Here is a 279,397-nt window from a genome sequence, read left to right as displayed (position 1 = left end):
TTTTTATTTATTTTCTTTTTCTTTCTTTCTTTCTTTCTTTCTTTCTTTCTTTCTTTCTTTCTTTCTTTCTTTCTTTCTTTCTTTCTTTCTTTCTCTCTCTCCCTTTCTTTCTTTCTCTCTCTCTCTCTCTCTCTCCCTTTCTTTCTCTCTCTCTCTCTTTCTTTTTTTTTTTTTTTATAAGCGAACCCAGAGCATCGGAGCATCCCGGAGTCCTCCGGAGCCCGGGACCACCCCGTCCCATGACGTCACGCTCCCCAGCCAATCACCGGAGGCTGAGACCGGCGCCGTGGTCCACCAGCCAGGTGACGTCACAGCGCGGACCCGAAATCCGCGACTTACCAGTTTACAGTGAAGTGGGCAAAGCTCGTAGTCCTGTCTAGCGTTTATTCGTAGTTAGAAGACCTCGTTGGGAAAAGTGTTTTTCCGAATGCCATTTAAGTGCAGGGGACGCCCACAGAATTGCAGATAACTTGTATCTTGTCTGAGGCTAGCGATGGAGGAGTTGAGAAAATCTAAGGGAAACGGAGCTTTTCTTTTTCAGAAACCAAAGCTCTCTCCTCCGATTGATGTAAAAAAAGTTTATCCTAAATACATTTACTAGCCACTGATATGAGTATCCATTTGAAAGGAAGATGAAAGGTTGGGGGGGGGTGTTCTTTTTTCTTTCTTTTTTTTGTGCGTGACCGTAAAGCTGAATATTTCTTAGAAATAAGTCTCATAAGACTACTAGCTTGAATATTATTCACATTCAGATCATATTGTATAACTTAAAATGACCAACTGCTAGTTTGGAAAGGAGAAAGTACATTTTAAAACAAGTGTACACAACCCAATGATTGCACCTGTTGAATGCTCACTGGTTGCCAGGAATGGGACAGGCATTGCCGGATTGCAAAAAATGCATTGGAAGAGCCCTCGCCCATAGGAACTGAATGCCTACTAGCAGAGACACGTTAAATAGCATTCATTCTACAAACATTCGATCAGCTTTTGTCTTTAAAGTTGATCTTTTGAACCGGGCACTGTGCTAGCCCTAGGGATATAAATATGAACAAAGTGTAGTTCTACCCTGAAAGGGATGACAGGCTAGCCAAGGGAAGCTCAGGACACCATCAAGCCTCAGAACACACCCTTTACTCAAAAGAATGGGTGTGATTCTAGAAAATTGGTCTATTGCACATTCAGGGATAGGGATTCTTTTCCCCTTGATTTCTCTTACTAAATCACAGCTGCACAATGTCCACAACAGCCAACTATGGAAAGAGCCCAGATGTCCATCAACAGATAACAGATGAATGAATAAAGAAGATGTGGTGTGCATATATATGTATATATATAGTAGAATATTATGCGGCCATGAAAAAATGAAATCTTGCCATTTGCACGAATGTGGATGGAACTAAAGGGTGTTATGTTAAGTGAAGTAAGTTGCTCAGAGAAACACAGTTACCATATGATCTCATTGATATGTGGAATTTGAGAAACAAGACAGAGGAGCATAGGGGAAGAAAGGAAAAAATGAAACAAAACCAGAAAGGGAGACAAACCATAAGAGACTCTTAATCTCAGGAAATAAAACGAGGGTTGCTGAAATGGAGGGGGTGGGAGAGATGGGGTGGCTTGGTGATGGACATTGGGGAGGGTATGTACTATGGTGAGGGCTGTGAATTGTGTAAGACTGATGATTCACAGACCTGTACCCCTGAAACAAGTAATACATTATATAAAATAAATAAATAAAAATTTTAAAAATGAAAATAAATAAATCACAGCTACATTCCCATACTGAAAGTAGAAACTCCCCTTAATCTTTTGGTAGAAGCAGAGGTCAGGATGGTGATCAGCGCAAAGGCATTCTCAGCACTACCTATTATCTTTTCCCTGTTGGGAGCTCGTCTTCACCTGTAAGTTAATGCTCCCATGTAACCATTTCCTGACTTCAGAATTTCCCAATTCCTTTAAAACAATTTAGTTTAATGAACATTTATGGATCATCTATTGGGTACCACACATACGAGGCCCAATTTTTGCCACCAAGGAACTTATAGAACTTATAGACTTATAAGTCTTATAAACTAGGCAGGGTTCTAAGCTGATCCCCAAGCTCCATGCCTGCTTAATATACACATATCTTCTCCCAATTATTCAAACACTATACTAGGTATTGCTGTGAGGGATTTTACAGATGTAAATAAGATTTCAAATCAATTGACCTTAAGATAGGGAGATTGTCCTTAGTGGGCCTGGCCTAATCAGGGGAGACATTAAAAGGGACTGGGCTTTTCCTGAAGAGAGATTCGAAGCATAAGGTAGATTCATCATCAGGGAGATTCTCCACTAATGACGCTGGAGAAGGAAGGGGCCATCTGGCAAGGACAGGCAGCCAAATCCAGGAGCTGAGAGCAAACCCTTACCAACAGTCAGCAAGGAACTGAGACTTCAGTCTTATGACTTCAAGGAACTGAATTCTGCCAGTAACCTCAATGAGTTTGAAAGTGGGGTTCCTGCAGTCTCCAGAGGAGAAGTCAGCCTGACTGACACCATGATGTAAGCCTTGAGAGACCCTGAGCAGAGAATTCAGTTAGGTAGTGGCTTTGCCCGAAGTCCTGACTTAACAGACTTGTAAGCTAATAAATGACAGCTTCTTAAATTGTTTAATTTGCTATGTAGCATTCGAACACGAATACACAAGACAATGGAGGAGGCACGTAAATTAAAAAAAAATTCAATATGCTCTTGTAAATGTTACAGAGTGTTGCTTGTTGTCCTTCATGCTTCTTAATACGGGCACCTCAGGTTAGAGCAAGCTTCTGGTTCTGCCACTGAAAGCATTATATGCATTAGTCTGAAAGTTCCAAAAATGAAAAGATTCCTTAAATTTGAGTCTAAAATATAGAGACGACAGGGCGCCTGGGTGGCTCAGTCCATTAAGCATCTGCCTTCAGATCAGGTCATGATCCCAGGGTCCAGGGATCGAGCCTGGTGTGGTTCTCCCTGCTCAGCTGGGAATCTGCTTCCCCCTCGGGCACTCCCCCTGCTCATGCTCTCATGTGGTCTCCCTCTTTCTCTCTCTCTCTCTCTCACACACACACACACACACACACACACACACACACACAAATAAATAGATAAAATCTTTTTTTAAAAGATTTTATCTAGGGGCGCCTGGGTGGCTCAGTGGGTTGGGCCGCTGCCTTCGGCTCAGGTCATGATCCCGGGTCCTGGGTTCGAGCCCCGCATCGGGCTTTCTGCTCAGCGGGGAGCCTGCTTCCTCCTCTCTCTCTGCCTGCCTCTCTGCCTGCTTGTGATTTCTCTCTGTCAAATAAATAAATAAAATCTTAAAAAAAAAAAAGATTTTGTCTATTTATTTGACACAGAGAGAGAGAGACAGCGAGAACAGGAACACAAGCAGGGGAAGTGGGAGAGGGAAAGCAGGCTTCCGGCTGAGCAGGGAGCCCGATGCAGGACTCAATCCCAGGACCCCAGGATCATGACCGGAGCCAAAGGCAGACACTTAATGACTGAGCCACCCAGGCACCCCTAAATAAATAAAGTCTTAAAAAACGTATATATAAAGTACATAGCTTTTCATGGAAAGGAGGGAATTTAAAAAATGTGTTTTTAAATCTATCTATAAAGTTTGGTCTAAGTGATGGATGACCATAATTACAAAGTCATATTTATGTAACAAATATTTTTTTCAGAAGACGAAAAATTCTCATGATGAAAAATAGAATTCTGAGTATAAAGCAATTGCTTAATGAATTGAACACTGTTGGTTTCCTTAGAAAGTCATTGAGTGAGGGTACCTGGCTGGCTTGATCGGTGGAGCATGTGACTCGATCTTGCGGTTGTGAGTTCAAGCTCCACAGTGTGCATAGAGCTTATTTTAAAAAGAAAGAGAGAGAGAGAAAGAAAGAGAGAAAGAGAAAGGCACTGAGTTAAAGAGCAGAAACTTTGGAATTCTGGATTGATTCCCTCTGAGATTTTAAGTTTTATGGACATTTGCAACATACTTAATTGCCTGGAGCCTCAATTTTCTCTTCTGAAAAATGGGGAATAGTGACAAAAGTATGTAAACCCCTTGTTCCAGAACGTGGCACACAGGAAGAACTCAGTAAATGCCATTATTACTTTTACTCTGCTTCTGGAAGAGGATTTGTAGGAAGATTGGTTGATGAATTTTTTAAAAGATTTTATTTATTTATTTGAGAGAGATCGAGCATGAGCATGGTGGAGGGGTAGAAGGAGAGGAAGTAGCAGACTCCCCGCCGAACAGGGAGCCTGATACAGGACTTGAACTCACAACCCTGAGATCGTACTGAGCCAAAATCAAGAGTCTGATGTTTAACCAAGCCACCCAGGTGCCTCTGGCTGATGAATTTTCAAAGTAAAATTCAGGAGTGACATGAGAGTGAGAAGCTAGTGAATACTGGTCATAGATGAAGGAAAACCTTATTCTTTCCAAGCACTTAGAACAGAATTTCTCAATAGCATCACTACGGGTATTTGGAGCTGGATAATTCTTTCTCGTGGGCAGTGGCCTTCTGTGTCATACAATATTCAGCAGCATCCCTGGCCTCTATCCAGAGATGCCAGCAACTTCTCCCCGCTAGTCCACCCCACCCCCAGCCTATGATAACCGAGAATGCCTCCAGACATCAACAAATGTTTCCTGGAGGGCAAAATGCCCCTTTTTGAGAACTACAGATTTAGAGAGGAATGTTTTGCACAAGGCTGAAGCAAGCATTATTATTAACTAACAGAACAGGTGTGCACATAAAGCAGTGGAAATCATTTCTGGAAGGTGCATCTACACAAGTCGCTTAAACCTCAGTTTCCCTCACGCAACTCGGAAAGTCAGTTGCTTGGACAGGAAGATGATAAATCACTCTGCTCCCTCCCGTCTGGACAGAGTCCTGGGAGGCCTCCCATGTGGGGGTGTATTCAAGCTCCAGGTACAGGACCGTGGTCTTTCCAGAACTCCAGCCAGATCTTTCATTAGGGCCTCGTGAAGCCCCCTCATTGTTCTGCCTCTAGAAACAGAAGGAAGGTGAAAACATATCCCCATCGGTGGGTGGAGAGTTGTGTAGCGCTCACTGCATGCAGAGAAATGTTTCTCTTCTTTATGTGGAGTTCAGAGTTCAGCTTCAATCTCTGAACCACTTGTTTGTCTTTGGGAGATGTGTGCTGGTAAGACGAGAAGGCTTATGCAAACCCCATGCTGGCTGGAGGTCTCAGGAGCCCAATCTGGAGTTGCCAAGCACACCCTAGATTCTCCTGCTCAAGCTGACTCTTCCACCCACCCCTGTTCTAAGTCCTCTGTGGCTTTTATTCTAGTGTGAGTAAGGCTGACTTTGCCATATAATTCTACCTTTTATTTACTCCCGCAGCGTAAGTCCATTTAATGAGCCCTCCCCACTAGCAAATCTGCTTCATCCACTCAGCCTTTGGTTCTATGCTATGAGGAATCAGGCAGAGAGGGGAATGGGGCTGGTTCCCCATTCACCCTGGGAGCCCACGGTAGTCTCAGGGTATCCAGAGGAACAGTCGACCCCAAAGGCCAGAGGTGGTGGTCAGTAGACAAATGTGTGTTTGTCACCGCTGTAATGTGGAGGAGGTAAAGGAGCCCAGGATCTGGAAAAGCAACATCCGAGAGGGCGACACAGGAAGGATGAAGTTATCCCCAGTCCCTTCCAAGACACTCGGGAGAAAGGACACCTGGGCAGCAGGGTGGGGAGGAAGGAGGGTAGACATATGTGGGCCAAAGTCTGTTTCATTGCAACTAGAGTTCGAAAAAAAAAATTTAAATTGGAAGATCACCAAAAATTAAAAATCTACATAAATGAGTCATTGTGACCCAAATATCCCATCAGGCTCAGGAGAAAGATTTATTCCAGCATTCCTGCCCTCTGGCCAGAAAAATTCATTCCAAATTTTGTTTCTGAATCTGTCGATCTTAAAATTTTTACCAAATCACTTCTTTTTTTTTTTTTTTTTTTGTTATTCCTCTAAGAAGTGTGCGTCTAAAATTTGAGGAAGCTCTGGGTCACACAATTTGGCTACATTTGCCTTCAGAACAAGTCTATCTGATCAAACTCACCTGGTAGATATTTTCCTTTTATATATGTCAAAGAAACAAATAATTTGAGGTTATTTTTTTAAGTTTTTTTCCCCAAAACTTTCGATTTCAATACAAAATAAAAAAATTCAATATTCTATGTCATTCAATCATTCCCCACCTTGCCCTTACCTTTAACTAAAATATTTTCTCATACCCCCTATTTCTAAGCATTTGTATTTTTCTTCAGTAAAACACACAAAACTTCCTTTTCGGCAATATCTCACTGGTGCTGCTGAGGGAGAAACACAGACTTTAAGGTGGCAAGACAGTTGTTTTAACATTTTTCTCTTCTCCATCTCTGATAAAGATTATAGTTCTGCTTCTATTTTGTCTGTTGAAGCTTGTTAGGACCTGGTTATATTAGATCATCTTCTACAGAGGGGTCCCAAGAGCATTACTCCAGGGCTCCTATGAGGGTGTGGATTTCCTCCGGGAAAAGGCATGTATCCAGGTAATTTGGTAAGCCAGAAGCTGCTATCATCTTATCAGCAGACAGACCTCTTAGGATATACAATGATCGGATGATGATCGCACGGTGGCTGTGGCCCAGACTGGCCTGGGAGCATGTGTGTGTCCTCAGCTACGATGCAGGGAAAGTAGCTGTTAAACAGAATGCCCCTGAGATTCATGATGCAGTGGAAAGTTTTGGGTGATCTCACTTCGTCACACATTACTATTTCATCTAGAAAATACATGGTTTGCGTTAGATGATTCCAGGCCTGAAATTCTATAACTGCGTTTCATTAACTCAGAAAGAGTCAAGGTCTATTCTTTTGTTTTGGGGCTCAGAACAAGATAGAGAAGTAGGTTCTAGCAAGCAGTCTTAGTCAATGGTCTTCTGTTCATCAATAACAGAAACTCATTCATACTAGTCTAGGCAACAGAATAAAATGTTAAGAGAACTTTGATAAAAATCCAGAGAATCTCACAGAACCCAAGGGCAGGAGTGTATCTCATGATAGCCCAGAACCAGGAACTGGAAAGCTACCAGGAACTATTAATTTCTCTCTTCCTCCCCAACCCACCGCCTTCCTCCCTGCACAAGCCTGGGAGCAGGGGAGCAGCAGGGCAGAGGGAGAAGCAGGCTCCCCACTGAGCAAGGAGTCTGATGTGGGATTTGATCTCAGCACCCTGAACTCACTACCTGAGCTGAAGGCAGACACGTAACCGACTGTGCCACCCCAGGAATCCTGATCCCTTCTTCTCTTTAAATGTTCACTTCTCCACTCCTCCTGGCATGTGGATGAGAATGGCTTTCCATGATTACTGCTCAGCACTTCCCATAACCCGCGTTCACCTGAAAGGCAATCATTCATCTCTGAATGCCCACTGCAGTCTGCTTGCTTCACCTGGGGTCGGGTGTCCATTCATGGCCAGCAAAGTGGGGTTATCAATCACAAACAGGGTTGTCTCATGGAGACAGAGATACTCTCAATGAAAGGGGGTTATTGAGCTGGGAAGACATTCCCCCAAAAGTATCTATTTCAACAGTCAGGGTAATTTTTTTTATACAGACAAGTGCAGGAAACAACCACTAAGAAAGAAGAACTTGACAAGAAATAACAAGTGTTGGTGCGGATGTGGAGAGAAGGGATGTGCGCGTGCGTTGGTAGGAATGTAAATGGGTGCGGCCACCATAGAAAACAGTATGGAGGTTCCTTAAAAATTAAAAATAGAACTGCCCTATGTACCTGGGTGGCTCAGTTGGTTAAGCGGCTGCCTTCAGCTGAGGTTATGATCCCAGAACCCTGGGATTGAGCCCCATGTGGGACTCCCTGCTTAGGAGAGAGTCTGATTCTCCCTCCCCTTCTGCTGCTCCCCTTGCTTGTGCTCTCTTGCTTTCTCTGTCAAATAAATAAGTAAATAAAAACTTTAAAAAAAAAAAAAAAAGAAAGAACAGCCCTATGACCCAGCAATTCCACTTTTGAGTATCTATCAGAAAAGAAAAAACCCCACCAAACACTAACTTGAAAAGCTATCTGCACCTCCGTGTTCATTGCAGCGTTATTTATAATAGCCAGGAAGGCATGGAAGGAACCTGTGTCCCTTGATGGATGAATAGATAAAGAAGATGTGGTATATTATTCAGCCATAAAAAAAGAAGAAAATCTTATCATTGTGACAACATGGATAGTCCTTGAGGGCATTATGCTAAGTGAAATAAGTCATACAGAAAACGACAAATTCCATATGATCTCACTTATATGTGGAATCAGTACCCCCTCCCCAAAACTGAACTCGTAGAGAACAGATCGGTGGTAGCCTGAGGCAGGGTGTGGGGGAATGGGTGAAATGGGTGAAGGTGAAGGTGAAGGCCCCTTCCAGAGGCCCTGGAAGGGCTCAGTCGGTTGGGTGTCTGGGTCTGGATTTCAGCTCAGGTCATGATCTTAGGTGGTGGGATCAAGCCCCGTGTCAGGGTTTGTGTTCAGCATGGAGTCTGCTTGTCCCTCTCTCTCTGCTCCTCCTCCCAGTCTCTCTCTAATTCTAAAATAAATAAGTAAATAAATAAATAAATAAAATCTTTAAAAAAAAAAGGCAGTACAAACTTCCAATTATGAAATCATTAGGTGCTGGGGATACAAGGTACAACATGGTGACTACAGTTAATAATACTGTATATTGTACACTTGAAAGTTGCTAAGACAATAGATCTTAAAGTTCTCATCACAAAAAAATTTGTAACTGTGTGTGACGATAGATGTTAACTAGACATACTGTGATGATCATTTTGCAATACATCCAAATATCAAATCATTATGTTGTATACCTGAAATTAATATAAGGTTATCTATCACTTATACCTTAATAATAAAAAAGAAGAAGAAAAAAAGAACTTCCCAACTATAAAGCTTGTAGATAGATGAACATGATTAAACAATCTTCTTGGAGGGGGTGGGTTCACAGAGTATAAGAAACTGAACATGAGTCATAATTATAGCATTTAAAAAAACACAGTGGGAAGTGCAACCCAAAGTATTAACACATAAGTAGTTTTAGGGTCTTGTAAGATTTATGTATATATTTGGCAGTGACATTACTGATATATCAACATATGGATCTGGTGGTATTTCTTTTCTGAACTCAATTAGAATAAGCAGGTGCACCAATTTCCAACAGCAGCTCCAAGGCTCACATTTTCTGATTCTACCTCCTAGAAGAAAGACCATCTGATAGAATGCCGAAGGAGAACCACAAGGCGTTTGACATTGACTTTCTCATCCCTGGTCATAGTTTTTACATTTCTCAATCCAAATTATAAATGTATATATTATGCATATAAAGAAATAAATCTGGACATTTCATGGAAATAGAATCAGAGAACATGTGGTCTTTTGTAGATAGCTTTTCTCAATTAGCACAGCATTTTTGTCCATGTTGTATCATGTATCCATACTACATGACTTTTTATGGCTGAATAATATTCCATAGTGTACATAAATAAAACCACGTTTGTTTATCCATTCCTCAGCCGATGGACATTTGGGATGTTTCCAGCTGTTAGCTGTTGTGGATAGTGGTGCTCTGGATATCTGTATGTGAGGGCACCTGGGTGGCTCAGTCAGCTAGGCATCTGCTTTCAGCTCGGGTCATAATCCTGGGGTTCTGGGATTGAGTCCCACATCCCAGGCTCCCTGCTCAGCGGAAAGCCTGCTTCTCTCTCCCTCTGCCTGCTGTCCCCCCTGCCTGTGCTCTCCGCCCCCCTCTCTCTCATCAAATAAATGAATAAAAATCTTAAAAAAATATCTGTATGTGAGCTCTTATTTGAACCCCTGTTTTCAGTTCTTTTGGGTGTATACCTGGGATGGGAGTGGAATTGCTGGGTCACATGGTAATCCTATGTTTAACTTATTAAGGAACTGCCAGACTGTTTTCCAGAGCAGCTGTACTGTTTTACACCTTCACCAGCAACGTATGAGGGTTCCAATTTCTCTACATCCTTGCCAACACTTATAACCCCCCCCCTTTTTTTGGAGTATAGTCATCCTAGTAAGAAGAGGTATCCAATGTGGTTTTGACTTGAGTTTCCCTATTACTAAGGTTCTTATGTTTTTTTTATTGCACAGAGAAAAATGTTTGTTCTCAGAGGCATGGACTGTTATCTTAGAGGTTTAAGAGTCTCAGAGTTGAGAATACAGTAGGTGATTAATCATTGCCTGTTGACGAACCTTTCGTTCGGCAAACATTCACAAAGAGAGCCTGAGCTCTGTGTATCTGCTCAGCACCCATCAAAAAGAGTTATATTTAGCTTCAGGAGGTCAGCAGCTCAGAGCACATTCTAAAGGCTGTGAAAACAGGCCGGGAAGCTGGGAAATTCACACCTCACCGAGGAGCAGCGACGGAAGCTTTAGAACCTCTCTGATCCGTTGCACCAAATGGTGGCTGAACATCGGTTACAGTTAAAACAGGTATCTGCTGCTGTTTTCATCCCTCTTTTCATTTTTAATCAAATGGGTCTTGGCAGAAGCCTCTTAAGGCAGATGGGCGCCCACTTCCCAGAAGTGTTTGGTAGATAAATGCAAGCCGAACACTCCATGATGATAAGACTTCTGCTGTAACTGAAGGGTTGGGTACTCTCGTTAATGAGACTTTTAGTCCTGAGCAGTTACGACGTGCAAGATACTGTCCCATGCGGTTTATTAATAGCTGGGAATGTAATGCACAGCTCCCAGATGTCTTCTCAATCTTACTGACAGCCTTTTCCCCCATTGTTGCCCTGGCTGTGTCTCGGTTCGCAGCTGAGCTCTACAACTGACCAGTGAGGAGATTTAACCTCAGTGAGGATCAGTTCCCTTATCTATAAACAGAAATAAAAATGCCCATCTCCCAGGGCTGTTTTCAGGAGCAGCTAAGATAACCCGGTTAACTTACTGCAGTGGCCAGTACATGAAGAGAACATGTTGGTTCCCTTTGCCTTCTCTAGAAGTAGGGATGTTACGGATATTCTTCCTCTTACTTTACAGATGGGGAATGTGAGACATGAGCCTCACAGTGAATGAGAAGTCATCATCTTTTGGGGTGCCTTCCCAGCTCCCAACCATCTCTGGCTCCCCGGGGACTGAGCTCTGAATCAGGGTGATGGATCCCGTCAGTCATCCCTGTACCACTGGCCACTGCCCCTTGGGTCACTGTTGATTGAATTGAGGGAGACAGACATGGGGCTAAAGTGGGCCATTCAGGTTCCTGTGCAAGAATTTGGAATTGAGACCAAGAGACACAAAGTTAGAATCTCTATGTGACTAGAACCGCCATGTAATTTAAGATCAAGAGGCCACTGAATTCTGGCATATAGACAGGAGTATTGGAGACTGCTGATGCTCAAAGAGACAAGAAGGAAGTAGATATGCAGAGAGAAGCAGAATGGGAGCTGAGAAAGGACCTTGATGACTTGCCAGTTCCCATTTCTAGTCCTTTCTGAGTCCAGGTCACACTTGCCCCTTGAATTCCATGCACGCCCACATGCATGCTTATAATCAATTCCCCCATTTTGCTCCTCAATGTTTGGCGGACAAGACTTTCATAGCTCACAAACTCAATGCACAAGTGATTGAACTTTATTTTCCCGTCACACAATTCCGTTTGAGCCCTCGTTCCACCTGCTAGCAGAAAAGCAATCAGGTAGCTCTAGGTAGACTCGGGCATTTGGGCATTTTCCAGGCCTTTTCGCCTTCACTCAATTCAGGATATTGTCACACATTTCTGGCTCTCCGTATTGTCACACCTTGGCTTCAGGGGAAGCATTTAGTCTGTGCCCATCCTCCTGGAGGGAGGTGTGGCTGAGACGTGATGAATTCCAACTTTCCCAGCTCCCCAGCTCCCCGATTCCCCATGTCCTGGCAGGCGACCCTCTACCCACCTTCTTCTGTATGACCACCCTCCACAGCTCTTAGGCCACTGACAGACCTTTTTGTGCCCCTTTTAGGAACTCACCAGCATCGGAGTCTTTTGCATCTTTTTTTTTTTTTAATAAAAAGGTATATTTTACTTAAGTCTGGGCAATCTTTAATCTGCAGGAAATATAGCTGTGCAATTATTATTCTAAGTTCTTTCTAATATCTTGTTTACCACAAAGACTTTGTACACTGGTCTTTTTAGGGGACAGCATTTTGAAACCAGAAATGCTTTTTTTCCCCCTCATAAATCCTGGCTGTTGGAAATCAAAAGTGTTGGGTTTTAAGACTATTGTTTCTACTGTAAATACCACAAATCTAACTTAGAACTAATTTAAGTTTCAAGAAGCTAATTTGGAACTGAAATCCATTTAGAGGAGACATGGCATAGCAGTGACTGAACTGGGGAGGGCCCAGGAAATGCTTATTTCTTCCTGCTGCACGAGTGTGAGTTGATTTCTTGATTGCTGGGAGGTGGAAACCCCAATCTCCCAAGAATGCTTTCCATCCTTTGACCCCGCCTGCCCCTTAGGATTTTCTCCTCTGTCATGTGCAGCCTGCCTTCCACAATCATGTCAGCTGGGGCATAGATGCTGGGAGGGCAGATGGAAAGGCTATGCCAAAGTTAGACCTACATTTGCAAGGCCAAGTGGAACACAATGCCCGGTCTCCCGAAACCAGAGTACTTTTGGAAGGAGAGGAGGGGAATGGCATTCCATCAAGCATACTTGTCATTCCCCAACTTTGGTTTCAGGTCATCATTATACCCTGGCCCAGGGAGAGTTTGGCTACTAATAAACAGCAACTGCATTGGGGGCCGCTTCGGACATTCCAGCCTTCACTAAGAGAGTAATTTCAACAGGAAACTTAGAAGGGGGAGTATCTAAGACTGGATGGCAACAAATATATTCAAATATAACTAGTTATTCAGAACAGTCAAGGAAAATCAGTTCTGCGGGAGAGGTACGTTACCTTGCTTTAAATGCAAAGCATTTGTCAGTGGCATAAAGTGAATTAGGATTCTAGGGCTCTTAAAGTAGGTATCCCGGTTTTCATTTCTAGGTGGAAGGGCATCAAAAAGTAAGTTTAATGAATTTTAATGATATAATAAAAATCTAATGCAATACCAGGTGAAAAAAAGTAATAAACACATGGACACATATGACTAGAGCTATGTAATATGAACATATGCACATATACATATATATGTATGTATATCTAACCACATGTGTTACATAGTGGTCACTCCTACGTGGTGGTATTATGAGTAGCTTACATTTTCCTCCTAACACTTTTTTTTTAAAGATTTTATTTATTTATTTGAGAGAGAGAGAGAGAGAGAAAACTTAAGTGGGGTGGATGAGGGGCAGAGGGAGCAGCAGACCCCCTGCTGAGCTGAGAGACTGATGCAAGACTTGATCCCAGGACCCTGAGATCATGACCTGAGCTCAAGGCAGATGGTTAACTGACCGAGCCACCCAGCACCCCTCTTCCTAACACTTTTATATATGTCATCAATTTTTTTTATTATTCTTAGAAAATTATGGTTAACATCATATTTTTTGAAAGAGTGAAACGAAACTTCCAATTCTCATAAGATAAGATGAGAGGGAAAAAAAATCTAAAAACTCTCCTGCCACATTGGCTAGAAATGCTTGCTACCATACAGCAAACATTATTTGAAATGTGTGAATGAATTGGCAAGCGAGAAAGGAAGGCCATGCATATCAGCAACAAAGAGGAAAGTAAGGGCTAGGGTGTGAGATGCTGCTGCAGGTGGTGCCGGGTCCAGGGTCCCCGAATAAAGCAGTTTTGAAACAGCTGTGCTTTCCCGGAAGAGTAGATTAGGAAAAACACCCATCCACCAGCATAGAGAGACAAAAGGGTATTTGCCTGCTTCTGCTTGGGCGGGAAACATGTCCATCTGAGAAAGAAAATCTCCAGAGCTGTTTCTACCCCAGACTTGAAGGTTCAAATCTGCAGATGATCCGGGAACATGATGATCAATGACCAAAAAGGAGGTACAGGTATGGTGATCTCTCTGGGGCAAATGTGAAATGGCTCTTGGGGATACACCCAAAACTCAGGCGACAGGGGCTGCTCCCGGAAAAAACTCCAGTAAACATGAGCTCACAAGCAATAATGGTGAGATGCGGAAGAAAATACCCTCCACGAGAGTCAGCAGAAACAATACATAACGCACACCCACACACATGTATGTATGTATGCTCTCACTCCATTACGTTAAAGATAGGCTCTCAAATATCAGACACAAAACCCCAACCACAAGCTGTTCACACGAGACACACTTAAAATCTAATGACTCAGAAAGACTGAAAATAATGGAATGGCAGAAAAATTAGACCACATAAATACACATTTTTAAAAACTGGCAGCACATGAGTCAGTAGCCACAGCAGTAGCCAGAGGACAGTGTAATTACGTAATTATGTTGATATTTGAGAAAAAAGATGACAATTTAAAAAATTTTTAGGGGTTGGGGCGCCTGGGTGGCTCAGTGGGTTAAGCCGCTGCCTTCGGCTCAGGTCATGATCTCAGGGTCCTGGGATCGAGCCCCGCATCGGGCTCTCTGCTCAGCGGGGAGCCTGCTTCCTCCTCTCTCTCTGCCTGTCTCTCTGCCTGCTTGTGATCTCTCTCTGTCAAATAAATGAATAAAGAATTCTTTTAAAAAATAAAAAATTTTTAGGGGTAAGAAGGTGCAAAATGAAAACACGACAAATTTTCCAGAAATACTCAACCATTCCCCTGTTCTAGGCACCAAATCACATAGCATAATTGCAAGACTGAGAAAGTAAAACAGACAAAGTTACACTCAGAATGTGGCAGACAAAAACAGAATAGGGAAGTTCTGAACAACCTAATTTACCTCACTCAGTGTGCACCAGAAAAGCTAAGGTGTTCTGGCTATAATATACTACCATTTGAAATTAGCTAATGAAAAGATTACCCCTCAAAAAACATAAAAACTCACTTCTAAGGAGTTCACGCATCAAAGAAGAACCCTTAATGGAAGTGAGTATGTACTCAGCACCAAAAGACAACTACAACAATACAGAGTCAAGCATATGGGATGACCAAAGTAGGACTTGAGTCATTCATGGCCTTAACTGCATGTTAGAAAAGAAGAAAGCCTGGAAAACAGTAGAGAAGTGTCCATTTTCCAATTATAAAACAAATATGACAAACCCAGGAAAAGTAGAAGCTGAGAAATAATGAATAAATACATATAGAAATAAATACAGGAATTAATAAAGTAGAAAACTAAGAAGGAAGAAGCAATAGAGAAAAACCACAAGGCTAAAAAAAAAAAAAAAAAGCAAAAATAAGATGACCTAGAATAGCCAGAAATATCTTGAAAAAGAGTGAAATTGGAGGACTTAGACTTCCCAACCTCAAAATCTACTACAAAGTGACAGAAATCAAGACAATGTGGCATTAATAAACTGTTACATTAATGGTTAACTGAATTTTGGCAAACATGCCAAGAAAACTTAATGGGGAATGAATAGTCTTTTCTACAAATGCTGCCGGGACAACTAGATACCCAAAAGCAAAAGGATGAAGTTGGACCCCTGTCTTACATCATATATAAAAATTAACTCAAAATGGATTATATGTCTAAAACTATAATACTTTTAGAAGGAAACACAGGAGTAAATCTTCATGATCTTAGATACAATTAAAAAAACCCAAGGAATAAAATAAAAAATTTGATCAATTGGACTTCATCAAAATTTAAAAAAAAATTGTGCTTCAAATTATATCATCAAAAAAGTGAAAAGACAACCCACAGACTATGAGAAAATATTTAAAACTCAGATATCTGGGGCGCCTGGGTGGCTCAGTGGGTGAAGCCTCTGCCTTCGGCTCAGGTCATGATCTCATGGTCCTGGGATCGAGACCCGGATCTGGCTCTCTGCTGGGCAGGGAGCCTGCTTCCCATCCCCTCTCTCTGCCTGCCTCTCTGCTTAGTTGTGATCTCTCTCTCTGTGTCAAGTAAATAAATAAAATCTTAAAAAAAAAAAAAAAGCAATTCAGATATCTGAAAAGGGACTTGTATCCAGAATATACAAAGAACTCTTACAAGTCAATAATACGAAAACAAATAACTCAAAAAATTGGGTAAAGGATTTGAATAGACATTTCTCTTTTGAAGATCCACAAATGGCCAATAATCACTTGGTCAGGAGCTCCACATCATTAGTCATTAGGGAAATGCACATCAAAACCACAAGATACCACTTCACACCCATGGAAGTATCTATAATAATTAAAAAAAGAAGACATCCAGGTAGTAACAAGTCCTGGTGAGAATGTGGAGAAATGCGAACCCTCACACATTGGTGGATTTAAAAAATGGTGTGACCACTTTAGGAAACAGTTTGACAGTTCCTCAAAATGTTAAACACGGAGTTACCATAGGACCAAACAGCTCTGCTCCTAGGTATACACCCAAGAGAAATGAAAACATATGTGCCACACAAAGACGGGTACATGAATATTCATAGCAGCTTTATTCATAATAGCCCCAAATGGAAACAATCCAAATGTCCAACCACTGATGAATGGGCCAACAAAATGTATATCCATGCAACAGAGTACTTCTCAGCAATAAAGCAGAATGAGATATTGACATTCACTATAATACGGATGAACCTCAACAACAGACTTCAAAGAGCCCAGTCAGAAAAGACCACATAGTGTATGATTCCATTTATACAAAAAGCCCAATATAGTAAAATTCATAGAGACAGAAAGCAGATCAGGGGTTGCCTAGGGTTGGAGGAGGGAGGAATGGGGAATGACTGCTTAGTGGGTACAGGGCTTCTTTTTTGGGGTGATGCATATGTTCTAAAGTTAGATTATGGTCGGGATGGTACAACTTTGTAAATATGATAAAAACCATTGAACTGTACACTTTAAATGGGTAAATTTTATGGTGTGTAAATTTTACCCAATACAATTGCATTTTGAAAAATTAAGTCAGATGACATTAAATGCAATGTGGTATTCCAGATTGGGTCTTGGAACAGAAAAGAGATATTAGTGAAAAAACTTGTAAAAGTCTGAATAATGTCCATACTGTAATGAATAGCGTTGTACTAATGTATTGTACTGATGTTAAGTTCTTAACAAATGTTCATGGTTAGGTGAGGGGCTAACGTTAGGGAAGATGAGTTGAAGGCTAAACAGGAACTCTGGATGATCTTTGCAACTTTTCTGTAAATCTTAAATTCCTCTAGAAGAAAAGTTAAAGACCCCCGCCATGGCAAACCTTTAGTGTACTTGATGCAGTGAGGCAGAGAGAAAGAGAGGAAGGGAGTGAGGAGGCACAGATAAACAATTAGAACTGACACATGGGATATAAAACACAAAACAGTGGAGATGTGATACCAAGGACATTATGTACCAATGCTGTGCGAGGTAGGTTTCTTCAGTGTCACCACCTGTTAGGTGTCTGGTCTCAGGATGAATTCCACAATGTGACACAGTTTGAGATAAGGAACAGGCTTTGTTGGGGGGCGGGGGGGGGAATGACAACACAAGGGCCAGCAAGACAGACAAGATATGTGGGTCACTGTCCTCCTGTCATGGTAAGGAGTCATGTCAGGACCTGGGTGATGAGCTTGTCCATGGGAAGCAAACAGACGGCTCAGCAGAGTGACATTTATAACAGTTGCTGAGAAAAACAGTTGCCCAGCACCTGGAGACCTGGGGGCGGGTGCTGTGGGAAGCCAAAGGAAGGGGGTGCCTCGTCCTATGGGTAGCTGAATTTGGGTGCAGCCTCTCCTCTAGGAAAAGGCAGGGCCAGGACTAACCAGCTTCTTGTCCGGTCTACCCAGAACAAGCTCTCAGGGTCATTTGTGCACAATTCTACCCGATATTCCTAATCAGTAACTTGACAACATTCACAAAATGCAGTTTTTAAGAAAAATGTAACATAATAAAACCATTCAAGAAGAAACAGAATTTCAGTTACATTTTTAACTGGAATCAGAAGTTTTAAAATCCACCTACTTCCCTCAAAAAAAAAAAAAAGAAAGGAAGGAAGGAAAAAAGAAAGAAAGAAAAGAAGGAAAGAAAGAAAGAAGGAAAGTAAGTAAGAAAGAAAGAAGGAAAGAGAAAATAAAACAACCCATTAAGCTCAGAAGATTTTACCAGTCAGACCCAAACTTCAAAGGACATTTAATCGTTATCTTAAACAAACTGTTCCAGTGAATTTAAAATGAGGGAACACTGCCCACTTCATTCTATGAAGTAAAAATAAGCCTAATGGCAAAATTAGATAAGGACAGATTGAGAAACTAATTATTACAGGCTAATCTCACTTCTAAACAGAGATGCAAAAATCCTAAATAAAAACCTTAGTCAACTGAATCCAGAAATGCCTATTAAAAATACATCATTACTAAGTTGGATTCATCCTAGGAGTGCACAGATGGCTCAAATTAGAAAGTCTATTTACCATATTAACTGGTTAAAGGAGAAAACCATATGATTATCTCAATAAATGTTGAAAACCTTTTAATAATATGGAACACTTTCATAATTAATATTCATAGCAAACTAGAAAAGGAGCTTCCTTAGCCTGGTAAATGGTAGCTACCAAAATTATCGCAATTTTCAAAATTATATAGTAAAAATCATATATAATTGTGAAATGTTGAAAGTATTCCCTTGGCTATCAGGGACACAACGATTTGTTCTACCATCACTTCTATTCAACATTGTACCAGAGCATTTCACTAGTGTGATAAGACAAGAAAAAGGAAATAAAAGCTATAAAGATTGGAAAGGAAAAAAATTGAAAATAAAAAGAATCTACAAACTACTAGAAATAAGAGCTTATCAAGGTTGTTGACTGTAAAGCAGATACGTAAAATCAGCAGTATTGCTATTCACCAGCAACACAAATTATAAAATGTGATTTTTAAATTTTATTTTTTAAAGATTTTAGAAAAGATTTTATTTGTTTATTTGACACACAGAGAGAGATCACAAGTAGGCAGAGAGGCAGGCAGAGAGAGGGGGAAGCAGGCTCCCTGCTGAGCAGAGAACCCGATGCGGGGCTCGATCCCAGGACCCTGGGTTCATGACCTGAGCTGAAGGCAGAGGCTCAACCCACCCAGCCACCCAGGCACCCTAAAATGTGATTTTTAAAAGAGATATATTTTTCAAGGCAACAATAAAGTGTAAAGTACCTAGGAATAAATATAACAAGAGATGTACAAGACTTTTATAAATAAAACTACAAAACTTTATTGAGGAACATTGTAGAATAGCTGAACAGATGAAAATATAAACCATATTATTGATGGGGAGATGCAATTTTATAATAAGAGTAACAACTTGTAAACCCCTAAATCAGTCTAATAAATTTAGTATAATTATAGTAAACATTTCAACAAGGTATGTTTGAGAATGTGACAAGATGGTCCATAAATTCATACAGAAAATTAAAGGGTGAAGAATAATAAAAACTCTTTTTAAGAGAAAACACAAGAGGTGTGTGAGTGGAATGGAGGGAACGGATTCCAAACAGATAGCAATTTCCTTAAATAATAGTGCGGTATTGGCCCAGACAGAGACAATTAGGCAAATGGAATGGAACAGAGTCTAGAATTAAACTCATTTACATATGGTAGTAGTGGCATTTTACTTATAGGAAAAGGATAGCCCTAATGGTGCTGAGACAAGTGGCTGTCCACAAAGAAAAGACAAAATTAATCCGCTGCATACACAAATAACCTCCAGACGGTTTAAAGACCTAAAGGTGAAAATGTATAAAATTATTGGGAAAAATATCACATGACATCTTAGTGACATTTGCGTACAGAATTATTTTCTAAGCCAAACTAAATGTCCAAACCAAACCAAATTAGGGCAACAAGCCCTAATCATAAAGGAAACACTTATACGTTTGATTATATTAAAACTAAAAACTTGTTTTACAACAAAAGTCATGAGGTACAAAGTGAAAAGACAAGCCACTATCCAAGAGAAGGTATTTGCTGCTCATATAACCAGTATAATTAGAATTCAAAAGAAAAGCAACAATCCAAGAGGAAAATGATGACCAGTATCAGTATCAGCGATACCCAAAGGGAGAACCCTGAGTGGCCATGAACATAAGAGACCATGCTCACCACCACCCCCTTTTTACAGGTTGGTTGATTAAGATTTTATTTATTTCTTTGAGAGAGACACAGGGAGGGAGGAAACACAAGCAGGGGGGATGGGAGAGGGAGGAAGCAGGCTCCCCGCTGAGCAGGGAGCCTAACATGGGACTCTTATCTCAGGACTCTGAGATCATGACCTAGGCTGAAGGCAGACGCTCAACAACTGAACCACCCAGGTGCCACAGATAGTTAGTTAGTTGACAGCTGGGGGAGGGGCAGAAGGAGGAGAGAATTCTCAAGCTGACTGGGTGCGGAGGGTGGAGGCCCGATATGGGGCTCACTCCCAGAACCATGAGATCATGACCTGAGCTGAAACCAAGATGCTCAATTGACTGAGCCACCCAGGGGCTGAGTCACCCCCCCTTTATTAATCCAATTTGTATTTTCTCATTTGTGAGTTACCTGGTCAGATCCTTTGTAACTTTCCCTATGGTGCTTGTGTATTTCCTAACTGATATGTGGGAATACTTTGTTTTGAACTCGCTGTTTTGATCTGGCTACTCTACCTTGCAGTGTTGGCCCTGCTGTTTTTAACACTGTTAAAAACATGACTTTTACTTTATTTTTAAAATCTGAACCTGGTTTACATACGTTTATAATTAGTGCTTTTGTGTCCTAAAAAATCTCGTACATCCCAAATTCACAAAGATATTGCCCTACGTTTCCTTGTAGAACGTTTTGACTTTTTACATTTATACTTGATTATATGATCTACTTCGAATTATTTTTTGCATGGTGTGAGATACGGGTCCAGGTTCACTTATTCCCCATATAGATAGGCATTTTTTTTCCTGTCAGCCTTTTGCTGGAAAGATCTTCCTTTCACCACTGAATTACTTTGGTATTTTGACCGAAAATTATTTGACTGTATAATTAAAAATAATATTTTTTTGAACTCTCTCCTGTTCACGGATCTATATACCATACCATCTTGATTACTACACCTTTATAGAAAATCATGTAATTAGCTAATGTAAGTCCTCCAACCTGTTAACTTCCAAGATTGTTCGGTTATTCCAGGTCCTTAACATTTCCATATAAATATTAGGATTAGTTCATCACTTTCTACAAAATCCTACAGTGTTTTTTTTCTCCTAACAGTTTTATTGAGATAAAAAAGAATATACCCAGTTAAAGTGTACAAGTTTAAAATTAAAGTATACAATCCAAATTACACAATTCACAAGAGATTTTTGACACATTACTTTATTATTTTTTTTTAAATTTTGTCCAACTAATTTTTTTATTATGTTATGTTAGTCACCATACAGTACATTGTTAGTTTTTGATGTAGTGTTCCATGGTTCATTATCTGCGTATAATGCCCAGTGTTCCATACAATACATGCCCTCCTTAATACCCATCTACTTTATTAATTTTTAAAGATGTGTAAAATACATGTAACAGAGTTGCCATTTTAATAGTTCTTAAGTAAACAATCAGCAGCATTAAGTACATTCACAACATAGTATGTACATCATCAATATCTAATTCTGGAGCATTTTCATCACCCTGAACAGAAATTCCGTAGCTGGTATGCAGTAATTCTCCATTTTTCCTCCTCCCAGACCATGGTAGTTTCTAATTGACTTTATCTCTCTATGAATTTGCTTATTCTAGATATTTCAAGTGTAACCACACAGTATACATCTTTTGTATCTGGATTCTTTCTTCTTCTTCTTCTTCTTCTTCTTCTTCTTCTTCTTCTTCTTCTTCTTCTTTTTTAAGATTTTATTTATTTATTTGACAGGGAGAGTGAGAGAGCACAGGGGTAGCGGTAGAAGGAGAGGGAACCAAGCAGGGAGCCTGCTGAGCCAGGAACCTGAAGTGGGTGGGACTCGATCCCAGGATTTTGGGATTTTGACCTGAGCTGAAGGCAGATGCTTATTTCTGGCTTATTTCATTTGGAATAATGTTTTCATTTCTGGCTTATTTCTGGCTTATTTCATTTGGAATAATGTTTTCAAGATTCACCCCTGTGATAGGCTATCTCAGAACATCATTTCTTTTTTATAGCTGAATAATCCATTCTTTTCATAGACATGCATTTTGTTTATCAATGGATCTGTTGATGGATACTTGGGTTACTTCTGCGTTTCTGCTATTGTGAATAATCTGCAATAAATATTGGCGTATGAGTGTCTCTTCAAGGCCCTGCTTTCAACTCGGTTGGGTCTATGATGGAGAGTAGAACTTCGGGGTCTTAAGGCAGTTCTATGCTTAGCTTTGGAGAAACTGCCAAGCTGTTTCCATAGCAGCCGTGCCGGTTTACATTTCCACCAGCATCGTACAGGTTCCAGTGTCTCGTATTCTCGCCAACACCTGTTATTTTCTGTTTTGTTTATCATGATCGTCCTTCTAGTAGGTGTGAAGGGGGATCTCATTGTTGCTTCGATTCGCTTTTCTCTAATGACTAATGATGTGGAGCATCTTTTCATGGGCTTAACGGCCATTGTACACCTTCTTTGGAGAATTTCTCTTCTATTTTTTAATTGGATTGTTAGACTTTTTTGTTGTTGAGTTAGTGTTCTTTGTATTTTCTGGATATGAGTCCCTTGTCAGCTATATAAATATTTTCTCCCATTCTATAGTTTTTTTTTTTCACTTTCTTATCAATGTCTTTGACATACAAAAGTTTTAGATTTTGATGAAGCCAAATTTATCTCTTTGTTCTTTTGTAGCTCGTGCCTTTGGTGCTGGTATTTTTACTGGGATTGCACTGAGTTTATAGATGAATTTTGGAATAAATGACATTGTGATACTATGATTTAGAAAAAAATTTATATTTGGTCTTCTGTTTCTGGCACAGAGATAATAAAGTCCATGGAATTTCCTAAAATTTAAGAGTGATACTGGCATTATAATAACAAACTCCTTTCTTAACGAGAGGACTTTTGGAAAGCACTTAAGGACAGGGGCTCCCTGCTAGGGGGCCAACTATGTGTTAGAAGGCTGGAACTTTCAGTCCCTGCCCCCGATCTCCAGAAAGGCAAGAGGGGGTGGAGATGGAGTTCCATTACCAATGGCCAATGATTTCATCAGTAACAAAGCTCCATAAAAGAGCCAAAAGGATGGGGTTCAGAGACCTTTTGCGCTGAACACAGGGGAGTGCTGGGAGACAGTGCACTTGGAGAGAACACCGACGATCTTTGCACCGACCTGCGTACTTTGCCCTATGCTTCACTTCCACCTGGCTCTTCCCAAGTCGTATCCTTTTATAATAAGCTGTTTAGTGTAAGCAGATGTTTCTTCAAGTTCTGTGAATCACTCTAGCAAACTAGTCAAACTCAAGAGGAAGATTGTGGGAACCTCTGAGCTACAGCTGGACAGGTAACACAACCCGGACTTGTGAGTGCATCTGAAGGGGGTTTGGCAATCCTGCAGAACTGAGCCCTTAACTGGTGGAAACTGATGCTTCCTGTGGGTAGAAAGTAGCAGAACTGAATTGTAGGACACCCAGCTGCTGTTGGAGAATTGCTTGGTGGAGTGAAAAAAACAATAAACCAAAATATCAGAGACTTCCTATCGTTACCAGATGTTCTAACCCAGGAGCATGTTATACCTTTAAAAATTTTATTTGAGGGGTGCCTGGGTGGCTCAGTGGGTTAAAGCCTCGGCCTTCGGCCCAGGTCATGATCCCAGGGTTCTGGGATCGAGCCCCGCATGGGGCTCTCTGCTCAGCAGGGATCCTGCTTCCTCCTCTCTCTGCCTGCCTCTCTGCCTACTTGTGATCTCTGTCTGTCAAATAAATAAATAAAATCTTTAAAAAAAATTTTATTTGAGGTCTTAGATAGGTCTTATAATTTTCAGTGTAGGTGTTTGGTACAAATTTTAGTAAATTTATTCCTGATTATCTTATAGATTTCATAATATATTAAATGGCATTATTTTTTACATTGCATTTTCTGTTTTTTGCTAGTATGTAGAAATAGAATTTCTTTTTCTGTACTGATCTTGTGACCTACAAGCATCCTAAGTTTGGCTATTAACTCTACTAGTCTTTTTAGAGTTAGGGTTTTCTACATATATCACTTGCAGATGAAAGGCTTCATTTCTTCCTTTTCAAGCTGTATATGTTTTCTTTTCTTCTCTTTCCTTACTGCATTGCTAGGAGCTCAACTTCAATCATGAATAGGAGTGGTGTGCTGAGAGCAAACATCCCTACCTTGTTCCTGATCTTGCAGCAAAGTCTTCCTTACCATATCCTTAGGTATAATGCCACCTAGTGTTACAGGTTGAATTGTGTCCTTCCAAAGGATAGAGTTAAATTCTAATTCCTGGTACCTGTGAATGTGATTTCATTTGGAAATAGAGTCTTTGCAGATACACAAGCAAGTTAAGATGAGGTCATACAGAATAAGGGTGGGCCCTAAATCCAATGACTGGTATTCTTATAAGGAGAGGGATTTGGAGACACAGGGAACAGACAGCCATGTGAAGATAGAAGCAGACATTGGAGTTACGCTGCCACAAGCCAGGCCACACCAAGGACCGCTGACAACCATCAGAACCCAGCAAGAGGTAAAGAACAATTCTTCCCTAGAGCCTGGAGGGGGAGCATGGTCCACCTAAACCCTTGATTTTGGGCATCTAGCCTCCAGAATGGAGGCTATGTTTGTGGTGACTTGATACTGTCTAGGGGAATGAATACACCTCATTTTGTAGCTGTGCGTGAACTTTTGGTTTTGCTGTCTCGTCATTCTGTTCTTACGTGGGAGTTTGGAGACTGAACTATTATACTCCTATCTTCCCAGACTCTTTCTTCAAATCAGGGCCTTTAAATGGTTTAGGGTCCAGCACATGGGCTCAACTTGGTGGATGTCCCACGTGTAATTGAAAAGAATGTGTATTCTGCAAACAGATGCCACGTTCGACACACATCCATAAGGTGAGTTGGCCGATAGTGTTTGTCTGGTCTCCAGTCACTTGCAACCAAAAGAATGCTAACTGACACACCATTCCTAGTCCCCAACTTCAAGGCCAACCTCTCTAGGAAGCCTTTGTCCTATGCCCTCATCTAAAAAGACATACTCCTTGCCCTGGGCTCCTAAAGTATTTTATTTATGCTTTTACTTTTTTTTCTTTTTAGTAAGCTCTATGCCCAACAGGGGCTTGAACTCAGAACCCCTAGATCAAGAGTCGCACGCTCTACGGACGGAGCCAGCCAGGCGCCCTGTTTACACTGCTTGTAGAGCGTGTGTTACGTTCTTTTTTTATGGTACAGTTATTCAAGAACACATCTTATCTCCATTCCTAGATTACAAATTCCTGGACAGCGGGAAGTGGATCTGAGTCATGCCTGTCTGCAAGGCACCTATCACAATGCCTGCATACCCTGGGTATTCATTTGCTTGTAGCATTTTGGGCATAGAAACGCTTCTGCAGACAGAAGTCAGTTTTACGATGTGGGGACTGGCAGGGAGCTGTATGATTAGACAGAGATCGCTGTTTTGGTGTCTGATTAAGTACCTTATTTTCTAAAATGCGAGATTTTAAAAATAATATTCTTTTACTGGAAACATCCTCTCCTGCTAATCCTGAAAAATATCACATCAAATCAACAAAAGGGAACTTAAAAGAAAAAGCCTGAAGTGCAATATAAGTGATGGCGTTGACGAACAGTTTAAAGTTGTCCCTCCCGAGGATGTAATTTCCTCAGCGTCCAGGTGCATTTGGCATGATCTGAGAAGGAAAAACAGACCTTCTCAAACCACTCCACCATCATCTCTGAACCAGAACTCGCCAGCATAGTGCCCTGCACTGGAAATACACTCTCCTCACATAACGCTCTTGACAATACCATCTCAGTCTTACAGATGAGGAAACAGACTCAAGAGGCTAGATGGTTCTCTCAGATTCACTATCTGACATTCCTCACACAATCCTGGGTAGTACAGAAGTATTCGTCACTCTCATTAGTCACTCTCATTAGTCACTCTCATTTTAGGAAGAGGGGAAAGACTAACAGAAACCAGAGCCTCACCCAGCGTCCTGGTGTTGCAGCGGTACCAAATGCTTCAGACCGGATCGGACCCCCAGGCGGCCCCCGTTTCGGCATGATGCTCAATTTTCTTCTCTTAAACACAAAAGAACACATCCATATGTTCTGTGGAGGTAGAAAGCTTTGGGAGAGAAGTATGGTCATCCGGCCGAAGGTAAAGGTCTCGGATTTATTTAAAAGTTTCTCAAGCTTCTCTCAGTTACAAGTGACAGAGGTTAATTCTAATTGGGGAGGTGTTACTTGTTGGCTGGCCTCAGGCACAGTCTGATCCAGCACCTCACATTGTCTATCTGCCATCTCTCAGCTCCGTTGCCCTCATCTCCTCCCAGTGCAGACCTCCTCCCAGCCCAGGGAGGGCAGGCTGGGGATGAGTCATTCTCATGCCATCCCAGTTTGTAACCCGAGGGAAAAGGAACTGTCTTCATCAGCCTGGGCTGCTATTACCAAATGCCACAGTCCGCGCGGCTCCAACAATAGACGTTTATTGATGGCAGCACTGGAGGCCCAAGGTCAGGGTGCCACATGGCCCCTCTGCTGGCCTGGCCTAGCTCTACTGCCCAGCAATTTCACTCGGGTGGGGAAGGGGCTGACATTTTATGTCCAGACTCACAGAGGCACAAAGATAGAAACCGCTCTGCTCCTCTGATGGACTGCAGCCAAGGCATGTGCAGAATTTCTACGTTGCTGAGACTTTCTGGCTTTCTCTCATGAGAGTTACTGTCAGCCGCTCCAAATGGTCTTTTTCCATCTTCTCATTTGTTTCAGATGTACTGGGCGAGTCACTGGGTATCATCCTGGTGGTCAGTTTTTCCGGTTAGCCCCCAAAGAACACAACACTTACGAGTTGCATAAAACGGGAGTTTTAGATGAGTAAGATCTTGTTGTGCCTAAAGGAATAGCGGCTCATGAGTGAAAAATAACCCGTGCAAAAAAAGGAAGTGTGGTGAGATTAAGTTAAAAACTTAAAGTTATCTTGTTGGGCGTTAAGAAGTAAACGTCATTACAAGGAGCAGCATAAACCAGGCGTCCGTCTACACTACACAGTGCTTTTAAACTTGTTTTAAAAATACCTTCCCTTTATTTTAAAATAAAAAGCATGGTTCTCAAATAAAAATCAAGCAATATAATAAAGGACAAAAAGACAGCAAAACAAAATCAATATCCAGCTAACAATAATCATCATTGAGTGTATTTAGTTGGATATCATTTCTGACTTATTTTTTTTACACAGATAGAAATAAAAGGATACAGGATCTTTTTATAAACACAGATGCTCATTTTAATTTATCATGTTTATTTCTAATTACATTTATTTAAAAGAATAGCACTCAGCTAATTGGCTTGCATTTAAGACAAGAAACCAAAGTAAACTGAAGCAATTACTAAATTTAAATTTTTCCCCCAACAGCTATTTAAAAATCTATTCAAGCTTATTTTTTTAAATAAATAAGCTTACCTAAAGGTTACCAACAAAGAGGTTAGTCATATTTTTTTCTTTTTTTAGACAATATCAACTCTCTGCTATGAAAATAAGAGATTGACACTTATACTTCCCTTCCGCACCCCCAATTTATTATATTATTTTTTCTATTATTATTTTTTAGTTTTAGTTTATTAGTTATATTATATATATTATATTATATTAATTATCAAGGCTTATAAATATGTGCAACCTGTATCATTCCCAGTTTGGTCTTGGTTCTTTATACAAATTCAGTGCTCACCACCAGCCCTTGTGCTATAAGCTCCTCCATTATTGAGTTATTTGGTTAGACTCTATCAAAAGGTTTCTTTAAGAAAGGTTTGCGGGGGGCATCTGGGTGGATCAGTCAGTTAAGCATTTGCTTTCTTTCTTCTTTTTTTTTTTAAGATTTTATTTAGTTATCTGACAGACAGAGATCACAAGCAGGCAGAGAGGCAGGCAGAGAGAGAGAGGAAGGGAATCAGGCTCTCTGCTGAGCAGAGAGCCCCATGTGGGGCTCGATCCCAGGACCCTGAGACCATGACCTGAGCCGAAGGCAGAGGCTTAACCCACTGAGCCACCCAGGCGCCCCTTAAGCATTTGCTTTCTGCTCCAGTCATGATCCCAACCAAGGTCCCGGGATTGAGTCCCCCATCAGGCTCCATGCTCAGTGTGGAGCCTGCTTCTCCCTCTCCCTCTGCCTCTCCCCGAGTTCATGCTCGCTTGTGCACTCTCTCTCTCTCTCAAAAAAAAGGGGGGGGGTGCCCACAGATGTTGTATTCCCTGAGCTCTTGTGTGCCCGAGTACTTGACATTGTACTTGACAACTTGGCTGGTGACCACATACTTAGTCACTCTTTTTCCTACTTAGAATTTTGGAGACATTTCTCTGTTACCTCTGGCACTAAATCTTGTGGTAAGAAGTTTAACACCCTTTGATGACTTGCTTATTCAATTTTTTCATTTTTTTTACATTCTTGAAGTTCATTAACTCCATCAGGTTATGTTTTGGAGTCAAGGGCTTTCTGTCAGGTTTCCTAGAATACAGGACACTTTTTCAATCTGAAGACTTCATTTTAGGAGAACTTTCCTGAATTCTTTTAGTACTTTCTTCATGCCTTTTCTTGGTCACCAATTATGCATATACATACTAGAGTAGTTTTGTCTTCCTACAATTATCCTCTCAAGAATTATTTTGGTCTTTGCAGCCCTCTCAAGCCTTTTCCCCTTTGTTTTCCCGTTTGCAACCACGCGTCTTGCTATTTCTAATTCACTTATTTGTTCTAGAATAGTGTTATTTTGGCCAAGTTGTTTTCTTAGCTCTGCAGTCTGCCTTTTTATTTCATTCTGTTGTTTAATCAGCTCATATATCAGATCTCGACTTATTGAATTCATGTTCTTTTGAATTCTTTTGAGAACACAGTATACCTGTAGGAACTTTTGTTTTTTAGGTTTTTCTTCCCAGTTGGTTTCATCTGTTCCCCCTACCACACCTTTTGCTGGCTGTGTATTTATGTAGTCACCGGGTCGTTTTATTTACATTTGCTCACATGTAAGGTGGCAGCTCTGTTCAGACCACTCATTTGCTTTGGTATACTGTTGGCGTATTTCCATTTGTTGGCACACTTCCCATCTTATCTGACAATGCTTTCTCTTCTGTGGGCTTCTGTTCTGTGTCCTTTCTGGCATGAATGATAATCAAAGTCCTTAACAGCTGGCATGACACAGTGAGCAAGCAGAACAGAGGTTAGCCACAGCTCTGGGGCAAGGGCCCCCCGAAGGCTCCGTAGTGGGCCACGTGTTACTTCTTCAGTTGCCAGATTGCAAGGGGGTCTGGAGTTGGGGGGCTTCTTGTGAGAGGGGCTGCGGTGGCCAGAGCAGCGTGAAACACTTCAGCTAGTGGCCATTCACCTCCTCGTATGGAAGTATGTTGATATTTTAATGACCAGGGCAGCCCACCAGGGTGGACCAGCCAAAGCAACCTGCTTATCTGTGTCTGTGTCTGTATGCTGGAGAATGGACGAGCTGTGAGTATACATTTTTGTTGGGAGGATTGGACTCTGCTTTGTCTTCTGATAGTAGCTTCAAGTCCTATCCCAGGGTGAATTCAGTATGGTGAGGAGGCAATCTACTGTATCATGGGACAGGAGACCATTGGGGTGTGTTTTTTTTTCTCTTAATTCAGGGATGGGCTGCTTGTTCCTAACCTTTGTTTCACCCATCTTTCTCCCACTCCTCCCAACACACACACACACACACACACACACACACACACGCCAGCCCCACTCAGAGAAAGGAAGAGAGGTCTACTCATCCTGACCCAACTCTCCAATCAGTTTCTTTCCAAAATCTGAGATTTTAATGAGAATTCTGGATTTTGCAAATTCCCCCAATGGGGGTGGCAGGATTGGGAGCTCTTTTCATTCTTGCCAGGAAATCTGGTCTTTTTCTTCGGTGTTTATCTTTTGAAGTTTAGGGCTTAATGACAAGGTTGGGTTCCTGCCCTTGGTGAAAAAAAAAATATATATATATATATATATAAAATTAAATATAAAATATATATTTTTAACTGATTTTTTAAACTGATATATATGTTATATACATTATAATATATATATATATATATATTTTTTTTTAAACTGATTTTCACCTTTAAAACTTCTTACTTATTTTGGTAGTTCATTTTGTCAGGTTTTAGGGGATAGAGATTCTGTGATGTGGTCTTAAAAAAAACCCAAAGCACAATTTTATTAATTAAAAAAAAAAAATTTAAAAAATTTTAGAGGCACCTGAGTACTCAGTTGGTTAAGCATCTAACTCTTGATTTTGGCTCAGGTCATGATCTCAGGGTCATGCAATTGAGCCCAGCGTTGGACTCTCTGTTCAGCAGGGAGTCTGCTCCAGATTCTTTCTCTCCTTCTTACTCTGCCCCTCCCCACCAACTCTCTCACTCTAAAATAAATAAATAAATCTTTAAAATTTTTTTATCTAGGCTCCATGCCCAACATGGGGCTTAAACTCAGGGCTCTGAGATTAAGAGTCACATGCCCTACTGAGTGAGCCAGCCAGGTGCCCCCACAAAGCACAATTTTAAACGTCTAAACCAGCAGCTCTGGGTTCTGTCTGGGCTGCAAATCAGAACACTGGGGAGATTTTACCAATACAAGTGACAGGCTGCATTTCAGAGCCAGATTAAAGTGATCAGGAGAAGCTTAGACATTGGTGTTTTTTATTTTTTATTTTTTAATTTTCTAGTGATTTACTTAAACATACAAGCAAAGCTGAAAACCATGAGCTGGACTTTGCCTTCTAATTGTTCATAATTTGATACACATAAGCACCATTCAAAAAACATTTTTTATCGGTATTAACAAAGGCAAAATGTAAAAACCACAAACTATTTATTCTCTGAGTGGTCAGGCACTCAAGAGTATTTCTTGAGTAGCAAAGGAAGCAGGAAAGAAGAGATGTGCATGGTTTTGCTTCAAATATTTCTTATCTAGCTGGATAATGGAACCAACACATCTGAAGAAACCAGGGAATACCGTGTGAGTAAATGCCCAACCTCTAAGACAGTTTTAGAATCCTCCCATGAGGAAGGCAGGCACTGTCGGGTGCTGGTGCTCTGACTTGGACAAGGTGAAGTTCATGATTTAGTGAGGAAGGTGCTACAACCAATAAGCAAAAACAGACATCAAAGAATTAGTCTAATTCCCCCGGAGTCATGCTTCCCATCCCTACGCTCTAATTCATGCAATATTGTTTACAAATATAGGAGGTGTTGAGGTGAAACTGATGGCTGGGATTTATTTATTGTGTGGGGTAGTTTCTGAGGAAAGGTTCAGTCTGGGCTTTGAGAAAGGGCCCAGGGGAAAGGCACTCGAAGTTCAGGAACCTGAACCATGGCATGGAGTCATAGTGTTTTCAGAGTTGGAAGGCAGTGGCAGATCGGTTGAAAGATCACCAAATTCAGAGGTCAAGGCTGTAGCCACTGAGTTTGGAGGCTGAGACAGGTCTTCATAACCAAGTAGGTGGAGAGAGTGGACGTGAGCAGGAGCTCAGGGCGTCTGAATTTCCTGCCCAAGACTGGCATCACAATGACACTACTGACTTAAATGGCAACCAAGTTTGGACCTGGGCTTTCAGAGGAAGGTAGGACATCCAAGGGTGGAAGATCAGGAGGCACGGGGTTCCGGCTGGAGATAAGACCACAGCCCAGGTGAGTGACCTGCACCTGAAGTGTAATTTAAGGATTGTCTGCAAGGAAGCTGCTCTCTGGAGATGAATACATTTAGCATGTTTGCAGGAAAGGAAGTGGAGAGCCAGGTCTCAATCAGGAGGAACCAGGCAGAAAGTCACCCCACATGTCCCTGTGATTCACAAAACCCGGGGGAAGGTTTGGTCAGTGACATGTAATGGTCAGGGGAAAGGTCAGGGGAATGTTGAACCCTGAAGCAAGATCTGACTTTTAAAACATCTAAAGACTTTATGACAACTTAGACTGTCCAGCCAAAGCGAAAAGCCCTAAAATTGGCCACACACTCAGTGTTAGCAAATGTTGTGACAATTCTGTGCTCTGAAAAAGGAGATGTGATTACCCAGCAAACTGCCCAAATGTGGTTTGTGTCCCTAGTGCTCTCATGTCAGACCATCCGCACTCATCAATTCTCTATCCACCTGAACCACCCTGCTCCAAAGGCGGCATCTCATCTCCACTTTGTGCCTCTGGAAAGAAGGATGGTGAGGGTGAGGGTCAGGGTGTGTGTGTGTGTGTGTGTGTGTGTGTGCGCGCGCGCGAAAATGCACATACACATGTGACGTGTGCTTGTATAAAAGGTCTCAGACATCTGATGGACACATGCGAATATAAGAATAAATAAAAATATCAACTCTAGGATGGTACCAGTCCTAATTGCTCTTTTGGTTTCTCCATCATGGCCACTAAGCACAGATTTTTCCAGGTGAACCCATGTTATTGCAGAACATTAGAACAGGCAGAAAATGCACCAGTATTCAGGTTCTAGAATGGCAAGCAGAAGAGGTGGCCTCTCTATACATGGTCCCTCACGATCACGAGGCTGCTCTACTCTCCTACCCACTGGAACTCAGGACAGACAGTCAAGTGTGGTCTCTTTTCGAACACACCTTGGTTCATCCTCCAGGAAGCTGCTCTTTTCATGGCTCCCAAGTACTCCAGAGTGGGGAGCTGAGTGTGCTGCTCTGGGTAGATGTGTTGAAGGCAGGAGAGCGAGCTGGTCCTCCCATAGCTATCTCTCGCAGCACGGATGTTTAAGATTTCTAAGAACAAAGCCGTTACAAAAAACTCCTAGAGTTCTGTGGAGGGACGTATCTATAACTTAGAACAAGCAAAGCTCATACAAACTGACTTCAGGTACGGACAGGCACTCACGTTTTATACAGCAAGGAGGACAGTGGTGGTGGTTCTTCAATGAATGTCACTTTGTTTTTTCTTTAAGATTTTCCCATGTTGGGTGTGGAACAAAGACACAGATGCTTGTTATAAGGACTGTTACAAGGGACAGAAGCCCACCAGAGGCAGTATAAGCAAAAGGGTTGGGGCTATGTGGTAAAGGTCCAGGTTTCCCCAGGGAAGGAATTGCAGGGCAGGAAAGAGGCCTCCAGAAAGGGAAAGCTGGCCTTCAGAGAAAGTCTGTGAGTGTCCTGGAGACTACACAGTTCCTCAGTGGGACTTGCTTCTCTTGCGTGTGGCTCAAAATGGCCACTCCAGCTGTCTTCTTGTGCTCAAGCACCTACCACACTTCACTTCTTCACTTTTTCCTCTTCCTTCCATCCTGTTTCCTCTACTTCTAATTGGCTCGGCTTATGTATTTAAAGAGGTGGCTGGAGAGGAGGCCTCATGTGGGCGATACATGGGTGGACAGGGCAGCACCCCAACTCCAGCCACGCAGATCTATCTGCAGGTATCTTAACATCCACCAACAAGCACACAAGACAGAAAACCCAACAGGTTCAACCCTACTTTGGCATCAAGTGATTTAGGCCCAAAAGTACCAACTACTGAATGTAAAATTAATCACAAAACCACGGAAATGTTATGTATAACAAACTCATCTTTCTCATCATCTGCATTTGTGGTTTCTCCAAAAACAGAGTTAAGCCAGGCCAAAGAACACAGCCACCATGAAAGGAGCTGGTCTTTCTAGACTAGGAACGCCCGCGGCAATGCCATTAGGGATCTTTTGGTGTTTCAAAATTAATTTTTGTTTAGGTTCTAACTAGCTTTTTAAAAAGATTTATTTATTTGAGTTACAGAGAAAGAGAGAGAGAGCGCGCGCGAGAGCGCACGCGCGCGAACATGAGTGGGGGGAGGGGCAGAGGAAGAAAAAATCCAAGCAGATTTCTGTTGCACAGAGCCTGACATGGGGCTTGATCCACAATCCTGAGATCATGACCTAAGCCGAAACCAAGAGTTGGACACTTAACTGACTGAGCCACCTAAGCGCCCGGTTTTAACCAGTTTTATATAGATTTTGGAGCAAGGCGGCTTGAGTTTGTAGCCTGGCTGTCCTCCCTAACAGCTGTGGCGTCTTAGGCAAGGGGCTTCCCTCAGTCTGCACCTGAGTGTTCTCATCTATGATTTGAGGATAAAAACAGGACTGGCCTTACAGAGTGAGTAGGACGATTAAGTGTGTCGATATTGTAAAGGGCTTAAAATGATGCCCGGCGAACAGTATGCGTTCCACAAATGATACTTATCATTGGCGTATTCAATTAAGCAGAAATGCACACAAACATCTTTAAGAGAAGCACTTGATAAAATACTTTAAAAATAAGTTTATTATAACTAACGAATATAAAATCTGACAGATGTTTTCAAACATTTTTGCCAAAAAAGTAAAACCCTCCCCACAAGATATAGAGTAAGGACTCGGACAGAGTTTTACATGAAAACTAAACATGAAATTCTCATTCACTGGTTGGTCCCCAATGGCTCCAACACATTATTCTAAACAAAGGCCCATTAAAATTAACAAACCAACAAACTACTTGACACTTGCTTTCTACTGTCATTATGCTGCTCATTCAAAATGCTTTAGGACAAGGACAGTTAACACAGACTGCATGTGACAGGTATTCAAAGTGCACAGATCTATGAGACCACAAACACTCGCGATAAGAATACTGGGGCTGGAATTCAATACTGACTTACAAAATTAATCCGAGGAAATCTATGTACATTGTAGCCTTTGGCATCTGGTCTAATGTTTTTCTTCTTTATAGAGACATCATTTTGTCCAATCTATTAACCAGATTAAGTCAACCTTAAATGCATGTCTCATCTGACACAGATTGTCCACAGCCAATTTCATGTGAGGTAGTTGGGCTGTTTACCGACATTCTAGTGAAACTGTCATGACACTGGGGACTCAGACATCAAACATGCCACGACACTGGCTCATTAACCTTCTGCAAGCGACAGAATACTTCTATCACCCCTCTTGTCATCCCTGACTCCACACACACCTTTGGAGAGATACGTACACAGGAGTCTGTGACCTCATCTGTTTCGTAAGGGGTGCCAGCCATCCCAGGGTGGTTGCTGTTTATAAAGTTCAGGGAAGAAATACCACACTTTAAAATCTATGTACTAGAAAGAATGGTGCTTAAAACAAGCAGGATCTCTTTCTTGGGTTCTCATATAGCTTAGCAGAAAACATCTGTTCATTCTGAAAGAGAAGTGATTAAAAAGGGTAACCAGAAAAATCTTGCAAACTTTTGCATTACAGAGTCGTAGCAGTTTTTTTTGTTGTTGTTGTTGTTCCTTTTAATGAAAGGCTATATCAAAACAGTGGGGGAGAAAAATAAATGCATGCGTCAACCGTACCGCCACAGATCACTGAACCACGCCCTGGAGTGCCTTAGTGCAGCAGTGCAACAAGAAATCATGCAAATGGCCTCTGTACACGCGACTACTGGCTGCGACAGGAGGGGACCAGGAGTGTTTACAGAGATGGTCTGGTGAACGGTGTGTTCGTGGAATTGTTGAATGATCCCTAACAACCTTGTAATTGATAAGCAGTCTTAAAATACTGTTAGACAGCTACTGAGTATCTTTTTATGTCATGATTACGAAAGCCCTGAGTAAGCTACTGCAGGCTACAAAGGGACGTCCAGAAGCAGAAGGTTATTTCCAACTAAAGCCCTCTAAACACACCTCACAGGGACACAGATTTGCCACACACGCTGATGCTGATGTACAGACCATACCACATCACAGAGAACATCTGATGTCAGGCTCTCTGCGACCAAGCACATCAGCTAAGCTAACAGAACGATGGCTTAAAATATACTTTACTTACAAATTCTAAATCTAAAAATGTAAAAAAGGTTGGTAGTCTACTTTAAAAAAAAAAACAACAAACACACAAAACATCAGAATAGGAAGCTCAAGTGTTGTAAAACCCAGGACTAAAACCAGAAGCAACTGATTTTAATCAATGATTCAGAAATGCACCATTAAGTAACCAACTGCTCGTGGGATGTACTCGTTTAAAAAGAAAAAAAAAAAACATAAAAATAATTTTCTTTCTGAAAGTTGCCTCACATCATCTTATATTGCTCATGGCCGTCTGACTCACTGCTTAAATGACGTTTCTTCACATGTATGACTTTCATCATCAGACTAAGTCTCCTTAATACGATGCCTCTTACTTAAGAAATACTGGTTCCTACCATGCATTTTTCTTAATTAAAAGCACTGTTGCGAAAATGTAAAGTTGAAAGCATTAACTTTTTGGGACATCTACATACGTCCAATTAAGAATCAAAAAGAGAAGCCCACACACTTTCCCAGCAGCGCTCAATGGAGGAGAGGGCATTGGCCGCACATGGCGCTACCTGCTTCCCAGCTACATGTGGGAACGGAGGGTCTTTAGAGAAGCTCCCGAAGTCCAAGAGAGGAACAGAATCTGCACTGACTGGACAGCTCACCCTGGGCTAGGTCTGTACTGGGTGCCCCGCATACGTGTTAGGGGATGCTGTGGGGGGCTGGGGCGGAACAGCTAAGATGGGGCATGGATTTGGCGCTAGGATCTGGCGCTAGGATCTGGTGCTCGGAGGGGGCTCTGCAGGCAATCTTTCATAAGAGAAAACAGGAGAGGGAAGCAGTGAGGCTGAATTCTGGAGCTCAGATACCCCTTTTCATGCAAACTGACATTTGAGGAAGCTTTATGTTCAGAATGACATGCAAACAGTGCTGACAAGGTGCCTCAAGCCACCACTTACACATCCTAATGAACACTGCCTTTCCAAGTCCAGTCCCCGGGGACTGAGATGTTCCACATCCCGAGAGCCCTGCTTCCAGAACTCCCTACAGGGCCGGATCAAGAGCTGACAAGAGAACCATCTCCACCTCATAGTCATAAGTTGGTTTTGCCACCAAAAGGTATCCCTCTCACTTAACATTTTTCACCAGGATTAGCTATAACGAATCAAATTTACTTTCAAAGGACAAAAAATTTGCCATCACTGAAAGGATTTTGTTCCACTGGACAACTACATGTCGCTCCCTCCTACGTGTAAAGTCTGGCTTCTCCTGCGGTAAGAAATGCACATATGATGAAATTATGTATTTGCAAGCACTTTGTAAGGATTATCCAAATGTTACTTATTAGCTTCTACTAATTCCTAGAAGACAAATTAACCTTTTTCTTCCGGATCTCTCTAATGGTTACTCTAAAAAAGGACTCCTAAAAATGTTTCGAGGAACGAAAGCAAGGGGATTCCTCTGTCCACAGGCAGACTAGTGTTTTTATCTCCTCTCATTGTCTGGGGGGAAGAAAGCTGAGATGTCCCAGAAACCGTGGAGGATCATGCAGAAAAGGTCTTAACTATCTTTTTTCTTTGTTCCCATCTTAGGCAATACCTGCAGATTAGTACTTGAACTAGAAGCTAATGCCGTAGATCCAGGAGGAAGCTCTGACTGTGCCAAACTTCAGGCCAAGTTGAATTTATCACCTAGTATATCACCTAATCTAAGCTTTTATTTAGGACCCTCCGAGCTTTATACATCTCAGGCAAACTGAACACACTCCAGCGAGGAATATACCTATCAAGAACCTTTCTATAGGGGTGGGAAAAGGGGGAGTACAAAATATAACCTATTCAAGTTATTCAAGCTATCCTGATCTGGGTTCCCAAGGATCCTAGATAATACTAAACTCTTCTTCCCCAGAAAACGGAGGTCTATAAACCAAGGCCATACCTAAATACATGTGAAAGGACCATGCCGAGCAGCTTGCTTTCTGTGTGTACCGGGAGCCTCAGTGGCGAATCTGCGGTGTTTTGTGTGCCCGCCCCTTTTCCAAGAGCCCACAGAGTTCACTTGAGGTGACAAGGAGGCAGCAGCAGTTGCTCAGGACGGAGACTTATAGTCTCCTGGGGGCATCCTCTCCCAGCAGCACAATGCCTAAAGTGTCCTCATTCAAGGTTCAAGCAAAGACTGGCTGGTTTTTTCTTTTTTCCTTTTAGAAGGCTATGTCAAGGACAGGAAGCCTGAATTATCCTCTAGTTCTGCCATTATATTCACACTAACCAGAGGATATCCACACTAACTACTCGTGGGAGTGGGGGGGAAATGACATACCTCCCTCAGCAGTTGCCAACAGCAAGTGCTAAAATACAAAAGAATCAATATTATTTTAGCACCTTTTCCCCCAGCCTTAAAACTTTCATTTTTCTAAGTTTAAGCATTTTCCGAAAGTCCTTAGTGAGTGGAATACCTGTTTCATTAACCTGAACTAAGTGAATGCCAATTTGTTTAAGGACAAACAAAAGAAAAAATCAAAACCCCTCTCTATGTCAGTCTCTGCCTAAAGAGTGGGTTCTCTTTGCTCTAGGAAAAGTATCATCTTAGGGGCTGCTCAGGTAGCATTCACCTGCGTCCTTTGAAGGAAGTCACGTTCTACTCTGGGGCACTACTTCCTGCTGGAACTTCTCCTCTAGCTACTAGAAGGAAGCAGCCCCCGGTGGGGACGCCACCATGACTTCCCACCCACACCCACTCTTGGCACCTTGGCCTACTAGAGCCTCCTGGTATCACACACTTTTCAGGAGAATGCCTACCCAGGGTTGCTGGACCCAGGTTTAAATCCCACCTTTAAATCCGGACACAGTCCCAAAGCTTTTGAGATTGATGAGCAACTGTCTTGGGCTTGCTGTGCGCTACTGGCGGCTATACCAGGATTGCTCATTTTGCACATTCAGAACTGTGGTCTCTGGATGTGATGCCGAAGCCTGCTGGCTGGGCGCTGAGGCCAGTTCAATCAAGAAAACTGTGAGCAAACTTGCTCCATTTCTCGCTCTCCCTTTAACTATTGTATTTCTTTTTTTTTTTTTAAAGATTTTATTTATTTATTTAACAGAGAGAAATCACAAGTAGGCAGAGAGGCAGGCAGAGAGAGAGGAGGAAGCAGGCTCCCTGCTGAGCAGAAAGCCCGATGTGGGGCTCCAACCCAGGACCTGGGATCATGACCTGAGCCGAAGGCAGCGGCTTAACCCACTGAGCCACCCAGGCGCCCCTAACTATTGTATTTCAATGGAAATACAATTTCTATTTTTGGGGGAAAAGGGGACCTATCATTTAGTTCATGTGGAAGATGGGGAGTCCTGTGAACTAAAATTTAAACTAGAATTTAATCTTGTGGTTCTTCAACCCTGGGTGCAAAAGAATCACCTCTAAATTTTATTCAAATGCAGATTCCTAAGTCCCACCCCCGCTATTCTGGTCCTTCAGGTGAGGGTAAAGCCTGGGAATTTGCTTTTTTTTTTTTTTTTTTTTTTTTTTTTTAAATTTTTTTATAAACATACGATGGGGAATTTGCTTTTTGAAGAAGCACTCCATGTGATTTTGATGCAGAGGTGGTCCAGATCACACTCTGGAATAACCTGCATCCCTCACTAGAAGCTGTGTGACTGTGAGCAAATTCCTCAACTTCCCAACCTTACTTCTGAAATGGACAATAAGCTTGGATGTCAGTTTCACTGGAACGTCCAATTCAGATGATGCCTGGGAAAGCATGCTGGCAAAGCACTGAATAGGGGTCATCTCGGGTGACAAGCAGCGTCACTGCCATGCTGTCCTCCAGCGTGGGGTTGGGTATAGGAACTGCAGTCTCCCCTCACATAAATAGGGATGGCACTCCTTGTGTCTTCCTCCTCCCACATGGACAGGCCCACACCAGTGCCCCAAACACCTGGACGACACAGGCTCTTCTTGCTGACAGAGCCATGAAGAAGAGGATTCTCTGAATGTCTAGGAATACCAGACTCCACATTTCAATAGCTTCCACAAAGTGACTTAGCTTCCCCCCCAGTTTTTAGTCTAAGTTGACTGAAGCACTGGCTATGTGTTATAGTCCTTGATACAGAATTTGCTCATTTTCAGCTTGGGTTTGGGAGGCCCATTAGAACTAAAGGGTAAAAATAAAACACAATACCGACAAATTAATTTGTTAAATCTGCTCTTACACTTGCTGTTCAAGTCTAATATAACAGCTATGATTTGGTTTCCAGGAGGCCCTTTGAACTGAAATATATAGCACCTTGATTTTTAAACACACAAAAGACATATGCATTTTAAAAAATTATATATAAAAGCACTAGGCTTTGCCTCCTTCTCTCCATCCCAAGGAAGGGGTTGGAGAGGGCTGAAGCTGCTGCTGGAAATTAAGCAGGGCAACAAAACACTTTAGCAGACTTTATTCCCTGAAGTTAGGAGGCGGCGCGGTCCTGCAGACGTCATACCACCTCGTCAGACTCCAGTCCGTGGACCTCGTATAAAGTGTCCAGGATCGCCAGCTGCTTTTCCATGGCGGGGAGGTAGAGGCTGAGGTCCCTCTGCATCCCAACACTGAAGGCTGCTTTCTGGTGGTCGCCTTCCTTTATGGTTAATGCGGCGACAAAGTCTTCATAGGACGGAGCTGCCCTCAGAGCTAACTGCAAAAGAGCTTCCCGTGAGAATCTCGCAGTGCGGCTCTTGCTATCGCCCAAGTGCACACATGCACACACACTCACACGCACGCAGAGAGAGCACAGCAAGAGTAAAACAGCAGGAAGACACCCTTCCAATCCATGCACGCTGAAACTGTATTTCAAACACCAACACATCCGATTCTAAGGCTGGAAGAAGCAAGCGTATACTTGGGCCATGCTGGGGATGAATGACACCAACAAATCAGGGAATGCTGAGAGAAAAAAGAGTTTGAGAAAAGCCCCCTCCTCATGCATGGTGTGATCCAGACTATTCTCTTTGCATCCTCAGAATCCACCAGCATACATGTTGCTCCCACAGTCGTGTTCCCACGTGGCCAGGCTTCCTGGGCATCTCATTTGTGTCCCACCTTCAGATAGGCTTCTTTGCCTATCTCTCTTTCTCCCCACATGGATAATATTTCCTCTGCACCCTTGAATATCTTCTAAAATGGAAGGGAGCTCACATTTGTTGTCTGCCAGTGCACTGATGCTGTGGCATATTTGACCCCAGTTAATGTGTATAAGGACCCTGTGCAGTTGATATCCCCATTTTACAGATGAACATTATACAGCTAATGTGTGTCAGGACCAGGATCTGAACTTAGGAGCGACTCTGTGTTTTTCCACCTTGTTGCCACACCAAACCACTTCCCTGATGGAACGGCTCCTAGACTCCAGATAGCTCTCTTCCCTTTGTAGGCCAGCTCTCCCCTAAGCCTGCCAAAATCTGCTGTCTGGGATCCACCAGACTGGCGCTGCTGACAGTGCTGGAGACTATGGAATCTTGAATTAATTACTCCACACTCTTTCTTGAGCTTCCTTATTCTTTAAGTCTTTGAGAATCAAGCCACAGCCCCTTTTTGCAGTTGGAGAGTGCCTGGCATGATCTGGCAGTGGTCAAAGCACAGGCCTGGATGAAGGAGACCTAGACTTGAATCCCAAACCTTTCCCATGTTAGCCTGAGAAGTTTAAACAAGCTCCTTAACCTCTTAAAACCTCCATTTCCTCATCTGTAGAAGAGGATTGGTACCAATTTTCTTATTTGAAAGATTAATGGAATACGTATCACATATTCAGCCCACTTTATGACATGTACCAAATACTCAAATAATGGTAGAAGTACATGGGAGAGAGCAGAGAATGAAAGGAAGGCGATTATGTAAAGAATAATATGACAAAATTTCCTAGAATTGAAGGATATGAGTCTTCAGATTTAAAGACCTACCCAGTGCTCAGCAAAATGAATGATAAAGACTAAAAGGAGAATATCATGAAATTTTAGAATGTAGGGATAAAGATCCTGGAAGCACCCAGAAGTGGGTTCGGGGACAGTTTATATACAATGGAACAGGAACTAGAATGTGATTAGAGTCTACGGTAGCAACAGTAGAAGCTAAAGGACAACAGAGGAATGCCTTCAAAATTGAGAGAAAATTATTATTAACCTAGAATTCTATACAAACCAAAGCATCACTCTAGAAAAGTGCAGAATAAAGACATTTTTAGGCATGTAAGAACTCGGAAGTTTAGCTCCCTTATATCACTTTTAGGAAGCAACTAGAAGACACAACTAAAACAAGGGAGAGGATCAAGAAATAGGGAAGTAACAGAACCTGGAAGTTAGTGTGAGATAGAGATTCAGCACAGGAAAACTTGTAAAGGAGAGTCTAATGCATAGCAATACAACAAGCCTGAATAGCTAATTAGGATTGGCATTGAGTTTAGAAAGTTCTGGAAGGGAAGTCTCCAAGAAAAAAAAAGCAACACAGATAACATGATACATCTATGGGTTCAGAATGATGGTGATTTGAGAGATTTGATAATGCAGGGGAAAATATAAAACCTGTATAGGAAAAAAAGACCCATAGAATTTTTTTTTCTTTTTTAAGACCCATAGAATTTTGGCTCATCTTCATCATGTTAACTTGTGATATAATTACATTGGGAAGGTAGAGCCAGGGGAAGGGAGATAGTGATAGTGAGGTCAAAGAAAGCTAAATTCTAATAATAACAGAAAGTCAATCTTAATGACAAAAACTGATAAGGCCAAAAAGAACAGCAAACATTGTTAGGATTCTGGAGGTCCTGGAGAAACAGTCACAGTAGTTGAAAGTGGCAGCCTCTTTGGAGTGAGTCTGGGAAGGTATGGACAGAAGGTAGGGACTGCTATTTTTTGTTAAAACCTTTTTGAACTTTTTGATAAAAAAACAAATCGAGCCCCCTCTGCACATGTATTTAGGTACAATATAATCTGTGAAAAGTTTTTCCTCAAAAAGTATTTCTCAAAGGTTCCTAGGGGTCTGTGATGCAGCCAAGCTTACTTGGGAACCAGTGATTGAACTCAACTGAGGAGGAAACCAAAAAGGTCAAAAGACAAATGGTTAGGACGCATGCCAGAGGTAGAGCCTGGCCTGGGCTTCCATCCTGTGCACTGCAACCGTCCTGTGAATTACAACGGCCTGAACATAAAAGTTCACTTTTTGGCTGGTAAATGACTCAAATTCCTGGAGTGTAAAAGATGTTTCCCTGAACAACTGACAGCAGTTAATGACTGCCCCTTGCTGATCACTTAGCACACTGGGAAACAGTACACTTTCTATAGTAGGAATGGCTTGCAGAATAACACGAGAGGGGCTGGAAGGGCCAATCTAGCTCTTCTATGAATATGGCTGTTGGCAAACACTCAACCTAATCTATTTTCTTAGAAACCAGCAACTATTAAAAATTATTGGCAATAATATCAAGAGCCTTCAGAATGTTCTTCCTTTTTAACTTTGGGTGTACTCCCTCACCTCTTGTGTTTCAGGTTTCTTTGTCTATGACAGGGTAAGTAAGAGAACACACTTTGCAACTATGAGATTACTAACGGTATGTAAAGCACTTAAAACAACAGCTGGTGCACGGTAAGTGCTCAAAATTCTAAGTTCTAATAGTTCTTGGTATTAGACATAACAATTCCACTTCTAGGAACCTATTTTTAGGAAATAAAAAGAGTTTTAGTAAAAAATGCATGTAAATGAATGCTGTTGTATTTGTAACAACAGACTTGGAAACAGCTTAAACTTCTAGCACAGAGGACTGGCAAATAAATCATGGTACCTCCATACTAGGGAAATATTATCCAGTCGCTAAAAATAATGATTTTCAAAGACGCTTATGGCATTTAAAAATGGCCCATGATAGAATCTTTAAGTGGGGGGAAAATAATACAAAATTGTACTACAAGGTAAATATCAAAAAATGTACATACACATACAGAGTATACAAAATAATTTTACAAATGTAACATGTAGATATAAAAATATAAACACCTATAAAGAGATATATATTTAGATAAGTATATAAAATTAAATAGAACAATATTAAAAGAATATGTCAATATATATAAAAATAAAAGCTAAGAAGGTAAAACACAAAAATGTTTAAAATGGTTATTATGGATTGGTGAGACTATGAACATTTTAATTTTTTCTCTTTCTATTCATCCATGATTTCTATATTTTTAAAATGAGTCTAGATTACTATATACTGGGGGAAATGCTATGAATTGAAAAGTCCTCTTAGAGACTCTTGGTTATGTTGAATGTTCTGCTACACTTGCATTCTTGTAGGCAACATCTCTTGGATCATTACTATTTGAGGATTAAACTCTGACTTCTAGACCACAACAACAGCTACAACAACACATTTAAGTTTCCTGCGAATAGGGCAACTCAATGTTTTTATGCTCTGTCATCTCAGCGGAAGCGGGGTTTCAGGCACCCCCAAGCAGTCAGGGTTTACTCCGGGAGATCACTGAATGTACCCAATTCCTTAGCGGCAGCCTCCGCATCACTGGCTGCGGAGAGCGGCGACGTGGGGGATGCGCGCTGCCGACAGCAGAGCTGGGTTTACACCCGGGACTCGAGTGAACAGTTCTGAGCTTGCAGAAGGGTGAGAGTACATCCTGAGGATTACCGAAGATAATGAATGTGGAAGTACCTCGCACTGTGCCTGGTACACAAAGGTGTGCGCCAGCCAAGTGGCTGCTCTGGTGACGATTCTGCCTCGCGCACGGAAGGCAAGCGTGAGCACTCCGCAGCTGCCTCTGCGCTGGCTCTGGCTGCAGGGAGCGCCGGGGTGTGGAGCTAGTCATTGCCACGCCCTCAAAACACATCTCAGGTCACTACAACTTATTTCTCCCACCGTCAATTCTTCCCCCGTTCTTTACCTACTCCCTAATAAATCATAACCTAAACAGTTCTCACTGCAGGCAAATAATGTCTCTTATCCTTTAAATTAGTGAAAGACATGTGCAAGGTTATTTCTACCTTATGACCTGCCACGGAACACTCACCTTGTGCGGGGTTTGCTAGTGTCCGCTGCACAAGGCTCTACCTTTTCACAGCTGTACCTAAGGCTGACCTCTCCTGAGATGCTGGGAGAAACACAGAACATTACTGCTGGCATAAAGGCGCCCTCTACTCCTGCTAAAAAAAAGCAGGCTAACTGTTTTGTGCAGGGGATACTGACTCCCAGGTATCTGTCTTCTCAGGTCAACATGCTGGGAAGGAAGGAGGAGCCGGGTAACAGGAGCCAAAACACGTGGAAGACAAACACATTCAACAATGGAAAAAACAAACAAACAAACAAACAAACAAACAAACAAACTGAGTAAGAAGAGGTTTCGAAGAAGCCCTGGCTACTGGCACACCCAATTGAGTTAATATTCAAAACCAAAATTTGACTAAGTGGAAGAAAAAAGCAATTTAAAACCTGAGAATTAAAAGGACCAAATACAATGGGCAGCAGAGGGAGCTCTGAGCTTGAAAGCACCACCCGGGCCTCCCAAAGCTGCAGAATTCCTGCTTATCTCTGCACTAATCAGAGAGGCAGAGTCTAAGAAAGTCACAGGAGCTGGCCAGGGAAAAGCTTGCTTGCTAACAGTCTTTTCCAGTCTAACCATTTTTTATTGCCGTTTCCATACAACCAAGACCTACAGACTTAAATAGGCAACACTGTGTTCTTATTCTTGAAAACGAAGCAAACAGAACCGCCATGCACACGAAAGAAACAAAACATCTTGCGGGGACCATCACAACACTGGAGGGCGGGAGGATTACTTACCGCAAAAACCCCTCGAACCACCCAGCCGTGGTGTTGCCGTAATGTTTTACCATAGGCGTTATCTTGAAAAGAAGAAAAACTCCATGAATCACGATTTCACCAGCACCTCATGTGCTCTTTGTAGCACCTCCTTCCTCAAGTACATGGTAGCATGATCCTACTGGTACTACGAGCTGACAAGAAACGTCTAATTAATAGATTATGTCCCCCTGAAAGTCTTAAGTAGGGAAAAAGCCAACATAGATTTTTTTTTTTTTTGAAGAAAACCAGATAATTCCACTCTTACCTTGTGTAAATGTATCTGAACTTCAGTTTATTACCATAGTGGGAAAAGTCCGCTCCATATCAAAAAATGAGAGAAGAATTTTGGAAAAAAAGACAGTATAAGAATATAAAAATGTGGGGCGCCTGGGTGGCTCAGTGGGTTAAGCCGCTGCCTTCGGCTCGGGTCATGATCTCAGAGTCCTGGGATCGAGCCCCGCATCGGGCTCTCTGCTCAGCAGGGAGCCTGCTTCCTCCTCTCTCTCTGTCTGCCTCTCTGCCTGTTTGTGATCTCTCTGTCAAATAAATAAATAAAATCTTTAAAAAAAAAAAAAAAAGATTCTCTCTTTAAAAAAAAAAAAAAAAAGAATATAAAAATGCAGGTCTCTATATGCCCATCCCTTAGCTGTCCTCTTGGTTTTCTTCTTTGTAACCTGATCTGTTACTCTTCAATTCTAACATCCTATTCCAGGATGTCAAATGTTTGTCCTAGAGGTCCCTGTGACCCTGGATATACAGTATTAAACCAAGAAACCTTTAAAACTACTATCGAAAGAACAGCTTAAAGTTACTAAGCTAGTTGTAAAGTACTTGGTGAGACCTATTAATGTAACTCATTCATATTCTAGACTTTAAAGATAAAAACCTATAATTTTTGTTCCAATGTGTTTTAAAATGAGATTCAAAAACTGGCATATAGTAATTTTAATTACAAAAAAAACTCAAGAGCAAAATAACTGCATTTTATGCAAGGGATGTGTTCCTAGAGGCTTTGAATAACACATGCAAAATTCAAAACCAATTTTTCCATAGGAAGAAATGCATTCTCTGGAGGCACAGATCTATATCACCACAGTGCACTTGTATCAATGCTCCATTTCATTTTTTTTTTTTTTTTAAGATTTTGTTTATTTGTCAGAGAGAGAGCACAAGCAGGCAGAGTGGCAGGCAGAGGCAGAGAGAGAAGCAAGCTCCCTGCTGGACAAGGAGCCCGATGCGGGACTCGATCACAGGACCCCCAGATCATGACCCAAGCTGAAGGCAGCGGCTTAACCAACTGAGCCACCCAGGTGTCCCAATGCTCCATTTCATTTCTAAGTGGCACCTCTAGTGTTTACAGAGTGCTCATTCCTAAGTAATAACATAGGATATCACAGGGGTCATCTAACCTTCTTCATGCTTTATCACCTCTAAACTTTATTCTGGGGGTGCCTGGGTGGCTCAGTCGGTTAAGCATCTGCCTTTGGCTCACATCATGATCTCAGGGTCCTGGGATTGAACCCTGTGTTGGGTTCCCTGCTCAGTGGAAAGCCTTCTTCCCCCTCTCGATCTGCCTGCTTCCCCTGCTTGTGCTCTCCTCCCGCCCTGTCAAAAAAATAATCTTAAAAAAAAAAACAAAAAAAACAAAAAAGTTTATTCGATCAAGATTTTCATCTCCTAGTTTTAGCACCAGTACAAGTGCCGCCACCATTTAATCAATGCTTAAGTGACATTATAATAGGATATGGAAATATTTCATATGATCACAAGAGCAGATGTTAAGATAATGGAAAAACAGACACCAAACCACAGCCACAAGTTTATGCAGTTAACAACAGTGTGGCTGACAGAATACTGCCAAAGGATGTCAGGATCAAAGGATGCATTTTACTGGCCGTGTGGCTACAGCTTAAACACACTTTACAATTTACTCAAGCCCTCTAGCTTTTCTTATTCCCTCTAGCTAATTCTTGTTAAACTTTTCTTTTTAAAATTTCGATGAGGCTTTATTAATACTTTTAGCTTACCCCACTATCAATTGTACATAATTCAACATTGCACAAAATATAATCTGTATTTTGTATAAAAGAAGACTAAGACTATACATTTGAAATGTAACAGATTTCTTTCGTTATCTAAGGTTTTAGGAAGAGATGGAGATACCAGCATCTAATAAGTTTAAGTATGGAGAAGACTCTTACAGACAGCCTAAAGGAGAGTTCAATTTCATTTTTTCTTAGGAGAACAGTCTGAATAGACTTAGGGTGTGCTCATGATATAAGTCCTCTAATGTTAAAATTTATCTGGTTGTCTAAGGGGAAAGATGGTATCAGGGACACTTACGCGGTATAAGACCTTAGCGAAGAAAGGGTTGCTGGCCCACTAAGTGTACAGTGCAGATGGGCAGAAAATAGTAAGCACAGCCTCCAAGGTAAATCAGGAAGACAATCAACTTTCCACCCATCCTTTCCAAGAAGCCATTTGGGCTGGCAACACACTGTACAGGTCCATGGGCGCTCAGTCATGAAGTGAGTCACAGAGATAAGATAGTGGGAATAGGGGCGCCTGGGTGGCTCAGTGGGTTAAAGCCTCTGCCTTCGGCTCAGGTCATGATCTCCGGATCCTGGGATCGAGCCCCACATCGGGCTCTCTGCTCGGTGGGGCATCTGCTTCCCTCTCTCTCTCTGCCTGCCTCTCTGCCTGTCAAATAGATAAATAAAATCTTAAAAAAAAAAAAAAAAAGCTAGTGGGAATACTTTATATTTCTTGTGATCTTAATCCAGGTGAAGTATTAAATGACATTTTAAATAAATAGATGGAATTCAATGACCTTAAAATCTGCTGGTGGACCTTCATGATGGAATGAGGTCTACCACACACCCCATACTGTGCAAGGCAGGGGAGACCCTCGGGTGATTTAAAATCAGTCAGTCCACTGCCCTCAGGAAGCTCCTGGGCTTATAAGAGCCGGCCACGTAAACAAAAACAGAACACGGCGTTCTGTAAATGGGTAACTGCTAGAGTAACGGTGTGTATACAGTGCTTTCTGCAGGAATAAAATGACAGAAACGAACCTAGCTTGCAGACATGCGGACAAAGAAGTCTCAAAGGCTGGGTAGGGCAGGGAGAAGGGTGGTGGCTGGGGGCATGCAGAGCAACGGGGAGTAGCTCATTGGGGCTGAAGATCACTGGGGCTGGGGCCAAGTGGTGAGGACCTTTATATACCATGCCAAGGATTCTGAAATCCCTTCTGGAGACCCAGTGATACTTCTAAAAAATATAACACTTAACTGCTTTTTTTTTTTTCTAATTTCACAAGTAATGCATGCTCATTGTTCAAAGTAAGGAAAACACAAAAAGGAGGGAACTGAAGAAACCTATAATCATGCCTCCTAGAGATAGCCACAGTGGGCATTCTGGGGTTATATTCTCTTTGTCTTTTTTCCTACACAGACTGTATCATGATCTAGCAGTCATGATCATTCTGACTGGGAACTGTAGTAGAAGTTCAGTATGCAGCAAATGCAGCCTTCTGGGTCCCTCAGTCTTCAGCTCCAAAGCGTTCCTGGCTGGACACTCTGCCTCTTTACAAAGGCTCTGGATCCAGTGCTATTCCAGCCGCAGGACTCTACACTTTTCCAACACGTTGCTCTTTAAGTCCACCTTTCAAAAAAGCCCAGAAACACTTCTCTATGCCACTTTTTTTAGGAGAGCAGGAAAACGAAGGTGCTGTGAGTCCCAATAAGGCAGGCAGTCTGGTCTATGGAAGGGGGAGTGTTTGTATAGCAGCATGATCTGTGTCCTCCGGCCTGACCCTCCCAGGGGAAGCAGCTGTTCCTTGCTGGGCCTGCACCTTGCCAGGGAAGAGTTTTGCCACTGTACAAAATGTGGGCCAACAAGTCTAACAGAAGAGGGAATCATTCAAGAGAATTTGAGCTGGGTCCTGACCCAGGTCCAGGAAGACCACTCTTACTATTTAAAACCAACAAGTGAGAGAAAACTCCTTTAAAAAACAACAACAACAACAAAAAAAAAAACAGAAGAAAATGCAATTTGCCAGAAGTCCTTAGCTGACTCCTACAGCTTCAAATATCCCTGCCACATGAGGCTGCATTAAAATAAAATGAAGTCTAAGTGAGACCTATTTTAGTTACCTAGAGAAGATTAGATAATGAAATATATAAATCTTCACTGTAATATCCATTCTTACCATAATGCATGTTCTATAATCTGGAAGTATTTTTGGCCTCTGAAAGACATAAATGATTCCCTTCTCCCAGATCTTTGAGATGTGTCAGTTCCTTAGAGACTGAATCCAAATTTCTGAGTAGGAAGCTTGACAATCACCTTGCTCAATTCTTTTCCTTTTATAAAAGTAGAAACAGAAGACCCAGAGAGATGGTGACTTGGCCAAGGTCACAAAGCTAAAAACAATGAGAACTTGGAATATTCTTTTCACATTAAACCATTCTGAAAAAGTAATATTTACTCTTTGTGAGACAAAATAACGAAAAGGAAAAATGTCCCTTTTCTAGCAAGAATTAGAACCTTATTCTGTTAATGGAAACAATATAAATGTGATTTCTTTATTGGTAACTCAGAAATGTGTTCACTGAAGTATATATGTATGTATGGATGGATGTATGTATGGATGTATGTATAAAAAGATACTATTTTTAAGTAATCCCTACATCCAATGTGGGGCTAGAACCTACAGCCCTGAGATCAAGAGTCACCTGCTCCACTGACTGAGCCAGCCAGGCGCCCCAGAAATTTGCTGAAGTAGTTAGAGATTGATTATGCCTAAACCTGTTACAGAAAGTGAGAGAGAACAACTTTTCCATTACTGTTGGTAGATAACTGTTCTGTCCAGGAACTGCATATATGACAGTGTTTCTCTATTGTCAATCTGTAATTGGTAAGAATCTGTCAAGTCACTTCAGGTTGTAGAGAAGACAAAGGAGAGATACAAATCTAAAAGAGAGCTTAGGAAGTAGGTAAGTAAAGCAGGGAAAGGTGGAATCAGTCATTCACTGAGTTTAAGAGATGATAATCACCTCAGATCTTAATAAGCTATGCAGCCAGTCCTTGGCGAGAATTAGGAACCAGGAGAGGTTTGAAAGTGAATAAATATGAAAAATAATACTGGGTGAAAAATAATGTATAAATGTTACACCAAGTATTTAAAAGCTTAAAATATGCAGGACACTCCTAGATGCTATTTATAGATACATAAATATATAGTAAAAGTATAAACACGTGTATTATATAATAATAAAAAGCAAATTCAGGGTGAAGATCTTCTCTGGAGAATGGAAGGAATAATGGGGTTAAGGGGTGGTACATGGGTACAGTATTAAACTATTTTATATATTTGGTCAAGTGGTAGATATTTGTTCAATGTATGAAATATTTGTAATAAAACAACAAAAAATCAACAACAACAAAAAACTGAGCTAGCTAGGAAAGTACTGAATTCTTTAATAGTGACTAAGCTTCAGGTAAAATGAATTGTACGAAGAAAAGCCAAATCAATAACCAATGGACAGAAGTGAAGCAAGTACCCAGAGATGCCCTTTGCTAACTTTAGGCATTATCAAGGCAAAAACATGTATTAGAAACCAAGTCTGCCATTCAAGAAAGGCACATGTTGTGAATAGTTTAGGAGAGGGACTGACTTGATTCCTCTTCCACAGTATTTTCAAAATAACTAGACAAGTTATGATTTGTTTGTAAATATCAGGTCATGAGTTCTGACTTTAGCTCTCTACATAGCCCTCCTTGTCTCGGAAAGCCTTTTATGTTAAATGCATTTCACTGAGCATCTTATGATAAATTTTCCCATTTTGTGCTAGAGATCTTGGTTGGGTGAGTGTATGTTTACCTGACACTAAGCGGACAGAGCAGAGTGTGTAACACTAAGTACCGCGGTATATGAAAGGCCAGAGCAACTTACACAGAGGCTTTCCAAAAGTTCTTTTTGATGTGGCATCAGCTATAGGGTAGACCATTCAATATATCGGCCTTGTGGACCTAACTCTTCCCTTAGAATAAACTTTAGAGAATGCCATAGGACATTTAAGCGTTCAGAAAGCTCTTGACATGAGACCAACCAAAACAGTCCACTCTGACCATCATGATAGGAAATCCAAGTGATGGTTCAAATGCGAAAGGGGGCAGTATAAAACGTAAGGCCTCTTTCCAGATGCTGGGAAAACTCATTCTAGGTCACAGAACTTTAGTAATACAATGAATAAACCTATACTCTCCAGAGAGTTAATAGATGTCAAGGTTTCCATTGTGTCATTTAGGATTTCTTTTTTAAGATTTTATTTATTTATTTGACATAGATCACAAGTAGGTGGAGAGGCAGGCAGAGAGAGGAAGAAGCAGGCTCCCCGCTGAGCAGAGAGCCCGATGCGGGGTTCGATCCGAGAACCCTGGGATCATGACCTGAGCCGAAGGTAGAGGCTTTAACCCACTGAGCCACCCAGGTGCCCCTCATTTAAGAATTTTTATATATCACCTCTCATTTTCAAGGCCACTAAGATAATATAAGTTTTACGAACATTTACCTCAAAACCTTTCTTAAGCCGTATTTTCAAATTTGGGAGAGCTAGTCAAGTTTTATCCTTAATTTATCCCTATTATCTTGTTTCTAAGTTAGAAAAAATTTTGTCACTGGAGAACTAGCTAATTATCATGAAAAGGAGGCAAAATTAACTGATGCTGTGGCACTAATCTCAGTGCTTTTATTCCAGTTTATTCATTAATCACTCAGAAGCATCAAAATTCCCAAATAATCAAAATGTAGCCCAGTGACAGGTTGGCTTCAACATCCTAGCTCTATTGATTGGGTCCCAAACCTTGACCTGGATTAAAATCACCTAAAGGACTTCCTAACGCGGATGCTGTGCCCCATCTCCAGGGAGTTTTTAGCCTCCGGTGCTGGGTGGGGCCTGGCAGCCTCTATTTCTAGTAAGCCCGCAGGTAATGAAGAGGTTCTCCTCAGACCATTTTGAGAACCACTGTTCTTGAGATATAAGGAAGGTATTTATCCTCTCTAGACCTCAGTTTACTCACTGTCAAAAGGAGTATTTGGAAGATTAAATGAAATGTCACTCAAAAACTAGTGTCATTCCTACACTGGACTCTATAAATGGTAGCTGCTATTATAGTAACTCAAATTCAATTTTAGAACCTAAAACATGCAAGCTATTTGCCTTTATAAATATAGGTATAAACCCTTTCTTTTACCTACATTCCTAAACTCCCTCATTTTAGACAAGGTATCAGTTCTACTTATAAAGACTATGATTTCAAAACGAGAAGAAAAGCTGCTGACCCAGAGACATCTACATCAAAGAGCCTATGGGCTTTAAGTAGTTAATGTGTAAATGAGTATTTCTTATAAAGCTATATTTGTTTGCACAGAGCTTGTTGTGTCTACAACTGGAGGGGAGGGTGGGTGGTTAGGAGAACTTTTCTCTACACTGAACAGCAGCAGGAAACTTGGGACCCCTACAAGCAAAACTATGATTTAAATCATGAAAACTTCTGAAATAATCCTAAACAGCAGGATGAAAATCTCAAGTTTATAGCCCCCGTTTCCTCCCATTGAAAATAGTGCTGAAGGGGGAAGAGAGAAGGAAAAGCTGAGACTGACTGCGCTTACTGTGATTTCAAAGCAGCATCCTATCTTCCCTTACAGTCTCCTCTCTCCTCAGAAGGGTCCAGACTCCAAATCAAGCAAAAAGAAGGTGAGAAAAAGGACAAAATTAGGAGCAGAGCTACTCCAGAAAGGGGATATCCTTAATTTCTTCCCTACCTTCAGGGCTAAGCTTTTCTTTTTCACTTGTGTGTCCAGTAAGCAGCTGGTTCTATTCTGCCTCCACTCCAGGGGAGGGGTGAAGGAGGTCAGCAGTCACAGCCAGCCTGGGCCCTCACAGACAGCCGTAACAGAGCAGCAGCATCATGTGATGGGTGGAGCCCACCAGACACACTGCTGAGTCCCACAGCTTCTGTATTTCCTGGGGGTAGAGAAGCCTTCCTCCCCGTGTGAAATTTCCACTCTAGGAACTTAGTATGGAGAGAAATGTCTGGCTTGGCACCAGAGCTTTGTAAACTTCTCATTTCTGATTTGGGACCAGTAAGCTCCATTTTCTGACCCGTTATCAACTTCTTATGTCAGGATGATGAAAATATAAACAAGAGAAGCTAACTTCTATTAAGTATTTATTATGCACGACTTTACTAATCTTTTAATGTGCATGAACCTATTTAATCTTTACAACCATGTTTTTAGGAAAATGGTATCATCATTCCCATTGTGTAGATGAGGAAACCAGGAAACAGAAAGGGTAAGCAAGTTGCCTAAGGGCACAATGCTATCAATGGTGGAATCCAGAGAGCCCAAGATCTTAATCAGTCCACAAGTCATACAGTTCCATGATACTGATTAGGGGGCATGAATAGTTACAGTGAAAATACTTTGAGTACTGAAATCAGGACATGTGGGAAGAATACAACAAACTGTCCTAGAAATTCAAGGATGTATGAGAAGTCCAAAAAATCCACAGCCCAGGGACGGTGGAGAAGATCTTTTGTGGGAAATGAGGACTTTTTTTTTAAGAGTCTATTTATTTCACAGAAAGAGAGAGACTGTGAGAGCATAATCAGGCAAACAGGTGGAGCAGTAGCGAGAAGGAGAAGCAGATTCCTCGCTGAGTAGAGAGTCTGATGTGGGGCTCAGTCCCATTGAGCTGAAGGCAGACACTTAACCGACTGAGCTGCCCTGGGGCCTCAAAATGAGGAGTTTTGAGGCAGGGGGCTCAAAGTGACTCTGCTTCAGATCTTTTGTGGCCTTAGCATGTACTTTAATCTCTATGAATTTTGGATACCTAACCTGCAAAAATGGACTGACTTAAGGATTAAGTTGTCTAAATCCTTCATAAAGTGTTATAGAAAAAACCAGTTTTTATTGTTTCACAGCATACTGGCAAGTTTCTAGATAGGAAGGCCTGAGAAAGTCACATGGGGGCAGAATCCCTCAGGACTCATGGCTCAGAGGGAAGATTAACAGAAGGAACCAACAAAATGCCGTTGTGAATACTGGCTCCCTTTCCACAACAGAAGCACTTAATTCATTCATTTCATTATTTATAATCATGGCTATTTAGAGCTTGACCATGTGCTTCTCTACGTCACAATAATATAGGGCTTCAAAGTAATATGGAATTTCAATACCCACTCCTTACCCGTCATGCCTCAAGGCCCATGTTGGGAGAATTGCTTCTAGATGAAGAGTGAGAATTCAGCCATTCTATCAAGAGCACTATGAGGATGTTCCCAAGCTAATGTTTTCCAAAACTGATCTGACAGATCCAGGTACCTACCCACACCAGTAAACACCAGTGTTTACTAAGCACCTTACAGGGTTTCAGTCCCTGCATTATAAGATGCTGGAGATACAAGATGGCCTCTGACCAAGGCCTTCATCCTGGTCTCAGCTCTACTACTACAAACATGAGGCATTTGAGGAGTATATGATGATGATGACCATGACCCCCCCTTTATCTCACTCCAGAGCAAATTCCCAGGGTTCCCCAAACCCTCCCTGTTAAGGTCTCTAAAACTAGCTTCTCTTGGGACATTGATTTCGGAGAACTGCACTGAATCTGAAGATTAATTTAGGAAGAGCCCACTTCTTAAAAATGTTAGGCTTTCCTATTAAGAGATGGCTCTCCATTAATTTAGCTCTTCTTCAAGATATACTGATTTTTAAAAATTAGATCTACATTACGAGGTCACAATCTGATGAAATTTTTTTTTAAAAACGGAGCATATAAGAAACAAACATTAATAATGAAATAGAAAAGAAACAAAATCCACTTCAGAAAAGCAGAAATTTTCCCCTATACCCCGCCTCTTCCTTTAGGGGTCTCCATTCCACATTCTATTCAATGGAATCATCAAAATGTAAAGGATACTTACTCAAGGCTGTCTGGATATCCTTTTCTCCGTTTTTCACTTCTGTCAAAAATCCCTTTAAAAATTTGAGACCTCTAAAACAAAAAAGAGGAAGAAATATTTTCAAAGTTCACTTATATTGAATGGGTATAAAGAAATGGCAGACATCAGTGTCTTCCTCAATATCTCAAATATAGCAGCAAACAGGTCAAGTCACATGGAAGTCTTTTCTGACTTTCTTCCCTGTCATTTCCTTTTAGTTTACTCTACACCCTTCTCATCTGATCTACCTAAACAGTGGTTTCCAAAAAGTGGTCCTGGGACCAGTGGGAACTTGCTGGAAGTGCTAGTTCTGGGGTCCCACTCCAGACTTACTGAGTCAGAAAGTCTGAGTCTGGAGTGGAGCAATCTGTATTCTTTTTTTTTCCCCTAAGATTTTATTTATTTGACAGACAGAGATGACAAGCAGGCAGAGAGGCAGGCAGAGAGAGAAGGGGAAGCAGGCTCCCCGCTGAGCAGAGAGCCCAATGCGGGGCTCAATCCCACGACCCTGGGGTCTTGACCAGAGCCGAAGGCAGAGGTTTTAACCCACTGAGCCACCCAGGTGCCCCGGGCAATCTGTATTCTTAAGAAAGCCCTTCAGGTGATCGGATGCTATCAAAGTTTGTGATCTATTGATTTAAAGAGAACCAGTCAATTCTATCATCCTTTAGGATTCCTATGTTACATATAGGTTAATATCAATGACGTTTATCGCAAGGGAGGAAAAGAAAGACTTGGTGTTCTATTCATCAGGCCTTCTAGAAAAGGTTACTGGGTTGAATCCTCCACTCAGAAGTACTCTTTGTATAACATAACACTTTTTTTGCTGGTAGCATTTCGACTGAGCTGGATTTCAACTGTGGCCCCATCCCAGCTGCCTCACCTCTTCAGCCACAAGAGGGCTTCTGTAGCTGAGTTCCTAACCTGGGCTACGTCAGCCTCCACTTCATGCAGCACTATCTTCTGGAGGGTGGTGAACTCTTCCTTGTTGGTTATGTACTTCTGATTTACTTTCTGCAGGAAAAGCAAGGAAACGATCTAAGTTAAAAATGCTAAAGCTATCAAGTAAATCAGTATAGTATTGAGACTGATAAGCTTGTCAAGCAGGCTTTAAGAAATCAAAATAAATTAAGTCTCTATTACTTTTTTCCTTATGTTTTCAAGGTAATGTGTTCTTGTTTGAGAATTTTTATGAGGCTTAAGCTAGAATTAAAGTCTCAAGGCTTTAAAATACTGTTTTTAAAGCATTTTTTCTGCCTCAGAACTTTTCTCACAGCTGACCTATACTTTTCATCTTGACTATAAAACTCAACAATCGCAAGTGTTTCTGAATGAGGTTTCATGCACTACTCCCTCCAAATGTATGGTCTCCATAGAGACATGCTAGTATATTCACCTTAATATTTCCAACAAGATCCATTTTAACAGGAGCAAACACCGTAGGGCCAAGTTTGTCTAGAAGAAAAGATTGAAAACATCTTTGAAAAAGCAATTTTCTTAAGTGGCAAATATACAAATATTTTAAAAGATTTATTTATTTATTTGTCAGAGAGAGAGTGAGCAAGCCAAGCAGGCAGAGTGGCAGACAGAGGCAGAGAGAGAAGCAGGCTCCCTGCTGAGAAAGGAACCCGATGCGGGACGCGATTCCAGGACTCTGGGATCATGACCTGAGCCGAAGGCAGCCGCTTAACCGACTGAGCCACCCAGGCATCCCTAAGTGGCAAATATTTTTATAATAACAAAAAATTTAGCATGTTTTTCTCCCCCAAACTTTTATTTTTTATTTTTAAATCATTTTCCAAACATAAGTTTCAAAGACTTCTAAGATATGGTCATCACAAAATACTAGATTTCAAAGACTCAGTATCAAAAAAAGAATGCAGGGGCGCCTGGGGGCTCAGTGGGTTAAGCCTCTGCCTTTGGCTCAGGTCATGATCTCAGGGTCCTGGGATAGAGCCCCACATCAGACTCTCTGCTCAGCAGGGAGCCTGCTTCCCTCTCTCTCTCTGCCTGCCTCTCTGCCTACTTGTGATCTTTCTCTCTGTCAAATAAATAAATAAAATCTTAAAAAAAAAAAAGAATGCAAACTATCTCATTAACGATTCCCTTATACGGATTATATATTGAAATAATATTTTGGATATATTAGGTTATATAAAATGTATTATTGAAATTAGTTTAAAAAATAGTTTTATCTGCTTTGTTTTACTATTTGATGGGCCTGCTAGAAAATTTAAATTCATATATGTTCAAAAATTTAAATTCATATATGTTCAAATATTTCTGTGGGACAAGAACAACTAAAAATATAGCAAAGCGGTATAGCTAAAAAGCCAGAAGAGAAAAAATAATGGAATTCTAAACAATACTTGATTGATTGGGAAAAAAAGGCAGGGGTGGAGGTAGGAACAAATATAGGTAGCTAAAAACCTAAAACAGGAAATAAAATAGAATAAAAAATAATTGATTAAATGGCTAGAATTTAAGAAAAATAAAAAAGGAACAAAGAACAGATAGGACAAATAGAAAATAAATAGCAAGATGGTAGAAACAAATAGCAAGATAACAGATGTAAATTCATTCAATGTAATTCACTATACACAAAAGTACAGGAAGAGAGTGGTGGGACTATGGACACTGGGGAGGGTATGTGCTATGGTGAGTGCTGTGAAGTGTGTAAACCTGGCAATTCACAGACCTGTACCCCTGGGGCTAGTAATGCATTATATGTTTATAAAAAAATTAAAAAAAAAAAAGTACAGGGAAAAAACCCACAATTTCAATAATGCTGAAAACGTATTTCATGAAATTAACTCACTCATGATTATAAAAAACTACTCAAACACAAAAGTCAGCTCTATCTGTATGCTATCAACAAACAATTGGAAAAATACATATTCTTTACATAGCATCAAGAATTCTAAGACTTTAAAATGTATCCCTAACAAAAATTGTGTATGACCTCTGGTATGGGAAACAAAGGCAGAAGAAAAATTATTAAATAAGGATATTTAAAGTCCTTGAAACAGGCTGAATGACAGTCCTCTAAGGACTCATCGGCCTCGGCCTCCATGTTAATACTTTGCTAAGGGCAAAAGGCAATCCTAGCCAGAATCTGCCTCCACCTCACCCCACCACCCCTCCCCACCCCAACAGGATCCTGTAAGTCTATTTCAAAAAATAAAATTTCCTTTGGAAACTTCCTTTATCTTTAAGTCCCCAAGATCCATGTTGGCAGTCATCCCCCAAGCATATGGCCCATCAGTATACATCTGAAGGGTCTCATGGCTAAGGGTTCATTAGATGGTAATAAATGACATTTTCCCAAGAACAGCTAGCCCCCTCAAGGTTCTGGAAACCTTGCTTCCAAAATTCCTTTGAGATTTACGCTATCCCTAATCCCCTCCCAACTTGAAAGTATATAATGGGCCACTTTTCATGACCCCACTGCAGCTCTTTCTGCCCACAGGTTCTGTCCTTGTGCTTTAATAAAACCACCAAAGACATCTCAAGAATTCATTCTTGGGCATAGGCTTCAAACCCTAACATCTTTTCTACATCAATCTCTACACTAAGAACTATACAAAAACACTGAAAATAAAGAAGACATAGGTAAATGGAGAGATACAGCATGCTTTCAGATTAGAAGACTCAAAATTGTTCAAGATGTAAACACCCTCCTAATTGGTTTACCGATTCAATATAATCTTAATCAAAATCCCAATATTTTTTAAGTAGAAATTAGAAAGCTAAAATTTATATGGACATGTAAAGGACCAACAACTGCCAAAATCTTGAAAAAGAACAACAAAATTGGAAGACTTACATTATCTGATTTCAAGCTTTTTTATAATGGCACACTAAGACAATATAAGTATTATCATGAAAAAAATAAGCAGACCACTGGGACAGGAAACACAGTCCAGAAACAGACCCACACCTAAAAGATCCACTGATTTTCAACAAAGCTGCCAAAATAATATAAAAGGGAATATATTTTCTTTTAAAGAAATGGTTTCTGAACAACCAGATAGCATAAGGGAAAAAAAAAAAAAATCTCAACCCTTACCTCACACCACATATAAAAATTAATTCTAAGATGTATAAATGTAAACATAAAATCAAGACTAAAGGGAATAGAAAACACATGAGAATATCTTCATGACCTTGGGTGTAAACACAGATTTCTTAGGCACTAAAAGTACTAACTATAAAAGAAAGAAAATAGATACATGGATTTCATGAAAATGAAAAGCTGCTCTTCAAAGACATCAAGAAAAGAAAGTCATTGCTTGGGGAAAATATTCACAATGCATATGTCTATAATGGAATGCTTTTGAGAATATATAGTGAATGCTCACAACTCAATACAAAGAACACTAACCAATTTGAAAAAATGGATTAAAGATTTGAAAAGACTTCACAATGAGGGAGATAGCAATGGCCGATAATTACATTAAGAAGTGTTCAACATCATTAGTCATTGAGAAAGTGTAGAGACCAAGGGCACCCCAAGGTGGGCCACTTGAACATGAAGATTATTTTGAGTTAACAGCAATCAAATCCCAGCAGATTCAGGAAAAATTCTTTACCTTCCCTTTGACTGCTTAAATTTACATTAGAAAGGAAAGCCTGTCCCAGGAAGAATGCAATTAACAGATTTCTCTTTACTTAAGAAACTTATGTGCATAACAGGGCAGCCTTCATTTTCCAAACATTTCCTCTTATCTTCCTAATGGTTTTCCTCCCCTTTGTACCTCCACCCTCAGGCCCCTAACTCTTTCCTCTGGGCAGGAAGTCATATAAGCCTCATGTTCCCTGTCTTTGTAATTTCATGTCTGTGTGGATTCTCCATATGTGTGGAATTAAATTTGATTTTCCCCTGTTATTCTGTCTCATGTCAAAGTGATTCTTGGTCCAACCAGAGGACCCCGAGGAGAAAGTAAATTTCTTCCTTCCCAACACAAGTTAAAACCGCAATGATACCACTAAACACTCAGAGGAATAGCCAGACCAAAAACCTCAATACCACCAAGTGTTAGTGCAGATGAGAAGCAACCAGAATACTCATACATTGCTGTTGGGACTGTATGACTGTGTAACCATTTTTTATAAAGTGAAACAGATGAACCCAATGAACTGGCAATTCTACTCCTAGGTATTTACTCAAGATATGAAAAAATATGCCGCAGACACAAAAATACTCAGAGCAATTTCACTGGTAATAGCCCCAAATAAGAAACTACCCAAATGTCCATCCATCAATAGAAGAATGAATAAACAAATTACACATTCATTTAATAGAATACTATTCTGCAATAAAAAGGAATGAACTACGGATACATGTAACAATAAGGATGAAAACATTACACTGAGAGAAAAACACAGATGAAAAAGAATAGATAGTATGATTATGATTCTCCTATATGAGACTTTAGAAAAGGCAAAACTAATCTATGGTGACAGAAATCAGTAAAATAGTTGCCTTGGGCTGGGTGATAGTCACGGGCTGACTGGCACAGGGAACATGCTGGTGTGATGAAAACATTTTATATCTTGATAGGGATATGGATTACATGGGGGTACATGTGTTTATCAAACATTACTGAATCATAATACATAAGTTCTACGTAAGTTATATCTCAATTTCAAAAAAAGATATTAAAAATTTCAAAAAAATGAATTAAAAAAAGATGCATAGCTAAGTATGTCATAAAATAAATTTGAACACATTAGTGATGCCTGGTTCTACTGACTCTATATTTGAACTTAAATTTATACATATAATTTTTAAATCTTTGAAAAAATGTTTTAACGGTATCATTATACTAATGGATTTGAAGGTCCGTTCCGCAACTACTTTTTTTAAAAGTATAATTTCTCGAAAACAAAATTCCCTTTTTTCCTTATACTACTCTGTGGCCAATACTTAATCATTGGTAGGAATAAAAAGCAAACATGCAATAATGCTCAAAGCCAAACAGTTTTAACTACATGTGGCTAGTGATATGGAGAGGTAGCCAAGAAGGGTCATTTCACTCTATATATAGTTCAGGATATTTCTGCTACAAAATAACAGCAGTGGGACAGATTCTACAGACTAATGGATTTAAGACAAATGCAATAATCTTACCTAATACTGGAACCACAGCATAACATGACTCCAAGAATGCTTCTGTGGGAATGCCACTGTCTTCCAGAAGTTCAATGTCACTAAAGCTAAACAATTTGGTGATATAAAAGGAGAAAGATCGAAAATATAACATTAATACTCTCTGCAGTTCAGAGGTAGTCATGAAAATAGTTGCCCATCTGGAGAGCAAGTCGTTTGGCCTGATGTCAGTGATTATTCTTCTACTATAATATAGTCCAATAAAATCATTTTCCAGAGCAAGCAAGCTAAAATGTGTTCAGGGTATAGTCTCACAATCCAATTCCTCACTGCTTCAGAAAGGTAAAGCAGATACTAACCTCTGTTCTGTTAGACTATGCCATCACCTGAAAGGAACACCACACTGATTTTCTAGAAGGGAAGCTGGTATCCAATTGTCACTGATTTTAGAAAGTATCGAATACCTGGTATTCATGGTACTAAAAAAAGTTGGGATGATTTCTTGGCCTTCTTCCCAGTGGGATTCCGGAGAGCTACTGGAGGAGTTTGACGCAGGCTGTGCTAAGCTGCTATCATGATTCGCCAGACTGTCCTCTCCTTCTTCCTTCATGATCTCACCTTGGACTGCACATAGAAAATACCTATTACTAAACTACTATTTGTATGTTACAAAATTAATATATATTCCTTGTTGAATATTTCTAAAACACAGAAAAGCTCACAGAAATGAAAATCAGGGCGCCTGGGTGACTCAGTGGGTTAAAGCCGCTGCCTTCGGCTCAGGTCATGATCCCGGGGTCCTGGGATGGAGCCCCGCATCGGGCTCTCTGCTCAGCAGGGTGCCTGCTTCCCTTCCTCTCTCTCTCTGCCTGCCTCTCTACCTACTTGTGATCTCTGTCTGTCAAATAAATAAATAAAATCTTTAAAAAAAAAAAATCAGTGAAATACAATATACACACACAAACAAAATTGGGTTTAAATATATGTAGGTTTATGTCCTGATTGTTTTCACTCAACAGTTTATCAGGAATATTCTCATTATCATTCAATACTTTTAAAATGTGATTTTAATGACCATATATATTGCATCAAGCTCATGTGGAGGGCACTTAGGTGGTTTCTAAAATTTTAGTGTTATACAGTCGATCCTCATTACCAGCATATTCTGTATTTGTGAATTTGCCTTCTCATAAGATTTTATTTGTAATCCTAAAAATCAATGCTTGTGGCACGTTTGCAGTCATTTCTAGACATATGTAGATGGTGAACATTTGAGTCGCCCGACATACATGCTTCCAACTAAGGTCAAACAAGGTAACAATCTGCCTTCTTGCTTGGTTCTTTTTTTTTTTTTTTTTTTTGGTTCTTATACTATACACAGATGTGCTTATGTAGGGTCATGCTTTGTGCATTTTGTTATTGATTTTGCTGTTTATAGGTGCCTTCAAGTGTAGTGCTGTCTCACGTTTCTTTAAATTTTTTTTTTTTTAAGATTTTATTTATTTATTTGACAGAGAGAGACACGGAGAGAGGGAACATAAGCAGGGGGAGTGGGAGAGGGAGAAGCAGGCTTCCTGCCGAGCAGGGAGCCCAATGTGGGGCTCAACCCCGGGACCCTGGGATCATGACCTGAGCCGAAGGCAGATGCTTAATGACCGAGCCACACAGGTACCCCATGTCTACTCTTTCTAAGTGTAAGAAGGCTGTGATGTGCCTTATGGAGAAAATACATGTGTCAGGTATACTTCATTCAGGCACAAGTTATAGTACCGTTGGCCATGGGATCAATGTTAATGAATCAACAATACATATTAAATAAGGTATCTTTAAACAGAAACACACATAAAACAAGTCTATATACTGCTAAGTCGACCAAATTGTGAACAGCGGTTTGTAGGAGCCAAACTCTGTTTTTCCCCTAGAAGCAATGGTTCAGTATTTGCTAATTCAGTGTCTATAGTAACTTTATAGAACATAATCACAAATAATTAGAATCAATTGTAATGTCATAAAGAATATCCCTGTCCACAGATATTTGTCCTTAACTTGACTAGTCCCTGGAGACAAATTCCTAGAAGTAAGATTATTGGTCAAATAACAGTACTGTTTCCACAGAAATTCTCCTATCTTTATTATTTACTCAAGGGATGAGACTCCTTGCCTCAGATTAACAGCTATGAAATACATCTTCTTTTCCCACAACTCATATGGAAAAAACAGGGTCTTTTATTTCAGGGGAGATGAGCAAGAAACTTGTTTAAAATTTTATTTTCAAAATATTTATTAAACACTTAAACATAAATAAAAGCTTACTATGGTTGTCTTGGACTGATCTGAAGCTGGTTTTAGTGGTTAGAGCCAATGGAATTAGCAAATTTGAAAGGGGAGCATTTTCAACCACAAGCTATTATTATGTGAAATGTGGGACTCTGGCTTGACGGACAGAGAAGGCTGGGTGAAAACCTGACGGGTGGCTGGTGAATTCTGCCATCCTCTGGCCTCACTAGAAACCAGCAGAGCAACCTAAACTGACCCACCTTTATACTCTGTTAAGTCTGACATCATAGTTTATGTTCAAAGGATCTTGAGACTTAGAGTAGAAGGCCAGTGAAGCGCTCATATTTTCTACAAAGTCAGCACACAGACATCACAGATAAGAACAGTGAGTGGGAAAAACCCTCCTCATTCTGCCTTTTCAACACTGGGTTGGATGGGATGGCACAACGTGGTCAAGTGACCCGTGATATCAAGCTAATGTCTGCCTTAGGATCTACTAGTATACTCTCTTGAGGCCAATCCCTGTCAAGTGTCACATCATGGATAAACAATCAAACTCCCAAGATCAATGGTTTAGTTTAATCGCTCGCTTCAGACCTCACTTCTGTTTTACCTGTTATATTATCATCTGTATTTTCTTCACTTGATATGCTGCAATCTATCTCTGCAGGTTTTAAAAATAAGGAGCTTTTATTTTTCATTAGGATTTCTTCATCAGCATTTATTTCCATATGTAAAGATCCATTTTCACAACTGTTCAACTCCATTTGCCTGAAAATTTTTTATAAGGAGAAAAACCAAAAAGTCCAATTATTTCATCTTACATAGATTGCCTACATAGAGCTTACTCTGAGAAAGGCTGGAGAGGTTCACAAGCATCAACTCCTTCTAAGAGTGATTAAAAACCAGTATTGTTGCATCAGTCAAACCTCTCAGCCTTCTGCCTCCCAGACGTTTTATCTGTCTATGGTGAGAGCAGGCCCGTCTCCCAACTGAGATTCTGCAATCCAAGAGCCATTCTTGGCTTCTCATGGACCCTCAGGTGACTCAGACTTCCTGCTCCCCACCAGCAACAGGAAATAGTCATTGACAGTTCTTTGGTTTTCAATCAGCTTTCTACATGGACACATTTAACACTTTTCTCACTTTCCTCAGCTTCTCCCTGGGAAGTTTTTCTCTCTCTTCAGCTCTCAAACTCACTAGCCACTCCTATGTGTTTGCCTACCAGTTAACTGTCTAGAAGCTACATGCTGTGGTCAGGGGAGAATACTCCCCACCAAGTATGTCTGACAGAAAAAGCCCAGGAGGACACAGGATACCTCCTGAGGATCTGTTGCTCTTCAGGGTAACAGAAAAGGCTTTTTTTAACATGCAAGTGGAACAGCTAATTCTGTTGAAGGAATAATCACAACATCTTATAAGTGATTAGATCCAACCAAATTAGAACAAAAATATTTTCGCCTAATAAAAACAAAGGGAAAGGATCCAAGTTCTATGGTGACTGCAGGAAAAGCATTTTTTTCCCTAAAGAAATGCCATATTTCAACTTAGCAATTTAAAATGTAGGTATTTATTAAGGAAATATCATGAGAAAAAAGTCTACAATTTTTTCTAGTAGAAATATTTAGAACAAAGTAAAAATGTTAACCAAACTGGAACAATCCTTATACTAAAGCAAACAATAATATACAAAGAGAGTTGAAACGTTAAATAATAATTTGAAAGGACAAATATATGGAGTAAGTCAAAATATAGGAATGGTTATATAAAATACTAACTGAATAAAGACCCCAAATAATAGGAACACAACTATGTAAATATGTACTTTTTTCTAAAACTGAAGGAGCAATTAGAGGAAGAACTAGTTTAGATTTTGATATTAAGTTGTTCTTTTTTAAACTGTAAGGCTACCTAACATTTTTATTTTTAAATAAAATAAAATAGTACTGTCTTTTCTGGATAAAAGCACATTTAAGTCGATGTCCGACTCCTCCACAAAAGAAGAGGTCCCAACCCTTAGCACACTAGAGCAATTAAAAGTTACTACAGTGGTGGGTAGGCCCATCCATACCTGGGGGAAAATGCAAACATCTTCCCAGGTAGTCTGTGCTGAGTGAAAGGTCTGCATTGCTTCAAGATCACCCCCAAGAGGGAAATCAGATACTGTTTCCTTCTGGTATTATCTCAAATCATGATCAAAATATTTTTTTTAAACAAACAATAAAAAATTATTTGTTTTTAGAAAGAAGAAAAAACAAAAGAGTTACTGTACCTTTCCAATGAATTATGAATCGGTATAATAGGATGTTTCATCTTTAAAAGAAGCAAAAAAAAAAAAAATGAAAGCTTCGTGTTAAACTTCAACAGAGCATATTTAGAGTTTCATCATATATCAAAGTGGTGAATATGACCATAATATAACTGCCCGACTCAACAGGAACAATTTCTCCCAAAAGAAGGGAGTCATTAATCTCAACCAGTCCTTTGTATTTTTTCCAGTAAGTGTACCCACACTTCTAAGGAAAGGGAAGATGGCTCTTCTGAAGGATCTAATTGCTATAGCCAAACCCCTGGTGGTTGGCTTTCTCATAATTTTAGTTATATTCATTAAAGATGATGATGCATTGTCTCAAACACTAAAAGTATAAAGATAAACAGTATGGAGGTTCCTACCCTTAAGGTAATTTCAATAAGAATAACCCTAAAACAGGGGTATGCATAGAGGTGTTCCTAGCCCAACTTAGGGATACAGGGAGGGGAAATTAAATACTGAAGGATGGGGAAGTGCTAATGAGGGGAGGATAAATGAGAACAGCATGCTTGGCACTGGGAAATGGTGTGAAGATGTCAGGGGAGCTAATATGCAGTTAGTATGTTAAGCCAGGTAATGACAGAGTAAGAGGCTGGGGGTCTGGAAGTTTTGACATTAACCTTTGACAATGAGGGAGGCACTGAGAGGTTTAGGTAAAGTGGTCCAGTTTATACTTCATGAACACAAATACCATTGGCTGCCTTGAAGGGTTAGGCTGAAAGTAACTAGTTAGAAGGTCACCACAAATCTTGGCAAGATTCACTGGACAAGGAGGATAAAAAGAGACTAGCTACATCAAAGACAGGTTTAGGTGATAAAACTGCTAAAAATTAATGGATATGGAGGACTGAGGGCAGAAATTTGTAAGTGGACATCAGGGGAAGGTCACTAAAAAAATGTCTTTCTCAATCACCAAAGGGTGATGATTAACATGGTTCCTTACATCACTTTTTAACTTCTAAGCTTTTCATTATGTCCTGCTGCTGCCAAGCTGAGCTGGCTTTACCTTGTTGGACTTGAGCACGGCCAGCTGTGGTGAACCTGGGGGAGTGCGATAGAGGAGCTCAGAGGTGAAGGCTGCGTTTGCTATCTGCATGCATTCTTCCAAAGTCTTCAGAAAAGTATTGCAGGTTGATTTCAGCAGAGTTCCCACATCGATTCCTTCCTATGAAACAAGAGAGAAAGACTCCTTTACCTTGCCAAAAAAGAAAAAGCCTGGTGGCAGAATGTCCGTAGAGGTTTTTATCCACAATGTAGTAATAATGTACCCAGCTATTTTGCTGGACAAATACGTACATCATTTACAAAAGGAAAATATTGAGTCCACTTTATCTACTAACATGAAATAGGGAATCACATGGACCAAAGATCAGTGAAATCAATGGAAAAATGTCTCCCATTGCCTGAGTAAAAATGAGGTTCTAGAATAGAAGAATTAGAAACCATAAGTCATTTATTATTTACTTTCAGAATGGGTTTTTGGCTTTTGGTACAGATGACTTAAAGAGCTTTTAGCAACTGGAATTCTTTTTGAGTATCTAATCACCTTTTCTCCCACTATTTTACTTGTTCAAGGCGTTTTTCCTCTGAATATTGATATTAATAAGTTGTTCAGGAAACTGAGGTCACACCCTGACTACAGAGTACAGTAAACACATCTTAATGGTATAAATGAAACAAGACTGGGCCCAAGATGGAGTTGTTCATGCTAAGCCTCACATCAGCAAACAGTATGGAGGTTCCTCAAAAAGTTGAAAATAGAACTACCCTATGACCCAGCAATTGCACTATTGGGTATTTACTCTAAAGATACAATTGTACTGACCTGAAGGGGCACGTGCACCCGAATGTTTGTAGCAACAATGTCCACAATAGCCAAACTATGGAAAGAACCCAGATGAATGGATAAAGAAGATGTAATATGTATGTATGTATGTATGTATGCGTGTGTGTATATATATAGATATATACATAACATACATACATACAATGGAATACTATGCAGCCATCAAAAAATGAAATATTGCCATCTGCAATGACATGGATGGAACTACAGGGTATTCATGCTAAGTGAAATAAGTCAATCAGAGAGAGACAATTATCATATGATCTCACTGATATGAGGAATTTGAGAAACAAGACAGAGGATCATAGGGGAAAGCAGGGAAAAATGAGACAAGATGAAATCAGAGAGGGAGATGAACCATAAGATTCTTAATCTCAGGAAACAAACTGAGGGTTGCTGGGGTGTTGGGGGGGTAGAGATGGGGTGTCTGGGTTATGGACACTGGGGAGGGTATGTGCTATGGTGAATGCTGTGAATTGTGTAAGACTGATGATTCACAGACCTGTACCCCTGAAGCAAATAATACATAATATGTTAATTTTAAAAATTTGCTATGTTCCCATTTTCCCTTCCCCGTTAGACCAGGGCTCTACTGTGATATGACTGACATGGGGGGGCTAATTTTCAGAGTGGGGGAAGTTGGTGGGGGAGCTCTCCTGCCCACTGCAGGGTGTGAAGCAGCATCCTAGCCTCCCTACACTAGATGCCAAGAGCACTCCTTCGGTCGTGTTGACCAAAAATATGTCTCCAAATGCTGTAAATTTCTCCTAAGGGGCAAAAGTGCTCTGGGCTGAGAATCACTGCTCTGAACTATAAGCATCCCAAGAGCAGGACTAAAAGGTTTTTTTGGTATCCCTCTCCTCCTGCCTCCAACCACACTGTCTTGTACACAACAGGCAGTTGTGTACAAGAATGACTAAGAAAGCCCAAAAGGAAGTGAATGAAAGTGAGTTAAATCACCTTTACAAGAAAATCTGAAAGCATATATACCATTAGCAGCATAATAGTCTTCTACTAAAACCATTAACTAGAATCTATCAATTCTTCCTTTTGTAAGCATTGTTGTTCAGATTATAACGACTCTGAGAGTAGAGAGAGACCTCCCTGGGTAGTACGAACCATTCAACACACAGCCTAACACCAGATAGATCTTTTAATACATTAGGATGAGTAAATGACAACTTTATAAATAAACATTAAAAATTGTAATCCTTACTGACAATGGGCAGAAAAAAAAGCTGTGTCTCCATCTTTGAAAGCTCTAGTCTATACTAAAGCACAGTTACTATATCACCAATAAAACCCTTTTACAGGGTTGCCTGGCTGGCTTAGTCCATAGAGCATGCAATTCTTTTTTTTTTTTTTTTTTTAAGATTTTACTTATTTATTTGACAGACAGAGATTACAAGTAGGCAGAGAGGCAGGCAGAGAGAGAGGAGGAAGCAGGCTCCCTGCTGAGCAGAGAGCCTGATGTGGGGCTCGATCCCAGAACCCTGGGATCATGACCTGAGCTGAAGGCAGAGGCTTTAACCCACTGAGCCACCCAGGCGCCCCAGCATGCAATTCTTGATCTCTGGGTGGTGAGTTCAAGCTCCATGTTGGGTATAGAACTCACTTAAAAAATAAATAAGTAAATAAAATAAAATCTTGTTACAGTCTCATCAAAGATGACAGGTACACATTATTGATAGACATGATGTTGGTATGTTGATATGTTAGTAGCCACATCTATAGAAGTAGCTGTGCTAGAAAGGTAAGGCTGTATTTATAAAGTGATGCAAAGTGGGGAAAAACATATTTTAGTACATCAGCTAGGCTAGTGGCACCAATGTTAAAGGTTCCAAGTGTTACCAACTAATTAATCCTGACTTCATTCCAAAAAGTATATGCTTCCGTATGCTGAAATGCACACATTTCTTCTCTTTGTTGAATTTTGTTACTTTTTTCCTCCGAAAAATAGTAAGTTCTAAAATAGTCAAGGACTGTGTGAGAGTAATCAATACCTGTAAGCAACATCTGGTGCTACTTTTCCTGTCACTAAGACAAGTAGTATTTTACCTCAGAATTGGACACACCAGTTGTGGTCACTTCTTTTGTTTTATCCACTTGCTGAACAAGGAGGTCACAGTACAGTCTTAGTTCCGACATTTTGGTTTTCAAGTTTTCAGTGTTTTCAGCAAACTCTAAATAACAAAATGATGATAATATAATTATCAGGATGAATAAGTAATTGACTAGTGAGCATACCATAGAGTGGAAGTTATAACCTGTATGTAAAGTCAGATGTTTATGGTATGGGTTACAGATAAAATAAATATGAAGATAATGGGGGCAAGAAAAACAGAAAAAGATGTCTGGTCTTTTGTAATCTATATTATTTCTTGGGCCAACACACTGAATGATCACCAGTATGGGAAGAAGGATACAGCATACTTTTCAAACCCTCATGTCAGAACTGGTAGCAGAGTCAAGGGTTCATCTGCTGCACAGTTTTCACTATCTGTAAAATGGGGTCGTAGCGATCTACCTGTTAACAGTACCCAAAACTGAAACTGCTCTGTAACATGCAATTATCACTAAAAAGATGGCTCGTTGATTCACAGAACTGGTCCAGCATGCCACCCATCAAGACTAATGACGCCGTCAGTGCACCTGCTGCTCCCTCATTAGCACAGTGCTCCAGCTACTCCGGCGCTGAGGGCTCAGCTGGTCATTATCACTTCTGTTTTTTTCCCCATGAAAAAGCTACACGTTACAACTTGATCTGAGTCAAAGCTGACAGTGTCTAGAATATGCTCCCAATTTAGCATTAAAAAACGACCATTTTGTTGTTTGAAGAGGCCATTTTCCTGTGTCTACTTGAAGAGTTAAGCACATCTACCACACCTGTCATGAAAAAGAGGCCCCTGTCCCCTGCCAATCTCTTCGGGGACAGGGGCTGGAAAGGTGATGCTAGGGCTCAGGCAGTAAGCCCTGGCGCTCTCCCCCCACCCCCCGTCCACACAGAAAAGTTGTGCCAGGGTTCTCCGGAGACCTAATGATGTTGAGTTAATGAGCATTAAGCAGTAGCAACCTAACAATTAAGTATCCATCCCACCTCAGGGAAGGGGCGGGGAGTGGGGTGTTACTGCAGAAAGTACCCTGCTTCCAGGCTTGTTTACCAAAGATCAACTTTGTGCCAGACTCGGTACTAAACAGGTTCATATCATTACTAATCCTCATGGCAACCCTTCTAACCCTGGTTATTACCTCTTTTTAAAATATGAAGAAGCTGAGGATTAGAGAGATTAAGTAACCTATGCCAAGGACAAAAAGCCAGTAACTTACAAAGCCATGATTTGAATCCAGTTGTGTCTGGCTCCAAAGCCTGTGCTCTCTCTAGTATGATATGCTAAGAGAGAAGAGTCAGATACAAGCTGTGGTTTAAATTCCAGAGGTATATGGCATTTACAAGATACAGAAAGCTGGCTACATGGTCAGAAGCAAGATAACAAATATGAGAACCCAGAGATGCCAGAGGAGATTCCCAAGGTTTCCAGACCAGAGGACAATCGATACTTACCTTTTTCCTTCTGGGTCCTGCTGTCAGTCAGGCAAGCCTTGGCTGACCCCAGGGCTACCAGCCACCGCTGTCTCTCAGCCACACTTCTGGCCTTCAGGTAGAAATACTGCTCCCCAGGGATTATCAGGTCCATGCGTGTATTATCTACAGAATGAACTGGGAGCAAGGCAGAGGGAGGTCAGAAACCTAGAAGAGCCCTATCTGGGTAGCCTCCACCCCACCCAAATTCTTGAGCTCAACTGGTACAAGTCATTCTAGCTAGCCCTTACCTCCTCCCCTAGTTTATTTATCTCTTTTTTGATGCCTCTGCTGATGAAGAGGAAAAGCCCTGGCTGGCTCCAACATATCACCAAGACTAAAAAAGAAGCACTCAATTCTCCTTATCAGAATAGAGACAGAATCTCTCTTTCGGCTTGTGTGTATAAAGTAATAGCACTCTGAGGCCAAAAAGGTTTGCATGCCAGCAAGTAAGGGTGCGCCTCTGCATCTTCTTGGGTTTACTGGAAAGCAATCAAGAACACAATTATTTTTCCTTTTCTACTGTCCTCAAGTTGGAACAAAAGTGTGAGACCTTTGGGAGAAGAAATAAGCAAACCACACTCTCCTTCACCTCCCATCTGGCTGCAAAATACCCTTCTCATCTGTTTCTCTTCTCATCTGTTTCAGAGCCACATCTTCTTAGCATGGCTCAAGACGTCCACAAACCAAGAAGTAAAGGCTATTTGCAGGTCTTTATCTGTTTGCTTGTTTTAAGTATGTAGCGGTGGTGAGAAGGTGTGTGTGCGTGCGTCCTGATCTAAACACAGAAGAATTTGACGCTGCAGTAAAAAAACTAACTAAGCTTTGCACATAGTTGCTGGCTTTAGGTGAGCAAGTGATTAAAAAATGAGCACGAGATATGTGGTAAAGTACATTGCTCTCATTTATTTTAACTACTTCTTCAACAACCTCCTTGTAAAAACTGGCTGCAGTTTTAGGTCTTATTTGCAAGTCTTTCTTTGGGACACAACACTATGTATCTTTTACCATAAGAACGTCAGAGAGAGACACTCAGAGGCCAGTGCTTTTTTATTTTATGGGAGAAAGAAAAAGAAAACCTGCAAATGTCTTGGTTTCTCACCTTGAATTTCACAGACCGCCATTTGGATGCTCCCTTTGCAACCTTTCCAGGCATCTTCAGGAGAATCATAGTAGGATAATATCCCCCCACAGAGAAGGAACCACCGAGGCTGCCAACCTGCAAATAGAAGCAAGAGCCCGGTCTCAGTTACTGCCTACCTGGGAGCTGCCTCCCAGGACACAACAATGGGACCTGACAAAGGAGGCTGGGTCCCAGCTCCTCCAAGGAGCTTACATTCCAGAGGAAAGTCTAAGGGAAAGAAGTAGCTTAGTAAATACCTGTATGCATGATCCCATTTTTTAGTTAAAAACAAACACCCACAGGGGCATATATTTTTAGTTACATAATATATAGTAGAAGTCTGCAAGGATAGGGAACATAGTGATGGTTCTCTAGTTAACAGGATTATTGATGATTTTTATTTCCTTTACCTTTAATATGGTACTAGTAATGACCAGTTTTTAATTTTTTTAAGATAAAAGATTATTATTTCCTGAACATTGTTATCACACTCTTGCTCTCCTCTCCTCTGGTTAAGAAAAATTAACCCCCCCCCAAAAAAAGAATAAAGAAAAATTAACCCAAACTTCGAAATGAAGCAGAACATCACACTGCTCTGAAAGAGGACTTCAACCACCTCCATTTTGACCTTAGTCTCTGCTTCCTGATTAAGTTCTTCTCGCCGCTTATCTCTTAACTTAGGCAAAGCATTCCCTGATAGGAACTGAAACTACTCCCTCAAGCATTAAAACCACTGCTCTGACTTCAGCAAGACCCTGCACAATTAGCCCCAAGACAGTGATCGACCTGACCTTTACTGCCCAGCGTACATACCCACTGACATTTGTCCCACATTTTCCTTATCTAAACCCAGGAGTGAATTGTGTAAGACTGATGAATCACAGACCTGTACCCATGAAACAATATATTATATGTTAATGAAAATAAATAAATTTTAAAAATAAATAAATTAAAAAAATAAATAAATAAATAAACTCGAGAGTACTTTCAGCACGTTGGAGACTGTCCTAGAGATGTCAGTCTTCTGACTTGCTGGTGTTGGTCTCACGGAAATACATTATTTTGTTTCAGCACCACTCAGTCTCTCTCTCTTTGGAATCTGTCAGCAGCGAGGGGCTGAAGCTGGTCTGTGTGGGCTCCCCACTGAGTCAGGGGCTCTTGCACTGTGCCCCCGCTACAGCCCTTTCAATGTCACAGAGTTACAGAGTGCTGATAAGCCTGCGTGTAGGGGCATATGAGCCCTAGGAGAAGATAATTTTGACTGACTACTTAGTATTGATCCACTGAAATGAAATAATCTTAAAACATTCAAGGGCCTAACTACTTTTACTTTGGAGGATTTCAGGGGACAAACCATATTTGGTTGAAATATACATCTTATCTAGAGCTGTTAGCCAATCTATATTCTAGACACACCAAACTTATTTTCTGTATTCTTGCTTCTGGGCTACTGCCTGAGCTGAATCTTCTTTTCTAAAATGTCATCTCTGACTATTTCTGCATAAGCCTTGTCACAGTCCTCAGTCAGATATATATTTTTCTTTCTCAGAAATGCTATAGCCCTTTAGGGATACATTTTTCCGATGAGACTCTTCTGCGGCTGAGGCAGACAGAGAGGAGGCCTGTAGGAGCTTTGAGCACAACCCTAGGGGCTGCTTAGGTACAGATACCTGACGCCTGATTCACACAAATCAAGAGGCTTAAGACCCAAGAAGAGCTGTCCTTCAGTCCCGGTCAGAAGGCAGGGAAAGACCAAAGTCCCAGCGTAGTCAGGCAGGAGGAGCTTCCTCTTTCTTAACTTTTTTATTCTGTATAGGTCTTTGACTGTTTGGATGAGACTCACTCATATTAGGAAAGGCAATCTACCAATTCAAATGCCAATCCCATCCAGAAATACCCTCATAGACACACCCAGAAAGATATCTGGCCAAACGTCTAGGCACCCCAGGGCGCAGGAAAACTGACACAGAAAATTAATCACACACCATCAATTTTAAGACATACCATTATTTTATGTAACGCAAGAAAAAATACCTGCCCATTAAGTAATGACATGGTGCTGATTCTAAGATGCTTCCCAACTTCAGTTGTTAAAATGTAAAAAAATATCTACAAATTGAAAAAATGTGGCCCTAAACTAGGTTTATCTTACAGTAATCTGAAAAAAGTTAAACAGCCCCCCCCCCCAACACACACACATGAGAAGCACAGCTGCAGTTAAGTCTTGAAAGTAGCTGGTAAACTGTAATAGCAACTGAAACACCACCTTCCCTGTAATAGGTTCTACATTTACCTAGAAGTTATAATTATACCAGGAGAAGTTCTACATATCATTATTTTATCCTATAGTTTGTAACTATAAAAACCATGACCAGGAATAACTTTTCTTTAAAGCATAAAGTTACTGGATTTTTCAGAAGGCACATTAAGAGACCACAGAAGTCTCATTCCCATTATATGAAATTTACAGGTAGAGATATGGAGAGTCTGGAGTGGGACTGGGACACGCAGATACAGCTCACTAATAACTGTATGAGAAAAGAGGCAAGAATGAAGAGGCCATCAATCCATTTCCTGCTTTAAATTAATTTGCGGTTACCTTGACTGTTGTCATGGTTAATTTTATGTGTCAACTTGGTGGACTGAGGGGTGCCCAGGCAGCTGATAAAATGCTGTTTCTGGTTCTGTCTGTGAGGGTGTCAGTGGCAGAGATCAGCATTTGCATCAGTAGACTGTGTAAAGACTGCCCTCCCATTGCAGGTGGGTACCATCCAAGCCACCGAGGGCCTGAGTAGAACAAAAGGCAGAAAAATGGAGAATTTGTTCTCTCTTTGAGCTGAGACATCCATCTTCTCCTGCCTTAGGACACTGGTGCTCCTGGTTCTCTGGATTATAGACCCAGATCAGGATTTATACCATCCACCACTCCAATTCTCAGGCCCTTGAACTCACACCGAATTTGCATCACCAGCTTTCCTGGTTCTCCAGCCTGCCTAGAGCAGATCATGGGACTTCTCATACATAACTGCAAGAGCTCCTCTGATAAAACCCTTCATGTATGATATATGCATACATACATATACATGTATGCATGTAATACGTATACAATTCTGTATCTATTGGATCTGTTTTTCTAGAAAACCCTCACTAACATACTTGGAAATGATAAAATATTCAAGGTAACAAAAGAGCAGATGAAAACTGTGGGTGTAACCAGTCCCTGCTCTCTTAGATTACCATTAGATTAATCTTCCTGTCCAACCCCCACTGCTTTTTGAAGCCATTCTCTATTGGAGATAGAGTATCAGGTATCAGCTAAACCCCTCACTTGGAAGGATTAGACAAGAAACTTTAATGAGCAGAGAAAAGTTTTAGCTTATATAAGCTAGCCCTGCCAGGGAGAAGATGGGGTAGGGGAGATGCCAAGGATGGGGTAGGGGAATAAAAGTACTTAATAAATAAAAGTACTTAAGTGCCAATTTCACACACTTCACATTATCCTGGATTATTTCACTACAGAAGGTATAGTGGATATTTATTTTTGGCAACCGCCACATTTCTGTTACTAAAAATCTCCTTCTCCATACTCTATCCACGTAGTTGGGTGGGGCTGACCAGCTCCAGGGGGGACATGTGATTCAGGCTTAAATGACACTTCACAACCCCTGTCCTCAATGATACACTCTGCAACAGGCAAGTGAACCAAAGATAAACTTGGGACTATTGCTGGGTCTGGACAAAGGCAGAAAGAAATGGAGACTCTCTTTTTCCTTTGGTCTTGAAGATGTTTGCCTGGAGCTGCCAACAGTCATTCTGCCATCACCAGAGACTTAAACATGATTCACACATGAAGGGAATCGGTGTAGGAGGATTTGAGGGAAGCAGGGAAAGGATGCAAATGTGGATTGACATTCACAATAAGGCCATGTTATAACCATAGATAAGATATCCACTGAACTTTTCAGTTAAGTGAGATTTAAAAAAAAAAAAAGTGAGCCAATAAATATCTTTTTTTCCCCCTTCAAGTCTGAGTTGGTTTTTTCCCTAAATAAAAGATTACTAAATATCACATGATCAACTTCACTAAATGTAGAAAAAGCAAAAGCACTTGACAAAATCTAACACCCTTTCATAACAAAAACTCTGAACCAACTAGGAACAGAAGGGAACATCTTCATCCTGATAAAGCCCCCCCTCCCCACCACAAAAAAACCCCAAAAAGGCAAAACCAAAACCCCCAAAACCCCACACTAGAGTCAGTCATACTTAATGACAAAAGACTGGATGCTTTTCCCGAGACAACATATGGATGCTTCCTCCTGCCACTTCTATTCAACATTATTGGAGGTTCTAGCCAGGGCAATTAGGGTTCAAAATGAAATAAAAGCAATTCAGACTGGAAAGAAAGAAGCAAATCCACCTCTATTTGCAACACTCTTGTATATTTCAAAACAAAACAAAGCATAAACCTAAGGAGTCCAATAAAAAAGACTATTAAAATAAGTTTAGCAAGATTGCAAGATAGAATACAGTTGCAATGAACTGAAAATGAAAGTAGACAGTTCCTTTTATAATAACATCAAAGAGAAAAAGATACCTAAGAATAAACTCAACAAAAGAAGTATAAAACTTATACTCTAAAAAATTTAAAACATTATTCAAAGAAATTGAAAATCTGAATATCATTATTCCCAAACTGTTACCAGCTTGTTCTTTTCTCACATAGTGCAATGTCTGTCTATACTTAATTGATAGCAACTGTTTGCAAAATTCACCTTTTTCAGCTCAACTAATTGTTGAACAATATGTATTTTTTCAATGAGCATAATTTTCTTGATAAAAATGTACATATATTTGGATCTAAAATAGCATAGCTCATGTTAATTTATACTATATTTTCTTCCTTTTTTATTTCACAACTACCATTTTTAAATCCGAATTTCTAGAGATGTTCTTATTCCTTTAAAGATCCAAACCAAAAAGTGATTATTTGTGAGTCATACTCATGTCTAAAAAATATCGTAGCTTTTTTTTTTTTTTACTCAGTACCCTTGTGACAAGTAACTCATCCAAACATTTCAAAAAAGGAAAAAAAAAGGGTACTCGATTAAAAAGGCACTTTACTTCCTTTCCTACCCCCCCACCCCCCCAACCCCCGCCGCCAAGATTTTATTTTTAAGTAATCTCTATCCCCAGCACAGGGCTTGAACTCACAATCTTAAGATCAAGAGTCACATGCTCTACTGACTGAGCCAGCCAGGCACCCTGACACTTAAATTCTTAAAAATATTTTAAAATTTACATGTAGTGAAATGTCTTCTTTGGTTAACAGTTCTGAGTTTCAATAAATGCATAATCTTCGAACAACCACCAAAATAAAGATACAGAAAGGGTGCGTGGGTGGCTCAGTTGGTTAAGCAACTGCCTTTGGCTCAGGTTATAATCCCAGAATCCCGGAATCCAGTCCCGCATCGGGCTCCCAGCTCCACATGGAGCCAGCTTCTCCCTCTGACCTTCTCCCATCTCATGCTCTCTCTCACTGTCTCTCTCTCTCTCAAGTAAATAAATAAAATCTTAAAAAGAAATTAAAAAATTTAAAAATTTAAAATAAAGATGCAGTTAAATTCCATTATCCTCCCCTTAAAATTCCCTTGTGCTGCCCCTCTGAGGTCAAGCCCTCTTCCCACATTTTATCCCTGGCCAACCACTGTTGTGTCCTCATTTTAAGTTGAAACTATTTCACAATTTTCTTGGGAGACTTCCTCTTCGACCCACAGGTTACTCAGAAGTATATTGTTTAATTTCCTAACATTTGGGGATTTCCCACATCTTTCTGTCACTGATTTTTAGTTTATTTCTGTTAAAGACAAGGGCATTCTTTTCAATTGGGCACAGTTTCTACTGTAGCCCAGAACATGACTGATCTTAGTGAATGTCCCACATGCATTTGAACAAAAAAAAAAATGCAAGAGGGGTGCCTGGGTGGCTCAGTGGGTGGAGTTGTCTGCCTTCAGCTGGTGTCATGGTCCCAAGGTCCTGGGATCCAGCCCCAGGTTCGGCTCCCAGCTCAGAGGGTAGGCTGCTTCTCCCTCTGCTCCTCTCCCTGCCCCTCCCCCTGCTCATGCTCACTTTCTCTCTCAAATATATAAATAAATCTTTTTACAAAGGGAAAAAATACAGTATTCAGCTGCTGTTTGAAGGATTACTCTACAAACGTCAGTTAGGTCAAGTTGGTGGAGAGCGTTCAGATCTTCTGTATCTTTGGATGATTTACTGTCTACTTGTTCTATGGATTACTAAGAGAAGAATGTTGAAGTTTCCAAAGATAATTGTGGATTTACTTTTCCTTTCAGTTATACCAATTTTTTTTTTCTGTTCTTAAGACTGGATAATTTCTATTGACTTATCCTCAAGCTTATTGTTTCTTTTCTGTGTCATCTATATTCTACTAAGCCCATCTACTGATTGATTTTTAAAAATTATATTATACTTTTTAGTTCTAAAATGTCCATTTAGTCCTTTTCAGTATTTTATATTTCTCTGCTAAGAATCTATACCTTTCCATTTGTTTCAAGAGTATTCACCTTTACCATGGTGGTGGTTTTGCTTCCCTCCCCGGTCTGCTTGCTATTATTTACTTTTCAGAGTTCTCACGTAGTTGCGTGAGTACATTGTTTTGTTTTAAGTTGTACTCAGTGGGAAAGAGGCTACAGTGAGCTTACTCCATCTTAGCCCAATAACAACACTCTTAAATAGGACTAGTAGGAAACCCACTAAGTGAGATGTCAACCTCATGCTAAGGTACAGCACTCTGCCTATAAACCCACCATAGTTTCTTCAGAACTTCTGCCAATTAGGTGTTACAGGAAACCAAAAGTTTACAGTATTATCACCTAACAGGAAAAAATCAAATAAAAAAAATAACATGTTGCAAATTTCTAAAAATCCATAACAAAATGCTGCTGTACAGAAAAGCAGAAAAACAAAAGAAGGGGCTATTTAAATCTCTTATAGAAAATTAAGCTAAGGGGTGCCTGGGTGGCTCAGTCAGTTAAGCATCTGTTTTCCACTCAGGTCATGATCCCAGGGTCCTGGGACCCAGCCCCGTGTCTGGCTCCCTGCTCAGTGGGGAGTCGATTTCCTCTTCCTCTACCTCTGCTCTGCTCTCTCTTGTTCACTACTCTCAAATAAATAAAATCTTTAAAAAAGAAAAAAAGGAAATTAAGCTAAGTATAAAGAAAAAAAAATTAATGAAAGGTGCTTTTTCATCAATCATAAGGGGTAAACACTAGTGACCATAATCAAACAGGAACAGCAAAGAAGCAAAAAGGCTAAATGCATGCATCTCTAACTTCTTTCAGCTTTAATTTCCTTTTCTACAGAATTACAGAATGAGTCTAACAGTCTCTTTCAGCTTTCAAAACCCATAAACCTCTATCTTAAGTCAAAGTAATAGGAAAGTCAATTCTTTTGCAGAATCTACTTCAAGAGAAATAGCTAATGTCAAGAAAATAAAGGCAGACGAAATGTCTTTATAGGAGTAACCAATCTTTCTGAAATGGTGAGTCAAGACTTAATTTATTCACCATAAATTATGGTTGCTGTATTCATAATCCATACATATTATATGATGGTTACAATACAGTATATTAGGGATGTTCTATAGATATGTTAAAGGTGAGAAAACCTACCATTTTTACATTGAAGGAAAGCAGTTATTAACCCCTGACCTCTACAGTTTTGGTGTTTTCCATGTCCAGTGGTGGGTGCTCAGCCATATTCCAGCTCATCAGAACCCTCCCCCCAAACCTGGCTTCCCTCTGGGAGCTTCAGACAGGACAGTGGATAAGAAGGCTGTGGGCTCCTCTGCCAGGTCAGTCATAAGACTTTGTTGCAGCTGGGAAGAAGGGAAGAAGAGACATCCCTAATAGTAAAGAAAATAACCAAGCATTAACTAAATTATAGGTTCCTCAATTTACCATTAATTAATTCACAAAGCATTTTTTGAGCACTTATAATTTGCCAGGCTTAGAGATTTAGAGAAAAGAAGATCTCAGACTTCAAAGAGTAATAGTCTACTGGGGAGTCAGGCATGCAAATGGTGAGGAGCCTATAATTACAGTATATCATACAAATGATACTCTCTTCTGTTGAGCCTGCTGTAAGTTACCTCTGCTGTGTGCTTTGGGCTATCTACGAACCATATATTTGTTATATTTACTTGTTCTAGGCAATGCTTCTGATACATGTCCTACCATCACCTTAATCAAGAAAATAGTCAGGAAACTGGTTCAAGTTCAGACTCATAACATCTAGATGTGTCATCTTGAGCATATTACTTAATTCCTCTGGGCATTATTTTCCCATTTATAAATGAAAGAGGTGGACTAAACAGAATAGCTAAGGTTTAACATGTCATCTTTCTTCTGACTATAATGTCACTTTTAACAAGCCCAGCATCCTCTTACTATCCTAGCTCCAAGTCTGAGGGCCACTTCTGCCCCATCCCTCCAGTTCAGTCTCTAAGTCTTTCCCAACTGCCCTCATTTTCACTCTTGGCTTCAACATTATACCATGCCCATGCTGAGGCATATGGCATAAAATCATGGGAAGGACATGAAGTCAGGCAGACCTGGCTCAAGACTTATTTGCTGTGCAAATTCTTTTTTTTTTTTTTTTTTTTTTTTAAGATTTACTTATTTGAGGGAGAGAGAGAGAGAAACCTGAGCAGACTTCCTGCTGAGTGCAGAGCTGGACACAGAGCTCGATCTCATGACCCTTAGATCAGATCTGAGCCGAAATCAAGAGCTGAACACTCAACCAACTATGCCACTCAGGTGCCCCATACTGTGTGATTCTAAGTTAATTATTTATCTTAAAAGCCTTGGTTTATTCATCTGTGAAATGGAGGATACTGCCTCCCTTTTCCCCTTCCATCATCATCTTGTCCTGTATTTCAACTTTCCCTCCTTCCTTATTATGTTTTAGCCAGCTAAATCTTCCTTACGTACTGTTTTTACCTGTTCTTCCTTCCTATTGAGAAACTCCAAGTAACTCCCTACCAATTAAAAACTATCAGGGTTGGGGCACCTGGGTGGCTCAGTGGGTTAAAGCCTCTGCCTTCGGCTCAGGTCATGATCCCAGGGTTCTGGGATCGAGCCCCGCATCGGGCTCTCCTCTCAGCAGGGAGCCTGCTTCCTCCTCTCTCTCTGCCTGCCTCCCTGACTACTTGTGACCTCTCTCTCTGTCAAATAAATAAAAAATATCTTTAAAAAAATAAAATAAAATAAAATAAAAAATAAAAACTATCAGGGTTGATTTGGCTTAACCCAACAACACCCCAGTATTTCCTCCTGCTCTCAGGACAGAACTCTCCTTTTTAGTACTGCTGGTTTCCTTACTGAGAGTCACTTCTGTTCCCTCGCCTTTCCCTTCTGCCCAGGTCAATTCCACCCACCTGTTGGTCCCACCTCTTCCATGAAGTCTTCCCTGACCACTTCTGAAAAAGGTTTCCTACATTTTCCTTTCTTTTCCCATCCCTTTCCTCCCTCTCCCTCCCCCCTGCCTTTCTTTCTTCCTCCCTCCCTTCTTTTTAGGATTCCTACATTTTTCTTAACAAAGGTATGCCTATCTCCTTGGACCAGTTTTATGCCTTACTCATATTCTTTCTTCCCTGTATCATTTCTGGCTGCTTACATGGGCCTCAGAAGATGAAGGGCTGGTCTCCATCCAAGCTGCATATATTGGCCAGTAGAGGCAGAAAAGCAAAAGGACATGTGTAATGTCAACTTGGACAACCAAAGACTTTAACATTCCAGCCTGTCAAGGTTGCCCCAAATTTGCCTTTAAAATTCCAGTAAAGACACAGGCTGATAGTTAACAGCTAACTACACCTAGGGATCAGTGATATGCAATGTGGTTCTTCTAAGCCTTGTCAAGCCACAGCCTTGAAACAACCATGTAAAGGCTTAAGGGTCAAAATCATGAATTTAAAAAGGCATTTTTCATAGTTAAGAGGGATATCCACTACACTATGATCTCCTTGAGAACAGATCATGTCTTATTCAAAACAGTATCCCTAACACACACACAGGGTCTAGTAAGAAGCTGATACTTATTGTTTCATTCATTCTTAGTGAATGAATTATCGACTGGCTGGGGGCTATTAGACTGTGTTAAAAAGTAGATTGTTGAAACCATTCCTCAGGTATTTAAAAACCATGACAGAGCTATCCTTGCCTTGGATTACACCAGAACAATTCTACCTAAAGGGCATGGAATAGATTCTCAAGCAAATGATATTTTGTTTCCTCTCTGGCTAACACTTTAAGTCAGCCATTTTTCCATCTCTCCTGGTACTGTTATACCCTCCACAAACTTGAAAATAGATCTAAGGAGAGAAACACCCAAGCACCATGGTATTTTTCTTGGACTAACCCTCCCCATTGTCTCATTCATCTGTCTTGTGTACAACAGAGCTCCATTGCCCGTTTTCTTAGCTGTCTCAAATCTATTCCTAATGGAATTCAACTATCTTTTGCTCAATTCTGAATTATATGAAAGTAATGGTAACAGGAAATGGCAGAGATTAAACGCTGAGAGTATAATCTGAGAAAAATGGTCCCCAAACCTCTTCAGTCTACAGACTTAAGATTCCACAGTCATACACCCCTAACATCCCCAACTACATCACACATGAGAATCAAGGGAAAGATTGGTACTGCTTTTGATGGAGTGCCAATGAGGCAATGGTCTAACATCTCTTATGTTCCTTACCAGATTATTAATTTTTGCTAGAAGCAAAAGTACAGTAATACACAAAATTACTTGATCTGTAATCAGTATTCATTAAAAAGAATGACAGTCATAGGACTACAGAGTCAATTCCATCAATTTCAAGATTCTGAGGGTTCATTTGAATATCTTCCTTTATAAATTATACCATTCCAACTCCCAAAAGGAGGATTTAAAGAATTCAGGATACAAATATTCTCAGAAGCCATGAGGAGTCAGAGTTTGCACACAGATAAAATTAACAACTGAATCTTTCTGGCATCGTTAATCAAACAGTTGTCAAATTAACCTAACAGCAAGCAAACTATGTACCAGGCAGGTTCATATAATGTTACCCATCTCATCTTCATAATAGACCTAATATGGCTATTATTCTTGCTGTCATCTTAAAACCAAGGCTCAGGGAGATTAAGTAACTTGCTCAAGGTGTCAGCACTAGTAAGTAGCCAAGCGGAACTTTGAATTCAGGGCTTTCCGACTTCAAACCTTTGCATTTAAAACATTCAAATATACTGGCCCATGATCCCATCACTGAAATTATGAAAAAAGAGTTGAACACTGGATACCACAGAGAATGTGAAGAATAAAGGGGACCCTTAACTCTCATACCATACACAAAATGGACCACAGACCTATATGTAGGAGCTCAAACTATAAAAACTTAGAAAAAAAAACAGGAGTAAATCTTCATGACTTTGGGTTGTTAGGCAATAGTTTCTTAAGATATGACAGTAAAAGCACAAGCAATAAAAGAAAAAAACTGATAAACTGGGCATCAAAATTAAAAACTTTTGTGCTGTAAATGATACCATTAAGAAAGTAAGAGGTAATCTACAGAACAGGAAAAATACTTGCAAGTCATATATTTGATAAGGAACCTGTATTACAATTCTATAATAGCAAAATAACTCTGTCAACAAGTGGGCAAAGACAGTAAATAGACATTTCCCCAAAGAAGATATACAAATGGCTCATAAGCACATGAAAAGATGATCAACTTCCTTAGTCATCAGAGAAACAGAAATCAAAACCACAATGAGATACCACTTCACACTCACTGGAATGGATATGATAAAAAAGGTAGATAATAATGAATGTTGGTGAGAATGTGGAAAGAGAAAAACATTCTTTCATTACTGTTAAGAATGTAAAATGGAACAGCCAGTTTGGTAAAGAGCTTGGTAGTTCCCCCAAACTATTCAACGGAGTTACTGTAGGACCCAGCAATTGGACTCCTAGGTTTATATTCAGGAGAAATGAAAACATGTCCACACAAAAACTTGACACAAATATTCACAGCACCTTTACTCATAATAATCAAAACAAATAGAGCAACTCAAATTTTGAATTGATGAACAGATAAACAGATAAACAAAATAATGGTATATCAGTACATTGGAATATTATTTGTAATAAAAAGAAATGAAGTACTGATGCATGTTATACATTCATAAGCCCCCCCCCCAAAAAGAAGTCAGTCACAAAAGACCACATAATATATGGTTCCCTTTATATGAAACATTTAGAATACACAAGTTTACACAGACATAAGATTAGTGGTTGTCAAAGAGAAGAAGGGGTAGGGTGGGAATGATTGCTAACTGGGTTTCTTTTGGGGATAATGCAAATGTTTCAAAATTGTGGTGATGGTTGCACTCTGTAAATGCACCAAAAACTATTAACTAGTATACTTTAAATGGTGAAATTTACGATAAGTGAATCATCATCTCAATAAAGATGTTAAAACAACAACAAAAAGATGCTGACCAGTGGTTATGAGACCATGAGAATCTTACTCTGGATCACTCACATTCTAGATGTCTTCTTGGCACTGTCTATACAGCACAGACATATATGCGCAAGAGTAACCTTCCTCCACCTGGGTCCAGGAGGTAGTAAGCAAAATTACAGCACCTCCTCAGACAACCATCTGGTCAGCATGATGCAAGTTTTTGTTATTTTTGGAAGGCAGTACTGCGATATGCTTGTGCCCTAACCTGCTGGTTGGGCCCATGAAGTCTGTAGTGGATAGCGCTCAGGGCAGCAGTGTTCCTGTTTGCTGAGTGAGCAGGAAAGGGACCTAAAACTGCAAAGCAGAATGTTCACAGCACAGCTCAGAAAATTTCCTTGTGACAAAACATATGCACAACGCTGAGCAAAGTCTTCCTCACTCCTGAGCTCCTCTCTTCCTCCTACCCCCAAATAGAGTCTGCTATTCTAGGTCAACATACTTTAAATATAGGTGCATTATGAATCAGCTAGAATTATATAATGATCAAGCAGGAAGGACCTTTCAAAGTATTATGTAATGGAGCAATGACTCTGAAGCCACTTACTAACTGTGTGACCTTGGGCCAGTTCCTTCACCTTTCTGTGTCTCAGTATCTTCACCTGGAAAATGGGAATAATAAAGGCAACTGCTCCTTAAAATTGCCATGGAGATTAAATGAGTTAATCCATGTAAAATGTTTAGAATAATGCCTGGAACATTATTGAGTCTTTTACTATTTTTATAATTTTTAACTGGTAAATCTCATCATTTTTACAGAGGAAGATGCTAAGCTCAGAATGGAAAAGCGACTCTGAAGCTGGCAGTGACAGAGCTGGTATCAGCGGACTCCTCAACTAGAGCTCTACTGTAGAGCATTCATTTACAACCAAGCATATGTAATATTCCTTGACCAACTTTTAGGGCATGAAAGATACAAATAACAAACATACAATGCTTAGCTCTGCATCTCACACAGTACAGGTGCTTGTGAAATGTCTGATCCATTTCCTCTTTATTCCAGGTTTAATCTAATAGTTGAAGAGAGGACTTGACACTAAATCCCAGAAAGTCCAATGTTCTGATGCTTAAAAAGTGGGATGGTTTAGGGCTGTTGAAGAAGAAAATACACATAAGCTCTCACTTTCTCTCGCTCTTCTTTTTTTTTTTCCATTTTCCTTTTAAGGAGCACAGGGTACCTGAATATAATACCTAGCATACTAGGAAAAGGGACTGCTTCTATTTCTGTAGTTTAGCACTATACTCATGCAAACAATTTAGATGTTATTCTCAGGGCTTGATGATGCTTCCAACTTCCAGTAATTGATACCTACCAGTTTATCTCAAGAGGCAAGAGAAACTCACAAAATACAGTATTTAGCAAAATACAATAAATGCAATCAAAGTAAGCTTTTAAGCAATCTCATCATCATCTCTCTCTCTTTCACACACTCCAACCACTCCACAGTGTTCAAACCAGCATAAGAGGCCCTGCAGGGGCCTGTGGAGCTTCCTACAGACTCCTGCAGCCTTGCTGGAACCCTAGCCTCACTCTAAACTCTGCAGCCATGTGGGTCTTCTTTCCTTTCCTCACTTGCCTGTCTCTGTGCTGCTTGGGGGCCTTCATACAGACATTCCCTATAGCTAAAAATTCTTCGCAACCTCCAGTTGCAGCTCTGCCTTGGTCTTGCTAACTAGCTTCTATTTATCCTTCAGGCTCTGCTTATATTTTTTCTTCAGAGAAGCCTTCTCCAATGACACAGACTAGCTTTTCTCCTTCACCTTCCCCCAAATCACACATGCTTGGAACATGCTTCTAAGTACTTATTCAATGAATGTCTCTCTCCCTATAAGCTCAAGGAAGGCTGGGATTGTGTCTCTTACTCAGTGTTGCTTACCCTGTAGTTAACACAGTGCCCAGGACACCGCAGGTGCTGAATGAAATTAACAATGTCCTCCAAGTAGTCAAAGGATCAGCGAATAAACTGATTTCTTAACTGGTCCACTCAACTTTGACAAAAGGTTTCCATATCAAGCTGTGGACATGACAAAATTCCACAAGCAGGTATGATTTAGAGAAAAATTCAGAATTAACAAAAACTGGAGTTCAGATTATATGTATTTTAAAATTACTACATGCAAAACCTTAAGATAAAATATTACTTTTAAAAACAAGCTTCATGGGGTGCCTGTGTGGCTCAGGTCATGATCCCAGGGGCCTGGAATAAAGCCCTGTGTCGCACCCCATGCCAGGCTCCCTGCTCAGTACGTAGCTGGCTTCTCTCTCTCCTGCTCCCTTTGCTTGTGCGCTCTCTCTATCAAATGAATGAACAGAATCTTAAAAACAACAACAACAGTCACACTATGCTCTTTTGGGAGACTAACTCACATAGGAGGGTGGAAGAAACAAGAATGCATTTGTTCCTCCTAGGCTATACTGCTCCTTTCCGAAGTAAATTGATGTCCTGATGAAAGACAATGTGCTGAAACGTAACTGTAAGTATATTCAGGAAAAGTACCCAGCGATGTGATGGGGTTCTATGAACAGTGTGGCCACAATGAGGAGGCACCTGATTCAAGGGAACAAGCAGCATGATATAAGGACAGTTGCCTTTGGCAATGGCTCCAGCCCCCCTTTTTTAGGGCTTCCACCCTGGCATACTTGCAGAATTTGCTTGGGGCAGGAAAAAAAAAAAAAAAGACTTTTCCAACAGGACAGATGGTACAAGCATCACATGATAAAGATTCCAAAAGATCCTTCTAGAGGAATTTCAATTTATTGAAAGATACATAACAACAGTTGGGAGGTGGTGGTAAAAGTGGCATTTCACAACAGGAAATAGGTACTGTACCCAGAGATTAACCTTTCCAGATAAATGAGAGGAAGAAAGGTGAAGCAAAAAAAAGAAAGGGGGGGGGGTGGAGAGGAGGTAGAAGAAAAGAAAGATGAGTATTCAGGATGAAAGAAAAAAGTTAAAAAGCAAGTGTGATGGAAAGGAGTGAAAGACCAGGAACTAAAATTACTTTAGGACATAAGAGCCATACATCTCAGGAATTGGAGATACCTCAAAGGAAAATTACCTGATCAAGCATGTTCCCTTTAGCTTACAAGAGTGTTAACCAGCATTGGACATTCACCAAAGTCCAGCCACGAGTTATCCACATCTAGTTTAATCATCTGACATCAAAGAAAGTCCTCAAAAGCAAAGGCAAGATCTTCTAACACTTCTCCTCACTCAGCCTCTACTAATGATTATTAGAAAAATAAACAGGACTCACTCCTAACCATAGTTTGCATAAGGAAGAGATTCTGGGTACACCCAACAGGTGCACTTTTGGCTGTGCTACGTAACCTCATCAAAGTCATTATGCCAACTGATCCTCCCAGACACATCAGTCCTTAAACCACCCTAGAGCATCAGCACACTACAACTTTTAAAAAACTGTTCTATCAAAGAAAGAGTGGGACAATATATCTCTCCCACCATAAGAGATACTGGGAATACCTTTGGTTTCAAATACAGTGCTATTAAAATTAATAAGTGTCCAGCTCATTTTCCACAACAAAGTTTAGTTCCCAAAAGGTGAGTAACACAAGTTTCCAGCAAGCAGAAGACTTTTACTAAACATTGGTTGCACAAATGAAAAAAAAAAAAATGCTAGTTCTGAATCATATTCACAGTTGGAGAATAGTTATGACCTTCCAAGATACGAAATAAAGTACTTCCACACATGGGAAAGGGGGCGGGGTACTATTTTTAAGCCACTCTGCTCAGCAGTGCAACAAAACAGTTGCTACAGTTTCATTTTATGGTAATTTGTGAGTCTGTAAAACAAAAAGAATGCTCAGTGAGAAAAGCAAAAGCCGGGTACATACTTTGGAGCGTTCAAACTGTTGAGATGGCACTCTTGATACCTTGGTCCGCCCAGCTGACTCCGAAGGTGACAGAAGGAAAGTGTTTGCACTGGGAACTTTGTTTGAAAAAAGGGCCTTTTACCTCCGGAATTCCAGCTCACCTTCGGCATTCATTTGAAACCTTCCAACCTATCTGTTGGCCGGGCGAGACCAGCTCCTTGGCCAGAATTCGACAGACTCCCAGAACACCCCACTGCGGAAGGCAGCGACCCCCTCCCGCTGACACCGAGGGCATCCTGCCTTTCAAGTCACCCCAAAGCTCAGTATTTCATAGCTTCTCCTGAAGCGAAAGGACAGCCAAGGCCCTCATCGAGCCCCAACAGAGGTCTGTGTCCGAACAGCATGGGTGACACGGTCCTGTGAGAATACCTTTGGGTAAATACTCCCGGCCCATGCAGGCCTCTCTGGTTTCAGGAGGGACCATGACCCCGACCCCCAGGACTCGCGTCCCGACGCCTCCCTCCGGCCGCTCAAACAAAGGACCCGGCGTCTGGCGCGCCCCCCACTCACCGCTCAGATAGTTGGTCCACTTGTACAGCACCCCCTCCATGGCGCCCGAGGCCCCTTGGTCCCTGCCGCGCCAGGGCCGTTTCCCCTCTCCCGCCGGCACCTCACTGCCCCAAGCCCCAGGAGGCGAGGAGCACCGGCAGCAGGGCCATCGCCCAGCGCTGCCGAGCCGCCGACTCCCGGCGCCCGGGCCCGGTGCGGGGACGACCGGCCAGTCTCACATCCTCGGCCCGGGGGCGGGGTCACTGCGGCTGCCTCGGCACGGGAGGAAGCGGCTGGCCAGGGGGCCCGCGCGGTGGAGCCGGCGCACTGTCCACGAGGAGGCCAAGGCACCCTGTGGGCCCGAGTGGTGGCTGCAGCCTCCAAGTTGCCGCTAGCGAGACAGTGGGTCGCAGGCGGTGCAACCTTAAGCTACCTGAGTCCCCGACCCGCCGGGCCCGGGGCCCGCTTGCGCATGCCCAGGGCGCGGTCCGCGTGCACGTTCCTAAAATCCACTCCCGGGTTTGGCAGCAACCGCGGCGGCGGCGGCGGCGGCAGGGCTGACGTAGAGGGAGGGGCTGGCATGGAAATTGAGTCCTGGGAGGCGGGATTGGGAGTAAGTGTAGGGTCTGAGGGAAGGATCAGTATGGCATACAATCATGTTAATGGTACCGTAGATTGAGAAGAACCCACCACTCGGTGTTTGGGGGTCAATGTGACCCCTTGGGGTGCCTCCTGCATTCTACTTCCCAGGGTCCAATTCTTATTTCAAGGGTAATTAATCCCACAAAATAGACCTAGCCAGCAAGAGCCTACAGAGTTGCTGGGAATTTCACAATAGGATACTGTGAGGCTAGTAAACATGTTGTCTAAACCCTAAGGCCTCGCTGCTGGAAGTGTGATCCATGGACAGCGGCACTGGCGGCACCTACGAGTTTGTCAAAACCGCAGGATCTCACCCCCAGCCCAGGACTCCTGAGTCGAAATCTGCATTTTAACAAGATTCTCCGAGGGATTCCTAAGCATATTAAAGTGTGAGAAAGTACTGTGCTAAGAATATTTGGCTAGGGAAAATGTTAACAACAGATTAAGTGGAAAGAGCAGAGTACGAAACAAAGTGTACAATCTGGTCCAAATTATTTTAGGTTTATGTGAGGGAAGCATGCACCAAAAATGTTAAGGTGATTATTTGTAGATGGAGGCGCTGTAGACGATCTTTTTTTCTCTTTTTCTTTAGCATAAGATTGCCAGATTTAGCATGTAAAATACAGAACGATGGATTCGTTATTTTCTGAAATTCATATTTAATTCGACTCCTGTATTTTAAACGGAAAAGCTACGTTCGTGTTTTCCAGTCTCTTCCAAATCGACCATAACGAACATGTTTTGCTTTTGAAATTAGGCTAAAAAGGTAAAGCTAGTAATTTTAAGCTAAGATAAGCCCATGTACCTCATCACCGTGATGACTGTTGCTTTTTTAAAGTGGAGGTCTGCGCCTCCTTATCCATGATAGAAGCTATCATTGACCCTCTACACTACGGTTACCACCTTGTGATAAAAATTAGCAGCCATAACATTACGCGGCGTTGTAGAACGCGTCGGATCGGATTTGAGGGCGGAGCTCAACTGCTTTGAGGCTGAACAACTTTAAACGGGACCTTAACCTCTCCCAACCCAGATATACTTATCATTTAACTGGGATTAAAGAACCTGCTTTACCCGCAGTGCTGTGAGGTGTACGCACGGAAACGCAACGCGCTCTGCGAACCCTACAGAACTATTAAAGTCTTTATCGTCTATACCGTAAATTAAATAATCGCATTAGCAGGAGGGTGGAATCCTGGGGGCGGCCTCTCAGCATCTGCTAGAGTAAACGAGTGTTTCCGGAAACCGCTAACCTTTCCCCAGGCCCAGTACTCTTCCCAGGAAGCTGAGCCCGCATATTTTACAGATGTAAATCGGCCGGAGGCGTTTCCGGTTAGCCCCGCGTGTCTTTTGGTCCCCAGAAGTCCGACGTTGTGAAATTCTTTAATCCGCGGAACTCTAGGACCACTCCCTGCGGTTCGCAGCCAGACCCGCGGACAGCTCTGCCCAGCTGTAGTTGTTGCAGCATCATTGGTTTGAGGGTCTCCAGCGGACAGCACCGTAAGCCAATGGGAAGTCGTCTTTCTCCGGCGGCCGAGCTATGTAAGCCAGTCAGACCCGGGTTTGGAGTTTAACTCTTTAGAGGTGGGTTCGCCCTGCGTGGGAAAGTTATAGTGAATGTGCCACGTCTGCTAGGATCGGGGAATCATGAACGTGCCAGAGGCCGTTGTCCTTAAGCCTTCAGCTATATTCCTAGCTCTATGAAGTCGGGGGTCCTTTCTCTGTTTTTGTGGGAACTTCTTTCCAGCTCCAGCAACATGAGGCTTTTCTTGTGGATCGCGGTGTTGACCTTGTTGGTCACTTCTTTGAGCGGGGCTCTGATCCCTGAACCAGAAGTGAAAATTGAGGTGCTCCAGAAACCTTTCATCTGCCATCGCAAGACCAAAGGGGGGGATTTGATGTTGGTCCACTATGAAGGTTACTTAGAAAAGGATGGCTCCTTATTTCACTCCACGTAAGTAATTGTACCCTGAAGGCGAAGTAGTGAAGAACCCACCCACCTATGCCAGACCTCGGGCAGCAAAGGTAGCCTGTACCAGGTTTCACCTCTCTTTAAAAAAAAAAAAAAAAAAAAAAAAAAAAAAAAAAAAAAGGCAATATATTATTTCCTTCTTTGGGAAAGGAAATGGTTTAACCACAATCTTATATGACGGGGCCTGTGAAGTTCTTATTGGAAACGTGGTAAGGATAAGGGGTTAATTTTTTATTATAAAAATTCGCGCTAGAATCTTTGAAATACTGAAGAAATATCTAGATGTATAGTTAGGCGGTACGTAGAAAAAAAAAAAGGAATTCTTGTTTTTCATACTTCATTCCCGAGGGAAAAATTCCATTTTTTATTTGGTGTAGGTGAAATTTACTTAAAACTTTTCACAGCGACTTCATGAGATGCGTACACAATCATTTATTTGCTTGTTGTAGGGTATGCTAATCCTAGTCCATTGGTTTATTTAATCTTTATACTTACAGATAACATTTTGGTCAAGGCACAGAACCATGATTTGTTTCATTATTTGTTTCTTTCTAGAAATTCAAAGACTTCATTGATGGGTGTGGGTGTGGTTATGGAAGATTAATCCAATACCTACAGTGAAGGATTTTCAGGTGGTTACACTATCATTATTTCTGTTCTATAAACAAAGAAATTGCAACATGGAAGTTTTACAAGTGTACTGATTTCTAATTAAGCATTGATTCTCTTCATTCCATTCCAAAAGTGTTTATTGAGCATTTCTTTTATGTTAGGCCTTGTGCTTGATACTAGGGAGATTAAAAAATTTTTGCTTCTCCATCCTTGTCCATTCATTTATCTGTCCATCTAACAAACCCTTGTTGAGTGGCCACAAGTCAGGCCTTGAGGATGCAAAGATGATTAAGAGTGGATCCTTGTCCTTCAGCAGAACATCATCTACAGAGGGGAGGAAGACAAGTCAGTAACTCATGCTATATAGTACAGAATGTTCAGATGTTCACAAGGCATAATGGAGCCTTATTTATGCTCTGAGAGGTGGACAAAAAGAAAGACTTTTCAGAGACCATAATTGAGATGGGCCTTGAAAGAGGGTGGAAGATTCCTTCCGGTGGAGAATGGGGGCAGAGAGGACGTGCCAGGTAGAGAATGGCATGAACTAAAGAAGTGCAACTTTGTGGCCCTTCATGGATCTGATTTTTGATGACCTGCCATCATTGAGCATTCAGTCCTGGTCTGTCTTTAGAGAAGTGAATGGCACCCTTCTTTGAACTCTGTTAGCCCTTCTAAAACTTTCCAAAACAGTGGCTTGCCATAGAATTCTCAACAGCTCTGTCTTCTTATCCACAAAGCCAGTACCACAATGAAGGTTAAACAATATTAAGGTTTGTGTTTTAAATTTTCGATCACATCTTTATTTTTAGTTCCATGTTAACACAGCCTGATTTCTTTCAGGTCTCAGAACTTATGTGGACTTTGATGCTAGCCATAAGACATTATTTAGCAGTTTGCTACTAAAGTTATAGTATCCGATGAGGGGACTGTTGTCATGTGGCCTCAGTGTAAATGGTCAGGAACTGCTCACCCCGAGTATTGTGACCATCAAATGGTCCACCGTAAAGCACATTTGCCATTTCTAAAACGATAGCCTTGTGGTGAATAGCTTAAATCCTTTAGCTGTGAAAATAAATGTGTTCAAACTGTAGTCAGTGCTGGGTGGCAGATTGTTCTCTTCCTACTTTATTCTTTTCTAGCCTTCCCAAGTGGTCTACAGTTGGCAGTTTGTTTCTTTAGTAATGGGGGGAAATTAAGGAAAAGAGGAAGTCATGGCCTTTACCTGGATTTAGTAACTAACCTTGGTGCCCATGAAACCTAGCAGCATTGTTTCTTGTTCTCACCTCTAAAATATCTTTGAGAACACTTTCCTTATTACACTGAAGGGAGCTATTTGGGGCTCAGGTCCTGCTCAGCCCACAAGCCCCCTAGCAGCTTGCCAGCTGTTTCTTAGGCTGGCCTCTCTCCAGCTCATGAGCCAGGATACTTTGACTATTTTGTTCTCCCTCAGTCTTTGAGGGCCCACTCCTCCAGGCTTCCCTGCAGAGCCCCACAGAAGATGCCTGCAGCCACCGTCTAGGGGTTCAGGGTTGAAGAACAGCCTTTTCCATCTATTAGAGCCATCACCAGGCTGTACATCAGGACAGTTTGTGGGTAAGCTAGACGGTGCTGTGCTCCTGACTCTCCAGTGTCCATGTGGGTATGGACCCATGTGTCTTGGCAGTAAATTCTCCTTAGCTTCTCATCTTCCTTCCCCAACTCTCCCATTTTCCATTATTTTTCCCTCTTCTGCCCCTTACAATTTTCCTGGGACAGCATCCCTGTGGTTAAGACCTGAACTTTGGAGTTGGATTATATACTGGCATACTTCAGTTTCTTCCTCTGTACAATGGGCGGGTGGGGGGGGGATAATGGTACTTACTTCATATGGTCATTGTTAGAGTTAAAAGAAGCAAAGCATTTAGGGTAATACCTGTACACAAAAAATCACAAATAGTTATTAACTGTTTTATTATTATTCCCTCTGCCCTTTTCTATCTGAGTCAATTGTGTGAAATTTGTATCAAGAAATATGGGCAGTGAATTACAAAATTGACTTGGTTTTTGTGTATGTATATAACTGTTTTTGTTAATTTCCAAATTTAATCACTTATGGGTAGAAAAAATATATACCACAGCAATAAATAAAGTTTCTAAACAGTTCTAATGTGTTGTTGTTGTTTTTTTTTTTCTGTTGTAGTCACAAACATAACAATGGTCAGCCCATTTGGTTTACCTTGGGCATCCTGGAGGCTCTCAAAGGTTGGGACCAGGGCTTGAAGGGAATGTGTGTAGGAGAGAAGAGAAAGCTCACCATTCCTCCTGCCCTGGGCTATGGAAAAGAAGGAAAAGGTAATAACAATTCTACCTTTTTACTATAGTATTGGAGTTCTTCTCTGGATTAGGAGACCAAAATCAAAGTAACTACTAGATGGTTCTCCCCCCCCCCCCCTTAAAGTAAGTAGAGGATGTGTATTTTTTTTGGAAGTGTGATTGTGTCTTGATTATCATTTGAAATGGTCAAATTAAAGCCATTATATCTTAATAGTCAATTGAGTTAATGATAAAAAGTTCTGGAACCTTCAACTCTGTCATTAACAATTAACCACCATGTTAACCCAAATAATGGTGTTTTTTTTTTAATTGTGGCACAGTACCCATAACGTACTATTTTAACCGTTTTTTAAGTGTACAGGTGAGTGACACTATGAACGTTCAAATGGTTGTACAAGCATTACCACTATCCACTTCCAGAACTTTTTCATCCTCTCCCGCTGAAACTCATCGACTTATTTTGACAATGCAAAAAGAAAGATTATTCAACAGACATGTTTTGATGAGTTGAACATGTAAAATGTAGGTGGTTAAGGTATTGAATGAGGGTTAGATGTGAACTGCTGGTGACTTACAACTGAAGTTTTATACAACAAAGAGGTTTTTTTTTGTTTTGTTTTGTTTTTTGGAAGTTGTTTTCACTCTTGTTTTAAAGTTGTTTTATAATCTTTTAAACATTCATTTATAAAAACTAATGGAGTGCGGGAGCACCTGGGTGGCTCAGTGGGTTAAGCCTCTGCCTTTGGCTCAGGTCATGATCTCAGGGTCCTGGGATTGAGCCCCGCATCGGGATCTCTGCTCAGTGGAGAGCCTGCTTCCCTCTCTCTCTCTCTCTACCTGCCTCTCTGCCTACTTGTGATCTCTCTCTCTCTGTCAAATAAATAAAATCTTTAAAAAAAAAAAGAGAGAGAGAAAACGAATGGAGGGACATAGAATGAGTTTAATAAAACAGAAGCAAATGAGCTAGCTTATTCCAGGAGATTTTGTGCTAGCTTGTTGCCGGGCAGATGCGCATGCGCATAGTTGGTATGGGAAGCCGTACAGCTTTCCAAAGGGCTATTTACAGGAGGCCCGATGATGTTTCCTGTATAGGATATGCACATGTCCTGTATTTCCTCTCTAGTTTTTTTCTTTCTTTTTTTTTTTAGATTTTTTTTTTTAATTTATTTATTTGACAAACAGAGATAGGCAGAGAGGTTTGGCAGAACTTCTTTTTTTTTTTTTTTTAATTTATTTATCCTCTCTAGTTTAACGTAAGGGAATAATCAGGTGTCAGGAGAAAGATTCATGAACAGGGATGTCCAGTACTACATTGTTTCTAATAGCAAAAATACCTGGAAACAACTTCAGTGGATAATGAGAAGGCTTTAGCTAAATAAAATAGGGCCCAGTTATTTAAAAATGGCATTTCAAAGATTAAAAAAAAAAATTATATCCAAGTGTGTATGATATAATGTTACATGTAAAAGTGGAAAATAAAGCTGTAGTATATGCAAGAGTAAGTATTAGGAAAAAGTATATACACATATACAGTGAATCACAAGGAAATAATAAAGAATGGTGACAATGGATGGCTGGGAATTATTTCTATTTCTGGTTCTGTCTCTTCCAAATTGCCTACAATGGGAATGTATTACATAATGAAGGAAAAAATTATTTTTTAAAGGATTTATCTATTTTAGGGAGAGAGAGAGTACACATGCATGAGTGAGTAGGGGGAGGGGCAGAGGGAAAGAATCTCAGGCAGACTCCCGGCTGAGCGTGGAGCCCTCCCCAGGAGTTGATCTTATGCTCTCATGAGCTGAAACCAAGAATGAGACTCTTAGTGGACTGAACCACCTGATGCCCACCCCCACCCCCCAAATAATATTGAGTAGTCATCAGATCCAGACAGGGAACCACTCTGATTCTATAGAATCAGATTCTATAGAATTACTCTTATTCTACAGACTGCACAGTATCCTTAGGTCTAAGCTTAACTATTCACAAAGTGAGAATCCTAGCCCCAGTTTCCTGATAAGTAAGTGCCATCTGTGAAGCATTGTATGTTCTAAAATGGAACTTGCTATATAAATCTTATGCACAGAATGGGATTTACTAACCAAATTCAATTCTTATTTTAATAATTTCTTTAGAGAAGAAAATCAAGTATCTAGAAAATGTTTCTCTGGGGGCACCTGGGTGGCTAAGTGGGTTAAAGCCTCTGCCTTCAGCTCAGGTCATGATCCCAGAGTCCTGGGATCAAGCCCTGCATTGGGCTCTCCGCTCAGCGGGGAGCCTGCTTTCCCCCTTTCTCTCTGCCTGCCTCTCTGCCTACTTGTGATCTCTGTCTGTCAAATAAATAAAATCTTTAAAAAACAAAAAAAAAAGAAAATGTTTTCTCTGATGTACAGATGTATTCTTTTACCTTCCCGCTGTATCTTTATTGTCTCACCTTTAATGTAGAGGTAGTATTAGTCCGTTACTCTTTCTCCATACTGTCTTTAACTCAATTTTACTTTATAACAGGTAGAGATCTAAATTTGAGTCATTTCCTCCAAACTGAGAGCCGTGAAACTAACTGTGCTAATATGTTTTTAACACTAATTTTGTAGTCCTTTGGTACCATGTTTGCATGCCTCTGGAAAGACACCAGTTTTTTCAATGACCTAGTATATGTCGCTTCTCTGTCTAGATCTGGAATGGTAAGCTTGGGCACACAGCGTAAGTTTTGTTCTCTTTAATACTTAACAAACGATCTTTCATAAAAATATGTGGGATTTGGGTGGGTGGGTGGAGGGGGACTAAGAAATATTTGTAATGTTTACCCAGACCTGTATGTTAAATATAGTTATAAGGAAATAAGTTGAAAAAAATTGTTTGTATTTCCCAGAAAGTTTTTTTTTTAAGGTCCCTGGGACTTTAACAAAGCTCTTTTCATTTTTAAAGATTTTTATCTCCCTTCTCAGAAATTTGTTTTAATTTCTTCTCTAATGAAATTTTTTCAAAATAGGTATAATGTTCTATATCAGAGGGGATGTTGCCTAACTTTCTGAAATTGTTGAAACTTTCTGTATTGTTTTTAAGCCTGTAGGAGAATTCTGTCTTATTATTATATACTGACGGTTCACTATTTATCGAGTATTATGCTAAATATTTTGCATGGATTTATCGTCTTTCATCCTCCCGACAGATTCTGCATTTTTCAGATGAGAAAATAGGCTTAAACCAGGGCAGGAGTAAGCTTTCATACCAGCTAGTGTGACACCAGTTCTCACTCAGCTCGATACTGCCTCCCAGTGGTCAAAATGGCAGGACTGTATATTCCAGGTCAGAACTTTTGGTGACCCCCAAATTAGTAAATCACTTGTACTATAATTAACTCTGAATTATCTAAAGCCCTTTAAATCATTTTTGCATGTAATACGTAATATATTAATTATATTTGAAACAATACCAGGCCACTGGGTATATCTATACGTATGTATATGTTTGTGTGCACAACACAATTTGTAATTGCAAAGTCAGAAACAGACTGCTTTTGATCTACTACTTTGGATTATTCCTTCTCTATTCTATTTACTTGAGTAAAATATAATTATAAAATAATTTATGTGTGATAATGTTAGGAAGGCTCTTCATTTAATTCAATCAAGAGAATATTTTTCAGTGTCATAAGTTTTCTGTCATAAAAACTCTGAGATTGTGGGGCACCTGGGTGGCTCAGTGGGTTAAGCCGCTGCCTTTGGCTCAGGTCATGATCCCAGGTCCTGGGTTCGAGCCCCACATCGGGCTTTCTGCTCAGCAGGGAGCCTGCTTCCTCCTCTCTCTCTGCCTGCTCTCTGCCTACTTGTGATTTCTCTCTGTCAAATAAATAAATAAAATCTTTAAAAAAAAAAAAAACTCTGAGATTGTTTAAATAAAAGTTAACCTCCCTCTCTTCTCATGTCAGGTAAAATTCCCCCAGAGAGTACACTTATATTCAACATCGATCTCCTGGAGATTCGAAATGGACCAAGATCCCATGAGTCATTCCAAGAAATGGATCTTAATGATGACTGGAAACTCTCTAAAGCTGAGGTGATCTTTCCTTCCTCATATTCCTTTCTTTCTTTGTTTCTTTCTTCTCACTTTTTAAAAAATATATTTTTAATGAAAATTTATTTTTACTTGGATAAAATATTTATAAGCTTTTTAAAAATACTAATGCTTTGAATGTTGGCTTTTTTTTTTTTAATAGGAAATCCTTGTTTTGGAGAGAAATATATTGAGACTTAGGAAACATCATTCATTCTTTTGCCCCTGCCCCCCGTCATCCGCACCATATTTAAGTTTCACTGTATCTTGCCCTCACCCTGAGTTTTTGAAAGATCCATTTTGCTAAGACAATTCCCATTTTGGAATTGCTATATAAGAAACATAGATGTCATGAGAAATATCTCATGTTGATGGTTTCTGTTTAGAACTGTAAACTGGCTGTTAAATGTACTTGTAATTTCCTAGCAATTAACTGCAAACAACCCACATGCTGTTTTGTTCTGGTTCACACCTGGAAGAACCAGACCTTTCTCAGCCCCCTCTTAATCCTGATATCTGAGTAAAGGGAAAGCAAGAAGTCTTCTAACATTTATTTGGGCTTTTGGAGCCATTTTTACACATACCTGTCTTGGTCTGGCAGCTGTGGGGAAAGAAGTGGAGGTAGATATCTGCTCTGTTTTTCTGCTTGCCCATGTTCTCCATCTTCCCTTGGCTGGCCAGAAATCAAGTCCCTTTTTATGTTTTGATCAATTTCACTCTAATGGCCAGGAAATGATTAAGTCTTAAATAAGTACGGTTGTTAGGAACTCACAGAGTCATGAGCTACAGTAACTCAATTTATAACACGTCATATTATTACCAGTCATAGGACTTTTTTCTGTCCAAGATAAATTTTAATTACCTTTCATTAAAAGAAAATTTTAAATATGCTGTGAAGTGTGTAAACCTGGCGATTCACAGACCTGTACCCCTGGGGCTAAAAATACGTTGTATGTTTATTAAAAAATTTAAAAATTTAGTAAAAAAAAAAAAAGGTGAAAAAAATCTTAAATATACAACACATTCACATGGTTCCAAAAAAAATCAATCCAGTTAAAAAAGGTGTTTAATGGGAAGTCTTTCTCCCACCCACATCCTATTCTATTATGTGATCTTTCCCCTTCTGCATGCAGTTTTATTGGGCTCTAATGTATCTTTCTAGTGTTTATGCAAATATAAACAAACATGAATACATTTTCCTATTTCCCCTTTTCTTACACAAAAAGTAGCATGATATACATAATATTTGGCATCTTGCTTTATTTGCAGTGAATCCTAGAGATAATTCTATATTAATCCATGTAGCTTTACTCATCCTTTTTTTTTTAACAACTTCATTAAATCTCCTGAATCTTAAAAGTAAATGTATGTCATATGTTTATATATTGGCCGTAAGGGGGGAAGGATTTGAAATTACTTATCTAACAGAAGGAGTCCTAGAGATCTGATGAAAAATGAAAATGCAGGTTATGCATTTTGGTGCATAACTGCATTATGGTGAATCTAGTGAGTAATTAAGAGCAGCATTATGTTTATATCCTTAAATGTCTGAACGAGAGTGGAAATTTTTAATCTAAGCACTCATAAGGCTGGATTTTGCTTTAATTTCCGAGATTGGAAGGTCATAAGGCATGATAGTAGTCAGGTCCACAACATGTACTATTAGCAAACACTTACTTAAATTAAAAATGCTGTTAGGAGAGGGAGGAGGCAGGTGGGGGATGGGTGAAATAACTGAAGGGGGTTAAAAATACACTTACCATGATGAGCACTGAGTGATGTATAGAATTATTGAATCACTCACTATATTATACATCTGAAACTAATGTAATACTGTATGTTATACTGGATTTTTTGTAAATAATAAAAAAATTTTAAATCTAAAAAATAACTTTAAAAAATGTCATCCTTTAATCTTATTTTAGTAGAAATATCTGTAATTCTGACCCTAGTTAGAAAATGAGATCTGGATAATTCAATGGAGTGAAAGACCACAGCCTTTCAAATGCTTGGCTTTATTTAGACTCCGATTAAGAATAGATAATATGCGGGGACGCCTGGGTGGCTCAGTTGGTTGAGCCGCTGCCTTCGGCTCAGGTCATGATCCCAGCGTCGTGGGATCGAGTCCCACATCGGGCTCCTTGTTCTGTGGGGAGCCTGCTTCTCCCTCTGCCTCTGCCTGTGCTCGCTCTCTCTCTCTGACAAATAAATAAATAAAATCTTAAAAAAAAAAAAAGAATAGATAATATGCTTTCACCGGGTGTTTTTCAGATAATATAAGCCTTATCTTTGCCTCTGAGCAATATTCTGTGTCTCTACTATAACTGTATAGCAACAGTTTTTAACGGGAGAAAATTCCTTATAATTCTTTTACTGTCATTAGAAATATATGGTAGCTGTTTAGTCATTGTTATATATAATCAAATGAACTACCAGTCCACTCTGTGATATTAACTGGCTTGATGTGGGTATCTTATGAATTAGAATTATTAATGAGACCCATTATTTTGTAGGTGAAAGTGTATTTAAAGAAGGAGTTTGAAAAGCATGGTGCCGTGGTGAATGAAAGTCATCATGATGTTTTGGTGGAGGATATTTTTGATAAAGAAGATGAAGACAAAGATGGATTTATATCTGCCAGAGAATTTACATATAAACATGATGAGTTATAGAGATACATGTGCCCATTTTATATGGCATGCATCCTTAAAGACAGGACAACCATTTAAAAAAAAAAGTATTACTTTTATATAATGTGCTGTTCTTGTTCTGTTTTTTATTTTTATATATTTTTCTGACTATTATTCGAAGAAGCCCTTAAGATTCCTAAGTGCCCATTTATTTCTGGTGAGTTATTGGGAAGAAAAAATTAATTTGTCTTTAATAGAAGACTTCTGGACAATTTTCCACTTTCACACATGAAGCCTTCTGTCTTACTTGTTTACTTGTAATTTTAAAATAGTGCAGCTGGGAGTATGTCCAACATAAGACCGGGTTGTAGCACGAATTAGCTCCCCCTATCTACTTCCCTCTATTTTCTCCAAGTTAGACACTAACATTTGAAAAGCCATGTGCAATATCTAGGGCTTACTATTTTCATGTTATAATGAAACAGTGTGTCTGTGACTGCCTTTGAGTCTGCTTAAGCAAAGAGGAAATGGTTGTTGAGCTGGCCTTGTTAGTAGTTACTGCTCTACTGAGGAGATGTGCAATGCTGAAGTGAGTAGCAAAGTTAATGACTTATAAATATGTATACATTGAAACCTTCTACCCAGGACTTAGCTGTATAAGGTTCCATTCCTAGAGACTAAAAACCTATAATGGTTGATAGGACAAATTGTATATGTCTGGTTCTTTGTAGTAATGTGTCAAAATTTTGTAACTGGGGAAGAGTGTGTTTAGTTAGTGTTTAGTTTTTAAGTCTAGCCAATGACCTTTCCTGATTTATTAATGAATAAAATCTGTAACTAGTGTATTATACTACAATAACATTATATCATGAGGGAAATAAATTTCCCTCATTATATTTCTCATTTCTGCTTAGCAAAATATGACACACTCCCACAGCAGCTACTATTGCATAGAAATCTGTCCTGGATCAAAAAATGGATGATTTTCTAATTTTACCTGAAATTAGCTTTTATTCTTATTACTTTGAAAAAGCCTCCAAATCTTCATTTACTAAGAATAGTTCTTTATTATTTATAAAGTGATCTCAAGTGTATTGTTGTCTTTGATTTTAGTTGTTCTGAAGCCTATGAACAAAGCTGGTGGATCTTAGTGTACCTACTTAATAGATGAGGAAGTTATTCTTCGAGGAGATCGATTGTTTTGCCTGAGGTCAACAGCTAACTTGTGCAACAAGATTGCAGTCCCCAAGTTCAGTATCTTATATTGCCCTCCTTTGACTTCACTGGGCCTCATTTTCTCTTCAGTTTGTACTCCCAACAGTCAGTGCTGTTTTTTGTCTTTGGGTCCTTATCCTTTGAAGATGGTTTACTGGCTGTTTGGGGTGCTTTTGAATTCTCCCTCTAATCTAGAACTGGCTCTGGTTTCATTGTTGGGGTTAGCACTGAATTGCCTCAAAAACCCTATACTGTGAGAGGGTCGAGATATGTGTCTTAGTTCTTTCATTCTTGTTTACCTCTAGTTTTTTTGTTTGTTTTTTTAGAGAATTATAATTATTATATCATATACAGGCTATTTTCACTAGTTGTATATTGCATTTTCCTCACTAAAACATAAAGGTCTTGGGAAGAGCATATATAACACCTTTTTCTGATGAAATCAGCTGTATGTAGAAAACTCTTAAATTGTCACTGCTGTTTTCCTCCCACCTGGAGGAGTTAGGAACCACAGTACTAAAAGCTTTATGCTGTGTTCATTGGAAAGGAACGAGCTTGTCATGGGGTGCTACCTTGTATAGACATTATTGATTGAGCAGGAAAAGTAAAAATAATTTTGATTATTTGGGCAGCATATTTCTTTATCTCATGTGAATTTACATTTATTCCCATCTAAATAGGTAGTCACAAGTATGAAATGAAAACATACAAATAAGTTATGATGCTTTTAAGTATCTGCCTTTGGTTTAGCTGCAACTTTGTGTCTTTCCATTCACCGGAATAATCAGACATGAACGGCAACCTCACTTGTAATATAATTTGACTCATTAATATTGCTAGATGTGTCCTATTTAAATTTATATGACTATGTTATATTTTCAAAATAAACTTTATTTGGAGAATAATTGGTTTTGTGAAAAATTCTTCAAGTACCTGTTTCCTCAGCAGCTTTACTGATGTTCCTAACTATTATTCTAGGGGTTTTTGTTGTTGTTGTTGTTGTTTTTTAATTGTGTTATGTTAGTCACCATACAGTACATCATTAGTTTGTGATGTAGTGTTCCATGATTCATTGTTAGCGTACAACACCCAGTGCTCCATGCAATCTGTGCCCTCCTTAATATCCATCATTAGACTCAACCATCCCTGCCCCCCCCCACCTCTGAAATCTTCAGGTTGCTTCCTGGAGTCCATAGTCTCTCATGGTTTGTCTCCCACTCTGATTTCTCCCTCTTCATGTTTCCCTTCTCCTAATGTCCTCCATGCTATTCCATATGTTCCACAAATAAGTGAAATCGTATGATAATTGACTTTCTCTTTTTGACTTATTTCACTTAGCAAAGTCTCCTCCAGTCCCATCCACATTGATGCAAAAGTTGGGAATTCATCCTTTCTGATGGCTGAGTAACATTCCATTGTGTATGTGGACCACATCTTTATCCATTCATCTGTTGAAGGGCATCTTGACTCTTTCCACATTTTGGCTACTGTGGACACTGCTGCTATGAACATTGGGATGCATATAGCCCTTCTTTTCTCTACATCTGTATCTTTGGAGTAAATAACCAGCAGTACAATTGCTGGGTAATAGGGTAGCTCTATTTTTAATTTTTTGAGAAAATTCCACACTTTTTTTTTCCAAAGTGGCTGCACCAATTTGCATTCCCACCAATAGCTTAAGAGGATTCCCTTTTCTCTACAATTTCTCCAACATTTGTTGTTTCTTGCCCTGTTGAATTTTGCCATTCAGACTGGTGTAAGGTGGTATCTCAGTGTAGTTTTGATTTGAATTTCCCTGATGGCTAATGATGATGAACGTTTTTTCACGTGTCTGCTATCCATTTGTATGTCTTTGGAGAAGTGTCTGCTCATGTCTGCCCATTTTTTTGACTTGATTATCTGCTATTTGGGTGTTGAGTTTGAGAAGTTCTTTATATATCTTGGATATCAGCCCTTTTTCTGTAGCAAATATCTGAAGATATTTGCAAATATCTTCTCCCATTCTGTGGGTTGCCTCTTTGTTTTCTTGACGGTTTCCTTTGCTTTTTATGTTGAAACTAGATGGGGAGGATGGACAAGTTGTTGTAGGAGAGGGTGACACTTTGAATGTGCCTCTGATTATTTATTCTGTTTAGATATATTTATAAGGAAAGCTGTGTTTCCTTTTAAGTTGTTTTGAAATAGAGGCGCCTGGGTGGCTCAGTGGGTTAAAGCCTCTACCTTTGACTCGGGTCATGATCTCAGGGTCCTGGGATCAAGCCCCACCTCGGGCTCTCTGCTCAGCAAGGAGCCTGCTCCCTCTCACCCCCCCGCCCCGCCTGCCTCTCTGACTACTTGTGATCCCTCTCTCTCTGTCAAATAAACAAATAAAATCTTTTAAAAAAATAAATAGTTTTGAAATAAGCATTTAATATTGAGCATTACAGGCAGTAGTTATTAGTGAATGTTTGTTACTGGAGAAAGTGTGTGTGTTGGGTTTTGTTTAGTTGTTCGGTTTTGGTGGTAGTTATCACTATTGTTTTGGTTTGGGATTTTACTTTGTCAGAGATGGACATTATGATTAATGCCCAGAGAGTAAGTGAGCACTATAAAATACATTATGTGATTAAATGAAATGCTGGGTTGCCATAAAAATAATAAGAAAATGATTTCTGATTTAGATGGGGAATTAGCCATTTGAATCTTCACTTGTGGAAAAGAATTTGTACTCATTCATGATTTAGAGGATATTCTGTACGTCTATAATGCTCTTAGATTTCAGCATGCTATCTGTCCCCACTGAATTGAGTGTATGGGTGATTTCTCAGTGTTGTTTGGAAATTGCAAGAGGAGAAGAAGGGACTCGGTGGAGTGTTATGGGAAAGTCTCTCACCTTTCTATTAAAAAAAATAAATTATCATTGTAATAGTTACCCTGAGAAAAAATAACAAGGAACTTATTTTCAAGAGATGCAGAAGCACTTGATCAAAAGGGTTATTTTGTTTTGTTTTCGTTTCTTACCCACTTTTTTAAAAATTGAAATCTAAAATGTCAAACATGATTATACATTCATATGCCCATTTGAAAATATAAAAATTATAGTACTTCTCTTAATATCTGTAGCATTCTTTTTAGTAAGCTTTGCATAATCTCTTTAGTACAATGAAATCCATACATTCTTACATCTGGTTTTGGAGTCTTTCTTGGAAAGTAAATTCTTTTCTGTCTTTAAAATATTGTTTTGGGAATACCTGAGTGGCTCATTTGGTTAAGCGGCTGCTTTTGGCTCAGGTCATGATCTCAGGGTCCTGGGATCAAGTCCCGAATCACGTTACTTGCTCATTAGGGAACCTGCTTCTCCCTCTGCCTGCCACTCCCCCTGCTTGTGCGCTCTCTCTCTCTGACAAATAAATAAATAAAATCTTTTAAAAAAATTGTTTTGCTTTGGGGCTCGGGGTGGCTTAAGTGTCAGACTCTTGATTTCGGCTCAGGTCAAGATCTCTGGATCGAGTCCTGGGTCTTGGGGCTCCCTGCTCAGTGGGGAGTCGGCTTGAGATTCTCTCCCTGTGCTTCCCTCACCTCCACCCCATGCTCTTGCACTCTTGCTCTAAATTTAAAAATCTGGAAAAAAAAAATATTGTTTTGCCTTTGCTTTTAGCCCTGCCTCTGCTACCTCCAGCTCCAGGCTGACAGCAGAGAAAGACCCTTACAAACCTTGGTTTCATAGTTCTACCCTCAAATACAAGGAGAGGTATGCTTTGGTTCCCAAATGTTGTGGAAATGTAGCAGTCATACAAATTAGTGTACACCAGAATTGCAAGGAATATGTGTTAAAAAGCCAGATTCCTAAACCCTTTCCCCAGAGGTTCTGATTAATCCTTGGATTGGGCCCATGAATCTGCATTTTAACCCACTTGCTAGATGATACTGATACTGGTGGCCTAAGAATCTTAATTTGAGAGACGATTAACTATTTCCCTGCCCTTGAATATATAGTCTCTGATATTTTTCTCTTAATCGTTTTTTTTTTTTTTTTCTTTTTTGGTCTTCTGTAAAATGTTGGTCACTGGGGCAACTAATTGTGCCTAAAACTGAACATACAGGCAAAAGGTTAACTTGTGTGGAGATAGTATTTCCTCCAGAGTTAGAATATTTTTATGACTCTGAATTCTTACAGCAAAAAGTTAGATCATCAGTAAATATGTTTTTGTGAACATCTTTCCTACTAGAAGAGAGGAAAGAGTCCCAGACTTTCCAAATTATTGTTCTATATTATTTTTTCAGAATTATCTATAGCCTATCCCTTAAGAAGAATATATATGGTCAAGAGATATAGGAAAAAATAAAACTATCCTCTTAAAAACATAAATATATGTATACATATGTGTGTTTAGGTATAGTGTATAAACTATGTGCTGTGTATAATATATACATATAAATAAATTATATATGTATACATACATATGTGTTTATGTATGTATATAGTTTTGTATCAAAGATAGTCATTGACATGCTCTCTCTAGTACATGATTTACCCTCTCTGAAGACTTGCCTTGACCATGCAGCTAAAATTCCATTTGGTCAGCTTGGAATCTTTCTGTGCTTTGCCTACATTTCTATATTTCTCTTATAATTTAGGTAAAATTTCCTAATAGTTCTCCATGTAAAACCAACAGTAATTTTTTTAATCCCTTCAGCTTTGGTTTACTAAAGTGATGAAGTGACTCATTTTGATATACATAGGTCATTGTTGAGGAAAAGAAACAAATACAAACATTTGGAAGATTCGAGAGATCTGTAACACCTAGCATACTCTCCACAGATTCTTTTGTTTACCAGTGCTCTGTGTTCTTGTACTGCTAATAAAGCCTCTGGCATAAAATGGATGACTTCAGTGAGTACGAGTCAGCTAATCATTTACAAAGCCAATCTAAGTGCCTAGGAGCTAGACTCACATTAATTTTATTTTATGATCTAAACACAAATTGCATGAGATATTTGCTGAGGTTTTACTCTAAAAATCTAAAGTGAATGCTGTCCCCTTGGTCTGTAGTAACAGCTAAATTATATCCCACTTGGGGATTTCTGGGAATTTACAAATCATTTCTTTAATTTAAAATTCCACACTGCTATAGGATAAAAGTAATTTCCTGTCCAATAAACAGTTGCAATAGGAACAGGGTCACACACGATGAAGTAAGGGTAAGGAGACCCTTTGGACCTTAATTCCAATTTCTTAGAGCACTTTCTCATTCATTTGTTGGACTTCCTCTGCCCGAGTGTGTTTTATGTCAATATAACTGATTATAATTTTACCTCTGGGCAGGAGACTAGGTATTATAACATTCATCCACATACTGGCGGGGTTTTTTTTTGTTATGATCATATCTCCTTGAATTGCTGTGGCAGTTATTTTGTACAGAACACATTTTGCTTGAGACAGTCTAGATTTCTTTAAGTAGCTCTTAAGTTAGGAGCTAAATTAAATGGGTAATATACTTGTCTAGAATAACTAAGAAGAGGACTAGTATAAATACAGGAAATTTGCCTTAAAATAAGAAACATTTTACTTGCAGGAAAATAGGGAAGAACTAAAAAGGATCTTTCCATGAAATCCTATTTCAATTGTCAAATTTCCCCACAGCATAATTGTTCTCTCCTGTTTTTCCACATATTGTATTGGCTAAATTTTATTTATTTATTTGACAGAAAAAGATCACAAGTAGGCAGAGAGGCAGGCAGAGAGAGAGGAGGAAGCAGGCTCCCTGCTGAGGAGAGAGCCGGATGCGGGGCTCGATCCCAGGACTCTGAGACCATGACCTGAGCCGAAGGCAAAGGCTTTATTTCACTGAGTCACCTAGGCGCCCCTTGGCTAAATTTTATAAGATAAATAATCTTTTATGAGGTGTCATGTGCCTTTGTTTTTCTTTCCACGTGCATGAGTATTCAAGCTTTTCCTGTTTTGTGTTATAATTTTTAAGAAAATTAGGCAGCCTACTAAGTTAACTGATTCTTACTCTCATTAAGACTGAACAGTAAATCAACTCTGCTCCTTGGACTCCTTGTTCCTAACATGTTATTACTATGGCAATAATTCTTCAAAAGTATTCACTCTCTGTCGTTGACCTATTTCTTCTGAGCTGGGCAATGTGCAATGGTTGTCTTTTTTTTTTTTTTTTTTTTAAGGTAGGGTACTTTTTAAAATTTAAAATTAATATGTAACAGTAATTTTTTTTACAGTTCAATAAATGTTAGTGTTCTCGGGGTTGTGCAACCATCACAATTAATTTTACAAAAATTTTTTTAAGTAGGCTCCATGCCCAGCATGGAGCCCAGCTCAGGGCTTGGACTCAACGACCCTGAGTTCAAGACCTGAGTTGAGATCAAGAATTGGACATTTACCAACTGAGCCCCCTAGGAGTTCCCATCACAATTAATTTTAGAACTTTTTTTTACTAAAAAGAAATCCCCCCCTCTCCCCAACTCCTTAAGCAACTACCAAACTACTTTATCTATTTGCCTATTCTAGAAATTTCCTAATAATTCTTAAAGCTCAATTCTTTCTTCATATTCACAGTAAAGAAAAACTGACAATCTGAGAAATTCATACAGTAAACCATTTTGGCTATCTAATTACATATTCAAAAGACTTGATGGATCATTTAAATTCTAAAAATAATTTAAAAATAGATTTTAATACTTAAAGTCTCTTGGGGTTGCCTATATGCAATATGGGCAGTAATTCTGTAAATTGATTTAAGGGCGTTCTAAAGGTTTGTTTCTATGGTAACCAAATTCAGAACACTAACCTCTTAAAGATGGTTGTCATAGGATTAAGGCAGGTGGCTGACTAATCTTAACTGGTGCTTTTCTTTCTCCTTTTTTCATGGCTTTTCTCTCAGCTTCTTCGGTTCTCATAAGATTACATACAAAGCAATTACACAGGCTTTCTTACCCATTTGTGAGTGTCTCATTCACATAATACTGTCTCTTGTTCATCCCCATGAGATCTGCCCAGTGACAGATCTTTTTCTCCCTGCTGCAATTATACACTAAAAGAAGCACTAAGTGGAAAATATCTCCATGAGTAATGTGTTAAAGGCATTTCTCAATTACTCAAGTACTTCGGCTCCTCATAATCATTGCCCAGGGTAGAGTTCTTTAGACAGCAGTTCTGCTTAAAAAAAAAAAGAACAAGGCAACATTGTCATCAATAATTTTTTTTTAATGGTCTCTGTTTGGATAACCCTCATTTATGATCATCTTTCACATTTGTTCACAGTTCCCAGTACGCTAGATCAACAGATTTATCTGTGCAGAACTCTTAGGTCACTCTGACAGGAACATAGCATATATGCATATATTACCTTTATACTTAATTAATTTCCTCGCTTGCCTCTGTCTTCTGAGAGGAGAGCCTATGATATACCTTTTACATCTTTGTAGCAAAAATGCACTTCCTGGTACAGGTGTTCCATAAATGACTCTTGTTAAATTAGGCATGTTGAAGAACTTCTATAAGTAAACTATGCATTTATAGTTTATAAAATAATGGGCCTAGTTGATTCTATATCAGTACATTTGGTTCCTTACAGGCAGTAAGATCAGTGTTCCTAGACTTCCAAAGCTGCCCATGAGGGAAAATTGCTATGAGACTTGCTGTCCTATTGTAAGCAACTAGACACCTGGAACGAAGTACACGAGACAACTTGGGTCAGACACTGGACAGCAGGCATAACAGGACTGTTTCTCAAGAGAAAGGAAACAAATGAGATGAGACCTACAATTACCTCAGCTTTCTGCTTGGAGGCAATTCCTGAACCACGCACAGCAAAGAGAAGGGAAACAAAACAGAGACCTCTTGTCTTGTGGGGCTGAGGAAACGGAGATCAGAGTTCAGGAAGGTCAAAGCAGTTAGAGTTTGTGGGGCAGAGTTCTGCAGAAAACTAACTGGAAAAGAAATTCAGAAATCTGCATTTTAGTCATTGATTGAATACCAGTCTATGCTTGCAGCAGAGGGATCTCCACAAGGTTGAGGAAAGAATAACCACTGGGAACTGGGCCTCCACAACCTTCAGATCTCACACAAAACTGGGACTTGTTCACATTTCTACCAGCTGGGATCACTTTATGGATCCCATGGAGCATTTATTAGAGCCCCTATGTGAGTCATACCTTAGTTGAAGGGCTGAAGTAGCCGTAGAGTTAAAGCTACCCTAGACCTGTCTTAAATAGTTTATAAACAAGCCTTAAATGGGCCAACCGCATCCTTTTTTTTTTTTTTTAAAGATTTTATTTATTTATTTGACAGACAGAGATCACAAGTAGGCAGAGAGGCAGGCAGAGAGAGAGAGAGGAGGAAGCAAGCTCCTTGCTGAGCAGAGTCGGATGCAGGGCTCAATCCTAGGACCCTGGGATCATGACCTGAGCTGAAGGTAGAGGCTTTAACCCACTGAGCCACCCACGCACCCCTATACCTGAAATTACATTATTTGACAGTAGATAGTGCTAGGTTTAAGAAGCATATTGTAAATCCTAGAATTATCCAAAGTAAAACACACAGTATGATTAATAAATCTACAAAATGGAGTACTAAAAAAACCCTCAATTTTTCAAAAGAAGGCAAATACAAAGTGAAAAAGAGACAGAGAAGCAAAGAACGGATGGAACAAATGGAAGCATCAAGATGTTATATTTATAACCCACCATGTTGATATTTCCATTAAAAATCAATGGTTTGAACCAGAGTTTCTCAACTTCAGGACTATTGACATTTAGGGCCAGATAATTCTTGGTGTGGGAGGCTGGGCTTTGTGTTCTAGGGTGTTAATAGCGTCCCTTGCTTCCGTGCACTAGGTACCAGGAGAGACCTCCCCTACCTCTGCCATTTTGACAACCAAAGCTATCTCTAGACATTGGCAAATGTTAAGAGCTGCTGCTCTAAACACTCTAACTAAAACACAAAGAGTGTCTGAATGAAAAGCAGGATCCAATTATATTTGGTTTTTTAAAAAAAAGACAACAGGCACCTGAGTGGTTCAGTGGGTTAAGCCTCTGCCTTCGGCTCAGGTCATGATCTCAGGGTCCTGGGATCGAGCCCCTGCATCCGGCTCCCTGCTCAGTGGGAAGACTGCTTCTCCCTCTCTCTCTGCCTACTTGTGATCTCTCTTTCTGTGTCAAAACAAAAACAGAAACAAAACAGAAAACCAAAGACCTACACTAACATAAAGGGAGAAATAGGTTAAAAGTAAAAGGACGGTTTCCATGGTTGGTCTATTTGCACAATACGGTCCTTTTGTGCTCGAAGAGTGTCTGACCACTGCTCCTTCCTGCAATATTCCACTGATCCCCTCAGTCTTCTCCCACTGTCCATTCACTCATGTGGCAAACCACAAGCACAGGGGTAACATTCAAAAGACATGAAAGAAAAGTCTCCTTCCATCCCTTGAATTCTGTCACCCAATTCTCCTTCCTGGTGCCATCTATTATTACAGTTTCTTCTGTATTCTTCCAAAGATATGCCATGCATTTGCAAATATGAGTATGGTCTTATTTTTTTCTCCACAAATGGTAACACACACAGGATTCTGTCCCCTCACCTCCCTTCGTATGGGTTGGGAATTTTTCATATCAGTACACAGAGATAGAGCTTCCCCACTTTAAAATTTTTATAGGTGGATAACATTCCATTGTATTGATATGTTGCAATATATTTAATGGTTCTTTATTTTTTATTATTACTTTTTTATGCTTTTAAAGATTTTTATTTATTTATGACAGAGAGATAGCAAGAGAGGGAACACAAGTACAGGGAAGCTGGAGAGGGAGAAGCAGGCTCCTTGACAAGCAGATATGGGGCTCGATCCCAGGGCACTGGGATCATGACCTGAGCCAGAGGCAGAGGCTTAACGACTGAGCCACCCAGGCACTCCTTAATGGTCCTTTATTGATGGACATTGGCTTCCAGTTTTCGTTAGCACAAATAATGCAGCAATGGATGACCTTGTACTCAAATCACTTCACACCTCTATCAGTATATACATAGTGTAAATTACAGAAGTGGAATCCGTGGATCAAAGATTATATATGTATTTGTTATTTGGGGACATAATGCAAAATTGTCCCCTGTGGAGGCTATAAAATTTTTTACTTTTGCTAATCTGATAGATGGAAAATGCTACCTTGTATATTTGATTAACAGCTAAGTAAACCCGAATATCTTTACATGTGCCTGAGTGGTACTGAGTTTGTTTTCTTGTGAACTACCTCTTCATATCCTTTGAGTTGGGCTTTTCTCCTCAGTTTGTTAGAGGTAGAATCTGTGATCTGGTAACAGATGGTCATGTCCTGATTAATGAACTTGATGCCAGCATCAACACACCTGTCACCTGTCTGCGTATTTATTAACCCAAGGTATGGAATCTTGGCTTTGCTATTTGCTGTGTAACCTTGGGCGAAGTTCTTACCTCTTTGGGCTTCAATGTCCAAATACCCAGCATAGGGTCTCTCTTAGCAACATGGTGCAGGACAGCACCTTTAAAACCAGGGAATCGGCTTGGACCTGGGAGTCCACGACGTACAGGACACGTTTTTCCCGCGGGGAAATTTTGCTTAGGCCCTGAGGCCGCACGAAGCAACCCCACTGCGGAGTTCGGGAGTGCGCGCGGAGGGAGTGCGTCCTGGCTCCGTAAAGCCCGAGTTCTCGCTTTCGAGAGAGCAGAAATCCCGGCCGTGACCAAGAACTAGAAATCGAGCCAAGAGCAAGCCACTTTCTGCAGCGACAGCCGACTTCTTAGCCGCTCGCCTGCTCCCAGGCACCCTCCGCTACCGCCCGAGCGAGGCGCTGCAGCCCCGGCGCCCAGACGCCGCGAGTGCCGCGCGGCCCCGGGGCCCGGGTGGGGGAGGCGGGGGGGGTGGGCCCCGCGGTCACGTGATCCGGGCCAGCTGTGCGCAGGGGGCGGCGGGCCCGGGCGCGGAGAGTCTGAGGAGGGGGAAGCGCCCGACGGTCGCCTCCGCCACTGCAGCTGCAGCCGCCGATGTCGCCGCAGTAACCGCCGCCGCAGCAGCACCCGCACCCTCGGCGGCCGCAGCATCAGCACCGCAGAGCCGAGCCCGCAGCCCGCCGCCCGGCAGGTGAGCCGCGGCCAGCACGGCTGCGAACGCGGGGCGTCCGCCGCCGCTTCTCCTCGAGCGTTTCAGCCGCGTCCGCCATCGTCGTCCCCTGTGCCTCGCTGCCGACCCCTGTCCCTTCAAACCCGCGGGTAGCCAGACCCCGGGCTGAAACCCGGCGGGTGGTGGCAGGGCAAGCTGGGGACTCTGGGGGGATGGGGGGATGGGGAGGTGGCCTCGGGCCGGGTGCGGATGACTCGGGCTAGTAGGTTGAGGGGGCGCAGGACAGGGACGCCCCACCCCAGGCGCGGGCACTGCCGCTGGATTTGACCCTGTCTCCCCGCTCTACACCCCAGCCCCATCCTTTGCTCTGACCTCCGGGTGCTTTCCCTGTGTTTCCATTAACTGGCAGCCAAGTTGCTGCTCCGCTGGGGTTTGTGCTTGTGAACTCCCCCTCCACCTTTTGGGCTGTTCCCGGGGTTCGAAGCTCGCTCGGTGGTGGCAGCGTTGGTGGTGGAGTAGGCCTGGCACCTTCCTGGGAGGTAGCGCACCTGCTACCCGGGTAGCGCGAACATGGCCGCCTGGTGGGACCCGCTGTCCTTGACCTGGCTCTGCGCCCACGTCCATCCGGTTTGCGATCGCTAATCGTGTCCAGGGGACTGGCCTGCTCTTAACGGCTGTTACTGTCGTCTGGGCGGGCTGCAGGACTTGACACCACATCCCCCGCCCCCAGCCACACTCCGGGCGATTCTTTGGAGTTGGGGGTGGGGTGTCAGGACAGGTACGCCATGGCGCCAGGACACTTACGGGTAGCATTTCTGCTATGATTATGCTCGTCAGCCCTCGGTTCGCTTGTTGGTCCGGCCGCAGATTATTTGGCGACATCATTGCTGAGGTCTCAGACTAGTGGGGTCTGCAAAACAGGGGGAACGCTTCAACTTTTAGAGAAGTGACGAGCACTCGGATTTAGGGGTTTAGAATGCCCATTAAACCCAAGTGCATCTAAGGAAACTGTTATTCACTCTGACTCAAAACTGACTTGGTAGGGTTTTACATATGGGCTTTCTGGATTTGCTGTTTAATTCTGACTTGCAGTTTGGTCTTGAATTAGACTTGTGTCCAGCTTCCCCGGCTGTGTGTGTGTGGGTGTGTGCAACTGTGTTCCCAGTCTGACCAGAAGATGCCATGGGTTGCAGAGGAAATCTATGTTAATTCAAAATGGCAGCATGAAAAAGTCGGGCCAGGCGGACGCCGTTGAGACCACAGCTCACATCAGCTGCCCCGACTTAAGCCTCGGTGAGGATAGAGGCTTCAGGGAAGGCTCTCCTGGGGGTTGCTGCAGCTGGTCCTGAGGGGTAGGGAGTGATTCTTGCAGTTCGCTAGATTTTAGGGGGGGGCAGCAGGGTCGTGGGGAGGTGAAGTGGGAAGTTTGGGGAGCTGTATTTATCTTCTCTAACTTCTTGAAAGCTGGTGCAAAGACCTAATTAGAATTCTCTGTGATTTTGAGCTAATTTTTCTCCAGGCTGCACTAAGGACGATTTATGTGGCTGCTTATGTCTGTTTGATGCATAACTCACTTCTGTTTATTTTATACCTAAGAGTGGATCTTAAAAGAGTTGAGTGTATTGTGTAAACATCACCCACGAACGGTACATAATAATTACCAGGTTCTTAGAGCAAGTTTCAATGAAAGAACTGATACAGCTCCATGATCAAGCACCCAGGCATCAGAGAATGATAAATTCTTGAAAGGTGACTCATTTTAGGATTTTTTTTTTGAAATAGTTTTTCCTTGCGGTTTCACTGCTGTGCTGCCAGCCATCTTCTCATTTAGGAAGAACGGGATGCATAAGGAGGCAAGTGTTTCAGGGATAATGGGAATAGAGGAAGATTAGTGCTTCGGTCAGGAAGCACTCTGCTGTCAACCTCCTTTTTATAGCCCTGGAGGTTGAAGCCAGCAGGGTGACTGGGCTGCACCCAAGGTCATATAGCTGGCTGGCAACTGGCAGTGAGGATTGAAATCCAGGTCTGGTAACTGCCCAGGTCTGGGTTCTACATGCCACATTTCACAGCCTAGGGAAAAAGGGACGGACCTGTCATTACTAGGATGGCAAACAGAGCGATTCGAAAGCAAACTGTAACATGAATATAAAAATCATTGGGTAATTAAAGTAAGTGACTACATCTTAGTTTCCAAATTCAAAACCATTTAACTTTTTAAAAAAATATATTTTAATTTATTTGAGAGAGAGCAAGCGTGTGCACAAACAGAGGGAACAGCAGAGGGAGAGGGAGAAGCAGGCCCCCCCACTGAGCAAGGAGCCTGATGGAGGGCTCTGTCCTGCTGGGGTCATGACCGGAGCTGAAGACAGATGCTTAACCCACTGAACCACCAAGGCACCCCAAAACCATTTAACTTCTTAAGCTGTGTGCACCTCATGTCCACATTTTCCAGTGACTAGACTGCTATAGTTAAGCACCAAAAACATAATTTTACTCCTATTCTTTAAAGTGAGAAGTGCATTCTTTGATTAAAAAATGGGTGGCTTGTGTTTGTGGAGAAACATTGGGTCAATTTCTTTTAAAAAGAAACCAAAGTGGGATATATAATAGCTTTTGAGTGTGTCGAATTTTAAGTAAATGTGAACAACGAGCCTGTTTTAAAATAACATTGAGGGGCGCCTGGGTGGCTCAGTTGGTTGAGCGTCTGCCTTTGGCTTGGGTCATGATCCCAGTATCCTGGGATCGAGTCCCATATCGGGCTCCTTGCTCCACAGGGAGCCTGCTTTTCCCTCTGCCTCTGCCTGCCACTCTGCCTGACTGTGCTCGCTCTCTCTCTCTCTCTCTCTCTCTCTCACACTCTAACAAATAAATAAATAAAATTAAAAAAAAAAAAAACTTTGAAGCAGCACTGCATACAGAGCCTTTTCTAGAATTTGAATTTGATTTCTCTTGGTCATATACCAGTAACCAAAGATCTACTAAAGCCAGATTGGAAAGTGTGAATGGGTTAATATTTGCATGGAAGTGATGAGGATACAAAATATTTCTTCTGGGCATTCCATTTCTTCAGCCCAATGATCTGTAGAAGGAGAAGTTGCACAGGTTGCAGGGAAGGGGGAGGATAATTCACAGTGGAGAAGTGGATGGGAGCTAGGTATGGATGATTATGTGCAAAGGAAGACAGATGATGCCACACGTACTGTTTAAAAAAACAATAACTTACCTTAGAGCCTGAATGTGAAGATTCACTCACTTAAATCCCCCTGACATGCCAAATATACTTAAAATCACAAGGTTTGGAAATTCTTAACCATGAGCAATTTGTGTTTGTTGAAGAAGAATAATTCAAAGTTATTTTTAAAAAAGTCATGCATGGGGCGCGTGAGTGGGTCAGTGGGTTAAAGCCTCTGCCTTCAGCTCAGGTCATGGTCTCAGGGTCCTGGGATGGAGCCCCCGAGTCGGGCTCTCTGCTCAGCAGGAAGCCTGCTTCTTCTTCTCTCTCTCTGCCTGTCTCTCTCCCTACTTGTGATCTCTGTCTGTCAAATAAATTAATAAAATCTTAAAAAAAAAAAAAGTCACGCTTGATCTCTTTATCCAGCAGCAATTGAAGCCATTTTCATTGGAATGACAGCCTAGGTCTGTGCTGTCCAATTCAATAGCCAGTAGCCACCATCCACTTGTGGCTCTTGAGCCCTTGAAATGTGGCTAGTCCACACAGATGTGTGAACTACACCCCAGATTTCAAAATTTGTATGAAAAAAAGAATTTAAATTATGTCATTAATAATTTTTGTGTTGATTATATATTGAGGTAATATTTTAGATATATCCAGTTCAAGTAGACTATATTATTAACAATAGTTTCACCAATTTCTCTTTTTTATTTTTTATTTTTTTAAAAGATTTTATTTATTTATTTGTCAGAGAGAAAGAGTGAGCACAGGCAGACAGAGGCAGAGAGAGAAGCAGGCTCCCCACTGAACAAGGAGCCAGATGTGGGACTCGATCCCAGGATGCTGGGACCATGACCTGAGCCGAATGCAGCCGCTCAACCAACTGAGCCACCAAGGCATCCCTACCAATTTCTCTTTTTTAGATGTGGCTTCTAGAAAACATAAGATTACATGATGTGGTTTGCATCTGTCTTGCATTAACAGAAAGCGGAGGTTGGTTGGGGTGTGTGGTACTGTGCACAGAACTGGGTGTGTAAGGAGAGAGACACTTGGATAGAAGAGGGAAGGAGACAGAGTGGATGGAGAAGGATTATGAGGAGGGAGTGCTCGGGGACCCTAGGGAGTTGGAGAGCATGAGTGTGAAGTACCCGGGGGCTGCTGAGTTATGAGACTTCTGAGGTGGAAAAAGCAGTGTGTGCAGTGATCCAGGGTTTGGAGTGGGTGGAACTGTGACTGTCAGGGTTTGTGGTGGTGGGACAGGAACCAGGGTGGTGGAAAGGCAGCGTGGACACAACTACATGTCACACTGGAAAGTGATTTCCAAATCTGAGATGGCTGGTTTCACAAACGTATCTAGCACATCAAAATGAGGTGAACACATTTCATTCAGAGTCCAAGCTCTGGTTCTGCTTCTGATTAGAGGGTGTGACCTTGAGCAAGTCACTCATCGAGATGCTTCTCAGTCTCCTTTTTAAAATGGGGTGAATGACAGCTGTCCCCTGACTTTCTGGGTTGTTTCTGTGGGGTGAGATATGGCATATTAAAACACAAAGGCTTATTAGAATTTACATTACTTTATTACAACACTGCACGCTGAGATCACTTTTACTTATGCACGTGTGCATAAGATGACAACAACAACAAGAAGACCAGACTTCCTCTGGTTCTACGAATATGTATTCTGAAAATTAAAAATTTTGAGTAACAATATTTGGGGGGGCGGAGATTAGGAATGAGTTGGCAGTCTGCACAGATTTCTCCCCTGCTTTCCCCATCCCAAATAGTTAATTATCCTAACGACATTTACTGTTCAATACATCCTTTCACCTTGCTTTCAAGTTGAGCTTTCATCATATGCTAATTTCCTACATTATATGAGTATTTTTCAGTAGTGTCTGCTCCGTCAATCTGTCTATTTTTGTGTCAGTCTTGAACGGTTGTAATTATTAAAACTCCCTAACATGGTTTAATACCATGTGGGGCTAGTTTTTCCTCATTAGTTTTCATTTATGAAACTTCTTGGCTTGTCCCACATCCTTTCTAGATGAGCTTCAGGGTCGTTTTTGGTCATGGTTGTATCCAAGATTGATAGCTGCCCAGTGACTCCATGGATTACTGTAGGGAAGACTGACACCTCCATATAGTATTGGATCTTCCCAGCAAAACACAGGCATCTTTCCCTGACCTTCAGATCTTCTCTTGTGTCCCCATAAACCCTTACCGTTTCCTCAACTGAGGATTTGTACATCTCTCTCTGGTAAACTTATCTGAAAATGGGCAGAAGCCCTATAAAGAAAACTACAGAACTCCAAGGATGGGCTCAGAATCCCACACCAACAGGGACGCTTCCTACTTTGGATGGCAGGTAGAGTCGGGGTGCTTGGGGCATTCTAGAGTCTGGGTTCTCTCTCTGCTATGTTCTTGTTATATGACTCCAGACAAGACTTAACCACTCTTGATCTCAATTTTCTCATCCTTAAAAAGGGGATAATAAGGGGCGCCTGGATGGCTCAGTGGGTTAAGCATCTGACTTCCGGCTCAGGTCATGATCTCAGGGTCCTGGGATCCAGTCCTGTGTCAGGCTCCACGCTCAGTGGGGAGTCTGCTTTTTCCTCTCCCTCTGCCCCCTCCGCGCTCATGTGCATGCGCTCTCAGTCTCTCTCTTTCAAATAAATGAATAAAATATTTTAAACAAGGGGGACAGTAATACCTTGTGAAGTGGTCATTGTGAGGATTAAGTTATTTTATTATTTATATATTTTATATATTGCTTAGCATGTTACTAAGCACATAGTGAATGCTTCATACTCTTAATAGTAATATGTAAGATTGTAATATTTTATGTTTTATATTATTACATGTAATAATATAAGATTCTGTGATTTTAATTATTTTAGTTACTCCTGGTTAAATGAATATATAAAGCCAGTATCATTTTTGGATCATAGGTCCTGAGAGGCTCTGGAAACATTTTGCCAACTTTTTAAAAAGTTTAATGGAACTTGGGAAAGAAATGGTTGGAAGAGCCAAGAAATGTGGAAGACAGTTATTGGGGGGTGAGGTAGGATCTATACTTGCTTTATCTCCAAGGTAGATCGGCCACAACCCTCTAGCACTTTGTCCCTGCCCTGTGCCAGGGACAGGCACGTCCTTTTCCATCATTCTGTGGGTCTCTTCTATCCTCACTGTCATCCTTACCCCTAGTCTGTGCCTTATTCGGAACGGTCTTTTCAGCAACTCTTAAGGATGGTTACAAAGCTTTTGTAGTGGGAGGGATGGCTAAGATGACATGTCCCGTTCCCATTGGGACAAAAGAGCAACCTGCTATCCAAGAAGGCAGGAGTGATGTAGGCATTAATCACACCCTCCTCTACAAGCTCCCACATCGTCAGCCCAGTCTGGGATGGTGGTGAGCTGAACTAGATGGAGTGTCAGGTTACTCAGTCAAGGTGACTGGGAGGGGAGGGAGCTGAGGGCCAACCAGCCTGAGCCTCACCTGAAGCAGAGAGAGGTTAATGTTCCCTTCTGTTCTTAATAGTTAGCCTAAATCTCCCAGTGCTTAATATAACCCCCTCAAGTGAGCTACATATCCTTGAAAGCTCCTATAAGCATTTCCCATCATTATTTTAAGTTTGGTCGCTGCCCTTCTCTCTTGGTTGTGTTCATGAGCACCTCTTCTAGGCGATAAAGACCTTGAAAACATCATTTTAGTTTCATTTTCCTCCAAGATTGAACAAGGTGCTTGTTGGTGGTTAGGAGCTCAAAGTACATATTGGTAATTCATTTGACTTCTTAAAATTCTAATTAAAATAATGTAGTGATCAGAGGCTCCTCTGAATATCTTTTTCTCTTCTCAAAGTAAAACCTTAGTGTATTTTTAAAATTGCACTTAGAAGTGCCCTAGTGACCTAAAAGAATTAAATGAAATGTCTTAAAATGTCTTTCTTAAGCACTAGAGCAACAGATTTTTAAAAAATAATTAAAAGCCCAATAAAGTAATATGAGCTTTCTATAAATCTAAGATGACATAACTAGATAAAGTAAAATTTAAAGCTTCTATCTCTGTATCCTGTCTTTACTTTCACTGCCAGTTCTGTTAGATAGTAATCCATTAATCCTTCTAGGTTCTTCTCTCTCTCTCTCTCTCTTCCTCCCTTTTGTATATACTTATATTTACATAAAAGTATGTGTGCACATACATATATGTATATACAAATATACATGTGTATATTCACATATACAAATACAGGGTTTTTTGATAATAAATGGGATACATTTTCTGAAGGCAAAACACAGCAAATGGCCCTAGCATTAATGGGTCTTTACAAAGTAGTTTTTAGGTCAAATTTTGCTAGATATAATAAAATTATCCCCTGGTTACCAGCAAGATTTAAGTCTTACTACTTTATTTCTTCTGTAGGAAATGAATAGTTGGCCAATTTTTTACAGGGACAGAATGTAAATCACCATTTTAAGAATGATTGAGAAGAGTTTTTGAAATCCCACTTTGCAGAGTTAACAGGTACATATCAAATCACATTAATGGGAAAAGATGAGACTAGACAATGCATTATTTAGATGGGAGAAGAAAACAGATGGTGGGAGTAGGAAGGTCATAATTCAAAGCAACCTTGCCAAATTAGTGGACACAATGGCAGCAATGTCAGAAATGAGAAAAGAAGGAAATGAAAGGACCCTAGATGTGGCTTGCTTAGCAGTTTCCAGATCGTTCCCACAGAGAATGCTTTTGGCAGCTAACCACATACCTGCCTATCTCAAACACATTCTTCCTCTATCTCTGTTATCATTATGTTTCAAGAACTTTTTTTTTTTTTAGAACAAGTTAAAGGAGCAAGCCTTGAGTGTTTGTCTATTCTGTATATGCTATATATATTATCTCATTTAATCCCCATACTAGTTCCTGGTGAATATCATGGCTACACTTCATAGATGAAAGAATTTAATAAGTGGAGGAGCTGTACATGGAATTGGGACATGTCTGATTCTTCCTTAAAAAGCTATAATGTAACCTCTTAGAGTAACTTAACTGCACAGTCTAACCTATATCATTAATGTGATACAAGTCATTTTCTTTCTTTGTGTTACTATGAAAGACAGAAAATGTCTTCCAATCTGCCATGTATTGGAAAACATCGTCCTTACAATGAACTTGATCTGACTATATTGTTCTAATTTGGCAAGTTTGAGTGGAAAATTAATCTTGCTTGTGCTATTTATCTAGTCTTTCCTGCCATTAAAAAAATTGTTATATCCATAAGAAATGGATGCTATTCAACTAATCTTTCCTATTTCCTTCACTCTAAAATCCCTAAAAGGGCTCTTCTTTTTTCTGGCTCAAATTCTGACTTTCTATCCAAGGCAGAGGAGTCATGATAGTCTCCAGTCTCACAGCCTGAGTTTTCTTGTAAGTGGTACCGTATTTTAAATACCAGGAGTGATGGACAGACCACTTGGTGTGGTAGAGTTTTTGCAGATGGTCCTTGAATTCACATGTGTCCCAACCTTGAACATACACAAATAATGAGGCATATGTATCTGCACTATTGTTTTTCAAATAGTATAGGATTCTCTTGCCATTTAGTACATACAAATCCATTGGAAGTATTACCAAAGCCAACTACAATGACTGTTATTTGGGGGTTTCCATGAAAAATTCTTGACATCTATAAGCTGGAAAACATCATATTACAATATTTTGCATTATAGAGAAATTCTGGAGTGATTTGAAGAATACTTTTGAGAAGTGACCATTTACCACTTATTCTATGAATAAATACATGTTTTGATACACAATATTCTGTTTGACTCTATATAAAAAGCTCTACATTTCCTTAGCTGTTAGTTTGTCACATGAGTCATTAAGTTAGACATTTTGCTTTATTCATATTTCTCAATGTGACCATATATTGCAAATGAAGCAGAATCAGATTTGGCCCAAAGGTAAAATGAGTTCATTTGCCATGACCATACAGTCCTTCTCAATTCCTGGGTCTCTGCCCTTGAGAGACTATGTTTATTACCCGCGTTGAGTTAGGGTAGTAGATTATTTGATTGCATCTCTTCCTTTTCTTCCTTCCTTCCTTCCTTCCTTCCTTTCTTTCTTTCTCTTTCTTTCTTTTTATATATTTTCATTGCAAATTCTGTACTCTCCTGTGGGAAATTTGAAAATACCTGAATATATGGAAGTTAAGAAATTGTGATTCTGCAACCCAGAGATACTACAGCTCTTACAAATTTTGTTGCATTTGCTTATGATCTTTTTGCTTCATCTATTTAGATAACATACATCATTTGAGTGGTACCATATTTAATTTGTATGACCTCTTTTCATTTCACTAGGTTGATTCTATTTGTTTGTTTATTTTAAAGAGTCCCAAGCAGACACTGCACTGAGCTCAGAGTCTGAGGCAGGGCTCAGTGCAGGGCTCGATCCTATGACTCTCATGGGATCACGACCCAAGGTCAAACCAACAGTTGGTCACGCAACTGACTGAGCCACCCAGACACCCCGATTCTGTGTGTTTATATATTTTCCGGCTTTCCGTGTTATGTACAGATAGCCAATTACATATCACATGTTTGTTTTGTTTTGTTTTATTTTTTTGACTCATGATCATCTAAATGGCTGTATTTTGGGGGAGGCAAATGGAGCAGCAGTGGCCCATTAAATTATCAGGGGTTATGATGAAATTGAATGGCCATTCATTATCTGGAATTTTGGTTTTACAATTTTTATTTATTTAAAATCGTGAGCTGGGGGAGGGACAGTGGGAGAGAATCTTTTTTTTTTTTAAGATTTATTTATTTATTATTTGAGAGAGAGAGAGAGAGAGAGGGAGAGAGAGAACAGGGGGCGGGGTGGGAGGAGAGGCAGACGGAGAGGGAGTGAGGGTCTCCATGCCCAGTGAAGAGCTTGACACAGGGTTCGATCCCACAACCCCAAGATCACAACCCCAGCAGAAACCAAGAGTCTGATGCCCAACTGACTGCTCCAACCAGCCGCCCTGAAGGAAAGAATCTCCAGCAGACTCCATGCCCAGCGTGGAGCCCAACACCGGGCTCAGTCTCTTGACCCTGAGATCGTGACCTGAGCCAAAACCAAGAGTCAGACCCTTACCTGACTGAGCCACCCAGGCACCCTGGTTTTGAATTTTTAAATAGACACTCTTTTCATTTCTTGTAGCTAGTAACCTTTATTGCAGTATTTTTGGGATGAATAACAACTAACTTTGTGATCATCTCAATCATTAAGAAAAAAAGTATACAAGAGGATATTTCTTAGCCATTTTACGGATTTGGGAATATTCAGCTACTCAAAATGATATTTAACTCTTCTTTTTTTTCCTGGCTCAAATTCTTGCTTTCTATCCAAGGCCGAGGAGTCCTAATAGTTGCTTATCTTGCATTTGTTCGATGAAGAACATTTTTTTTTTAAAGGTATTTTTAAAGAGTTGGATGAAACTTGACTTCTTTAAAGTAGTAAAAAATGCAAGACATTGAAATAACAATTAACAACCCAAATCTTCCTGATTATCATGCACTCTGATTTCCTTGTGTTAAAGCTAGAGACCAAGAAAGCATATCCTCCTCCCCCACCATTTGTCTTATTAGGGAAAAGAAAACCCTGCTTTCTCAAGTTAACCAGGGATGGGTTTCACCCACCTTTTTCCTGATGCGGGCAGAGAGAATTCAGCGGTATTCAATTAAAATTAAATGGTTTCCTTAAAAATAGAATTGAGAAAGAAGAAGGCAGAAAGTTGATGGCCTTTGAGGCTGGTGGATGCCTTATGCGGGTTTATTGTACTGTTATGTGTGTGCTGCAAATTTTCACAGTCAAAGAGCCAGGCAGAAAAAAATGAGTAATACTTCTGAAGAGCGAAGAAGTTAAATAATCTGCACCAGTGGGTATCACACACCTGTGTGAACTGGCTGCATCAGAATCCCCTGGGCACTCGTTAGAGATCTCCTGCCTGTAATCACAGCCTCGATCTGCTGAACAGAATCTGCAGGGAGGGTGTGTCTAAGAATCTGCCATTGTAACAAACTCCCAAGATGATTTTGATGCATGGTCAAATATGAATCCCATGGACTGAACCACAGCATGGGAGCACCTTGGCAAAATGAGATTTTCCTGCTCTTTTTTCTCTCATTGAAGGTAAAATATAGCTATGTCCCTTCCCCTTCCTTTATTCAACAAATGTTTTTTGAGGTCTTATTATGTGCCAGCTTGTGTGCTAGATGCCAGGGAAATAAGGGCTTATGTAAGAGTTCTTGCCTTCATGGGAATTACATTCTGATGAGCAGAGGCAGACATCTTGAAATTTGAAGGAAAGAGATACGGCAGGGTGGTGGGAACCACAGACTCACCTTTTCCCCCATTGCACAAATACACCAACCCAAACTAAGATCCCTCTCATCCCTCACCCCAATAGTCTTTTCTCAGAGAGGTTATCTGAGTCCCAGACAAGTTATAAATAATAACTCTTAAGAAAATATTCCCGGGGCGCCTGGGTGGCTAAGTGGGTTAAAGCCTCTGCCTTCAGCTCAGGTCATGATCTCAGGCTCCTGGGATCAAGCCCCGCATCAGGCTCTCTGCTCAGCGGGGAGCCTGCTGCCTCCTCTCTCTCTCTTCCTGCCTCTCTGCCTACTTGTGATCTCTTTCTCTGTCAAATAAATAAATAGAATCTTTAAAAAAAAATTCCCTGTATTTGATCAGTCCAGTGCTGTTTCTAACTTTTTTTTTTTTTAAGATTTTATTTATTTATTTGACAGAGATCACAAGTAGGCAGAGAGGCAGGCAGAGAGGGAGGGAAAGCAGGCTCCCGGCTGAGCAGAGAGCCTGATGCGTGGCTCCATCCCAGGACCCTGAGATCATGACCTGAGCTGAAGGCAGAGACTTAACCCACTGAGCCACCCAGGCGCCCCTGTTTCTAACCTTAAAAGAAATTTGAACATCTCATCATGTGCTGTGCTCTATTTTATTTATTTTTTAAAAGATTTATTTTTTAATTTTAGAGGAAGAGAGAGTGTGTGATCAGGGGGAGGGGCAGGGAGTCTCCAGCAGACTCCCCACTGAGTATAGAGCCCAACGGGTGCTTGATCTCAGGACCTGAGATCATGACCTGAGATCATGACCTGAGCTGAAATCAAAAGTTGGGCTCTTAACCAACTGACCCACCCAGGCACTCCTCGTGTGCTTTGCTTTAAAAAGTTATTTATTGTAGAAAATGACAAGCATATACAGTATAGAACAGGATATTAAACCACTGTGTACCCATTACTCACCTTCAGCCATTTTTATTACATAGACAAACTTGTCTCATCTGAACTTTCACTGTTTCTTCCCACCCTGGATTACTTTTATTGTATCATTTCACATGGAAATATTCCAGCATGTATCTCTAAAAGATACGTGCTCTTTTTTCAGACATAGCTACAATGTCTGAATATCTAAAACAAGAATTCCTTAATATCATCGAATATTCAATCAGTGTTCACATTTCCTCAGTTGTCTCATAAAGTTTTTGTACCGTTTATTTAAATCTGGACCCAAATAAATTCCATTCAATGCTATTAGTTGATAGATCTCTTCAGTAACTTTGTCTCTTACTCTTTCTTCCCTTGCAGTTTTTGTTGTCGTTATTGAAGAAATCAGATTTGTCCTATAGTTTCTCCCAGTCTAGACTTTCTGGATTGCCTCCCTCTGGTGTCATCTGCATTCTCTATAAACTGGCGGTTAAGATCTGGATATTCTCATTGCAGTTCGATTCCTTACGCACATTTAGTTACACTTTGGACCGTGTGTCTGATTTGTCAGTGTAAACCGTTGGCGAGAAAGGGTGAGAGAGCCATAGTAGGGATTGGCGTCATGGTGGCAAACCATCACCAGCGAGTAAGAGGGAGGAAAGTAAATGTTTATTAATCGCCCACTGTATACAGCCACAGGACCTGGTGCTTTCCATATGCTCTCATGTAAACGCAAGTGCTATGTTGTGTATACGGGATTAGTTCCATTTTCCCATGTGGAAACTCTGAAGCAGAGAGTTCATAATCTGCCTGTCTCTTGCAGTTGGTGGGTAGAGTCAGGATATGAGCAAGGAAGGGTCTGTTTGTCTTGAAGTGTATCCTTCTCTTGCCTCTGTACCCATGGGGCTTCAGGGCCGAGTAGGCATGGTAAATGAGTACAGCTGACCGAACGTGGAAAAAAGAAAGAACAAGAAAAGCAATAGCCCTACGGTGAGGCTAGGAGGCGCTGTCTTTGGCATCCGAGTCAGGGGGTGGAGAGGACTGTGGGGAGGAGTCCCTGCTGAGCTCCAGTCTTGATGGCATGCAGGAATGTGGACCCAGGGTTGCCAGATCTTTGAGTTTTCAGAAGGCAAGTATCTGAATTTCTGTGAAAAAGCTCTAGATCCAAATGTGTTAGCTGCTAGTTCAGATTTTTAAAAAATGCTATCTAGGACAACACCGTGGGCCACACCAAACCAATGTGCAGCCTGCCGTCCCCGTCCCACCACATGCTGCTGGGAAGTACGTCAGCTGAAGATTGGGCTGATGACCAAGGCAGTTAACTGTCACAGGGAGGTGTTGGCCCTGAAATTAGAGAAAGGGCCAAGGCATCAAGTGACAATGAACCAAATCTTCAAAAGGTGACAGAGCATTGAGATATGTCAAGGAAAAAGCCAGTTTCTGAAGTCTGAACAGATCAAACCTTGACAAAGGTACAGCCCTCCTCAACAACCTTTTCTCATCCTCACGAGGACCAAGTCCTTACTGTGTCCCAGATGGGGACTGAGCACTTTATACGAATCCGCAAGTTTCAGCTCATTTTCACCTCACCGCGGCTCGTTGTTATCCTGTCATAGAAAGGTGACAGGGGGCGCCTGGGTGGCTCAGTTGGTTGAGTGACTGTCTTCAGCTCAGGTCATGATCCTGGAGTCATGGGATCGAGTCCCGCATCGGGCTCCCGGCTCCACGGGGAGTCTGCTTCTCCCTCTGACCTTCTCCTCACTCATGCTCTCTCTCACTGTCTCTTTCTCTCTCTCTCAAATAAATAAATAAAATATTTAAAAAAATAAATAAATAAAAAGAAAGGTGACAGGGGTCTGAGATTCAAACCTAGGTTGACTTCAAAACTGCTTATTTACTTAGTACCCTGTGTGGTCTTTCTCCTGTGAAATAGTTCCTTGTTCAAGGCATTGAGTATTAGAAACTGGAATTCCCTGGCTGTGGGCTCCCAAAGCCTTATGCTCTATCTTGAACTTTCAACAGAACACTTTATTTCTTCCAGGCAGAGCTTGCTGAACCTTTCATCGGTTTCGGCTAGCATTTACATCCAATTTCTAGTTCGATAATTCCTTTCCCAAACACCTTATTTATTCTCTACAATCCCAGCAGTAGATCCACAACAGAAAAGCCAATTCATAAGTGCCTCTCCTTTGTCCTGTTTTCACTTCAGCAGAAATATCAATAATCAAATGAATTTATCAATAAAGAATATAATAAAATAATATCTCCTTGGCTTTTCTGGAGGCTGGTAATTCACAGAACCCGGATTTATGTTTACCCAGTCTGCTCGGTCAGACTGGGAGCTCGCAGAGTAAGGAAGCTTGCTGGACATTTGGGTTTCATTTTTGTGTGCAAGTAAAAGCACTTTGTCACCGTTCCTTGTGTGACATTTAATAAGCCTCTAGCTTATAGAGACAGTCATTTGCTTCCTCTCAGGCAATTTAAGGCTTTCTTCTTACTGGGTAAGGTGGCTGATGAGGGCCAGCCACTCTGGGGCTGCTCTGAGACAGAAGGGGGCAAGGGCAGTTTGGCAGTCAGGCAAAGAAAAGCGCCCTGAAAAGCGCCCTCGGCTCCGCTGGGGTGCAGAGCATTCGTGCCCTGCAGCAACAACTCACTGGGCTTGAGGACAAAGACCTTTTCTCACTTGCAGCTTCCTCCCTCCTAGTCTAGACATTCTGTAGGTGGTCTCCTAGTTACAGGGATGCCGCGCTCCAGCCCTGCACGCCTGCACCCCGCCCGCAGTCCCCAGTAGGAGCGGGGAAAATGAGCCCCAGTGCAGGGAACCCTAGGGACGCTCGAGCATCTCGTTCCCAGGAGGAGTCGTGACTCCCTAAGGAAGCTTGATAAGGAGGACAGTGGTGGTTAGACCCAGCTCTGGGGGACGTCACCACAGCAGTCAGCAACATCCCTGAAGCTGTGGGGTTACGGGTCCGCTGCCTCTAGCCATATGGGGCTGTTTAGTTTAAAAAAAATTTTTTTTAAATTTTTTTTAGATTTTATTTATTTATTTGACAGAGAGATCACAAGCAGGCAGAGAGGCAGGCAGAGAGAGAGGAGGAAGCAGGCTCCCTGCTGAGCAGAGCCCAATGCGGGGCTCGATCCCAGGACTCTGAGATCATGACCTGAGCCGAAGGCAGTGGCTTAACCCACTGAGCCACCCAGGTGCCCCTAAAAAATTTTTTTAAGTGCGGTGAAATTCCCATAACATAAATTTCCCATCTTCATGACACTTTTTAAGTGCACGGTTTAGTTGTGTTAAGTATATTCGCATTGTTGTGCATCCAACCTCCAGAACTCTTTTGGCTTGCAGAGCTGAAACTCTGTCCCTATTAAACAACAACACCCCGTTCCCACCCCGCCTTCCCCCGTCCCTGGCAACTACCTTTCTACTTTCTGTCTCTGTGAATGTGACTCTTCTAGGAGCCTCTTACAAGTGAGATTATACAGTATTTGTTTTTGCGTGGTTGGCTTATTTCACTTAGTATAATGTTGGCTATTTAATTTTCAATTAATTAAAAATTCAGCTCCTGGTGCACTAGCCGTATTTGAAGTGCTCAGTAGCTCCATTTGGCTAGTGGCCACTGTATTAGATGGCACAAATGCAGAACATCTCGGAAATTTCTATTGGATAGGGCTCATCTAAGGGAAGCCGGGCAGCTTATACAGAGATTTGGCTGGAGCTGGGGGCTGGGAGAAGGAAAGTACCAGCTAGATGAGCCATTCCAGATGGTGAATAATCTGACTCCTTTTCTCCACCACAGAAACAATACCAGCTACCTGATGTTTTAACAAGTGCCACTCGCATCCTTCTCTCAGTCTCCAGTCTTCTAGCAGCATAGAACGTGAAAAATAATCCAGTTTGAGAAAATATATAGTACAGGTTACAGACAAATGTACTTTAAAATATTCTTAGCAAGTACATCTTAGGAAATGCCTGTCAGTTTAACCGTCGATGGGAGTTGAATTGGAGTGTTTCATTAATGGGAACTATTAGTTTATCGCTAACTTGGCAAGAGTCCTAATTGGTATTTATCACAAAGAAGTCTTATTCAGTAGACCTACCCTTTAAGCTGTTGCTTTTAAAGATTTTTGCTTGAGACCCACAGTAAGAGAAATGTATCTCAACCCAGTGCCTGCACACACTTATATGTTTATATATGTATACCCAAACTTAAAGTTTCTTTCCTTTTTTTTTTTTTAAAGATTTTATTTATTTATTTGACAGAGCGCGCGTGCATGCGCGCACAATGGTAGGGGGATGGGCAGCAGGCAGAGGGAGAGGGAGAAGCAGGCTCACAGAGCAGGAAGCCTGATGCGGGGGCTCAATCCCAGGACTCTGGGATCATGACCTGAACTGAAGGCAGATACTCAACGACTGAGCCACCCAGGTGCCCCAAATTAAAGTTTCTTGTAACAACACTTACCCGTATTAAGTGTGATGCATATATTTTATTAAAAAAATGCTTGCTGGGGTACCTGGGTGGCTCAGTGGGTTAAGCCTCTGCCTTTGGCTCAGGTCAAGATCTCAGGGTCCTGAGATCAAGCCCCACATTGGGATCTCTGCTCAGCAGGGCTCCTGCTCCCCCCCCAACCGCCCCGCCTGCCTCTCTGCCTATTTGTGATCTCTGTCTGTCAAATAAATAAATAAAATCTTAAAAAAGTGAGGAGGAGTCAAGATGGCGGAGAAGTAGCAGGCTGAGACTACTTTGGGTAGCGGGAGATCAGCTAAATAGCTTATCTAAAGATTGCAAACACCTACAAATCCAACGGGAGATTGAAGAGAAGAAGAACAGCAATTCTAGAAACAGAAAATCAACCACTATCTGAAAGGTAGGACTGGCAGAGAAGTGAATCCAAAGCGACAGGAAGATAGACCGCGGGGGGGAGGGGCCGGCTCCCGGCAAGCGGCGGAGCAACGGAGCAAAATCAGGACTTTTAAAAGTGTGTTCCGCTGAGGGACATGGCTCCAGAGGCTTAACCGGGGTGAAGCCCAGGCGGGGTCAGCGCGGCCTCAGGTCCCGCAGGGTCGCAGAAGGATCGGGGGTGTCTCAGTGTCGCAGAGCTTACCGGTATTAGAACGGGGAAGCCGGCTGCAGAGACAGAGCCGAGGAGTGACTCTCGGCTCGGGGTTAACTTGAACCGGTCGCAGGCTCGGTCAGCTCGGAGCGCGGCCAGAGGCCAGGGTGACGGGAGTCATTGGGCGCTGTTCTCTGAGGGCGCACTGAGGAGTGGGGCCCCGGGCTCTCGGCTCCTCCAGGCCGGAGACCGGGAGGCCGCCATCTTCATTCCCGTCCTCCGGACTCTACGGAAAGCGCTCAGGGAACAAAAGCTCCCGAAAGCAAACCCGAGCGGATTACTCAGCGCGGCCCCGGGTAAGGGCGGTGCAACTCCGCCTGGGGCAAAGACGCTTGAGAATCACTACAGCAGGCCCCTCCCCCAGAAGATCAACGGGAAACCCAGCCAGGACCAAGTTCACCTACCAAGGAGTGCAGTTTCAATACCAAGGAGAGCGGCGGAATTCCAAGGAGAAGAAAGCAAAGCATGGAACTCATGGCTTTCTCCCCATGATTTTTTAGCCTTGCAGTTAATTTAATTTTTTTTTTCTTTTTCAATTTTTTTTCTTTTTCTCTTCTTCTGCTAAATTTTTTAAACTTTTACCGTTTTCTTTTTTAACGTTTTTTAAATAGTTTATCTAATATATATATATATATTTTTCCTCTTTTTATATTTTTTCTTTATCGGCTTTCTTTTTTTAAATAGTTTCTTTTTTTTTTTTTCTTTTTGAACCCCTTTTTATCCCCTTTCTCCCCCCTCACAATTTGGGATCTCTTCTGATTTGGCTAAAGCATATTTTCCTGGGGTTGTTGCCACCCTTTTAGTATTTTACTTGCTGCTTCATAAACTCTTATCTGGACAAAATGACAAGGCGGAAAAATTCACAACAAAAAAAAAGAACAAGAGGCAGTACCAAAGGCTAGGGACCTAATCAATACAGACATTGGTAATATGTCAGATATAGAGTTCAGAATGACGATTCTCAAGGTTCTAGCTGGGCTTGAAAAAGGCATGGGAGCTATAAAAGCCTTCTCTGGAGAAATAAAAGAACTAAAATCTAACCAAGTTGAAATAAAAAAAGCTATTAATGAGGTGCAATCAAAAATGGAGGCTCTCACTGCTAGGATAAATGAGGCAGAAGAAAGAATTAGCGATATAGAAGACCAAATGACAGAGAATAAAGAAGCTGAGCAAAAGAGGGACAAACAGCTACTGGACCACGAGGGGAGAATTCGAGAGATAAGTGACACCATAAGACGAAACAACATTAGAATAATTGGGATTCCAGAAGAAGAGGAAACAGAGAGGGGAGCAGAAGGTATATTGGAGAGAGTTATTGGAGTGAATTTCCCCAATATGGCAAAGGGAACAAGCATCAAAATCCAGGAGATTCAGAGAACCCCCCTCAAAATCAATAAGAATAGGTCCACACCCCGTCACCTAATAGTAAAATTGACAAGTCTCAGTGACAAAGAAAAGATCCTGAAAGCAGCCCGGGAAAAGAAGTCTGTAACGTACAATGGTAAAAATATTCGATTGGCAGCAGACTTATCCACAGAGACCTGGCAGGCCAGAAAGAGCTGGCATGATATATTCAGAGTACTAAGTGAGAAAAACATGCAGCCAAGAATACTATATCCAGCTAGGCTATCATTGAAAATAGAAGGAGAGATTAAAAGCTTCCAGGACAAACAAAAACTGAAAGAATTTGCAAATACCAAACCAGCTCTACAGGAAATATTGAAAGGGGTCCTCTAAGCAAAGAGAGACCCTAAAAGTAGTAGATCAGAAAGAAACAGAGACAATATACAATAACAGTCACCTTACAGGCAATACAATGGCACTAAATTCATATCTGTCAATACTTACCCTGAATGTGAATGGGCTAAATGCCCCAATCAAAAGACACAGGGTATCAGAATGGATCAAAAAACAAAACCCATCTATATGTTGCCTACAAGAAACTCATCTTAAACCCGAAGACACCTCCAGGTTTAAAGTGAGGGGGTGGAAAAGAATTTACCATGCTAATGGACATCAGAAGAAAGCAGGAGTGGCAATCCTTATATCAGATCAATTAGATTTTAAGCCAAAGACTATAATAAGAGATGAGGAAGGACACTATATCATACTCAAAGGAACTGTCCAACAAGAAGATCTAACAATTTTAAATATCTATGCCCCTAATGTGGGAGCAGCCAACTATATAAACCAATTAATAACAAAATCAAAGAAACACATCGACAAGAATACAATCATAGTAGGGGATTTTAACACTCCCCTCACTGAAATGGACAGATCATCCAAGCAAAAGATCAACAAGGAAATCAAGGCCTTAAATGACACACTGGACCAGATGGACATCACAGATATATTCAGAACATTTCATCCCAAAGCAACAGAATACACATTCTTCTCTAGTGCACATGGAACATTCTCCAGAATAGATCACATTCTTGGTCCTAAATCAAGTCTCAACCGGTATCAAAAGATTGGGATCATTCCCTGCATATTTTCAGACCACAATGCTCTAAAGCTAGAACTCAATAACAAGAGGAAATTTGGAAAGAACCCAAATACATGGAGACTAAACAGCATCCTTCTAAAGAATGAATGGGTCAACCAGGAAATTAAAGAAGAATTGGAAAAATTCATGGAAACAAATGATAATGAAAACACAACGGTTCAGAATCTGTGGGACACAACAAAGGCAGTCCTGAGAGGAAAATATATAGCGGTACAAGCCTTTCTCATGAAACAAGAAAGGTCTCAGGTACACAACCTAACTCTACACCTAAAGGAGCTGGAGAAAGAACAAGAAAGAAACCCTAAACCCAGCAGGAGAAGAGAAATCATAAAGATCAGAGCAGAAATCAATGAAATAGAAACCAAAAAAACAATAGAACAAATCAACGAAACTAGGAGCTGGTTCTTTGAAAGAATTAATAAGATTGATAAACCCCTGGCCAGACTTATCAAAAAGAAAAGAGAAAGGACCCAAATAAATAAAATCATGAATGAAAGAGGAGAGATCACAACGAACACCAAAGAAATACAGACAATTATAAGAACATACTATGAGCAACTCTACGCCAACAAATTTGACAATCTGGAAGAAATGGATGCATTCCTAGAGACATCTAAACTACCACAACTGAACCAGGAAGAAATGGAAAGCCTGAACAGACCCATAAGCAGTAAGGAGATTGAAACAGTCATCAAAAATCTCCAAACAAACAAAAGCCCAGGGCCAGATGGCTTCCCGGGGGAATTCTACCAAACATTTAAAGAAGAACTAATTCCTATTCTCCTGAAACTGTTCCAAAAAATAGAAATAGAAGGAAAACTTCCAAACTCATTTTATGAGGCCAGCATCACCTTGATCCCAAAACCAGATAAGGATCCCATCAAAAAAGAGAACTACAGACCAATATCCTTGATGAACACAGATGCAAAAATTCTCGCCAAAATACTAGCCAATAGGATTCAACAGTACATTAAAAGGATTATTCACCACGACCAAGTGGGATTTATTCCAGGGCTGCAAGGTTGGTTCAACATCCGCAAATCAATCAATGTGATACAACACATTAATAAAAGAAAGAACAAGAACCATATGATACTCTCCATAGATGCTGAAAAAGCATTTGACAAAGTACAGCATCCCTTCCTGATCAAAACTCTTCAAAGTGTAGGGATAGAGGGCACATACCTCGATATTATCAAAGCCATCTATGAAAAACCCACCGCAAATATCATTCTCAATGGAGAAAAACTGAAAGCTTTTCCGCTAAGGTCAGGAACACGGAAGGGATGTCCGTTATCACCACTGCTATTCAACATAGTACTAGAAGTCCTAGCCTCAGCAATCAGACAACAAAAGGAAATTAAAGGCATCCAAATCGGCAAAGAAGAAGTCAAACTATCACTCTTTGCAGATGATATGATACTATATGTGGAAAACCCAAAAGACTCCACTCCAAAACTGCTAGAACTTGTACAGGAATTCAGTAAAGTGTCAGGATATAAAATCAGTGCACAGAAATCAGTTGCATTTCTCTACACCAACAACAAGACAGAAGAAAGAGAAATTAAGGAGTCCATCCCATTTACAATTGCACCCAAAACTATAAGATACCTAGGAATAAACCTAACCAAAGAGACTAAGAATCTATACACAGAAAACTATAAAGTACTCATGAAAGAAATTGAGGAAGACACAAAGAAATGGAAAAATGTTCCATGCTCCTGGATTGGAAGAATAAATATTGTGAAAATGTCTATGCTACCTAAAGCAATCTACACATTCAATGCAATTCCTATCCATTTTTTTCAAAGAAATGGAACAAATAATCCTAAAATTTATATGGAACCAGAAAAGACCTCGAATAGCCAAAGGAATATTGAAAAAGAAAGCCAAAGTTGGTGGCATCACAATTCCGGACTTCAAGCTCTATTACAAAGCTGTCATCATCAAGACAGCATGGTACTGGCACAAAAACAGACACATAGATCAATGGAACAGAATAGAGAGCCCAGAAATAGACCCTCAACTCTATGGTCAACTCATCTTCGACAAAGCAGGAAAGAATGTCCAATGGAACAAAGACAGCCTCTTCAACAAATGGTGTTGGGAAAATTGGACAGCCACATGCAGAAAAATGAAATTGGATCATTTCCTTACACCACACACGAAAATAGACTCAAAATGGATGAAGGATCTCAATGTGAGAAAGGAATCCATCAAAATCCTTGAGGATAACACAGGCAAAAACCTCTTCGACCTCAGCCGCAGCAACATCTTCCTAGGAACATCGCCAAAGGCAAGGGAAGCAAGGGCAAAAATGAACGATTGGGATTTTATCAAGATCAAAAGCTTTTGCACAGCAAAGGAAACAGTGAACAAAACCAAAAGACAACTGACAGAATGGGAGAAGATATTTGCAAATGACATATCAGATAAAGGGCTAGTGTCCAAAATCTATAAAGAACTTAGCAAACTCAACACCCAAAGAACAAATAATCCAATCAAGAAATGGGCAGAGGACATGAACAGACATTTCTGCAAAGAAGACATCCAGATGGCCAACAGACACATGAAAAAGTGCTCCACATCACTCGGCATCAGGGAAATACAAATCAAAACCACCATGAGATATCACCTCACACCAGTCAGAATGGCTAAAATTAACAAGTCAGGAAATGACAGATGCTGGCGAGGATGCGGAGAAAGGGGAACCCTCCTACACTGTTGGTGGGAATGCAAGCTGGTGCAACCACTCTGGAAAACAGCATGGAGGTTCCTCAAAAAGTTGAAAATAGAACTACCCTATGACCCAGCAATTGCACTGCTGGGTATTTACCCTAAAGATACAAACGTAGTGATCCGAAGGGGCACGTGCACCCGAATGTTTAGAGCAGCAATGTCTACAATAGCCAAACTATGGAAAGACCCTAGATGTCCATCTACAGACGAATGGATAAAGAAGATGTGGTCTATATACACAATGGAATACTATGCAGCCATCAAAAGAAATGAAATCTTGCCATTTGCGACGACGTGGATGGAACTAGAGGGTATCATGCTTAGCGAAATAAGTCAATCGGAGAAAGACAACTATCATATGATCTCCCTGATATGAGGGAGAGGAGATGCAACATGGGGGGTTAAGGGGGTAGGAGAAGAGTAAATGAAACAAGATGGGATTGGGAGGGAGACAAACCATAAGTGACTCTTAATCTCACAAAACAAACTGAGGGTTGATGGGGGGAGGGAGTTGGGAGAGGGGGGTGGGGTTATGGATATTGGGGAGGGTATGTGCTATGGTGAGTGCTGTGAAGTGTGTAAACCTGGCGATTTGCAGACCTGTACCCCTGGGGATAAAAATATATGTTTATAAAGCTGTAAAAAAAAAAAAAAAAAAAAAGAAAAGAAAAAAGAAAGGATGAATACCCAAGTTTTGTAGCAACATGGACGGGACTGGAAGAGATTATGCTGAGTGAAATAAGTCAAGCAGAGAGAGTCAATTATCATATGGTTTCACTTATTTGTGGAGCATAACAAATAGCATGGAGGACAAGGGGAGATGGAGAGGAGAAGGGAGTTGAGGGAAATTGGAAGGGGAGGTGAACCATGAGAGACTATGGACTCTGAAAAATGATCTGAGAATTTTGAAGGGGTGGGGGGTGGGAGGTTGGGGGCACCAGGTGATGGGTATTGTAGAGGGCACAGATTGCATGGAGCACTGGGTGTGGTGCAAAAATAATGAATACTGTTATGCTGAAAAAATAAAAAAATTAAAAAAAAAATCTTAAAAAAGAATGCTTGCCTATTTAAAAAACGCTGATCTTATCCACTAAATTGATTTCATAACCCTCAAAAGGGCCACAACATGCTGTTTAGAAAACACAGCTTTAAATACACTTAGGTTCCATTTCAGGCCTGGTTTGTAATGCTGTTCCCCATCCCCTCCTCAGGTCCCCATGACTCAGAAAATGGTTTACAAATTGCATCTCAAAACAAGCAAGTTTTTGTTTTTTGTTTTGCTTAACATTTTATTTATTTGACAGAGAGAGAGAGTGCAGGAGGGAGCACGAGCAGAGGGAGTGGGAGAAGCAGGCCCACCCTCTGAGCTGGGGCCCAGGACCCTGGATCATGTCCTGAGCTGAAGGCACATGGTTAACTGACTGAGCCACCCAGACACTCTAAAACAAGCAAGTTTTTTAAAAAGCCATCATGGCTTTACTTCTGAGTGAGTTCTGTCTACTCATTTTAATGCTGGTTTAAGTAGAGAGTATTATGATAGAAAAGTCCATTATCAAATGGCAGACTGTTTTCCAAAGCTAAATATAAACGATGAGCACTTTTTCACGCAGTAAGTTTCTATTTAGCATGTGCGATTGGGAGTTCATTGAATTTTAGTTTACTTTTCTTTGTGGAGGAGAGTATCACATCATAATACTATATAAGGTTACTGAGGGAAAAGGAGGAAAAAAGTCTTATTTTCTTGTGTCATGCATGAAGAATTTAATAATTTATAAAAACCTTGTAAACAAACATTTCCAAATGTATGCTTTATAAAATATATAGATGAGCCAATTTGTCTGATTTTTTTTTTCTTTTGTAGTGTAACTATCTGGTATGTTAACTAGTATTTTGACAATAACAGAAACAAAAAGCAGTTTCCCTAAATAACTTTCAGAAGCATTTCATCTCAGGGTCAGGGGAGGATTTACTTCCTGAAGGGCCTATTTTTCTTTTTACCTTAACAGAGGAGATAGTGCTATTAAGAGGCCTTGAAGGAAAATTTATGTACTCCTTGAACAACTCTGAATTAGGCAGGTGGTAGAAAAAAATAGAAGAAAGTATCAGAGAATAACTGTAAATAATGCTGAATAAAAAAATTTCATCCTTGGGAGTTGGGGGATGGGCATAATGGCTGAAGGTGGCCAAAAGGCACAAACTTCCAGTTACAAAATAAGTGGGGGTAAGGAGAGGGTGATTGGGTCATGGACATTGGGGAGGGTATGTGCTATGGTGAGTGCTGTGAAATGTGTAAGCCTGACAATTCACAGACCCGTACCCCTGGGGCAAATATTACATTATATGTTAATAAAAATAATTTTAAAAAGTCCTGGGGATGTCAGGTACAGCATGGTGACTAAAGTTAATAATACTGTATTGCGTATTTGAAATTGCTAAGGGAGTAGATCTGAAAAGTTCTGATCACAAGCAAAAACATTCCTTGACCAGTGTGGTCAATACTGAATTGTTATGTTGTGCACTTGAAGCTAATATGATGTATGTCAGTTATACCTCAATAACAAATGATATCGTAACTGTAAATCGTAAGAATTTGCCAGTTTTGAAACTTTAGATGTATCAAGACATAGAAGTAGAGCGAAAGTGTTTTCTTTAAAATAAAATTCCAGGGTCTGGCTGGCCCAGTTGGTTGTCTGACTCTTGATTTTGGCTAAGGTCATGATCTCAGCCGGGGAGTCTGTTTGAGGATTCTGTCTCTCCCTCTCACTCTGCCCATCCTCTCTGCCAAATAAATAAATATATCTTTGAAAAAATAATAAAATAAAATTCCCGAATTGGTACTAACCACTGGGTTTACTTTTGAAAAATCATTTTTGTGTTTGTGTTAAGTATAAATACTTGTAGAGAAATTGGAAATTAAAGGAAAATATGAAAAAATCAGAAAGAATTAAATGGTCAGGCTACCACTGTTCATATTATATTCCTGCTTCCTGGGTGTGGCTATTTAAGTTTAAACTAGTTAATGTTTGTAATAAAAATTTAGTTCCTCAGTTACACTAACTGTACTTTAATAGCTGTATGGAGCTAATGGCCACCACACTGGACAGTGGATATTGAACATTCGAACATTTCCATCAAGGTAGAAAGTTCTTTGGGAGTCACTGCTCTAAAGAGTGGAAGAGGATCCAGCTAAGTCATCTCTGAGGCTAGTCAGTGTGTAGAATGGTGATCCAGGAAAAATGCACAATTGTTCTTGGCTAGTTTGCTGCTGGATGTGTTACACAGTTTGCTGGTTCCTTTAGCATTAAAAAAAAATAGGGGCACCTGGGTGGCTCAGTGGTTAAGGCCTCTGCCTTCAGCTCAGGTCATGATCTCAGGGTCCTCAGAGCCCACATTGGGCTCTCTGCTCAGCTCTGCTTCCTTCCTCTCTCTCTGCCTGCCTCTCTGCCTACTTGTGATCTCTGTCAGATAGATAAATAAAATCTTAAAAATAAAATAAAATGAAATAGACATTAAAATTCTGTTCCCTTCTGGTATTCCTGGTCTTTCACCAGATGTAGTGGAAAAGCCAGCCTCTCTGGGCCCACATACCCCTGGGCTTCTGTTGCCTACATCCAGATCATGATCACGTGATTCCTATGACTTGCTAACCAAGCAGATGTCCTGGCTGAAGAATAGAATAGGTGCTCATAAATGCAGAGTGGATTGCTACTATTTTTAAGGGCCAATAAGGTAAGGTTCTGCTCATAGATGAGACACCAGCTCTTTTGAAATGACCCAGTGATGGAGAAGGAAGGGAGGTCTTATCACGCATGGGAGGCAGACAAACACAGGTAAATGTACCCTTTCTCCATCTTCTCATCTGGGTTTTCACTTTATTTGGCTCAGCTAGCAATTCTTCCCACCCTCAAATTCTGGGAACGCACTATTAATGCATTTTATCTTACAATTATTCTAGGTCTTTCTTACACATACAAAGTCTTGGTTGATTGCTGCCTACCCCTCAAGTCTGAAGATAATGGCGTTTTTGTTGAACTAGGAAAGGATCAAGGGAGAAGGAACTGGAGTTTCTTTATCTTCCTGCCTTTTCTTTCTCACAAAGGGGCGGGGGGAGATTTTTCTGCACTAGGAGGGGAATGATTTTCAGAGCTCTGAGCTCCCATGCTTCTCAGTACCCTCAGAGGGGCCTGCCCTGCACAGTGTGTGTGTGTGTGTGTGTGTGTGTGTGTGTGTACACGTGTACACAGGGACAGACTAATGTGAAACAGCCTGGATGCAGACATAGCAATAGGGTCTCTCACAAAGAAGGTTCCAAACTCAGAAAGTGACTGACTCTGTGACTCGATAGCTGCTCCAGTTATGAGTGAGATGGTTTTGGTTGGCCTGCCCTGTAGAAATGTTGAGATGCTGCTCTGTTTGAACAATCAAAACCCAAATAAAATATCTTACACTCATGCAGCCTCCACAGTTTGCCAAATCTGTTCTCAAGCATCATGTCATCTGATGATAAACTTATGGGCTGGGGCCAGACATTTGCAGAAGAGAAAACTTAGGCCCAGAGAGGTGAAGTGACTTGCTCGAGGTCACACAGTAGTGGATGGTGCGGCTGAGTTTTGAATTCCAAGGGTCTTTGCTGAGGACGTTGCTTTCCTTCTGACTCATATTTTGGGATCGTAAAATAAAATACACCTAAGTCGGATAATGGGTGACACAAATATGAGAGTTTAAAAGATAATGTTTGTTGAGTGCCCATAATAGGAGGTTGAGAAAGGGGCTGCTTAGTTGGGTGGTCTGGGCCCTGCCCTCAGGGATCTTTACTTGAAACATTTGAAGCAGTACATTTACTAGCAATAAATACATATCATCCCAGAACAAATTGGATGCTTTAGGGCATATGGACACTGAGAAAATGACAGAATCCTTTATAGAAGGCGTCCTGAAAGAAAGGGATTTTGAATCAGACCCTGAAGGATATGCACAGACTAATGGGAGGGCATTCTAGCCGGATACAGAGGCATGGTTGGGTTCAGTTTTAAGAAAGAAGAAAAGCGCACTTGTTTATTATTTTTTGAAAATTTGCCCTGCAGAAGACCTTGCATACAGCTGGGTTTAGAGTGGTGTACAAAAGAGACATGGCCCCCCACTTCATATAACTTAGACTTCGGGGGGGAAAGACCAATCATTGATTGTTGGTAATAAAATAATTACGTAAGTATTTCAGATTAAGATTTGCTATAAACGAGAAAGGTGGAATTCTATGAACGCATACGGTACAGTGACATAAATTCCACTGACATTTGAGCTGGTACGTGAGGGAGTGGAAGTTAACTAGAAAAAGTGGTTTTGGTATAGGGAACAAAAGGAGGAGTGCTCAGAGAGAGGAGTGAAGCATGTGCAAAGGCCCTGAGAGGATCAGAGGGGCTGGAAAAAGGCCTCGGTGCTGGTGTTGAGAGAGCAGAATGGTGAGTGGTGAGTGGCAGGAGGTGAGTCTGGGGAGGAGGCACAAGCTTGATCAGATTTTGGTCTTTATTTTAATAACTGTGGGAAACCTCTGAAGGATTTTAAGCATAGTGATAAGACTGACATGGTCAAATTTTCTTTTAAAAAGATCACTTTGGCTGCTGTGTGCCAATGTTTTGGAGGAGGAATAATAGAGGTTATGCAGTAACCCCTTAAGAGACTATTATGGGGATCCAGGCTAGACATGGTGGGCTGGTGCAGAGTGGTGGTAGCTGAGATGGGGAGAAGTGGTGAGTTTCCAAAGGGATTTAGAAGATCAAGTCTACAGGTGGAATTTGGTGATATGCTAGGTAACAGAGAAGCAGATGATAAGGATAGTTTTTGAATTTCGGATGTTTGGGAAGAAAAAGAAATCAGCTTTGGGTAATCAGGAAGGCATTTGGGTCTCTGGGTCTGGAGCTCAAGGAAAGAATGGTTGGGATTGACTGTGGAGGTCCCGGGCATGTGAGTGACCAGTGGGCATGGATGAGCTTTCCCAGAGAGAAAGGAGCATGAAATGAGAGAGGAATAAAGCAGTGAGGAAGCTTGTTGGCCAGGTCAAAGAGAACAAGCCAGCCCAGCAGCACTGGAGAGGTTGGAGGAGAATCAAGAGATCCCTGAGCATCATGTCGTTGAGGTGGAGTAAAAATATATAAAATAGGGGGCGTATCTGTCACTTTCTCTCTAGACCCATTTCCTCATCACAACCCCAAAATCCATTAGGTGCAAGCCACACAACTCTAGATCCAAGACACTTGCATTGGGCAATGTTACAAGTGTAGTTATTTATTTTTCCATTACTGTGACAGATTGCAGTCTGTTTGTGTTTTCTGCGGGGAATAATAACCTCCTTTCCTTTCTCTTACGTCGTTGTGCTTTTGGCTGTCCCTGACTGCACCTTGTTGCAAATCTGAGCTTGTTTAATCCCATGGAGTACTAAACACTATCTGGTCTCGATGGCTGTGTTAATTCTACTGCGGGCGCCCAACTTCATGTGCCAGCTGGGATCCCTTAAATGAGCGAGCTGCACACAGTTCAATGTGAAAACTATTTTCTCTGATGCAATGTGTTTGAAGAACTCACTCCTGGAATGTTCTACGTCACAACTGCTTCCAGGCCGTCCCTGGCATTCTCTCTCTTTGCAGGATGGCTGTCGCTCCTCCGAGTTACTGTTTTGTGGCCTTCCCACCACGTGCTAAGGACGGGCTGGTGGTGTTTGGGAAAAATTCAGCTCGGCCCAGGGATGAAGTACAGGAGGTTATGTATTTCTCGGCTGCTGATCATGAACCCGGGAGCAAAGTTGAGGTAAGTCCCGTGTTACAGTCTCTCATTGGCGCTCATTCCCTTCCTCCGGCTTGGCTCAGCGCACCTTTCCTTAACTGGGCTTACTGGTCAGAACTGCCATGTCGGTCTGTAGATTCCTGATCCCACGCAAGTTTGTTCGTGGCCTTAAAAACAGGATCACACGGGGACTAATACTACATTCGTGGCTCTAGCCCTTCTTTTACAAGTAAGTAAAATATTTACATGGTTCCAAAGTCAAAAGTATAAAATAAGGTATATTCATAGAAGTCTGGTATCTTTCTTTGTCTCATTTACTCTACTTACTTTTTTCCTTTTTCTTGAAAGTTTTTTTGGTTTGTCCTTCCATTTTAAAAATTACCTGTGTATGTAAGAAACTACACACACACATACACACACATACCCCTTTATCCCATATGGTTTTCTTTCTTGGATGAATGGTAGTGTGCCGTGTACGCTTTTCTCCACTTTTCTTTTTTCACCTTAAAAAACATATCTTAGAGATCACCCCATGTGGTAAATAGAGGTCCTATTCCTCATTCCTCACTTAGAGCTGTCCAGAACGTTCCATTGTATGGATGTATCATGGTTAAGTCCCAGGTTGCTGGACATCTGGGTGGTTTTTCTAGTCTTTTGTTATTGCAGATATGTTGTTGTATTTTGGAGGGGCTGATAGCCTGGTATATCGGTCACAATATCTGGTCTTGGTTTATGTATTGTATCATGGTAGAAGATTATCCATCAATTCCTATTTTGAGTGCTTAAAAATCTGTCTTTGTCGGTCCTTCACTGGGATAGGTACCTAAAGTGGGATTGTTGGGTCACAGAGTAAGTAAGTGTGTAATTTTTTTGGACTTTATCTGACTTGCTCACCCAGGTGGTGTCCTTCCACATTTCTGCTAGCGATGGAACAATGCCTGTTTCTCCGTATTCTTTGAGTGTACCGTCAAACTTACCATGCCTGATGTCAATTTTAAAGTCTGCTACTTTGCTAAATTCTTTCATTGGTTGTGTCAGCTTTTATTATTGATTCTCTTGGGTTTTCCAGGTTTATTGTTATCAATGCCTACAAACAGAGGCAGTCTGACTGTTCTTACATGTCTGGTTTCTTATCTGATTGCCTGATAGCTTGGATTCAGTGTTAATATTTAGTGGCAGTAGTGGTTTTCTTTGTCTTGTTCCTGGCCTGAGTGGGGCAGCCTCTAGTGATTCTCTAGTCACTCAGACATTGGCTTTAGGACTGAGCTTTACATAGTTTTATTGTGTTAACAAATATATGTCAATTTTTATTTTTAGTGGTTAAAAAAACCCTCAAGGATAGGTGTTAAATTTTGTTGAACGCTGCCCCCCACCAGTGATATGGAGATAATCACTGGATTTTTTTTCTTTCAGTTTATCTGATAAATTGAACTATCTTTGCATTCATAGAATAAACTTCTTGGTTATGGCGTATTCATTTGTGTGTGTGTGTTTCAATGGTTGTTGTTTGTTAAAGGATGAAGAATGTAGAGAAAAAAACTGGGGGCAGGTAAATTAACGAGCTCTTTCTACAGACGTAAACCTCTACTCATTGGTGTTCTATGCGTTCAAGATAAACTGATTTTTTTCTGGTAATTGTGCTAGGTTTTCTTTTTTTTTTTTTTTAAAGATTTTTATTTATTTATTTGACAGAGAGATCACAAGTAGGCAGAGAGGCAGGCAGAGAGAGAGGAGGAAGCAGGCTCCCTGCCGAGCAGAGAGCCCCATGCGGGGCTCGATCCCAGGACTCTGAGATCATGACCTGAGCCGAAGGCAGTGGCTTAACCCACTGAGCCACCCAGGCGCCCCTGTGCTAGGTTTTAAAAGGGTATTCATCAATGTGTGTTTTATTTTCCTATCTGAATCTTTTTAACTGTTTCAAACCTTTAAAGGCAACTAAGCAGCACCAGAGAGCAACAGAACTCTGTAAGGAGTGGCTGTGTTAGGTGGATGGAGCAGAGGCGGGGACGCGGCTATGCGGCTGGCAGCACGGAGCATGACTTGGGGTGTGGATTGTGTGCGGTTGGGGCAGTGACAGCCTGTCTCTCACAGGACTTTCTCAGAACCGCTCTCCTCTTGTGCTGTGCCACTAACAGGTCCAAGCCCCTAAACTTCCGGACTTTTCTTTCGTATAGGCAGAGAAGAGTGCTAGGTTTTCCGGTGATCGTGCTAGGTTTTATTTTATTTATTAAATGTTGCAATGCCTAAATATATTTTTTAAAGATTTTATTTATTTATTTATTTGAGAGAGAGAGAGAGAGCACAAGCAGGGGGAGCAGCAGGCAGAGGGAGAGGGAGAAGCAGACTCCCCACTGAGCAGAGAACCCCATGCGGGGCTTGATCCCAGGACCCTGGGATCATGACCTGAGTCAAAGGCAGAGGCTTTAACCCACTGAGCCACCCATGTGCCCAATCACACTAGTTTTTAAATGGGTTTTCATTCATTCATGTTTCCATGTCCATGTTGCGTGGATTTGAATGTTTCTCCCTTCCTGGAGCCGAGTGCACTGGGCATAGATGAAGTTTGCAGGTCTGAGTTATTTTGACTTCCCCTGTCTATCTTCCCTCAATGTTCCTTTTTCTCAAAGAGTCATACCCACTGAAACAACACTTTGATTTTCCCGTGGGCAGATTTAATTTCCCAAAGATAGCTGCACCAAATCCCATCCTACATGCACTTCGTACAGTGTGATGAACATGCCTCTGTGGGGAGGGTGAGGGTCATGAACCTTGGTGAGGGTCATGAACTTTGGTGAGTGCTTACGTTTGCTCTGACCAGCGTAGCCTGGTGGAAGTGATGCCATGTGACCTCCAGGGCTGAGCTATAGAAGAATTGGGCATGGAGTCTCTCAATCTTGGGGTCTGGCCCTAAGCATCCAGGAGCTACGATGAAGGGAGCCCAAACCAGCCCACGTAGGAAGAACACAGGGAGGGGCCCACATGGAGAGGAACCGAAGTCCCTCAGCCGACAGCCAGTGCCAACCCACAGCCAACCGCCAGATGTTTGAGTGAATGGCCCTTCAGACGATTCCAGGCCTCGGACACTGTGGAGAGGAGACATGCCGTCCCTGTGGTACCCTGTCCAAACTCCTGCCCCTTTGAATTCATGAGATAATAAATGGTTGTTTTGCACCACTAAATCTTGGGGTCACTTGTTAGTAGCCATAGTAACCACAGGATCACACAAAAGCCATTTATAAATATGTCTGAAATAGATATTTTAGAAAAATGTGTTTAATTTTGGGAGGGATAGGCTAAAAAACCCAGTTTTTCCTTTCATGGGTACAATCAGGCTAGAAAGTAGACTAGATTCCTTTCCCTCAACGTGTGGTGTGTAATCGCTCACCTACGCTGGAAGTTCAGTGACGTCCCCTTGCATAAACAAGTGCAGTTTGATCCATACCAGAATTCGTTTCCAAGACAACCTGACCTCCTTTCTGAGCTGCCAACCTGTGTTTGGAGCTGCCTCTGTACATTTCCACATCCGTATTCTGCAGGTAATAAAATAACATGACAGGTCAGAAACCAAATTCATTTTCCCCATCTCGTTCCTCTTCCTCTGTCAGCACCATAGTTTAATCTAGAGACTATAGGGAAACTCTGACCCTCATTTTCCCATGCATCCCTAGATGCTTGGGGATGGCTGCCACCAAGTCCTATTGCTTCCGGTCCTGTGTTCACATCTCCTCCCTAGGATTCCTGATCATTCAGACCCACCCCCATCTCCCTTCCGCTGTCATCTGCTTATTGGTCCCTGGCTCTCCTTTTCATAGATCCTTCAGCCTGTGGGGTCACCAGGATTTTCAGAGCACAACTCTGTCACTGCCTTGTTTAAAAACAGTTGTGTTTATAGGATCAGAGTCTGGGCTGATTTGTATGCCATTCAGAACTCTTCCTGGCTGGCACTGGGCTCCCTTTCCCTTTCTCTTCTTTAAAATTGATAGGCTTCACTTTTTTTTTTAAGCGCAGTTTTATGTTTACAGAAAAATGAACAGAAAGTACAGAGAGTTCCCATATAACTCTGGGAAAGCTGGGGCCTCCCTCAGCTTTCTCTGTTATTAACATGTTACATTAGTGTGGTACATTTGCTATAATCCATGAGCCAACATTGAGACATTTATTATTAACTAAAGTCCATCATTTACATTGCGTTTTGCTTTTGGTGTTGTGTATTTTAATGGGTTTTGTCAGATGTATATAATGACACCTATCCACCATTATAGCATCATACACAATATTTCCTTTGCTCTAAAAATCCTCTGTGCTCCTCCTCTTCATTTATCTCTTCCCGACCCCTGGCAACCACTCATCTTTGCACTGTCTCCAGAGTTTTTTGCCTTTTCCAGAATGTCACGTAGTTGGAATCCTGGTGTGTAGCCTTTTCCGACTGGATTCTTTCACTTAGTAGTTATTTTTTCAGAGTTTGTCCAGGCCTTTTCTGGGTTGGTCGTGCATTTCTTTTTAGTGCTGAAAAATATCCCATGGTCTGGATGAACCATGGTCTAGTTTTCTTTTCATCTATTAAAGGACATCTTGATTGCTTCCAAGATTTGGCAATTATGAACAAAGTTGTTACAAATATTTGTGTGCAGGTTTTTGGGTTTTTTAACTTTCTTTTTTTTTTTTTTTGGTTTGTTGTTTTGTCTTGTTTTGTTTTTTTAGCCCTTCTTCCCCCCTGTATGCAAGTCTTTGTATGGACATAGTTTTTAACTCATTTGGAATATTTTTTAAAAAGTAAAGTTACTTTTTAATGTAATTTAATGTAATTTTGAATTAGGTAACATGTTCATATGGTTCAAAGATTAAGTGATATTAAAAAGGTTAACTGTGAGCAGTCTTACTACCCCTTATTACCAGTCACTCTGATTTCCATCCCATATAACCCTTCTTATTAATTTCTTATACATCCTTTCAGTGTCTTATGCAAATGCAAGCAAATATGAATATTTAGCCTTATTTTCTTACTTTTTTCATGAAGGTAGCACATAATATATATTATTCTGAAACTGATTTTTTAAAAAAATTTTATTAACATATAACGTATTATTTGTTCTAGGGCTACGGGTCTGTGATTCATTAGTCATACACAATTCACAGTGCTCACCATAGCACATACCCTCCCCAATGTCTATCGCCCAGCCACCCCATCCCTCCCACCCGACACCCCAGCAACCCTCAGTTTGTTTCCTGAGATTAAAAGTCTCTTAATGGTTCATCTCCCTCTCTGGTTTTATCTTGTGAAACTTGATTTTTTAAGTATAAAATTCCAAACTCACAAAAAAGGTCTATAGCTTTTTTTGTTTAATAATATTTTCTAAAGATTTTTCTACATCTATACACAGAGATTGTTTTTTTTTTTTTTTTTTTTTTTTTTAACAGATGCATAGTCGTCCATTGTGGCGCTATCCCATAACTTTTTAGTCAGTCCTCTGTTGGTAGACACTGGGACTGTTTGCTAGTCCAGAAAGTCAGCCACGAAGAACCTTGAACATGAGTCATCCCGCCTACGTGCATGTATGGTGGCTAGATACACTTCCAATAAGTGTATTGTTCTTGTACTAATTGCCCTCCGTAAGAGTTGTACAGTTTCTGGCTTACTTTTCTATCCTCATTCTTAGTTTTTCTGTTCCAGCTTGTACCGTAGGCTCCAGCCACACTGGAGCTCATCATTCCTTGAACAAATAACACACTTTTGTATTTCTCTGTGCTTTTACTCATTCTGTCCTTTGCTAAGAAGGTCCTTCTTCTCCCCTCTTGTCATCTGCTTGGTAGACTCAGGCATCTTTCAAAGCCGGAATACTAATATTCCCACCTCCCTCTGGCCTGCCCTCCTCCTTCTCCTCCTTTTTTTTTTTTTTAAAGATCTTTTCATTTATTTTAGAGAGGGAGAACTTGAGTGTGAGTGCGGGGAGAGATAGAGGTGGAAAATCTTCAAGCAGACTCCCTGCTGAGTGTGGACCCTGACATGGGGCTCCATCTGATGACCCATGAGATTATGACCTGAGCCAAAACCAAGGGTCAGATGCTTAACTGACTGAGCCACCCAGGTGCCCCAGCCTGCCCTCCTTCTATGAACATGTAGTACTTTATGCATGTTCTGCCATTATAAATCGGAAATGTATAGTTGCCTGAAACCAGTGGAAAGAGTCTGGCCCCAGATGCAGGGTTCCTGGCTTCCTGTCTTGCCTTCTGCATTTCCTGTATCTTGGGTCTTTGAGCCTCTTTGAGACTCAGTTTATGCAATTGCCAGATAGGGATCATAAAACCCACTGTGTCTGCCTTATAGAGTTTTTTGTGAAGCACATGGGAACCAACATTTAAAAGTACTTTGTAAACTCTAAGGAGAACATTGTGAAGAGTTCTTTTTCTTTTTCTTTCCTTTCCTTTCCTTTCCTTTCCTTTTCTTTTCTTTTTTCTTTCTTTCTTTTTTTTTTTTTTTTACAGAATTGACTAGGGTTGAGAGATTCTGTGACCCCAGGTCTGAGATCCCAAACTCCTGTCTGTAGCATATGGTTCTAAATTTGCTTTTCACATTTACTCTTACTCCTTTAGTTCCCTTACAGTTACACCTGTAACTTTCCCAAGTACAGAATGATGGGTTCTTTTCCATAGCTAGGCTTATGAGCCCTAACAACTATCATGTAACTTTCACAAAAGCTCTCATTAGCATATGGAAATTATTTTTCTAAACTATGAAGAGTGAGAATTTTTCATAAAACCCCATCTATTTCTTAGCCATTTCACGACATTTCAAGCTTACATAGTCTGCAGTTTCCTTAGAAACCTCATACTTGAGTTCTGAGGTTCCAGGAATTCATTTTCTGGGAATAACTCTGTACTAAAAGTCATCCTGATTACTCATCCGCTGACCTGCCTCCCCTTCCAGCTGGCCCATCCTTCCAGGCAGTCTTCCCTTCCAAGTCATCCACTCACCCACCCCTTCCTCTTCCTTCCTTCTGTCCATCCACCCTCCATTCTACAGCGAGTTCTCTTTGCTTGAAAGTTGAAGGATGAGAAATCGGGTCCCTTAACAGAGTTCCCCAGTTTCTAAAATTACACCCCCCAGTTTCATTTTGCTGCACAGTTGGAAGATGGCTGCATTTTATTTTATGTTCTTTAGTTTTTCTCTTGTAGATTGAGTTTTTTTGTTTTTGTTTGTTTGGTTATTTGTTTTTAACAAAATCACTCTTGGATGAGGAGTAGGATAGATAAAATGTATATCCATTTGTGAAAGGGCCTTTGTCCTCTCTGAGGATGCCGTACCCCTGTGCATCACAGAACTCGCCTCGACTCTTCCTCAAACCCTGCTCTTTCCTATAGACAGGAGTGTTGAGGAAGCCGGTGGATAATTTCCTGGATTATGATGTTCTGTGAGTGCACGGTGTGTGTACGTGTGTGTGTACGTGTGCATGCCTGTGGATGGGTATGTGTATCTATTCTTATATGGATGACTCTTCTAGTTAAGAAACAAGGGATCCAACATTAGAAGACTGAGAAAACAATGAATTTCAGTTAAAGTTGATATGATTTATACTTGGTGCCCCAGAGAATAATTCTATCCCAATTGGTGGAGACATAATTCTTTTATTCTTTAATTTAAATTCAAGTAAGTTAACATACAATGTAGCATTGGTTTCAGGAATAGAATGTAGTGAGTCATCACTTCCATAGATACTCACTCAGTGCTCATCCCAATATGTGCCCTCCTTAGTGCCCATCCCCCATCTCGCCCATCCCCCATCCCCTGCCCCTCCAGCAACTCTCAGCTGAGACAGAATTCTTGATAGCCAAGTCAGATATGACACATAATGCTTTTAAAAAGTTTCTTGTTATTATATAATAAACCTCATCTCCATTTTACCCCTTCCTTTAAAGTTTAAAGTCTTCATTGTTTCCTTTTTTTTTGGAAAATGAATTTTACTTTATTTATATTTTCCTCCATCTGAAGTTCTGTATGAGTTCAGTATCTCCAGGTACAACTTTCAGAGTTTGGGGCAGGCTGTTGGTAGCTCACTTCCTTTTTCTTCCCGGATAAGAGTACTTGTAGGAAGAATAGAAAACTACCCATTAATGAGAGTCAGTAACATTGTTAGTGACTTGGTCTGGATGGCAGCTTTATTTGTGGTTTGTGGGATGGACATGTGTTTTGCAGGGGAGAGCGTCTGAATTTTAAATTCTGAAGATTCTCCTATACAGTCGGAGAGCACAGGTTGTTCTGGAATCAGAGAGAGCTGAACAAAGCTCTGTGCCATGGGCAGAGACTGTGTGCCTGTCTTCCTGTCTGCTCTCTTTGGCCCCAGGAGTCTCCAGCTCTCACCTCAGGCAAGCATGGCTCAGCAGGGGCCTTCCTTCCTTTCACTGTGTCCCCTTTTCCTGTTTCCGACCCCAGGCCTTTGCCCATTCTCAAAGATCTTGTGGCTTCCAGGAAATAAAAAGCAGCTCTTCTAAAATGTGGCTGACTTTTTTTTTTTTTGGTCTCTTTTTGGAGTCATAATGAACCTTAAGGGCACATTTTCAAAAACCAGTCAAGTAGCAGGCAAGGCCCTGGGGTAAAAAAGACAAAAACAAACCTCCCAAAACCTCAGTGATAATTAGAAATGCTGCCTTAGAGTTGCAAATTTTCTAAAACTAAAAATATTCCTCCAAAGCGTCCCATTTTCCCTGCCTCCCCCCCCCCCCCCAACAAGCACCACCCTAGGAAGTCTGGCTGACTCATCAGCCCATTTCAGAGCAGTTTTCACTGGTGGTGCCAGGGTTGTGCTCACCATCTGAGTACAGTAGGAAGCACAATGGCTGCATTTCATTAATTGAAACGTCTATTGTGTGTCTCTGTTCCCCTTTCCCTGGGTGATCTCCAGAAAGTGTGCACGCTGGAATGTGCAGAGGGTAGGCAACAGCGTGAAGCTGATTTTGCTTTTTGTTTTCAACACAATCACGCAAAATAAGAAAGGGCTTGCTCTGCAGAAGAATCGTCTTTTGTCTCTGTCTTGAGGGCTTTGTCAAGGCTCATCTTTGCTACCTTGCAACCTGGCACCAGTCCCCTGGAGCCGCCTGAGAGAGTGACAGGCTCTGTGCAGGCGGCACCTTTAAAACCTCGCTGACATTTAGAAACGTGCCTCACCACGCGGCCCACGTTGGACATTCTTAGGTTGTTATGTGGCCTTGGCACCCAGAAGTTGTGCTAGCTGACAGATTTGTTTAATTAAAGAGGGTTGGGAGTGGCCGAAGGGCAGCATGATGGTTTGCTCATCTCTCTCTGCAGACCACTTTTTTTTTCTTTTAAAGATTTTATTTATTTATTTGACAGAACGACACAGCAAGAGAGGGAACACAAGCAGGGGGAGTGGCAGGCAGAGGGAGAAGCAGGCTTCCCGCTGAGCAAGGAACCTGATGTGGGGCTCGATCCCAGGACCCTGGGATCATGACCTGAGCTGAAGGCAGATGCCTAATGACTGAGCCCCCCAGGCACCCCTCTCTGCAGGCCTCTTAAACAGCTTCATCACCAAAGCTGAGGCCAGAACCATTCCTTGAAAGACTGATCTCTTGAGTGGTGAACGTATTCTTTTTGTTTTCTGCTAGAAATCTGGATAGAATTCTGACTTGAAACAAAATTGTTTTTGTCACACTGAAAGAAGATTTCAGGTGCTGTTTGGATTTTTTTTTTCCTGGTGAGACCTTCTCTGTTGCCTCAAATCGCACGTACTGTCCGCCTCGTTAATGACGTGGCGACTGTGAAGGTTGGTGAATTTTATTTAAAAAAGAAGTGACTGCCTGCAGAGTTCATGTTCTAGATGGCTGACTTTACAAACTTTGGCTAATTACATCTTCTGTAAATGTTCCCTATTTATGAGGTTTGCTCCCAGACTGGGATTTTAGATAACCAGTCTATACAAGACAAGCGTGACCATCGTGACCATCGGCTTTGACCTGGGTGTGATTAGTCACATCTCAAACACAAAGGAGTGGGTGTGAATTACAGCCACAGAAGGGTCCTTGTTAAGCCCAGGCTGCTGCAGTCCACAACAGAGATGCCCTAAGGGGTGTGCATTATGCTCACTGAGGCTTTGGTGCATCTCCCATCTCCCCATCTCCCTGCCCCCCTGTTCTGTTGCATATGAGGGGGATCTGGTGCCTTGGCTTTCAGCCCAGTGTTTTGGAGGGGCTGATTTGGCCCATCTGGCTCCTTGGGCATCTCCTTTCTTCCTCCTCATTCTGGGTTTGGCCAAAAAGTGTCAAGTTGGCTGCAAATATTTTGAACTCCTACGAAGACCATATGGTCTTTTGGATTCAATTTTCAACATTTTTATCAGTCAATACTTACTGAGCTCTTGCAGTCCTGTTACCCAATGCTGTTGCAGTAGCTTTCCTGAGTGTCACAGAGGAGGGTGCCCCTGGACCATGAACACACCTTTGACATCCCCATCTCTCTCTCTCTCTCCTCTCTGGCTCTTACCTCTTTCTGGAATACCTTGATGTCTAGCCCATTTTTCAAGATCAACTCAGATGTCACCCACTTGATAAAGCCTCCACCCACTTGGGGTAATTTCCCTCTTTCTTTTGAACCTGTACTGTGTCCCTCTGATCTTTGTTACCTATTCCTTCATTGACCCCTTCATTCATTCTTTCAAAAAAAGATCTACTGATGCCTCGCATGTACCAGATTTCGGATATATCAGTGAACTAAACCACGGAACTATCTCCCTGCCCTTATGGAGCTTACCTTGTAGTTGGGGGAGATAACATAATACACAATATATGCAGTATACAAGTCAGTTACACAGTATTTTGGAAAGGGGAAAGTGGAATGGAATGTGAAAAAGGAAAAGCAGGATCAGGTTGATCAGATGTCCAAGGTAGAAGGAGGGGGAAGATGCAGTGTATGTTAGGTAGACAGGCCTTGGTGACAGCTACTGAGGTTGGCCTGGTGACCATGGTAATTTGCATGTGTACCTTCTCCTTTCCCAACTGAAAGGACGGGAATTGGGCATCCTCACTGCCTTATCTGCCAGCAGCACTTAGCACATAGTGCCGTGTGTGTGTGTGGTTGGTGCTCTGTAAATGGTAAAATGGAAATGAACATGTAAAAATGAATTTCAAGACAAATAAGGAAACCCAGTCTATTTTTTTTTAAAGATTTTATTTATTTGTTTATTTGAAAGAGTGAGACAGAGACAGAGAGAGAGTGAGGGGTGGGGGAAGGACCAGAAGGGAAGAAGGTGGAAGGAGGAAACAACCGTAAGCAGATTTCCTGCTGAGCCTGGAGCGCAACGTGGGGCCCAGTCTTAGGACCCTGAGATCACAACCTACACCAAAACTGAGTCAGGTGCTTAACCAGCAGAGCCCCTCAGGTGCCCCAAATAAACCCATTCTTATTTTCACTTTCTTCCTGCCCTTAAAAAAACTGTTATGATAAATCTATACTTAAGAATCTTAAGGGGCGCCTGGGTGGCTCAGTCGGTTAAGCCTCCACCTTTGGCTCAGGCATGATCTCAGGGTCCTGGGATGGAGTCCCATGTCAGGCTCCCTGCTCAGTGGGGAGCCTGCTTCTTCCTCTCCCTTTGCCCCTCCCCCTGCGTGTGCATGTGCGCTCTCTCAAATACATAAATAAAATCTTAAAAAAAAAAATCTTAAATTCCTTCCATATTTATTCATTCTTTTCAAGACAGAATTTGTCACTGGAGCTCAGTGAGCACAGGGCTTTTGGAAAACATTGGTCAAATGCCTGAACTGCTTTTTACATGAAAAAACACAATTATAAGATATAAATTTCAATTGCAAATTAGAAGAGCACAGAGGACCATAGTTTTTTTCCTGCTTTGGCTAGGTTTTTGCTCTAACAGAATTGTTTTTCAAAGTAAACAACTTTTGGGAACTGAATAGGGGAAAACATTTCAAGAGTGTATTTTATTATCAATTTGCCATGAAAAACTCAAGCGTCTCTTGACAGCCTCTGGATTTAATTAGCTGTAAGTTTACCAATATTTATCAAGTGAATGAATATTATCCCAGTGCAGAGCAACACCTCACATGAATTATGGGGACATGTGTGTCGCCTGATCAATGAGTGTGCATGCCACACGCGTTTCAGGTCTTACCTGAGGTTTAGAGATTATGGAAAATCAACGCAGAATCACTTTCCAGGCTGCACTCAGTCCGTGTAACTGGGTCTCGAATCAGAAAAAGATCCAGGGCCATGCTGAACTGAGGCTTTCCCTCGTGCCCAATTTAAAATGTAAATGCTTGCTGCCACTGATAAAAGCCAAAGAGCTCCGTGTAATTTAGAGCCCCGAATTCCATGCTGCGTCCACCTAGAGTTGACTTAGACTGATAGAATGCCAGAGTCAGGAGGCCCCTTGGGGTAACCTAGCTTAGTGGCTTTCCAGTTACCCCAAAGGAGCTCTCCCATGGGCCCAGTGTGCAGAGGCAGAGGGAAGAACCAGCAGGCTAGGCTCTGAGTGAGCTGGTCTCACGCCCCATCTTCCATTTGCCTCAACACACTTAGACTACTTTTACTGTTTTCACGCTTCAATGTAAGAATTTGTGTGAAAGCGGGCTTCTGAGGCTAAAGATTGTTTGATCTAGAGTAGCCCACTTGTTTTCCAGGTAGAGACACAGCAGCCTGGAGAAGGTAAGATAGACCACACCAAGGGGTGTGTCTTGCAGTCCTGACAACAGTAGAAACATGCCTTTCTGCGACTGTCTCCTTATGGGTTCACTGCACAGGCTTAGTGTGTGAATCAGATGAGACAGACAGGGAAGCATAGCTTATAAAAGAACATTTAATGCATTAGTTAAATGTAAAATACTATCATCATGTTCCCTTTTCTACCCCTAGAGCAGCTGTGGAGGTTGTCAAACTGGGTTCCAGGGAGCCCTTGGTATCATTGCTAGGGGCATAAGAACCCCTGTTCTTCAGGCAACACATTTTCCCTTTAATCCACTTTCTATGTCAGCCCTCCAGGTCAAGTGTCTCCTATAGGAGGGCGCTATAACTTTAAAGAAGTTTGAAAACCGCTGATCCAGAAGGATTTTTGCCTCTGAGAATAAATAGTTATATGTGTTTCAAACGCTGGTGCCCTCTGTGCCTACTGAAATGACCTGGCAGAATATTTGGGGCGGAGGTTGGCTGAATGCCAGGTTCAAGAAGAGGAGAGCCCTGTGGATCAGCTGGGCTTGAAACAGAGACGGACATCCGATCAGTGAATCTGCAGCTTGCTAGAGACACCTCTGAGCTACATTGAGACTTGGGGTGTTTTGAAGTCTGGTGTTCCTGAGGCCTTTCATTTTTTTTGGTGGGGGGGGTGTCTGTTTGTAACTCATGTGGTGGTTCAGTGTAAGTTCCAGGGTGGAAACTAAGCGGATCCTGGCAGGTGATGGTCCTTTCTTTCCTGTCTTCATTTTTCAGTGCACTTACATTTCAATCGACCAAGTCTCCAGGACCCATGCCATCGTGATAAGCAGACCTGCTTGGCTTTGGGGGGCAGAAATGGGAGCCAACGAGCATGGTGTGTGCATAGCCAATGAAGCCATCAATGCCAGAGAACCAGCCGCTGAGACGGAAGCCTTATTGGGGATGGATCTGGTCAGGTACTACAAGACGATTCTTTGAAACACCTGCTCGAACAGGCAGGGAAGGGGGATAGGGTTTCTTTCCTCTAAACCTCATATTTTGTAACACAAGGCCCCCAAAGAAGACATGTGCCTTTTTTTGTTTGTTTGTTTAAAGATTTTATTTATTTATTTGACAGAGAGAGAGAGAGCGCGCACACAAGTAGGCAGAGAGGCAGGCGGGGAGCCGGGGGAGGAAGCAGGCTCCCTGCTAAGCACGAAGCCCGACACAGGGCTCGATCTCAAGACCCTGGGATCATGAACTGACCCAAAGGCAGATGCTTAACTGACTGAGCCATCCAGGCGCCCCGACGTGTGCCTTTTGATATGAAGTTCAAGGTATTAGAGAAAAAGAGTAGATTACAATGGAATATTAGTAAGTAATAAAAACCAACCATGTGCTACATGCTTGAATTTTGAAAACATTATACTAAGTGAAAGAAGCCAGACACAAAAGGTTGCATATGGTATGATTGCATTTACATGAGATGTCCAGAACAGGCAAATTCATAGTAGTAGAAGGTAGATGAGTGGTTGCCTGGGGTTGGGATGGGAAAATGGGGAGTGATTCCTAATGGGTATGAGGCTTCTTTGTGGGCTGTTGAAAATGTCCTGAATCTAGATTGCGGTGATAATTGCTCAACTTTGCGAATACCCTAAAAATCACTGAACTGATTTTAAGTGGGTGAAGTTTATGGTTTATGGTTTGAAATACATCTAAAATACAGGAAAGAAGGAAGGAATCATATAAAATACCTAAGATATAAAGGAAAAAAGGAGAGAGCCATGGCCCTCCCGGCCCTCTTCATCTCGGTCATCTGTTTTCCTTTTGCTGCTCTGCCAGCTGGTGTGTAACAGGGGGAAGCAGATGTGTGGGTTCCGTGGGATGGGGACCTTTGCTCGCTTCCCATTGTGTCACGAGCACCCAGAGTTGTGGGCCTGTCCTGCAGGGGCTGATCAATGACTGAATGACCAAAGGCGAGAGAGAGAGGAATGACATTCTGAAATGACTTTCTTTTTTTCTGAGACAGTGAAATGCAATAGAATCATGACCGAGTTGAAAGAATATTGGGCTGGGAGCCAGGGGCCTTGATTTTCAGTGTGAATGTACCAAGTGATAACACATCTCTGGGCCACATTTGTTTGAGGGAGGCCTTCGATGGGTTGACCTCTCAAGAACCTTCCCAAACCAACATTCTGTATAAAGGACTAGAGGTTTTGACCCTTAGTAGTTTGTGTAGGGAGAACGTGCACATTTACGCCGAGACCTCTGTGGTCTGTAGCTCCCACCAACCGATGGCCAGGTCTGTTAACCTTCTAGGGAAGGGCCCAGGGGGCTTGACACACCTGTGTGAGTCATGGGCCTCAAGTAGGGATTCTTCCAAGGACTTGCCATAAAACAAGAATTTGAATTTGGGAGGAGCTAACTCCAAGACCCAGAAAAAACCTGGACCAAGCACGTGCTTTTGGAGGATCTGGATTGTACCGAAGGTAGATGTCGGAGTGAGACTTGAGCCTTGGCCCGGTAAATTGCATCCCTTTGCCTGCCCCGGTCATGCCCCTAAGGAGGTGGAGCAGCCAGTGTGGAAGTAGGCATGGGGGCCAGAGAGAGGCTGTTCTCGTTCTGAATCACACAAACCTGCCCCATCTACGAGGCCAGACCACCTGAAAGGCTTAGGAACAGGCGTCTTGACATCGAGTGACTTGGGGCTCTAGACCGCTGTAGCCCTAGTGTGTCCACCCGTCATTGGAGCTGGATGGTGTGTAACCCTGTGGCCATTGGCAGTCCGTGGGGCAGGCTGTCCTGTCCTCGCCCCGTGGCACCGAGGCAAGGTGGGAATGGCCAGGTGGACAAAGGAGTATCGCTTCCCGTGGTCCCGGCACAGGGAGAGGAGAGTGAGAGGAGTGTCTGTGGATGGGTGTCGAGGTCCTGCTGCAGATGCTGGGCACAGAGGGCATGGAAGTCAGCGTGGGAGGGCAATCGCTATGCTGGGAGTCTCAGCGTGGAACACAGCAGGCGGCACAGCGGGAGAGTGAGCTAGACCTGCACAAGAGAAATCACAGGTTCCTGAGGCGGGGTGCCCCTGGCGAGGTGTCACATGGTGCTCGCACATGTTTGTCCAGGCAAATCGGAGCCCCATACAAGCCCTGGGGACAGGCTTCTGCTTGGAATGTATGCATGGGGCAGTGTGACCAGAGGCTCCAAGGACCTGTGGAGGGAGGAGGGGGACCCTCCTGGGGAAACAGCTTGGACAGACCTATAGAGGTGCTCATAACACACTTACTTGCTCTGGATCCCCAAAAGCAGATGACTGCTTGTTTGCTTCTGCCTTTCCTCTTCGGAGAAGATGACACTGACCAACAGAAAAGTCTACTTAATTCCATCTTCTGGTGAGGTTATTTTTGGTCACTCTCCCAAGGTGTTAGGGATCGGCTTTGCAAATCAGTGGCTTGTCACCAAGTCTTCCTACATACACTAAAATTGAGAAATGCCCAACGAATTGATCACAATGATCTGATGGTGAAAATAAGCCTGTTAGAAGAATGCGTCCATAGCATCATCTGTTCCTCTCCCTGGCAGCACAGGGAATGTCCCTTCAGAAAGAATCAAGCCGGGTGAATTTCAATAACGTCCGGTGTGTTGGCGGTTCACCGAGAGCTGGCTGTCGCCGCCGTCCTAGCATGCGCCTCAGCCTCTGCCCCGAAGTTCTCGCACTCCCGCCCCCAGAATGACAACGTGGAGGAAAAGATGGACAAAAAGACATGTACTGAGCGCGTATCGTGTGCCATCCTCTTTCCAGTCAGCCTGAGAGGGATGTACTGCCCTTTTGACTTGGCAAAGGAAAAAACCAGGTTTCAGAAAGGTTAGGTTACTGAAGGTCATGCTGCCAGTGGGTGGCCGGACCGGACCTGGAAGACATGCCCTCTCTCTGAGTCACTGCTTTTCTGCCAGAGGGGGCTGCCTCTCCAACGGACCCCCTTGGTTGTGCTTGTATTTTCACATTATCTCATAAACCTGTCCCACGGGTAACCCAAGGATGTAGGTACTTACTTCATAGGGAACATAAATTTGAGCTCGATACAGTATGCAGCTGGCTCAGGTTGCGCAGAAGACAATATCCATGCCCTCTTTAGGGGGCCAATTAATTGGAAGGGCTGGGAGGAGACTGCTGTCTGACTTCAGAAGAAGGATGTACTTTTTGATAAGTGAAGCCCTAAGCCACACCAGCAGAGGGAGGCCAATAGGGTGGAGGAGAGATATGTTGAAAAGCATTGATGTCCTAACCAGGCACCATACCTAGTGAGATCTTTCAGGAAATTACAGGCACCGAGGACAGTGGCTGGTCATGGAACACTTTTGTTATTAAGCCACATACCTGGTGTAGAATAGCACAGATCAGGGCTGCCCTGGGCAGAGCTATCCCCCCGCTTTTTATTTAAGATTTTATTTATTTATTTATTTGACAGAGATCACAAGTAGGCAGAGAGGCAGGCAGAGAGGGGAGGGAAGCAGGCTCCCTGCTGAGCAGAGAGCCCGATGCGGGGTTTGATCCCAGGACCCCGAGACCATGACCCCAGCTGAAGGCAGAGGCTTTAACCCACTGAGCCACCCAGGCGCCCCCAGAGCTATCCTTTTGCCCAAAGGCAGGAGGGAGGATAAGCCACAGAAAGGGGTTCTTGATAAGGCTGGAGCTGAGCTCCCTAGCTCCAGGGGAGCCAGAGTTAGAAAGGAAACAGGAGGCTGAGCTGCCCTTCACAAGGGAGAAGCTGCTGGGTTCCTGACTCTTCTGTCTGTGTGGGAGGGAGGTGCCCAAAGACAGAAAACACCCCCATGATTTGAAACCAAACGTGGGAGAGATGTATTCTGAGTTCAAGTGCCGTGCATCTAGGTCTCAGCCCGTGGATGGAACGTGTTTACGCACGTTGGCTGGCTTCCTAGCTCAGCTTCGGCCCAGTCTTTGGTTGCCGTGGTAACAACCACATGCTAGGAAAGGACTGAGGTACACTTCTGGTTTTCTTCCTCCAGGCTTGGTTTAGAAAGAGGGATGACAGCTAAAGAAGCCTTAGATGTCATCGTCGCCTTGTTGGAAGAACATGGACAAGGTGGGAATTACTATGAAGACGCAGACTCCTGCCACAGCTTCCAAAGCGCATATCTGATCGTGGATCGCGAGGAGGCCTGGGTGCTGGAGACTGTGGGAAAGTACTGGGCTGCCGAGCGGATCGCAGGTGAGCCCGTGTGGATGGGGCGGCCGAGGCGGGTGCTGCCAGATGTGCAGGAATCCTGCTGCTGGTGCCCACCCTCTCTGTGCTGGACCTTCTCTCTGGGCTCTGCTTCTAGAGACGAGCCTGGGGTGTGGGGATGTCAGCACTTGGGAAACACACCCTTGACATTTCTTATTTTCTATTTGCTTTCTGGGCAGGACCCAATTTTGACTACCAGCAGTTCCGTGACCCAAATGGTTACTCTGACTTGGTCAAAGGAATGGTGATTTTCCCAGTCCGTTCAGTCAGCGAACCACTATGACAGGGAGCTGCCCCTCGTCACCCCCAGTCCCGTACTCCTTGCACTTGGAATGTTCCTCTGAAAGAGGAATTTGGATCTGTGTGGGGACTGTTGACTGCCTCTGGGCCAACAAGCTCATTTCTCTGTGAGACAGTGTTTCTAGAAGAGCAGAGGACTAGGGATGCATCCGGAAGGATGCATTCAGTTGTTGCTCCATGCTCCCTGTAGCATTTGTCTTGAGATGGTTCTGAGGGAGGAGATGTTAGAGGGGGTGTGGTTGTCCTGTCTCATCACTTAGCAGCTTCACACTGGGGACCGGATGGGGTCCCAGAAAGGGCTAAAGGGTTTCCAAGAGGACTAGGGAGTTCTAGGAGAAAATTGGCCAGTGAAGCCCCACTTACATTCCTTAGGACTGAATGACAAGTACATGGACTGTGAGCTGCCATTCCCTGACACAGCTGGTAGGTCATAACACTCTCATATTGGACCTAGATTTGGTCTATGTATTTTTCTCAACTGAATTTGTAGGGAAGTCTCTTGAGGTTTCTCAGAATCGATGATGGGGATGATAGGGATGAAACCGGTTTTCCATCTCTGCCTTAAGAGGGATTGGAGCCAAATCTGACCTGAGTTAGAAGCAGAAGCTCTACTGTAATAGTTGGGAATCAAGCCCATTGTTTTCCATGGCCGCCGTCAGTGTGGGGATCAGGGTTGCCGTGGGCGACAGGTATGTTGTGTCCTGTGTGAGGCTGGCTTGTGGTGCTTGCCTGGACGAGGAAGGCTTCTTCTTATACTCACAAGGGTGTCGAGTGGGCTGACGGCACCCTTGCAACAATGTCAGGGAGTTCCCCCACCCCCACGTGCCCAGCACACACCCATGTGTGCCTGCTGCCCTACTCCTTCGGTCCTCACAGGACTGATGCAGCCCGTGTGGGCCACTGTATCACCAAGCCTCCCGCTGGGCAAGAGCTTAACACTCCTTTACCAAAAATTTCTCCTAGGATGAAGCCTTACTATCAAATGGTTCCATCCAGAGGGCTAGTGGTCCATGCTGATGAAGCAGTCCTAGATTGCTTTTCAGTAGAACTTAAAACTTTTTGATCTATACCTGCCTTTCAAAAGCTTCATTGCCCTTCAAGATACACCTTAAAAATATCCATCTCCTCAAAATGAGTGATGTCTTTCCCCAACTATTGAAATAAAGCCCCAGCCATTCCTTGGACTCCTTCCTTGGACATGATTTCATGTCCTCACTCCCTGCAGCAGGGTGCCAACAGTAGGATCTCCTCAGTCTGGTCCCTGAACGCTCCCATCCCCGAAAGCAAACATCTATTATAAATCAGCCCTTGAGGGACATACTGTCTGTGGAGAGTTGTGCACAAGATTTTTTTGATAGCTTAGTGTGAAGAATGCCAAAATCACTTGTTTAGGCCAGAGCTACTTTTTATTTTTAATTTTTTTAAGGGGTTTTATTCTTGTGTTGTCCTCTGGAAAGATGAATGGCAAAAGGCCAGTGCCTGTCAGCTAGGAATACTTGTTTTGGAAGATAAGTCAGTGAAGCAGAACATGCTGGAGAACTGAGTACAGTACTGACCTTGTCTCTCGGATCTGGTTCTCAGGCAGTCATGGCTTTATTGTGGCCCATGGCTTGAGCTTTCTCCCTCTACTTCATTGTCCAAAAATGTAGAAGATCAGCATGCTCCCTGGAGGTAGCAAATATGGAGGGCCTTTCTGCATTACAGCTCATAACTTCTTAGAGTTCTGGAGAGCATTTTGAAGCTTGAAGGCCAAGTCACCCTCAGGGTATTTGAGACTGAGGCTTTGGAGGAGCCAGAGTGAGCCTGCCAGCAGCCGGGAGGATTTCTGGCCTCGCCCTCCTCCATCAAGCCGAGTGTACTCAGAGTGCAGGTCTTTCTGATTCTAGACTTCTTAAGTCACACTTATATTCTTATGAGAAAAAATTCCCATAGATCTCCCACACCCATATACACGGACACATCTGTACACACACACACGCACACACACACACGCACGCATGCACCCCTACTGATAGACTCCGAGACACATGTTGACAGGTGCATTCCAGTATTTTAGAATAATTCATTATCAGTGCCACTGTGGTTTTCTAAATGTTGGCACCCGAAAGAAAAAAATAGCTGAATGAAGAAGTATCATATTTGTATTTTCCAAAAATGATGTATTTGGGCAGAGGATGGAGGTGTAGAGGGTTCCCTCAAGTAGAAGAAGGTTAAATTGGGGAGGGAAATCTCTATAGTTGCGACATTCATAAGTCTTGTTAGTAGTGCCGTGTCTCTTTAAGAAACCTTAGTAATAAATGCTCGGGGCTCATTTAGCCATAATGAGGGCTTCACCTGTTTCCTTTTGAATGTGAATTGTAGATCAAGTGACTGTTGCTCACTTAAAATGTGGTAATGCCCGGTCACTGGTCAAACCTTCCGGGAGGTCTCCTTAAAAGAGGACAAAGGTTTGTGTGTTTCTCTCTCAAAAATAGAGTCTCTTCCTCTCTAGAGTTAAAGTTGAGTTGCAGAGAAGGGATTCCCTGTAAATTTCCCTTTCTTGATTAAGTCTTTGCAAGCCTATTTCCAGCTAATGGGGCTTTGTACTCTCTACAGAGGGAGTGAAGTGCATTTGCAATCAGCTTTCACTCACCACTAAGATCGATGTGGAGCACCCTGAACTCCGAAGTTATGCTCAGAGTCAAGGCTGGTGGATGGGAGAGGACGAATTCAATTTTTCCAAAGTTTTTTCTTCAGCTGAAGACCATCTAGACTGCTGTGCAGGCAAAGACAGCATAGAAAAGAAAGAAGGTGAGTTAGCGTATCCCTTATGATTCTCCCTCTCATACCTGTTGTCTTGTAGCTATTGTGGAGAACGTGTCTGATTTTAGGAGAGTGAGCAAAGAGGAGGAGATGAGAATAGAACCTGTCCATAGAGACCAACCTGTGCTGATGGCCCTGAGGAGCTGGCAGGATGACGATGTGTATCTCTTGTTGTAGGATGCTTCCTCAGCCATGCTAAGTGCTTCTCCTTCTGACGTTCTTTCTCCATCTCCACTGGTGTCTTTGTACTTGTCTTTATGATACTTAGTATAGCCTTCTTTCTACCTCAGCCTTTGTGTATTTGCCTTATTGTCTTCTGTGTTTTCTGCTCTCATTAGCCTGCTGGGCCTTGAGGGCGGGGCACTGTCCTTAACTCATCATGGGATCCCCTTGTGGTGCCCATTACGGTCTTTTGCTCCATGAACATTTATTGATTTGAACTGTTGACCTGAATTCTCTTCCCGAACCCTCTGTCTTCCCTCCCGTTACTGACTCCGGCAGAATCCCAAATTAGGTAAATGTAGTGACTGGGTAACTTGTTACTTTGGTGCCTTCCAAAGAAACCACCGTGGCCACATTTTGCATTTGCCAGTGATACATGTGTTTTGTAAGGTAAACCTGTGATCATTTAGAACAGGGGTTGGCAGATTATGATATGTTGGTGGCCAGAATTTTGTAAATAAAGTATTATTGGAACACAGCCGTGCACACTTACTTAGAGATTGTTGAGGGCTGTTTCCATGCTGTAGTGGCACAGTTGAACACTAAGTTACCACAGGGATGCTGTGACCCATAAGTCTGAAATATTTACCATCTGGCTCTTTAAGAAAAGGTTTGCTGATCCTTAGTATAGAAGAATACTTCAAGGACTTTTGCTGTGGAGCTTAATTAATGGATTTAGCGTAGGAAAGTAAGAAAGTACCCATTTAAAAATGGGAACTTAAAAAAAAAACCTCTAAGAGTTAAAAAGAAAACAAGTTTGATAAAAGTATATAATGCCGCATGTGACGTAGTCTCACCAAAACATCACACCTAAGTCTGATGAAGCCTCTAAGTACAGAGGATGGGGAAGCATTAAATAACACCAGGGGATGCCATCTGCAAAGTTCAGACTGTGGGAAATTCTACAGAAGAAATGGCCCAACAAATACAATGCAAGGGAGTAAAATGAGAGGCAGAGATTGAAAGAGATTTGAGACATTACCAACCAATTGGATCCTGATTTAAATCAAGAAACTCATTTATGAGGCGATGAGAACATTTGAATACTGGGTAGTTGAAGAAATCAAGGCTTTTACTGTTAATATTTTTAGGTATGACATATTACAAATAGAAACTTACAAAGACTTCTACTTACAAAGGTAGAAGGAAGGCTATACTAAGTATCATAAAGACAAGTACAAAGACACCAATGTCTGAAGGAGAAAGAACGTCAGAAGGAGAAGCACTTCCCACGGTTGAGGAAGCATCCTAACTTACAAAGACAGAGTTTTGTTAGGGAAGTTTAAGACCTTTTCCCTTTGTGATGCTTTGAATCCATCCTTGTGAATACAGACTGTAAGAATAGTGTTTTAATGAGTTGTAATCTGAGAGAGAAAATGTAAAGCTGGGGTCCTGTGGAGTCAAGGAATTGTTGACACATTAAATTGAAGTCAGAGCCGATAGTCAAAATGGCTCTGAATATTGTGGATACTTCTGTATGTGACTCTCTCCCATTTCAGAGAGGACGTTCTCCAAATACCGTATTGACTCTAACCAGCAAGAGTGTACCAGAGAGCTTGCTTAGTGGAGTGTGTGTAGACTGCATGTACCTTCCTATAGATAATCATTCTATTGTGTACTGCACTTGTTGAGGAATTGCTAAGTGCTCTAACAAAGAGACTTCAAAATAATATGGCTTAAAGAAAATGGAAGCTTATTTTTCTCTCATGGTCTAGATGTATATGGACAGTCCAGGGCTGGTGGGTTGTTCTGCCTGAACACAGGACTTCCATCTGTGGTCCACTTGCAGGCGTGTCCTAGGCAGCAACAAGAGGTGGGGAAAAAAAGAACAAGTCGTCCTTTTTATGGGTGTGACGGAGAAGTTGTCCATGTCATTTCATCTCCCATTGGTCAGATTGGTCTTGTGGCCACACGTAGCTGCAAGGGAAGTTGGGAAATGTAGTTTGTAGCTGGGCAGTTGTGTTCCCAGCTATCCATCCAAGGGTTCTGTTACTAAAGCAGAAAAGGAATGAATGGAATTTGGTTAACAATCTGCCACTGTTACAGTCTCTCTCTTTTTGTGTCTCTTTCTTTTTTTTCTTTATAGAAAGTATCACTGTGCAGACTATGATTGACCTCTTACGGGACAAAGCCAGTGGTGTCTGTATAGACTCCGAGACTTTCCTTACCACAGCCAGCGTAGTGTCCGTTCTGCCTCAGAACAGAAGCTTGCCATGCATTCACTACTTCACTGGGACCCCAGATCCTTCCAGGTTTGTCTGAGACACAGTCGTGCTGGCAGAAAGTGTGCTCTTCCCTTGAAAGCTCATCCAATAAGTGTACACTGTGTTCCTGTACCTCCCCTTCTGTAGCTGAGTCACATTTTTCCATCATGGTCCAATGTGGCCGATGCAGCACAAAGAACTTTGGCTAAAGGAAGCTCTCAGCTTTAGTCACATCTTTTTTTTTTTTTTTTTTAAAGTATGCTCCGTGCCCAGCATGGAGCCCAAACTCAGAGCTCAAACTCATGACCCTGAGATCAAGACCCGTGCTGACATCAAGAGTCAGATGCTTAACTGACTGAGCCACCCACCCAAGTGCTTGCTCTTAGTCACATCATTTTTATGACATTCATGGAATCAAATTGTTTTAAATTCAACGAGTATGTATCGAGTTAATACCATGGGCCAAGTGTTGTGCTATATCTGAGGGATGCAAACATAAATAACCACACAGTGAGACAGATGCAGAAATGCCCAAGATTCAGCAAAGCAATCAGTTCCTATAAGTTAGAGGACAAAATGGTCCAGAGGCCATGCAGATGGAAGCAATGTCAAGTGCACCAGCTACTTCCTTAAGACATGATGTTTCAGGGAGATGCTTTCTGCCCATATACTTAGCAAAGGGGTTGTACTGCTCAGTGTTTAAGAATACAATGTCTGAGTAGATGGCCAGGATTTTGATTTCCATGTGTCTCACTTAGTAGCTGGTAAATTACTTAACCTCTGTAAGCTTTAGTGTCTGTACTGTGTAATGAGGATAATACTGGCTCCTACTTTGTATGCTTCTTGGGAGGATTAAATGAGATAATCCAAGTAAATACACAGTAGGTTTAACTTCTCTTTATTAAAACTATTTCTGATTTGCCAGGCACACAGCAGCCCCGTTCCCTGGTCATGTTCAGTCACATATACCACAAGTCATATCATCAGTGGCTTAGTTAGACACAACCATCTAATGGTCTCTAATTCTGTTCATTATCAGCATTGTTTTGAAATTCTGTTTTTGAAAGTTTTTGAAAAATACAGGTGCCTTGACCCAAACCTATTGTATCAGAATCTTTAAGGTGGGCTTAGGAATCTGTCAACTAAGACTGATCCTCAGCCTGGAAATCTCTAGAAGACTTTCTGTTCCAGTAGTTTCACTGGTAATGTTTAGGGGGTTCCATTGGCTGAAAACCATCATTACTATTTGAATATTGGGTGTCAAATCTTTGACTGCTACCAGGAGGTCTGTAGCTGTTCAGTTTCATTCCTTCCAGCTGAACATATTTATTCTTCTCCTGTTGTTTCAGGAATATAAGACAGTGATGGTGTCTATCTAGGGACTTTTTCTTAAATGACTCAGGGGAAAAGCCCAGTACCTCTCTTGACCCTTTGGCCTTACTTCTTTACTTTTTTGTGTTTAGAGAAAGAGATAGAAAGCATGTGCGCAAGTAGGGTGGGGGGAGGGGCAGCAGGAGAGGGGGAGAGAGAATCTTAGGCAGGCTCCACACCCAGCATAGAGCCCAACATGGGACTCAATCTCAGGACCTTAAGATTGTGACCTGAACTGAAATCAAGAGTCGGATACTTAATGGACTGAGCCACCCAAGCACCTCTCAGCCTTAATTTTAAACTACTGCCAATATCAACAAATCCTTCTGGCCGGAGCTGACTATTAAATTCAGTATAAGCTATTCTTAGTTTTTCATTCATTCATTTGTTCATTCATTCACTGAGACTTATTAAGCACCTACTGTGTACAAAATATCATGCTTGTTGGGTCCGAGGGATGAAGTATGTACAAGGCAACAGGTGGTTTGGAGGCGATGATGAAGGAGCCGACCTCACCGAGGAAGGATCCCTTGAGTGCCAGGCATTGCAGGAAGAGAAAGAGTTTGTTAGGTACAAAAAGCAGGAATGGCATTTTGGGCAGAGGGAGCATGTGCAAATGCAGAGAGCCCTGAAGCAGTGTCCAGTGTAGGCTGAGTTTCCTTCTCCTCCACCCCCATTCCTCCAGTAAAGGAGCCCGGCCGCCCTCATGTGGCCCCTCTTCCGGCCTCCGGCTGTGAGCCTCCACTCCACAGGGTTCCATCCAGCCCCCCAGGATGCACTCCCGTTTGATCCCAGCTGCCTCCTCTTGATCTTACCTCCCAGGGCTCGATGCTTGGTCTCATGGATGGCCCCGTTCTCGCCCCCTTTGTGGTCCACCAGCTATGAGTGCGTCCTTCCTCCCCTGTCATCTGGACTTCTTCTCATGGACTCTGACTTCGCTTGCCCCCAGCACTGGGGGCTCAGCCTCCTCTTGAGAACGCTCTCTGCCAGCTCACAGGGGTACACATGCGCACGTAGAGCCCTACTTTTAAGTGACAGGAGTGCTCTGCCAACGCATTTGGACATATTCATTAGGAAGCAGGAGCCTTTGAGGGAGTGGGTTGAACCGAAGAAAGCCTGTACCACCCCTTTTGCTTCTGATGTCTCAGGCACCTGCTCCAACTGTGCTTAGAAGACAGGGCTCTATGAGGCCGGGACGCTGATACAAAGCAATGCTGTTTTGCAGAGTGAAGTACACGGCCTTGTACAATTCTAAAATCAGGCTGGGAAATAGCCTTCTCATACTGAATATGGAAAATTTCAAGTAATTGTAGAAGAAAATTATTCACGGTTAAACTAATTGAAAAGACCTTTGAGAAGATGAAGGGCTTTCCGGAAGACATTCGTTTTTATCTTCCAGGGCTAAGTGAGCAACATTTCTTACTGCAACCGTGAGAACTGTCACACATTCAACATTTCCATGTGTCTCTGTAATTGGGCATGTTTAACATTTTGTATTTTGTCAGCAGGAAGCATAATTACCTACTCTTGGGCTTTTAGGTAGTGAATTGGGGAAATTTTAGCCGGCTTCTGCTGACGCTGAAAGCATGAGAGAGATGTTTTCAGGAAATTATTTCAGAGCAGGGGGTGGCAAAAGACGACAATCCAAGAGCAAGACTCTGTTCTTGACTCCTCCCAGCTAACGTGTGGAACCAAAGGACATGATCTGACTGTTCTCTCTGCTTCAGCACTTCTCTGCCCTTTGCTCACCGCGTTCCGTACAGATCTTTCTCTTGAAATAACTTGTTCTTGCATTCTCTTTCCCTCTTTCTCCTTCCCTCCTAGCGCGTAGTAGGTATGAGGCAAGTTTGAGAGCTGGATGGAGATGCAGACGTCAGACATTGGGTAATACAGGGAGATGCCAGAGACCTTGCGTTAATTTTACTGAGAAGGCAGATTCCATAATATTAATATTCTGCTGAATATTCACCCACATCATGACACCGACTGGCGTTAGCGCTCTGGTTCTGACCTTTGCAAGCCTTGGCGGAAGCCGACGCTTGCCAAAACTTCAGCGACATGAAGAATTGGGAGAAGGAAAGAGTAGAGAAGTCCCTTAGCACTTTGAGACTGTGACCTTTGGAGTCCCACAGGGTGCTGGAGCCGGTGAGAGCTGATTATGTGCCTCTCTTGCCCACCCCTGTGTTCGGTGACATCACACTGGGAACTTGCCGTGGGTCACACCGCAGAAACTGGCAGACCTCATGAGTCAGGGCTTATTTGTTTCAGATGAAGTTGTCCTACTGGCACATCACCAAGAGGCCCCCACCTCTGAGAAAGCCCACAAATACTCAATGTATAGGATGGATAAACCAAGAGGGAGAGAACCCTGAAAAATGTTCCATTTTAAATATTAGAAGGCTCTTTCCCAACCCATTTCTCTAATTGTATCAGGCTGTGTACTTAAACCTAGGAAACAGAGAATAGAGAATTTCAGGGAAAATAAGGTTTTGACCTTGTTTAGCTAATGGCAAAGAGCTGGGGAGATGCAAGGGACCTGGGGTGTGTGTGTACGTGTGTGCGAGTGTGTGCGCACACGCGCACGTGCATTTTCTCCTCTTCTCCCAGTGTACCAAGCTTGAGAGGCTAAATTGGATTAACTGAGACTGTCTCATCTGTTAATTCAAATGTAGCAACCAGTGGCACTTCTTTGTTGGTGGAGATAACACCGTGAGCTGTGGACACCCCAGCCTCTGTAAGTACAGCTCTGGTCCCGTGTGGGGCACAGACGCCCACAGAGCTGAGGGCCCCATGCAAAATAGCAAACCTCCCATTCCATTTCATCCTGAATCTGTCCAGCACCATCTCTGTCCTCTCTCCTACCCTACAATTTTGACTTCAGAAGCTTCCAAAGCATCTGGATCCAGCCCGAAGCTTGTCCCATGCTCCAAAAGTACTAGTTCTCTTTCCCTCTAAATAGAAAGGCTCTTCACTGATAGGTTCTGCTCTCAGCCAGATGTGGCTGTGACTGTGTGATTAAAGTGACTCACAGTAAAATGCCAGAGTGACCCATGCAGAGGGACACCTGCAATTGAGAGAAAACTGGCTATTCTGGGTTCTTCTGAGCTTGCTTGAAAGTTTAATAGATTCATCTGAGCAGGAGCCTGTGCTGCTCCCCCGCTCTGTTCCAGACTCCCCTCAGCGGATCTGCCGGGGACTCCAGGGCCCCGGATAAGCCTGGCTTAGTCACTAAGGGACTACCTGCACCTTCAGTGAGGAGAGCCGAGGTTGAGGTCAGAAGTGCTAGCTGGCTGCTGATAATAAAATTCCAAATCCCAAAGCACAAAAAGGGTGTTATTTTTCTGACAATGTGTATAAAAAACCAATAGAAGGCTATAATATTGAGAAGTAGTGGGGAAAAACTGACCTCCGCTTCAGACATCTGAATTTAGTTCTCCATTTGCCACTTATTTAGAATGTGCCTTTGGACCAAGCACTTAGCTGCTAGGAGGCTCAGTCTTCTCATCTGTAAAATGGGATGGGAATTTTTGCCCTGCCTTGTTCATTGCTGTATCCCGAGCACCTAGAACAGGTATCTGCTGCTCAGTCATCACTCAACACGTATTTCCTGATGAGTGAATGGATAAATAGGAGTAGCAGGAGAACTGAAGGCAAGCACTTTGAGAATTATGATACACTATAAAATGGTAGGGGATTTCATGGTAATTTTGTTTTCCTTCCAAATGAGAAAAAAATTGAAAGGAAAACAGATTTTTTTTTTTTTTTACACTGGCTCAGTGCATCAATCATGAGGTTTTAGAAGACAGAAAGGACAGATAATGGCAAAGATTCCTCTAGGGGAACGTGTTTCTTGGCTGTGGCTCCAAGTGTCCCCAAGGCTAACATTCTGCAGACCTCTGAGCCAGACCATGGAAGCCGTGCTGTGCTTCTTGTCATCAGACATGAGATTTGTCTCAGGGAGAGCTGATGGTTGTGGTGATGTGGTTTCTTTTGTGCTGCTCATGGCTTCCTTTGCTTCATTGTCCCTTCTGAGGCTGGATTGTCTCTTCAGAGTAGCTCAGCCAGCTTTAAACCTCCTCATTGACCAGCTGCTGGGCTGCCTTTTGCTACTGGAAGCACTTTCCCCTTCTGGTCCTATTAGCTTGTGTTCCTGTCACAGTGCACCATGGAGGGGCTGAGCAACCAGGGCAAATTCCGGGATTGATGGCTTCTCTGAAACCAAGGACAGAGCAGAACCGGCTTTCTGGACCCCCCCCTCAGCTGTGTCCCACATCAGAGCCATCCCTGGGACACCCTGGGAGAGCTCCAAAGTGTGACAAACTATGCCCTGCCCTGTCCGGGTGGCCTGGGAGGGGTGGTGACTTATGACCCCGGGGACAGTTTCAGCTTTGCCACTGGCTGGACATGTGACCTTGGTCAAGTCCTTTACTTTCTGGGCCGTTAATGAACACAGATTCGATCAAGTGGCATTTGAGAAGCTATCATTTGAGCTTGAAGTGTGGGAAAGTGCCAGAGATACTCCTCACCTATTTGGAAGTTTAGTGTGATTTTTTCTGAGGCTTGGCAAGAAATCAGAAGGTTTGGGGACCACTGAGTTATCCACATTCTGCTTTTTTTGGATACGTAGCCACAAATATTCAAGCCTGAGTTATAATTCCAACATTCTGACTTAAATAAATATTAGTACTATTGCCGTTTGTCATCAGCAGCAATTTTTATCCAATCTCATCCACGGGGTCACTGTGCCAGAGTGGCCCTGAAATGCATAGTCAAGTCAAGCCTTGCCAGAGGCCAAGCCTGGGGCCAGCCCCATCGCCCAGCATTAGCCCGTGGAGGTCACAGCTCTGACCCTTTCTGGCCAGCGACACTGTGGCTGAGCCGATGTGCACTGCACAGGCTTTGGACTGTGTGGCGGGAGCCCAGACCCCGCCTCCCATACAGACGAGACCCTGCCCACCCAGGAGGGTGCAGCTGAACGTCTGTGGGAGGACAGTGTGCTGCAGACTTTTCAGGAGCCCCACTTGCTCTTAGCCCTGAAGGGTGGGGTGCTTGCCTTCTGTGGGTGGGAGGGTCGGATCCATGTACATTCAAGAGGCTGGAGGAGGTGCCCGTTGGCGGTTTGCCAGCCCTCTGTGCAGGGTAGCCCTGTTGCGTCCTGGGCAGGGTGGGTCCTGGGGCAGCCTTGGCCTGGTGGAAGTAGGCCGGCCCACGTGCCATGTGCTTCCAGGAGAAGGGGCTGAGGATGGGTCTAGTCTCCTGTAAATGTTCGCATCCCCTGCAGACAGCAGGGTGCCTGGCACCCATCCCTAATCAGCACCATCCACTCTACCAGCTGGGAGCATGAAGGTCTCACTGCTTTTAATTCTCACATTAACTTAGCTGGAGCCCAGTCTTGCAGAGTGACTTCTGGCTCTTTCTTCCTCTCCTGAGCCTCCTTCCCTTGATAACCTCAGGGAACCAATCTAAGAGGTCAGTTCTCATTACAGATTTTCCCCACTATCCGCAAGTTCACTTTACCCCACTTCACTTTTATGAAAGATGGACGTTAGTATGGTAACTGTTTTCACTACACACAAGAAATCCCAAGAGGATTTTTGCTTTTACAAAATGGTAATTGCTTCTTCGCCTTATGTCGTTTTGGCTTATGAGAGCTTTCCGAGGAACGTTCTCCCTTCAGAAATGTTCTGCTTTCGAACAGCTGGAGAAACCTAGCTGGGCTCTTCAGACCTGGTGTGTCAGGAGTCCCCCCGGTACCTTGTCCACATGCAGGTTCTGATTCAGCAGGATGGGGGTGTGGCTGTAGGGGGCTGCTGATGCCTCCCGTCTAAGGACACAATTTGGGTAGCCAAGGTCATTGTTTCCGATTCTTTTCTGATCGTGACACACCTGGAAATGTTTATGGGGCACACTGGCAAGGCTGCTGTGGCCACCTCAGGCCCAGCCACCTCAGGGCCCAGGGGTCAACGTCCCAGCTCACTGCTCCCCCACCTGAGGCGTGGAATGGCTGAGGGGCATCCGCTTTGAGGAGAGAAAAGAACCCAAATCTGATCAGTACGCGTGGGAGTCTGGATGTAGTCTTCTCTGTCTTCTTGTTATTCCAGGTGCTGCCCCATGTGCAGCTACCTGCAAGCCGCCCTTGGGGTACAGGAGCACTGCCGTCGCTCAGCGCTATTTTCTTTGGGTGCAGAGAGAGGAGAAGAAGGCTCTCTCCTTATGTCACACTCACATGTGGTCTCCACACTCCCTGTTGGCTTGGGATCCCAGGATGCAGTTTTTTAGAAACGTGGCTCTTTTGGTGTGTGTGTGTGTGTGTGTGTGTGTGTGTGTGTGTACATGTGCTCAGGTATGCACGATACATGGGTGCACGTGGGTGTGCTCACACACACAGCTGTTTTCCTTAAGGTGCACCATCGTGGCAGAGAGCTGAAGGAATTCTTGCATTAGTCACCTCCTATGCCCAGAGCTCCTCTTTGACACAACTGGGCTTCTGTTTCTATATAGTGTGTCCGGGGACTCTGGGAACCTTTGTGTCATCTGCCAATAGGTAGAACCTTAAGAAAAAAAAAAAAAAAAAAAAAAAGAGAGATGGGTTCTCAGACCCTTCCTTTCCAGGAGGCAACTTTGAGCAAGCTGTGGTAGAGAAAGGCAGACCTCTCCCAGTGCCAATAGATGGCCCATGGCGCCCTTTCCTCTAGACACTATGTGTCTGTTTGCCTTGCTTTACATAACTAAAAGGGGCCTCTCAAATGGTTTTCCCAGAACAAAGCAAGTCTGTTTTGATGTCTCCTTGCTGTTAATAGGAGAATTTGCAGCTGGTAAATGACAGTTTTACTAAAATATTTACTAAAATATGCAGTGGTGTCTCTGTCTTGGCACCCACCCACCACCCACCACGAGCTGGCTCAGGCAGTGTTTGCTGAGCGGAAGGACGGTCTGGTGTCCTCAAGCCTCAAGCTCAATTTGGCTGAAGCACCTCTCCTTTCTCTCCAGGTCCATATTCAAGCCTTTCATCTTTGTTGATGATGTGAAACTTGTCCCCAAAGCACAGTCTCCTTGTTTTGGGGACAATGACCCTGCCAAAAAGGAGCCTCGGTTCCTAGAGAAGCCAGACCGCCGGCATGAGCTGTACAAGGCCCATGAGTGGGCACGTGCTGTCATCGAAAGTGACCAGGTGAGCCTGGCGCCAAGCCTGTGGAGGGGGGCGTGGTCTGCAAAATGGGAGACAGGGGAGCAGTTATGGAACTCATCACTTTCCTCCTCACCAGCTTGCCTTTCAGAAATCCAGGTACCCAAGGCCCTTCCTAGAAGGCTGCTGTTAATTTTTCCAGCCAGTCTCTTGAATCCAAATGAAACAAAGCTTTTACTTCTGATGTTGTTCCAGAACTCAGTGGGCTTGGGATATCCCTCTTTCATTTACTGTTTACCTAGGAATAACAGAAACATGTGGTTCTAGTAGGGATAACTGCTTTTCTGCTGTCTAAGAATCTTTCTATACTTTTGGGGGTACAGAGTTGTACAAGATGGCAAAACTTTACTTAAAGGTACAGTCATATGTTGTTTAAAAAAAAAGTAACTCTGAAAAACTTCTGGAAATGGATGGTGGTCATGGGTGTACAACAGTGCGAATGTCCTTCTGCCACTGACCTTGTACACTTAAACATGGCTAAAACAGAAAATTGTAGGTTATGTATATTTTACTATAATTTTAAAAAGTTTTAAAAAAAGATTCCCAAATTCCGAGTTTTTTAAAAAAGTTATTCTTCCTTGTGCAGCTTCCCACACCCATCCTGGCCTAAGCTTTGGTAAATGAAGTCACAAGACATCAATTCAAACAAGACACACACTCTGTATTTGCCCACCGCAGCCATTAGTGACAGATCACGTATAAAACCCAAGCCTCTGTTTTGCTGAAGGGGAGGGGAACATGGTCGTTAAATGCCCACTGGCCTCCCACGCATGTATTTAACAACTTAGAACAGGTCCAGATTGTCCTGAAGAAAGGGACACCTTGTGGACGAATGGGTACCTGCATTTGTGTGGATTGGGGGAGCTTATTTTCTCCTTCCTAGCTTGGTGGACTCTGTGAAAAGCATAGAAAGAAGGGCAACATCAACAGTAAATCCAGGGGAATCCAGAAAGAATCTCAGAGAAGGGCAGCCTTGCTACTCCTAGAATTTGCTTTTCCGTGCCACAGAAACAACCATTTGGATGTGTGAAAGTCACGGTGTTTTCACATCTGCCTTCCCTGCGGAACGTGTCCCCAGAAGCATGAGCGCGGCCACCACGCTGCGCTGGGTTTTGCTCAGGGCGGTCCACCTCGCTTCCCGACTGTGCATGTTTTCTAGGTGGAGGACAGCAAGCCCCGAATAAAAATGCCACTTGGTGCATGGTTTTGTGGATGTTTGGCAACTGGAAGGCAGAGGGAAAAAGGGCTGTGTGTTTGAGCTAGTCTGCGCAAAATATCAAAGAGTTGAGACCGATGAGGTTGGGTGGGCTTTGACATTGAGAAATGACCACTGGTTTGTGTCAAAGGCTTGTTAGGAAGTGGTAGATGGGTGGTGACAGCAGCTTCTCCATTCTGGGACAAATTAGGCCCATGAAAGCTTCTCACGGTCATCCGCCGTGAGTGAGTGGAAGAAGAGATCTCCCCACCTCAGAATGAAAGTAAGTTGGGATGTGTGGAACATGTTTGTTCGCTGATCCATTTATTCATTCTACAAACGGCTCTTGGGAATGTCTACTGTGTCCCAGGCAGTGGAGCATAGTGATGAGCTCAGTTCTCACTCCCAGGAGATCGTGGGCTAATGGAGCATGCAGGCAAGTCGACAGACCTAACAAGACAGGAAAAGGACAATCATGGCTGAGTAAAGGCATTGACAGCCCAGAGGAAAGGTTCAGAGAGGCCTGGAGATGGGTACAAGTTGACCAAGTGCTGAGGAAGAGCAGAGTGGAGTGTCATGGGTTGGAAGAACATAGTTAATTCAGTCTGGCTGAAGGGAAGGGAGACATGGGGGCCATGGCAGGAGGGGAGGCAAGCGAGAGCTTACAAAAGGCCTTTCCCGAGTGTCTCCTGAGAGTCTGGATTTTGTCCTGAAGGCAGCGAGGAGTTAAGGATGCCAAGCGGGGAAGTACCATAACCACCCTGGCATTCTAGAATGGTCCCTGTAGCAGTTGTGGGGAAACAGATTGAACGGGATGGGTGGGCCTCTGGGAGGCTTTCTTGTCCACTGTAGTGACCCGCGCTGTTTCTGTCCTTCCTCAGGAGCAAGGTCGCCAACTGAGAAAGACCATGCTGGAACTAGAGAAGCAAGGCCTGGAGGCCATGGAAGAAATCCTGACCGGCTCTGACCCCCTGGACCCCACCGAAGTGGGGGATCTTTTCTATGACTGTGTTGATACGGAGATTAAGTTCTTTAAGTGAAGTAAGCTTTCCCTTTCCCCTTCTTATTTAAACGTTCCCACCTTACTAAATTACCAGCAAAACAAACCACTCTCCTGTGTGAGTAAAATGAGAAAGTTCAGATGTGTTAAAGTCACACTCTTGTGTTCCGCCCTGAAGCTCAGCAGTGACCCCTTCTCCTACCACGTAGCTTCCCTTCTTTTGCAATGTAACGCATCTCCATCTGCCTGTCGTCCGACTGTATGACTGCTTGTGCACTTCCAGCCGCTCTTATTGCCTCTCAGTGACAGTGGACACATTAACCTTCTCATGGAGGACGAGGGTTCATCGGGCCTCGGGAGGGGGCTGCACAGCGCTTAAGTGTGCGGGAAAAGCAAAATCTTTTGAAGTCTTATTCTTCCTTTCAGTACTGGTTTCTTCCAGGTTGACAGAAGGCACAGGGCTCTTCTGTGTGTGCTTGAGGGAGAAGCTTCCAGGCTTCCCGTCACATGAGTGCATGCCTGTCATGCAGAGTGTCCCCACATGTGTCTGCTGAGGGACCAAACCACTGGGGAGGAACAAAGGGAGCCCTTCTGGGGTCCCAGCTGATCCTGATTCCCGGGATTGTACTAGAGTCTCTACACCATGCTTGTGTGCAGGGCACCCGCAGACAGCCCGTGTGTGTGGGACAGCTAGTTAGTGGAGTCAGGAGTGCCCACGGGAGAGACTCCGAGGCAGCCGCATGGTGGCATACCCCACATCATCTGGGCTCTCCCTGCCCAGCAGCGTGCCCACCCCTTGGATGTGGCTTTGGGTGCAATGATTTCGGGCCCGAGGATGGCCGTCTACTTCAGGATTAATTCAGTGGCCCCATGGCATAGTTCCACCCCACAAAGCTGTGGATTTCCCCAGCTGGCGAGGGAAAGAAAAGGAGAAACTCTTGACTGTCTAGATTTCAGTTAAAGTAGCTGGAATCTGAGCAGCGACAACATTATCTCTGCAGAGACTTGAATTAAACTGATTTGTTTCCATCATCGCGTTCACGCAGAGGATAGAAGCATAGCATAGACTTACCACCAGAGCATAGAAGAAGAGCGTGTGAGGAGGACCAGATGGGCTCTGCACTGGGAAGACAGAGGGCAAGGAGGTGACAGATGGTTGCAGAAGCATTTCGCCACAGGGTAGCGATCCAACCCCCAGCCTTCCTGCCCAGCTCACTCTAGCCCACAAACCACGTAGGATGCAGCTGGCTCTCTCTGGTCCTTCCCACTAGTCCTTACAGCTGCTCTCGGAAGGTAGCGGAAGTGGGCAAGTGCGGGGTGGGGGGACTTCGCTCTGACCATTGATACTCTCAAGTGCTGTGAGATGCTTGGGGGGCAGAGATGATGGATAGACGGGGAAGCAGGTGTAGCCACTAGTGGAAGGACAGCAGTTCCTTTACTCCGGCCTCCCCCATGCCAGTGGGGCCCATTCACACTTCGTTACTGGTCGGAATTGGCAAGTGGAAATACTGAGAGTGTTTGTACTCTTCAAAGTGACCTAGGGTTAGTGACTGAGCTGACCACAGTGCATGGCAGGCTGTGTGGGCTGGAAGGGACGTGGTCTCACACACAGATGTGGGCACAGAGGGCCACGGGTCTTATCAGAACACATCTTAGGCTACCAACTTCCCTTGAAGAGTGTGGGTGTCAGAGCACCACGAGCTTTTGGTCCAGCAGTTTTGTGAATTCTGGTTGTAAAATCGTAAACAATGAGTGGTAGGAGGTGGGGAGGTTGTTTGGGCTGAGAGAGTTAACACAGCCATTCATGGTGGCTTGTGGTAGCTGAATCTCATCCAGGGCTTTCCCTGTCGATGAATGCAGGGTCTCCTCTTAGAGGGAGCGGCCACCCTCAGTGCATCTGTTTACGGATGCTAAGGCAGGGGAGGGTGAGGCTTGGTAGGGGAGGAAGGGTGACAGAGGTACCTTGCCTCTCTTAAGTCCCCCTGCTTAGTGGCTATTTAAGAAAAGCCACCGTAAAATTTCACCACATGGTTTCACTTCCACCTGTTATAGAAACACTTTATCAGATCAGAGATACCCACCGTGATTCAGGGTTTTACCAAAAGAAGTCTAGTGAGACTGCATTACACAGAGGCCTGCTTCCCTTATTATGGGCTATGAAAAGGTCATGGATAACCCATCCAGCCTATGCCTAGCCACTGTGAAGTGGGAAATACAGTGGCTACTTCTGTTAGGGGACATTTGGCCAGCATCTCAAAGAAGGGCCAACCCAAAATGAGAATTGTCTTAGCTAACACTGTACGTCACAATTGTGATGCTCCTGTCTTACCACCAGGGGGCGTGGCAGCCCACCATGGCACAACCTGGCAGAAGTTAAATGGGGCTGGGATGCTTCCCTCTGGCACTGAGGGGACCTGTGTACAGTCAAACCCCCAGTAATAGCAGTGGATGAATAGCCTGGGGGGTTGTGGGGAAAGACAAGAAGAGAGTTAGGAGTCTACTGATGCGCCTGGACTCACTTTTTGTGACTTTTACCTACTTAGGTCAACTGCTTAAAATATGTTGTTGAATTTTGGGCAGGCTGTTGGTGAGATGTTTCTTTTTAAATGCTCCTAACAGACTCTGCTTTTGAAAAATGCTTATCACTATGTGGATGATTTCTTGACCAGGGATTGCTTTTCTAAAGGCAGTGTGGGGAAATGAATATTCAAGATGAACTATGAAAGCAATGTTTAAAGGTCAGTGTGTAAATAGCTTCCTGAAATACCATGTGTGTATCCATTAAGACTTGGCTGGGGGAGCTGTGCATGCTTTGTGCAGAAAGAGGACATGGCCACGATGGAATTTTTCCCCTATTCCCATGCCCCATAACCAAACATAAGCTATTTCGTCTTGTCTAGTAGATGGGATTTACCATAGATGAAGACACCCCTTATCCCCTTAGGGGGAAAGAGGCTACAGTAAAAGTAAATTAGCAAAGCAGAATAGTACTCTTAATTCTTGGGAGGCTGGTTTGGAATTCCAGGTAGAATAAGGATGTACTTGAAATTACGGTGATTCCTTAGTGCCCAGTAACATAAGACACAGTGTTACCATTAAGAAGAGTCTTTCTTACAAGTTAACAGAGCAGGTATATGCATATTAGATATTAGCAGTGAAGTTCCTTCACTATTGGGTGAATCATTAGGTATAAAAAATAATTGCCAACCAGGCAAACCACTTTGCTCCCTAACTTACATCATCCCGCATTGGTACAGGTGTTACACCACCCTGGCTGGCCCAGCAGGGAAACCAGGTGGGACCAATGTGCCTGCTAGGAAACCACGAACTGCGTTCTCAGCTAAAGAACAGTCAGGTCATTTGTAAGGGAGGTCTTTGGCTGAGCTCTCAGCCTTAGGAAGGAAGCACATGGAAGGAGGAGGGAGGAGAGACCCCCCCCCCCAGATGACTATTCTTGTATGGAGGGGGAGGAGTGGTGGGTCACATGCACGTGCTATCCCAGCACCACCCTGTGCATCCCCGTGGCTGTGACATTTCATCCTGCTCAGTCCCAAGTCCCAGCTCTCCTCCTATGGCTTGTGTCAAGTGTGCTTTATCAGACTGACTTCAAACATTCCGAAATGTCACATGCAGATTTCTCATGGGAATGAATATGTACATGTTTGCAGTCATGTTGTGAGAAGTTAAATGTGTGAGCTGGAAAATGCTATTGGCAGGGAATAATAAAAAAAGAAAAATCTTTGTGTTTCCTGCAGTGGGAACTGACCATGTAGTCTTAACAGCCTTTTGTACAAACACCTATGAACCAGATAACTTCCCTATCCAGTGCTTGCCCTTGGAATTGTCTCTGAATACATCAAGCATACAATAAAAAAAAAAAACCACTCAAATGAATATCCTTGTGTTTCATGAATAAATGTGATAAATGTGGACATCAGTCACAAAATAGAAAATGTACAAAGGGGAATATATTTTTCTGACTGGCATCTTCAGAAAACCCAATCAGCTCAGCGTTTCCAACATGGTGTACCATTCTGTGGATAAGTCACTCTTAAAAATAAATACCAAAGCACACTGAGAGACCACTTCACACCCATCGGGATGGTTACTATCAAAAAAGCAGAAAATAACCAGTGTCGGCAAGGCTGTGGAGACATTGGAGCCCTTGTACTGTGTTGGTGGGAGTGGAAAATGGTGCAGCTGATATGGAAAACAGTATGGCCGTGCCTCACAACAGTTGAAAAGATAGAATTAGCATATAAGCCAGAAATTCTGCTTCTGAGTAGATGCCCAAAAGAACCGAAAGCAAGGCCTCAGAGATGTTTGTACATCCCTGTTCATAGCAACATTATTCTCAATAGCCAAAAGGTGGAAGCAACCCAAGTGTCCACTGATGTTATTCTGAGGGAAATAAGACAGGATCCAGAAGGCAAATATTGTCTGATCCCACTTAACATGAGGTCCCAAGAGTAGTTAAGCTCATAGAACCCCAGAAAGTGGAATGGTGGTTGCCAGGGGCTGAGAGAATGGGGAATGAGGAGTTGTTGTCAAGGCGGTAGAGTGTTTCAGTTTTGCAAGGTGATAATTCTGGAGCTTGGCTGCACAATCATGTGAAGGTACGTAACAACACTGAACATGGTCATGATGGTGAATTTATGTCAAGCATCTTATACCACAAACAGAAACCACACTAGAAACAGAAGTCCCGATTGTCAGAACATCAGTGCCATCTATGCCAAGCATCTTTATGTGAAAGCCATGGCACTGCCACTAACTAACTTCACTGAAGAGAAAGCCTAGCTGTTCCCACTCCCATGACCTAGAAATGCCACACTGCTTCCATGATTCGGTCTCCACGGTGACAGGCAAAAGGCAACTGAGTATCTTGTTCATGAAGATAGGACTTTGTCCTTGGTACAAGTGACTCGTGTCAAGGTCAGGGAAGACGACCGCCCCATTTACATGACCAGGAACGGCTAGCTCTTTAAACCTTATTTCCAACTCTTTTTTCAGAAACAACATTCTCCCACAAAGCTCCACAATGACCACATGTTCGTTTGCTAGGGCTGCTGTCATCAAATACCACAGAGTGCTTGGCTCAAACCCCAGGAATGGATCGTCTCACAGTTCTGGAGGCGAGAAGTCCAAAAACAAGGTGTCCGCGATGTTGGGTCCCTCTGAGGGCTGTGAGGGAGAATCTGTCTTCATCTTCACATAGTGTCACTGTGTCTGTCCAAATCTCCCTTCTTACAAGGACACCAGGCCGACTGGATTAGGGCCCACTCCACTGCATATGGCCTCCCCTTAACCAATTACATCTTCAACAACTTTATTCCCAAAGAAAGTTACACTCTGAGATGTGGGTTTAGGACTTCCACATACGAGTTTTTGGAAGACATAATTTAACCTGTAACAGAGCAGCTTTGCGAAGGATGTGCAAATCCCTGGGGCCTGGTGTGAGAATTTGGAACTCACTCCTGCAAGTCATAGGTACAGCCCTGCTCACGGAGCTGCTTCCCTCACCCTTGTAGCTGCCACCTCTGCCCCACGTCACTCCATCAGCAGTTCCTAAAATATGGTTCCTTCACCTCCGTAGTCCATGGCTTTGACCTTCATCACCCCCTTCATGGATTATCTTGGGCCACTGCTTTTCTTCTCCACTCAGAATGGCCCTTTTGGTAGGGAAAGAGCTTCTCTCTACCTCTGCTAGTAAAAGCGGCAGATAAAACTGGTCAGGTCCTTCACTCATTAGGAGGCAGTGTGTGGCAGTGAACTTTGAAATGAGTTTCTAGATGAGACTTATTTCTGGAACATCTATGAATTTTAATTGCTGTTTTCTCCTTGCTATCCAGCAGCAGAGCCAGTGGGGGGGGGGGGTGCTCTGAGCCGCTCTGTAACAGTTGAAGTGTAATGCCAGGGTACAGCCAGGTGAGCTGTCTGGGACTCAGCTGAAATGAGCAAACTTGTACCCTAGAGTGCGGGGTGCGCTCATCCCTGCATCTGTTGGGACCCAAGAGTGAAGGGCTTCTTTAGGTCTTATGTTACTGCATCTTGACCACTACATGCTTAGGTCCATATCTGTGTCCCTGTTTTACACATGAGGAAACTGAGGCACACACTGGTTATGTAATTTACATCCCCAAACTTGTAAGAGGCCAAATAAATCTGTTTGACTCTAAGCCAGCTTACCTAGCAGGTGAACGTCATCTCCCCTGCACCACATACCAAAGAGGCCACCTGAAAATACTAGAATGGAGATTGAGGATACTGCCTCATACAGATGTTTTGAGGGGTTTGCTAAGTTGGGGCAGGTGCTCAGTGCACTTTAGATCAAAAGCTGTTCCATTTTAACACAAATTAGAGGCATTCTATAAGCAATACTCTGCCCGTTTTCTATGAATAAAACAATATAGTGTTACCTATTTTTTTTTTTAAGAAAATGCATTTCAGACATATTTTCCCTTGGATTTCCCTCAATACCCATCAGTTCAGTTTAGCTACAAAAACTAGGAATATATTATTATTTTTTAAAGATTTTATTTATTCATTTGACAGAGAGAGATCACAAGTAGACAGAGAGGCAGACAGAGAGAGAGAGGAGGAAGCAGGCTCCCCACCAAGGAGAGAGCCCGATGCGGGGCTCGATCCCATGACCCTGGGATCATGACCTGAGCCGAAGGCAGAGGCTTTAACCCTCTGAGCCACCCAGGCGCCCCTATTATTATTATTTTTAAAGATTTATTTATTTGAGAGAGTAAGAGAGCAGGAGCAGGAAGAGGAGAGGGAGAAGGTGAAGCAGACTCCCCACTGAGCAGAGAGCCCGATGTGGGGCTTGATCCCAGGACCCTGGGATCATGACCTGAGTGGAAGGCAGATGCTTAACCATCTGAGCCACTCAGGGGCCCCAAAACTTGGAAAACATTATACAGGTTAGTTAGAAATGTCAGCTCAGAAAAGAAAGGCCTCATTTCAAACACAGTGTGTCACAGCCGGCATTGGGTTCTGTGTGAGTACCCTTCATGTCCCATCCTTTTTTTTTTTTTTTTTAAGATTTTATTTTATTTGACAGCGAGAGAGAGTGGGAAGGGCAGAGGGAGAAGCAGACTCCCTGCTGAGCAGGGAAACTGATGTGGGGCTCCATCCCAGGAGCCTGGGATCATGACCCTAGCCGAAAGCAGATGCTTAACTGAGTCACCCAGGGGCCCCCGTGTCCCATCCTTCTTAGAAGCCCTTCTAACCCTGAAAAATGGTTGGCTTAGGTCAGTACTCGTGACTCTCGATGGGTTTTAGCAAGGACATGGCAGAAGCATTTCCACTTATTAAAGTTTATTAGATACAAAGAAAGGAGTCTGCAGAGGGCACATCAATAAATATAAAATACATATGAAACATGGGGGAGCCACAGACGACGGGGTCAGTGAGAACACTGGAGTGTGGCAAGAGCTCTGGAACTCGTTGGCTCTGCGTGAGTTTATGGTCAAGGGGCTTGAGGTCTGTCCTGCCAGCAGCAGGCACCGCACGCACTGAATTCAGTGACAGGTCTCGAGGAGAGATGGGAGGCCAGATTCCTGAGATTTCTCCCGAAAGCTGCAATTTCTGGTTTCTGCTCCTCCCTTCCCTCTGTCCTTGATAGGTTTTGTTTTTAACTTCTATCCCAGGGGTGTGGAACGTGAATGCATAAACATCTCACGGGGCAGCCAGTCTCCTCGGAAGGTGGACTTGCCTTTGTCTTGGGCCTTCTTCATCATGATAATTAAAACCCTTGTAATTATTTTCCTACAGCTGGGAGGGAGATGGAGTGGATCCCGTTATAATAAAGAAATCCCGACCTTTTGGAAACCTTCCAGAACCAATAAAACCAATCAGCTAGGCCCAGAGCTGCTGACCTGCAAAAGCTTCTTTTCCAATTGAGTTAGCAGTGACAATTTGGCATGACTGATTCCCCAGAGAAGGGCACTTGACCTTGCTCAGCTGCTCCTCTCTGGAATGAGAAAGCACAACAATGAAGGATGCCATCTTATTCTTTAGACAACAGCTAAGTGTACGCAGTCACGTTTGCCCAAACCCTGCTAACCGGCTACCTGTTCTGGATGGCTTGGTCTGGGCACGGTGTCCTTCAGGTCTGAGCACATGAGTGGGTTGTTCCAAAGGACACTTGTTTTTCCACTGCTCTTTCCGCACCCGCCCCCCTTTTCCTTTAATCTGCACCTATTTTGAGCACAGACCTGGGGTCAGTCTGTTTCCTTCTATTTTCTCTCCTTCCCCTCTTACAGCTTCCCCTCCAAGGATGGGGAGCATCTGGGGTCAGGTGCAAGCAAACACACACTTCCATTTCCTTGCCAGCTCCAGAAAAAGGGTGTGAGAACAGCAGCCAGAGCCCTTCCCGACCAGTTCCATATTCAGGGGTGGCCGGCTTTGAGCACTTCTCCCCGACAGAGAAGTGCGCCCCCCCACAGGGCAGGGGGAGCTCTCAGACCCATCAGGCCCTCTTTAGTTCGGAAGGGAGCTGCGTTTGCCTAGTGGGGGCTGCCAGGCTTCCTAAGCACAGGAGTGAGGCACCAGGTCAGTGAGGCAGATACTTGGCCAAGAGGCTTTTGTCTACACTTCCTCATGTCCTAGTTTCCATGAAAATCCCATTCTTGGGGAGAAAAAAAACAACAACCATCTCTGAGATAGAATATGTAATTGACTATAATGAGTTACATAGGTTTCTAACTTGCAGAAAAAAAAAACCCTAAATCTCATGAATCTCGCCTTACCCTGGAAGCCAGGAAGGAGTTGGGAACTTAGGCGGGACATGAGGAAAGCCAGGGGCACGTGGGCACCGGGGGCACTGTAAACAGGAAGGGCGTTGGCTACTTGTAGGAGCTTTCTGTTACAAAAGGGCACTGTGCTTGGCATCGGAGGGGCCCAGCCCATTCTTGCCTTTCTTTTGGGTCATATTTACATGAGGCAGAAAAAAAAAATCCCTGTACTGCAAAACGGAAGCGAGACATGGCATCTCGTTCACCGGAGGCTGTGTGGCCTTATCTGGGTGGGGGGACACACTGCTCTCTCTGAGCTGCAACGTTTATAAGGCATTACTGGGTTTGATTTTGCAGTGTGTGTGTGAGGAGAATATAGAATCATGCCGATAAGAAGCCGCTGTGGGGACTATGACTTTGGGACTACTTGCAAACAAGGGAATCTTCTAAAAATGGTTCAGAATCTAGGAAGGGTCAGCCCACACACATTATTTACAGTCACGGAATGGACACCATGGGGCGGGGACAGGGCGCTATCGGTATGATGGATGAATGCCAAGATGCATCCTTGGAAAATGGAGAAACATAATACGGGTGTGTTTTTTTAAATTATGCAAATAAGAGCTGTCATACTGATTTAAAGCCTGTGCAAACCACGTATTTACAATAAATAAATGCTCCACTCAGAGCTTGCATGTTAAATGAATTGCAACTTAAGTATGGCGAGGCCAGACACGTTCTCCTGGGGAAGCCCATCTGGCGATGTGGACCCCCAGGCGGCTCACAGGACATTGGCTTCCTTTGTCTTCTCACCGGAGTGTCTTTAGTGATAACTGTGGAAAGACAGGAACATTATGAGGGGGATCTGGAAGACTCCACACACACACACCCCTGGGGCTGGGCACCACAGCCTTCCTGCATTCATACGAGGCTGCCAGGGTTTGAGGGTCCCGTCAGATGCAAGGAGCTGATTTTGACCCAGGGGTTTGTGGGTGGGAAAGGGATGAAATGGGACAAAGAGTTGATGGCGTCTCAAGACGTACCGCCATCTTGGAAACAGACATAAGACCAAACACCAGCATGTGACAGAAACTCAAGAAAAACTAAGAACCTGCTGGAGATCCCAAGACAAGGCAAAGGTAAAGACAAAGGGCCCCAGGCCTTCAGATTTCCAGCCCAGGACTCCCACCCATGCACAGATCACTTGGGTCTCTCCACTATAAAAGAAGAGTGCCCCCTGGGGGGCAGTTTACGATGTCTAGAACCCTGTGAGCTCTCTGGGTGACTGCTTTTTGTCTCGATGACATGACTACTATCTCCCCGAGCGGATGCCTGTTAATTCTGTGTATAGTCTCCCTGTTTTCTTTTGCCCTGTGCTTATCTATTTCTCCCTTAACTGCAATCAGACAGCCATTTTGAGCCTTTGATTGTCTGAGTGATTATCACAATTCTTAGCTCAGCTGTGGTTAGACAAGCTGTGGTGCTTGTCCTCCCGCAAGGAACTCATCCCCATGTCCAGGGCCTTGTCCCCTTCTCATATCCCTTGCTGTGCTGTTCCAGGGGGCTGCAGGAGGACCCAGCTGAATGGCAGGCCACCCCCTTTGCCACACAGAACTCTGAAACAGGAGGAGGCCAGGGTACAACTAAGGGCCTTTATTTTTTTAAAAGATTTTATTTATTTGACAGAGATCACAAGTAGGCAGAGAGGCAGGCAGAGAGAGGAGGAAGCAGGCTCCCTGCCTAGCAGAGAGCCAGATATGGGGCTCGATCCCAGGACCCCGGGATCATGACCTGAGTGGAAGGCAGAAGCTTTAACCCACTAAGCCACCCAGGTGCCCCAACTAAGGGCCTTTAAAGATGAGATCCTGTCGTGAGCAGATGTCATCTCAGCCCAGGGTTAGGAGACAGTCTGTCCAAGCTGCCTTGTGTGAGAAGGAGGGCATTTTTTCACAGACTGTCTTATCCCACAAGAACCCATCTGGTTCCCCTCCCAGCTTCCTCTAGCCACCAGGACTTGAATCGTGACTACATTTGGCCAAAGGAAATGATCGCGTCAATGGGAGAAAAACCCCCACAGGGGCCGTGAGATACCCTGTACTCCACAGACGAGACAGAACCCTGAATCACGCTTGATGCACATCGCAGAGTAGTATCTGATCCGGCCTCCCCAGCCACTGTGACCAGGGAAGAGGGAGCGGGGAGGGAGTGGGGTGACCGCTAAAGAAGGGCTCCAAAGGGCTTCTGGGTGGCCAGCCTTGGTTCTGGAGGTGGGGGGATTCTGGGGAAGCCCCCCCTTTCCCTCTTCAGAGTTTGAAACTGTATGCATTTCATTCTAGCTGGAAACAAAGGTATACCAAACGGCTTTCCCCGAGGACAAAACAATCTGTGCAAAGCATGTTAAGCTTTAGGGACAAAGCACACTCTCGGCATTTCTGGGCTCCCTGAAGAGAACTCCTGCTTTTATGTTCAGAGACCCGAGGAGGTGTTACCTGAGAATTTCTGCCTTTGATGTCATCCGAGCTCTGCCCTGTGGCCTCCGTGTGCAGCCAGGGACCAGGCGTGCGGCCTGAGAGAAACAGTAAAGATCTTCCCTGAGAAACTCAGACTCGGGCTGGCGCTCAGAGCAACAGCAGAGGGACCAAGGGTACCAGGAGCCGGTCAGCCTGAAACCTCCAGGCTCCTCCCCGCCCTAGGCTGAGTGTTTCCACCCACTGCTTCCATGGCCCAGCCTGGATGCAAAAGCATCTCGTCCAGTCTGCCGGTAGGGGAACAGGTTGTTACAAAGGCCTGTCGCCTACATGCACGTGACAGCTTCTTAGCTCAGAACAAGCCACCATCTCCAGAATCGCTCATTTGTCCAGTACGCGCTGTGTGCCAAGCACCGTGCTAGGGTTGGTTAAAGAAGGGAATAAAAAAAGGTAATTGTATGCTGAATAAATCATGCTTTCTTCCAGGAGCTTGGATTCTTTCTTGAACTCATTCTCTAAAATGTATTTTGCTTAAATATCACACAAGTTACATATAAATATATTCTCATAATGAAGGGGTCAAACAATATAGAGGAAGACAATAGGGAATAAAACACCCGAGCAACCGCAAATGCCTCTTCTTTGCCTAATCCCGGTTTCTATCCCAGAGTCCCCACTACTCGAAGCTTGCTGTTTATCCCTCCAGATTTTTTTTTCTTTTTGGTATTTACTTATATGTGTATATATGCGTCTGTGTGGTTTGGTTGGTCTAGCCCAGGTTTAACTCCACATTCCCAGCCATTCCAGAACGTTCCCTGTGAGTTCCATGCTCCAAATGGCATCCCTTGTGGCTCTTTCTCTGCGGCACACAGTACAACGCTTTTCCGTTCTGCCTCTGTCCCAGACGGGGGAATTAAATAACCACATCCCAAAGCCCTCCAGACACTCCAGGTTGCTGTGTTCCTTACAGAGCACTGTGAAAAGCAGAACTATTCATCTCAGATCATTTACAATGGTGAAAAGGTGATGATGCCCCACGTTCCACAAATCTATTTAGGAACTCCAGGGTTCACTAACTGTATGATGGAGTATGAAGTGGCCGTTTGAATGTTTACGAAATAAAATAATTTAGGGTGATGTCTGAAATCGAGGAGAAAGAAAGCAGACTAGAAATTGTATAAGCAGGATGACCTCAAATACTTAAAAAGATGGAAATAGTATATTGAATGGATTCCTCCTGGATTTACTGTTGTTGCTTTTTAAAAATCTCTTAAACATATTTTGTACAGTGAACATGTAAGTCATCTTAGGAATCTGTTAAGGTAAGATCTAGTTTGTTTTTTTTTTTTTAAAGATTCCATTCATTCATTCGACAGAGAGAAATCACAAGTAGGCAGAGAGGCAGGCAGAGAGAGAGGAGGAAGCAGGCTCCCTGCTGAGCAGAAAGCCCGATGCGGGGCTCGAACCCAGGACCTGGGATCATGACCCGAGCTGAAGGCAGCGGCTTAACCCACTGAGCCACCCAGGCGCCCCAAGATCTAGTTTTTAAAGTGAGCTAGCACATAGAAGGGTCTCTGCAACTTACAAAACATTAATCCAATGGACACTGAAATTTTCATGAAAATACTTTTTAAATCAATAAGTGCATTTGTTATAGGATAAAGATATTTTTGGGCAAATGACATAAGGAGATTTTTTAGTCAGTTTATTAACTATGTTAAAAGTAAGACACTGGGGAGCCTGGGAGGCTCAATTGGTTAACCGTCTGCCTTCAGCTCAGGTCATGATCCTGGGGGCCTGGGATCGAGTCCCTGCTCAGTGGGGAGCCTGCTTCTCCATCCATCCCTCACCCCACTTGTGCTCTCTCTCTCTGCCAAATTAATAAATAAAATCTTAAAAAAAAAAAAAAGTAAAAAGACACTGATATATAGCCCTTGACTTAATTCCATGTGGCGGTATGGCCTTGAAATTACTTCTTCGATGTAAGAAACTTCAGCCTACTACAGAAAAGCCTTCCTCTAGGCCAGGTTTCTTAACTTGGCTCTCCTGACCTTGTGGGCTGGATAACTCTTGGTTAGGGGGCTGGCTGTGTGCTGCAGCCTGTGGGACAGCATCCCTGGATGCCAGGAGGACCTTCCCCAGCCCCCAGAGCATTTGTAACAACAAAAAATGTCTCCAGCCAGTGCCACGTGTCCCACAGGGGGCAAAATCCTCCCTTTGGAGAACCACTGGGCAATAAGACAGGTTTCTCTGTAGGAAACTGGTGCCCGCTAGTTTTCATAAATACGACTGGAAACAACAGCAGAGCTAAAGGAGAACCAATTTCTTCGTAAAACAGGAAGGAAAATTTTGCATCTTGCTAGAAAAGAAACTTTACTGCTGCTAGAAGTGGGTGGCCAGGGGTTAGGGTTACTCGGGGTGCTTTTTTAAAAATATATTTTTTAAAAGATTTTATTTATTTATTTGACAGACAGAGATCACAAGTAGGCAAAGAGGCAGGCAGAGAGAGAGGAAGGGAAGCAGACTCCCTGCTGAGCAGGGAGCCGAATGTGGGGCTCGACCCCAGGACCTTGGGATCATGACCTGAGCTGAAGGCAGAGGCTTTAACCCACTGAGCTACCCAGGCGCCCCAAGATTTTATTTATTTATTTGAGAGAGAGGGAGCACAAGCAGAGGCAGTGGGAGAGGGAGAGGGAGAAGCAGACTCCCCCACTGAGTAGGGAGCCTGACGTGGGACTTGATCCCAGGACCCTGAGATCATGACCTGAGCTGAACGAAGGCAGACACTTAACTGACTGAGCCACCCAAGTGTCCCATTTTAATGTAAATACTGCCTTAGGGGATTTTTTTCCGCTCTGAGAGGACACAGGATCGCTAGGATTCAAAAAGGAGAGCTCTTCTGCTAAAAAGTCCTTTATAAGGGCTGTGTTTTCACAGACGAGTGTTTCAAGTTCACTAAAACACATGCTTTCAAAATTTGGGAACACCAACTTCTACTACGAAATACCATTTACGTCCCCACCGGACCCCACGTGCAAGGGCCCTCAGAGCAGCCCGAGTGACCCCAGCTGCGGCCTCCCGGCACACGGATGCCCCTCTGCCCCGGTGTTGAGCACAGCAGCCGGTTACGAAAGCCTTCTCTGAACTGCAAGGCTTAGAGAAGAAAGTCTGTGCCAGGACTGAAGCCGCAGAGGCCTGAGGGCCAAGCTGGCTTCCAGGTTTATTTTTTCTCATTTGTCAACCAAGCCAGTCTGTGCCTTTATCCAGGCATAGAGATACTCCATATCAGAGAAAAAGAAATCCATTCTGCAGCCGACCAACAGGAGGACAGACACTGCAGGTCCTGGAGAAGGGCCGGAGAGGATTCCCAGATGTGGCTGGCCGCTCAAGCTGGGTCTGAGAGCCAGCCTTGCAGCGCGACCCCTGTGGCCTAGGGAGTTGGGTTAGAACAGACTGGACTCCTAGGAGAAGCAGATCTGACCGGCAGCTCTGGGCCAGCACGGTCTCTCCAAGCTAAGGGCTACGTGGCACGGGGTGGAGAGGTAGCAAGGTGGGGTGCACAGAGCACTGGACATGGAGCAGAGAACCTTAGCCCAGAGCCCCAGCTTTTTTTGAATCTAAATTGAATCTAAATTCAATTAACCAATATATAGTACATCATTAGCATCCGACGTAGTGTTCAATAATTCATCAGTTTCATGTAACTGCGAGTGCCCAGTGCTCATGACATCCCATGCCCTCCTTAATGCCCATTACCCTGTTACCCACCACCCTCCAACGTCCCCTTCTGCAGCCCTTGGTTTGTTTCCCAGAGTCCAGAGTCTCTCATGGTTTGTCTCCCTCTCTGATTTCTTCCCATACAGTTTTCCCTCCCTTCCCTTACGATCTACACTATTCCTTGTATTTCACATATCAGGGAAACCATATGATAATTGTCTTTCTCTGACTGACTTATTTCCCTTAGTATAATACCCTCCCGAGCTCCATCTTTGCCACTGGCTGTGACCAGGGGCAGCTATCCTATTTCTGCCCCCGTTGCTTCAGCTGTATATGAAAGAATTGGGCTGGACGACCTCAAAGAGCCCTTCCGTTTTAACCCTGGGGGCCTCTCACAGTCTCTAACCAAAGGAAATGACAGGTTTCACTGCAAATGATAATTCTAGCATCTGCCAGATCTAGATGTTAGAAGGTGCATATCTGGCCTTTCCTCTCCTCCCCGACTGTCATTTCTCAGTTGAGGCTGGTATGAGCCTTGCTCACCACTCCTTCCAGACCACATCCCTCTTGTACAGAGCTCAGCAGGGTCACCCCGTGTACCACGGGGCCACATTTCTCCTCCACAAGTACTCAGACCAGACGCTGGCCAGAGTCTCCCTCCCAATAATTTGGAAATTTTAGAATTTTAAAATTAGTTTTAATGATTATTAAAAGTAATATGTATTGTTACAGAAAACTTGGACAAAATCGTGAAGCCTAAGGAAAATTAAAATCACCCAGCCTTCTACCATTGAGCTCACTTCAATGGATGTGCTTCTAGCCTCTTTTCTATTTGGTCAACACCTTTCCCTTTCCCTCTCCATATAGATTTGCAAAATCATTTCCTTGTTTAAATTCAGTTCTATTTTATGTACTTTTAGTGTGCTGGGTGTTTTGCTTTTACTTCTCAAAGTTGTGTTTGCATTTTCTCATGTCACTGAATATTCAACAACACTCCTTGGGAAGCATGGGATTCTATCCTGTGGCTCCCCTTAATGTATTTAACCCCATTGTTGGAGATCTGTGCTGTTTTCCAGTTTTTTATTCTGTAAATGGTTTTGCAATGTATATATGTATGGACGGTCTCATCAATTTTCTTTTTAGAGAGAGAGCACATGCGTGTGCATGAGCTGGGGTGGGCAGAGGAAGACGGAGAGAAGCAATCCCAAGCAGGCCTAGTGCAAATCTCAGATCAAAGATCCTGACTTGAACCAAAATCAAGAGCCAGACGTTCAACCGACTGAGCCACCCAGGCACCCCGACTTTCTTGTCTATTAATTCAACAAGTATTTATCAAGTGTCTGTGTGCCTGGCCCATTTCTGGGAGCTGGCGTTAGACCCCAGTGTGTAAAAATTGATGTCATCCCTTCCCTTCTGGGTCTTCCACTGTACTGGGGGAAACAGACAGGACACAGGTGAATATATAATATGTCAGGAAGTGATAAATGCTTCAAAGGAAGTGAGAAAGCAGGGTGTAGAGAACAGAAGTGATGCGGCAGAAAGGGCTGCTACTCAATAAAGACTGGTCAGAGAAGAACTTTCTGATAAAATGCCATCAGACCAAAGACCCACAGGACACAGCGAGTGAGTCTCATGGACATCTGGGGAAAGTGTCCCACAGAAGGAACAGCAAGTGCAAAGAGCCCAGAGCCCAGAGGTGGGAGTGTATTTGGAATGTTCTACAAGGTGTAGGTGGTCTGTTCTGTTGGGGCAAAATGAGGTTTTGTAGGGAGTGGGGCTGGGTGTGTGGGCACTTCAGGTAGGTCTTAGGAGCCCTGGGGGAGGATTTCTAATTGACCCAGAGCGCGACAGGAACTCAGTGGAGGATTTGGAGCAGAGGGTGGTCTGACTGGACTTGGGCTTTAGACGAATCATGGGGCTGCTAGTATGGAGCAGAGAAACCTGTCAGCAGGTTTCCCGCAGCCTCCGGATGAGAAATGACGGTGGTTTCAGCCATGTTGAGAGTGGCAGAGGAGCTGAGAGAGAGAAGACTGGGGATACATTTCACAGGAGGAGCCCCAAGATTTTTCTGGTAACTTGGACGTGGGAGCAGAAGAGAAAGAAAGAAGCCAAAGATGACTCCAAAGGGTTTGATGTAACAAAAAGTGGAGGAGTGGTGAGCACGAAGTGGGAGGAGGAGGGAGAGGGCTGTCCAAAAATCCAAGCAAAGAAGTGCTTCATGGGAGGGAGTAATGGATTTTAACTAACACTTCTGACTGCTAGCTGTGGCAACATGGCATCCCCTGGTGGCCTTGTTAAGGGCTCTCTCCATGGCGTGGTGGGTGGAAGATGTCTCAGAGGACAGGAAGAGAGGAAGCAGACACGGCACTGGCTGTGAGAGGAGCAGGTAAGTGGCCCAGGGGCCAGAGCAGGTCAAGGGAGATGTTTTATAGACATGACACTCCTTTTGCCATTTCAGAGGAATAAAGGAATATTCTAGAAGGACAGGAATAGCAGGAAGAGAGTGGGGTGTTGGAAGACAGCTTATGAAGGAGAACAGCTAAGGTAAGAACAGGGCAGAGGTCCTTCCTGTCCTGCTGCTCTCCAAAGAGGCAGAGATAAATGCTCAGCCACCGGCAGTGTCTATAGAGTCTCTCAGGCTTGGGATAGCTCCTCCTTTGATTTCATGACACGAACCACCCGATACTGTGAAAGTGACTGCACCACTTGCTGGAGAAGTTTCTTCGCTAATGGAAACAATGGTGGCTAGTTTTGCCCTAAGTGTAAAGTAACTATTTTAAAATAGGAATTGGACTACAATGAGCTACTACTGCACACCAATAGGATGGTTACTATAAAAAAAACAGAGAACAACAATGTTAGTGATGATGTGGAGAAACCCTCGTGTGCTGCTGATGGAAATGTCAACTGGTGGGAGTGTAAAATGGAAAACAGTATGGTGGTTCTTCAAATAATTAGACATTGAATTATCGTATGATTCAGGAATTCCATTTCTAGGTATATTATACCCAACAGAACTAAAAGCTGGATGAGTATCAGAGATCCTTGTACACCCATGTTCCTAGCAGCATTAGTGACGGCAGCCAAAGGTGGAAGCAAGCCAACTGTTCACCAACGGATGAACGGATAAATGCAGCATCATACATACAGACAACAGAATAGTATTCAGCCTTAGAAAGGAAGACAATTCTGACAAAGTGGGTAACCTTGAGGACATCAGGCTAAATGAAAGAAGGCCAGTCTCAAAAAGTCAAATAGTATATGATTCCACTTATATGAGGTACCAAGAGAAGTCAAACTCTTAGAGCCAGGAAGTAGAGTGGTGGGTGCTATTTTCATGGGTTTAATGGTTACGGAGCTTCCGTTCTGCAGGATGAAAGGAGTTCTGGAGATTGGTCTCACAACAATGTGAATGTACTTAACACTGTTGAACTGTACACTTAACACAGCGTTAAGATGAAAAATTTCATGTTATGCATTTTTAAACCACAATTAAAAATTTTGTTTTTTATTATTTTTTTTAGATTTTATTTATTATTTATTTGACAGAAAGAGAGAGATCATAGGTAGGCAGAGAAGCAGGCAGAGAGAGGGGGAAGCAGACTCCAAGCAGAGCAGAGAGCCCGATGTGGGGCTTGATCTCAGGACCCTGAGACCATGACCTGAGCTGAAGGCAGAGGCTTAACCCACTGAGCCACCCAGGCGCCCCCAAAATTCTATGTTTAAAGGAGTTGGGATGCAAAGAGATTTCTAGCCAGCCACTTTCCCACTGAACTGTGATCAGGATGGCTTTGCTGGGAACACCAGACTGAGATGTTATGTTTGGGTGTCTGTCTGTCCTCCACCAAAATGTGAATTTCTTGAGGCTGTGTCTGGGGACCATTTATTTAATCTCTCCAGTGAGGTCTCAGTTAATTATCTGTCAATATGATAACTTCACTCTTTTTATCATCACTATGTTAATAAATATTTGTGACCTATGCAATTTTTCCTCAAGAGTCCTACTGATAGGGTGTTCCCTCCTACTTTATTGCAATGCAATGCACATAACATAAAATTTACCACTGATGACCTTGAATACATTCACAGTGTTGTATGACCATCACCTCTGCCTAGTTTCATAACATATCCATCACCCCAAAAAGAAGCCCGTACCCACTAGGAGCTACTCCTCATTCTTCATACCCCCAGCCCCTGACAACAGCAAACTCTACTTTCTGTCTCTAAGGATTTGCCCGTTTTGGCTCCGTCATGGAAATGGAATCATGACATGTGACCTTTTGTGTCTGCATTAGGTCACATATCATGAATTTCCAAGGTTCATCCATGTCATAGCATAGATCCGTACCTCATCCCCTTTCATCGTCAAAGAATAGTCCATTGCATGGCCATATGTTTTGTTTATTCATTCATCAGTGGATGGACACTGGATGTTTCTACCTTCTTGGCTATTGCCAAGAGTGCTGCTGTGAATGAACTCTTGTTTGAACCCTGTTTTCAATCCTTCTGGGTGTATACCCAGGAGCGGAATTGCTGGATCCTATGGTAATTCTACAATTGACTTATTGAGGAATATAACACATTTTTAAAACAATTAAAAAATTAGGTAAAATCATCCTATCAAAGAAAGAAAACCACTAATATGAGCAGGGTGGAGACAGTGAAGAGGACAAGTGGAAAAGCCATGCACAAGAGTGTTTGTGTGCTATGTGTGGGTGTCAGGAGCAGAGAGAGAAAGCGAGCAAGCAGTTGGGAGACGAAGCCAGAACTGCTACGAGACAGCGTGAGAACACACTCATCCCACAGAACCAATACTGTCTCCCAGATCATGAACTCTAGTCTCGGGGAACCAGGTCAGTGGGGAGCAGGAGGAAAACTGTGAGAAGAAATGGAATCAGACAGGCATGAACTATATCAGACTCACACTAATAGAATTACCAAGGTTCTACCCTACAGTTCACAGGGAGGGCAGGAACATGCCAGTGTAATTGTGCTCGGAAGCCAAAGGAGGATTTCGAGTCTGCCAATGCTGCATTATTCTAAAGCTGTATTTTATTTTATTTTATTTTATTTTTAAATTTTATTTTTTATAAACATATATTTTTATCCCCAGGGGTACAGGTCTGCGAATCGCCAGGTTTACACACTTCACAGCACTCACCATAGCACATACCCTCCCCAATATCCATAACCCCACCCCCCCTCTCCCAACCCCGCTCCCCCCATCAACCCTCAGTTTGTTTTGTGAGATTAAGAGTCACTTATGGTTTGTCTCCCTCCCAATCCCATCTTGTTACATTTATTCTTCTCCTACCCCCTTAACACCCCATGTTGCATCTCCTCTCCCTCATATCAGGGAGATCATATGATAGTTGTCTTTCTCCGATTGACTTATTTCGCTAAGCATGATACCCTCTAGTTCCATCCACGTCGTCGCAAATGGCAAGATTTCATTTCTTTTGATGGCTGCATAGTATTCCATTGTGTATATAGACCACATCTTCTTTATCCATTCGTCTGTAGATGGACATCTAGGGTCTTTCCATAGTTTGGCTATTGTAGACATTGCTGCTATAAACATTCGGGTGCACATGCCCCTTCGGATCACTACGTTTGTATCTTTAGGGTAAATACCCAGCAGTGCAATTGCTGGGTCATAGGGTAGTTCTATTTTCAACATTTTGAGGAACCTCCATGCTGTTTTCCAGAGTGGTTGCACCAGCTTCCATACCCACCAACAGTGTAGGAGGGTTCCCCTTTCTCCGCATCCTCGCCAGCATCTGTCATTTCCTGACTTGTTCATTTTAGCCATTCTGACTGGTGTGAGGTGATATCTCATGGTGGTTTTGATTTGTATTTCCCTGATGCCGAGTGATATGGAGCACTTTTTCACGTGTCTGTTGGCCATCTGGATGTCTTCTTCGCAGAAATGTCTGTTCATGTCCTCTGCCCATTTCTCGATTGGATTATTTGTTCTTTGGGTGTTGGGTTTGCTAAGTTCTTTATAGGTTTTGGACACTAGCCCTTTATCTGATATGTCATTGGCAAATATCTTCTCCCATTCTGTCAGTTGTCTTTTGGTTTTGTTCACTGTTTCCTTTGCTGTGCAAAAGCTTTTGATCTTGATAAAATCCCAATAGTTCATTTTTGCCCTTGCTTCCCTTGCCTTTGGCGATGTTCCTAGGAAGATGTTGCTGCGGCTGAGGTCGAAGAGGTTGCTGCCTGTGTTCTCCTCAAGGATTTTGATGGATTCCTTTCTCACATTGAGGTCCTTCATCCATTTTGAGTCTATTTTTGTGTGTGGTGTAAGGAAATGATCCAATTTCATTTTTCTGCATGTGGCTGTCCAATTTTCCCAACACCATTTATTGAAGAGGCTGTCTTTTTTCCATTGGACATTCTTTCCTGCTTTGTCGAAGATGAGTTGACCATAGAGTTGAGGGTCTATTTCTGGGCTCTCTATTCTGTTCCATTGATCTATGTGTCTGTTTTTGTGCCAGTACCATGCTGTCTTGATGATGACAGCTTTGTAATAGAGCTTGAAGTCCGGAATTGTGATGCCACCAACTTTGGCTTTCTTTTTCAATATTCCTTTGGCTATTCGAGGTCTTTTCTGGTTCCATATAAATTTTAGGATTATTTGTTCCATTTCTTTGAAAAAAATGGATGGTACTTTGATAGGAATTGCATTGAATGTGTAGATTGCTTTAGGTAGCATAGACATTTTCACAATATTTATTCTTCCAATCCAGGAGCATGGAACATTTTTCCATTTCTTTGTGTCTTCCTCAATTTCTTTCATGAGTACTTTATAGTTTTCTGTGTATAGATTCTTAGTCTCTTTGGTTAGGTTTATTCCTAGGTATCTTATAGTTTTGGGTGCAATTGTAAATGGGATGGACTCCTTAATTTCTCTTTCTTCTGTCTTGTTGTTGGTGTAGAGAAATGCAACTGATTTCTGTGCATTGATTTTATATCCTGACACTTTACTGAATTCCTGTACAAGTTCTAGCAGTTTTGGAGTGGAGTCTTTTGGGTTTTCCACATAGAGTATCATATCATCTGCGAAGAGTGATAGTTTGACTTCTTCTTTGCCGATTTGGATGCCTTTAATTTCCTTTTGTTGTCTGATTGCTGAGGCTAGGACTTCTAGTACTATGTTGAATAGCAGTGGTGATAACGGACATCCCTGCCGTGTTCCTGACCTTAGCAGAAAAGCTTTCCGTTTTTCTCCATTGAGAATGATATTTGCGGTGGGTTTTTCATAGATGGCTTTGATAATATTGAGGTATGTGCCCTCTATCCCTACACTTTGAAGAGTTTTGATCAGGAAGGGATGCTGTACTTTGTCAAATGCTTTTTCAGCATCTATGGAGAGTATCATATGATTCTTGTTCTTTCTTTTATTAATGTGTTGTATCACATTGATTGATTTGCGGATGTTGAACCAACCTTGCAGCCCTGGAATAAATCCCACTTGGTCGTGGTGAATAATCCTTTTAATGTACTGTTGAATCCTATTGGCTAGTATTTTGGCGAGAATTTTTGCATCTGTGTTCATCAAGGATATTGGTCTGTAGTTCTCTTTTTTGATGGGATCCTTGTCTGGTTTTGGGATCAAGGTGATGCTGGCCTCATAAAATGAGTTTGGAAGTTTTCCTTCCATTTCTATTTTTTGGAACAGTTTCAGGAGAATAGGAATTAGTTCTTCTTTAAATGTTTGGTAGAATTCCCCCGGGAAGCCGTCTGGCCCTGGGCTTTTGTTTGTTTGGAGATTTTTGATGACTGTTTCAATCTCCTTACTGCTTATGGGTCTGTTCAGGCTTTCCATTTCTTCCTGGTTCAGTTGTGGTAGTTTATATGTCTCTAGGAATGCATCCATTTCTTCCAGATTGTCAAATTTGTTGGCGTAGAGTTGCTCATAGTATGTTCTTATAATTGTCTGTATTTCTTTGGTGTTCGTTGTGATCTCTCCTCTTTCATTCATGATTTTATTTATTTGGGTCCTTTCTCTTTTCTTTTTGATAAGTCTGGCCAGGGGTTTATCAATCTTATTAATTCTTTCAAAGAACCAGCTCCTAGTTTTGTTGATTTGTTCTATTGTTTTTTTGGTTTCTATTTCATTGATTTCTGCTCTGATCTTTATGATTTCTCTTCTCCTGCTGGGTTTAGGGTTTCTTTCTTGTTCTTTCTCCAGCTCCTTTAGGTGTAGGGTTAGGTTGTGTACCTGAGACCTTTCTTGTTTCTTGAGAAAGGCTTGTACCGCTATATATTTTCCTCTCAGGACTGCCTTTGTTGTGTCCCACAGATTCTGAACCGTTGTGTTTTCATTATCATTTGTTTCCATGAATTTTTCCAATTCTTCTTTAATTTCCTGGTTGACCCATTCATTCTTTAGAAGGATGCTGTTTAGTCTCCATGTATTTGGGTTCTTTCCAAATTTCCTCTTGTGATTGAGTTCTAGCTTTAGAGCATTGTGGTCTGAAAATATGCAGGGAATGATCCCAATCTTTTGATACCAGTTGAGACTTGATTTAGGACCAAGAATGTGATCTATTCTGGAGAATGTTCCATGTGCACTAGAGAAGAATGTGTATTCTGTTGCTTTGGGATGAAATGTTCTGAATATATCTGTGATGTCCATCTGGTCCAGTGTGTCATTTAAGGCCTTGATTTCCTTGTTGATCTTTTGCTTGGATGATCTGTCCATTTCAGTGAGGGGAGTGTTAAAATCCCCTACTATGATTGTATTCTTGTCGATGTGTTTCTTTGATTTTGTTATTAATTGGTTTATATAGTTGGCTGCTCCCACATTAGGGGCATAGATATTTAAAATTGTTAGATCTTCTTGTTGGACAGTTCCTTTGAGTATGATATAGTGTCCTTCCTCATCTCTTATTATAGTCTTTGGCTTAAAATCTAATTGATCTGATATAAGGATTGCCACTCCTGCTTTCTTCTGATGTCCATTAGCATGGTAAATTCTTTTCCACCCCCTCACTTTAAACCTGGAGGTGTCTTCGGGTTTAAGATGAGTTTCTTGTAGGCAACATATAGATGGGTTTTGTTTTTTGATCCATTCTGATACCCTGTGTCTTTTGATTGGGGCATTTAGCCCATTCACATTCAGGGTAAGTATTGACAGATATGAATTTAGTGCCATTGTATTGCCTGTAAGGTGACTGTTATTGTATATTGTCTCTGTTTCCTTCTGATCTACTACTTTTAGGGTCTCTCTTTGCTTAGAGGACCCCTTTCAATATTTCCTGTAGAGCTGGTTTGGTATTTGCAAATTCTTTCAGTTTTTGTTTGTCCTGGAAGCTTTTAATCTCTCCTTCTATTTTCAATGATAGCCTAGCTGGATATAGTATTCTTGGCTGCATGTTTTTCTCATTTAGTACTCTGAATATATCATGCCAGCTCTTTCTGGCCTGCCAGGTCTCTGTGGATAAGTCTGCTGCCAATCGAATATTTTTACCATTGTACGTTACAGACTTCTTTTCCCGGGCTGCTTTCAGGATCTTTTCTTTGTCACTAAGACTTGTAAATTTTACTATTAGGTGACGGGGTGTGGACCTATTCTTATTGATTTTGAGGGGGGTTCTCTGAACCTCCTGGATTTTGATGCTTGTTCCCTTTGCCATATTGGGGAAATTCTCTCCAATAATTCTCTCCAACATACCTTCTGCTCCCCTCTCTGTTTCCTCTTCTTCTGGAATCCCAATTATTCTAATGTTGTTTCGTCTTATGGTGTCACTTATCTCTCGAATTCTCCCCTCGTGGTCCAGTAGCTGTTTGTCCCTCTTTTGCTCAGCTTCTTTATTCTCTGTCATTTGGTCTTCTATATCGCTAATTCTTTCTTCTGCCTCATTTATCCTAGCAGTGAGAGCCTCCATTTTTGATTGCACCTCATTAATAGCTTTTTTGATTTCAACTTGGTTAGATTTTAGTTCTTTTATTTCTCCAGAAAGGGCTTTTATATCTCCCGAGAGGGTTGCTTTAGTATCTTCCAAGTTTTTCAAGCCCGGCTAGAACCTTGAGAATCGTCATTCTGAACTCTATATCTGACATATTAACAATGTCTGTATTGATTAGGTCCCTAGCCTTTGGTACTGCTTCTTGTTCTTTTTTTTGTTGTGAATTTTTCCACCTTGTCATTTTGTCCAGATAAGAGTATATGAAGGAGCAAGTAAAATACTAAAAGGGTGGCAACAACCCCAGGAATATATGCTTTAGCCAAATCAGAAGAGATCCCAAATCGTGAGGGGGGAGAAAGGGGATAAAAAGGGGTTCAGAGAGAAAAAAAAAAAAGAAACTATTAAGAAAAGAAAGCCAATAAAAAATATAAAAAGGAAAAAAATATATATATATTAGATAAACTATTTAAAGAATGTTAAAAAAGAAAACGGTAAAAGTCAAAAAAATTTAGCAGAAGAAGAGAAAAAAAATTGAAAAAGAAAAAAAAAATTAAATTAACTGCAAGGCTAAAGAATCATGGGGAGAAAGCCATGAGTTCCATGCTTTGCTTTCTTCTCCTCTGGAATTCCGCCGCTCTCCTTGGTATTGAAACTGCACTCCTTGGTAGGTGAACTTGGTCCTGGCTGGGTTTCTCGTTGATCTTCTGGGGGAGGGGCCTGTTGTAGTGATTCTCAAGCGTCTTTGCCCCAGGCGGAGTTGCACCGCCCTTACCCGGGCCGGGCTGAGTAATCCGCTCGGGTTTGCTGGGTTTGCTTTTGGGAGCTTTTGTTCCCTGAGCGCTTTTTGTAGAGTTCCGGAGGACGGGAATGAAGATGGCGGCCTCCCGGTGTCCGGCCCGGAGGAGCCGAGAGCCCGGGGCCCCACTCCTCAGTGCGCCCCCAGAGAACAGCGCCCAATTACTCCCGTCACCCTGGCCTCCGGCCGCGCTCCGAGCTGACCGAGCCTGCGACCAGTTCAAGGTAACCCCGAGCATAGAGCTCACTCCTCGGCTCTGTCTCTGTAGCCGGCTTCCCCGTTCTAATACCAGTAAGCTCTGCGACACTCAGACGCCCCCGATCCTTCTGTGACCCTGCGGGACCTGAGGCCGCGCTGACCCCGCCTGGGCTTCACCCCGGTTAAGCCTCTGGAGCGATGTCCCTCAGCGGAACAGACTTTTAAAAGTCCCGATTTTGTGCTCCGTTGCTCCGCCGCTTGCCGGGAGCCGGCCCCTACCCCCGTGGTCTATCTTCCCGTCGCTTTGGATTCACTTCTCCGCCAGTCCTACCTTGCAGAAAGTGGTTGATTTTCTGTTTCTAGAATTGCTGTTCTTCTTCTCTTCAATCTCCCGTTGGATTGGTAGGTGTTTGCAATCTTTAGATAAGCTATCTAGCTGATCTCCCGCTACTTGAAGTAGTCTCAGCCTGCTACTTCTCCGCCATCTTCCTAAAGCTGTATTTTATTTTTGAAATCGCAAATACCCTTCCTGGTCTGTAGGATGTCAGTTCACTTAGCAGGTTTTCTTTTTCTTTATTTTTCTTTAAACTGCATTTTCCTGAGCATCCAGTTATTTTTGTGTGTATATAGCCCCTGATGTGGCCATTTCTCTGTGATGAGAGGAAGACAGCACAGACGGCCAGCTGCGCCCTCCTGGCGAGCTGTACGAGGCATGGCCTCATTTCCCTTCCCAGGGAAGGGACCAGGTACTGTGGGCTCAAAAAGCAGCGAACTTTAGAATTTACCGCATCTGAAGGTTGAAGGACTGCCTAGCACAGTACTGAGAAAGAAGTGAGATTTTGGAGAATCTGCTTTTCTCTAATGGTTTAGTGCCAAGATTAGCAAAATAGGGCAAGCAGACCAAATCTAGAAGGCTCCTGTTTTTTGGTTTTTGTTTTTTTAAAAGATTTTATTTATTTGACTTAGAGAGATCACAAGTAGGCAGAGAGGCAGGCAGAGAGAGAGGGGGAAACAGGCTCCCCGCTGAGCAGAGAGCCTGATGGAGCTCAATCCCAGGACTCTGGGATCATGACCTGAGCTGAAGGCAGAGGTTTTAACCCACTGAGCTACCCAGGGACCCCGAGGCACCTGTTTTTTGTAAATAAAGTTTTACTGGAAGACAGCCATGCCCATTCATTTTTGTATCGTCAATGGCTCCTTTCTGGTCAAAACAGCGCAACCGAGTAGTTGTGACTGAGACCAAATGGCCCACAGAGCTTCAAATATGTCATTTCTGGCCTCTGGTTTAGGGTCGCGGTCAGTAACCGAAAAGCCTCCAGGGGCCAGTTGTCACATTCACCTGTTACTGTCTGGGTGTAGCAGAGAACTGTGGGATTTGTGGCATGAACGTGGCCAGTTAACAAACACCTGCTTAGGGAAAGGAATGAGCCTTGCAGGAGTGTGACAATATGGAGTCCGTCTCTGGCCCTCCATCTCATGCTGCTCCTCTCCCCTTCCTCTCTCTGTCTTTCACAGCAGCAGTGTTTGCACATTATTTAAAAAGCACACAAGGTCACTTCTCTCTAAATGTACAATCCCAGCAGAAAAAGACCTGCCCAGGCTGATTCCAAGAGGACCTGTGAGCTGAGCAGGGAGCAGGTGCAAGCTCCCTGATCTGCCTGCAGGGGGGTGAACCCTGGAGGAGGGACGTTGCCAAAGTCCAGTTCATGGTCTTGGGCTATCCCAGGACCCAGACGATCTTCCATGCTAGTCCACAGATGTCTGAGACCAGGGGCCTGACTCCTGTTGGAGCGCGGGAAATAGCCTTCCTTATTACTCCATGCTGTTGTCTCTGTCCCCTCTTACCAGCCCCTGCCCAACTGCGTTGGCTCAGCAGTGGACCAGAACTAATAGGCAGCTTCGCTGTGTGCTTAACACTCCCCACTTTGCTCTTCTTTGCTTCCTGTTTTCCTAAAGTACTTGCTTCCCTGCCCTTTTGGACCTGAGGGATACGCCAACCTCTGCCTCTTCCACTCTTAGGGGGCTAAGGAGGTAAGCAGAGTGAAGGCCCATACTTGGACGCTGGCCACATGATGAAATATGGAGAAGTCAGGCTCTTATCAGCCTGAGACTTTCATCCTTGGCTGGACACTGCGATCACCTGGCAGTTCTCAAAAATACTGCCACGTGGGTCCCCTCCTGCATGTTTGATTTAGTGGGTCCCGGTGCAGCCCGGCCTTTGGGATTTTTAAAAGCTCTGTAGGTCATTTTAATGTGTATTCAAGGTTGAGAACCACTGACCTAAGGACATTCTTCATTTCACAGTCTGCCAGAATTCTGAACACTCATTTAGAATGTTCTCTGGGTATTAATACAAAGCTCCTGTCTCCCATTTTGCTGCTGTCTTGGGGTGGTTAGCTCCTTTGTCAAAAGCCCTGAGAGGGGAGGGACAAGCGATAAATCCAGGCACTCAAATCCAAAGCCAAACAATTCACTCTGGAGTTCTGTAAAAAACTTCTAAAGAATCATTGGGGCCAGGACAAGTAAGTGTTCAGATCCTTCCAGAAGCAGGAATAGCACTGTATTCTCCCAGTAGTATGGTGAAATCATGACATCATCCTTTAGGCAGCCTGTGGCCCATCAATGCATACTAAGCATTTAATTCTGGAGGGTCAGGGAAAACCAACAGGCTTCCCAAGTGGTACTTACTTCTGGGGATCTTGCTGGGGTAAATCTTCTGGCATGGTTTATATTCATCTGGAGGAGGAAAGTCTTCCATGGTATGGAACGTGAATTTAGATTCAAAGTCATCTGCACACATGGGAAATAGAAAAATTACTCTCATTATTGTGATGAACTTGAAAATTTCCAGGAACACACAGGTTTGCCTGCCCAGCTCAAGGGCTTTAGCGGTTGAGCCATTCTTCCTTAGGAATACTCATCTATCACCTCTCAATTTTTACTGCTTAGCTCAGACAAGGAGAATCAGGAAAAGTGAAATCAACAGACTCTCCCTATCATCCACCCCACCTTGCTTTCACCAATATCTTAAGGAAACTTCTAAAGGGAGAAATCACGAGCTATCCAGGGTCCAGAATCAGAGGTGGGGAACATGACAGCAACAAGGGACCAGCAGAGTGCCTGGGGCCTGCAGCTACTCCTGAGACCCTGGTAAGGGCTTTTTTTGGTAGGGGTGAGCAGATTAAAAGTCCTCAGCTTGGCTGGTGGGAAGGAGCATGGCTTATGTCCAGTGGGGGACCTGGAACTCCCCAAAGCAAACAGGATTTTCCCTGAGTTCCTGATTGTAAGAAGAGAGAAGACTTGTGGCCCTTTTATTAGTTGAGTCCCTGCTTTGTGACTTAGGCTTTGGGTCTGACCCTAGAGAACTTTCCTTCCTTTCCTTCCTCTCTCCGTATTTTTGCTCTAACAGTCCCTCTGCCTGGTGGGCCTTCTACTCATCCTTTCACCTTTTCCAGACCACTCCATTCTTTCTATTGTCATCCAATATGCATGGATTTCTCCACGGAGACAGACAAGACACACACATATAGTTTGAATGCTGGTTTTCTTCCGTCTTTCTCATCACAATCAGAAAGTTAGAGGATGAGTTCTGGAGCCTCCCAGAAAGCCTCAAGAGAAATCTTCTTTAACACAACTTGCTGGCTGTTTTGCCCTGGAGGGAGCTCCCTGCTCTTGTGAAGCACGCCCACTGACATGCTGGGCTGGCACACTCCCTCCAAGGGCTGAGGGAAACCACTCCCACACTGGCAGCCAGCGCAGCACAAGGTGACCCCACTCACCAAGGATATGCAGGCTTCCGTTGCGCAGCTGACCTCCCGGCTGCTGTGCTGGGGTCCAGGCTGGGGCCTGCTGGCTTCTGCTTGAAAGCTCTGTGGTGGGTGATCTCGCAGGGGGTGCTGGGGGTGGATTTAGCTTCCCCCCACTGGTCCCTTAGAGAAAAGATGCCAGTGTATTCAGTTACAGGACCGGGGACAGCAGATGCTATAACCTCCTGGGGGAGGGAGGTAATGTACTGAGATCCCGGGATGTCACAGGATCTGGTGACTAAAAGGGCTGCCTCTGGGGCTAAGCTGCTTGGGACTGCATTCCAGCTCTCCTGCTGGAGTAATGACAACTCTTTGTGCCTCTGTGTCCTCATCTGTAAAATGGGGATCACAATACACACGCCTCCTTGGGGCTGCTGAGAGGGCTGAATGAGTGAAGTCACGTGGCATGCAGCAGGGTTTGGTAAATGTTAGCTGCTATGACAAGAAGCACAGTGATGGCCACGTTCAGGATCAGAAGGCATAGCTCAAAGAGGGGGAACCACTGCAGAGTCCGAAGAAAGGGAAGAGCCGTCTGTAGGTGAAGTGTGTGGGGGGGGGTGAGATGAACAGGCTGTGGGCTGACTCCTGTCCCCAGGGTTCTCCTTGGGGGGGGGGGTTTCCCTGCCTTGCAGACCCTCTCTTCTCCCTGTAGTCAGCCTAAATCCACCCCACCTACCCAAAACGGCCACCATGACAACTTTCTTCTCTCTCCTCGCCCGCCTGAATCTGAGGCACTGTCTTCTCACCACCCCGTGAACACTTCAGAATCATGGGCAGCTCACCGGCGTGAACGCTGGCCCTTGTGGTGACCAGTCAGTTCAAAAGAGAATACCTCGGACCTTATCTCTGTGACCAACAGCCTCAAAAATATTCTTGCCCTTTGTACCAGGAATCCCTTTTGAGGCACCTGTCCATTCAAAATATCCAAAAGGTGGATGACAATTGCTACAAATGTGTTTCCTCCAATATTAGTCACAATAACAAAAAAGAGAATCAACTGAATAGTAGAAATCTGGTAAATGCTGATGATCAGTTTAATACACTTATGAACAAGCTTTAACTTGATGAGACTGCTTATAATGTAATATTAAATTAAAACAGCAGAGAATATTGTATATTCAAAATTGTATAAATTTTGTAAATCTATAGATCTTTCAGGGAAAAAAAAAAAAGGAAGGGACAAGTTGTCACCTGACTATGACAGCTTTTATTTCTGGGTGACGTTACTGTCAGTGATTTCAATTTCTTTCTATTTGCTCTACAGGGAGCCTGTGCTATTTTTAATTTGAGCAAATACATTTAAGAAACCTTCTGCATGAAAAGATTTTCTTAAAGACCGAAGAATATGTGTGCGTGTGGGTGTGTGTTGGTGTGTGTGTGTGTGTGTATTGTGGTGTTTGTGGGCACGTGTGGATGGGTGTGTGTGGATGGGTGTGTATGTGGGTATACTTTCTATTCAGAAGGACACGAGGCCAATGAAGCCTCCTTACCAGGTGGAAATCAGTAGTGGGCACGCATGCTCAATCCAAAATCCCCTCTGCTAGGTATGTGAAGGAATTATTTTCAATATTTGGCTCAAAATATGGACCCTTAGTTTTCTTGAGTCAGCATGAGAACGTGCCAAAAGGAAGACAGAATGTGAATCCAGTCTGCCGAGGGCCAGTGCCAATGGTGGCTGGGAGCCAGGCTGTAGAAACTCCAGCAAAAAGGACACCAGACACCTGGTTCTGGAAACAGACCGCACCCACAGTCCCCTCAGGCTGGAGATTTGGGTCTATAAGGGTGAGAGTAAGAAGAAATAACACTTCTCTAGAGTTCAGTGTTGCCAGGCCCTGCTCCAACAATCACAAGAGGTGGGAACTATTGCTGGCCCCATTTTACAGATGAGGAGAAGGAAGCCCAGAGAGGCTAAGGGATTGCCCAGGGTCACTCCGCTAGTAACTGCAAGGTGATCAAAGCCAGAATGCCCGGCCTGGGTCTGTGTGATCTTGGACAAGCCTTTCAGCCTTGCTTCCTCTTGGTTTCCTGTCCCTAACGTGAATACAACATAAAGTCCCATACAATAAGTATGACTGTGCTCCATGTGGGGCACTGATAGCTCAGTTCTAAAACAAATTCCAAGAGTTAAGACATCTCAAGGTGTTCCCAAGTGGGTCTGCCTTAGGAGCAAGGCTCTGGCTGTGTTCCCAGCACCTTCTTTTTTTTTTTTTTTTTTTTAAGATTTTATTTATTTATTTGACAGACAGAGATCACAGAGAAGCAGGCAGAGAGAGAGGAGGAAGCAGGCCCCCCTGCCAAGCAGAGAGCCCGATATGGGGCTCGATCCCAGGACCCTGGGATCACGACCCGACCCAAAGGCAGAGGCTTTAACCCACTGAACCACCCAGGTGCCCCTCCCAGCACCTTCTTAATCACTAGCTGAGTGGTCCTCTGCTACGGCCACCCTGGGCTTGAAGACTGGTGCTTACCTGGGCCTCGGCCGGGCCTCTTCTTCTGCAGGAATGGCTGCGATCCTGGAGGGGCTGGTGGTGTCGGCAAGGCCTGTGTACTGGACTTGGGTGGCTGGGCCTGGAAGCTGGGGGACTTGGGGGGTGGGAGGAGTGGAGCCTCACTGTTGTTGTTAGCTTCTGGCAAAGGAGGAGCAGGCACAGACGACCTCGGGGTACAGGAGGCATAAAGAGGGGGTGGGGGTGGCGGGGGCGGTGGGGCAGGAGGCTCCCGAACATCTTGGGTGGGGCTGGCAGCATCTGCACTGAGCCCCGGATACCCACAAGGGGGGAGGAGAGGGAGTGGGGGTGGGATGGGCGGCAGGTGCAAGGGGGCTAGCTGAGGCTTCAAGGCCTTGTCACTGAGAACAGAGGTCAGGGAGGGTGGGGGTGGGGTAGGAGGGAGGGGTGGAGGTGGGGGCGGAGGAGGAGGGGGAGGTGCAGAGGGGAGAGGGGGAGCAACCCCTGGGGTGTTCCCTTTGGTGGGCGGGCCAGGTGGGGATACCAGTGGAGCTTTGGTGGGGGAGGAAGGGGGCAGGGGTGGGGGTAGGGGTGGAGGAGGCGGGGGTAGGGTGGGAGGCGGTGGGGCAGGCATGCTGGGACGAGGAGGGACTGTCCTGGAGGTGCCATGAGCCTCTGAGGCATTGCCTAGCCTGGGAGATGCAGGGGGGTTAAGTGGGCCACCAAGAGCTTTTGTGGGCAGCCGGGGAGAAGGTGCTCGGGAGCCAGGGGCCTGCCCTATCTTGCCACCTGGAAGGAAAACAAGTTTTGAGTCAGCTCAGAGAGAGGAAGGAGAAACCCAAGTTTGTAGGCAGTGAAGACAGACACACACCATCCAGCATGATGTCCGTGAACTGTGTGGTGGGCGCTGTCATCCTGCAGGTTCAACCGGAAGCCTCAGGGGCAGCACCTGTCATAGCCCAGCTCAGGCCACCAGGTTGTGGTGCAGGACCAGCTTTCCTGTTCCATCCTACCTCTGCCCTCACCTGCCAAGGGCCCAGGAGTCTCCCAACCCAGAGCACTGGACTGTTCTGGCCTCCTTCGGCCTTCCTCATTGCAACACCACCCGCACACTCATTCACCACTATCCACTAGTCAGTGCAGTTGGGGACCCAGTCCGTACATCCTAGTTTGGACCTTCAGGTGTACCAACAAGAGGCTCCTTGCTAGGGAGGCTTTCCTCACTTCCAGCATGGTGTGAGCATTTGTTTTCTGCAGCAAGATCAGAAGATGAATCATTCCTTGAATGTATAAGGTCACTCAGAAGACAGTGGGAACTGACTGGGGATCCAGGCCCAATGACCTTGAACCTCCCAGTTCCATGGCCTCTGGAAGTTGCAAAAGACATGCCCATTTGCAACAGGCTCTCTGTCTCCTGGTCTCCTGGGTCTCCTCAACTCACAGATCCACAAACCCCAACTTGGAAAATAGGCTCTTGGGAACTCACAATGGCACACTCCTCACAGCGATGCGTGTGTGGTGTGCTTCGGGGAAGGCTGGGCAGAGGTGCACCCTAGGAGGGCCTTGCCACTCTGCACAAAGCCCTTGCACCGTACCGCACTCTTTCCCCCACATCCATCTCTCGCCGTGGAGAAGGATGTTCCCCTCTCCATTTACTAAAGCACGGAAGGTCTGCGATCCCTGCTTAAATGTGTCTTTAGCGAATCACCGTCCGCTCAGGAGGCACACTAAAATCCTCCTTCCAAACAGATACACTGCCCTCCCGAATGGAATTCCGGGGAATCCGTCTTTTCTTATCCTTGCACCCCTGTATTTTATTACCCTGATGAAAACATGTGCAGAACACGTGAAAAGATGGTTGCTTCTCCCACCTACAGCTTCCCGGGTGTTGCAGAATAAAAACCATGAATTTCAAATCAGGTTAGAAACCCCAGCGTCTGGTGGCGGTTCTGAGCTTTTCAGCTGATGAGTCTCCAGTCGTGTTTACCCAACCAGGTGCAAGATCGTACCCCAAAGGGCTTGATGCCAAAAGCCAGGCAATCAAAGCGAGGTGTGGCAGAGGGGAGGCTGGAGCTGAAACTCAGTGGGCCGAATGGCAGCACCTGGCCTTCCACAGGGATGATCCCCTCCCCCCGCCGGTGATGAGGGGACAGTTACCTGGGCAGCACTACTCATTACAGGTCTCCATACCAAATGGCTGCTCTTGGGGCAGGGTGGTGATGTCCCCATTCCCCTGTTGAGGGTTTTCTTTGGGGCCATTCCAGAAGAGATAACGTCTTCATACCAATGCCTCCACCCTGTCTGACATCACTGATCCCCTTGGGGTCTAAGGCAGGCACTGCCGTAACAGCCGGTGGACCATGATTAGGAGGGAAGGCCCCCACCTGGCCTTGCCAAGGACGGGATCTACCACCCACAACGCTAATGTTAGACATTTCATGGGAGGTCTAGGGCAGGGGTCAGGCTCAGAGATTCCTGCCTCCAAGCCTGCTTCCACAGCACACAGAGATGGAGAGGGAGGACCAAGGCAGTCCCTAACAAGGTGAGGCCTCCCTATATGCCTACTCTCCCCATGAATTTATAAGGGCTAATAAGTTCGAGGAGCATAATCAGCCCCTGAGTAACCAATGCAGGCTTTGGAAATGACTGAGGACACCAAGTGCCCAAGATCCAAAAGCTCTTAGAACGAGTCAGTTAAAAGTACAGAAGCTTCTGTTTACTAAGCAGCCAAGCAAATGAGAAGTGGGCAAACTTATTTTTATCATGACATGAACAGCGGAGGCAAGGCAGGCACAAATCCTCACTCGGCTTCTGCTCAGGCCCACTCCAGGATGAAGCAGAGAGCGGGCAGCATGCACTGCAGGTGAGACCCACAGACACAGGAACTAACAGTGTCAAGTGCAGGCCAGGAACGCGGGTAGCACGGGGCCAGCGGAGAGCCAAGGGAAGGAAGGAGGAGGCTTTCCTTTATCACATAAACGCTACCCCTAGATATACAAATTGGAAAACAAAAGGAGACCACAGAGAGGGTGGGGAAAGGCCAGGTTGAGTGCATCAAGAGCCTAGGGTCATCAAAAGACAAAGGATGTGTATGTTCCTTTAATCTGGGTATGTTTCCAGAAGACCTTAGATGGCATGGAAGTCTCATTACACATTCCATAGAACCCAGTAGCGTTCCTCATCCTATCTTATTTTTTTACTTTTTAAAAAAGATTTTATTTAGGAATGCCTGGGTGGCTCAGTCAGTTAAGCTGCTGCCTTCAGCTCAGGTCATGATCTCAGAGTCCTGGGATCGAGTCCCACATCGGGCTCCTTGCTTGGGGGGAGCCTGTTTCTCTGCCTCTGCCTGCCACTTTGCCTGCTTGTGCTCTCTCTCTCTCTGACAAAGAAATAAAATCTTTAAAAATAAATAAATAAAAAGATTTTATTTATTTATTTAAGAGAGAGAGGATGAACTGGGGAAGGGGCAAAAAGGGAGGGAGAGGGAGAAACAGACCCCCTGTGAGCAGGGAGCCCGAGGCCTGGCTGATTCCAGGACCCTGGGATCATGGCCTGAGCTGAAGTCAGATGCTTAACCGACTGAGCCATCCAGGTGCCCCCCATCTTATTTTAATGATCACTCTTCAGAACTCCAAGCCAAGACCAAATTATGACTTTTTTTTTTAAAGATTTTATTTATTTATTTGACAGAGAGAGATCACAAGTAAACGGAGAGGCAGGGAGAGAGAGAGAGAGAGGGAAGCAGGCTCCCCGCTGAGCAGAGAGCCCGATGTGGGACTCAATCCCAGGACCCTGAGATCACTACCCGAGCCGAAGGCAGCGGCTTAACCCACTGAGCCACCCAGGAGCCCCCAAATTATGACTTTTGTAGACATTTCATAGGTGCATTGCAATAAAAACAAATATAATCTTTGACTCTAAAAGTTCATTCATGGTTGGGTTTTTTTTTTTTTTTTTTCTGATTTTAGAAGATATCCGAACATTTTCATGGGCTGCCAAAAGTACTGTGAGCACCACACTCTGTTTTCTTGGCCTGATGGCCCTAAGCAACCATGCTACCTACTCCCACATTCCATTCAACAAATATTTACTGAGCATCTACTATGAATCCGGCATTTTTAAGGCAGTGAAAAAAACATAGTTCCTGCTTTCACAGAGCTTACCTTTAGAGGGAGAAGACAGAAATAAACCAGTAAATATATAACATGTCAGATGGTGATCAGTAATATAAGAAAACTAAAGGTAGAGGGGAAATGGGAGTAAGGGGGTGAGGCTGATATTTTATATGGGTTGATGAATAAAACCTCACTGATAGATTGATCAGGTCACACTTGAGCAGAGACCTGAAGGAAGGGAGAGCATGAGTCATGAAGACACCTGAGAAAGAGCCTTCCTGGTCAAGGGAGCCATCAGTGCAAGGGCCCTGTGGCAGCAACATGCCTGGTGTGTATAAGAACAGCGAGAGGGGGGCACCTGGGTGGCTCAGTGGGTTAAAGCCTCTGCCTTCAGCTCAGGTCATGATCCTGGGGTCCTGGGATCGAGCCCCACATCGGGCTCTCTGCTCCACAGGGAGCCTGCTTCCTCCTCTCTCTTTCTCTGCCTGCCTCTCTGCCTACTTGTGATCTCTGTCTGTCAAATAAATAAATAAAAATCTTAAAAAAAAAAAAAAAAGAAAAAAAAAAAAAAAGAAAAAAAAAAAAAAAAAGAAAAAAAAAAAAAAAGAACAGCGAGAGGGCCATGCAGCTGGAAGGAAAGAGTGGAAGACAGTAACATGAGAGAGGTAGCAAAGGCTTAAGTCCTTTTCTCTGAATGATGAGGGGGCTGATAGAAGGGTTCTGGGAGGGACGGCCATGGTCTGTCTTATTCTGACATGGCACCCAGCCCATGCATCTATTTATTGGCTCTATTTATTGAGCTACTATCCTGTAGCAGGCATCATCAGCCACTGCATTAAGGATTTCCATCTCCTCTACTGAAATTAATCCTTGTTTAACAGAGTGGCTCAGGCATCAGACACCTGTGTCCTAGTGTTGACAGGTAGGAATAGAGAAGAGCTGGCTTCCTTTGACTGGTCTCTGTTAAAACTGACTGGGGGCTATTTCTCCTATGTGTACTTCTATGAAGAGAAACTGGTAGGCAATTTATATATATATATAAAACAATAATTATAACATAATATATATTATTATATATAACATATATAAATTATATATAACATATATAATATATAATTATAATATATAAGTATTATATATTTATTAACATAAATTAATTATATAAAATAATATATTGTATGTAATTATAATATATAATAATACAATATATAGTATATTATGTTATATGATGTTTATTTGATACCACTCAGGAATTTTGAAAAAGGCGGCACTGGGAAATGCCAACCTTCTTTGCTAAACCTTTTGCAAAAAAGAGGAAAGGCAATGGCCTCTGAGAAGATTCAAACTGGATCTGAAAGCATCGTACAGCCCTTATCTTTGCTGGACTTTGTCAGTAGGTGACAGAAGCAAATGCACCCCATTATGTCAAACAGCCACAGAGCCCATTGAAAAGGTTGGCAAACCCCATGCCAGAAGATTCTATACCAGCAACGTTTGGGGCTTGATATTCCCTGATTAATGCAATTCTCAAAGCTTATTCCCGCTTGTTGGCTAAAGAGAATAATAACAGGAAAAACACTTCTATCACACATAATTAATAAGTAATTGGCCAATTTTAATGCAATGCTTTCAAAATACCTGATACCCATAACACACAAACGACTGCAGTAGACTGGCTGAGGAAACGGCCTTGATTATCCACTCACTCCTGATTCTATGATTTTTAAAATGTGATTTTGCAGACCTTCCATCCAGAAGTGAAGTGTCTTTCCCCACCCTTGTTTCTGGGCTGGTCCTGTGGCTTGGACGAGAGGGTGTTGTAGGAAGCAATATTGTGGCAACTCCAAGACTAAGCCTTAAGAGACTTTGTATATCCTACCACCAACAGGAAAAACAATCCCAAACATTCTGCCAGACACTGAGAGACCATATGGATGTGTCAGGCCAGTCATCTCCGCTGAGGCATGAAAGATTTAAGAAATATAAGATTAGAAAAGCCACCTTACCCAAGCTAAGATTAGCAAAAGCCATCTCACCCACTTACCAGAGGGAGCCCAGGTGAGCCCATCCTAAACTGTCAACCACAGAACTATAAGCCAGATACATGGTTGTATAAGGTCCCTAAGTTTTAGGCTATTTGGTTATACAGCAACACCTAACTGATAACAATGCCTGATATGTTATGGTGATATCACTAAGATTTTTCTGAAGGGCTTTATACCTTTGGTCTATACTTTGCAATGGGGGCCCAAATCACGCCATTGCTAAGCACTACACACAATGGCAAGTCATTCTTCAATTATTACAATGGGATGATTTAAACAGGATGATGATTTACAAGATCCCTTGAGAACAATGCTTTGGGTAATTCCCGGTCATGCTCCCAAACCATGATCTCCTGCTATGCAACTTTCTCTTAAAAACATGCCACAATCCTCATGGCTCAGGACGATTGCCCAGCCGATTTTATGTGTCAAGGACAGAAAGATCACCAGGTAAATCGGTCTGAATTCTCCCTTACCTGCCACATCCCTCTGGCCGGCTGGTCTCAGCACAGGAAAGCCACCAGCAAACAGATCTCCCAGGCTTGGGGGTGTGCTTCCGCCTCGAGAGTTTGCAGACCCTCCTCCTTCTTTGTTGGTTCCTTTAGAGCCTTTCAGAGAAGAGGCAAGTAGATGAGGACTTCTGAGCAGAGCAGAGCAGCCTGGTCTCAGTCCGGGCCGTGATCCAACAGCACCCAGGGGAGCCTTCCCGTCCTCCCACCTCCAGCCCTTCCCTCCTAGTGGGCATCTTTCCCAAACCCCTCTGCCCGGTTACCCCGCAGACACCTGTGCTCACGCCTGTCTACTACTCTCTCTGGATTCACCCAGGAACTGACCATTGGTAGCCGAGCACCCTGAAAAATGACCCAAACGAAGGGACCTAAATACTGCCATTCCACTGATGCCGGAGGGGGAACTGGCAGCACCTTCCAAATGCGAGCACCCAAACATTGTAGGTGTAGTGCCAGCCCTATTTTCAACTTGACTGTTGTGGGAGGACCAGACAGAGAAAACCCATGGATTTAGTTCAGTCAGTAATTGTAACTTCTCGTCCACAGAGTCTGGCCCAGGACTACAAGCAGGAAGGGAAGGTCTGCAATGATTGATGCTTTGGCATTTTCCTTCTCCATCTCACCAGCTCTTACTCCCTGAGCCCTGCACCCTTCCCTGCATCTTTTCTTGTGAAACCCTGTGGGAGAGGTGTCCCTGAGCCCTGCACCCTTCCCTGCATCTTTTCTTCTTGTGAAACCCTGGGGGAGAGGTGTCCGTAATGCCAGCCTTCCAGATGTGTGTGATGACCAACTCCATGCAACGAGAAGGCATTCGGCGTAGACAAGAATGCTTAGAAAGAAATGTTCACAGCCTGGGGCTAACTTGGGCAGAAGTATCAGGGCACAGTGCCCACTGGTGGATGAATGTGTTCAGATTATTCTGAGTATTTATATATATTACCTATCGACTGGAATGATTAGGGAGTGAGTGTTCCAATCAGATGGGTTTATCTGGTAATTGGGCTTAACCAATTAGTGGGTCTCCTGGAAACTAATTTTTATTGCAATTATTGAAAATACTTCTTAAAGTAACTTATGTATCCTTGTATATGAAAATATATAATTACAGACACTAGATACAATTACATTTTTAGGACAATCTTTGAGAATTACCATCATATGCATCATTGAAAACTATATGAAGACATAACAACAGATGACATTGATAAATAATCCTGCATAAATTATTTCAACCTTCAGCAATCGTGACCAAAAAAAAAAAAAAAAAAAAGAAAGAGAGAAAGAAAAAGCAATTATCACTACCTCCCGCATTTTGTAGCTGAGTGGACTGAATCTCAGAGAAATTCCCAGATACACCTGGTAGCAGACTCGGGACTCAGTCTGGGGACATCTTTTTTCCTTGAGATCACGATTTGGCACACTTTAATGTTGAGACTTCAATTTTTCTCTCTTTGAGGACTAGGTGGGTGCAGGGTCAGTGATTGTTAGAGGGTATCCCACCATGGATGAACACAGACCGGAATATCCGGACGATGGAATAGTCATCGACAGTAAGAAGGCACACGCGACAGCTTGGATGAACTTGGAAAACATTATGCTAAGTGAAGGAGCCAGTCCCCAAAGGCCACATATCGTATGATTCTATTCACATCAATATCCCAAAGACACAAACCCACGGAGACACACAGTAGACTGAGAAGCTGCCGGGGACTGGCGGAATGGGGAGTGACATGTCATGGGCATGGGGTCTCCTTTCGGGGTGATGAAAATGTTCTGAAACTAGACTGACGTGATGGTTGCAACCACATTGTGAATGTACAAATGCCACCGAAATGGACCCTTAAAATAGCTAAGACAGTGAATTTCATATTACGTGTGTTTTTTTTTTTTAATTTAAAAAAGATTTTATTTATTTGACACAGAGAGAGAGATCACAAGCAGGCAGAGAAGCAGGTAGAGAGAGAGAAGCAGGCTCCCCTCCAAGCAGAGAGCCCAACGCGGGGCTCGATCCCAGGACCCTGAGATCACGACCTGAGCCAAAGGCAGAGGCTTAACCCACCGAGCCACCCAGGTGCCCCATCATATTATGTGTATTTTGTCACCATTAAAAGAAATAGTTATCCCACCATGGTTTTACTTGTTTGTTTAGCATCTGAATAGTGGTAGAAGATAGGCTCTAAACCATCTGCAGACCTGGAAAGGGAGCTCTGACTCTCACCCACGTGGCCTGTACATTGTGCAAGTCTGCGATGGCCCAAAGTGCGTCCTGGGTAGCAAGTGTGGCCCCTGGCCTGAGCTAGCCAGAGGTGCCTGGCTGAGGCCCATGTGGTCTGCCCTTGATGCACGTCAAGCCCGGCCCAGCAGCTCACTTACTCTCAATCTGTGGGGCACTGCGGTCATTGATCTGTGTGACTTTCCGTAGGCGAGTTCCTTGCTGGATATCAGCCAATAGGGCACTCCGACCTTTGGGGTCTGCCTTCCTCAAGTTGGAAGTGTCTGTACCTACCTGTAAGGGAATAAGAGGGATTTGATTATAACCACATATAATACCGTAATCTGCTTTTTGCTAGTACAACTTCCTCATGTCCACTCCCTTTTCCCTACAAAAGTCTTTCAATGTGTAGAGCTCCTTGGGGCTCTTTTCTATCTGCTAGATGGGATGCTGGCTGATATCATGAATCCCTGGATAAAATCAGATCTTTAAAATTTGCTCAGTCGAATATTGTTTTTGAACACTTCCACCGTAGCTTGGGATGACACGGCAGGGGTGTCCATGGGCTCGCGGAAACAGGGAGCGCCAGAAAGAACAAACACAGGTTGGTGGCAAATAAGGGCAGGGGTAGGACTGCACTGGGAGACACAGCCTGGAGGAAACACAGAAGGTCTACACCATGTGCACCGAGTCCTGGTTAAACAGTTCTCGGAGCCAGAAATACTTTTTAGCACCTGCTGTATGGGAGGTACCATGAGTCTTTGGCTTTCAGCTGAAATACCACGACTTCAGAAGCTTTTTCTAACCCTCCAGTCTAAGTAAGCTCCCCCCTCACCACCACCCCGTGTTCTCTCTTAGGGTACCATCTTCTTTTGTCCTCTGCCATTTCTATCACTTTGTATAAACGTCTATGTATCTTTCCTTGTGGAAAATGGCCATTCTTGGTTACAAATTTAAGGTTTGCCACTCCCCCACCCACCACTACCGACCAGGACTCTGTATCAGGAGAAAGATCTTGTTCATTTTGTTCACAAAGGCATTTCTAGAGAGTGTAATAGGATCTGTCTGCAGATAACGCATATCTGCAGTGACGGCCAGACGAATGGATGGGTGAGTGAACCAGACCCCGGATATACAGATACGCTGGCCTTGCCTTTAGGGGCACATGTGTGTGCCAGGACTGCGGGACCCACATGCATGGAAGGGAGCCACTACAGAACGCAGCACATGACGTAAGCCCTACGGAGAGCACGGCCACCAACACTTCAGAAACAGCCATACCCGTCAAGCCCCAAGGAAGATACGAGGCTTTAAGATGGTCCTTGAAGTATAGATAGGCTTTACAAATCCTTGCTGTAGCCGTTTTCTGTTCAGCAAAGGACAATTCAGCTGTGTTGACGACATAGTCAAAGACCGCAGGGTCACAGGCTAGAAGCAAGGGCAGTTGCGGTTTTAGCTCCAATGTCCTGAGCGTGCATTTTCAGACTGACTTTACCGTTCTGGTGAGACATCTTCCCAGAGCTTTGAAGGGCACATGCTTCAAAGCTGGATTCTTGTTGCTGGGAAACAAGCTTTTTGAGCCCATGAGGGGAGGGGCTCATGCAGAGCAATAAGCAAAGGGGCACAATCCAAGTGATACACGTTTTTTAGAATGCATTGGTGTGTTTTTTTGTTTGTTTTTTAAAGATTTTATTTATTTATTTGTTTGTCAGAGACTGAGAGAGAGAGAGAGCGAGCACAAGCAGGCAGACTGGCAGGCAGAGGTGGAGAGGGAAGCAGGCTCCCCTGCTGAGCAAGGAGTCCGATGCGGGACTCGATCCCAGACCCTGGGATCATGACCTGAGCCGAAGGCAGCGGCTTAACCCACTGAGCCACCCAGGCATCCCTAGAATGCATTGTTAACGCACATGTACAACAGGGAATTTCTCATACAACATGCTTTTAAAACAAATCTCTATAGAAACCATTAATATCAAGAAATCATTTTAAACTGCAAAGTTTTAAGATCTTGAAAGTCTCTCATTTTATTTATAAGTAGTTAATGACAAGAATAAAGAGCCAACAGAAATATCATGACCCTAGTCGACAGGGTATGAACATTTTTGCAAAAATCTAGCATTACTAATCTCAGGCATGTGTTAGGGTCAGGGATTAGGGGGACAGGGTGCTTTGTCTCTTTCTTCCTAGTTACAAGGTAAATCACCCACTGCATTATGATGATGGTCATGGCCCAACTCAGGGACAGACTTGGGGAAGGCAAAAGTTAGAATGGCGTATCCTTCTGCTTAAAGAAGCAGCTGGACCCATGAACAAACCTTATAGCTAATAATCCTGGGGTGGGAGTGAGTCATCCCATCTAATTTAAACTTGACTATTTATTACCCAAATGTATCCCCTATTCCCCAACCTTGCCCATCCCAAGCTTTTCAGGTGAGGGCTATGAAGAAGGCTCTATGTCCTCGGAATAATTATTCTAATTTGAGTATCTACTTAGCCCAGTCCTCAATAGGTTCTTGATGACTCTACATCACAGATTTGTTGATAAGCATCTTCCAAATCAGCAGGAAGATATGGCGAGTCATACCATGCGTACACGTTGGAGTTCAATTGGCTGGACTAAATTGAATATTCTTCCTCTGACTTCTTGGGAGTCCTTTCCTGATGCACTGTCTGCCCTGATGACTTTCCACTAGAGGGCTCTCCCTCCCCTGATACTGAGATGGTATCGGTCACCTCCTGTGAGGTCAAGAACCAGGAACCTCGGGGCTAGGATGACCCTAGATTTAGGCTTAATGGGTTTTGTGCAAAAGGACATCTAAGGACATATTCATTTGCACGCTGAAAACTGTATTACACAGTGAGCATCATTTCTACTTCACCTGCAATATATATTTTTTTAACAATCCACACATAATTTGCTTTCTTAAAAAACCCCAAGAAGTCTTGTTACTGTGGTTACAGGATACAGAAACAGAAAAGAGATTTCCAGATATTCACTTGTTCTTTTATTCTATGCAAATACTGGTTACTAGCAACTTCACTGAAAGTATAGTCGACAGAGAGAAGGCCACTCCTGGACACTTTTCCTATGGTACTACATCCACCAAACTTGCCTCCCTCACCGCGCATGCACGTGCACGTGTGCAAACACACACACACTCAGGAAACCGAAACATTGCTTCAGGTTTGTTCTTGTTCTTTCTCAACATTGCTGTTGAGTGCGACAATCCGTTAAGTTCTGCATAAACCTTTTGTGGACTCAGTTTCCCCATAGTGAGCTCCAGATGGAACAGTGTGGATCCTGAAAAGATGGAAATAGCAGAATAACAATGCAAATGAGCCCATCCTGAGCCATCCAAAGGCTGAAGAACTGAAGTGAACCAGTAAAGACAAAAACTCTTAGAACTGACAGTTCTAACAGAGCCAAGGGTGGGAAGTGTCTGTTCTCCATCTTGATAAACCAGAAACGCTTCTGCATGTCCCTTCGTCATCCCAGCAGATGAGTTGATCTGGTTTCAGTGTGGTTGGGGGGTGTGTGTTTGGGGGGGGGGGGATGGCAGTCCAGCCTAGAAAAATGCGTGTCCTGCTGTTCGTCACACTGTCACCATATGCTGGCCATTCCTGCATCTGTTTGATTCATACTGATTTCTGTGAGAAACACTAATAAAAAAATCCAGCCGGTTAATCCAAACCTAGCAGGTTGTTTGTCTCAAGGATGATCTAAACCCCATCATCTTCATACAATTTCAGCTTTGCAGTTTCCAAAAGGTACATTCTCCACTACGGCTGTTAAACCTAAATTTAGTTCTCAGGTTTCCAGGCACACAGCCTGCTCACTCCCTTGGCCCTCAGCCCACTTCTGTTTTCCACCCGTGGGGGCCGACAGCTCTCAGAGGCCAGGGTACTTGGATTTCAGGACCAAACCTGAGCCCCCAGGCCAGCCTGACTAGCACTGCCTCCCCCACTGCCACAACCATCTTGCTGGAGAAGAACACAGAGAGCCTGGGATCCGGAAGACAGACGTGAAATATTTCCAGAGAAAACTGACGCCGTGTTCCCTACACCCCAAATGTGCTGCTGAAGGGAGGCTGTTCCAGAATGAAGGGTACTGGGAACTAACAGTGTTAGGTCTCATTTTTAGAAATCCAAATATGCAGTTAAAATCCACAGCAAAAAGAACGGACCCTGTAACCTTCTTTTCTATAGCCTGGTTTCCTGAACAACTGCACGCAGGCCGCAACGTTCCCTAAAGTACCAGCCGCCTCCCACAGTGCCACTTCCCATTCTGGGAGGGTGAAAATGGCACGTTAGGTCCAAAATGGAGCCATCTGCCCCTCCAAGACGGCAAACCAAGACTTAATTATAGTTTCCTCCCCTGCCAGCAATGTGACCTTTACCCAGTTAATCTGAGTTGACCCCAGTTGTGTGACTGATCCCTGCCCTTCACCTTATCTAAAATAGTCTTTTCTTTTATGACTTCCCTCTCCCATCCCCTTTCTCCCTTTATTTATTTATTTTTTAAGATTTTATTTATCTATTTGAGAGAGAGCACGAACAGGTGGAGGGGGCAGAGGTGCCCAAAAGAACCAGCCAGGTGCCTCAAATGGAAGGTTTTTAAAGGCAGTAAGGGCTTGAGGGTGGGACGGGGGCAGGGGTGTCTGGGTGGCTCAGTCAGTTGAGTGTCTGCCTTTGGCTCAGGTCATGATCTCAGGATCTTGTGTCTTCTGGCTCCCTGCTCAACAGGAGCCTGCTTCTTCCTCAGTCCCTCCCCCTGTTTTCTCTCTCTGTCAAGTAAATAAATAAAAATCTTAAAAAAAAACAAAACAAAACACCTTCCATATGGTACAACTCCTCAGACTTCCCTTCTGTTTGCTAGATGGGATGCTCCTTGAATCCTGAATTGTTGAGTACAGTCAGTTAGATCTTTAAGTTTAACCCAGCTGAATTCTGTGTTTTAACAAAAGGCAAAGATGCATCAGGGCCTTTCCGTTGGAACTCTAGGTGTGTCTGTTCCCATTCTCTACATCCTCAGAGAAATGACTCCTCTGGAATGACTGGCTACTGGGTGCCTGCAGGCCTTCTCAGACCCTCCCTCTTACCCATTCCTTACAGCTGCTCAATCACAAACTCCTACTGATTCTTCCTGAGTGATTTCTTCAGAATCTGGCTCCTCTTCTCCATCCCTGCAATGCTGACTTAATGCGGGTGGTGGGGTTCGACGCCGGCTGCCTCCAAATATGCCACTTTGGCATGTTGGTAATTTTGAATTAAAATTACATAAGAAACAGCCAATGCAGGGACACTGACTATCCTTTGTTCCCCTGTTAGTGGGAAAGAAGTTTCCCATGTGAAAAGTAACCCCCTTGTACCAGGAGGAAAGGAGACATTCTTAGCCCCAGAGATAGGAATTCCAAGGCCAAGAGGGTTGTATAAACAAACCTTGTTACTTCTTTGCTATTTTATTACCCCAAGTCCAAACTTCTTTGTCTTCTCAATACTTTAATTTTTTTTTTTTTTTTTTTTTGAGAGAGAGAGCACGCACGGGGTGGGGCGGTGAGGGGGAGAGGGAGAGGAAGAAAGAGAATTTTAAGGGTCTCACAACCCTGAGATCATGACCTGAGCTGAAATCAAGTGCCAGCCACTTAACCAACTGAGCCACCCAGGCGTCAACGTCTTGTCAACTCTTTACAAATACACTGTTTCTTTGTCTAAAAGGTCTAAAAGCTGCCTGATTTGGTCACTTCTTTGAATCTCCTATGTCTATGAGCTCCTATACATACAAAATACATTTTTCTCCTGTTACTCTGTCTTATGTCAATTTAATTATCAAAGAACCTAGAGGGGGAAAAAGGGAAAATGACCCTCCCCTCCCCCCACCGGCCAGCATCACCTTGGGATCCCATCACCTGGCCTTCATGCCTCCTGTCTTCCTGCTCTCCTCCACTTGGCTCTCAGAATGACCTGAATAAGGGCCATGTTACTTGTCATGTCCCTCCCCACCGTAAAACTTTCCCTGGCTCCCACCGCCTCAGGAGCAAGTTCAAATCCCTTCACATTGTGCAAGGCTCTCCGTTTCTCAGGCACTCCATGCTTGAGCTCACCTCTGGACCTTAGCTGGAGCTAATCTCTTTTGCTCCGTTTACACTTGTCTTTTGGATCGGACCTCTGATCCTTGACGTCCGGGTGAAGAGCCCCTTTTTGTTCCTCGAGCAACATGTTTGCCCTCAGCAGAGCACCTGCCACCCAGACATGTCACTCGGCCTAAAACTTGCAATGTTTTTCCATCTCACTTGGGATACAAAGTTCAAAGACCTCATTCATATGGTCTGCTGGGCTTAACTGCACTTCTGTATGCTATCCTGAGTTTACCTACCAATGCCAGCCTTTTTCTGTCCACACCAGTGTTTTCAAGGAGTTCCACTGTCTAGCAATCCCTCTCTAATTGCAAGCTGTGCTTGTGATACTTGTTTTTAGCAATTCTGGGAACTTTGATTTTAATATGAATTCCAAGGCCCTTCAGTAGGGAATAATCAGATGGAAACGAAAGCATATAGGCTGGGAATGGAAAGACAGCAATAAAGAAATGCGGAGAAAGAGGGATCTGAAGGATGTACAAACAGGGCCCACGGGTGGGTTGTAGAGGCAGGGATTAGATTTAACTCTACTGGAGCCATGAATTTTAAAAGGCAGTCAATTTATGGATTGTGGATTGGACATTGGACAAAAACATACCTTTAAATTCATGTAATAGTTATTTTATCTGCATCATAGCTAAATGAATTGGTAAGTAGTTCCTAGGAATTGCTGGAGAGAGGAACCCTGAAAAGAGGGCAAATAGAAATCAGTAGAGCAATCTTAATTATTGGTTATTAGTATTGGTAATTAATATGTCTCAGTCATATATAAGATCTGAGTGTTGATTCTGTGCCACTGGATCAGGAGGTGGGGATACAGTATGGGCAAGACTGTGAGGATCCTGTTCTCAGGGAGCATATCTATGTGTGTGTGTGTTTACGTGTGTGCATGATAATATAGGTATATTATGTGTGTGTATACACATCTTGCACATGTGTATATATACATACACAGAGATCCTCTGCTGTCTGCAAGTTCAAGTTACTTCACTTTTGCAAAATACCTACACGAGCGCCAATTTTTACTAAATATAAGAAACCAGAAAAGGCTTTTTGCTTTTTCAAGAAAAGCAAAAATTGTTTGGCAGTGAGCCTCACGGAGGCAGCCAGGACCAGGAGAGCCCAGCTCCTCGCCCAGAAGGACGCTTAGCATCTTAGCATCAAGCTGCCTAGCTTAGAATTGTGTCTGTGAGCACCTGTGCTTTGTCCCAATTTATTCTGTGCACCTGTTAGCAAGATGTGTCCTAAGGTACCAGAAGAGCCTGGGAGAGGTTATAGTTTGGGTCTGGAAATGTTCCAAAGTGGTTCTGTATAAATTAATGGTAATTGCTTCCTCAATGTACGTTTTGACTTACAAAAGTCTTCATAGGAACTCTACTGACAGAGAGCGGGGTAAACCGCATTCTGTGTAATTTATTTTCTAGACCTGAGCCTCGGAACTGGTCTCCACAACTAGGACCCCAATCTATCTTCAAGTCTGCCTCAGACAACTGTATTGAAGGCACCCGCTGTCTGACTCCCCTCAGAATGCTTTGGGGATTCTCCATCCTGGACCAAATCAAGGAATCTAGCCACACTTTCCCAAGGAAGCTTTCAACCTTATTTTGTATTTCTTGATGAGCTAAAACTGCTCTGGATTCCTCCCGCGTTTCTTTTCTACTTCCAAGCCTATGCTCATGATTCTGCCTCTTCTGGGAAGGCTCCCCTGGCCCCAGCCCTGCCTACCTGCTCAAACTTTTACATCTCTTTTAAGCTCTACATCAAAAACAGTTTACTTTATGAAATGTTTTTTTTTTCCTTTTGAACTTCTTCAAATCAATTTTTTCCTTAATATGAGCCACACACGTCCTCCAAAGCACACTGTAATTCTCTACAGCACTGCCCAGGTCTTTCAAATATTCAAGTTTTTATAGGCTTTTATCTCCCCTTATTTCTTTCTTTCTTTATCTTGACTCTGGGATTCCAGTCATATGATGTTCTAGAAAAGGCAAAACTAGAGACAAGGTAAACCTATCAGACATTCTTTGGAGCAGGAAGGTTCAACTGGTGAAACACTTTCCAGGATACTTTGATGACAGGCAAAGGCCATCACACGTTTGTCAAAAGCCATAAAACTTTATAGAATAAACAGTAAACCATATGCATGCGAATAAAAATAATCATTTAGGAAGTTGCTGGATCCCAGGGAAGAATGCAGAACATGACAGAATTATCAAACCTGTGTTACAAATGAATGAAAATCGTACTGCACCCTGTGTCAAAAAAAGACACTGATACATGTAAATTTATATATAAATGAGTCAAAACCTTTAAGAATTAAGGCAAAGGAATTGCATATAAATCGTGGACTCTATATGATCCTGTCATTTCCCAGAGAGGTACTGGCTAACAATTCTGAAACTGCTCTCCAGGTATTCTGCTGTCCTGGAATTGGACAATTCACAGGTGACAAAGGGACAAAGGGGGAGCTACAAGGCATCTCATTGTTAGAGTAGGAGGTTAAGGATAAGCGAGAAGAAAAAGTCCAAAGGTCCAGATGAACAAGCAGCCATCAGGAGACACAGGACCTAGTTCCTTCTGGATGGAGGGTTGCCAGAGTTTGCACTGAGGGTCTGGTAAAAACTCGAGTCTTGGAATTCCCAGTAATAGTGCTGATGGGAGTGCTCGCCTGGTAATTGTCTCTTTCCTCCAGGCCAGGTCAACAATCCCGGAATTAAAAAATAAAAACATCCAGCTCCAGAGTTCCTGCCACATCCTGCTAAGCCCTTCAGGTCCCAGGTACAGTTCTGGAAACTCCAGAAATCTGGGGTCCATGTCGCGGCTACACTGACAGACGTCTGTTCCAGCGACTGTAGAATGCTGCCATAAAACGCATTCAACCTCCTCACCTGGACCCCTCATGTTTGGTCACAGAAGTTCAAGACTTGAGTTCCAGGTGCTTCCCCCACCTCCTTTACCCTGAGGAAAGCATCCTACCACCACACTCTTTAAAGAGTCTTTTGAGCTATACCCAGATTTAATTACAAAAGAGCTAAAACACCAACCATTATTTCTCTGGAAAGTGAGAACATTTGTCTCTGCCATTTCCCCTTAATTTTGAGTGGAAATTCTGAACATGCAAAAACTAAGCCATTCTGCTTTTAATAACCACATACCTAGCTTTAAAAAAAAAAAAGTATGAGCAATCTATCAGTATTTTATTAAAATGAACCCGGGTAAACCCTAGCCTCTGTATCTCTGACATCTGTCTGCTCCGACAAAACATGCAGGCGTGGGAAGAGAAGCTGCTGCCTTCAAGGTTATGCCACAGCCCTGACTCCTCAAGCTGTCTTCACACTTTTTTACCTCTCGTCACCCTGTCCCTAGAGATGGGAGTTCAATTCAGCACCCTTCTCTTTTTCAAGGATGCCAGTATTCCCAGGCTTTTAAGACTAAAATTTAAATGAGGAGAAAACTTGATTTTAAAACCTATATTCAGCCTGGAGAGGATAACCTTGTAAGCAAAAAAAAAAAACAAACAAACAAAACAAAAAAAGAGACCAGCATTGGGAGTCAAGGACATGGCACTAGGAATTGTTAATAAATAAAACATAGTTTGAACAGTGTCTCAAAAACTGGTTGAGGTTTCATATTTTCCATTTTTTTAAGACAAGAAGTACTACCAAGAAGAATTGTGCTCTCAACCCCCACATTAATCTGAAAATTAATGAAATAATGCTACTATCAACTGCAGCATCACTATTTCTGTTAAAGGCTTTGTCTCACTTACCGAAGCCCACACCTAGCATTCATTCCTCTTTTCCATCTGAAATGACCAACTTTTCCTGAGACTTGGCTCCTTCTTTTTACTCTACAATGCACACAAGTGAATCTGGAGTCTAGGTCCAGAGGCTGCGACACGCAAAGGCTGACAACGATGATGACAGCAATAAGACAAAGAGATGGGAAGGCATTCGTGTGTGTCAGGCACTGTTCCAAGTTCTTGATGTGTCTTAGCTCATACAGAGGGCACCTGAACAACCAGCCCCGTGATGGAGGTACTAGTTATGAGTATTATGTCCACTTTACAGATGAGCTGCAGAGGGGAAATGTGCTGTTCACTGCTAGTGAGGGGAGAGCAGAAAGAAGAGGCCAGGCGTCAGGGTCCCTCTGTCACCATGCTGGGCAGCCTCTTGGTAATGACATCACCTGGGAAAACAGCGCCGGCGAAAACCTAGGAATACACAGCCAGCCCGCAGCTGGGTGGGAGAGCGGTCCGATGATCCTCTGGCCTGGGACCATGGTAAGTGTTGCTTCACAAAGAGTGTAACAGCCAGAGCATGAAGGAGGGGGCAGCGAAGGGGTATCAGAAGGAAAAGGAAGAGAGGGTGTTGCTGCTGAGAAGGCTGGGGCCCGAGGAGCTAAGTGCTAGCTAGGCATTTGCCAGGGCCAGCAAGGACAGCCAGAGCAGAATGATGGACTCTGAGTCCAGTCTGATTAGTGGCTCCAATGTGAGCCAGCAGCCGCCTTGGCAAGAGGACGACTGAAAGCACTTAAAATGGAAACTGCAGAGAGTAACTCTAGCTCTGAGGCTGATACCCTCAACTGTAAACAGCTTGCACCTGAAACTCCCTCGTCAGGTGACACGGAACCTCCCACGAGGCGACCATGACGGCCCACCTCTTTCTTTCCAAGGGTCAGCCCCCTATTTTCCTTTTACACCTCCCTGCTGGCTGCAGGGCACAAGGCAGGGTTTTCAGCCTATGGCCTCCCTTTGTGGACTCTGAAATAGATCAAGAGTTTTGAACATTGCTCAAACAGGAAAGGACGCAAAAGTAACAAAAATAACCAAGAGGGGGAAATTCCAAAATTTCTAGAAAGCTCAAGATGTTCCCAAAGTGTTGTACCTGTTATGGATGATAATGTAAACGGATCTAGACTTTCTTTTCTCGTGGTCACTTTTCTAGGTCCCTTGCATGGAGAGGCCAGTGGAAGCCTCTGGATCTGAGTGTGGATTGGATCCTATTAAGTTACCAAAAGAATCTTACTTCTGCATCTGGTGATATTCTCGTCATTTCAGAACCTGCTTCCCCACCTCTCTGGTTGGCTCCTAGGATGCCAGACCTGGGTCTTCCATGTATGTGCTCTTATCTCTGTCATTGCCCTGGGACCTCACTTGAGTTCTGGGCCTTGTTGATGAATCCAATTGCCTATCTGGCAACTGGATGATGCAGATGGGCATGACCCAACCAGCTGAGGGCTGGAATAGAACAAAAAGGCAGAGGCGGGCCAATCTGCCCTGAGCTTGAGCTGAGACATCCATCTTCTCCTGCCCTTGGACACTGGCACTCCTGGTTCTCAGGCCTTTGAATTCAGAATGAATTAGACCACCAGCTTCACTGGTTCTCCAGCCTGCAGATGGGAAATTGTGACTTTCAGCCTCCATCATCATATAAGCCAATCTCTATGATAAATCTCCTCAAAAATAGATCTTATTGATTAAAAAAATACATATCTCCAGCGCTGGGACGCCTGGGTGGCTCAGTTGGTTGGGCAGCTGCCTTCGGCTCAGGTCATGATCCCAGCGTCCTGGGATCGAGTCCCACATCGGGCTCCTTGCTTGGCAGGGAGCCTGCTTCTCCCTCTGCCTCTGCCTGCCGCTCTGTCTGCCTGTGCTCACTCTCGCTTCTCTCTCTATGACAAATAAATAAATAAAATCTTAAAAAAAAAAATACATATCTCCTATTGGTTCTGTTTCTCTAGATAACCCTGACGAATACATAAGGTGATGACCAACGGAATTACAAATAATGCCACTAATATAAAAAATAAGGAGGAGGGTGGGGAAGGGGAAGTGGGTAATAGAAGGGAGTTAAATTCTCATGTTTCATAGCAATTAAGTCAATAGATGATTTCTCAATGTAACAAATAAATGAGCGTGTTGGTATATTATTTAGAGATTTTTTTTTCCAGCCCAGGCCCACTGGCTTGCAATTTTATTTTTGTCATGCAAATCTTAGGTAGCCAAGCTAAATATATATATTTAATTATATCAAAGGATCCAGTTAAGCTATAATCTCTAAGCCATGTTACAGGTCATAAATAGGACAAAGACGTCCTCACTATAAACTGTAAATATGTTTAGAGCATCATGTAAGATCAGCTGTAATTATGCTGTTCTTCATTAAATTTAGAAGTCTATGAACCACTAGAGATTGTAATTTAAACTCAACACATTGCAAACAGACTACTTCCCCACCCAGAAAGTGAACCCCACTAAAATGCTCAAACTATACTCAGACTCACGCCACTGCTCTTCTGTGAGCATCAACTTTCGGCTCTAGCTCATTTTTTTAACCATGGGCATGTATTAGTTTGATGGGCCCACTGGGCTGCTCACCCAGTGTTGATTCCTGTTCATTTGCAGAAAAGAGATAACATACCCTGGAGGCAACAAGTGACTATGCTTGTCCACTGCCCAGGGTCTCTCTGACCCCTCATCACTTTATGGCCCTACAGTGAGTCTTTTACAATACGAGTAAATTTGAACACCCAGGAGCAACCATTTCTGTCATTTCTTCTAAGAAGGAAGGTTGACCTTTCCCTCAGCCTCAGCTGAGTTGTGAACTGTCTACTTTGGATGTATGCGAGGCCTTCATGGAGTAAGATGAGTGGGACAGGAGGCACTGCTGGCAAAGACGCGAACATGAACATGAGCTGGGAAGAAGAAACCACTCTGAGTTACAGCTCCCATGGGACCTATGGAAACATCCCCCTCTCATTTCAGCAACCACGCTGAGCTCGCCCCAATACTGCATGGCTGATTCCCTGCAAAGCACTCCAGGCATTCTCTCTCCAATCCCATCACCCCCTCCTCTACCAACCAGAAAACCTTCCCCAAACACAGTTTTCATCAGTCCCTCCTCTGGTTAAGAACATGTCGTGGTTCTGCTGGCTTAAATACACCTTCTCCATCACGTACTTTCTGAAAACCCTCATGGGTCTTTCTTTCACCTGCCCAATCTTTGCCTAAAACAGCCCTATAATTCCACACATCTACAGCTTACAAGGCTCTCTCTATTATGACATGTGTGCTTCCCAGCAACCCTGAGGGCTAAGTGTGAATGTCCTCCTTTTTCACCACTTAAACCCTATACCCAGTGACTCCTGTAGGCCAGGAATTCAATTTGTATTTGTTTGACTTTCTTGACTCTAAAGCACAACGTTGTGGTCTAAGACTTTCTACAAAGACAGCCTCAGGTTGCTGCTCTTTCGGGAATGGCATCTAAAATGAATAAACAATAAACAAACAATATCTAAAATAAATGCATGACAATCAGAACATGGCAGAAATATGACACTAATAGGTCAAGAAAAAGAAAAAAAAAGAAATTAGTCAAGAAGGCAGAATTAAGACTATCTGGTCTTCACTCCCTATCTTCTTTCTTATATATATAATTTAAACCTCTTTTGTAAAGTTCTATTTCTTTGATTCAGAAAAAATTTGTTACATTTATATGTATATGGATGAAAAGTCAAATGTAAGTAAATATAGGTAAATATATAATATATATATTATATATACCTATACCTATATATATATATATGTATATATAGGTAAATATATATAAATATATTAGTAAATATAGTAAATCATCTCCACACTATAATCTGCAAGAAAAGTATACATCCTTCTTGTTCTTCTAGCTTTGTCAAAAGGAGGCTTAGTGCTCTCACTCATTCAACAGCAAAAAAAAAAAAAAAAAAAAAAAAAAAAAAATCACAGAGAATCTCCTCTGGGCAGGAACAGAGCAAAGGGGAAGCCAGATACTTCCATATATTACTAGCTGGATAAGACTCAGAAACGTGCCAGGAGAGCAGAAACACCCAGGATCTACTCCAACCGGCCTCTGGGCCTTGCTGGCACTTTGCAACATAAGTAACTTCAGAACGTGCTGAGTTTGTGGTCCCAGGCATACGTTTCTGCTGCAGAACATCTCCATGCAAGGGTTCCACTGGCACCTTAAACTCAACACCTCCAAAACAAACTCGTTCTTTCCCCATATCATGCACTTCCTCCCCAAGCGTGTGCATGCGCGCACACATGCTCAGACACACGCTCACATGTAATCCTGTGATATGGCTCTTGTGATGTGGATCTCAGCACTACCCTTTGAGTCATGCAGGCTCAATGCCAACTCCCTATATTACACTCTTGATATTCTGTCATTGGTCAAATTTGTCTATTATCAGCTTTATTTGCAGGACATACATCTAATTCCCGCTGCCCTTTCTGGGCCCACCAGCACATTTTGTGTTCCTTCTTTGCTTCCTATCCCACACCACTTAAACCATGGCTCCATTCTTAGCAACACGAGGAGGTCAACCTTCAGGTGTGCAGGTGGAGGTGGGAAGTCTGAGAGCTACAAATTTAAATGGTCTCCTGATGGGCCTCTTGCTTCTGAACTCTCCACTCTCTAGTTAAACTTTCATGTGGTTTCTCCAATTTTCTTTACATACAGATGAGGCAACCACAGAATTTGGACAAAACTCACTAGGCATAGTGTTTGAGGCTGTCCAGAATCTGACCACCTTCCAGGTTTCCACCTCCCATCCCACACATTTTCTATACCATCTATACCCGCCTGGTCCCCCATTCCCTGTTCTGGTCACGCCCTTGGCATCTCAGTGTCAGTACCCATGCATTCTCTCGGTAGGTTCTGCTCTTCTCTTCCAAGTCTGCCGACCAAAGTCACATTTCATCTTCCAAGGCCTAGCTATGAAGCCTCCCACAGAGAACTTCAACTCAGAATTTTAATTCTTATCCACTTATTGTACAATAGCCACACATTTTGGAAGTTTAACCTAGATAAGCAGATATCATCTGGGGGTTCCTAAGCCCTGGAGATTGAGAGGAGACTGGCTCAGAGTCTTTCTTGATGCCCAACGCCTCCCAAAGCTTTCTGCAAGCTCAGGGGAAGTTATGTCTCATGGGACATATGCTTCCATGTTCCTTCTTTCACACATCCTATTCTGCTCTCCTCCTTATGGTCTCAGAAACACAAGCCGCAGCCTTCTGGGAGCCTTTCCCTTCTTCCTCCACGCCCCTCAGGGAAACCCCTAAACACCTACACAAACCATTCATGAGCACAGGAGACTTTATTGAAATGTGGGTGGAGAACAGGAGGGCTTTCCATTCCAAGAGCCAACAACACCTCCACGCTGAGCACTGGGGCATCCCTGGCCCTAGAATGGCTTTGCTCATCACACCACAGGAGGATTCCATCTGGCTCAGAATCACCTTAGTCACCTTCCTCAAACCAGCATTCTGGCCCCTTCCCCCATCTCCCTTCTGAACTCTCTTTTCCCCCGTGCCCAGCTACTTAGGCATGAAGCAAATCCTTTTCCTCGCTTTGTGTGGCACAGTGTAGCCTTCTTATTTTTTGAACTCATTCTTGCTTTCAAGTCCCACTCTCCCTGTCAACCCCTCCACAGTCTGTCAGGATATGTTCCCCAGAAAGGTCTCGCCTCGGGAAGAATTCTGGCGCCCGTTGCTGAGATTCTGTGTTTCACGTCTTGACATACATCTGTCTTCCCCAAGTAAGTTCCATGAGGCAGAAATAATGTCTCCGTCAACTCTTCTAGTGCTCAGCACAATGTCTTCTATATAACAAACACCACGAATATTCACTAAAGTAAAATTAATTCTTTAATGTGAAAATTAGGTATCAGTTCTTTTTTCACATAAGATTTTTTTTTCATGAGAATCACAGAAGGCCCCCACTTGAGCACATGAAATGTGATTCACACAACATATTCTTATTAGTGACACTCCTTGTGTATTTTTAATAAAATGGGGCCACCTCAAACCCTCTCTTAAAAATACAGTAGCACCTGTTTAACAGAACGCCAGGAATTCTAGAGGCCAGCAGAAATAAATCGCAGGTCATGACAGCTGCAGTGAATTAAAATGAGATGTAGGCTTTCATTTTGCTTAATAACTGTCAAAAGTCTTCATGGCAATTGTGACAGGGAAAGACTTTTGCATAAACTGAACAGACTTAGCATCTGAGGGAATGAATTGTAACAGAATAAAGGGGGAGGGCTATTTTTAGTTCACTTCTCTCAACTGTATTTTTGTCTTACACCTCCTAAAATTAGGCCTCCTCATGGAGGCCATATGTAATCAGAACGATGTAGGCTGTGCAAGCAATTGCTCCTTCAAGTGGAGACAGATCTCCAACCACTGTCCTTCCTTCGCACTGAAGGCTCTCGGCCTCCTTGGCATCTTGGGGAAGTCAACCCTGCACCTTAAGGAAGGGGCTACACCCTGGATTGAGGAAAAGCCATTTAAAGACCACCAACCTACTGGCTCCCAGGCCAAGGACCGTTCAGATGACAAAGTGTCTGGAAGTCACAGGACTACTAAGGAACAACATACCAATACAGTCAACAAACATCAAATAAATGCCTTTGATGTGCCCGCTACAACTCTGATGTCTAGCACATTTAATTCCATTTTAGCAATCAAAAATTCTTATACAGGCAGAAAACATGTAAGACCCTGTAAAATATTAATACATGAACATTTTTTTAAAATCACATTTAAAAAAATGCTACTAATCTTTGGTTATTCTGTTCATTTTAAGTAGCCATGCTTTCTAAGAGATAGTTTTAAAGATGACGAATCTTTAACAAAACCCAGAATTTACGTCTTGATGAAAAATCTGCTGTTGACATCGGGGAGGCTGTGTGTGTGTGCAAGGGCAGGAAGTATAAGGGAATTCTCTGTACTTTCCACTCAGTTTCACTCTGAACCTAAAACTACTTTAAAAAAAAAAATAAAGTCAGTTAAAAATAAACCACATATTACACAGATACATTTCAGATTCCAATGTTTAAATGGAACGATTTTAAGGAAAAATCATAGTATTAAAGGACTCTAGGCATCAAGGTCATGGGGAAGGGGTGAGGTCAAGGAGTGGTGAAGCCCCAAATACCATCAATGCAAACAGCTGGTCCCCAAGATGGAGGTCTGGAAAGGGTGTTTTAGGAGTGCCTTGGTGGATGCCTGCACAGAGCTCTTGAATTTTTTTGTTAACAAGTGAATTAGACAACTGTTCAACCGGAAAAGAAAAACAAACAAACCATAGATGCCAACTACTATGAAAGGGGTTTAGGAAAAGTTTGTGGAGGCAGAATTTTAAACAATGGTGGTGTCGACTTTTTGTGGAATGAGGTAGAACACAGTGAAATAAAAATCAAGAAAAATTAACTCATTTACTTCTATTTTTCTCAAATTGGAAAAAATCGGTGCCATAATCCTTTTTGAAAGAGAAACACCGGGCGCCTGGGTGGCTCAGTGGGTTAAGCCTCTGCCTTCGGGTCAGGTCATGATCCCAGAGTCCTGGGATTGAGTCCCGCGTTGGGTTCTCTGCTCGACAGGGAGCCTGCTTCCTCCTCGCTCTCTCTCTCTCTCTGCCTACTTGTGATCTCTCTCTGTCAAATAAATAAATCTTAAAAAAAATTTAAAAAAAAAAATTTAAAAAATCTTAAAAAAAAAAAGAGAAAAGAAAGAGCAACACCTTGGTTGAGCTTCTGAAGTGCTGGATTATGAGGTAGCAAAGTTTAATTGTACTATGTTACAGAGCCAGGACAAAAGGGAAGTGAGGGAGGTGCCTAGGGTGCAAAATGAGAAGAAGCAAAAGTTCCTGGAGTGAGTGCCCTGGCACTCCCGCTTTGTCATCCATTTGGTGAGCAAGGCAGCCATGTTAGCCCAAACCCTTAATGAAGAAGGTCGGTCATCACTCAGTTCTGGCTCAACCGACACTCCTTATCCTTTGCTGCAATGAATACATAGTCCTTCATATTCTTACCTTTGCATGTGTCTTATCTAAGGGTGAAGACCAATGGGCTTCACTGAGTTAGGAATCACACAGCCTAGCATAATGATTTGCAAAAAACAACAACAACAACAACAACAACACCAACAAACAAACAAACGAAAAAAACAGACATTAGAGTCAATATGCCTATTGACTGGGAGGTTTTAAGATTTACTAATGAAATGTAACAGAAGTAAAAAAAAAAAAAAAAAAAAAATTCCTCAAATCTTATGCTGCCCCCGAGGTTCCTACAGACCTGTATCCTGAGCCACTACTGTTCTGTACAAGGGTATGATCCATTTTTATATGAGGAGCCAGTGATCCAGCAAGGCAAACTCAACACGAATAAGCAAGAACAACAAAAAGCAAATCAGAATATCTAGGCCGATCATGACCTTATTTCACTGGGTTTTAGAAGTATTATGCTTCTCCGAATGTTAGCATAGAAGGAAACAAAAGTTATTAAGTGTGACCAACACTTAGGGAGAGGGAAATTATACAGTTCATAAGGCTAGATAAGGGAGATAATATAACAGGGGAGAGGATGTGGAGAAATGAAAAAAGGTGGAAAGGAAAATATGTGTGAACGCTCCTGCACCTATGAATGAAGGTGGGGAGTATGTGTAGTGGGTTTACAGGGGAAAAAGACATAAGTAAAGCCTAGGAGGGAGTTATCTCTATCTAGCTAAAACCCTGTGCACGTACATGCCTGTATATATGAGAAACACAGAAAAGGATAAGATTCACAGACAAAGACACAGTTGCCAGATAAAATACAGGGTGCCCAATCAAATGTGAATTTCAGATAAACAACAAAAAAATGTAAGTATGTCCATATTTGCTTCCTGTTTATACTGGAACAATAATTTTAGTTGTAGAATAGCTATTTAATTGAAATTCAAGTTTATCTTGGTGTCTTGTACTTCTCTTTGCTCACTCTGGCGACAGTCATAAAGTAACGAACAGAGGGAAGGTAGAGTGAGAAAATGTGAAGGAGAAAGAGAAAGGGAAAGTAAGATGATTGTTTAAAAAAATATTTCGCTTCTTGTGGTTTCTCTGGTACTATTAAACAACTGAAGCCATTTTGCACTTTTGCAAGGCCAGGTCTACACGAGGACCTCCCAAGGCTTACCCCAGGGTCTAGCCATGCACCTAACCAACCCTCCACACCACCCCCCACCATTGCAGCAAGAATTGGCTGGGACCAAGAGGTCCCAGGAGGGAGCCAGCAGCCGCTGTGCAGCGAGCAGGCAGAGAGATCTGCTCCGTGATGGCTGGAAGACCGTCCCATAATGGATGCTAAAACGATCTAAGATTGCATGGAAGAGACACAACTCTCGATCTGGGCTTCCAGGAACAGAAGCTATCTGTCGGTCCGTGGATTCTGAAATGCATGACTCCTGCTGCAACCTCACCAGTTCAGCTCATTCGTAGCAAAGGCTATAGAGGATTTTAAACAAGGTCGTGGGGGTAGAAGACCCCTTCTAATCGGAGATTCTGTGTGCTTCTCAACAATAGACAGCGTAAGACAAAACAGAGAAGCAAGAACAAACCCAACCAAAAACAACAACAAACAAAGCACAAAAATTTGGGGGCAAGGAGGTGCTCTTGCAGCAGGGGTTGACGATACAAGCAGCGGATTCTGTCTGGGGTTGGCTGACCCTGGAATCAGATTTGCCCTCGGGTGACCCATCCCGGAGGCGTGGTGGAGTGGCCGCGCAGGGGTGTCACTGAGTTGGTGGAGCCCTGAGAGGTCTCTGCACGGCCTATGAATGAAGGCACTGTGTCTTCCTTTGCTAGGGCTGCCACCAGAGTCCCACAGCCTGGCAATTTATTAAACAACAGAAATGCATTTCCTCACAGCTCTGAGGCTAGCAGTCTGAGATCAAGGTGTGGGCAGAGTTGGTTTCCTCAGAGACCCCCCCCCCTCCTCCCTCTCTGTGTCCTGATCATCTCTGGCTTAGGGCCCACTCTGACGACCTCATTTAACCTTCCTTTTCCTTTTAAGGACCCTAGGAGTCACTTTCTGATGTACTGGCCGTTAGGGCTTCAACATACGAATTGGAGGGGGACACAATTCAGCCCCTAACATGCCGAAACTGTGACCTGGTGTCTAGGCTAATAGAGAACAAAACAAAGGCACAGACTGTAACCCACCTCCCACTTCTGGGTACTTCCAACCTCGGCTTAGGTCAGTTCTGCCTCAGGGTCCTCGACATGCCACAGCGGGTCCGAGTTCCTCATACCTAAAACAGGACCCCCCGTTTGACCCTGACCCATTTTAACAGTGCATCAGGGTCAAGGAGATTTAAAATTAGTCCACCTGTTGCCACACGGTGTTATCCATAACGACACAATAATACCAGTAATTACCAGCAGATGTTAACACTGCATGTTAGAATGCCCCACTCCATCTCCTAGCTTCCAATGTCATCCCACTGAGGATTAAAGAACTGAGCCACAGCTGAAAATTCTTTTGAGGGCCTCAGAATAGTGTTCTATAAATACAGAGAAAATTCTGGGAGGAGTACATCTCTGGTTCAACGTTTTACATTCTTTTTATGCTGATGTCACCACCAGCAGGTGGCTTGCCTGGGTCACATGAGCTTCGGTGTCACCAGTGAGCCCCTGGGAGGGTGTGCTCTCATTCACCGAACACCCATTTCCGGAGCAGCTCCCAAGGCCAGGCACTACCCTTGGCATTGCCTGCTCTGCGAAGGGGAAGGCTGGCTCGACCTCCCTCCTTAGGGAGTTTTCTCAATGCAGGGTGAAGACAGGCGATCAACAAATTGTCTCAAGGGCCGTGGTGTTTAAGCTTGGTAAGATGCTTCCCAGACATGAGTGCAGGAGGAAATGTGAACTTTCATTTTATAATGGGTTCACACGAATCCTACAGCCAGGGAAATGCTAGTGACAGGACAAATAGCATCCACATGCACAATAACAAGACCAACCAACACTCGTAGGGCTGTTCTTCCCTGCTAATAAGCACTTTACGTGTAATTCATTTAGTCCTTGCATCAGCCATTAGGAAGCAGATGGTATTTTAATAGAGAACAAAACAAAGGCACAGAAAGTTTAAGTACATTGCTCAAGGCCACTGAGTTTCCAGGACAGGAGTACAGGAGGGCTGCGCTGGAAACTTCACCGCTATGCTGTGTTACCTCTAAAGAAAGGGCTACACTAGTCAGGCAAAGGTCCCTGTGGAAACGGAAGTGTGAGAAGCACCATCAGAGAAGGCATTCAGCCAGTGCTCCTCTCCGGCCTCCTAACCCTGGCTGCCTAGGGCTTTTAGGGGATGTCCCAGCCACCTCTGTCATCACCGCAGCCCTGGGGGCCACGTGGTCTGAGGGACAGCATGCAGATGAAGGAGTGCCGAGACTCCATGAGCTGTGTGACTCTGAGCGAGTAATTAACCTCTCTGGGCCTCAGCTCTTCCTCCATGAATTGGCGAGGATAATAGCAGAGGCTGCTCGGTCCCCACACCTACCTTCTTGGCTTGACTTAGCTCATCCGCTGACACCACACGGCCGCCCACATGCTAACTGCTGGTTGGTCTCTGCTAGAGGAATTCCCTGGACGGGCCTGCACTCCCCTGCTGGACTGCCCAAAGTGCCAGAGTGTGACAAGGGTGGGTGGACTAAGCTGCCAACCCCTCGCCCCTCACAGCACAATCCATGCAGATTCTAAGTCTCTCAGAGGTCTCCTGCAGGATGAAGCCCCACGTTCCCACACACTCTTCACTTGCTTTCCTCTCTCCTCTATTCTGCTTCCTCACTCTCTTGCTGGGGCTTTGAGGAATCACCTTCCCAAATAAACTACTTGCTCCCAGGCCCGTGTCTCCAGGTCTACTTCTAGGGAAACCAAAATTAGACAATGCTGATGACGAAAGATCCAATGAGGTTCTATGAGAAGTTGTTAAATGGTCAAGCTCTTTACAATAGGATTACTATTTTGAGAAATAATGCAGAGGTACGATTATAATTGCCATGGAAAAGTTTCCATGCCCGACGATTACGGATGCACCCCCTTTCTTCCAAGCTTGTCCTCAAAACCTGTAACTTGGCCATCATGATGGGTCTGCGCCAGAAACTCCAACTACATCTGGCAACAAACAGAGCCAAGGGTTTGGTGGAATGCACGGATTCCTGGTAAAGATGGGTAAAGGGGCTCGCTGCCAGGGAGCGGACAATATACAAGAAGTTCCAACAGGTCAGAGGGGCCCTGAGGGTGAGTGCTCTGGACATCAAAGCAGAGAATAAGGAACTGGGTGCTGGTGATTCTTGCTGGTCTTGGTGCTCCTGGGGTCTGGGCCTTAAAGGAACACAATGCAGAACAGTGGATCCTAATATAGCTATTCATTTCACCTAAAAACTAAACTAAGGGAGGGTGTGCTTTTGTGTGAGCCCAGAGTTTTCATAGGAAATCTCATTGGTTCCTCATATCCTCCCCAGGACACAGGTCCCCTTTATCTCCCCATGTCCAGCCTCTCCCAGTATTGCACTGGAGAATCCAGCCTTTGAAGAATATGTTTAAAGATTTAGAAGAGCCTTTCTCTTTAGGCATTACCTAGCAACAATGAAAACGAAATGAAACCAATTCTCGACAAAGCCAAACGAAACAAAATCAATAGGGAGCCACTCCGCCTCTCCTGGTATAAGGACTGTCCCCATTGTGCAGCCTGAGAGGTGAAGGGCTGGGAAGCCCCCGATGACACAGAGGGCAGAGGTGAGGCAGATGTGTTGGGCTCCTGCAGCCCCCACTCAGGGCCAGCCCAACCAGCGCCGACCCCTGGCTGGTCTCACCAACACACCTCTCGGTGCCAAAGAGCGGCAGGAAGGAACGCCATTGAATTTCGTCAAGTTCACCCAGCCTTCCATGTCAGTCACTTGACTACTATTCTTATCCAAGCCAAACAGTCCAAGCCCAGCCCTGTTACTAATGGAAAATTTATGTGCCTTGAACACAAAATCTTAGTGTTTGTATTAACATAAAAATCAGTGGAAGGAGGGGGTGCTTTTGTGTGGCCCTAGCAAGGAGAAGCAGCCATGGTTTTTCCCAGGCGAGGGTCAGGAATTGATGATTCAAGGAAGTATTTGGTCAAAAATAGGGAAGAGGAGGCTGGGCTAAAGTGATACCGCCAAGAAGGGAAAGAGGAACTGATGTGTGAGTTTGCATGCTCCTAAGAAATTACTGGAATGGAAATGGGAACACCAGTATGCCAAGAGGAAAATTCTGGACACCAGAAATTGATCTTCACATCTTGCTCCGTAGGTACGAGGGGACAGGAAAATTGCCGATCTCTGTCTCCTGACCCCCACTCTCAGGATCCTCCTGAGGGCAGCCTTTCCTGGCAAGACACGTAAGGCTCCTAGACCAAATCCCCCCAAAAGTGGGACTGACAACAAAGCAGCTGACGTGGGAGGGTTTGCATCCTCATGGCAAGCAGTGTGAAAGCCAGTGAGACCATGCTCTAACCCAGTCTGTGGGGAAATGGCGTCGAGGGGCTACCCCTCACAGAACGGCACATCTGCCTGTGTCAGGCACTGGGCTGAGGTTTTCAAACCATCATTCCCATTAATCCCTTTACCACCCCATAGAGCAGTAGTATTTCCATTTTGCAGGTGAGGAAACTGAGATCCAAAAGGATTTGCTCAGGTTCCATTAGCCACTAAGCTTGGGGTCAGGTCCATCTGACAGGGAAGCCTACAGCCTTCCCCTCCCTGCTCAGGTGTCCTCCCACTCCTGGGGGACAGTACCTGTGTGTCCAGCGGGCACAGTGCTCTCTGTATTCCCCACCACCCCACCGCGGAATCACCCCTACCATGGTGGTGAGTCTCCAGGTTCCCCCTCCTAACTCTAGCTTTCCACAGTTATTCTCCGCAGGGGCGGGGGGGGGGGAGGGGAGAAGGGCGCATGCTCCCCTAGGTAAGCCCAAATCTGGCGTTTGAGGAGATGAGCTAAGACAGCCATGTTTCAGTGGGTCTTTTCCCCTCAGCAACTGGCTTGTTTTTGTCTTAAATCCTCGATAAGCGCTTTTGGTGTACATTTTTAGCAATAGTTATGAACTAATGGCAAAAAAAAAAAAAAAAAAGGAAGCTCACCTACCAGTCCTCACTTGTGTTTGCACGAGGGGCCCCTGAGCTAAACGAATGGGTTTTACTGGGTCCTTTTGGTTCTGTGTGCCACGCCACGAGGGGCAGCTGCACTCCCCTCCTGTCACAGATCTGACCCCCAGCATGACTGTATTTTCTCTTCTCCTAGTCAAACCAATGGTAGTTTCTAAAAAATGTGACAGTCTGCAATGCCCAAAGGGCAAAAGTCTGTATTTCACAGTTGTGAGGTTTAAAGAAGTCCCTGGATGCCTGTGATCTGACTTCTTGGGAAGCCCGGTTCACCTGCGCAGTTTTTTTTTTTATTTTGTTTTTCTTTTCTAAGCCATAACACATTTTCCAAGTTACCTCCACACCCAAAGTTTTTGCCTCAGAGTTGGTTTTAAAGTTTTCAAGTTCCTCTCCCCACCCCACCCTCCAAAATCCTTCAGCAACACAATAACAAGTAGCATGCAGTCAGAAAGGGGACAAGGCTGAAGGTGAAAATCCTTATCTGGGTGGGGCGACCTTGGTGCCGAGAAGGGTTGATGGCTGGGAAAGTTCTGCCTTAGCAATTCCCATGATGTCCTCTCTGCTTTGTCTGAGGAGAAAACAGCTAGCGGTGTGGAGAAAACAGCTAGCGGTGTCCTTGTACCAAGGCACGGGACAGTAAAGGCAACAGTGTCACAAATCAATGTTTGTAATCTGGCGCTCCTACCAGGGTTCCAGGTTGATTTAAATAAAAAGTAGCAAGGGAGACAGGGATGCCCAGCTCACTGCTTCTATGACACTCCCCTTCAAAGTCCTTCCTATCAGTGCTCAGTCAGAGGAGGGAAAAACCAAAACATTCCACAACTCAGTGATTAGAGATAGTATGTCTGCTGCAGGGAAGTGGCGGTAAAAACCTTAACATTAATCTCTGGAAAAACAGGAGTCAGACTATATGACGGCAGAAGCGGAGGCAACACAGAATTTTAAACAGACGTTCTGTGCCTACATGGTTTTTATTTTTCTTAATTAAAAAGCATATAATAGGAGCTCTTGGGTGGCTCAGTCGGTTAAGCATCTGCTTTCAGCTCAGGTCATGATTCCAGGGTCCTGGGATCAAGCCCCACATCAGGCTCCCTGTTCAGCAGGGACACTGCTTCTCCCTCTGCCTGCCACTCCCCCTGCTTGTGCTCTGTCTCTGACAAATAAATAAATAAAATCTTTAAAAATAAAATAAAAAATAAAAAGCATATAATAGTTGGTCTCAATTATTCATTTGAATTAGGGAAAGCGTGCTACATAATACCCTCCTTGGGGGTGCTAAACCACCTCTATTTTGCATAATTTGAGGTTGTTGATGTTAACATTTTTTTTTTTAACCATGGAAAATTAACCTAGTGGAGTAGTATAATTTTTTTTAAATCATTTTTTAAAATTTATTTTCAGTATAACAGTATTCATTGTTTTTTGTACCACACCCAGTGCTCCATGCAATCCGTGCCCTCTCTAATACCCACCACACCTGGTTCCCTCAACCTCCCACCCCCCTACCTCTTCAAACCCTTCTTCAGATTCTTTTTCAGAGTCCATAGTCTCTCATTGTTCACCTCCCAATTTCCCCCAACTCCCTTCTCCTAACTCCCCATGTCCTCCATGCTATTTGTTATGCTCCACAAATAAGTGAAACCATATGATAATTGACTCTCTCTGCTTGACTTATTTCACTCAGCATAATCTCTTCCAGTCCCGTCCATGTTGCTACAAAAGTTGGGTATTCATCCTTTCTGATGGAGGCATAATACTCCATAGTGTATATGGACCACATCTTCCTTATCCATTCGTCCGTTGAAGGGCATCTTGGTTCTTTCCACAGTTTAGTGGTATAATTTTTTTTAAAAAGATTTTATTTATTTATTTGACAGAGAGAGAGATCACAAGTAGGCAGAGAGGCAGGCAGAGAGAGAGAGAGAGAGAGAGAGAGAGAGCGGAGGAAGCGGGCTCCCTGCTGAGCAGAGAGCCCGATGCGGGACCCCATCCCAGGACCCTGAGAGCATGACCTGAGCTGAAGGCAGAGGCTTAACCCACTGAGCCACCCAGGCACCCCAAAAGTGGAGTAGTATAATGAGGCCCCATGTAGTGCTCCAGCTTCCACAATTATCCACGCACAGCCAATCTTGTTCTACCTTTACCCCGACCTGCTTTTCCCCTCATATGTTATATGAAAAACATATATCTTGGGCAATGGCAACATGGCGGACCTGAAGGCCTTTGCTCAGGCCATCTGTGCCATCCAGGTGCTGGGCTCCAGTGTGAACAGGGTGTTCTACTGCCTGAAGGATGGTATGCAGAACAAGGAGAGGCTGGAGGGCCGGGAGAAGGCCTTCATTGTGCACTTCCAGGACAACCTACATTGGGTCAACTGGGACCACAATGAGCTAGAATGTCTGAGCAATTTGGTAAGCAAGTCATCTGAGAACCGTCCTCTCCGTAACAGTGGGCTGTGAAGCCTGAATCCTGTGCAGGACAAAACTCCTCTCTAGTCAACTCCTTCAAGCATATAAATGGTCAAACCGGATGCAGTCCCATGCAGGTCTGGCATCTGGCCTTTTGAATCAACAGTCCTTGAAATGCTCTGCTAACCAGATGGGAGTATCTGCTAAACGGAGACCGAAAGCTCAGCCCAAGACTCTTGTCTTACCACCTCAATTTGTTGATGATGTGATCAGCTGCCCTGACAGGATGTTTCCTGAAATGTCCATCCACTTATCCAGGCCCAACTGCACATCAGCAATGCTTCCAATATTTGAAATTTTTCATAATGAAATGTTGAACAAATACCTATGCTGAAGACATGCCGTACCCTCAAGGAAAAAACACCACGAAACAGAAGAAAACTGCCTAATATGGCACACCGAACTGGTTTTAATGTCCATTAAAATGTCCATTTGGGGTAAAAGACTTTTTTAAAAGTCCTTGAATCAGAAATTAAGGACAGAAATGAAATGAAAAGGATTTAGTATACTCTAAAAAACTTGGAAGAAAATGATAGAACTGTCGCAGAAATTAAGACTAAATTTCAAGATGTCTGAGGAAGAAGATATTCACAGGAAGTTGAGTAGAGAACACTGGGGAAAGGCAGGGAAACAACCGGGAGAATGACAGACACTAACACAAACAAGCAGAACAGGTCAGAGGGGAAGTTGTTGAAGTGAGACGCAGGCAAAGAAGAAACAACATGCATATAATCAGAGCCTGAGGAGAAGAAAAATGAAAGAATGGAACAAATGGTCTCAATATGTAAGAAGACTGTAAGAAAAATTTCTAAGTTAAAGAAGGGCTGAATCTGTACATCGAAAGGGCTTATCAGAGGCTTGGGAAAATTGACCAGGGACAGTCAAATCTAAGATGCATTCTAGTATGCTAGCAGACTTCAAAGACAGAGAAAAAAAATTTCTCAAAGTTTCTAAGCAAAAAAAAAAAAATAATAAATAAATCTAATAACTTACATTGCAATAGAAATAAAGTGGCATCAGATGTCTCAAAAACAATACATAAGGGCGCCTGGGTGGCTCAGTGGGTTGGGCCACTGCCTTCGGCTCAGGTCATGATCTCAGGGTCCTGGGATTGAGTCCCGCATCGGGCTCTCTGCTCGGCAGGGAGCCTGCTTCCCTCTCTCTCTCTCTGCCTGCCTCTCTGTCTACTTGTGATCTCTCTCTGTCAAAATCAATAAATAAAATCTAAAAAAAAAAAAAATACATAAAGCAAAACAGTGATGGAGAGGTATTTTCAAGGAAAGCATGAATCAAGGATTCATTCAAGTAGCAAGGCCCAGAAAAACCACTGTAAACCATTTTAAACATACAAGAATTCTCGGCCTATCAGCCCATCTTTTGGAATCTGCCAGAAGGTGGGCTCCATCCACCCAAGAACTAAGTGGGGAGCCTGAGCCTAAGGACTGAAGTGAGCATGTGATGTGTTCAATGGTTGATGCAAGACTGTGTGTGTGGGACAGATAAGCATGGAAGGACACCATTAAGAATTGATAAACGAGAGGCTATCTAAGAAAAATGGGAGTCTACGGGCATTAATATGTACAGGTACAAAGGTAAGCCTGAGAACAGAAATGGAAGCCTTCCTGAATATAGCCCATCAATCAATAATGGAGTGAGCAAGCAAAGACCACTTCCCTCAGAGAAGGAAGCCTTGGAAAGACAGTGCACGCGATAATGATACAATTACGTGACTAAGTTGAGACCGTATGTATCAGTAACTGTGAATGAATTTAATGCAGTCATTAAAAGATTTTTTTCAGTTGATATTAAAGTTCATATGGAAGAGAGGATAGGAACACACCAAAAAACAATTTGTTTCTTGGGCATTAAAACATACTCTAAATCCTCCCTAATTAAAACTGGTATTGGCTTATCCTTAGACAAACAGGCTCGCAGAATAAAATAGGCAAGAGGCAGACTCAAGTACATATGAAACTTTAGCATAAGATAAGGGTAGCATCTCAAATTGATAGGGCCTCAGTCTTAGAAAGGAAAAAACCTTTATGTAGCCAAAAACTTCGTTGTAAAGTCAAGGCAACCGACAGTCTGGGAGAAAATATTTAAAACATGTATCATAGCTAACATCTCCAAGATCATTTTTTAAATCTTAAAAACAAAGGGGGAAAAGACTTAAAATGGGGTAGAACATGGGGGACAATTCATGTCCCCTCAAAAAGATGTAAAAATGGTACTTACACAGGAAGAGATGTTCATCCTTACCCATCAGTACAGAAATGCAAATTAAAACTGCACTGAGGTACCATTTCTCACTACCAGACTGGCAAAAATTTTAAAAAGTATCACATCGCAACACCTTCTGTTGGCGAGCCCGTAAGCAAACCCACACCACCATACGTTGCTGGTGGGAATGCAAAGCGGTGTCCCCACTGTGGAGGGACTTTGGCAATGGCTAACACAACTGTATGTGCGTTGAAACACCCAGCAGTGCTACTCCAGGAAGTACTACTCCACTCACGTACCTCACGTACCTCCTACAGTACAAACATGCACGTCTGTGGGCTTGTGAACTGCAGCTTGTTTGTAACTGGAAAACCCTGGAAGTGACCTCCATGCCTTAGCAGAGGAGAGGGGCTGCATAAATTATGGCACAGTCACACACGGGGCCACGCCATTCCCGTTTTCATCTTTAAAAAAGAACGCAGAAGACCTCTATGACTCCTCCGAAGTGATTTCCAGGACATATTCTTGGGAGAAAAAAAGCAAAGTGCTAGAGTGTTCTTAAATATGCTTCCTTCTTGGTAAGAAAGAGGATATCAAATAACTGTCATCTGCTTGTCGCTAAGGGGAAACACACAGGAAAGATAAACCTGCAGCAGAGAAATTGTGGAGATGGAGGTGTGTGGGCAGAGAGTAGATCGGATGTGTGTGGGGCGGGGTGACATGTCTCTGAATGTACCTTTTGTATAGTTCTGACTTTCAGAACCATGTTAATGTTTCATATCATAAATAATCATTTATGTAATCATCCATGATTCTAGGATAAAGTTTGTAAAAGAAAAAATATATCCCCCGTTGTATGATATCAGAGAGCTCTTAAAAATGCAACAATAGTATTTTTAAGTAAAATTAACTATAACTTCTTTACATCAGTGTTCAAATTCTCCTGGTCAGTAGAGCTTTGTTTTATTTTATTATTTTTTTAAAAGATTTATTTATTTTATTTTAGAAAGAGGGAGAGAGAATGTGCTCATGCACGTGAGCAAGGGGAGGGCAAAGAGAGAGGGAGAGAAGCAGACTCCCTGCTGAGCATGGAACCCAAATGCAGGGCTTCATCCCAGGACCCTGAGATCATGACTTGAGCTGAAATCAAGAGTTGGACACTTAACCAGCTGAGCCACCCAGGTACCCCATCAACAGTCTTAAATGAAAGTCGGGGCCAGGTAGAGATAGAGACCAAGCCATAACATTTGAATCACAGCCTCCTCCAGCTGCTACAAGGCCCAAAGAACTTCTTAACATCTTTCTTTGCTGTAGATAGGGGCTCAGAGCCAGCCAGGTGATCTAGAATTCTTGCATGAACATCACGTTAAATCTTTTAAGGAAACATCTGCCTTCCTCCCAGTAGCTGCTTGTAAAGTGACAAACCAAACAGCAGCTGAGAAAATAAAGCCTCCTCTACACATTTACGATGTCTATACCGGGCTGCCATTCCATCAGAGTGGGTTCTAAAGGACACTCCTACATCTCCACTGACTCCTCTCCCACAGCCCTAGTCCCGATTCCAGGTATTTCCCGCTACACGCATGGACTTTGGCCACTCAATTCATCGGGAGGCACAGAAGAGGAGGGAAGTCCAACCATTCACCTCCTTGGAATTATGCTACAGAAGCAGATACTGGCATGGTGGGGATTGGAACCCAGGAAATCCCAGAAATGGTCAACTCTGCCCTCTGTTTTTGGATGACTTTCAGACCACTGGCCTAACTCCCCAGTTGAAATAACTCAGGCCTCCGACCTTGATCTTCACCTCTGGGGTCTGACTTCCTGCCCCACACTGGCCACAGGGGCCTTTGCCTTCAAGCTACCAGTCCCAGATCTGATTAGTTGCCCAGCTGTTCTCTGATCCCTGAAATAACAGTAGCTACCACTGACAAGCAGGCTCACAGTAAGCAACAGCTTCTATCAAGATCCTATTCGATCCTTACAATAACCCCATGATTTGTGCATTCAACGCAAATTTGCTAAATGCCCACTCTGCCAGCAACGGCTCAGGGGTTGAGGAGGCACTGCAAGCAAAACAGACAAAAATGGAGTTTCCACTCTCAGGGCAGTGTGCCGGAGGAAGGAGTGATCATTTTTCCCACGTGCAGAGAGAAACGTGAAGCCCAGCCGTTATCAAGGAATTTGCTTGACATCATATAGTTAATAAGTAGCACAGCAGGGATTCAGTTTTTAATCTGTATCATTCTAAAACCCACATGTTTTTGTTTTCGTTTTTTTGTTTGTTTGTTTGTTTGTTTTTTAAACACACCGCTGTATCATCCAATGAACCCTACTAACCTGACAGCTTGGCTCAATGAGTGTGGAACGGAGGATGAACAACACAAACATGTTTTTACAGCTTCTGTTTTAAATACTGTCTGTGGTACAGGTGCCATCCTGCTTTCCCCAGCTGGAAAATACATTCACACGCCTCTGCTGTGAACAGACCTTATTAAAACGGAAATCTATTGCTATCCTGTATGAAACAGGTACACCGTGTTGCCTTCCTAGAGTTTATGCGCGTTTATGTAAAGAAAAGGGGCAAGGTCTATTCTCTTCAAAAACAATAACAAATTGGAATGGGTAAGGTTGTGCCAAAGGCCTTTTTAGGACTTTTCGAATAATACCTGGGTGTTCACTTTTGCTATCTTCTGATAGAACTGCATTTGTTTTATAAAGTACTCTTACTGAAATTTGAATGCGCTGACGCTGTTCTGACACAATATAGAACATGTCCTGGTTTTCAAGGCTTAAAAACAGGTGTAAGATGTAAAGTAGCGGCTGGTTAGCTCCCAGTGGGTTTACTTTATGAATAATATCTATGCTAAACTCACTAGTTGGGGAAGTAACACTAGGTACTAAGCTCCTACTATGCGCCTAGTACCGGCCTAGGCAGAGACTCACTGTATCAAAGTCACTCACTCACCGCTCACTGGCCCCATGGTCCTTTCCGTCATCGACTTGTCTGTTCCTCTGTTCCGGGGAGATCTCAAAGCATTAGCAAGACACAGCCGGTGCCTGATGCTCAGAGAAGCAAGCTTAGGAGAATGAAAGGTGACTAATTCAGAGCACCTGAGGGCTCTTGAAAGATGAGCCTTTGAGGATCCCAGATGCAGGAAATGCAGGAAATAAATAATGAAGGAGCAACTCAAGGTGCAAATTCTGGGCTGGGAATAACCCATTGTACTTTCGGTGCTATCAACCACTGAGCAGTGATCAATGACAAGCCCAGGCTTCTCTGCATTTTGGTCTGAAATTCTTCAGAGGCAGAGACCGGGTAAGTCTGCACAGTAAAAGGTCCGTAAATTTGCACGATGGCTTGGTCAAGGTGAAGGGCACGGTCTACGGTCACTGAGCTCAGAGGCATTTACAGTCCCCATGGTGTGCCCAGTGTTGCTGGCAGCAGAGACCCCCGAGCAGTTAGACCACAAGTGAGCATGTACAGAACGCAGTTTTGTTTTACATAGTTGGGATCATACTACTTCTCTGTAGCCTCTTTTTTCAAGCCATGCTACCTGCCTGTTCATTACATGTTCTAGGAAACATGACTTTTACTGGCTGCCAGCACCCTGCTGGAGAGATGTGCTTGCAGGTCCCGTGAGCACCCCTGCCCTCTTGAGGCTTTCTCTACGGAGTCAGGGCTGGATGCCTCACCGCCAGCAATCACCAGACACTGGTAGTTTTTGCCTTTTATGGCAAGAAAGGAAAGAGCAGTTTGCAGGGAAAGGGTCCACGGCCCCAAACCACAGCGGTGCTCTGAAGTCCAGCAGTGTAATATGAAAAGAACCCTGGTGCAGGGACAATGGTCCCCTTGCAATTTTCTAGGAATTGTTAGTGACACTGTAATTTTAAAAGATTTCAAAGGCAAAGAACCAGCAGACTTGGGTGTACAATAAATCCCTGGTTAGTAACTGCTAAAGAGTGTGGCTGAGGCTTTTGAGAATCGCCCTTTGGCCTCAAACTCCATGGTACCTTCCCCTCCTTATCCCTCAGCTCAGATGCTGCATAAGGACCTTACGCTCCTGGGCTCCTATGAAATTCGATAAAAGCCTTTAACAAGAGCTTGCAGGCTCTTATCTAACCAAGTCCTAGGCATTATTAGAGCATAATCGCTGCCTCCAACCCACCCCTACAAGCCTTTTCCTTTTTGTTCCCACCACCCCTCCCACCACACGGCTGGGAAAAAAGAAACACATTTCAATACCATCCAGAACGGCCCTTTGCAAGGATGACTGACAGGTCCTGCCACACCTCTCTCGCTTACAGACCCAGTGAATCTGTTGCAAAGACTGGCTCTCTTTTTCCCTGAAGCAGGGTTACTGCTTGTGGGTGCACATGGGCAAGAGAGAGGAAATCAAGTTTTTAAAATTACTGAGAGACAATGGTGCAGTTTTGCAAACTTCAGCGGCAACCAAATGCCCATTTAATTCCCTCCTAATAGCTCGGCCTAATGCGAAAGTCTTCTTCTCCTGGTGGTCTCTGTCAATTCTGGGTAAGTGTTCCCAATCCCTTATTAAGCAACACTAATCAAAGCAACAGAGTGTCAGGAGAATCTGAGTGACGGCGTTTATGATTTTTTAAGCCTCTCATTATTCCAAATTACCAGTGAACTTGCAAATGACCTTTTCCAGAATATAGGGTAATATGCAATTCCACTAAGCCCCCTTCCACTTAATAACCCTCAACTCTGCATTTTTTTTAACCACAGCAAACACAAAACTCTGAAAAAGGATCTCATGGGACTTCAGATGCCACTCCACTTTCCAAATTTTCTTTCTTAGCCTCATATATTTTTCTATACCACGTAAGCTCCTGCATCCTAGAGATGGTGGGAACACCGCCCGATATAAGCCACAGCTGATACTTCCTGACGCTGGAGAGCCTACCTCGCCGATAAACTATGTAATCCTTAGACTATAAGGAGAAAAATTATCTCACGGAGTTTCCTGAATGCAAACAAAGATTCTGCAAGTGGTAAGGATGGAACAAAAGAGTGAGGGGCCTCAGTATGCTTCTCATTGTAACTTCCCCTCACTCAGCATTTTATTAAACACAACCCCTCGGAACAGGCAGGGAGAAATATGTGGCACCATGGTATTTTCCTATTTAGAGTTTTGTTTTTTGTGGTAAATAAACGATTGTCAAACCAGTTTCTCTTTTGTTTTTAAATAAGAAGATATGACTACTCTTTGGGGCACTGTTTCCTCCTGAGGCTTTTCAAGCTTGAAGCGCAACATTATAAAATAATGCTGTGAAAATTTATAAACCTACTTCTTCAACAAACACCCACATTGTGGACATGACCCTACCATTAGGCTTTGCCTGGGCAACCCAACTCCAATGAGTTAATCTGTTGGTCAGGGACATATGTATTTCCTTCTTCTTGGGTAGTTTTATGGGATTACGGCCAGAAAACAAAAATCATAGGCCCTCAAGGAGTTTATTCTCTCATCTTGGACACTACCAAAGGGTCCAGGTAGATTTGAAGACGAATGTTCAGTAAAAGTCTGCTGCATTTCAAAAAATCAGATCCATTATATTTTCTTTAGATTTTTAAAAATTTACATCCTGTAACCAAAGCAACAATAATAATTTCATTATAAGTGGATCAATGCACCATGCAGGCAGTTTTGATATTGTTACCAGATTTTGGAGGGCTAAGACAAAGCCGTAGCGTTCAAAAGACAGGGGAATAAGGGGCAAGGAAAGGGGAACAAGATGGCAAAGGCTGTCTGGCTTTTTTTTTTTTTTTTTTTGAGAGAGGGAGAGAGAGAGATGTGGGGGAGGGGTAGAGGGAGAGACAGAATCCCAAGCAGACTCCACGCCCAGCACAGAGCCTGACATGAGGCTCCATCTCACGACCCTGAGATCACGACCTGAGTCAGAATTAAGAGTTGTATGCTTAACTGACTGAGCCACCCAGGTTCCCCACGTCTGGCCTTTAATTAAAGCCTACTTCAAATTTTTAGCAAGCCCCATCTGCCCTTCTCCCCAGTTCCACACTCATGTTCTTGGAAAAAGAAAACTTACACATCAGACAAGAGAAGATGAGGATGGAAGGGACAGGAAGGGGAAAGGTGCGAGGTGGGAGGAAGAAACCAAGAAACTTTCAGCCCTGGTCTGATCCCCAGATCTGCCAGAGCTAAGCTGAAGCCTGACAGGATGCTTTTTATTACAAGGGATCACACATAACACACACAGTGCCTCCTCCTTGCAAAGGTTCCATACGGTACCACCTGCCACACTGCTCCATGAGCCCAGCTGTGTGAAGTCCTGAACAGTGGTTAGGAAGTTTAGCTCCATTCCTTAACCCTTTTACACAAATACTCCTTCATTCTTGCATGTTCACTCATTCATTCAGTCAGTGCGGTGCCTGGGTATGAGTGAGGTGGGCACACACCACTAAAAGACCACAAAACACACACTCTGGTCCCCAGTCAGATAAAAACAAAACTAAAACCTAGTAACCGCTATGAAGGAGGGGTTTAAAAGTGTGTTAGAAATGCCAGTAGGGTTTGAGGAAAGGTTGCTCCAAGGCAGTGACATCGGAGCTGAGATGCCCAGAAGAAGTTTTCCAGACAAAAGGAAGAGTGATGCTGAGATCCCGGAAAAGAGGATTCACGACTAGAGGAGCACCAGAGGTCTGAGAGGTGGCATGGGCGACAGTTAAGAGAGGGGAGGGACAAGGTCTGAGGTGGGCATATCAACATCTCTGGGTGCTGGGGACCGAAGGAAGGCGGAATGAAGCCAGCTGGCTTGGGGGACAAGGGCTGGGAAACTTTTTCTGTAAAGGGCCAGGGAGTAAATATTTTCGGCACAGAGGGCCAAGAGGCAAAATCATCAATGTGATATAATAACAACAAAACAAAACAAAAAAGACACCACGTGTCCACAATAAGTCCAAAATACAATAATAAAAAAATAATAATAATTGAGTATAATTCTAAAAATACAGGCTGACTAGTGAGAAAATGAAATTATCTTGGGAGCGGATAACAAGTTATTTAATTGGTGTTCCACCACTGTAGCATTAAAGCAGCCACAGACGAGATAAACGAAAGAGCGCGGCTGTGGTCCAGTAAAAGCTGACTTATGAGCCGATATTCGAATTTCACATCATTTTCATGTGCCATTAAGTATTTTTCTTTGGACTTTTCTCAACCATTTGAAAAAGTAAAAACCATTCTTAGGGGGCGGCCGGGTGGCTCAGTGGGTTAAGCCGCTGCCTTCGGCTCAGGTCATGATCTCAGGGTCCTGGGATCGAGCCCCGCATCGGGCTCTCTGCTCAGCGGGGAGCCTGCTTCTCTCTCTCTCTCTGCCTGCCTCTCTGCCTACTTGTGATCTCTGTCTGTCAAATAAATAACTAAAATCTTAAAAAAAAAAACAACAAACCATTCTTAGCTTGCAGGCTGTACAAAATATGAAGCATGGGTCCGCCTCTTGTTTGCCAACCTCTATTGCAGCAGATCCCACATGTGGACATGTCTCCCTGCCTGCTCAGAGTTACATTCGTTTGGGGCAGGTGATTTTTACAGGGCAATGCTATGTATTTCTTGTTGCGTCACAGCAAAATGGGGGAGGGGAGGTAAAAAATTGCCCAAGTGTAGAATTATTTTTGTTCACTATGAACTTCAGTATCTTTAAAGGAAAAGAACTGCCTGATGAAATTTAAAATTTGATTATCAGCACTCAAAATTCTCTTCTGATCTTTGCTACATATGTATATTATATGGTTGATCTCATTATGCACAAAATGTGCACTGTTTTTAATCCATCGTTCCATATCTGCTTTCCATAATCAGCACAGTTATAAATATAATTTTTAATTAACTCTATGACATAATGCAATTTTTAATTAACAGCATGACTTCATAAACTTCATTTAGTTCTCATCAACCATTTAAGATCTAATTTTTCACTAGAATAAGCAGCACTGCTGTGAACATCCTTGCATAAATTCGTTTTGGTTTCTTTAGGGTTAAATTCGTAAGTCAGTCTCAAAAATAAAACTACTGGGAAACCAGAGGAAAAAGGACGATACATTTAGATTTTCATTGTTCTCTGTTAGAGAACATTCCAGAAAGACCCATTCCACACGTACCGAGTCCCAGGTATTTGAGTGTCACCAGCACTGTTTAAAAGGGCTTATTTCCCCAAATCTCCAACAACATGGGTTTTGATAAGTTTATTTATTCTGGCTACATTTACAGTGTTGAGGTATCTGAAGTTATTATAAATGGCACTTCCTTGGTGCTGACACGTCTCTGCAAGGGCCACATGACAGTCTCATGTATATTTCCTTCACTTGCAAACTTCATCTCCTTTATCCCTTGTGGGATCAGATTTAGCAAAGGAACTCCAATACTGACTGCTATTCTTTCTACATTGGCTGGAGAGCTTTTAGAAATAATTCACATTATGTGTTTTCTTTCCACTCTCTTCAAGGGCAAGAGCCAAGTTTCAGGCAGGTCTGTGTCCCTAGCACATCAGATACGGTCAGTGTGTAAAGCTAACACCATGGAGGGGGAGGCATGCAAGCACGCCCTCACCCTCTCCAGGGGAGGAAGGCAGGCGAGGCTCTCTCTATTCCGGGCTTCTGCTGACTTGGTTCATATTATCCCGAGGCAGCGCTGCCTCTGCATGTCACTTCAACACGGTATCTGTGTCTTTTATTTTCCACCAGAAACAGGAGCTGTGGTCAGTGCTAGACCTGGCTCTCTGCTGTGGCCAGTGGAGGGCAGGCTGAGGGGGAAGGAGAGCTCTAGGTTTCCATCAGAAGAAGGGTTCGTTGTCAGCATTAAGCACACATATTCTTCTAAGATAAGAGGGGGATGACTGCACCCCTAGGGAAGATCTGGCAAAATCTAGAGACGTTTTTGATGGGCACAATTGGGGGGCGCTACTGGCATCTAGCAGGTAGAGGCCAGGGTTCTTCCTACACATCTTACAATACACAGAACAGCCCTCCACGAAAAAAACGATCCTGCCCTAAATATCAGTGGGGTCAAGGTTAAGAAATCTCTGTTCTAAAGCGAAGTAGCTACCCTCTGTGCCTCTTCTAAACCCAAACTTAAACGTTAGAAGAGTATCCAGTAATACAAACTGGAATGGACTGACTTCAGTCTTGTGTAGACGGGGAAATTTCGTCTGAGATATATGTTTCACTGCGGCATTTCATTGGACACTTGGCCTGTGTGAACCCAGAACTAGGCTTCCCAAGCCCAAGCAATGTGACCTCCATCCACAGCGCACAGGGGAAGCAGACCCCCTGGCACCCCTCACTGACTGTGCACCTCTCCACGGCCCCTCACCTGAGGTTCTCAACCTTTAAAACCTTCTGCTCAAAGGTATTCAAAGCAGTTTATTCTCAGCAGTAAACCAGACCAAAAGAAAACAGAGCTTACCGGGGGCGCTGGCGGTGGGGGAGGGGGAGGAGCCCCCAGGGGCGGGGGAGGTGGAGGCAGAGGAGGAGGAGGTGGCGGAGGTGGCACTGGCATAGGTCACAGCGTTGGTGGCTCTTGCTTCTGAAAGGTCCCAGGAGAGTGGTTTCTGCCCTGAAAGGGAGAAAAGAGTTTTAAATTTGGATGTCTTTATTCCTGTACCGGTAATCCCCGTCATGCAGACACGTGCATTTCATGGATAGCTTCCTTTTTTCACTTGCCCATTCAGTCATTTTTGCTCTCATTTATTCTTTCAGTAACTACTGAAGGCCCCCCCTGGGAGGCAGGAATTGCCTCAAGTACTAGGAACAAAAGCAGCAGCTAGATTTGGGTGCCTGGGTGGCTCAGTTGGTTAAGGGTCTGTTTCCCACTCAGGTCACAATCCCGGGGTCCTGGGAGATCTGCTTCTCTCTCTCCCTCTGCCCCTCCCCTCTGCTCATGCTCTAGCTTGCTCTCTCTCTTTCAAATAAATAAATAAAATCTTTTAAAAAAAAGTACCTAGATTTTAGAACTAGGTGATAAAACTGATAAAATTTAGTTATTTATATCTCAATATAAATAGAATATAATAAGTATGTCAATGGGGACACTTCATTCCATCACGATTTTTCCAAATAACTGCATTCTACCTCCTTAGGGTTAAACGTTCAGTTTTATCATTTCCGAGGCAATTTAAAAATATTCTGTGCCTACTTCCATTTTCCTAAGTAGAGCAAACGGAATGAAATCTAACCTTTCTGAATGTCACAGGCTCAACGTTACTCACGACGCCAGCCTTGAACAACACTTACAAAGCGCATTAATCATTTTCTTGCTTCCTTCTCTTCAGTTTCAGCTCTCACTTTTCTTGCCGTGGCTGTGTTGTTGTTTCTGTACAATTTGATATTTGCTACATAGAGGGCTTTGGGGTATTTAACTCTGCAAATATGGTTATGTTTCAAACAGTTAATATTACAGGACTTGTGATCTCCAAATAAATGTGGTCTTTCTCTGTGGAGCGTGTGTGTGCGTGCGTGTGTGTGTCTTAGAATCCACATCAAGACACAATGAAATAGCTTAAAATGTGTACTAAAGAAAACCCCCACAGTTTACAAGAATGAGGAAAACCTATATAAAAATCTCACAATTTAAGTGGAAACAGAAATAAACATCAGACTTAGGCAGGGGTGGTTTTGTGTTCCTTCTGTCTCTGTAATTAGTGGAAGGCCAGACTAAGGGTTGTGCCCATTTCTTTAGCTTTAAACTCCTGAGGCATCTGTATTATTCCACGGTAATATTCTTATCTCTTAGAGGCAAAACGCAATTATGTAACCTGGTACTTTGTTCTTAACCTAGTCCCCTGGATTTTGCTTACTTCAAACATGCTCTCTTTACCTTTGTGGATAGTGGCTGCCATGTGACCAGCTAATCACATTAATTTCCTCTAAGGTCAGTAGTTTAATCCCAATTTTACAGGTAAGAAAAATGACATTCAGAGATATTAAGTACTTTCCCCCAAATCCCACATAGTTACTAATGGGTGGACCTGGGATTGGAACCTAGGCTTATCAGGCTTTAAAGTCCAGCCTCTTGGGGTGCCTGGGTGGCTCAGTGGGTTAAAGCCTCTGCCTTCGGCTCAGGTCATGATTCCAGGGTCCTGGGATCGAGCCCTGTGTCGGGCTCTCTGGTCAGTGGGGAGCCTGCTTCCTCCTTTCTCTCTGCCTGCCTCTCTGCCTATTTGAGATCTCTGTCAAATAAATAAATAAAATCTTAAAAAAATAAAATAAAGTCCAGCCTCTTCTCAACTTGATTTTTTGTGTGTGGTAAATGTGCATAATAGAAAATTTATTATTTTCATAATTTTAAACTGTACAATTCAGTGGCATCAAGGACATTCACAATGTTGTGCAATCATCCCCACTATCATCTCCAGAATTTTTCATCATCCCAAACAGTACCCATTAAATAATAACTTCCCATTCCTCCTTCCCCTAGTCCCTGGTAACTTCTAATCTACTTTATATTCCTGTGAATTTACTTATTTTAGATACCTTAAAATACAGTATTTGTCCTTTTGTGTCTGGTTTGTCTTTAGGTTTCATTCACTTTGTACCATGTGCCAGAATTTCCTTCCTTAATTGTAAATATACACCACATTTTGTTTACTTGTTCATCTGCTGACGACACTTGGGTTGCTTTCACCTTTTGGGTACTGTGACTATGACTATGAACACTGGTGTATGAGTATGTCTTCAAGACTCTGCTTTCAATTCTTCCGGGCATATACCTAGGAGTGGGATTGCTGGATCATATGATATTATCCTGTTTTCAGCAGGGCTAAGAACTCCTTAAAACTGTACAAAAATTTAAAGTGGTGGGGCACCTGGGTGGGAATCTGCTTGAGATTCTCGATCTCCCTCTTCCTCTGCTCCTCCTCCCACTCATGTGCTCACACTCTCTCTCTCACATAAGTAAATCCTTTAGAAAAATGTAAAATGGTATAAGATATACATGTAAGTTCAACTTTCATGTAGAAAGAGTCCATGATAGTTTTCATCAGAGTTCCAAAGAGGTTCATGAGCTGATTACTGAAGAAGACCACAATTTTCTTATAAAGTATTCCCCTCAAAGTTATTAGCATCTATGAATTTTTCTGTCGTTGTTTCTTTCCTTAATAGTAAAACAGGAACACAAAGACTAAAAAAAAAAAAATAATGCTCATCAGAGTCCAGAGAATAAAACTATACTAAAATTGAGCAGGGGTGGTAGTAGATACTACTAGGTAGTGTCAATGTTATTTTATTATACAATAAAATAAATTGCATGTATTAGACAATAACATAGAGTCAGACAAAGTTGGCATTTTACTGGCTGAATTCTAAAGCAAGTTGGATGTGGGCCCACGTTTAGTTGGAACAAACATGAATGATCAGTTATTTGTATTTTAACAATTTTTTTCATAAAAGGCACTGGGTATATCTTTTTGTGATCCTTAATTTAGTGGCAGAATAATTTCAGTCAGAACTTTACAATAGGGATTAAAGGGTTGCCTGAAGTATCACAGAACAAGAGAAAACACAGAGGTCTCATTATATGAGGATTACATCTTTTAAGCAAGAGAGAGGAGAGGAGACAGCTGCTTCCCTTGGTGAAGAACTGGAAAGGGACTAGGAAAGTAACTTTAGAGACTTAAATGTTACTTACCTAAGGGTTTTGCCATTGATCTAAGGAAAAATGACCACAGGAAGTAATTAAGGAGAACTGTGGCAGAACGATTCCTGTAACCCCTCAGCATACAGCTGGATTATACTTCCCAGTGTCCTCAGTGGTTAGATGTGACTTTGAGACTGAGCTCTGGCCAACAGAATGAAGGTAGGCGTGATGTCTTCCACGTGTAGGTTGGCCCATAAAGACCTTCTACCCACAGCTTTCCTCTCTTCCTCCATCCACTGGCTGGAAGGAAAGGTCCAATGTGTGGGCTCAGCCATGAGATGTAAAGAATCTGGATTCCTGACTCACCTCTTTAAGGCCATCTGCCAAACACACGACTGGACTTTACAAAAAGGAAAAATAAACTTCTACCATGTTAAGTCAGGGAGAATTTGAAGTTAATGTATTACAGCCACTAATTTTGAAGCTGCCCGGTACAGGAACTCAATAGAATATAGCCAATTCTCATTGTTTGTGGTAGTTATATTCTATAAAGTTGCCACAGACCCTGAGTTAGCAAACACTGAGCCACTGCTCTTCACAGAAACACAGGGTCAGATCCCTCTGGACATCTAGTCACAAGACTTCTGTGACTCACTAATATAAAATCTTGTTTTATGTGTGTTCCCGCTTAAAGACACCTTATTTAATATATGTTGTTGGTACATTAACTTGACCTCATGCCAACAGCATTATACCTCATGCCTGGATGAAGGTTCTCTAATAGCCTTTTTCTCTCATGTCACAGCCTTTTGGTGCTCAACATTGGATAGAATGTCAGCATTATATTTGGGAGGGGCTGTTTTAAACAGCAAACTCACCAACAGTCAGCACAAAAATATGAAGAACATGGCACTAAACAGAATGTGTAAAGAACACAGGTTCATGGTGTGAGAGCTGGAACAAGACGGCAGAGTCCCGCCTCGTTCCACCGCAGCTGGGAATGCACATGTGCACGGGGCGACTCCAGTTTCTCCCCACTCTGTGCCTTTCCTTCAGCAACCGTGACAGTGCCCGTGAATACTGACTTTGGGGTTGCAAACAGAGTTCAGTGAGTAGGTGATTAGCAAACTATGGAATCTGTAAATAATGAGGACTGACTCTATAACTTTTTGAACCCCCTAGATGGGCTCAGCACTGCATTAGGTACTTATAAATACATGTTTTGTTTAATGCCCTCAATGACTCTATGGTAGACAGTGGCATTTCCTATGAAGGAGAACCACATTTTGTCTCAGAGACTTTACCTCATTTATACCAAATTTCAGAAAGAGTACCAGAGATGAGTTAAAGCTCTGCCCTCTCTGATCCAAAACCTCATTTCTTTGTTTTAATAACTTGGTATCATTCAGGTCATAATACTTCTCTGCTTCCAGCTGGCAAAAATTTTTAAGTATTTCTGAGACCCTCATGTGAAAGGGACCTCATACAGGTAATTTTTCCACTTGCTCCTCCTGAACCGAGGCATCCTTGCTGCCCATTTAATTTTATCTTGAGGAATCTGAGAGGAATTAGGTGCCACTGGGCTTCTGTGTCACTGAACTCACCAGAATGATTTTTCAAACTCTAGGAGTAAAGGATATTTTTACATGTGGGACTTGATGGCTGTGAAGGCTTTTTCTTGACAGGTAAAATAATTAAGCAATTACCTAGAAAAGTATTTGTTAAAATCTGACAGTTAAGAATGCAGAGCTCCAGGAAGTCACAGGCTGTACCCATAAGCTCTTTGAAGCTTTGTGCTCTCCCAACACACGTAAAACTGTTATTTTGCTCTGTAATGTATTTTTTTTAAATGCCTAGGATTAAAAAAAAAAAAAAGCCAGATTCTCAAAGGCTTTTTAATATTTTCTCCTGACTCAGGAAGTAACTCTGAAAAACAGCGTTAGATGCAGGCTGGATATCCAAGCAGCCTTAGAAGGTGTGGAGGACAGCAGAACTAATGCCACTTCCACATGCACAGCGGACAGGGCTGATCTTTGCATTAGACAGACCCGCGTCCTACTTGTGCCTCTGCTTATCCCAGCTGCATAGCCTTGGTCAAGTCACTTAGTCTCAGGGGGTCTCGTTTTCTTTATCTGTAAACGATCTATAATGCTTAACTCTTAGTTTGTCATCAGGACCGAAACAAAGACTGTACATGAAGAGTATTATTACAGAGGTGGTGACACACAGCAGACACGTTCACTGGCAGCTATATTTATCCTCCTCACACCACCACCTGCATCACCATAAATAACTAAAATAAAAGGTGGGGTAGGACACATGCCCCAGGAGGGCTACGGAGCGCTAAGGAATGTCGCCATCAATTCCAGCTCGAGGAGAGTGGGGGAGGGAGGGTTGTAAATAAATGTTCTGGTAGAAGCTCCAGCATTCTTCAGCAGGTGAAAAGGTGGCTACAGGAGGCCGTTCTAGCTAGATGGAGTAGCACATAAGCAGAGATACAGAAGTGGGAGAACGCAAGCAGCCTGGGAGGCTCTGCGTGTATGGGGAAGGGAGAAAAAGGCTAGAGTCACAGAGGGGCTGAAATGACACTACGCTATTCTGCAAGTGTCTCTTCCCTCGGGGACAGGTGGACATCTATCCCGTTGTGGCTATCCACCAGCTTTTGAACATTTTTCCTATGCCTGAGGAATTTCCTACAGGACTCCTCCCTCCCTCAGCAGGAAGCCAGGAGTTCATTTACCCAGCATCCCTTGCAGGCAGGAAGCTGATTTGTGACCACTGAGTCAGAGGTGAGGAAACAGTGGATGGGCAAGGCGTGGAGGGGCCCTGGCTCCAGGAGTGACAGCCTAGGTCTGCAGTGGGAGGCTCCCCCTGCAGTGGGAATCCAAGCCCAGTATTGGCCCCATCCTCCCAATTTCCCCCCAAAGGCCCCAAATCCAGATTTTTGCAGGAAGTCCAGTTTGGGAATGTGGGTAACTAATTCAAAAAGCGTTTTTAAAAATCAGCAGGCCAGCAGAACATCCCTGCAGGTCACACAGGATCCACAAACTGCCATAGTGTGACCCCTTTACCAGGAGCTGGTGGGGTTGAGGGTGTGGGAGTGGGGGATGAGCCCTCCCTCCCACCCCTCTGCTCCCCTTCCTTCCCCACCTGATCCAGAATAGACGTGGACCAGGCTCGCCCAGCTTGTGAATATAAAAAGTTCTATAGGTATATACACCAACTGAGCTTTTTCAGAGAGAAATCATTTATGGTAAACAATTTTACACACTATTTGCTTTTGTCAAAACCATACACACCCTTTTTCCCCCAATAGTGGTTCATCAGATTACAGTTGTTCACAAGTAGAATATGTGTCTATTTTAAAAATACGAGCAAGAGGGCACCTGGGTGGCTCAGTGGGTTAAGCTGCTGCCTTCGGCTCAGGTCATGATCTCAGGGTCCTGGGATCGAGTCCCGCATCGGGCTCTCTGCTCAGCAGGGAGCCTGCTTCCCCCCCCCCCCTCTCTCGGCCTGCCTCTCTGTCTACTTGTGATCTCTCTCTCTGTCAAATAAATAAATAAAAAAATATAAAAAAAATACAAGCAAGAAGGATTACTGCCACTATATGACAAAAGCTGTTTTTGCTGGTTCTTTTTTTTTTTTTTTTTTAGATTTTTATTTATTTATTTGACAGAGAGAGATCACAAGCAGGCAGAGAGGCAGGCAGAGAGAGAGAGGAGGAAGCAGGCTCCCTGCTGAGCAGAAAGCCCAATGCGGGGCTCGATCCCAGGACCCTGAGATCATGACCTGAGCCGAAGGCAGCGGCTTAACCCACTGAGCCACCCAGGCGCCCCTTGCTGGTTCTTAAAATACATTTCAATAGGAATCAGAAAATAAAGTTCTCTGGGCACTCATAACTTCTGTTTTGTCACTGTCCCACTGAGTCTCTTATTTCTGTGGCTATGAAATGGGGGAGGCGAGCAGAGATTTCTCACCTCCGAACTTTTAATAAAGGCACCGAGCCCCAGGCAACAGACAACCCATTGCTCACATTATGGTCTCAGCAGGGTTCTACAGATCAGTCATTTATTTCTCAAAGGGGCCTTGTGGCCAGGAAATCACAACCCACAAGCCCATGAGCATATAAGGCACAAATAAAACGCTTCTCAAAAAACACGTGGCAAAGTTGCCAAAGCCATAAGGAAAATAATAAAGACAATTTAAAAAAAAAAAACCTTCTCTCCAAGTGATGTTGAAAATGATTTATGAGTGCTCACTTCTGCTGTCCTTCCTCATTGTGTGATGATGAGTGAATTCTTTGGGCACTGCCTTCTCCTGGGACTTCCCACCTCTAAGATCTCACATTCCACACACCGCCTCTCCCAGTGTTATTCCCTTTGGCTAGGCCAAAGGGAAGTTGATCCCCTCACTGGTATGTATCCTCAGTGCTATACAAGTCCTGGAAATATCTACCCTTTGGCGGGAGTTGGGGCAAGTTGGGCTGAGCAAGCAGGAAAGCAAGGGACAAAGGGAGGGGAGGTAAAAAGCACAGGATAAAAAAAGTCCTTGACATTTGCATTCTAGAGAACAGTAGAACAAGCTAGCTCTGATACAGCCGTTCGTAAGGATTGGATCCTGTTCGTAGGACTTTTTGTATATTAACCCATTTAAGCTCTGCAACAGCCCAATCAGATAGATAGTACTATTGTCCCCGTTCTTCAGAAGTGAAAACTGAAGCACAAAAATGTTATGAAATCTATGCAAAGTCACAAAATGAATTAGTGGAGGAGCTGGCATTCAAACCTGGGATGTCTGGCTCCGGAGTCCATGCTCTTAAGCACCATGCTAACTTCAGTCACTTAAAAATACATGGCTTTTACTTTGGAAACTATATGGAGGTTCCTTAAAAAGTTGGAAACTCGGGTGCCTGGATGGCTCAGTCAATTAAACGTCTGCCTTCAACTCAGGTCATGATCCCAGGGCTATCGGATTGAACCCTGTGTTGGGTTCTTTAAAGATTTTACTTATTTATTTATTTATTTGACTGAGATAGAGAGAGAGAGAGAGAGCACTAGCAGGCGGAGCAGCAGGCAGAAGCAGGCTTCTTGCTGAGCAGAAAGCCCAATATGGGGCTATACATGCACGTGCACAGGAATATTACACACACACACACACACACACACACAGGAATATTACTCAGCCATCAAAAAGAATGGGATCTTACCACTTGCAACAATGTGGATAGAACTAGAGGGTATTATGCTAAGCGAAATAGGTCAGTCAGAGAAAGACAAATACCATATGATTTTACCCATGTGGAATTTAAGAAACAAAAGAGATGAATATGGGGAAGGAAGGAAAAATAAAATCAGATAAAAACAGAGAGGGAGGCAAACCATAAGAGGTGCTGAACTCTAGGAAACAAACTGAGGGCTGCTGGAGGGGTGGGGTGGGTGGAGGGATGGGGGTAACTGGGTGATGGGCATTAAGGAGGGCACTCGATGTAATGAGCTCTGGGTTTTATATGCAACTGAGGAATCACTAAATTCTACCCCAGTAACTAATAATATAGTAGGCTGAATTTAAATAATTAAATTATTTAAAAATTAAAAAAAACCACATGGCTTTTATATTTTCTGTCACATTCACATACCACCTGGACTTACTTTTTTTTTTTTTTTAAGACTTTTTTTTTTTTTTATTTGACAGAGAGAGATCACAAGTAGGCAGAGAGGCAAGCAGAGAGAGAGAGAGAGGAGGAAGCAGGCTCCCTGCAGAGCAGAGAGCCCGATGCGGGACTTGATCCCAGGACCCTGAGATCATGACCTGAGCTGAAGGCAGAGGCTTAACCACTGAGCCACCCAGCCACCTGGACTTACTTTTAATTAAACACATTTATTTTACAAAAGAAGCTTTAAATTATTGCTATAAATGGAAAAACAATATCATCTGCCATAAATAGAAGGTAGTAACAAAAATGAATGCAATAATCATTAAAATAAAATTCGATCTATATACCATCTAAACTCATTTCAGGTTTCCCTAGTGATAACTAAAGCTTTGTGCTTTGGGAAACAGTGATCTAGATGCTTCTAGATGGTGAATGAATCATGGTGGGGGTGGGGGTGATGGATCTTGAGAAAATGTAGATTCTGATTCAGTAGTCTGAATGGAGCCTGAGATTCTGTATTTCTAACAAGCTCCCAGGTGAGACCAACTGCTGGTCTGGGGACCACACTTTGATTAGGTCTAAAATGTGGAAACATGTAAGAAAGGCACAATGCCCACCCCAGACCTCCAAATTAGAATCTTTGGGAGAATCTTATCAACAAGTGATTTTTTTTTTTTCAACAAGTGATTTTTATGCTCACTAAGTTTGAAAAGCTAGTTGCAGAATATCTAGGATACTGAAACTCTCTGTCCCACACTATTGGAAGTTGTGTCCTTTACTGAAAGGCTCCTTTTCTATAAACTCATTTAACTTCAGCAGGCTGATTCCATGAAAATGGCATACCGTACTTAAAACTGGAACTGATATACAATCGTGAAAGGGAAACCAGGCTGAGTGCCCATTTACCTCTCACCTAGGTGATGGGAAGGATTTGTAACACCTGTGAACCCCTGCCTTGATGAAAGCAGCTCTTGAAGCTGCGTCTACGCAGCCCTGATCAGGCATTGTAGTTAATTATCTGGTGAAATGCTGAAAGGATTAATGCAGTCTTGCCCATGTTGAGTTCTAAAATGAAGACACATTTTAACCACAATCTAATATGAAACATAGCAAGTCATGCCTCTAATGAGCTCATAAATTGGTTTCCTTTTATAAGACTCTTACCGAAACGCAAATTTGTTCGCAGATCATTCATCGAACTTGTTATGATATTTGGACAGTATTTGGTGATGGGAAAAAAATGGAGCTATTGATAATATTTATCATTGACTCAGGTATTTAAATTATAGCTAAATGCCATGAAAATCATTATGTGTGCAGTTCCCAAGGTGAAGGGAGAAAATATTGATTTCCTGTCTCTTTCTTTCTTTTTTTTTTTTTTGGCTGCCATTGAAAGAGCTAAAAGAAGAACAAAGCTTATTAAAAATACATGATATTAATCACACATTTATAAGTAAGCCTCATTTTATATAACAGCTATGCTTCTGAAAAATAGCATCTCTAATTTTGGAAAATTGAAGTATGCTTTAAGTATACAAAAGGAGTTTATTATGCAATGGAAACCCATAATCAATGTTATAAAATAATGAGTCATTTTACACAATAAATTGCCACCTCCTTAATTAATTTATCTGAGGATGTCAGAGTTTATGAGGAGCGTGTTTTTTACTTTCTAAGGCTAAGGTGGTAACTTTTCACTAAGGATGGTGAGCCCTCCTGAAAATGATTTTTTGAGAATCACTGAAGAAATAATATGAGGACAGGAGGTGGCACAGGGTTCAAGGCCACAAGACAAATCCATCCTTTGCAAGTTTCACTTCTGAGACTTTAAGTATTTTCGCCTTATTTGTACTGTTCCAGCTTGGGCCAGAGAAGGACCAAGCAGATTCTGGTGCCTCTAGTCTCTCCTCCACCTTGATGTTCTGCTAGAACCTCAGACAGTCTGCTGCAAGCGGCCACTCTCCTCTCTCACCAGACAGATCCCTTCCTATGGCCCCAGGCACCGTTCAGTGACAGCCAAGTGACAGGAGGCCCCACCTCTCAGGCCACAGGGCATCACTCCCCGATATCACACACACACACACTCTTTTCGTGGCTCTTTTCAATGGTGGCAAGTTCTTTCTACATTTCATCCTCCACTCTGTTCTATGCACCAAGACTTTACCCACACCACACTTGCGACATTTTCTTCCATACCTCTTCTTTGCATCTCTATGTCTTTGTCCATGTTATTCAGGCTGCATATGACAGCCTCTGCCACCTTGGAAAGTCCTCCTGGTCCTTTAAAACACACTCAGGTGCCAACTTCTCTGCAGACCGTTCCTCTTCCCTTTGGCAGAGCTAACTGCATGCTGTTGGTGGGAATGAAAAATGGCGCAACTACTCTGGAAAGGTCTCAGTGCTCCTCACGATGTCCAACAGGTACCATAAGACCCACCAGTTCCATCCCAGATATCTACCCAAGAGATATGAAAACTTACGCCCACTCTAAAACTTACACGTGAATATTTCTAGGAACATTGTTCGTAATAACCAAAAATGTAGAAACAATCCAAATGTCCATCAACTTATGAGTGGAAAAACAAAATAGCCATGGAATTAAATATTATTTGCAAAAAAAAAAAAAAGAAGGAAAGACTGACTCACATTATAGCATGGATAAACCCAAAATTCATTATGCTGAGTGAAAGAAGCCAGTCGCAAAAGGCTACATACTGTATGGTCCCATTTATATGAAAATCCAGATAGGTAAATCCACAGAAGTTAAAAGAAGTAAAAAGCTGGGGGTTGTCAGGGCTGAGAATACAGAAGATCAGGAGCGACTGCTAATGGATTTCTTTTTGGGGTGATGAAAATGTTCTGAAATTAGATGATGGTGATGATTGTGCGATTCTGAATATTCCAAAGACCACTGAACTGCACAATTTAAGACAGTGTATTTTATGGTATCTGAATTATACTCCAAGAAGGCTGTTGTTACAAAAAACAATTCATGCCACGTGGTTAGTTTCAGGCAAAACAGAATCCAGGGCAAAAAATATTAAGAGAAATATGCGGTGCTCTGGAAACATGAATTAATTGCTTCCATGGGTAAGAGACATGTAAAAAGCATAAGGGACCTCTTTAGCAGACATTCCGTAGTTGAAGGGAATGAGGAAGGTATGAGCAAAGCTTTGGGGTGTGTGGCAGCCACTCACGGCCAACATGATGTCACAGAGCCAGGTTGTCAAGGAATTCAAGCTTTATTCTGTAGGCTTCTGAAGACAGGAAAGATGTTAGATGTTAGATACTTGTGTTAGAAAAACAGCATCCTGGGGGCCACGTGTGGAAAACGAATTAGAGGGAGAAGCAAATACACAGACCACATGAGCAAGGGTGGGTATTTATTGAATTTTTATTGAATTAGAATCACAGTAAGAGGGATAGAACCAAGAATATTAGTTTGGATATCTGGAATGGGGGAGAAGAATCAGGCCAGGATAACCCCAGAGCTCCCTGCTAAGACAAGCTAAATAAGGGGGATGGGAGAAAGTGTGTGTATGGTGGGGAGCGGCGTAGACGGGTAGGGAGAAGTGGGTTTAATTTGAAGCGTATGAGGTGCTTTTGGCAAATGGAGATTCAGATCTGAAATTTAGGGATGAATCAGGACTGGTGGTAGTGATTCAGGAACCTTTACATAAGGCAGTTGGGTATGTTTCATTCTCTCAGCCTAACTGTTATGAAGATCTGGAAACGCAGAACATTTTAAACCACTGAGTTGCCTTCTATAATTTCTAATTTAGTCAGGAACATGGCTAATAATGGCAGTCAGTCAGGTGGCTGATCCTGGTAATTGCCTATTCAATAACCATTCCCTCTTCTTCCTCATAGCAAAACCCCTAATTTGTGGGTGGGGAGGTGGCGCTTGCAATTTACCCAGCTAAAAATATTTGCTTTCTCAGACTTCCTTATATTTCGAGCAACTTTGTGTCATCATCTTGGCCAATGAGATATAGGAGGAAATAGCTAGGGAGGGCATCACTTTCTGAATAAAAAGGTGGGATACAGCCGCCATCTTGTGACCATGAGGCAACCAGATGTAATATGAAGTCCTACAGGCTAAGGACGGTGAATCAGGAAGATGGAAAGCATTGTTTGAGCTCCTGCATCAGCCCTGGACTGCCCTTCTTCGGAGTCTAGTCTGGTTCCATAAGAGATAAACTTGCATCTGTTTAAGCCCAATTCTGACGTGTATGTTGTTTTGTTTGTTTTGGTAGCCGAATGCAATCTTAACCGATACAAGTCACATTTGAACTAATATATTACTGTTATTGTAAACATTAGTATTACTATATAACTTACATATAGTCAGACTACAAAAACATGACGATTTCAATTACTAAAAAGAAAGTCTAAAAACAAAGTATTCTTTTTTTTAAAGTTTTTATTTATTTGAGAGAAAGAGAGAGTGAGTAAGAGAGTGAGAGAGCAGGGGAAGGGGAGGAAGAGGGAGAGGCATAGTCCTTACTGAGCAGGGAGCTGACATGGGGCTTGATTCCTAGGATTCCAGGATCATGACCTGAGCTGAAGGCAGATGCTCAACCGACAGAGCCACCCAGTCCCCCCCCCCCAAATATTTATTCTTACTACCAAGAAGTACTGAAAGCATTAAGGGATTTAAGAGGTAGTATAGAGCACTGGATCTTTCTTTTTCCAAACAGTGTGATAAAATTTGCAGATAATATGGGACTACCGTATTAAGAAAATTCATGAATATACACTCTATTAATGAGCATATGTGCACAAAACTTCCTTCTGGATGAGGTAAACTGAGCTGGCATATTTAAATGGCTTTAGATAAAATGAATGTTCTTTTTTTTTTTTTTAAAGATTTTATTTATTTATTTGACAGAGAGAGATCACAAGTAGACAGAGAGGCAAGCAGAGAGAGAGAGGAGGAAGCAGGCTCCCTGCTGAGCAGAGAGCCCGATGTGGGACTCGATCCCAGGACCCTGAGATCATGACCCGAGCCAAAGGCAGCGGCTTAACCCACTGAGCCACCCAGGCACCCAAAATGAATGTTCTTAAAGATGGGATTGTTCACATGACTCTCACAAGAATTATAATCTGTGGAAGAAAGAATCTTTCTACTCCCCCAGGCCCTCAGTAAACATAGCTAAGAAAATAGCATGTCCTCAAACCACAGCGTTCTGGCCCTTCACAGAAGAGCTTTGGCTGGACTGTGCTCTGGGATTATGTCTCCGGAACTGCAGTCCATAATGTTCTAGGAAACATTTATTATTGCCTTCTACCACAAAACTTCCATTGTCTTCACGGCAGGGACCATGTGGAACACTTAGATCTCTATGGCAACAGTGATTGCTTTGAAGACCTGCCAGGAGAAAGTTGTCCCAGGTTTTAGGACCTGGAAAAGCTGTGCAACTGATCTGTTTTTATCTCATGCTCACTGTGGATCAAGTAACTATTTGTGTTTACCTCTTTGTTTTGGCTACTGGGAAGCTCTGACAAATTTTTAATCCTCTCTCCAGAAACTACACAAGGCTTTATAATAAACTCATCTCTAGAAACCACCTACACCTTATAAAATAGTTTTATTCTCTAAATTACCTCTGATTTTATCTGGCTTTCCAATGTGTGTGTTCTCTCTACCCTGGTTTCATTCTCTATTAATTTTGTTTGCCACTTATTTTTGTAATCTCCTCAAATGCTTAATGGACTAGGAAATATTTAAGGCAAACAACTTTTAAAAGCATCAGATAATAGCAGCTACTTTATTGACCATTGCTATGAAGAAGGCACCATGCTCAGCATGGACCCTATCTTAAGTTATTTACCTTCAATATGAGATAAGTACTATTATTATGTCCATTTGAGAAAAACGAGGCACAAAGAAGTTATCTGTCCAAGGTCATACAACAAATAAATGATGATTCAAGCCCAGGTATTCTGGGCTTATTTCTAGAAAAAAAGAGATAATAATATTGAATTTCTAAAAGAAGCAGAGGCCTTCTGATTTTACAGGCTGAGTTTAGCATTCTTCAGCTTTAAAGGAGAAACTTTAAAGTTTCAAATACATCTGCACCAAATTTAATACATCTTGTCTATAAAGTCATGCCTCATGATCCATATCAACATAGGGGAATGAGACAATAAAAGTCAAAAGGGCACATAAGCCAAAAAATACTTGAGTTTTGCTTTTTTTTTTTTTTTTAAAGATTTTATTTATTTATTTGACAGACAGAGATCCCAAGTAGGCAGAGAGGCAGGCAGAGAGAGTGAGAGGAGGAAGCAGGCTCCCCACTGAGCAGAGAGCCCAATGTGGGGCTCAATCCCAGAACCCTGAGATCATGACCTGAGCCGAAGGCAGAGGCTTAACCCACTGAGCCACCCAGGCGCCCCGAGTTTTGCTTTTAGAACCTAGAGGTTTTCATTCATTCACTCCCTTGTTCATGCAATACTCATCATGAACCATGCATGGTCAGGTTCTGGGAACAGCGATGAAATAGACAAGCACCTGCCCTTCAGGAGCTCAGCTGTAATAAGTGAGAATCAGGGAGGCAAAGGGTACCTGGGGTTATAAATGGGCTGAGAGCGGACCAGAGCAAGGTACGACATGACCGTTCTATGACCAGATTAGCCCTTGGTCTCTATGTCACAGAGGGTAACAGGAGTAAGAAGAATCAGCTTCTTTGTAGGGCTATTGCGATGCTTTCGTACATAGAAGGCTTAGTCTAGGCTGGCATGTACTATGTGTTCAGTACATGCTAGTCCTTAGCTCCTAAGGCACAGCGGATAGCGGCCCGGGCATCTTGCTTTGTCACACACACATACTCATATGGACACATGTTCTCAGAAGTTCAAGAACTGAGGCCATCTACTCCTCTGAGCTTCTCCCTAGGAGCTGACGAACTCCCAGAACATAAGCACTCTTTTCTGGAAGACACCATCTCCGATTCAGCGTCTTGTTGGAACAGATCACCCACGCACGGTGACTATTCCTTCGAGTTGCACTTGAAAATCTTCCATGGAACCTGGTCCACCCAATGCCTACCTGGCATTTTCCCCACATTTGCTCTGCTTTGCTCTGTCTGGTTGGCACGTCAGCACGGCACGTAACTACACGATTCCCCTGCTCCGTAATGGGTCAGGTTCCCTCTTGAACAGGTTGCAGGAAAGACCCGAGTAGAATTGCAAAACGGGAGTCTCAAGTGCGTTATTGGCTGAAGCCGGTAAGAAACCATATGGGCTGCACCTGCCCAGCACCCGTGGGGAACGGGACGTCTCTTCAGTTTCATGCAGTGGCTAAATAAGAAGTAACTGATCATTTTCTCGCCATTCCTAACTCATATTTAATAGCTCCCTCTCAAAGTTTGTTTTGTCATGCTATCAGCGAAGTCAGTCAAACATTACGATTCCTTTCTAAAATATTCTAGCAGCCAGATGGCAGGAACGCTACTGTGACAAGGCAAAACTCGCCTGAAGATAACTTCATGATGCAGAATCATGCTTGATGGTACTCGGCTAAGCAGATTCACCCAGAGACACCTCTTTGGTTGCCCCACTTAACCCACGCTCTTTACACCAAAACTTTATAATTCCAAGAATAAGGCAAACATCCAACACTGCAACAGGAAACAGGCTGGTAAAACAAACACATTTCTACTTCTCTGAGGTCTGAATTTTAGGCAGAAATATAAAATCACTAGAAGACCACACATTAAGATAAGGTTTCTCTCTAGAAACAATGTTACTGTACTTTAAAGTTTCAAATACTGTCTGCCCCAAATTTTAATGTATATTTACAATACGTTGGCTCAAAAGCAACTTTTCTTCCTCTGCTGAGTTATTTCTGTACAGCGTGTGTCTTTTTGTTGTTTCTGTGTCTACTTAAGGGTTCAGGAAAGTGTCTTTATAAATTCTAGGATGCAGGAAAGTTGACTGATCCTCCCTGGTGAAAATTCTACTACGTGTTCTCCTCTAGAGTTAATTATATTTTGGTTTCTCATACCTTTGCTAGGTTATATTATTCAGTGTGTGTGTGTGTGTGTGTTTGAGTAACCACAAAATCACAACCTGTTCTATACGGTTTCTGAACAATAAATCTAAAAAGAGCGTTGGCAGGCTAGGCCAGCTGGCTTTCTCCTGTTTCTAAAACTGTATGTTCTTAGACACACACGCTTCCTCCATTCCTTCTGCTGCTGGCTAACTTCAGTCTGTGACAAAATCTCACACGCACAATTATATGAAAACAACAGAGACTCCTGGAAAGGAACAAAAAGGGGGCAGGGCAGGAAGCCAAACTTCAAGTCTCGTGCCTCTGCTCCAGGTGGCCGAAAATTGTTTACGGTGGTAGGTACAGAATTTGAAGTCTGTGTACTCAGGTTCTTAACCCTGGCTCCCCCGGGGTAAGGCATAAATGGGCATTTTAAAAGTGTATGACTTTTTTTTTTTTAAGATTTTATTTATTTATTTGACAGAGAGAGATCACAAGTAGATGGAGAGGCAGGCAGAGAGAGAGAGAGAAGCAGGATCTCTGCCGAGCAGAGAACCCGATGCGGGACTCGATCCCAGGACCCTGAGATCATGACCTGAGCCGAAGGCAGCGGCTTAACCCACTGAGCCACCCAGGCGCCCCAAAAGTGTATGACTTTTTATTTGCTCATCTGTAAAACTGGCAGAATAACAGTATCTCCCTTAAAGAACTGTGACTCCCATGAGGTGATGTTCATACAGGCATTTGGTAAAGCCCTCTGCAGTGTATGTTCCCTTTCCTGTTATTTCTCAACTTTCTTTTGTTCTCCGTCTTTTTTTTTCTTTTTTCCTTTTCTGATTAGGTTTTTGTGGTTTTTAAATGTATCTCTAAAATGCACTGCCTGGGAAAACTGGACTAATCTGTGTGCTACCACAGTGAGTGGAGTTTTAGCATTAAATTTTTATTTACTTTTTTTAATCGAGGTAACACATAAGTCAACTGCACAAATCTCAAGGGAATGACTTCATAAATATCTATAGGCAGACGCCTGTGGAATCACTGGTAAGGCAAGGGAAGGAGGATTTCCAACACCGCAGAAAGCCCACTCATGCCCTGTCCTTTGGCCAGAGCATGCCTAAAGTTACGAAATAAACAAAAACCAACTCAGGGAAGGTTGGGGTCCCAGTGATGACTACTATAGCTGACCATAAGAAATGTATTTCCAACCCGCCTTCTGAATCGATAAAAGATTTTGGAAATAAGGACAGGGGCATGAACTAAATCACACAGGTCATGTAGAACAAGGGCCTCATTTTGTAGCTAATGACACTCCGGGAGGCTAAGTGACAGCCCAACTTCCTGCTACAGAGCAACTCTGCTTCCAAACACAAAAACATCCCCAATATGAGGGATGCTGCCGGGGCATCCCAGCGAGCTGGGTACAGCTCTCAGGGGCCTCTCCCGGTAGAACTTTCCAGGGAGCAGCGTACACTCGGTCCCCACGCGGCTCCAGCTCCCGCTGCAGGCACACCCACGCGGCTGGCACGCCACGCTCAGAAGGCACTGTTCCTGCGAGGCTGTGCCTGCCTGCCCACAGGGCAGGGCTTGTCCCTCACACCCGCTTTCCAAGTGCCCGCTCCCGCAACCTTGCTCCCCTCCGCCTCCGGGGCCTGGGGGGAGGGGCAGTCTCTGCCACCTTCTCTGACTCCTTAAGGGGACTTTAAAGCCCACGTGGGGCCAATTGTAAAGCTCTGGAGCACAGCCAGCTTAGTGATCTTGGGGGCCTGGAGATGAGCACTGGGAGGGTAGTCCTGAGACCTTCTGTCAGGTCCCAGCTAGGCCGCCACGCACGAGCTGTGTGACCTTGAGCAAGTCACTTCACACCTCCGGGACTGGCTTCTGTATCCCCAAAGCCATCTCCAGTCCTTCCATGTCCTTAGTGCTTCTTTACTCCGCCCCAGCTCTTCCTGAGTCTGCCCCCTCCTCACCGAGACCCCAGCCTTTTGTTCGGGGGTGGGGCAAGCGGGGAAGAGAGAAAGGGAGAGCTCGGTGAAGCCCAGGCCAGGCGCGCCAGAGGCCGCTCACTGGACAGTCGGGGCAAGAGAAGTCACCAGGCAACCCCACGGTGACCTCGTTCCCTCCGCGGTCCCGTTACGGCCGGGCTCGGAGGGCGCTACGCGGCGGGCAGCGGACGGCGGGGGGCGGGGATTCCCGGGCACACACGCGCGCGCGCGGCAACACTATCCGCGCCGCGGTCCACTCCGTCCCGGGACCGGCTCGAGCGGCCGCTGCCCCAGCACGTCACCCCCTCCTCCCCAGCCCGGTACGGACCCGGACGCGGTCGCGCACCGCTACCTGCAGCTAGGTAGAACTCAGGCTCCGGACGACGTCCCCGCCGCCGCCTCCAGGCTCGGGGCTCCGTCCCTCAGCCCGAGTGCTCCAGGCGCCGCCGCCGCCGCCGCGGCCACGCTGCGCTCGGTGCTCCTGCGCTCCGTGCCACTGCGCTCGGTGCGCCCAGCTCCCGTGCTGCCGCCGGCTGTGGGGCTGCCGGGACGCGGAGGCGGGGCCCTCGCCCCACCTGCTCCTCGGGCTCCTGCCCCTGTCGCCGCCGCCCGGCGCGCAAGAACGCGGCCGGGCGGGCGGGGCGGCTCTGGAGCCCGGGGGCGGGTCCCAGCGGCAGGGGCGCGCCTCTCCCGGGGTGCGTCCCGAGTCCCAACCGCGGAGAGAGGGGGCCCGAGGTCCCGCCACGCGGGGGACACGCCACTGCTCCACCAGTTCACTCCAAGACATCTGGAACCCTTCTTATGCTCCAGGAGGCATCATAAGCTGTGGTGACAAAAGATAGAACAAAAATCACCTTTTTTCACGGTCTAGAAAGGGAAACTAATGGGCAAGTACCGTCCAGAACAAAGAGGGTGTGGTCGTGGAGGTGGCGCCGATCCAAGCTTGGGGGAAGTCAGGGAAAGCTTCTTCAGGAGGTGATGCCCAAGAGACATCACCTAACTGAAAAATGAGCATGAATTAGCCAGGTGAAGGAGGGCCTGGGGAGGTAGAATGTCCCAGGAGGAGCCTAAGGGGAAAGGAAGTGGACTGTGTTTGAAAACTGAAATGTGTGAGCCGGAAGAACTTGGTGTGGCCAGCACACGCCCGTCATATTTCATGTTCAGGCCCCCTGGAACATGCAGAAAGTTTGTGTCTAAGGCTGGGTGTGTCCCTTTAGGTCCAGTGCTCCTTTGGTGAGGAACTCCTACCTCCCAATGTCCTGGACCTTCCTACTGGTGGAGGAGCAAAGAGGATACTCACGGACCCTTCCTCTCAGCCCTGCAGTGTTTGAACATCTGCTATAAGCCAGCCCTCTGCAGGGTCTTTGAGGTATGCTGGTGAGGGAGGCAGGGTCTCTAACACTAAGGGAACTACTGGGCTGGAGCAGAGGAGAGACCTGTGCTCAGGGTTGTGCCAAGGCCATGTATGAAGTGCATGGGAACACGGGGAAAGAAGCAGTTAATACCCTCAGGAAGGATCTCACACATGGGTTGCAACCTGTCTTCAGGTTCAGATTGTAGGAGCTGCTGTCAAAGTATGTTCCCACGCAGCCCTTAGCTGGTTTCTTAATTACCCATGTTCATAGCAAGGATAAATAATTCACTCCGGATGTCTTTCACTCCTGGGTTGTCAAGAACATGGATTTCTGTTGGATTTAGGTTAATAAGGGCATATGTGTAGTCAGTGGAAAACAGTGACGTACTTGCTTCCTGCGTATTTGTGCTGTGTTCCTCCTGCCTTTCCTCCTTTTGAAGCCATAAAATGATCATGGGTATGAAATGTGAAAAACTTTGCTCAACCTAAAATTCAAAAACAATTTTGTTCAGGTGAACACTACTTAAAAAAATCCCTGAAACATAACCAGACAAGACATTCTCCTCTGAATCCCTAATGCTTATTCTTATTAAACACATAACAGCTAGAATTCTAATCTTTCAAAAAAAGAAGAAAAGATAAATTACCAGAGAAGACATTTCCATAAGGCCAGAGAGCTCCCATCAGGGCTTCAGCTGAGCGGCCCAAGCCGCTAGTTGAATGGATAGGCTGCTGGCTCTGTCATTCCATTTTCCATATTCTTCATGGCTGAACACAAATGGGATGTCTAGGGATGCTGTAACCAGGTGACAACCAAGAGACAGTGAACATGAAGCCACAAGACTAATACGACTAGGATGACTGAGTGAAAAAGAGCCTGGCATTGTTGGGCATTCAAAGCAATGCCAGCAACAGCCCCTCACTGAACATCTTGCCATGTGAGAAAAATAGTCCCCATTTGTTTAAGCCACTAGGCTGGGTTTTCTGTTCCTTGCAGCCAAACGGACTCCTAATGGTTATAGTGACCTGGTGACAGGCAAATGTCTCTTCTCCTCCCACAGCTCTCAAATGCCTGAAAAAGCTCACCTTTCATACCCTCTACTTGTAAATGTGTATTTCCAGCTGCTATGACTTGACTTCCTGAGCTCGTCAGGAGAAAGGTGCTAGAGAAATTGTAAATGTTTTATACATGTATCCACCTCAATTCTTCAAGTGTTTATGAGCAGCTATTAGATGGTGATAATGTACTGGTTCTTGGGGTGCAAAGATGAATTCACAGCTTTGCCTCCAGGGAGCAAACAGCTTAGAGGAGGACATGAGCTTGCAAATAGAGTTTTACAGTTCCTTACAAGAGAGGAGATTGCCTTGGACAGAGAGGTAATACAGGAGAAGAAATGATGAGCTCTGTGTGGTGTGGATAAGGAGGGAGACAGCAGTACCTGGGCTGGGCTTCCATGGAGGGACTGGAGTTTTCCCTGTCAGAAATTGGGGAAGGGAGGCCACTTCAGAGAGAGAATGTCTGACAGAGCTTGGCAGTTCAGGAGCCTCAAATTCCACATGTCTGAGACCACACTCAGGGTCTTCCTCCCAAACCTATCCTGTTCTCCATGTTGCCCATCTGCCCACATGTCCACCTGGCCCACCCAGCAACTTCCTCAGCTGCCTTTCCCTCGTTACTCCTTCCCAAGATGGAT

At 43.1% G+C, this 279,397-nt stretch overlaps 4 protein-coding genes and 1 pseudogene across 13 annotated transcripts; 3 read left to right on the top strand and 2 right to left on the bottom strand.

The window, feature by feature from the left end:
* Nucleotides 1-39,249: 39,249 nt before the first annotated feature.
* PLEKHA8 (pleckstrin homology domain containing A8) lies at nucleotides 39,250-92,067 on the bottom strand. Of its 4 annotated transcripts, XM_047694181.1 has the most exons (15): nucleotides 90,065-90,308; nucleotides 73,056-73,172; nucleotides 71,936-72,091; nucleotides 70,432-70,556; nucleotides 67,534-67,692; nucleotides 66,489-66,529; nucleotides 64,830-64,987; nucleotides 62,404-62,563; nucleotides 61,961-62,046; nucleotides 57,224-57,282; nucleotides 56,711-56,841; nucleotides 55,810-55,880; nucleotides 45,796-45,857; nucleotides 40,465-40,653; nucleotides 39,250-40,127 (listed from the first exon to the last, which is right to left on the bottom strand). In XM_047694181.1, exons 1-15 carry the CDS (start codon nucleotides 90,102-90,104, stop codon nucleotides 40,122-40,124), a joined length of 1,560 nt encoding a protein of 519 aa, XP_047550137.1. In that variant the 5' UTR covers nucleotides 90,105-90,308; the 3' UTR covers nucleotides 39,250-40,121. The 4 variants fall into 4 exon arrangements, with proteins under 4 accessions (XP_047550137.1, XP_047550138.1, XP_047550136.1 ...); XM_047694182.1 differs by lacking the exons at nucleotides 39,250-40,127; nucleotides 90,065-90,308 and adding an exon at nucleotides 91,939-92,067 and having other exon boundaries at nucleotides 40,402-40,653; XM_047694180.1 differs by lacking the exon at nucleotides 39,250-40,127 and having other exon boundaries at nucleotides 40,402-40,653.
* Nucleotides 92,068-92,261: 194 nt separating this feature from the next.
* On the top strand, nucleotides 92,262-120,280 carry FKBP14 (FKBP prolyl isomerase 14). 3 transcript variants are annotated; one of them, XR_007121374.1, is made up of 5 exons: nucleotides 92,262-92,639; nucleotides 95,449-95,600; nucleotides 99,514-99,641; nucleotides 102,152-104,327; nucleotides 120,242-120,280. XR_007121374.1 is itself a non-coding variant. In XM_047694187.1 (4 exons), the coding sequence occupies exons 1-4, from the start codon at nucleotides 92,386-92,388 to the stop codon at nucleotides 102,308-102,310; spliced, it is 693 nt and encodes a 230-aa protein (XP_047550143.1). In that variant the 5' UTR covers nucleotides 92,262-92,385; the 3' UTR covers nucleotides 102,311-104,574. The 3 variants fall into 3 exon arrangements, 1 of the variants encoding a protein (XP_047550143.1); XR_007121373.1 differs by lacking the exon at nucleotides 120,242-120,280 and adding an exon at nucleotides 117,248-117,290; XM_047694187.1 differs by lacking the exon at nucleotides 120,242-120,280 and having other exon boundaries at nucleotides 102,152-104,574.
* On the top strand, nucleotides 114,474-182,206 carry SCRN1 (secernin 1). Of its 3 annotated transcripts, none has more exons than XM_047694185.1 (8): nucleotides 114,474-114,595; nucleotides 144,015-144,174; nucleotides 157,595-157,776; nucleotides 161,825-162,027; nucleotides 164,938-165,132; nucleotides 167,453-167,618; nucleotides 175,932-176,112; nucleotides 178,204-182,206. In XM_047694185.1, exons 2-8 carry the CDS (start codon nucleotides 144,016-144,018, stop codon nucleotides 178,360-178,362), a joined length of 1,245 nt encoding a protein of 414 aa, XP_047550141.1. In that variant the 5' UTR covers nucleotides 114,474-114,595; nucleotide 144,015; the 3' UTR covers nucleotides 178,363-182,206. The 3 variants fall into 3 exon arrangements, with proteins under 3 accessions (XP_047550141.1, XP_047550142.1, XP_047550140.1); XM_047694184.1 differs by lacking the exon at nucleotides 114,474-114,595 and adding an exon at nucleotides 114,639-114,763; XM_047694186.1 differs by lacking the exons at nucleotides 114,474-114,595; nucleotides 164,938-165,132 and adding an exon at nucleotides 114,636-114,763.
* Nucleotides 182,207-185,631: 3,425 nt separating this feature from the next.
* WIPF3 (WAS/WASL interacting protein family member 3) lies at nucleotides 185,632-276,839 on the bottom strand. Of its 3 annotated transcripts, XR_007121523.1 has the most exons (10): nucleotides 276,702-276,839; nucleotides 257,554-257,703; nucleotides 219,458-219,590; nucleotides 217,052-217,183; nucleotides 210,437-211,204; nucleotides 207,942-208,091; nucleotides 206,851-206,952; nucleotides 189,556-189,632; nucleotides 186,209-187,899; nucleotides 185,632-186,104 (listed from the first exon to the last, which is right to left on the bottom strand). XR_007121523.1 is itself a non-coding variant. In XM_047695049.1 (9 exons), the coding sequence occupies exons 2-9, from the start codon at nucleotides 257,644-257,646 to the stop codon at nucleotides 187,876-187,878; spliced, it is 1,479 nt and encodes a 492-aa protein (XP_047551005.1). In that variant the 5' UTR covers nucleotides 257,647-257,703; nucleotides 276,702-276,839; the 3' UTR covers nucleotides 185,632-187,875. The 3 variants fall into 3 exon arrangements, 2 of the variants coding, with proteins under 2 accessions (XP_047551005.1, XP_047551006.1); XM_047695049.1 differs by having other exon boundaries at nucleotides 185,632-187,899; XM_047695050.1 differs by having other exon boundaries at nucleotides 185,632-187,899; nucleotides 276,699-276,835.
* Nucleotides 245,624-246,221, top strand: LOC125081263 (mediator of RNA polymerase II transcription subunit 27-like; annotated as a pseudogene).
* Nucleotides 276,840-279,397: the final 2,558 nt, after the last annotated feature.

Source organism: Lutra lutra, chromosome 11 (genome assembly GCF_902655055.1).
Source record: "Lutra lutra chromosome 11, mLutLut1.2, whole genome shotgun sequence".
NCBI lineage: Eukaryota > Metazoa > Chordata > Mammalia > Carnivora > Mustelidae > Lutra > Lutra lutra.
This window is presented reverse-complemented; position numbering and strand designations above follow the sequence as displayed.

Coding starts and splice junctions, on each gene's coding strand:
- PLEKHA8 (XM_047694180.1), bottom strand. CDS start 90,104: ATGGAGGGGGTGCTGTACAAGTGGACCAACTATCTGAGCG. Junction 70,557..71,935: donor CAGGACCCAGAAGGAAAAAG/GTAAGTATCGAT, acceptor TTTGTTATTTAG/AGTTTGCTGAAAACACTGAA. Junction 62,047..62,403: donor TTTAGTACCATGAATACCAG/GTATTCGATACT, acceptor CAAATTGTTTAG/CTTTAGTGACATTGAACTTC.
- FKBP14 (XM_047694187.1), top strand. CDS start 92,386: ATGAAGTCGGGGGTCCTTTCTCTGTTTTTGTGGGAACTTCTTTCCAGC. Junction 92,640..95,448: donor GGCTCCTTATTTCACTCCAC/GTAAGTAATTGT, acceptor TTTCTGTTGTAG/TCACAAACATAACAATGGTC. Junction 99,642..102,151: donor GGAAACTCTCTAAAGCTGAG/GTGATCTTTCCT, acceptor ATTATTTTGTAG/GTGAAAGTGTATTTAAAGAA.
- SCRN1 (XM_047694185.1), top strand. CDS start 144,016: ATGGCTGTCGCTCCTCCGAGTTACTGTTTTGTGGCCTTCCCACCACGT. Junction 165,133..167,452: donor CAGCATAGAAAAGAAAGAAG/GTGAGTTAGCGT, acceptor TTTTCTTTATAG/AAAGTATCACTGTGCAGACT. Junction 176,113..178,203: donor CTGTCATCGAAAGTGACCAG/GTGAGCCTGGCG, acceptor GTCCTTCCTCAG/GAGCAAGGTCGCCAACTGAG.
- WIPF3 (XM_047695049.1), bottom strand. CDS start 257,646: ATGCCAGTGCCACCTCCGCCACCTCCTCCTCCTCTGCCTCCACCTCCC. Junction 211,205..217,051: donor CGGCCAGAGGGATGTGGCAG/GTAAGGGAGAAT, acceptor TTTTCCTTCCAG/GTGGCAAGATAGGGCAGGCC. Junction 208,092..210,436: donor GAGGCCCGGCCGAGGCCCAG/GTAAGCACCAGT, acceptor CTTTTCTCTAAG/GGACCAGTGGGGGGAAGCTA.